This window comes from Gnatocerus cornutus, chromosome 9 (assembly GCF_029298725.1).
Source record: "Gnatocerus cornutus isolate USDA-ARS CGAHR chromosome 9, icGnaCorn1.1, whole genome shotgun sequence".
NCBI classification, from domain to species: domain Eukaryota; kingdom Metazoa; phylum Arthropoda; class Insecta; order Coleoptera; family Tenebrionidae; genus Gnatocerus; species Gnatocerus cornutus.
In genome coordinates this window covers 14061996-14311182 of record NC_142241.1, presented here as the reverse complement: position 1 = coordinate 14311182, position 249187 = coordinate 14061996, and the positions used below count along the sequence as shown (strand labels likewise).

At 38.6% G+C, this 249187-nt stretch overlaps 23 protein-coding genes across 38 annotated transcripts; 8 read left to right on the top strand and 15 right to left on the bottom strand.

Moving 5' to 3' along the window:
* The first annotated feature begins 4283 nt into the window (after positions 1 to 4283).
* On the top strand, positions 4284 to 5832 carry wap (DDB1 and CUL4 associated factor wap). Of its 2 annotated transcripts, XM_088045137.1 has the most exons (3): positions 4284 to 4548; positions 4600 to 4888; positions 4939 to 5832. In XM_088045137.1, the coding sequence occupies exons 2-3, from the start codon at positions 4602 to 4604 to the stop codon at positions 5696 to 5698; spliced, it is 1047 nt and encodes a 348-aa protein (XP_087901263.1). In that variant the 5' UTR covers positions 4284 to 4548; positions 4600 to 4601; the 3' UTR covers positions 5699 to 5832. The 2 variants fall into 2 exon arrangements, with proteins under 2 accessions (XP_087901263.1, XP_087901262.1); XM_088045136.1 differs by having other exon boundaries at positions 4289 to 4888.
* Positions 5833 to 5845: 13 nt separating this feature from the next.
* On the top strand, positions 5846 to 13925 carry MetRS-m (Methionyl-tRNA synthetase, mitochondrial). The gene is made up of 7 exons (XM_088045133.1): positions 5846 to 6025; positions 6140 to 6429; positions 6477 to 6711; positions 9706 to 9970; positions 10121 to 10332; positions 10381 to 10575; positions 13366 to 13925. Exons 1-7 carry the CDS (start codon positions 5932 to 5934, stop codon positions 13755 to 13757), a joined length of 1683 nt encoding a protein of 560 aa, XP_087901259.1. The 5' UTR covers positions 5846 to 5931; the 3' UTR covers positions 13758 to 13925.
* On the bottom strand, positions 13748 to 50878 carry LOC148169068 (dopamine receptor 1-like). 2 transcript variants are annotated; one of them, XM_088045134.1, is made up of 6 exons: positions 50792 to 50878; positions 49361 to 49449; positions 19199 to 19280; positions 18633 to 18942; positions 15228 to 15460; positions 13748 to 15006 (listed from the first exon to the last, which is right to left on the bottom strand). In XM_088045134.1, the coding sequence occupies exons 2-6, from the start codon at positions 49424 to 49426 to the stop codon at positions 14384 to 14386; spliced, it is 1314 nt and encodes a 437-aa protein (XP_087901260.1). In that variant the 5' UTR covers positions 49427 to 49449; positions 50792 to 50878; the 3' UTR covers positions 13748 to 14383. The 2 variants fall into 2 exon arrangements, with proteins under 2 accessions (XP_087901260.1, XP_087901261.1); XM_088045135.1 differs by lacking the exons at positions 49361 to 49449; positions 50792 to 50878 and adding an exon at positions 41031 to 41222.
* A 3468-nt stretch (positions 50879 to 54346) lies between these two features.
* Positions 54347 to 60925, bottom strand: spoon (A-kinase anchor protein spoonbill). Of its 3 annotated transcripts, none has more exons than XM_088045690.1 (7): positions 60736 to 60925; positions 57429 to 58051; positions 55853 to 56233; positions 55630 to 55807; positions 55341 to 55556; positions 55160 to 55293; positions 54347 to 55111 (listed from the first exon to the last, which is right to left on the bottom strand). In XM_088045690.1, the coding sequence occupies exons 2-7, from the start codon at positions 58005 to 58007 to the stop codon at positions 55019 to 55021; spliced, it is 1581 nt and encodes a 526-aa protein (XP_087901816.1). In that variant the 5' UTR covers positions 58008 to 58051; positions 60736 to 60925; the 3' UTR covers positions 54347 to 55018. The 3 variants fall into 3 exon arrangements, with proteins under 3 accessions (XP_087901816.1, XP_087901818.1, XP_087901817.1); XM_088045692.1 differs by lacking the exon at positions 60736 to 60925 and adding an exon at positions 59463 to 59481; XM_088045691.1 differs by lacking the exon at positions 60736 to 60925 and adding an exon at positions 58351 to 58527.
* A 1607-nt stretch (positions 60926 to 62532) lies between these two features.
* LOC148169066 (pre-rRNA 2'-O-ribose RNA methyltransferase FTSJ3) lies at positions 62533 to 65273 on the top strand. The gene is made up of 5 exons (XM_088045877.1): positions 62533 to 62711; positions 62764 to 63521; positions 63562 to 63810; positions 63860 to 64965; positions 65017 to 65273. The coding sequence occupies exons 1-5, from the start codon at positions 62645 to 62647 to the stop codon at positions 65216 to 65218; spliced, it is 2382 nt and encodes a 793-aa protein (XP_087902003.1). The 5' UTR covers positions 62533 to 62644; the 3' UTR covers positions 65219 to 65273.
* A 21726-nt stretch (positions 65274 to 86999) lies between these two features.
* Eip75B (Ecdysone-induced protein 75B) lies at positions 87000 to 112436 on the bottom strand. Of its 5 annotated transcripts, none has more exons than XM_088046727.1 (5): positions 112162 to 112436; positions 95713 to 95801; positions 92377 to 92521; positions 89451 to 89692; positions 87616 to 89340 (listed from the first exon to the last, which is right to left on the bottom strand). In XM_088046727.1, exons 1-5 carry the CDS (start codon positions 112337 to 112339, stop codon positions 87616 to 87618), a joined length of 2379 nt encoding a protein of 792 aa, XP_087902853.1. In that variant the 5' UTR covers positions 112340 to 112436. The 5 variants fall into 5 exon arrangements, with proteins under 5 accessions (XP_087902857.1, XP_087902853.1, XP_087902854.1 ...); XM_088046728.1 differs by lacking the exon at positions 112162 to 112436 and adding an exon at positions 104273 to 104453; XM_088046730.1 differs by lacking the exon at positions 112162 to 112436 and adding an exon at positions 100430 to 100523.
* A 7212-nt stretch (positions 112437 to 119648) lies between these two features.
* On the top strand, positions 119649 to 120892 carry BI-1 (Bax Inhibitor-1). The gene is made up of 3 exons (XM_088045081.1): positions 119649 to 119944; positions 120002 to 120632; positions 120726 to 120892. Exons 1-3 carry the CDS (start codon positions 119898 to 119900, stop codon positions 120756 to 120758), a joined length of 711 nt encoding a protein of 236 aa, XP_087901207.1. The 5' UTR covers positions 119649 to 119897; the 3' UTR covers positions 120759 to 120892.
* A 1657-nt stretch (positions 120893 to 122549) lies between these two features.
* Cpr (Cytochrome P450 reductase) lies at positions 122550 to 129976 on the bottom strand. 2 transcript variants are annotated; one of them, XM_088045860.1, is made up of 6 exons: positions 129834 to 129976; positions 125335 to 125516; positions 124941 to 125283; positions 124768 to 124892; positions 122911 to 124164; positions 122550 to 122857 (listed from the first exon to the last, which is right to left on the bottom strand). In XM_088045860.1, exons 2-6 carry the CDS (start codon positions 125505 to 125507, stop codon positions 122713 to 122715), a joined length of 2040 nt encoding a protein of 679 aa, XP_087901986.1. In that variant the 5' UTR covers positions 125508 to 125516; positions 129834 to 129976; the 3' UTR covers positions 122550 to 122712. The 2 variants fall into 2 exon arrangements, with proteins under 2 accessions (XP_087901986.1, XP_087901985.1); XM_088045859.1 differs by lacking the exon at positions 129834 to 129976 and adding an exon at positions 125826 to 125957.
* RabX5 (RAS oncogene family member RabX5) lies at positions 129887 to 131997 on the bottom strand. The gene is made up of 6 exons (XM_088045861.1): positions 131718 to 131997; positions 131571 to 131672; positions 131462 to 131526; positions 130485 to 130621; positions 130229 to 130439; positions 129887 to 130179 (listed from the first exon to the last, which is right to left on the bottom strand). Exons 1-6 carry the CDS (start codon positions 131936 to 131938, stop codon positions 130112 to 130114), a joined length of 804 nt encoding a protein of 267 aa, XP_087901987.1. The 5' UTR covers positions 131939 to 131997; the 3' UTR covers positions 129887 to 130111.
* Positions 131998 to 132055: 58 nt separating this feature from the next.
* Positions 132056 to 134553, top strand: LOC148169061 (uncharacterized). Its single transcript, XM_088045858.1, has 3 exons — positions 132056 to 132308; positions 132355 to 132474; positions 132528 to 134553. The coding sequence occupies exons 1-3, from the start codon at positions 132056 to 132058 to the stop codon at positions 134249 to 134251; spliced, it is 2097 nt and encodes a 698-aa protein (XP_087901984.1). The 3' UTR covers positions 134252 to 134553.
* Positions 134554 to 134642: 89 nt separating this feature from the next.
* On the top strand, positions 134643 to 135489 carry LOC148169060 (apolipoprotein D-like). The gene is made up of 3 exons (XM_088045866.1): positions 134643 to 134848; positions 134899 to 135029; positions 135073 to 135489. The coding sequence occupies exons 1-3, from the start codon at positions 134720 to 134722 to the stop codon at positions 135410 to 135412; spliced, it is 600 nt and encodes a 199-aa protein (XP_087901992.1). The 5' UTR covers positions 134643 to 134719; the 3' UTR covers positions 135413 to 135489.
* On the bottom strand, positions 135420 to 136498 carry LOC148169059 (josephin-2-like). The gene is made up of 3 exons (XM_088045864.1): positions 136028 to 136498; positions 135798 to 135978; positions 135420 to 135751 (listed from the first exon to the last, which is right to left on the bottom strand). The coding sequence occupies exons 1-3, from the start codon at positions 136270 to 136272 to the stop codon at positions 135512 to 135514; spliced, it is 666 nt and encodes a 221-aa protein (XP_087901990.1). The 5' UTR covers positions 136273 to 136498; the 3' UTR covers positions 135420 to 135511.
* A 204-nt stretch (positions 136499 to 136702) lies between these two features.
* On the bottom strand, positions 136703 to 137697 carry slv (sugar transporter SWEET1). Its single transcript, XM_088045865.1, has 4 exons — positions 137464 to 137697; positions 137216 to 137417; positions 136891 to 137169; positions 136703 to 136845 (listed from the first exon to the last, which is right to left on the bottom strand). Exons 1-4 carry the CDS (start codon positions 137538 to 137540, stop codon positions 136747 to 136749), a joined length of 657 nt encoding a protein of 218 aa, XP_087901991.1. The 5' UTR covers positions 137541 to 137697; the 3' UTR covers positions 136703 to 136746.
* Positions 137698 to 137785: 88 nt separating this feature from the next.
* On the bottom strand, positions 137786 to 142794 carry LOC148169057 (cell division control protein 42 homolog). Its single transcript, XM_088045863.1, has 3 exons — positions 142357 to 142794; positions 139009 to 139067; positions 137786 to 138450 (listed from the first exon to the last, which is right to left on the bottom strand). The coding sequence occupies exons 1-3, from the start codon at positions 142586 to 142588 to the stop codon at positions 138064 to 138066; spliced, it is 678 nt and encodes a 225-aa protein (XP_087901989.1). The 5' UTR covers positions 142589 to 142794; the 3' UTR covers positions 137786 to 138063.
* Positions 142795 to 145607: 2813 nt separating this feature from the next.
* Ent2 (Equilibrative nucleoside transporter 2) lies at positions 145608 to 152905 on the bottom strand. The gene is made up of 10 exons (XM_088044815.1): positions 152730 to 152905; positions 149412 to 149519; positions 148343 to 148569; positions 148155 to 148294; positions 147958 to 148103; positions 147674 to 147906; positions 146486 to 146666; positions 146311 to 146432; positions 146060 to 146262; positions 145608 to 146009 (listed from the first exon to the last, which is right to left on the bottom strand). The coding sequence occupies exons 2-10, from the start codon at positions 149473 to 149475 to the stop codon at positions 145883 to 145885; spliced, it is 1443 nt and encodes a 480-aa protein (XP_087900941.1). The 5' UTR covers positions 149476 to 149519; positions 152730 to 152905; the 3' UTR covers positions 145608 to 145882.
* A 529-nt stretch (positions 152906 to 153434) lies between these two features.
* Positions 153435 to 156461, top strand: LOC148169055 (NADPH-dependent diflavin oxidoreductase 1). Its single transcript, XM_088044814.1, has 5 exons — positions 153435 to 153831; positions 153879 to 154130; positions 154177 to 154966; positions 155015 to 155241; positions 156191 to 156461. The coding sequence occupies exons 1-5, from the start codon at positions 153557 to 153559 to the stop codon at positions 156414 to 156416; spliced, it is 1770 nt and encodes a 589-aa protein (XP_087900940.1). The 5' UTR covers positions 153435 to 153556; the 3' UTR covers positions 156417 to 156461.
* Positions 156462 to 156657: 196 nt separating this feature from the next.
* Positions 156658 to 159336, top strand: LOC148169054 (uncharacterized). Of its 2 annotated transcripts, none has more exons than XM_088045291.1 (5): positions 156658 to 157040; positions 157084 to 158544; positions 158590 to 158743; positions 158843 to 159154; positions 159200 to 159336. In XM_088045291.1, exons 1-5 carry the CDS (start codon positions 156846 to 156848, stop codon positions 159334 to 159336), a joined length of 2259 nt encoding a protein of 752 aa, XP_087901417.1. In that variant the 5' UTR covers positions 156658 to 156845. The 2 variants fall into 2 exon arrangements, with proteins under 2 accessions (XP_087901417.1, XP_087901416.1); XM_088045290.1 differs by having other exon boundaries at positions 156659 to 157040; positions 157084 to 158248; positions 158291 to 158544; positions 158843 to 159336.
* Positions 159337 to 159362: 26 nt separating this feature from the next.
* On the bottom strand, positions 159363 to 163392 carry slim (scruin like at the midline). The gene is made up of 4 exons (XM_088045292.1): positions 162840 to 163392; positions 162582 to 162793; positions 161270 to 161496; positions 159363 to 159825 (listed from the first exon to the last, which is right to left on the bottom strand). The coding sequence occupies exons 1-4, from the start codon at positions 163248 to 163250 to the stop codon at positions 159377 to 159379; spliced, it is 1299 nt and encodes a 432-aa protein (XP_087901418.1). The 5' UTR covers positions 163251 to 163392; the 3' UTR covers positions 159363 to 159376.
* Positions 163393 to 163775: 383 nt separating this feature from the next.
* On the bottom strand, positions 163776 to 180760 carry stan (Protocadherin-like wing polarity protein stan). Its single transcript, XM_088046707.1, has 17 exons — positions 180668 to 180760; positions 174665 to 176375; positions 174132 to 174618; positions 173147 to 173572; positions 171051 to 173098; positions 170802 to 171006; positions 170477 to 170754; positions 168825 to 170430; positions 168590 to 168776; positions 167424 to 168198; positions 167230 to 167374; positions 166962 to 167180; positions 166579 to 166799; positions 166094 to 166529; positions 165186 to 166044; positions 164456 to 164684; positions 163776 to 164314 (listed from the first exon to the last, which is right to left on the bottom strand). Exons 2-17 carry the CDS (start codon positions 176308 to 176310, stop codon positions 164281 to 164283), a joined length of 9801 nt encoding a protein of 3266 aa, XP_087902833.1. The 5' UTR covers positions 176311 to 176375; positions 180668 to 180760; the 3' UTR covers positions 163776 to 164280.
* Positions 180761 to 184201: 3441 nt separating this feature from the next.
* LOC148169051 (uncharacterized) lies at positions 184202 to 186092 on the bottom strand. Its single transcript, XM_088044983.1, has 9 exons — positions 185981 to 186092; positions 185809 to 185933; positions 185485 to 185761; positions 185293 to 185437; positions 185106 to 185248; positions 184928 to 185061; positions 184667 to 184892; positions 184458 to 184584; positions 184202 to 184408 (listed from the first exon to the last, which is right to left on the bottom strand). The coding sequence occupies exons 1-9, from the start codon at positions 186009 to 186011 to the stop codon at positions 184285 to 184287; spliced, it is 1332 nt and encodes a 443-aa protein (XP_087901109.1). The 5' UTR covers positions 186012 to 186092; the 3' UTR covers positions 184202 to 184284.
* A 270-nt stretch (positions 186093 to 186362) lies between these two features.
* On the bottom strand, positions 186363 to 219666 carry LOC148169050 (regulator of G protein signaling 7). 4 transcript variants are annotated; one of them, XM_088044980.1, is made up of 15 exons: positions 219458 to 219666; positions 209958 to 210145; positions 192758 to 192857; positions 192595 to 192645; positions 192434 to 192540; positions 192195 to 192383; positions 191961 to 192146; positions 191732 to 191907; positions 191161 to 191364; positions 190893 to 191114; positions 190320 to 190556; positions 189748 to 189804; positions 188494 to 189186; positions 187616 to 187694; positions 186363 to 187560 (listed from the first exon to the last, which is right to left on the bottom strand). In XM_088044980.1, the coding sequence occupies exons 2-14, from the start codon at positions 210009 to 210011 to the stop codon at positions 187628 to 187630; spliced, it is 2343 nt and encodes a 780-aa protein (XP_087901106.1). In that variant the 5' UTR covers positions 210012 to 210145; positions 219458 to 219666; the 3' UTR covers positions 186363 to 187560; positions 187616 to 187627. The 4 variants fall into 4 exon arrangements, with proteins under 4 accessions (XP_087901106.1, XP_087901108.1, XP_087901107.1 ...); XM_088044982.1 differs by lacking the exon at positions 187616 to 187694; XM_088044981.1 differs by lacking the exon at positions 189748 to 189804.
* A 1973-nt stretch (positions 219667 to 221639) lies between these two features.
* Positions 221640 to 227510, bottom strand: LOC148169049 (uncharacterized). 2 transcript variants are annotated; one of them, XM_088046273.1, is made up of 13 exons: positions 227436 to 227510; positions 227207 to 227262; positions 226993 to 227158; positions 226505 to 226940; positions 226301 to 226456; positions 226039 to 226250; positions 225762 to 225988; positions 225533 to 225713; positions 225275 to 225481; positions 224967 to 225226; positions 222743 to 222989; positions 222488 to 222694; positions 221640 to 222409 (listed from the first exon to the last, which is right to left on the bottom strand). In XM_088046273.1, exons 1-13 carry the CDS (start codon positions 227493 to 227495, stop codon positions 222206 to 222208), a joined length of 2619 nt encoding a protein of 872 aa, XP_087902399.1. In that variant the 5' UTR covers positions 227496 to 227510; the 3' UTR covers positions 221640 to 222205. The 2 variants fall into 2 exon arrangements, with proteins under 2 accessions (XP_087902399.1, XP_087902398.1); XM_088046272.1 differs by having other exon boundaries at positions 224967 to 225481.
* Positions 227511 to 228950: 1440 nt separating this feature from the next.
* On the bottom strand, positions 228951 to 243023 carry tn (tripartite motif containing protein thin). 2 transcript variants are annotated; one of them, XM_088046695.1, is made up of 6 exons: positions 242932 to 243023; positions 233186 to 233328; positions 231648 to 233087; positions 230168 to 231431; positions 229522 to 229982; positions 228951 to 229471 (listed from the first exon to the last, which is right to left on the bottom strand). In XM_088046695.1, the coding sequence occupies exons 2-6, from the start codon at positions 233318 to 233320 to the stop codon at positions 229040 to 229042; spliced, it is 3732 nt and encodes a 1243-aa protein (XP_087902821.1). In that variant the 5' UTR covers positions 233321 to 233328; positions 242932 to 243023; the 3' UTR covers positions 228951 to 229039. The 2 variants fall into 2 exon arrangements, with proteins under 2 accessions (XP_087902821.1, XP_087902822.1); XM_088046696.1 differs by lacking the exon at positions 242932 to 243023 and adding an exon at positions 234476 to 234583.
* Between the last annotated feature and the right edge of the window lie 6164 nt (positions 243024 to 249187).

The window sequence follows — 249187 nt, the reverse complement described above, 5'->3', positions numbered from 1 at the left end:
ATCGAATTTTGGACTTTTAAGCACTTTTTCTGACGTAAAATGAGCTGAAAAAAACGATGGCGCAAACCGCATCTCAATATCTCTAATAGTTTCCGAGATATTTAACTTTGAAAATTGGGAAAAATGAGAAAAAATGAAAATCAACTATCCGAAACTTTGATCGGCCATAACTCAGTTATTTGTTGTCGGATCTGAATTTAAATCCCAGATTTGGAATCTGCGTAAAATTCTGCGTTCACTGATATATAATAACTCAAGTTTACTCTAAAAAATAAGCGAGATATCGATATGAGAAATTTGCTATAGTTTTAATCATGAATTTTCGCGAAAATTTGCAAATTTCGACTATTGGAAAATCTAAAAACGATTTCTTATGTAAAAAATCGCGAGAAAAACGATGCCGCAAACCGCATTCCAATATCTGGAATAGTTTCCGAGATATCGAGCATGAATTGTTTCGAACCTTCGAAAATTTGACCCTCTGGCGACAACCCAAAATTTCAAACGGCCATAACTCGGTTATTTATTGACAAATTTTAAAAAATTATCATATTTTTGGATTCAGCGTGAAATTCTGCGTAAAATGAGACCCAAGTTTGTTGAGTTTGCTTAATAAATAAATGAGGTATTGGAAAAAAACTGTTTTGAAAACATCATTTTAGGGTGATTTTCAATCAATGTTTTCAAAATGAAAATGACGTTTAATAGCATTGAATTATACATCAGTCGAAAGAGGAGCTTAAAATCTATCTACTGGCCAAATTTGAGATCTATAGGACAAATAGTTTGCGAGTTATGGCTAAAAATTAAAAAAAATGAAAAATTTTCATCGTTTGAGTCGCAATTTTTTTTCGCGAAAAATCGACTATCGAATTTTGGACTTTTAAGCACTTTTTCTGACGTAAAATGAGCTGAAAAAAACGATGGCGCAAACCGCATCTCAATATCTCTAATAGTTTCCGAGATATTTAACTTTGAAAATTGGGAAAAATGAGAAAAAATGAAAATCAACTATCCGAAACTTTGATCGGCCATAACTCAGTTATTTGTTGTCGGATCTGAATTTAAATCCCAGATTTGGAATCTGCGTAAAATTCTGCGTTCACTGATATATAATAACTCAAGTTTACTCTAAAAAATAAGCGAGATATCGATATGAGAAATTTGCTATAGTTTTAATCATGAATTTTCGCGAAAATTTGCAAATTTCGACTATTGGAAAATCTAAAAACGATTTCTTATGTAAAAAATCGCGAGAAAAACGATGCCGCAAACCGCATTCCAATATCTGGAATAGTTTCCGAGATATCGAGCATGAATTGTTTCGAACCTTCGAAAATTTGACCCTCTGGCGACAACCCAAAATTTCAAACGGCCATAACTCGGTTATTTATTGACAAATTTTAAAAAATTATCATATTTTTGGATTCAGCGTGAAATTCTGCGTAAAATGAGACCCAAGTTTGTTGAGTTTGCTTAATAAATAAATGAGGTATTGGAAAAAAACTCTTTTGAAAACATCATTTTAGAGTGATTTTCAATCAATGTTTTCAAAATGAAAATGACGTTTAATAGCATTGAATTATACATCAGTCGAAAGAGGAGCTTAAAATCTATCTACTGGCCAAATTTGAGATCTATAGGACAAATAGTTTGCGAGTAATGGCTAAAAATTAAAAAAAATGAAAAATTTTCATCGTTTGAGTCGCAATTTTTTTTCGCGAAAAATCGACTATCGAATTTTGGACTTTTAAGCACTTTTTCTGACGTAAAATGAGCTGAAAAAAACGATGGCGCAAACCGCATCTCAATATCTCTAATAGTTTCCGAGATATTTAACTTTGAAAATTGGGAAAAATGAGAAAAAATGAAAATCAACTATCCGAAACTTTGATCGGCCATAACTCAGTTATTTGTTGTCGGATCTGAATTTAAATCCCAGATTTGGAATCTGCGTAAAATTCTGCGTTCACTGATATATAATAACTCAAGTTTACTCTAAAAAATAAGCGAGATATCGATATGAGAAATTTGCTATAGTTTTAATCATGAATTTTCGCGAAAATTTGCAAATTTCGACTATTGGAAAATCTAAAAACGATTTCTTATGTAAAAAATCGCGAGAAAAACGATGCCGCAAACCGCATTCCAATATCTGGAATAGTTTCCGAGATATCGAGCATGAATTGTTTCGAACCTTCGAAAATTTGACCCTCTGGCGACAACCCAAAATTTCAAACGGCCATAACTCGGTTATTTATTGACAAATTTTAAAAAATTATCATATTTTTGGATTCAGCGTGAAATTCTGCGTAAAATGAGACCCAAGTTTGTTGAGTTTGCTTAATAAATAAATGAGGTATTGGAAAAAAACTGTTTTGAAAACATCATTTTAGGGTGATTTTCAATCAATGTTTTCAAAATGAAAATGACGTTTAATAGCATTGAATTATACATCAGTCGAAAGAGGAGCTTAAAATCTATCTACTGGCCAAATTTGAGATCTATAGGACAAATAGTTTGCGAGTTATGGCTAAAAATTAAAAAAAATGAAAAATTTTCATCGTTTGAGTCGCAATTTTTTTTCGCGAAAAATCGACTATCGAATTTTGGACTTTTAAGCACTTTTTCTGACGTAAAATGAGCTGAAAAAAACGATGGCGCAAACCGCATCTCAATATCTCTAATAGTTTCCGAGATATTTAACTTTGAAAATTGGGAAAAATGAGAAAAAATGAAAATCAACTATCCGAAACTTTGATCGGCCATAACTCAGTTATTTGTTGTCGGATCTGAATTTAAATCCCAGATTTGGAATCTGCGTAAAATTCTGCGTTCATTGATGTATAATAACTCAAGTTTACTCTAAAAAATAAGCGAGAAATCGATATGAGAAATTTGCTATAGTTTTAATCATGAATTTTCGCGAAAATTTGCAAATTTCGACTATTGGAAAATCTAAAAACGATTTCTTATGTAAAAAATCGCGAGAAAAACGATGCCGCAAACCGCATTCCAATATCTGGAATAGTTTCCGAGATATCGAGCATGAATTGTTTCGAACCTTCGAAAATTTGACCCTCTGGCGACAACCCAAAATTTCAAACGGCCATAACTCGGTTATTTATTGACAAATTTTAAAAAATTATCATATTTTTGGATTCAGCGTGAAATTCTGCGTAAAATGAGATCCAAATTTGTTGAGTTTGCTTAATAAATAAATGAGCTATTGGAAAAAAACTGTTTTGAAAACATCATTTTAGGGTGATTTTCAATCAATGTTTTCAAAATGAAAATGACGTTTAATAGCATTGAATTATACATCAGTCGAAAGAGGAGCTTAAAATCTATCTACTGGCCAAATTTGAGATATATAGGACAAATAGTTTGCGAGTTATGGTTAAAAATTAAAAAAAATGAAAAATTTTCATCGTTTGAGTCGCAATTTTTTTTCGCGAAAAAACGACTATCGAATTTTAGGCTTTTAAGCACTTTTTCTAACGTAAAATGAGCCGAGAAAATCGATGACGCGAACCGCATCGCAATATCTCTAATGGTTTCCGAGATATTTGACTTTAAAATTCATGAACATAACCTCTGTGCCTGCTGTCAAAATAGTCAAGTTAAGACATACGTTAAGATGCCTGTCGATGTTTAGTCCATAAATAATATTAAATAAAATATTAACAAAGTCGTAAATCTTAAATCAAAGTACAGATTCGCTTTTCTGAGGTTAAAATTAACAAGTTAAGTAGTTTATTGTATTTATTTACACCGAAAAGTGAAAAAAGTTTTTGCATAAAAGCCACCTAGCGGAATAACGCCGAAGTTGATAGTTCACGCCCACGGCCTTTCTATTCGTCTATCCGGCCTCGCGCGTGGGAGTGATTTTGACGCTAGGGGCGCTGACATACGGTGCATGTGCAGTTGCATAACTTGGTTAAAATTTAAACTTTTAAACGAAGAAAATATTCCTTAGTCCGTGCTTTTAATCCGAATAAATGGTAAGCTAAAGTAAGTAAGTAACTGATCAAAAGAACGGATGGGTGATCCCATTAAGCACTAAGATTTTAATTTTTTATTTAAGCCCAATAGATGACTCTGCCCTACTCCCGGTTATCTGTCATGTGTCAAACACAAAGATTGGCCCCACGCGCGAGGCCGGATAGACGAAAGTCTAGCTTTTTATGGAGGAGGCCGTGTTCACGCCTCCTCTCACCAGAGGACTAAACTTTTGTTTTTAAAACTTACAATTTTTGAATCAAAACCATTTGCAGAAATAAGGAAGAATGATAAAAAAACAACACCCTCGAATTAAACTAAATAAGTATAATTAAAAAAAAAACACAAACTCGACACTCTCCCTCTCCTCGTCGGCTAAGTTCGCGCCAGTGTTAGCCGTCAGCTGTCATCAATGTGTCAAACCTGTCAAACTATCGAAATAAACATGAATCTCTAATGAGAGAGGTGTTGGGGGCGCAAAAACGTTCGATTTTTTCTCGCTCGTGCACAAAAACATACAAATAATTATCAATCTTGCCGTGTGAGGTAAGGTGATGAGTTTTGTTACAGCCTCTCGTAACTACAAGAATATTGTAGAAATGGCACATTCCGGCGTAGTTCCGGCTGGTAAACGAAAAGAAATATACAAATATATAGCGCCATGGCCACTTTTCAGTATGAATTGGTCGGTGCGTCCAGACAAACGATTTCGTTTGGCTCTGGGAAGTTTTGTTGAAGAGTACAATAACAAAGTACAGATTGTGTCTTTAGATGAGGACAGTAGTGAGTTCTCGCCTAAAAGTACCTTCGATCATCCTTATCCCACGACGAAGATCATGTGGATTCCAGACAGCAAGGGGGTCTACCCTGATCTACTCGCCACAAGGTAAAATAATCACAGTTCTTAGCTGAGCCCCCTTTAACTTTGTGTTTCAGTGGAGATTACTTGAGAGTGTGGCGCGCAGGAGAGCCCGACACTCGCCTGGAGTGCGTTTTGAACAACAACAAGAACTCGGACTTCTGTGCCCCCTTGACGAGCTTCGACTGGAACGAAGTGGACCCCAACCTCGTGGGGACGTCGTCCATCGACACCACCTGCACCATCTGGGGGCTGGAAACCGGCCAGATCATCGGACGCGTCAATTTAGTCTCTGGACACGTCAAAACCCAATTAATAGCCCATGACAAGGAGGTCTATGACATCGCGTTTTCACGAGCTGGGGGCGGCAGAGACATGTTCGCTTCCGTTGGGGCTGACGGCTCCGTCCGCATGTTTGACTTGAGGCATTTAGAACATTCGACAATAATCTACGAGGATCCTGCCCATACGCCGCTTTTGAGACTCGCGTGGAACAAACAGGACCCCAATTATTTAGCAACGATCGCGATGGATGCTTGCGAAGTTATTATTTTGGACGTGAGGGTCCCTTGTACCCCCGTGGCGAGACTCAACAACCACAGAGCGTGCGTTAATGGGATTGCGTGGGCCCCACATTCAAGTTGCCACATTTGTACAGCTGGAGATGACCACCAAGCGCTTATTTGGGATATCCAGCAGATGCCCAGAGCGATTGAAGACCCCATTTTGGCGTACACAGCTGCTGAGGGAGAAGTCAACCAGATTCAGTGGGGCGCAACGCAACCGGATTGGATCGCAATCTGCTACAATAAGTGTTTAGAGATATTAAGAGTTTAAAGACTTTATTTGGACGTAATTTAGGCAATATTTATCTATAGTCGGCATTCTTCATCGTATTTATTTTAAGTTCATATCCACGATTTGTAATACCTATTAGTTTTACAATAAAACTGGTATTTCATATTTAAGAAGAGCTTTAATTTAGCCGAGACGCGAACCTGAGTTGATTGAACAAAGTTAGGTTAAGTCGCATCGTGCTGAATTTTCCCCATAAAAAAAAAGTACAAGAAATGAGCGCCCGGGGAATCACCTTCGTGCGACGACAGAGTTCAACCCCCCTGTCATCGTTTTTCGTGACGACCCCCATTTACTACGTAAACGCGAGTAAGTTTTCCTAACCTCAAACTGTCAGTGTCAAATTTAAACAGCCCCTAAATTACCACCGGGGGACAAAACGGGGCTCAATTTTAAGAACTTTTGAAAGCAGCGGCATTTCAGATCCCCACATCGGTCATTTATACAGTTCCGTAATTGCGGATGCTGTGTATAGATGGCGACTCATATCCACCCCCGAAGAAACGGCGCGAACTTTGAAATTTTCAACAGGGACTGATGAACACGGCTCGAAAATCCAACAAGCCGCCATGAAGAACAACGCAACTCCTTCGGAATATTGTTCGAGGGTGTCGTCACAATACAAGTCGTTGTCGGAGCGTTTCAGTATCAACTACACTGATTTTATCCGCACGACTTCGAAGGAACATGAACGTGCGGTTCATAAGTTCTGGGTTTGTCTTTCCTCTTTTGTGCTCTCGGGGTTTATTTGAAGTTTTAGAATGTTTTAAAACGGAATAACAAGATTTTCTCCTCGAAATATGGGGGCTGGTACTGTGTCTCCGACGAAACGTTCTTAACGGAAACGCAATTGAAAGAAAAAATCGGACCGGACGGTCGTAAAACAATTATTTCCGGCGAGAGCGGTCATCCGGCTGAATGGATTGAGGAAGTGAACTATATGTTTCCGCTTCGATCTTTGCAAGATGATCTTAAATATTGGATCAAAAGAAACGGTAAGTATTACAATTGCGAGAAAAATGTCATTTAGATAAATCTTCCGATATAAAAGGGGCGACGTAAAAGGTGTCTCAATAATAAATGAACTTATCGTTGATGTATTGACGCCTTTTTGTATCTGCCGACTTTGATAAAAAGGTATTAAGACGGAGAGGAGGAGTGTGGAGGGCAGGATCATTAATTTTAAGGAAAAAATTGATACAAATTGAAAGGTCGAGATGGGATTTCGAGATCTTTTCTTGTTTACGCGCGGAGACAGGGCAGGTTTACAAGGAAAATTGAGGATCTTTCAATTTATAATCCTCGATATCTACATAAATAGATTTGCGGATAGTTCGTCCCCTTGAAAAATCATCCCCCGCAAATTTATCCCTGAAAGCTTTGTTTACATGCGCTGGAATAATAAGAACATCAACTGCACGTACATACAATAAAAATATAATTCGTTTTTTATAATTTATTATCTGCATAGGGTCTGGCAACAATTCCCTAAAATTATCATTAATAATAATTTATTTGTTGTCATCGTGAGAGTTTAAACAACCAGTACTTATTTTATTAATACATATTGCAGGAAACTAATGCGCTCATTCAAAGTTATTTTTTAGATTTTTTTTGCATCTGATCATTAAAATGTTTTTCTTAATATACAGGATGTCTCAAAATTAGCGAATTCCGAATTCAGAGCGCGGTGGGGAAAACCCAGTGGTACCCGTAAATACTTAAAAAAAAATTTTTTCGCACTTCCTGAAGAAGATGTAAGCACTTTCATTTTGTTCAATGCGACAACATTGCAAAACTCACATCCTGATGACCTATCTTATGATTTCTATTTGTATTCCTTAGATACGTTCAAAATGTCATAACTGACATTGTCAAGTAATGTCAATTTTGCCACTTTTAAGCAGCTTGCTCACTAAAGAAAAATGCACATCTAACTGACGACTCAAGTTTCGTGTGCTAATTTTTGGATCGTTGCGGTAAGCGGCGAGAATCTGCTTTTCCATGTGTGGAATCATTATAATGCTTGTGTGTCCAGCGACAAAAGACTCCTGAAATTGGCTGACGCAGTCGATTGGGCTATCGCTCATGGTATAGGCGAGCAGCTACCACAGATCTGTTATCTAATGCCTCCAAAACCAAACACATGTCTGCGTATTCAGTATTTGAATCAAATTTTTAGCGGGGTGAGCCAAGCCCGGATTAAGAAAATTTGAGGCCCGGGGCTAAATTCCAAAAGAGGACCCATCGATAAAATTATGCAAAGAAAGCCTTACGTAGATTTGTATTTTTTTCAATTTTTATAGCAATTTTTACGTGGCAAGGGGCCCCTGGGAAAGTGGGGCTCGGTGCTACAGCACCCTTAGCCCCCCCCTTAGTCCGGACTTGGGGGTGACAGATTTTGACAAAATTTATAGTTGCCTGCATCCATAGTAACAGACTGATTTCTAGCCACGTTGCCGATCCATTTTTAAGAAAAATTACAAAAATTTAAGATTTTTTTTACACCGAAGTAAAGCAAATTCTTTTAGAAATTTTTTTACTATATTATTATCCACAATCATCTACACCGTAAATAACAATAAACACTGTAATTTTTACCCTGCATTTGAAGAAAATGCAGTTCAAAAAGTGCACATTCAGATCAATGTATCTTTGTGGGGAAGTCCCGAATCTTTATTTTTTTTTTTTCATATTTGAACTAATGAAGTGATTCTCTACAACGCTCTGAACTCGGAATTCGCGAATTTACTACTTTTATGTAATTTTTCATTTTGGCGGCACGGGCAGAGTTTAAAAGTTAAAAATTCATTTGCAGATGTTTGTTCTTAAAAAGAATTTTTTTTTCGATTATTGAAAATAATTTCGAATATTTTTCACACAACAATAATAATTATTTAATTCTTCGTCAGACTCTTATTAATTTGTAATGCGTCTTTATCGCATGCTAATATTGCATTTTTTGTTTGTCTGCTCTCTAAATGTTTGTATTTATCAGTGACAATTTTATTGTATTTGATTTTTTTAATTGTAATAAAACGATTTTTCTTAGTATATAGCTACCTTGTGTTGCAGATATGAATTTTAAGTTAAATTATTAATCACATTTTTCAATTATTATCAAAGATCGCACCTGTCAAAGTTACGAAATTTTATAGACAAATTTTGATTTTAAGTTAGTTCTTCACATAAAAAATTCTAAAATTCTTATTTCTTGTTTTAAAATTTCATAATTTAATACACTTAATAAATATCTTCAAAGGAGTAAATCTACCAAATTTGACTATTTTAACTTTAAAACTGTAGGAGTTACGAAATTGAATAGACAACCTTTGATTTTGAAATAGGCCTAAAATTGTAAAATTCTTACTTCTTGCTCTAAAATTCTATAATTTAATACACTAAATAAGCACCCTGAAAGTAGTAAATGTACCAAATTTGGTTGTTCGAACTTTAAAACTGTCGAAGTTACGAAATTTTATGGACTAATTTTGATTTTGAGTTAGTCCTGCATATGAAAAATTTTAAAATGTTTATTTCTTATAAAATTCTATGATTAAATACACTTAATAAGCATCTTAAAAATAGTGAATCTTCCTAATTTGAATGTTCTAACTTAAAACTGTCGAAATTACGAAATTTTATGGACAAATTTTGATTTTAGGTTAGTTTTACATATGATAAATTCTAAAATTCTTACTTCTTTAATTATTATCAAAGATCGCACCGGGACGAATTAAACTGGGGGCAAATTGCCTTGGGGCGAAAGAACCCGGGACGAATTGTCGGGGACGAACTGATCGTATCCCACACAAATAAATGTTGTTCAAAACGCGTTAATAAAGTGGCCCATTACTCCCTCATTTGAGGCAGAAAAACTACCCTACAACTCATTGGATAAAATGTTGTATTATATCAAGCTAGACTTTTGCCAGCTGCATTTTATCGACTTTAACGGCCCTGCCCCACTTTCCGGGTTTGCATTACAGAGCAAGTCGTCAGACCAGCAAAGTTTCGAAAGATCCTGTTGGATATGGTGGAAGGCGCCCCTTTGCCAGACCTTTCAATATCGAGACCTTCTTCCCGAGTGCACTGGGGCATACAAGTACCCGACGACGAAACTCAAACGGTTTACGTGTGGTTGGACGCTCTCGTCAACTATTTAACCGCCGCCGGATATGCTGAAGATGACGGAATAAGTTTCCGGGAAATTTGGCCGCCGAACGTTCAAGTCATCGGAAAGGACATACTTAAGTAAGTTAGGGTGACATTGAAAAACAGGTACGGACTCGAAGGAGAGTAATTAAGGAACCGACTTGCAAATGAAGCAAAAAGTGACCTACCGCTAATCTAATTTCTCTACTCCGGCTCTGGAACTCCAGGACACTTATTAATTCTTGTTAGGTTCCACGGCATTTATTGGCCCGCTTTTCTCCTCGCTGCCGGCCTAGAGCCCCCTTCTACCCTCTTGTGTCACTCGCATTGGACTGTGGACGGCGAGAAAATGTCGAAATCGAAAAACAACGTCGTTTGTCCGTTCCAGAGGAGTGAAATTTATACGAACGAGGGCCTCCGCTACTTTTTATTACGCGAAGGTGTCGCCCACAGTGATGGCAGTAAGTCTTTAGTTTATGATTCAAAGAAAAACTGTGTTCCTCCTCGAGATTACAGCGACACCAAACTGATCCGCATCTTGAATTCGGAATTGGCCGATACTCTCGGAAATTTATTGAGTCGGTGCTGCGGAACTGCCCTAAATCCTCAACAGACGTTTCCAGGGATCGAAGACGATGCCTTGAGGAAGGTGGCTGAGCTGGACGTGACGAAGAAGTTAATTGAACACGTCAGGATGCTGCCAGGTGAGTGATTAGCTTTCTTCGGGATTATTTATTGTCGTCTAAACAGGGAAATTTCCGGCCGAAAGTTTGTGCAACTGACTTAGGTTGCAAATGTCCACCCAAGGTCACAAATTTTTATCGTCTAATTTGTTCTTGTTGCAATGGCGGTGTGCATTGGATTTTAGGGTACAAAAGACGATTGTGTAAATTCTGTTAATGTTATGTGTCGAAATTCAATTTGTTTCTTACCGTTTTTAACAGCAGTCGCATTTGAGCGGAATTTCACTTCACTAGGAACCTCTGTTCTTTATGAACTTGCATTAATTATAATTAGGTAACCTTAATTCACACCACATTACGTCAAAATTAAGAAATGTCAAATTCTGGGAATAATGATACCAACCTTGTCATCTTAAAATCTCCCAAGCTGATGTATCAAGATTTCAACTTTAAATAAAAAAATAACTGTCAAAGGATACATTTGCAACCTGAACCAACTAATTCCATTTGTGGCTCAGTTTCCAAACTGAATTAATGAGGTGGGAATAAGAATAAAAGCTTTTCCCGGCGCATCCACCATTTTTGTAACGTCAAATATAGGTTGCAAGTGTCGCCCAAAGTTACAAATTCTAAAAATTACATTATGTAATTCTTATTGCAAATGTTGCAATGGCGGGTTTTGGGGTACAGTATGTTAGTGTAATGTGTGGGAAATAGATTTGGTTGTTTGAAACAGCAGGGAATTTCACTTCATTTGAAACATGTTTACAAACTTGCATTAATTAATTAACAGGAAATCTCATGTCAAAATGGCAAACGCCAAATTCTGGAGGCCAATGCTGCCAGCCTTATCGTCTCAAAAATTCTAAATCTAATTCATCAAGATTCCAACTTTAAATACAAAAAATAACTGGTAAAGTGAACATTTCTAACCTAAGCAATCGCATGTGAGGAAAATTTCATTTCATTTGGGACATGTCTAAAGACTTGCACTAATTAATTACGTAATCTTGATGCACGGCAACATTGGCAAATGTCAAATTCTAGGGGAGCAATGATGCCAACCTTGTCATCTTAAATTTTTTGAAGCTAATTCATTAAGATTCCAACTTAAAGAAAAATAACTGTCAAAGTGGATATTTGCAACCTAAACCGACTGTAATTTCGGTTTACAGCTAATTTTATTTTGTTCAGTGGTGAAGTTTTTTGGCAATGAAAGATAAGTGGGGCCACAAATCAAATAAATCGTAGTGAATTCTATACAGTAATGGCCAAAATAATCGTTGGTTTGAGGCTACGATAAGATATACAGGGTCCGGCAACACTTGTGTCCACCCCCAAAATCGTCTTTAATTTTAAAGATAAAATTTTGAAAATTTGCATACGCTCACAGTTGACAAAGCTCTAGAAGCTGACGTAAAAATTTGTTTTTTATCACTGATAGTTTTGGCGTCGCGACGCCTTAAAAATGTAATTGTTAGGTAATTGTGAGGGTTTGTGATATCAACCCCTAATTTAATTTTTTTTTCAATATAAATATGTTAAAAATATCTGAGTTATTATTTTAGATTCAATGCAAATTGTCTTCAAAATTTGAGGAAAAAATGCTGTTTTATCAAGTTAGTTTCCAATTTTATTATGTCAAAATTGGGAACTACGTATACACCCATCTGTCAACATCTTGTGTCACAAATGACATCTATTCTTTGGCTCGCTTTAGATTGTAACAAAAGTCTTACTTGGTGAAATTGTCACTTTGTCGATGTTAATTAACGATTTCTGGTGTCCATAAAGTGCAACATGCCCGTGGTAATCAAAATTAACCTTTATAAAAGTGAGTGAAGTGACTTGTGAAATTTTGGTGTAAACGTAGATTGCCGCTGCACTGTCATAATTTTGAAAACTAACTTGATAAAGCAACGTTTTTTTCGCAAATTTTAAACACAATTTGCATTAGATTTAAAATAAAAACTCAGATATTTGTACCACAGTTATGTTGAAATAAAATTGAATTCGCGTATATTTCCGCAAAAACTCAAAAATCGCTAAAAATTATACTTCTTAGGCGTCGCGACGCCAACCAAACCGTGATAAAAAAACAAATTTTTACGTCAGCTTCTAGAGCTTTGTCAACTATGAGCGTATGCAAATTTTCAAAATTTTATCTTTAAAATTAAAGACGATTTTGGGGGTGGACACAAGTGTTGCCGGACCCTGTATAGAGTGCACACAATACTACAGAACGTGTGTATATTTTTAAAAGCGTGAATTTACTGCATATTAAAGCGTTATGTCATCAAAATAGTGGTTTTCCACAGTACTTGGCCTTGCATTATTGATATATTGGCAGCACTGTTATCTACATGTCATTGTTACCAACATACTTTAATCAAACCACACTTTGAATTAATTTATTTTCGAAGTAAATATATTCAAGGAAGCCAACTAATTTCAATAGTGCTGACCTTGTTGGTTTTTCTTTTTGTTCGCCGCGATAAGATCGGGAGTCTAGTTTGGGTCGTGCATTTAATTCCTCGCCGATCACATCGCTCACCTGTTTTGTAATAAGAGTGTATATCACCTCTAATATCCATCAGCTATGTAAACAAGTTAAGTTTTAATCATGCAATAACCGAAGCTTGCGTTAACTCTCGATGCCGTAATTGAACTTTCAGTGTCGATAAAACAATTTACCTCACTCCGTCCAAACAATCGGAACTCAATACGTGTCTAGCAAGATAAAACGGAAATCACGCCGAAAGTTACAATCTTTTCACATTCTGATACCATTTCCTCTTGTTGATTTTTCAGATGTGTGCACGAGCCATTATTCAGAGTTTAACTTCTATAAAGTAGTGGACAGCGTAATAGCGACTCTTCATCAGGCGAATTTGTTCTTTGAAACTTTAAAGCCTTGGGAGCTGAAAAAAGATCCGAGCAAGTCGGAGGAGTTGAACGTCGTCTTGCATTTAACTTTGGAAAGTTTGCGGGTTTGCGGGATATTACTGCAACCTATTATTCCGAATATAGCTGGTAGCTTGTTAAATAAGATCAATGTAGAAAAAGAGAAGAGGCATCTTAGCGATACGAAGAACCTGTCCTGGGACCGAACCTTTGGTCAGACCGACCTGGGAAAGGATAAGACTGTCTTGTTTAAGAGGATTTTACTCGAAAGCGAGAAAAAACGCTCAAGTAGATCGTAGTTTATTTTTTAATTTATGTACAGTAACAATGATTGTAACATCGATAGAGGGTATAAAACATCCATTTCTATACAATAGAGCTCTGGATAGAAAGTTACATCCATTTAGGTATTTACAGAGTGTCTACACAGATATGCGTTCTAATGAGCGAATAAACGCTGAAATTGTCTTGTTTCAGTTATTTATGAAAACCCTGTCTCGTTAGTCTATTTGGGGTCCGAACAGCCCAGTGCACGCGACCAAACTTGTGGTGCAAATGAACAAAAATACACCCAATTATTGCAAATCATGTCGTAGCAGCAGTTTCGACCAATAAAAACCACACATTTGAGAAATTTGACAGTGTTCGAGTAATAACCCGACATACGTGCAAATTTTTTTTCTTCATTTGCACCACTAACTTTCGCGTGCACCACGAAGAGGTCACTGTTTGGAGACTAGAACATATCACAACCTGATTTAAGTATTGCTACTCGACGAAGATATGGCTCGATCACGTGATAAAATGTCCATTAAGCCATGAAGAAGTCCTCCACGTCTACATCTACATGATGATGAACCCACAGCCATGTTGAAATGAAGAATATTGTTTAAACCATCGTGTCTTGCAGATGGTCGCAGTCCTGTCAAATAGCGCTGACGCCTTCTCCGAAGAAGTCTCGCTCAGCCGAATTGACTCTAGTGTGATGCACGGACTCCGTGCTCAAATGCTCGCTGGAAAACTCCCCAAAAGAACCGTTCCTTCTTGCATTCACTATAACCGTTTTCGTTCCGTAATCCGTGACGAACTTGTCGTTGGTGTTGAGAGCCACTGATTGATAGCCACACTTGCACCAATCGGGGTAATGCGCCGTTAGAATTCTTTTGAAAGCCTCCCGGAATTCGGTGTTGAAGATGGAATAAATGATGGGATTGAAGGCAGAGTTGGAGTAGCCCAACCACGTCAGGATCTTGAAGGTGATGTCGGGGATACACGTCTTGCAGAAAGCGGCAACGATGTTGATGCAGAAGAACGGAACCCAGCAGATGAGGAACACGCCCATGATGATGCCCACGGTGACGGCGGCTTTGTGGTCGCTGACGTGGTACGGAGAACTGTGGTGGTTATGCAGGTGGATGTGCAGGGCTTTGTTCTTCTGTTTCATGCTTTTCTTGGGGTTGGTGGCGTCGGGGATGTCGATGGGGCGCGTGATGGCTCTGATGTTCTTCACGTGCTTCTGGGCGTAGCAGTACAGGCGGCAGTAAATACCTGTATAAAAAAACTGGAATTATTGACGTGCTCTCAAACTCCATTTACTTGTCTCGCCGGAGAGTTATTACCATTTATATTACTCCACTTCTTGCTAGCGAGACCATCAACATTGCAAGGATTAAATTACCTCTCCAGGTGTGCCGGCGCGTACTTTAAAATCTCAATTGTCTGTCTGCAATTTTGATGGTCTGCGCTTTTACATTTCCGATCTGTCTTACCGATCATGACAATACAAGGAACGTAGAATGAGATGCAACTTGAGACGACGGCGTAAGTTGGAGTGAGATCTAGAGCGCAAGTCGGATAGTTCTGGCCCCCGGCATTGTACACGAGAGGTTGTGGGGGTCGGTGCAACTCCAGCGAAATGGGAACGAACGATATAAGCGCTGCCAGAAGCCATATTGTTGCTATTGTTCCTAAAGCCACTCGTCTTGTCACCCACCTTCCATATCTGGAAGCACACGAGGGAGCGGTTAGCGATTTCAGGGATTTTTGGATTTGCACAATTCGCTGCTTTCATTTTAATTTAGTTTTATGAAGATAATAACTTTGAATCATTTATGTGTGTTTTATTTACCTGAAAACGTGAATATTTAAACGTTCGTTTATTTTCAAATTAATTTCCAATCGACAAACAAAAATGAAATCGCTGGCCATTGCTAAAAATGGTGGATGCGCCGGTTTGTCGACCGATAATTAGCTGGAATTGTTTCAATAACTAAAAGTTAATTGAATTGGAAATTGTCATAATTAATAGTGAAAATAATAATTGAAAAACACTCTAAACACCAAAGCTAGCGATACCAAAATCTTGTAATTAATCTAAATCTAGAACTTTGTCTAAAAACTTGGTAACTTACATAAGCTGACTGCTAGACACGATGATTAAATTATGTGTCGTTTTAGAGTTGCTTCGTTATTAAACAACGTCTAAAATTGGAGCAGAAATTGTCAGGACTTATTAAAAGCGAAAAACATTATTTAAGCAACAATTAGGACCAGTCATCCGACAAAAAATAGTTAAAATACAACTTAATTAAGTGCTCCAAAGTGTTATTTTAACGTTTTTTCAGAAAAACATTTGATGTTTTTATTTAGGAACATTTTCCACAGTTAAGTTGGTGACACGTCAGAGAAACGTCATATTGGATTAACCGCATAGTTTTGACAGGGTTGCCAACTGACAAAACTGTGGTTTAATGAGTTTCTTAAAACAGTGCTGTAATGAATATTTTCCTAATTTTGCGATTTTCCTGCCCGAAAAGTAACCTATTTTTCCAGGAGCTAGATTTATGGGCCCTTCTTCCCAGCAGGTGTGAATTTCGAACTTAATTAATCGCAGGTGCGTCTCGCTGTACTAACCAGAAAATATTCAGAGAGAAAACCAAAGTTTGAATAACAATTCGTCGACAAAAAACTTTTCACTCTCGTAGGTTAACAATGAAAAATGGAAACGTTGTACAAATCGCATTTTCCTTTGACTCATCATCGTAATAAAACGGTTGGGTTTTCTGTGTAATTATCTCAAAGGGGTTATTACGGTTGAGATCTGCTTTATTTTAAATTTTCAGAGTTGGCAGTACGGGTTAAGGTGTTGGCAGATAATGGGGGCGACGACGGAAAAAGTGTCTGTGAGATGAAGGGAAACAAAATTAAATTTTGATTGTGTTATTGAAATTAAAATCGGGCGATTTCATTATTCCTGCTTTAAATATTTCATTTGTGGACTAAAAACTGGAAAATCTGCATGAAAATTTACGCAAATATCGCCATATTTATGCATTATACGTATTATTCTAAAATGTATAATTTATTTTTAAAAATATGGAGACAGTTTCTCAATAATTTCTTTTTCCAATTGTCATAAAAACAACATTTTTCTAATTTGGTAACTATTTGACTCATTTAGGGAAATTTTATGTTAATCAAACAATTGAAAATTACTTAGTTTAAATTTATTATTGACAGAATTGACTTTTATGCAGTGATGCCAACTAGCAAAATAAAACCAACTATTCAAAATGTCACGTTTAACTGCCTAGACTTTAAAAAGATGATTTTTTTGTCGCAAATGAGTATCACAAATGCCATGAAAAATGGCGGAGGCGCACAATAGTATTTTTTCGGTCGCCGTCATTTTTTAACGTTTTTGTTTTGTTTTTGTTTAACGGCTGGTATCTGGCATGTTATAATTTGCTGCCCTGCGTTGTCACTATTGAAACTTTCAAAACACGAAAATAAATTTTGAAAATCTAAATCAAATTTATTTTAGGATACCAACCGTTAGACAAAAAATAACTAGTTTTGTTTTGAAGGCCTAGGCCACTAAATGTCGGTTTTTGGCATGTTTAGATACCTCCAAAAACGGTAAAAAAGGACGGCGGCTTAAAAATTACTATTAATACCTACAACCGTGCTGTAAAGCAGCAATTACGTCACTCATTTTTGTTGTGAAATCAACTATTGTGTAACGAAAAAAAAAAGTTGTGTAATGTACTCCTTACTGAACTAGTGCTGTAATGGAGATACAAGGTGTTTATAAATGTTTCTAGCATCAAGGTAGGCTCTGGGATTCTTGTCGTACACCATTTTGCCGCTTTGTTTTCATAGTGAATATGACTATCTTGAAAATTATTTATAATGTTATTTACGTTAATGACGTTTCAGTTACAGTTTTGTGTCCAATTTTTTGATTTTCAGGTTTTAAACCAGAACTAGAACAGTTTATTTCTCAAAACTTACTTTGCTCCATGTTTGAGGTTAACTGCAAATGTCAGTTGAAAAATCGAAACCCACATTTGTAATGAGCGGCAAATTTCTTTGACATTTCATAGCCACCCTTGATGCTAGAAACATTTATAAACACCTTGTACCTAATAAGACTACGATTTTTAGTAACATTTAACTTATTCAAAAATTTAGTGCACCTATCAAACCTGTCAAGTTGTAATAGTTATTTACGTGTAAAGGGCGGAAAGAGATAAATTACGCCCACAAACGAAAGTTGAAAAAAAATTGTCCGGTTTTTGACACTTTTGTGACACTTTTTATTATTATTTTACTGCCCAGGGGACTTTCAGTAGTTTATACGGCCTGCTGAGCGTTGTTCAGGAAAAATTTGCATTTTTGTAGTCGTCAGCGGTCGTAAATAAAATAATATACACACCTCGTTAAAAATAATATGTTAAAAACGAGTTATATAAAAGTCGTATTAAAACACGGGTTGAGGTTTTCAGTTATTTTTCCCTTATTTGTATATTAAAAAAGCTTAATCGTTGGTGTGGTAACGAAGCTATTAACGCATTAAAAAGAATGCGGAAATAACTTTGTTAGAACATCAGATTAGGAAAATTTTCATTTTTTCATAAAGCGTGACAAATTTCTTTAGAATCCATCCGCTGTGAAACTATGCAAGATCCGGGGCAACTCTTGAGCTCGGTTTTAATGTACTCCTCCCATCACATCTCAATATCCAAAGTACGCATCTCTTTGTGTTTATATTGAATATAAACATAAATCCCGCTTCCATTCGTCGAGGTAATGGGTTTTCCCCGAAATTTTTCGTCACAATGCTCTCACATAATAAATAAATTTATATGCATCCCTTACATCTAAACCCTTACCTCAGGGGGTCTTTAATATGAATGTATCTATCTAGTGAAATAGCACACAGGTTTAATATGCTTGCTGTCGAACACATGACGTCGAAGGCCACCCAAGTGTCGCAGAATTGGGCACCGAAGATCCAATAACCGAGAATGTCGTTGACACCGGCGAAAGTCATCACCAAAGAGGCGACGAAGAGGTCGGCGATGGCGAGGGACGCTAAGAAGAGGTTGCCGATGCGTCGGAGGCCGCGGTCGGTGTAAATCGCCACGCAGACGAGGATGTTGCCGGCGACGGACAGGAAGATGAGCAAAGAAAGGAACGTACCTGAAAAAGAAAATTCTTACATTTCCACAACGCGCTGCCTCGAGCCCTCTATTAAAACACATCTTATTCTCCTTATTTTTACCACTTCGCATTTATCCCCATTCCCTAGGGAGCTAATAAAAGTCCTGTTGACAATATTCGCGCGTTTCCTGCGGTTGTTTGATTTGTATCACAGTCTCATATTAAAAATTTCCATATAAATTGTCTCTTTTACGCTTAACATTTTAATTACAACCGAAGCTTAAATATGCCTTACCCACTATCAAAATCGACATCATGGTGACCGGATCCTGGTCTTCCGGGATTTCATTTTCCAGGTCTGTCTCATTGATGGTCACCTGAAATAAATCAAAATCCTCTTAAAATCTCATTACGAATTCCCTGTTTGCCAACTTCTCCAAGACAAATTCATCCTACTAATTATGGATACTTTAAGTGATTTTTTCCGGGAAAGTCAGCACGTCTCTAATGATGCAACGTCGCCATGATCTTCACCTTTTTATTTGAGCACATTACCGGAAACTTTATATGTCATTTAATACATGCCTGGAGATGCTACTTCCGGAAATTTTAAAGAATTTCAAGTCGCGACACCGAACTGAATTATTAATGCGCACTTTCGGGTTTTATCTCCTCCAACATTTTACAAGTTTGAGATGGATGCTCGGTTTTTATAGTGCAAGAATGTTGTAGATTTGTGTTCGGGGCTCTTGTTTCAACGAACAATTTAGAAGAGACTTCCTGATGAAAATTTCAAGATCAGCTTTCTCTCGCGAGATTTTCACAACTCTGAGGTACAAACAAAGAAACTTTTTTAAATTGAGGTAAAAAACTTGCTAATTCATTGCGAATAATTGTTTTAGAAGCAGTTCAGCGCCTCCACCATTTTTCCTGGAGGGAGTTTTTGTAGGCGCCAAATTTAAAATGCGGATCTGTGATTGGTCGATTCCGATTCTGCGGAATGTCAAACAAGGACTGTCACCAAATGGTGAGAAAAAGCTGGTTTTTGTAATTTTTATTTTAAATTAGCAAATATTTTATTATAATTTTATGTTTTTCATTATTATATTTTGTGATTACAGTTAAGGTTACAAATTTTGAAAGTGCCGGATTTTAGGGTACAAAAGACGATCGCGTGAGTCCTGTCAATGCAATATGTCAAAATTTAATTTATTTATTACCGTTTTTAAACATCAGTCGCATCTTAGAGGAATTTCACTTCATTTGCACCATCTTTAACGATTCGCACTTATTAATTACACAGCTAATTTCATGTCAACGACTCGCACTTATTAATTACACAGCAAATTTCATGTCAAAATGGCAAATGTCAAATTTTGGGAGTCAATGATGCCAACCTTGTTACTAGCTAAGTGTTATAGAGTGTAGAGCCATCTATGAATCAAAATTGGCATCTATCCATTGCAGGTATCTAATTTATCCCTTTGAAATCCTGCTAATTTCTAGGATTGCTTCTTTGTAAATGACGTATAAATCTTTTTCTGGTTTAGAAAATTTCCCATTTCGGGGTTTAAATAAATGAAATTTAAAGAAATTAGGATAAGATGGGACGTAACAGGCTTTCCACGTTATAAAATCCCAGCAAAATCTAATTTTTGTGATGTCAACCCCCAATTCCAAATTTTCTTTTACAGGTTTCTGGTGAAGTTTGCAGGGATTTTATAACAATGGCCCGAGATTATTTGTAAAGTTTGGAGCATGAAATCTTATCACAGTTTTTATAGTTTTAATATAATTTTATTTTCCGAGTCTGTGTGCGCTTTTTGGTATAACTCGTCGAAAAATAAAGGAAAGTCGTTATTTATAATACAGTTCATTATGTTTTAATGGCCAGTTTCTGTTTCCGACGTAAAATACATCGTGTCGTCAACAGATGCATACAATTTTCCTTGTATAAATTCGGTCCGTCAATTGAACACAACAAATTACAACATTAGTCCAAGTTTGGCACTTGCTCGTTCCACTTTTAATCATCGATCTCCCAGTGCCATAAAATAGCCTTTAATGTCGCCCTTGGAAGCAATGAAATTTGTCATTTCGAAGTTATCCCTCGATATTTATTAGAAGACTAGAGGAGGTGACGCGAGTTCAATCTCCACAATTCCTGCTTTTAAAACAAAAAGACTCCAACTATTTAATCAAAAACGTCGAAAACACGTGCGGTGATTGATGATTTATCTATCGTCTTATTTAAATCGGGGCTTTTTCAAAGGCTTAATGAAATCCCGCTTTTGTGACCCGTGTTTTTCATAATCCAAATGAGAGGCTGAAACAAAAACGGTTTTGTTGGTTCTGGAAATTATATAGAACTGTGAGAATTCGATGGAATTATTTCCTTGTTGTTAGAGCTCCCTTTATTAAGCTCAGAGTAAACGAGGGTGGTAATATTTTGATTATAATAACACAAATTATTGTTTCTTCGTTCTAAGATGTCTTGGCTTTTGTTGGTTTGTCAAGTGATGAAATTTTAAACAAATGGGGGTACTTTGATGATAGCGTCTTTGTCTTAAAAATGAACTAAACAAGTTTCCAGCATTGAAAAATGAACTACACAACGGGAGGTTTCTCTGATGTGAAATATGATGTTTATTGTCCTGATGTTCAGACGATTACAAAGGAACCAGAAAAAATAACTTTACAGGCATTCTCACTTTTATTACACAAAGAAGAGTTCTGACAAGAAGTATTGTGGTACAATCCATCATAAAACACCGGTGGAATGTTGCCCAGCCTATTTATTTTACATTTTTAGTGTAAAAAAATTAAACGCCTGTTGAGTAGGCAACCAGTAATACACCGACCCCCTCTAAATTAATAACGCGCCTATAAAATTCCCACAGCATCTCAACCCTGCATTTCCTCTAAAAACCTTCAAATCCTGCGTGCTTTTTGTGGAAATCTTTTTATTAACCGATTTTTTGCGCCCCGACTGGGAATTAGGGCAGTGACTTTTTTTCCCTCATGTTTATGTTGGTACTGAAATTCCTCGGTGACAGTGGTAAATGTGAAAGTGCAAGCGTCTTTTGGATAAGAATCGGTGAGTTTTTCTCAATTTATCTCAGATTTTTCCACAATTTGCACGTTCTGAATCAATATGTCGCATTTTTCATCGTCAGCATAAATGCATTTCAAGGAATGCGAGGTTCTATGAAAGGCGCTTCAGGTTTGGAACTTTTATGAAAACTGATCGAGTTGTGGTGTAAAAATCGATCTAAAAGCAGTTTTCGTTTATTTAGAGTCTTTTTCCCACATTTTATGTTGAGAACCTGCAATAACGCGAAAATTTGCGCGTTTGTGCATTGGTGTGAATTGCACCGGCACAGCCACCTAGTGTTTATTATTCTGTATACTGACGGCGAGTTTTGGCTGCATTGTTTAAATAAGGCTCAAATTTTCGAGAGAACAATCATGTTTGTTAGCAATACAGAGTTGGCTTTTGTGCGGTGTGAAGTTGGAGCGACACCGCCACCTGCGCTGATTTCAATTTTTTTAGTTTCTTGCTCCAAATTCTTGATTAATTGAGGCTAAATTCACACATGTCAGAAAACAACTCAAGTTCGAACTAAACTCGGATTTTTCTGTAAACTGTAGTTTGACTCCGCCCACATTTCTAGCCAATTGAATTTTCGCTAATTAGTTAGTTGGGTATACTCGGTTTTTCCTAACTTCGATTTTTTCGCCCACACTAACAAAAGACGGTTTGCAACAAGGTTAGGTCCGGTTTACACAACACCATGATTTGGTGTAAATCAGACTTAGATACTTAAATTGGGGGAAAATTTAATGTAGCGATTTTTGAAGTTATCACGTTGTCCAATGATGTAGTGTATCAACATCTCACATTAATTAATTAAGTATTAAATTAATAAATAATAATAAACTTATTTAATTGATTAATTAATTCAGTATTCATTTAATAAATAATAATAAATTTAATAAATAAATTAATTAAACATTGCGCAAGACGATTAGCTGCTACGCATGTCACAGTTGCGTCAAGGCCAAATGCTTTTGCTACCAACTGTTACCAATAAAAATTACTAGAAGCTGCTACAAACTTTACTTTTTAATGAATTATAGTAATGAACTCTAGTATTTTTCTTTAGAGGACTCAATGCTTTACAGGCATTTCACTGCTTGAGCTTAACTTTAATGTTAACTATGCAATTTAATTTGCAGTTAAATATAACTAGAAGCGGTGCAAATAGTTTCTGGAGACATAAAAATGACGTTTTAATGCTTTTTAAGAGCAGAATTTACCGAACTAATTTTCAACTTTTGACACGGTTTGTATTTTGGGGCAATTTTCCTTCGCATGAGTCATGGGCGTAGGAACAACTGGGGTGAAGGGCATATTTTAATTTTTTATGTTCAGTTAACATGAATCATTGCAACTATTTTTGTGCGTTTTTATGAATGAGCAGTCAAAACAAGTTATGTTTACATACCTCAAACGAATTTGTCATTTTGGGCACTTTTGCGAGGTTCGACTGTACTTCAACGAATTAACCTAATTGAAAATTAATTAATTTCTCGTCCATTGAGCGTGTAACTTTTATTCCTTGAACATCCATAAAAACTTGTACGAAAAGATTCTCTTTCTTTTCTTTAACAGTAAAAAGCAGCCCGTCATTCTTCTTCGTGTCTGAAAATTTTAATACGCGACACCTAATTGCCAATTAATCACCATTATTAAAACTTGTTGCGACATTCCGAATTATCCCTTCCATTATAGATTCGATCAAAAATTCTCTCGCTTCGGAATTCATTAATAATAATGTCTGGAAAGAAGTGCCGAATTGAATTAAGTCGGGCTTGTTTCCAGAAATAGCTGACATTTTTCTCCGGCTTGAAAAAAATGAAAATGGAAGAAAATTCACTGTCCCCGAAAGAATGTTGAAACTAAATTATGATAGATTTTTTCTGCGATTTTGCTTTTAATAAGGGCCACACACTTGGGAAAACGGAGTCGTTTAGCCTAAAAACTCCCAAGATTAATGACGTGAACTAAAACTGAACCGGCCTCAAGTTTCATTATGAGAAAATGACGGACGAGCGGTAATTTCTTTAATATGGTAATTCTTTCCATTATGCATAGCGAGAGTACTAATAAGTGTAGAGTGGAAACTACGTCTTTTCCAACTTCGAGTTTAGCTAATCTGCTTCGCCGATCTCCAGTTTTTGTTAAAGTGACGCACTAAATTTCAACATTAGAACAGATAAAAACGTTTCTTTGTCTGTCCGGATTAAATCGAAGAATGCAGATGACGCCCGGAATTCATGTAGCACGAGTAATAAATCGTTTATTCAAGAGCTACATGATGTGTGCTGAATGTAATTATTACTGTATTTGTACGCATCAGAATGAAAATATCCTGTCTGTAACAAGGTGTTATCATTTAACCGCAGGCTAAATCGTGTGACGTGTGGTTTAGCGTCGTCGTCATCAAACATTGAAGCTTGAATTATACAAACCTCTCATCTTCGCATCAACACTTGGTTAGGGATTAATGTTGCGTAAACAAAACTTACAGATAGACAATAAAGAACGGAAAAATCGGAAGCGAATGAAGCATTAAACTTGATGATATGGATTCAAACATTTCCAATTAATTATTTATTGGCGATAAAATTTTATGAAGTCTTCCTATTTATCATCGTTTTGCATTATTAAACCCCACATAAAGAATCTAAGTAATTAGTTTCGGAAACAGTCATAAATATACAAAAGTGGGCAAAATAAGGTAGACTTATACATTCACAAATTGATTTTTGCTTGTTCTTCCCACGCAAAATATTGGAAGACACTAAATAGCAGAGTTTCGTTACTTTATGGAAAGACGTGTAAGTTTATAGAGTAAATATTTATCCATTTAGCACTTTTTCTACGGTAGAAGCTCTTCAAAATTATTTTACAATAAACTAAAAAAACACTCTTTTGATGAAAACTTGGTGTCCCCAATTGATGTCTACAACAACAGAGACGACGATAATGTAATTTGTTTTTCCTAAGAACGTTGTTTGTAAAAGCCGCATTTTTATGACTGCATATCGTGTAATATTTCACCCCGTTGGCACCGCGATCCCAGTTAACCCCTTTTTAAAGCCCCTTCGATTTGTGGCCCACGTCCGAGCAATTTAACAATTGAAAAGTTAAGAGTCGAGTCGTTATCAAATTTGTCCACATCGATCTGGCGCGTTGGAAATGTCGCACATGAATTATTTACCGATGAAATTTGATGTGTATTGCTTCTATTATCGCTTTCTTTTAAATTACATTCCGTTCGTCCATTTGCGCCGTTCCTCACTTTAATTAAAAATTTATAAACGCTATTAATCTCAGAAACATTCATTTTTTCATGACAACATTCTCATTAATTCAATCGTTAATTAGCGTTCTCTCAATTTCCATATTTGCCGTCGCGTCGTGTTCTAACAATAGACGATAAGATTCGTAAGCATACATGTAGCCGTGTAAGTTTGGACTATTCGAGCTGATTAATTCTAGACTAATTGCTTTGCTTTGGAGATGGGGAAAAATTCAAAGAGTCGCTGTAGTACAAGATTGCGGGGTTTATCGACTGAGACCAAACCCACGGGAGGTCTTGACAAAACGAGGAACGTATTCAATAGCGCGAATTTGCATGTTTTTGTATCGGTGCACTCTTTTGATCGATTCGACGGAAAAAGAGCGCGAGTGGAATCAATTATTTCAGTAAAGTGGCGATGGTTATAGAGCGATATTTTGGAGTGATCAATTTACGGGGCGACAAAGTTGACACAGCGTGATTGTTTTCGACTTTTATTGTTAAAAACCGAAAAGTCGAATATTAAGTGTCGTTGAAACTTCTAAAACAAAGATTGGCGAAAATGGTGGATGCGCCGGGTTAAAACTCGGAGAAACATAATTATAGACAGCTTGACGGGGGTTGGCGGATTTATAACATACTGTGTTGGAATGATTCGGAATGAAACGGCAAAATTCCAACCGTTGAATGTTTCTATTTTTAAATCTATCACAAAACCGTCGACCCTGGTGTCTATTAAAAAATCGCGTGACTGCTCTTTGAATAATTGTAGTCGTAAAAGTCCACTTATTAGCGAAAATGGCGTCGCACCCTGTATGAATACCTCCACCATGAATATTTATTCCTGTGGCGTAAGCCCTCAACCCTCTGCGCTACATAATGCCTATTATCATACCATAAACCGATTTAATACATAATCGAGCGAATCCCGAAATAAAATTCCGTGACAGATATCAGCTTACTTTTCCAAGTCATTGTTTTTTCTTTACGTGCCCCAAATGCGGCTTAATTAAATTTTCATTTTTGCGGAGGCTTCGAACGAACGGTATCTGCATTACATTGATAATTAAGTAAGCCGCAGAACATACGATAATGCCATTCCGTTACTCCCGTGATAATTTAATTAAGCCTAGTAGAAAGCGTCTTATCTATACCTAAACAGAATGATGGAAGGTTTACGGACAGGTGAATGACAAGTGTGTTTAAAAGCGTCCGATGTGTACAGAATCAATATGTACAATTTAGGAAATTTACGGTCGTGGAGGTTTTATTGCGCCCTTAGGTCGAATGGAGTTGGAAATATATGACAAGACTTCTTTTATAGCGAGTTAGGGCTATATTTCATCAACAAAAAGAACCGAGGACGTTCGGAAAATAATAGAGTACTGATTATTGCAGGAGCGCCACGAAGAAAGAAGGTTGGTGTCGGTTGCATGGTTAACTGTAAACAAAGAAGTTTTATAGGGGGTTAATTAGGAAGGACGATTTCCGATTGGTCGCCTTTGTATCTTCTGTTTCGTGATAGTGCTGGTTTCGGGGTGTTTTGTTCTGGTTATTATCAAATGTTCGTTTGTCTCTTATCTTATTATAGATTTTTCCTAGCACGCGTTCGGTCTTTTTATTTTATTTGGACGAGCTAATGTTTACATTTTAAGTATAATTCATCCAATATTACGTTAGTTAAAACATTAAAATGACTCTATTGTTTAAATTAATTTTCGGAGTTAATTAATTAAGCAAATAACTCGATTAACAAATCAATACCGTCCAACCGAATCGTACAATTTCGCGGGTAAAACTCTTCACTACAGACGTATAAAAAGCCAAAATAAAATTAAAACAACGCGGAACTACTCGGCTGTAGTAAACCTAATATGAAACCTTTCAGTTTCCGGTTCTAGTAATTCACCCAAAAACAAACTTTTACGGCCGACACTCATGAATAAAAAACGAGTCTTGCAATCCTCATCACATTCGGCAAAGCAATTTGTAGGGTAAAACGCGCGTTTAATGTCCATCTCAGGTAATGTTGACAATTTCAAGACGAAACTCGCAGCTTTGATAACAACTTGTGGAAACTTGTGTCATCAATTATTATTATCGTTGGTAAAACTTGATAACACATTGCATTCTATTACTTAACTCGTTAATTGCCTAATGTTTGGTTCGTACCGAATTCTCTTGTATCAACATTGTTTTTTGCTCTCCGTCCCGGAAACCGCACCATCCTGGCTCCGGTATCTTCATCAAACAAAGCGTCAAGTCCTGGGACGTAGATATGTCAAAGTCAGCTCTTATTATTGTGACAGTAACTGAAATTACATTTTTAATGGAGAAATCCGGTCTTCGACAAATAGTCCTCGGATTAATTTGCAAGCACCGGAATGTCATCAGACAAGCAATTAAATGGAATCCCTTACAAGGACTTGTGACCGTTAACACAGGATTGATTTTTGTGGAGAGTGGGGGTTGCGTTAAGAACCACGATGGGTCAATGGAATTGGGGCGGACGGAGGGAGTTTCTATTATCTTACCATGCTAAATGGAGCGAAGATTTTAATGGTAATATACAATGTGTCTATTTATAACATCATAAATCACCGATAAAAAGGATTCTAAACACAAAGCGCCACATTTCAAATTATCCGTTCGTTAATTTTTCTTCATTAAGCGAAAAACTCGCCATAAATTAAATCCTCGATAAGTCGAAAAATTAAGCACGGAATACGTATAACGAATGCTGTTGATGCTCAATTAGGGCGCTAGTACTTCTAATTTAATAATCCTCACGCGTCTTAATTAATATTTTCAACTCGCCCTGCTCTCTCACGATAAATAATTTCATTTGCTACGGTTATTTTAATCAAACCTAAATGTAAATTACGTCTTGATGTAAACTTTTAATTGGACAACGGGGACTCGAAAATTTAGGGGTAATCCTGTCGATGCTAAGCGGAAAAATTTCCTACTTTATTGTTGGTAAGCAAGTAAATCTTTGGGAGTTATTACGCTACAGAAAGTCGCTGCGTAATTAAGGTGTTATAAGCTGTTTGTTAAACTCTTAAGCGAGCTGCTTTATCCCAAAATTTGTTTGCGTTGCCATCCAATATTAACGTTGCCTGGATAACTTATTTTTGACGTCAAAATTATAATGAGCAACAAAAGATCGCGTCTTGGAGGCTCTAGATTAGCTTAATATGTTGGCTACACTGGCGGCAATGACCTCACAGAGTCACTCGTTATTGCGGTCAGTGTTGCCAATGTAATGATTAAAAATCAGGAGACAATTTTAATTTAGAAACGCCTTTTCAGTACAAATTTGTTGACTACTATTGTCAGGGGATACCAACATAATTCAAATTCCAAAGCCCGCTTTGATCCCTGTGTTATCCGTTAATTTTCGATAGTGATCCCAGAAATGGAAAATTCGTAGCGCTATCAAATAAAACATTTTGTTCGATCTTTTTAAAGGGCGATCCTTTCAACGAAATTCAACAAACACTTTCCATTAATTGCCGTTTTTAATTCCCTGCAAGTAATGAACACCGTACAAAAACGAAGTCTCCGAACACAATAAATTGAGCATAGTTAATTCCCCTAAAAATACTCGAGATTTTTCTCGGCAACTACCTCTATTTGTTTTTCCCCTAACTGCTCGTTGACTTCCAGCGAGTAATTTTTTTAAAGTCCTCAGTAAAAATAAAACTCTTTTGTGCAAGGTACCCGACCAGCGTAAAACAATATCCGCAACCTCACGAACTAAATTTAACGTTCTTTTTGTAACATGTCTATAGAAGTTGCGGTAATTATTTTAAGTGAACAATTTGTCTTTTTGTGTCGTTGTTTAATCCGTTTTTTTTTCTCGTCGGTGGAAAACAAAGGGCAACTGGATGGAATTAGCCTCGATCTTTCCAAATCCCTTTCGCTTTTAAATTCTTGTCTTCGATGTTAAAATTGTCGGGAAATTCAATTATGTTGTTTGAAAGCGACATGTGTGGTGCATTGTTTGGTCAATATGGGCCGAGATTGAGGACGAGTCCGCCGGACTTCAATCTAATAACCCACCTAGTAAATAAAGAAAAGACTTAAGGTATTCAGTCGGCGGCCTCTAGTGCATCTCTGTTTGTTCCATACATAAAACATAAACCCCGAGAGATGTTCTTTTCAAAATTCCAAGCCACATCTTTTGCGTTAATGGCAACAAGTTCGCGTGTCTGCATGATTGAAGACATTAACATTTAAACAACAATAACACGCAACCACTCGAAAATCTTCATGTCGGGACATGCGTACACCGCTTTAGGGAAATTACTCACTTATCACAACCCCAAAACACCCAAGCTGTGCAGACTCACACCAAACAATGAATACATTAATGTTGAAAGTTGCACTTAAAGCAGCACTGCAACATTCGGAAATCTTCAGCGCGACTTGACTTCATCGACGTGGTAATCGGGCAAAATAATTAAAAGTCAACATTTGCATTAGTCACGATGAAAGTATACAATTTTCGGGGAAACGGAATTACCGAGGAAATGCTGGAATTCAAGTCCGAAGTAATTGCAGGCACGTGATTTAGTTTTAGTACTGTGGCGAAATTTTACGGTCGTGTGGGGAAACTTGGACGAAGTTTTTTTTAATACATTGTTCAAATTCAGTGTCGAAATATGTCGCGGCAAAAGTCGTACGTCTGTGATTGATTAAAGGAAGATTTTCTTTCAGAATTTGAATGAAGTTCTTTGCAACTGTCAAAAGTTCAAGGTCTGTGAAATAAACATGTGTCCCTTTTAATGTGTTTTTAACTTTTCTTGAAAGTTTTGGGATTTGATCAAATAAAAACTAAAGAAGAAGCCGGAAGCCTTTCACACCATTGGAAGTTAATTGCACCGTTTATATAGCTGAATTTAATTACCAACAAATACCCTAAGCCCAACGTTAACAGGAAAGGACACCTGTAGTCGCTTAATTTAATAAAACCGAGCAAACAAGTCGTTTCGCCGCTTAATTCCCTGGCCAATTTCAAAGGGAATATGCATTGGTATCTTCCAGACGCACAAGGAAGGTGTTGGGAAAAAAAAACGATTATTGTTTAAAATCCCACAAAGAGACCTGAAAAAGTTCTTCAAGCACGTCGTCGAAACTGCTCATTTTCGCTTCATTGTTCTGTCATCCTTAAAATGACAAGTCGTCCCGCTAATCGGATTTTTTCTCGTTAATCTTCAAAGTTTGTAATCTCTATATTAGCGGTTCCGTTATCGCCCGCTTCGCTCCAATAAATTTAATGTTAAAACTTTGATTCGTTAACCGTATTATTCAAATTACAAAGATTACAACTGTTTCACTGCGACCATTTCGGATTCGAATCATTCCAGACGAGAACAACTATTGTAGGGCAACAACACGCACGCCCTAACTCGATTACCAATTAATTAATTTATCAGAAATGACACATTGCATTGGGGCGATTTCGAAACGAGACTCTCATTGACCTAATTGTCTCAAAAATTTCGAAATAGGACGCATCAGGAAAGCGTACTGACCCGATTTCGGGATTTTTCCTGCATGGAATTGGTCATAGGCGAGGTGAGAAAATTGGGTCTCTCGATTAACACCTCGCAAGAAGTCGGCGAGTGGAAATTTTAAATGAGTGAAAATAGGAAACCGATGAAACGAGGAAATTAGCGCAAATTGCGCGAGGAGTAAACTCTAAAATTAATTTATCAAAATGAGGATTAAATTTGTACTTTTCGGGGTAGAAAGCAAATTAGACGTGTTTGTCGGAGAGGCGAGGGAGGGAAATGCGTATGATTTGGCGTTGAAAGTGATTCGTTTTTGTAGCCGACGAGTAAAAACGTCTCATTATTTTGTTGTGTCTTTTTGACAATTGAAATTCAAATCAAACACGAGCTACCAACACAGCGACATTGTTGAGTTGATTATTTAGTTCAGCAAAGATCAAAACTACTGAATTTGACGTCGAATCTGGCTACAAATTAAATACGACTGTAGGTTTTGTTATCGTTTCTGCACATCCAGTTGAATAATTTCTGTAAATGAATATTTGTTTAAGCGCGAATTTCGGGATCGAAACGTTACAGCATTATCATTTACAATCTCATTCTGAATGCGAAATAGATCAAAAACACGCGGCGCCTCCACCATTTCCAAATGATGTTACCTCTTCTCTATTTTGTTTAAAATCTCCAATTTTCTTAAGTACCTTGTATCACCCCCTCGCTTTCTCATCTCTTTTTTTCGATCTCTTAAGCTTTGTTTTCTCATTTTCCCTCGAAAATATCTTTGTCGTCCAAACTCAATTATTCCAAACATTGAAAAATTCACACGTCGCCGTCGAGAGCTATTTCAAAGTTATCTTAAGCTTAATCCGCGAGGTGCAGCACCAACCAATGAATATATGAAAGGGTAATTTCGGATTAACGTAATAAATCGTCGTGTGCAACCTTTGCAGTTCATTCCGAAATGAGAATTTGAGCCTCCATCTCTTCGTGTAAGATGGATAAGTGCCTGGGAAGCCTTCAGGATACTTTAGGCTCTCGGATTTTACCGCCTAAGTGAAATTTCAAACCCAATTGGGAAATCTCACCGAGGGATTTGATTTTTTTTCTTTTTCGGCGCGTGTTTGTTCGACAAATGTTTGCAAATCGCAAGACTGTTTGCACAGTTCCTCGGACATGGCAGATGGAATTCTACGACTCGGAAAATAATTATAGAACTCACATTATCTACATCACTACTCCAATTTAATCGTGGCTGTTTAATTAACTATAGTTTGAATTTCAACCTCAAACGTGTAATTAAACTCTTTAAATTTAAAAACCCTGTTAACTTTGCCACTACTTTAACCGAGTTTTTCTAACAAAGCCGCGTCTTCGCTCCCTAACTTCATTAAATTATAATTCACAGTTAAAAGATCTTGTTAAATTGAAAGTAAGACTTTGCGGGTTTTGTTAGTCAACACTTGGAGAATTTAACTTTTAAAAGCCGGCACAGATTTGTAATTTAAATTCGAGGACCCAAGTTTTTCTATACTGTTTACTCCAAGGAATTTAACTTGTTCCGAACAAGGATTTTTTTTTAATGCAACATCGAAAAAGTAATTTTTAAATGTTTCAACGAACGAAATGAGGTGCAATTTCATCTCGGAAAAACGTCGCATCAATGAATTTCCGGACTCACTTTGAAAGTAGGAAATTTGTACATCAAAGTTACGTATTTACGTAATTGGGTTTGTTTAAAATTCTCGCTAAATCGTAGATAAGAGCTCGACTAGGAGGATGAGACTCTTTGAGACGCTAATGCGGGAGAAATCAATCGAGAGGAATTAATTCTAGGCGAAATAATTTTTCTTTCTAGACAAACCCCTTCGCTAGACGCCGGCGTTTTTGCTCCCTTTCTCATATCAAGTAAAATCTACACTCATGTTCAAAAATCTTGCACCCCTTTATAACACCATAAATTTTAAAATTTAAATATGGTCGTAATTGTATATTAAAATATTTGGTTCGTCCTAAAATGAAATTTTTGAAAATCTCCATTTCTTGTTCTAAAATTTTGCACTTTGGCACAGTTAATGAACACTTTAGAAATAGTAACCTCCACAAATTTTATTGTCGTAGCTTAAAAACTAACAAAGATATGAATTTTAATAACAAAAAGTTGCAAATATTTGACTTTTTCTAAAACGAAATTTTCTAAAATCTTTTTTTCTTGTGCTAAAATTTTGCACTTTGGCACAGTTAATGAACACTTTAGGAACAGTAACCTCCCCAAGTTTCATTGACGTAACTTAAAAACTAACAAAAATACGAATTTTAATAACAAAAAGTTGAAAATTCTTCGTTTGTCGTAAAATAAAATTTTCTAAAATCTCCATTTCTTGTTCTAAAATGTTACACTTTGGCACAGTTAACTTCCCCAAATTTCATTGTCATAACTTCAAAACTAACAAAGATACGAATTTTAATAACCCAAAAATTGTTAAAAATTTTTGGTTTTTGAAGTTATGGCTAGAAATGTTTTAATTTTTAGCTTTCTATAAATTGGAATACAAAAATAGAGAGGGTGCAAGACTTTTGCCAGTTAGTGTAGTTTCTAACGATCCATTCGAATCGATGCCGACATTTCTATAATTTGAATCCACTTGCAAGATTAGAAACGTGGTAATTCGCAGAAATGCAGTGTTTTGAAGTTTGCAGTATAATTTTTAGAACCTAGTTGTGCTAAATTCGCGTTTCCTTACGCTCGGTAACACGAATAAAACCTAATTCCTTGCGCTGGTGAAGCAAAGGCGTTAACCTTTTCATAAAATGTAAATTACACATTCAGAATCTTAGTGTAAAGCTGGCGTGTCATGCAATTACGTCAAAGAGAATTTATTACTTCATACACCCCGAGTGTTTTTCCACTACGCCTCAGCGAAAAAAGTAAAAATCCATCCCCTTGCAATCTCTTCAAACAAATCTAAATGGAAATTCGAATTGAGAAGCGAAAAATCTTTTAATTGGCAACCAACAGTGCGATTTAATCGCGGCAAATTTTCTTTTCGCCAACTCATCATCGCTCGGTTTTTTACAGTAATTGGTAGCACGAGTTTCTCACTTATTGAGAAAGTTTCACGTGTAATAAGGAAACTCTTCGGTAATTTATGGCAAGGGTTGTCTTGTCGGTGAAGTCATCTATAAAAACGATCCTTCATAAAAAAAGATCGTAAAGAGGGAGTTGTTATACGACATAAAACGAGCTTTTCAATCATATCGCAAGGAAACTGCAACGGGATCCTAATAATAGCCAATTATTTTTCGTTTAAAAGCGCAAGTCGACCGTACATTGCCTTTTTATACCACCAATTAAAAAATATATTTAGTGTGGTTCGACGTCGACTAAATCAACCTCGCAATTTTTTCCATATTCGTAGCCTCGACAAAAACTTGGCGGAACTATCAACACGTTCCCAGCTTGAAAAATTAAGCCCTTCCAGGATCGGAATTAGACTTTTCAAGTGATATTTTATTCATACGTTCGGAAAGAGTTTGGAGAACTCGACCTACTCTAAGTCCATTAACGAAAAAGTTTAAGTTTGCCCTCATTACGTGAACTCGCCAAATACGAAAAATTTCATTTACAATTTTTTCTCGACGTGAAATTTCGTAAACAACGTCGCCCCCTCATCACAGGAAAATCGCGATGAAAGAGTTTTAGTTGATCAATATTTGCAATTTTGCCACGTGAATGATCCTGCGAAGTACTTTGATGTTGGTAGAGCGCCAAAGCTGCTAATTATTACACATACGTATAGTTTTAGATGGATTAATCAAATTAAAATGAGATCGTTCATTTCCGCTTTATTGTCCTGCGGTTGGCAGGACACCTTGTTGGGAAATTTTGGTTTTTCGCTTCTTTTTACAGAGCTACGGTTTTGGGAACGATTCTAATATTTCAAAAATAGCAGTTTATGCATCTAGATGCAGAAGTGACTCGTTTTATCAAGAGCCACATGCGTGATATAAGATACTTTCGCCTCGTTTTTCATCCAATATTTTTTCTTATCTAGCAATAAAAATTTGACATTTTCTTTTAATAAATTTTAACAGCTTTTTGACATTTTAATTGTAAATTTTGTTAACATGTCATTCTTTTAAGCTCAAGTGCGTAAAATGGATAAGAGTGCGTAACTTTGACAGGATTGAAATTGTAAGCAAGCAAACATTTTATACCTTCATTTAAAGATGATTTATTGACTTTTGTTAGATTTCACCCATATTTCCGCTCATTTCTCTTCGTGTTAAATCTAACCAATAAAGCGTCAAATGTAAAATAATTGTTAGAACTGTCACTTGAAGTATTATCGTTAAATTTCGCATTTTGCTGCGATTGTAGAAAAAAATTTGTTTGCTACTCGTGCGAAAGGGATGTTGGATAAGTCACGTTTAGTGCGTAAAATATAATACTCTGTGAATAATGAGGAAAAGTAACAGTATTTTATCACTAGACGACTACTGCGTCATCATAAAAAAAAATAATCAAGCAGGCCATGACTTTAGTAACACTGAAAAAACATTTGAACAATGACAGCTACAATAATATTTAAACGTCACCGATTGACATTCAGTGTTACCAACATCTGATTGAGAGTCATGGCCTGCATGCATAAAAAATATTCCTGCGCCAGTGGGGTTCGTGCGCTTTGTTAAGAAAGGTATCTCTGTCATTAAACATTTCGAGTAGGTGTAAAGGTCAGAATCGGCCCTTGGTTGACTCTGTCTTCCGTCTTCTCGTTTCAACTAAATGAACACGTAAAGTTAACTCGTGTAAATTGGCAGAACGTTTGTTTTTGCCAAGATCGTCCATCCGAGCGTGAACTCGTTCGGTTTCTGTTTGACATAGAATTTAGCAATTTAAATCCTCGAGACCTCGTGATGAATGAAAGCCATGGCCGAATGTTACTCACTGATCGATAGACCCGCGATAACTGAAGTATTGACTAATCTATTTCAAGCTACCCGCCCATTTCATTCTACGCCACTGAGCAAATAATTGCTGGCCTTTGGGGATTAATAACGTAGTGGAAAGCTTTTGGTGAGATTCTAACCTCGAGATGCAACACGTGAATCGCTTTTTCACAGCACACCTTGTTCACTTTCGAGCGCGGCGGCGGCGTCCACATGTTCGATATCCTACAGGACAAACTTATTATTCCTGTATCAAGGTGGAAAAGGAAATTGGGTGGTGTGCCTGGAATAAGGCTACTCCAGGGGTTCCAATCGATGGGAGGACTTTGTCTACGATGCTGCTTTTGATTGGAAAGTGGCCCGGCGTGAAACGGGTTTTTAAATGTAATTTATTTCGGGTTTAGGAGATTGCTCGAGCGTAATTTTTTTCTTTATTTAGATGAAATTTATTTCGCTTCATTCATAATTGGGGACGTTTTACGCGGTTCGGAAGTAATTTTCATTGCGAACGTTTTACATTTTAAATTGGAATATTTCAAGTTTGAGGCAGATAAATTCATACTGATGCAGTTTACAAATGTCATTTCCATCTGTCATGTGCAATGAGTTTCCAAATCTTCGGTCAGTTCCAATATTCAAATGATGTGGCCGATTATGATTGGCTCTTGCATACATGTCAGCTCCTTTTATCAAATGTCGAAGTGTACGCGCGAGTTCATAATTCTGACAGATTATTGAAGCCACTGCTCTTGTTTAATAATCCTCTTCAGTTATGTTTAATACCACTAAAAATGCGATCGCATTATAATATGGTGGATGCGCCGGGTCATTTAACGACTCCCGGAAGCCATTAATCTCTTACCGTTGAATCTATAGAATTTAAAAAAGTCAAATCTGCTTGTTCGAAGAATCGTTTTTTAAATGTTATGCCCCATCTCCCCCGAGATCGATAAATTTGTCTCCGATTAAAATGTCTTAGGAATTGGGTCAAATACTTGCTCGGATGACATCTGAGGCATCCGAAAACTGTGGGTTATAGATCACTTATTTTGTCCTCTCTCAAAGTAAATTAACGCGAAAAGTATGTATCAAATTAAAAAGTGTTGAAAGCAGAAATTATCCCGTTTGTCCCACAAAAAACCGGTGATTTGTAATATGAAATACTGAAAGCCTCCAAGGAGTCGAAAGTTTGCTAAAAGTTTTCCGTTCATAATTACATCGATAAATACCCGAGCGACAAGTCTTCTTCCTTCAAATTGATTTACGCGAGTTTTCCTGACGTCGAATTTTGCTTAAATCGAATCATCAATGCGCCGTCATCGTGAAAAATAATCTTTATTTAATTGAGAAACTTGGGGATTCTCATTGCGTGTGTATATAAAATAAAATCGTTTTGCTTCAGCATCCTCTAATCCTCTTTCCATTGACCTCCATTAAAGGAATCTATAAATAACAAGGATGGTTATGATCCCCCCTCCCACGCAAGAGAAATTCCTCTTTGGGTCAGGCGATTGAAACAGGACCGTACTTTCAAACACCTGACCACTTTAAAGTAAACAAAAAGTAAAAACTGTCGTAAAGTTTTATAATTTTGCACAAAGCCTCAAAAACCTGATATGTCAAGGCACGATGAAATTCAATATTCTTTCATGTCGGCCGCCAATTACCAAGACGGATAAAAAAGTCGGAATTAAAACTTGTCCGATTCGTTTAATTTAACAGATTTAAAGGGAAATACACACATGTCTGTAGAACGAAATGATTTAAATGGGCGATTTTGCTCGATACAGATGGGAGCTTTAATAGAATTACACTGAAAACTCTGATGTGCATTTTGGTGGATAAAAACGCGGCGTTTGGCCTGAAAGGAATTGCTTCGATTCTGTCGCGGAGCTTATTTATATTTCAGAGTACGGTTAACATTAAATTCAATCTGATACCAATTTAGATAGACAATTATCTAGATTACACAGAGACTTAGTGAGGTGTGCAGGAAAATCGAGAAAACATGTCAATTTTAAATGGTAGTTACAGTACTTCTGGGATTAATTGATTAATTAATATTAGAGTGTGTTTAATCGGCTCTAATTTTGTGTTTTCATAATCACTCTGGGCAACAACTGGAAATCATTATGAGTCATTACTAGATTTGATGAGATGCTCAAATCATTCTCATCCTGCTAATGATAGCTGTGGTACAAGTTAGTAATTAATCGCTGTAATGTTAGGGGATTTTGTTGGACAAAAATTAATATTATTTGTACGTGGAACAAAAAGTTATGCTAATAGTCTTAACTCGAGTTCGAAAATTAAAAAAAAAAAATGTTTTATGACCAACAGAAGCTACTTTATGGTTTTTGAGCTTTTTTTTATTTTTGGGAATAAAAACGCTAATGAACAAGTGTCTTTATTGGAGCTCCGGTTGTAGAGAAAGGTTGGTTTTACAGTGCCAAATTGTTCATATTTGGATTATTTTGAGTAAGATTTTTGCCAGTGTTTTTTTCAAAAGTGTCGTTGTGGATTGTCCAAAAGAGAACATTCGGTCATTTTTCGTTATAATTTCAGGTAATTTTTACATTATTTCGTTTCTACTTGAAATGTCAGTTTGGTCCACAAAGCGAGTCGGAATATGTCATTTTACGAACCAATCGAGATAAAGATTGGCTCTTTTGAGGATCCATTTATTAATTTTTCGCAATACCCACTTAATAGTTATTTGTTTCACTAGGCTAGAAAATGGTCTTTTGGAAATGCAAGGAAAGTATATTTCAATTGTCAATTTCAAGTGTCAAACACGAAATTTTGTGCGCCGACAATTATTAATAGTTATTTATTTTGACTTTTGGTTTGAATTTGAAACGTCATTCCCTCATTTTGGGGAATTTCATCAGCTGGAAAATAGGTTGCTAGCATCTTATTCTAATCAAACGATGGCAGATTAATTTAAATTCAAATGTATTTCAGCAAATTTCTGCGGTATTTTTACTTAATTAATTTACCTTTATTATTTTCGAAGGTCATTGGTCTCCAAATCGGCACACAAATTGACACAATTGACATTTATGCAGCGATGCCAACTTGCAAAATAAAACCAACTATTCGAAATGTCACGTTTGACTGCCTAGACATTCAAAAGGTGATTTTCTTGCCGCAAATGTCATGAAAAATGACGGAGGCGCACAAAAAATTAAATGTGTCATATTTAAAATTGGTAATTAAGTAAAAGTTACATAAATCCGATAATAGCGAGCGTAAATGTTTTTTGTTCGAACGGTTTTTGCAGTCTTTGGGAAACAGTTGTTAAATTCCGTTACATAAGCGTCGAATAACTGGTAATTCGGGGGGGTTTTGCCCCATTCGAATTTCGATTTTTATTGCAGAATCATTATCTACAGCGGTGTTTGATTTTGTGGTTGAAATCTTTGCACTTCGAGTTCATCCTGTATAAACTCCATATCTACGAAATTAAGACAGAGCGAAAGATGCGGTTTTTACCATCGTTTTACTCGCGCTTTTTTACCTAAGAATCCGAAGAATTTAGATATTTTAAATAAAATCTTTACTAAAATTTATTTCTTCATTATTTCATTTTTTGTTCAAACCTTTACATATCTAAACTCTATTTTTCCTACAGCGGATTTTTGTAGGCAGCAAATTTAAAATGCAGCTTTATGATTGGTTAGTTTGAGGTACGATTTACACAAGCCTGATTTTTTAAAGCGTCTGGAATTACTGCGACATATCAAACATATCAAACCATAAATTTTGTGATTTTCGGCGCAAATTAGCAAATGTTTCATTATAATATTATTGGCAAATTGCCAGAATAATTTGATGGACAATTTGATGATTGCTGACATTTGATTGGTGGAAAAACAGTCACATCTCACTTTAACATGGATAATTATTTAATCTAAATCAAAGATTTAATTTGACATGTATCTGAGTGGATATTTCCTGCTACAGGAAAAATGATGCATAGAACTGATTGTCAAATTCAATGGTATTTAAAAAATTGTTTTTCTATTTCGCGTTCATAATGAAGATATTTCGATACGCGTTTGAGCGTATTTCGGTATCGTAATAGACCAATCCCGTGCCAATATTTCCAGGAACTTATATTTTTCTTAGGTTTGCAGCAGACAAACCGTCAACCTGCTGTCAACGTTGACAATTTAGATTTTGGTTTTGATAAACCATGATAAATCGATCAATACACCATTATTTCTTGTTGTACTTGCTTATTAATTCATCGGAGAAAAACTCTTTGGATGCAAGATAACTATTATGATCATGATCAACATCTTCGCTCTCTTGGCTCTCTTGCGCTCCGATAACCTCAAAACGTCACACCTGTCAAACTGACTGAAATTGGATTTGGTTACTTCGAATTTTTTCCCGAACATTTTGCAAATGCCAACTACCCTAAAATTCCCTAGATTTCGAAATCAAGTTTTTTCGTTTAAAATAAGGCGAAATAGAAAAAATAGCGTATGATACTTGTTCATAATGCATTTTGCCGCACTTACTACTTTACGACACTCCTCGCTGCGCTCGTCGTGCCTTAAAAATAGGTTTAGAAAATCCCCAGGTATAATGGAAATCTGTTTCAGACAAGAAAGGATGTAAAAGAAATAAAATGTAGAAAACCGCGGACTAATATTTTTCGATTGTCGCTCACAGCGACTCGCAAGGGAGTCTCGCTCCTTAGTCAACTTATTGTTGACAAGCCCCGACATAAAAATCAGGTCATGCTTATCTAACTAAAGACAGTTGAGAAAGTTGACTAATTTTGAAAAATCTACCATTTTAATATCTCACATAACTACAGAGACAATAATATAAAAACTGTCTTCTTGTATTAAGAACCATGTAGAGTTTAATATCACGATAAAATTGCTTTTTTTTCCGTAATTCTACATCAAAAGCAAATAGCTTTAACTGATCTTTTACTAGCACAGACGTCACAACCCATAGAATTGCAATCGACATTTTTGTCTAGCAAATCCGATATTGACACAGAGGAAAAATTGCAATATCCATAAGCAACCCCGTTTAAATAAATCCCCACTATACGTTTTCATTTTAGTTTTTAATAAAAATATTAGCCATGTCAGTGTAATGCGCAATCTGACCGGACGTGGGTATTACGCTAATGTCGCTTTGATTGAAGATTTGATTGTGTATTATGATAATGGAGTTGTCACATCCGCACTAGAAAAATACGTCTTTTCGCCGTAACATCTCTCTAATCCCCTGAAAAAAAATAGAGCAAATGTATAAATCTCACCAGCCATTTAAATGCGGTAGCGAAAAGAAGTAGAGTCAATAAAAACGAGTCTGGCTAAGAATTCCGTCACGATCCATCCCTTGAGGGATCTAATGCAGTCTTCTGGGACCACCAAAGCACCCAACGTCGATCAGTACAAAGACGAGCACTAATCAAATTTACAGCTGGGTTTACTCGACACGACAATGCGTGGCCTCTGAGCGCCCGCATAACAAGCACTGCAATTACCAATTTCAATTAGATATTGTAGTGGTGACCTCTTCACTTGAACACACGGTATATATTATCATTCAAGAACCATCAATTACAAAAGAAATTATTTAATTGGAAATTCCGAGATTGATTCAGATTCCAGACGAAACCATTTTCATAATTGCGGTTATAATCGCTCTGTGTCGCTCAAATCGTATTAAAATGCTAATGCTGTCATTCTTTGGGAATTCTTTTATTGTTTTACCACGATGAAAATGAAAAAAAACGGGAAAGAATGTTCGGAGATTATATTTCGCCCCGGCGCATCCACCATTTATCAACGTTATAGTTTGTCGGTATTAATTGTGGACAAATGCCATTATCGCGACGAAATGAATTATATTTTCAAGAATATGTTGTTAAATTAAGCGTATTTAAGCCGTGGGCATTGTTAGCATGTTATTATGGTGGATGCGCCGGGTCAATAATCGCCCCCATGGGTATAAAATAATGTAGTTAATTGCCGGTCTTTCACGAAATAGAGTCGTTTTGTTGAGTTTATTACTTTGTCATTTTTCCCATTTCGTCCACTTTCCGTATTATCCACAATTAACATGTTTGCTTTGCAATTTGGCCGACGAGAGAACCTCCCTTGAAGGTCCGGATTTTAGTACTTCCTCTTGTTGATAGCGGAAATGCTTTGTTTCACGTCGACTGCCTCCTGTTTATGGAACGAGAAAGAGCAAAACGAGACGCCCGACGTGACTGACACTTTTATCAGGGAAATCTTCGTCGGAAAAAACGCGTCGAAATTTTCAATTATTTGCGCGCAACATGAGTCTGAGTTGCACCTCTATTAATTTAAATGCAAATTCGGGGGTTTGCTATCGATTCGATTTGTCGTTATTTGCGGGTGAGATTACACAAACCTTATTTACATGTTGCGAAATTATTTGTCTGTATAGTTTTGAGGGTTAGGAGGGATTAGCGACGTTTTATTCGATTTTGACGGCGAAATGCATAAATGAAATTATCGTTTGACTGATAGACGTCGGCTCCGGGATGGAATCTTGTTTGTGTTTGATTTATATGGGATTCTACGTTAGCGTTATGAGATTGCCTAACGTACATATGTCTGGATCAGACTTCCTGGCATATGACGATTTAAGCTTCACTTACTGAAACATGGTTGAGTTCACCAAACGCTCTTTTAAAGAGGGATGGACGGAAAATGGTAGGAAATTAACTTGGAAATAAACACACACGACGGAAACGTCAGTTAATATCAAGAAATGTCATGTTCGAAAGAGAAATTGTTTGTGTTAAGACGAAATGTCAGCAATTTTCAAGCAAGTGGAGGAAAAATTCTATCGTAATGACGCATCGTCGTTTATTATTAAACCAACTCGAATTCAATCAAATATTATGAAGCGCGACGCAAACATAAATATTTGTATTAAGTACATTTTTATGTATATTTGGTGGAGGTGTGGCAATTTGTAACCGCTAAAGTGCGGTTTATATCACTCTTTCTTGTATATAAATGAGAGTTTCGTACTTCATCCCACATATTTTACAAATCCTCTTAATCGTAGGAAACATGACGCGTTTACTCCAAAAAGTCGCAAGATTAATGACGTGCACTAAAACGGGTTTCGTGTTGCTTTATGAGAAAATGACGTAAGTTTTTAAGCAAATTGCAAAGTTGTTTACATTATTTACATTAATAGAGTGGAGAGAAACGTTGGTAGCTCCACCATTTTACATAGAAACTCGGAGATTCGCATACTGTCAATTGACAAACAATTGTTTGGCTTGAGCACGTGGAAATTTGCCATTCTAAAACAAACCAGGATTGATTGCATCTCAAATAGGATGAGTATCGGTCATCGTATAATAACAAACTTGAATTACCCCAAGGATCGGAAATATCGATGCTTCATATCTCGGAAACTAGCACAGATAGAGAAATGGGGCATTTTTTTCGCCATGTTTTGGCTTAGAATGAATTCTAAAACTGTCATCATTTTTCGGTCTTTGGATTTAATTTGTCCAAATCTAATTCGCTCGATATCTCGCTAATTTATGACACAATATTTAAGTATTGGTGCTCATTTTACGCGGAATCCAAAAACATAAGATTCGCTGAGTTATGAGCGATCAAAATTTCGGATATTGAATTTGAGTTGGAAAATCTTCAAAGCCCAATATCTCCGAAACTACAAGAGATTTTGAGAAACGGTTTTCACCATCGCTTTTCTCGGCTCATTTTACTTTAGAATTCGCCCTCAAAAGTCGATTTTTTGTGCCAAAAAATTTTGCGACTCAATCGATGAAAAGTTTTCAATTTTTCGTTTTTTGATCGTCCCTCGTACACTATTTGCCCGATCGATTTGAGATTTGAACAGTTGTTAGATCTCGAGCTGCTCTTTCGATCGATATATAATTTAATAATATTAAACGCAGTTTTCGCCACAAAACAGCTTCTTGAAAATGACCCTAAAATCACCCTCTGAAAATGTAATTCGGTCGATATCGGATTCATTTGTAAAGGAAATTTGGGTTATATAGGCTCATTTAACGCAGAATTTCGCGCTGAATCCAAAACCACCCTTGTTGAACTGAATTCGAACCGTTTGAAATTTTGGGACCGGAATCGTTTTTCTTGAAATGTTTTATCTTAGAAATCGATTTTCGATAGTTTGAATTCAAAATTTAATTTTTTTTTAGTGTGGAAGTTAGCTGCTTTTCGGTCTCTTATTCAGACACGGTTGCTTATTTATGAAGCAATATTAAAACCTAGGTTTAAAATCAACGTAACGACAATAAATAACCGAGTTATGGCTGTTGAAAGTTTTGGATATTTGATATTCAGTTTTTTAAATGTTTGAAGCCCGATATCTTCGAAACTACAACCGACAAAAAGAAACGGTCATTTTTCTCGGGCTTTATTCCTTTAGAATTCGCTCTTTATAAACAGTTTTCTTGAATATTGTAATGTGAAAAGCAACAAAAAGCTTTATTTGGAAATTATAGTATAATGTAGCTTTCACATAATGAACTTCAAAATTGGTTTCGTTATTTATTCTTTTATGTCACGGCACAGTAAAAAAATTATGTAAAGTGGAATTTTTAATAATTACATTTCTTTCATAGTTCGATGCTCACTTCTGTCCTCTGTTTATCAATCTTTGTTTTCAATTTTATTTTTAATGACTCCAAAGAACCGTTTAAATACCATTTAGAACTGTCACTTTGACAGTCATCAGTATGAATCAATAAGACGACATTCATGTTGACAGCAAACAATTTTTGTATCCAGACGTTATTTACGCAAATTCGGAAGGCTATTTCAGCAGATTGACGGTACAATAAATGTAATCCTTAATATTTGCTCGCTATTACATAAATTTAATCTCTTGGCGGAATTGCGGTTTAAATAGCGCATTTGGCTTAAATCGGATAAAGGGGATTGTTGGGGCATACCGCTTTAGGCATACGAGAGCTAGGAAAACACAAATGGACTGGTGTGATTTGTATTAACCAATAATCACATTTGACAGATAGAAAGCCAGCGTTGATCAAACAACAAAAGAGCGACTTTTTTGACATAATTGATACGGAGGCAATTATTTTGTTGGAACGGTAAAAACAGGAATATAATTTTACAGTAATGATGTCGATATAAACGGAACGAGCTTCATTAAGCGGTGCTAAAAATTAGCCCGATTAAATTTAACGAAGTGTATTTATTACAATGTGATGATAAAAAGTTTTAATATTAGATTTCACGCCAATGTTGGTTATTATAATGAGAATCGTGTATTAAGCCGAAAGGGATTAAAATTGGACTTTGATGCTTCTAAACGAATCAAACGCTGGGATGTTCTGTGACTTCTAAAATTCAATAATTTTTTGATGAGATTAAAAATCCCTAATTTCTGCTTGTTCTGGAACCAAATCACAAAAAGTGAATTGTAAAAATCTTTCAAAATGAATCTCGCCAAGCTGGGATTATCCCGAAACTGAAACCCTAAAACACAAATATTTCTCTCCCCGTTTGATGAAGTCCTTTAATACCTCCTCTATTTTTAATTACAAATCTCGCACAGTATCAACTCTCTATATTTTATAGAGTATTATGCAAACCGCAATGTCGATTCTTTCATTCAACACGACACATTTAAATTTAAAATTCTCTTGTGCCAAGGCTGCTTGTATTAAAAGCTCTAGATTTTCCGTGATTATATTTTATTGTAGGTAATTTATTACAAAAATTTTATTTCGAGATAGAAAGGAAAAAATGTAGGTGGGGTTGCCAAGTCCTGTACTTCCCGGGGCTACGCGATAACTGGGATTTTCAAATGACGTAGCTGTTTCAAAACAAGTTTTACATTTAGTGGAATTGTGGAAAAACAATGAGGGATAATTTTCACGTTGAAAAAGAACGACGGGATTTGCATTTAAATAAAGCCTGAGCTATAATTATCATAATAGTGCAACGAGTTGATATTTTCACAAATGAAGACTGTTTGAACAAAAGTTTGTGGCAAAATACACATCGTTAGCAAATAGAAGACTCTTCAATTAGACTAGGAACTTCGCATATCTTTTTAATTCCGGTGTAGACAGAATCAATATTTACATTTCTCTCTTTTCGCACTAACCTCAGTTAACTTTACATTGTTTTATATTTCGCCCATCGATTGAATCGTTTCAACTAAAAGTTACGTCGTTCGCTAAATTGCCTTCGCAAATTTCCATACATATGAAAATATTCCATCACACATTAACACGCTAATAAAACTGATACGAAGCCGTAAAACGTCACGGGGGAAAAATAAAAAAATCCGAGATGGACGTCGTAAAATTAGCGCGCTGATGACACTTTGAAAACTTTGGAAATTTCGTGGGCTTAGGACACTTTTCCGATTTCCAAAACTTTTCAATTAGTTTTTAAAGTATTAGTGTTAGAACACGTGTGGGAAAAATCGTGCAGTGAAACAAAGAGGGGCACGCTGAAAAATTAGCACAATCAAAGAGGAAATGAAGCGATTTTCTTGCCCGGATTCTAGTTACACCGAGCAAATGATGCGTGTAATGAAAATTCCTAATCGTTAAAAGATTCGCTGAGAAATCCCGAGTTTCTTTAAACTTTGCGGTTAACGCGACAGCTGTCAATTTTCGCTCGTTTAAAGTTTCTCTGATTTAATAAAATAGTCGAAACTAGCACACTTCATTTAATTAAATCCGGATCCGGAATCTCGTATCGATTTTACAAGTTTTATCCTCGAGTGTAATTCGTTTCGACGGCGAATTTCCACTTATAATAACAATGAAATTCATCAAATTAATCCTCAAGTTTTCTTTTTCCGGGATTGATGTCGTCCTCGAAAGATGACGAAACGCCGACATTAGTTCTGCCACATTAATGGAGTTAAAAACGACCGGACATTTGTTCACGTCTTTGTAAAATCCAACAGGCTGTTGGATATCTCATCTTCTTGGAAAAACTTCTCGTTATTCTTCGCACACTCTGACGAAAGAGGAATCTTTTCTTGATTGTAATAAATTAGCTGCGGTTTACAAATGACAACGGGAATTTTTCTGGCAGATTTTTATTGTCGACGCATTTATCCGAATGAGAATTGCCAATGTTTAGGAGATTTGCTCAATCATTTGTCAGATTTTAGACAAGGCTTCGACCGGATATTTCCCAAGTTCTACTGTCTTTATGGTCACAATTTCAACGTCTCCTCTAAAAAGTTTCCCCTCCAGGGAAGAAAGAAGTTGAAACCAAAACAACGAAAACGCCTCGAGCTTTCCGGCCTCCGCTAAAATCTTTCCCTGATTATAATAATTTTTTGTACTGAACCCGTCGATAATACGGTTGCTAAAAAAAGAAATTGCAGTTGCCAAACCGGGCGCCGTCAAGATGAAATCCCATTCCGGTTGCAATTTAAATAAGTGTTCTGGTGAAATGACTTTGTGGCCGACATCTGTAGCTTTTCTATTACTTGTAATGTCGCGATAGAGGCAGTTTCGCATTTCCAATCTCGCATGAAAAAAGGTGCGAAATTCGTTATTTGCTGCATATTAGGCTCTTTTTGAATGAATTTAGAAGAGGGACAAGTTCCATTTCCGGCGAAGAATCGCTGCGAAAATCGAATAAGGACAATTAAACCACCTGGCGGATTAAAGTTCTTTTCAACTGGAAACGGCGAAAATCCTGCTTTAGTTTTGACGCACAATTACCCACCTGACGGCTTTTAATCTTATACTCCTGCTGAGATCATGTGACGTTTGATGTGGAGAGAAAACAACCAATCGAAATGCAATCTAGATCTGGAATATCTCGTGAAAGGAAACATGTGACCAAGTTTGAATTTAATTCGAATTAATATAAGATAAAACAGCCGCAAGTGAGCAAAGTTTAATTAGCATTGATGATGAGAATTTGCCATGAATTTCCACTTCCGGCTGTATTACCTTCCGGAAACTGTTATGGCAATCCAATTAGAAGCCTCTCTCGGAATGAGAAGAAAAAATGGGGCTCTTGTTAATGCTTACCTAAATATGAAAAGCGTGAATATACCGCGACATTGTCCACAATATGATTTTTATTTCGCCCCCTCATAACTGTTGTTAGTTTGCAAAACTGTTTCTGAATGGTTTTAGAACTTTCCCAGTTGCTAGAACAGGTAATTAATTTAGAAAGTTGGGCTTGACTGAAGGTATTAAATATTACTAACGTACACTAAAAGATGCTTTTTATTTTTTGGTCTACATCAATCATTAGAATTAACAAACTGAGTTATATTATAAATTACCTGTTAAAATCCGAGCTTTTAAAATAAGGAATAAAACTGAATTTCCCCGGCGCATCCACCATTTTTACTTTTTCTTTTTATATTTAAAACTGATAAAATCCCAGTTGGCGTAGCTGTTTCCGGTTGAATTTTTATACCAATAATTCGACATGGTGAGATAATGCATCCACCATTTTTACCTTCACTATTTTGACCTCATTTTTCAATTCATGTCAAGTTTGTTTTTATGACATTCGTTTTATTGTTCTCCAATTTTAAATCCCGTAAAGTATTTTAGTACACCAAATTAGATTTACTGCAGCCAGTGCAGAAACTTCTACGTTAAGTTTATTTACTCTTCACGTATCATAAAACTTGGAAAGTAAGAGAACTGTTTGAATTAATCACAAATAATCAGCGTTCCATACCAGAAACTACCGGTTTTCTAATGTTGTATAGTGGGGTCAAAAAAAACTCAGTTGGCTTTCAAATTTCAAGTAATTTCTTTGATTGAAGAAACAGTCATTTGTTTGTGTTAAGTAATATGACGTTGCCAAACTGAGAGTTTTCTTATGAAAAATTAATCATAAAACCGCAAAATTGACATCTGTTAAAGTGGCAATTAAGACACGCTGTGGAAGTCCAAAGGTAACTGAGGATGAGTTTTATTTGATCGCTCGATATGTTTCCTTAATGATTAAGCGCAGCTATTTTTAACATACCCCGATGTGGAAATTAATAAACTCCAGGGAATTTATTTTTTTTAATTACGTCGTCAAAGCAATCAGCGCTGCCGCTTTGGTGGCGAAAAGAATTCCATGTTGACATCAAATTGAATTGCTTGATTTATTAAAACCGATTTTTGTGTTTTCAAACAATCAATTTGGCATCGACGCGCTATTTACCTATTTTGCCCCTGTAAAGCACCGAATTTAAGACTAAAGTATTATAAATTATGTGCATACATTTGAATGATAAAAATGAAAAAAAAAACTTGATAGAATGAAAGTCCCTGTGAACGACGTTTCTTATAAAACCTCTCAACGGGATTCGCTCGAATGTGTGTATAACATAATCATATTTTTTTGCGGAGCGTCTCCGATATTTTTGCAACGGAATTCAATTTGTGGGATGAGTTTCTAATTGAATAACAAAAACCATCAATTACTCCAAGGTTAATTAATCCGGTCGTGATTGGGTTAATTGCTAATTAAAAACACGTCCCTTTCGTCTTAGAACTCTTAAGAGAAACTGCGTGATCGAAACTCAAGATTCAACTGCATTTAACAGTCATATCCTTTTATTTTAATTCCGAATCAAAAATCTCACCACGTAATCGGATGGATCCATTATTTGAGTCCTGGTTCTATTCTCTTCGCCGACGAACGAATCCATCTCCAACGCACATTTTTAATAACCTGAAAGAGATGTTTGAGATTAGAATCAAAAGGGGAAAAGCTTCAAGGCTCAGTTGACCAATTTTAAACGGAGTAAAGGGATTTTTTCGATAATATCGAAGTCAAGGGGAAATTTCTCGCAACGGCTTTTGTCGGATTTTTTTCAATGGCTCATTATGTTTTAGTTTGAGTTTTGTACGGAAAATCTTGAAAGAAATTGGTTTTATATTGGATAGGATATACAGGGTGTAGAGTGTACTCTTAAGCTCTATCTTATTTTAATTGGTTGGCAGTAAACAACAGTCCTTAGGGGGATTTCAAAACTAAATTTCATTTTTCCTTATTTTGTTATATCGGTAAATCCGGCGCAGGAAAAATGAAGTATACCTTCCACCCTTGAAATTTCAAACTGTCACGTACTTAAAACTGAATAAATTTTATATAACTAGCCCGAATTCGGAAAACCCTAAATGAGATCAAAATTAGATGAGTTTAAAATAGACTGGATTTGCACGTCAATATTCTCTCCAACGCGCTAAAACAGTTCTTCTCCGATATTGAAAGAAAATAGAAAATCGAACTTTTAAACACTCAACACAATCCGCTTACGTACATCAAAATCATATTTGTCGTCGCTTTCTTGCTGATTACATGGTTTCTCTTGTAACATACGTTCAATAAAAAAAAATTTAAGACGCTGACGTAGGTCGATTCTTACTTGACAGCTGTTGGATATGGCAAAAGTCTTGCAAATATAAAAACTCCGAATAAACGAGCTTTGGAATTTTAAATTTGTCGGTAATTCTGTTAAGTTACGCATTGATTGAAATTCAATGGTGTCATTGCTGACATGTTCTGATTGGCAGTTTAAAAGAAAAAAATGCTGGGGGGGCCAAAAACAACAATTTTATTCGAATTTGAAAGTTGACCAAACTGCCACTTTCTAATTTTACGAGTTCTTCTGATTTTTTAATCAAATTACATGAAATTTTCGAGATTTAGTATTGTTAATGAACACTTCCGGTTGTGAAGATCAAACCTGATGATAATTTAAAAAAAAAAGAAACTAAATTGACCCGATACGACCCCAAGTCAGTATTTTTGTGTGTAACATTCCGTCTTTATCGCGCCCCCATATATTTCCGTTATCTGATTTGTGTTATTTTTAAAACAATTTTTAAAGCGAGCTTTTCTCCTCAACAACTAACCGGTTGAAAAAACGGAGAAATTGTTGAAAAACTCCTTTTCCCCGACATCAAAGCCTCTGTTAAGTCAACAAACCAACTTCCGCTTCCGTCACCGGATTCACTTCGTTTGACCGGATTTTTTTCGTCGCATATAAAAAAATAAAGAAAATACCTACCCTCGACCCTTAAAAAATGATTTGCGTGTATTGTTCCCAAACAATCGACTTGTGGCTCACTCGATCACGATCGCAACACGACTAGCGCCTCGGTGTTGCTGGTTGCTTCACCTGCTGGAGCGCATTCGTATTAAGCTTTTAGGAGCTTCGCCCTTATTCCTTTCGGAAACCATTTATGTATTGAGGAAGACTGTGATGAACAAACGGCTTTGATTTATCCCGCGACAATTCATTGTTTCACTTTTGAGAAGAGTTGGAGATTTAATTACATGACTATTGGATTATAGCAAGATGTGGTAAATATGTTTAGAGACAAGAGAGATTAATTGACGGACGCAAAAACCATAAATAACCACAAATAGAAAACGGTAATCGAAGTGTCCAACAGGTTTGGCTCTCGGCGACGTAAAACGAAACGAACAAAGGAAAGAGGATTCCTTCATTAATTTAATGTTTTGGTTTCGATACATCGACTGTATTAGACAGACTTAGCTCGAAACACGACTACCAACTGAAGCTGCTTCCCTCGCGAATAATTGATTTTAAAAGTAGAATTTTAAATTTCAACCCTAATTCAATTTATTCGTTTCCATCCACCATGACATCGCTCTACGCGCATAAACGTCAAAGTTTAACTCCGTTCCATAATAATTAAATTCTCAATATATCCAGCAATGGAACGTGGCAAAACCACATCATTCGGTTTGTAGTAAACGACAGAGTTTTGAAAACACGAGAATATTAATAATAATATAATCATTGATCCGAACGAGCTATAATGTTTAAAATTTCCGGCAAATTAATTCCGTTTATTTAGAGATAATGTTTCAAACGTAATTAGTTGAAAATCAAAAGAGAAACGCACTTCTGCTCGTTTAATTACACTGAAAATTCATAATTTCAGTGGCATAATGAAATGAAATCCGATTTGATTCAGTTACGATTACGATCGGAAATTTTCGTTGGTTCTATAACGCTGTAATTGGTTCAGATGTTCGCGATTCCGTTCAAATATTTAGTTTTAAAATCCCTAATAAAATGCAAATTTTAATCCAATAAAACTACAGGAGAAGACACCTTGCGCGTTGTTGCGAAGTTTCATTATAATTACAACATTCCTCATCTGTATAAAGAGGCGATTTGGTCGAGAATACTTCATTAAAAACGAAGTTGAAAAGACAACGCAACGTTCGGGAAATACATAAAAAGCATCAATGTTATTAAATTTTTTATCGTCGTTTTGGGGACGCCACGGAGACTCATTATTTAAGCGAAGGTTACAAATGTCGGCATTAACATATTTAAATTTTTGTTTGCTTGTTTCAAATAACCTTTATTTGGAGTGAGCGGAACTTTATGGAAATTTATTGGAAAGACTGGACCGCAAACTGTTAGCATTTCCCATAGATGCAAAACATTCACGGAAACTCCGGTTGGATATTCACTGCATTTATCAGAAATTTGCTGCTAATGGTGTTTAAAATTATCAAGTTTTGCCCGATAAACTACAACTGGAAAGCAAGTAAAATGGTGGATGCGCCGGGTGCAATCAAACTTTAATTTTTCTTTCCGGGGATCCGCCGTCATAAGTGGAATTTTTCGCATTTTAAATCAAAATAAGAGTTGAGAACCCGATTGAAATTGCGCTACAACTCGAAATTGAAGTTTAAACTTTAACAGTGAAACTGTGTTCTATACATAAAGTTTCCTTTATTTTCTTTCCATGAAGTTTAATACTTGCCTAGAGCTAACGCTTTGTTTCCTGAAAAGAACACTTATTTGATTGAAGTTCAATATCTTCTTGATCGCGATTTGGAAAATTAGAAACCTTTGATGAACGTAAAGAGTGAACGGGACACAACACAGGGATATAATTCTGGCCACAGTAAAATAAAACTTCCGTTCCTGCTGCTTTCCAGTGAAAGCTCTTGTACTTCCGATGCAAAGCTTTGATAGCAAACTTGAAGCTTTTAACAACAATAAAACGTAATCATGTGAAAAAGTCCAACTTTGACCCAACATATCGGTGAAATTCCCCAAACAATGAATCAATAATATCGCAAAAAATGTGCGCGTTCATCTCGAAATTAAATCAAACGTGCTAATCTCGGATGTCATTTAAATTAAGACGAATCGATTTCCATTACCCAACTAATTAAGTGTTACCCTCCTGATGGCGTATCGGGCTAACTTTCAGACAGTCATGATGTCGTAATAATACGAATAATAAATGGGACCTTATCAGCATTGATTTTTTTAAGTGGTTGCGTTGGCTTTGTGATTACAACCACGTTAATTTAGAATGTGTCGCGGTTCAACCGTTAAAATTGGTTTAATAATTTCCGTTACTTGCGCTCGATGTAATGTATTTAACCCCAGAATAGAATACGAAATATTCCAATATTTTCCAGCTCTTATGATTTGTGCGCTTTTTCCGGCTTTCATAATTAATGATAGCAATAAAGGAGCAAATGTATGAATTTTGCCTTAAAAGCTTTTTTTGGGGAGGAACTACTTTCGTTTATTTATTAAAACACAATAACGCGATGAAAATGCTCGCTTGATTTGTGTTCCAATTAGCAGATGTTTCGAAATTATCTTTTAATATTCAACTGTGTTATAATCTTATAAGAAATCACTAAAGTAGGAAAAAAAGGGTCAAATTACGTGCGGATATGTTTTTGCACTTGGCTTTGAGAAATTATATAACTGCTAATAGATTCTTTAGTTAATTGCCGTCTTTGATCAGAGAAAGATCGTTTGATATTCGTGGCGTTTTCCTGTGGCCAAAATGACACTTAATATGAATATTATTTATAGTGAAGTGCGAGGAGTGTGTGATTCGACTTGCTGTTCGCGTTCACCAACATTGTTCCCCTAATTTCACGCTTCTTGGCTACTGTATTGGTCCACAACGTCCTGAAGGAAGTCTGATACTCGCATTTCTGTAAGGTAAGTGTCAATCATTCTTTTAGAGCAAAATTATAACATTAATAATACGCTATTTTATATTTTTTTCTCTTTAATAAGACAAACATTTGAAAAGTTGATGCGCTTACAGTTGACCAAACTCTACGATGTGACGAAAGAATTTGTTATCTCACTAGTTTGGCGTCGCGACGCCTAAAAATTGTAATTTTTGGTTTTTATTTATATTATATTATTTATATTATTTACTTGCTTCGTATTATACCTACGGACCATTAAATATTCAAGTTTTTGACTAATTGGAGAACAAGTTTAAAAAATATGGAAAATGTGGGTTACAAATTGGTAGAGCCATCTATCAGCAAACGTCAGAAATACCATCGAGTTCATTTTCATTCTCTTTCTGCAGTTCAATCATTTGTCACTTGATGATTTTCCTTCGTTTTTTTTACCCACCGCCTAGCGGCAAACTTCAGAATGAAAATAGTATATTATTTAAGGAGCATATTATTAAGCTATTTTTACACGAGGACGAGAATTGAAACACGAGCCGAAAGCGAATGTTTTATTGATTTTAGCCAAAGATGTTATAAACACGATAAGGTCAATGTGGAAATGAGAGCCGAATTGTTAATGTACATATTATATTTGAAGTCGAAAAAAACACAGTACAAGATTTTATATACAGAGCATTGCTTTATAAATACAAAACTATCTAAAAATAAAAACGTTAATCCTAAAATAAAAAGTTAATACACTTGTTCATCTGTATTCAGACAACCCAAATTTTTAACCAAAAATAAACATGAAATGCGACACCCGAAAAAAAAAGTAGGAACATGTTCGTAAAAATAAGAACTATACCAATCATCCTAGAGTCACCTAATTGCTCCCAAAAATATCCACAAAAGCTAGATTAATATTATCAAAAAATACGATTTTATTTACAATTTAAATAATAACATTACTAACTACCTAGTAAACGATAATATAATAAACTACGCTACTTATTGAGCACAATCAACGATAAATGATTGGTAGTGAAAATATAGCAGTCTGGATGTACAATTTACAATATAACAAATCACAATAAAACAGAAAGAAATAATAGATCCGGCTGCTTCAGGCCTCACTTATTACTCTTCAACGCAAAGAACGGTATAGTACAAACTAAAAGTTTTTCAACAATATCATTCATAAAAAAAAACACGCTAAATTCTACTAACCGCACTACAAATTCACATAACAAAAGCTTGATTGTTCCAACCAAGTGACTATGTAACAAAAATCATTTACAAATTACGCCACGGTCACACCTGAGGCTTCTTCTCCACAACTTATCCATTCCGCGTGTCCCTGAGTCACTAATTCCTGGTTTAAAAATACTACACTCTGGAAAAAACAAAATAATCACCAAATCAACCCTCTCAATCTACTCACTTTTGGGCCTAAAATTAAATAGCAATTAACCAATGGTACACCCTCTGGAGTGTAATCGACTATTTGCGTGAAAACTATCGCTCCTTTTGTCATTTCCGCTACTGCTGCGTAAGAGTCTTCGCGCCAACCTGATTCTGAAACAATAGCGTTATCATCTAAACAAACGATCGATTCGACCTACCGTCGACCGGTTTTACATTGGCTAAGAAACATTCGGCTGCTTGGAAAGGCAACAACATGAAGTCGCCTCGGATTTGTCGCAAATTTGAATGCTCCACATAAGCGTAGCCGCCGTAGTCTAACATTTTTACGTAGCACACTCCGGTGGTTTCGTCTGATGATAGAATGACAGCTCTGTACCAACTGTCGCCGGAAAATGCCACACAGACTGTGTTTTCTAAAATATAAATATTTTTAATGGCCGCAAATATCAAAGTATATAAGTATAAAAAAAAGAACCTCGCGCCTACCTGGAATGGATGTTGGCAACAATGGCGAATCCGCTTCTGAATAGCACGCATTCATGAAACCGTTAAGTATATTAAGATTCGGGAAAGACGGATGAGTGGGCTGTTGCAAGAACAAGTGATTGGGAGCCATTACACAACTAACGATCGTATCATTATTGATACCTTCAACCAACTTCAACTGAAAAAATCAACAAATTACATTGAAATCAAAAATTCAACATACATATAGGTGGTCAGGAACTAAAGAAACTGCCGAAAGCGGTTGCACAAAGCTAACTTGCTCTAATGTCACTTCCGGGAAACGTTTCAACGGAAATTTGTCTCTGATGAGTTTAAGGGCGCTATCGATCTCCTTCTGGGTGCCCTCCACCGAGCACACCTTCATTTTGTTATTCGTGGGATGTTTTCTGACCACGACATGGGCGCCGGTTTTATCCTTGATGTTGGCGACTGAACTACCATGTTTTCCTATTAATTTACCGACTAGTTGTTGGGGGATAACGAACTCGTAGATGGTGACGGTGTTGGTACTTTCGGGTACCAAGGTTCGTGATGGAGGGGGCGTCACGACGTCGCTGCCTCCTTTTCCACTATCATTGGATCCCTGTTTAAACCAAAAGCAAAACATTACAATCGAACGGTGCCAAATATTAAACTGATAAGGAAAACAAATTATTATCGGATTGGAATATAAAAGTGGAAAATTGTTTTCTAACTGAAGCATTCAATCAAGAAAGCAATCAGAAACAAAATGGAAATATTACGGTACCAACTTCGGCAAAATTACTTTTAAAAAGGTTCGAGTTTTATCGTTAAATAATGTGTGCTATATCATGGGCGATTAAATTTTGCTCCGGAAACGTCATTGCACATTCCAATCGAACGTGTCATTTTACACTGCAACGAACAGAAAAATATATGTATTTAAAAAAAACATACGAATTTGATTATCACTCAAGTGATAACAAGAAAATTAGTTAAAACTAACATAAAATTAATTATATTTAAACCATTAGGAAGTAAATTTGGTAATGACTGGAAAATCCTACGAAAGCTTCCAACACCAAATTACAATAAACGGAACTGTTGTCCTTTATCTTATCCTTAATAAGAAAATTATTATTATTATACAAGTTCGACTGTATATTGCAAAATATGTTTGAATCCAAAACTAATGTTAAATTGGTTCGAAAGCAGGATATGTTGTAATAAAAAATATATACACATGTGAATAATAGTGTAATAATCATTTGCCCATGACCTTGCAGTTAGTCACTATTTAGGTGACAACAACAAAAACGCGTGCATAAAGTTTTTATTTCATTTCCAATACAATGGTGATTGAGAAATGAATAACTTTTTGATATTGTTTGGAAAAATTTGTATCGATCAATGGTTATTGAATAAGTCGAAAATATTTTGATTTGTTGGTTTGTTTTTCAAGACTACGTAATCCCAATTATCACAATTCAAAATGAGTGCTTCTACGTCAAAATTAAAAAGTTCTGATGTAATAATGACCTCTGGATATTTTTAAAAATGTTAGTACATATCTGACGGAAAGTTTTTTTTTATAAAATTTCAGCCAAGGACAGATAAAAGTCAATAGATATTCTTACCTGTTTATAGCATCATTTTAAAAGATAACGTTTCCGTAATTATTTCCATTCTTTTAATGGGTTGGAAACATGAAAGCCACAAACAAAACTCTTTAAAGGCTTCGGCATATGAAAATTTTTTACTGACGTTAAAATTGTAGATCCTATTTTCGTTTGTGTATTACAAGTTTTTTAACTCACCTCGCTATGATTATCCGATATACTACTCAGGGACGGACTGGCCAACATGACATCTGCCGGACTATGATTCGCCGAATCCCTGCCATTATTTTGTCTCTGTATCTCGCTATTAACTGGCGATTTTTCTTGTTTTTCGTTCTCTGCAGGTGTTTTTTCTTCAACCACCGTTTGCGCCATGACTGGTGACGCTTTCTTCACTTCTGTTTTTTCAACAATCAGTTCGTTCGAAATGGATTTTCTCACATCAACCGAACCTCCGTATCTCATCGATTTAATCTTTTCGATTTCTATATCTAGATCTTCGTCTGAAATAATGACCGGATTTGATTTGGCAGCTTTGAGTTTGGGCGGTATAATAATATCAATGGGGGCGGAATCGACGCCTGACAACGAACGTGAAAAAGTTCTGTTGCTAGAGTCGTTTGTGTCGTTCGTTTCGTCGGTCTTTGACGGTGTTGGTGGAGTAACTTCACCTGGGTCAGATTTCGATCTCTTGCGTTTGTACCAGAAGTAACTTAAGATGACCGCGATCGTTGGCACCGACCAAATCAACAACTGGCGCGAATGAGAAGGTGCCATAATTTGATCGATCCACGATTGACCTCTCTGCAAACCAAACGATCCTGAAAAAGAAGAAAAAAATTCAGACGGGTCCACGTTAACATTTAACGGGAACGACTCCAATGATCGATATCTCGAGTAAATGTCAATTAATATTATGAAATAGAAAGTAACGCGGACCGACAAGGTAACAATTTTACATATGGAATGTCGACGAAAAAGTAGTGTTAAGGTCATCGAGTTTATAGGAAATTCACGCAACTTCCGGAAAATTCTTCAACAGATTCGTTTCGCATCAAAACAGATTTACCTACGTACATATTTTCAGAGATACAAGATTTAAATTTTTCCCGCGACTTACCATTGTCACGAATTCGTAAAACTTCGAAAATTCACACTTGTTTCCCGCCAAAATCACCAAAATTCCCGAAATATTCAAAAACGTGGCTCACAATATTGAATGCTATCTCACGGTACACAACACCGGTGAACATTACCACGTGGCTATCGCCTTCACTTGTTCGGCATATTGCCGCATGCGCCTTCTAGAAGGACGAAATTCCTCAACCAATCACTTTGCGGCTCATGCGCATTGTCACCCGTTCGAAATTTCAAACACTGCGGAAGTTTGAAATTTGAGTGGAAAAGATCAGCCGGCTGCTCCCTGTTCAACAAGATAATAAATTAACTAGTTCAATTACGGAGCAGATATGGACTCCGAAATGTCACGTTTCGGTGAAATGTGTTGTTCTTGCGGCTGAAATTCCACACATTTATGCTAATGTAAACCGGGGACATTCCTTTGGAGGAATTCAGTGCATATTATGAAACAATCGCGCAATTTTATTTTTGTGACGTCTATTAAGTGTTTTAAATGCATTTTCATGGCTTGGAACGCTGTAAAACGGTAGATAAACGACACGAATCTATCGTTAAATCCGAATGCAACACAGTTTTGATTTCGCAGGGTCCATTTATTTTCACCTGTCGCCTCGTCCTGAAACATCCAACTCGTACTGTAAAATATTGGTTTCCGAACTTATGACGTAAATAACGACGCTTATTTCTTCCCAACCTTGAAAACAACAACAATTTTGCATTTGTATTTTAAAATATATGACATCGATGATTACATAAATAAAAAATGTACGTAAAATGTTCGGAAGTTTGTTATTTAAAAGCTACTGTTAGTCTTTATAGAGTAAGATAAGTTAATCTTGGCTGTAAATGGCTGAAATCATCAACTGGATGCAACACATAAAAATAAATATCACTGTTTGCCCAAAGATAATATTTCTAAAATGTGCCAAACTGAAAAGCAAAACTGAGGAGTGGTAACATTTTTTCGGGGAATCTGGAGGTGTTTGTTATGTATACAAAACAGAATTCTATTTTTAACTACTTTATGCAACCAAATCGCTGTTAAAATACACAAATAACAATGAATATTAAAGACAAGGTGGTGGTAATTACCATTTAATCACTACAAAACTCAGGTAACAAAATGGTGTTAAAATCTGTCGACTTATGGCGACTATTATTATGTATCTTGACCATTGCACCGTAAAATATCGTTACGCCCCATTAGGAAACCATCCTAGGCAATCAAAATTTCAATTCGCACTTGACAAAGAATGACAAAAATCTCACTAATCGCTCCAACTTTTAACATTTAAAATCCAACTCGCCGCACGCCCGCACCAGACCGGTTCGTTTGACCTACGATGACATAACATGGGAACTAAATTTTTTTTAATGCATCGGCACGTGACCTACCGTCGTGATCGCGGGAAAAACCCAAAATTAAAGACCGTACGCGTATTTGCAAAAAACGCCTTTCGCCAACTGAAAAAAATAACAAAGCTCCAGTTGAATGACCGTTGTCGACATTTCGGCCATCGCCGGCTGCACTTCTTTCTGAATTATAGAAGCAGGAAAAAACCAGTGGACCTGTTTACTTTCTTCTTTTAGGCGTGACGATAGTAACACGTTTCTAAATCGAGCTGAAAAAAATACAGTGAAACGATCCGGAATCGAATTGTGGATTTTAGGCACGATACTTTCACAAGGAGGTTTTAGAACGTGGGGTTGTTTTGATTCAAGTGTGAGTTTGGATTTTATCTCGAGTGCATCCGCTGTATGCACTAGATATGATTGTTATTAAACTATCGGTAAAAGGAGACACGTCGACGGTATTTATCTGTTTTTCAGGTCAGTGTCTGGGCTTTTTGCGAAATTTTCAACGAAATTCCTTGGCCTATAAAAACCTTGATTATGGTGAAGCAGCAAAAAAAAAATTCACGCTGTAATTTGAGAATATTCAAGTCATTGCACCATTTTAATCGGTTCTTCTTCAGTGAATCGGAACTGCGAAGCAAAAGCGTCGCGACCATGGTCTAAAAACACTCAGTATTCTTCCTATTTACGACAGAAATAGTTCCAACTAAATTAAACCTCGTTCAAACCATGATTTCCGGAATTCCTTGCCAAAATCAAATCACTCAACTCTCCTTCAAAGGCATTTTCCATAACCCTGTCCGCATATTGTGCCCCACTCATCATCAACATGCAAATATAAACAAATCTAAAAACAATGATTCATCCAAGGACCATAACCTATGCAAAACATTGCGATTTTCTTTACATAAAAACTCGATCAAACGCGAGAAAATCGACAAAATATTGAAAGCCGGCCACATTCCACTTAACGTCTGCCACTCAATCAAAATAAAATCAGTGCACTTACGCTCTAGGGGCTTTTACTCCAACTGTCAATTGCACGAACGGCACGTGCGTCTTGTTCTCTTCTAGATAAATATGCGAGACTGGCAGGAATATGTGGGAAAATCGGAAAAATCGACGCGTTTACTTTCCACGTGCTCACAATGTTTTCCACACTTGCAATATGGCGACAAGCCAGAGATAACTTAGAGATCGTCAAGTCTTATGGCAGAATTTATCCCATTTTAAAGCAATCTCGTGTCTCTGTCTGATGCACATTTTTCCCACTATATCGTACTCTGCCGTTTAGGTGGACTTAATTAATAGATGGCCCTACCATCGCGTTTAGTACCAGCGGATGATATTAGATGGATACCAATCGCTAAACTGTCAAAAGTCAGTCAAACAGGAAACTGTAGTAAAAATTTGCACAAATTTGCAACTAGTTCGCATGCGTATAAAGTTTAAAGAATTAACGGAATTTACAATTAACAACACGTTCTTCAAAATTTTCAAAATGTGGTCTTAACGTAAGTTTTCAATTTCAATATCGCTAGTTATATGTTTGTTTTCCAAGTGATCTTTACGTCTTTATCCTTTTTAAGAATACCATTCTAAAATTATAAGTCAAATTTAGCTGATTGGGGTGACTCCGTATAAAACGTTCTGATTCAGACAAGTCATATTCATTATTTTAGTTTTTATTGTTCACTTCTTGTCATATTTCTAGTTATCAAGATTTGCAAATCGCATTCTGGTTTTGTGGCACTTCTACTTGTACAAACGATAATTTCCTTTAATACTCTCCGAGGGTTTCACCGTCAGGACACAAAACCCCTAAAAACTCTGTCCATGATTTACACTGAAAAATGCGAATCCCTTGAGTGTTTTTAAGACGTAATGAAAATTCCTACCTGCGTAACTATATTATTTATGTATGTATATTAGTCTTAAAAATGTTATTACACAATCATATTGTAGTCTTAAGATCTCTAACTGTGTAATATATGATTTTTTATTAACAAGAAAATAGTCTGTACTTCCTTTGAAATTGAAAATAATTATTGTAATAAATTATTTGTTAAACCAAAGAGTTTTATTTACATTAATCTGAATGCGAAGTGGTTAGAATTGCATTAAAATTACAATTTATGTTAATTATTATCGTTTAGATAATAATCAACATAAATTATGATTTTAATGTAATTCATAAAAATTACTTTGAATAATGAAACCTCAGTTCAGTTTTTAAATCGAGCGCCTTTTGACAAGTAGCGGCATCTACACGAACCAGGCCGCAAAGTCGACCAGACAAGTTCTCAGGAGTAGAAAAGTGCCCGTACTTGAGCATCTCTAAGTTATCTCTGCGACAAGCTGTTCTGCCGGTAAAGAAGAATCAACGTCATTTTCAAACTGTCAAACCAAATAAGGAGTCGGTATTCGCGACACTACCGTCATCTAGGGACAACAGGTCTAACAAAAAATTTTAAATTTAGAGACTTACTCGAAACTACACTAAAAAGGGGGCCGTCTGAGACTCCACGGGCCAAAATTCACAATTCTTATGTTTATTAACACTGTCATTCACCCGGAAAAGCTAGAAAACGCAACAGCACTGTCAACTTTCAAATTTTTGCCACTGTCATGTCGGTAATGCAGTTTGCAGAAGCTACTATTTAAAAATTATTAAAAATTTTTATTTAATTAACAGGTTATGCTAAGAAGGGAAACGGAAAATTTTAACGTTCCAAATTCAAAAAATTAACATTCTACAATTAACTGCGAAAAGAACAAAAATGTAAACGACCAAATTTCTTTCAAATTTCCTCTCTGCTCCTGTCGGTAATACAGATCTCGCACTCCCACCTAACCTAAAAGTTTTGTGAACATGTGTTTACTTTGAATCCCTCATTCTTACATTAAAATCCAGAACAATGGGAAAGAAGTCGAAAATTGGAAAACAGCGCAAAGACAAGTACTACCAACTTGCGAAAGAAACAGGTAACTGCAACTTTTCGCCCCCACACAACCTCACTTTTCCTTTTTTTTCCAGGCTACAGATCTCGTGCTGCCTTCAAGCTAATCCAACTCAACCGCAAATTTGAGTTCTTGCAAAAATCGCGAGTATGCATCGATTTGTGCGCGGCCCCCGGTGGCTGGATGCAAGTCGCCAGGCAAAACATGCCTGTCTCTAGTATTATAGTCGGGATAGATTTGTTCCCAATCAAACAAATTCCTGGGTGCATTTCCCTGACTGAAGACATCACTACGGAGAAATGTCGGGTTGCTCTCACTAAAGAACTGCAAACGTGGAAAGCTGATGTCGTTTTGCACGACGGGGCCCCTAATGTCGGTAAAAACTGGCTGCACGACGCCTATCAACAAGCTTCTTTGACGTTGAGCGCTCTCAAACTCGCCACGCAGTTTTTGAAGAAAGGGGGCTGGTTTGTCACGAAAGTCTTCAGGAGTAAAGATTACAATTCTTTGATTTGGGTTTTGAAGCAACTATTTAAGAAGGTACACGCCACGAAGCCTCAAGCGTCTAGAAATGAATCCGCTGAGATATTCGTGGTGTGTCAGAATTATATAGCCCCCGATAAAATCGACTCGAAATTTATGGACCCTAAGTATGTCTTTGAAGAGCTGGAGATTGAACCGAAAAATAAGTTGAATATTTATCATCCTGAGAAGAAGAAGAAGGGCAAAGCTGAAGGATACCCGGAGAACGATTACACTTTGTACCATCAAGTTAAAGCGTCGGAGTTCATCAAGCACCCTACTGGAGTCGAGCTACTGGAATTCGCCTCAGAGGTGAAATCCACTGTTGTACAAACGTCAAATTTCCTTTTAGATTGTTTTAGATACTCCTGAAATCCTCGACCACAAGAAGACCACGGCGGAGATCCAAGAGTGTTGTAAAGACATCAAAGTTCTTGGAAGAAAAGACGTGAAGGCTCTTATAACTTGGAAAAAGGCCCTCAGTGAGGAGTTCAAAGACAAAGTTGAAGAAACTCCACCAACTAAAGAAGTTGAATCTGATCCTCAAAACGAAGAAGAAGAGGATTTGAAAGAAGTCCATCAACAGATCCTAGAACTTGAAGTCTGTACCTACTAACATTTTATTTGTTTAACTTATTGTGAGATTTTAGGGCGAAGAACAACGCGACCTCAAACGCAAGAAGAAGAAAGCGCAGAAAGAACGCAAAAAATTAAACGAACGACTCAACTTGAAGATGGTCCTCAAAGGGGACTCTGGTCCAACCCTGGAAGGTGAAGGGATGTTCTCACTTAAACAAGTGAACAACACGAAACAAATGCAAAAAATCGTCGATCAAACCCCCGATATTGTGGCCAATAGCGACGATGAAGACTCGGAAATAAAACAAAAGTACGTCAGATTTGCAAAAGACGAACAACACCTCAGTGGTACAGGGCTGTACTACAAAGACTCAGATTCTGAGCTCGAAATGGACAGCGACTCCGACGAGGAAGAGATCAAAGAAGGTTTGGGATTGAGCGATAGCGACGCTAGCGATACAGAAACCTCCAAACCGAAGAAAGAGAAAAAGCACCCTTTGATCACAGATCTTGATCACCGAACTAAAGAGGAAAAGAAAGCCCACAAAGCGGAACTGTGGTTCGAACGCGACGCTTTCAAGGATCTTATAGACGACGCCGACGAAGACGCGGATTTAGACAAAATGGTCGATGAATTCAAGAAGAAAGGGGCGAGAGTTGTGGGCGAAGAACCCAAAGAAGCGGAGAGCGACAGCGATTATAGTTCCGATTCCGACTACGACGTCGAAGAGGAAGTCAAAGTTCCCATCAACAACTCGAAGAAAGACGGTTTTGAGGTCGTGGCGAAGGAAACAGTGGGTAAAAAGCGCAAGCAGAAACTAAACGAAGAAGAATTGGCGTTAGGGACTCTGATGGTGAACAGTAAAAAGACGAAACGTGATATAATCGACGCGGCGTGGAATCGTTACGCTTTCAACGACGACAACCTCCCCGACTGGTTCGTTCAAGACGAACACAAACACATGAAGAAGGACGCGGCAGTTCCCAAAGAACTCGTCGATGACTACAAGAAAAAGCTCGAGGAGCTCAACGTCCGCCCGATCAAGAAAGTGGTCGAAGCGAAGGCAAGGAAGAAGAAGCGAGCTTTGAAGAAGATGGAGAAAGCCAAAAAGAAAGTTGAGAATTTGATGGAGAACGTTGATGTTACAGATCGAGAAAAAGCCAAACAAATTAAACAGTGAGTGATATTTATGGTCCCGTTATTTTAACAAATTGCGTGTTTTTCCAGGTTGTACAAGAAAGCCCGACAAGAACCGAAGAAAGAAGTGACTTATGTCGTCGCGAAGAAGCACATGGCGGCTAAAAAAATGAAGAGACCGGCTGGTGTTAAAGGCCACTATAAAGTTGTCGACGCGCGAATGAAGAAAGACTTGAAAGCTCAAAAAGCGAAACTTAAAACGCAAGGGAGGAAAAAAAATAAAAAGCGATGAAGTAATGAAAGTGGTTTGTTGCGTCTTTTTTTCAGTAAAGTCTATTTTTATTGCCGCTACGTACTTTTACTTTTTCTTAAATAATTTATACGGCGATTAAACAAATTGCCAAGGTTGTTTACAATGCATTTGTTTATTTTGAAACTGCATAATTATTACAAAAAGGCGAAGGGTTATTAGATAATCGTGTATTTCACAACGAGGGTGTTAGATTAAATTTCCTGAGAAATGTGTTTCATGGAAGGCGAGTTCCGAGCAATTCCACGTCATGTTTCGTTTTCTGCGAAGAGCAAAACAGTTCTTTTTCCGTCTCGTTGTGACAATGCAATAAAATGGCAATTTGAATAAATATGGTGTGACATAACTTGTAAATTGGTCGTTGTTTATATCATCACCCAGTGGCCATCACCTTGAAGACACTTCCCGCAGTAAAAAGTAATTTTCCAAGCGGCCATTGTCATACCAGAAACACATTTATCTCATACACGCAAATTGAATTAAACGAGTATTATTAACTAATTATCTCTATCACTTTGACCATGAAAACGATTGTGGACGCAGGCAACTTATGGCAACCTTGAACCCTCCCTTATCAAATACCCAAGATAAACACGTTCAAAACAACATCGCACTACACTCATTTGAAATCTCTTTATTGTTAAGACCGGCTATTTCGGTGGCGGCGGGTGCGGTGGAGGCGGCGGCATGTACCCTACACACGCACATCCTTGAACCTCGATATAGCAACACGACAACAAGTTCATAAAAAAGCGCTAAAAACAGAACTTTGCTTGTTGACGCTCACTGACGGAGGTGGAAAAAGGGGCGGGGAGGGGGGCGGACACCCACCAACGGCCCCGACGCGACCGCCCGACTGACCTTGCTAAACTTGACCTTGCTTTATTTCAGTAGCGCACCTCAGGGACTGGGATCTACGGCGTACGAGGGCCCAAAATTCCCGGAAAAAAACGCCTGCTATTGGCCGAGGCCGCCGCCGCCGCTCGAAGCCGATTGGCGGGATTTTCGCGCGCAGGGGGGGCTTCGGGGATTTCCCGGCCCTAATTAATCGAGCTAAATTAATTGTTTTTAATAAATCAAGTAAATTGACGGGAATTAATTCATGTTGGGATGGGCCGCAGGGGGACTGGAAGTGGACCGTTTGCTTTGTCCGGGAGCCGGTCCTGGCGCCCATGAATGTCAGCGAGGTTAGTCAAAGGTTAATATAAGCGAAATATGATCACGTAGGTCGCACCTGCTCCGGCTCATCTCTATTTAAATCCCCTCCAAATGTGACGTTGCTAATCAAAATCAAGGTCGGACCTTGAACGATCCACCTTTTCGTGCAATAATAAGCCCGTGGAAGAAATGTACCAAAAGTCGCCGCCACGGTCGCGGCAGCCTTGGCATTAGCCCGTTCGTTGGACTTCTTCCTGGTGCACCGTTAATATCGATCATTTGAATGAATTACAAATTAGTCACGTGGGTAGTAATGAATCAGCACAATGACAAAGACTTCTTGCGTCCAAGGCCGAGGTATTCTCGGATGGGTATGTTGAGGGTAATTGGGTCATAAGAGTCACCCTTCGTTGCAAATCGATGCAGCTGCACCGGGCCAACAAGGTCGAGGACGGCACTTGTCACACGTTCCATATTTCCCAACATTTGCATAAGAATAATAGTGACGGCAATTGCGCGAAAATGACTTAAAGAGGTCGTTTGTTTGTGTCGAACGAAAATACGGAAAAAATCCGAACGACTTGTTTACTTTGTACGACGGAAGTGGAAAACTATATTCTAGATTGACGCACGTGGTCGGATTACAATGAGAAAATTTCGATTTTTTTTTCCAATGCGCATAGCTACAGGACCAAGGTCGGCCAATTTACGACCGAGATAAATCTAAATCAGTCGAAAATTATTATCAATGACATTCGGCAGATTACGGAAACGCCAAAGCAAGGCGATAATTGCAAGGACAAGGTCTCGGCAACGCTCATTTCCATTTCGGAGAAAATTCATAACGCGGTATAGTCACCAGAGGCGACGACTAAGGCGAGATAAATCACGTCGCCGTGAGGAAAATCCGCAAAATAAGGTCGCATTTGTCAGAATTATCACGCCGAATAAAGTTCAATGCACATTAACTTAATCAATTAATTAGCGCACTTTTTACGTGATCCAGCACGTGTCTTTTGAGTGCAATTTAGCCTGCTATTGTTTTTTCTTTTTCAATAAATTAGAATTTAAGCTTTCGCTAAACGGTAAACAAAAACAATTGAATTATGCATGTTGCCTCATTTTTGCTTTAATTTGTTTTCACTCTTTATGATTGGTCCGATTTTCTCTCAAAACAAAAATTGTAATATCCAATCTCAAAACATAAAAGTTACTAAGGTTGGCGAAAGTGGCAACTAAATGGGCAGTTGACGTTTCTATTCCTCTACAGAAATTTATTGGATCAATTCTTGGTGTTAATTTAAATTAATCATCGCTCTTATGATGGTAGCATTGCTATCGAAACGCGCATCAGCATTTTTTGACGAAATTTGGTGTTTGGGAATAAATTGTATTTTTGATAATCGACGTTTCTAATGTCAGAAGTTTAATTTGAATGAAAGAAATTAATTTCTAGATTGAGAGGTGTTTTGATCCTTAACACTTTCCTTGGGCAACCTAAAATAATAGTAATTTGAATCACAAGGCCGGAAAATGCTCTTTTGGAAGTCTGAGTGAAATTGCAAAGAAGGGCGAGGTTAAATGACTCCGAAGGTTGATGTTTTCGTACATCCATTTCCGAAAGTAAAAGTCACTAGGGTGATATGAGTATATCCGCACAGACCTGTCAAAATTGACAGTTTTTTTGAAATACAAATGTAATTCTTGAATTTGAAAAAACCACCAACACCGCAATTTTCCCCTGCATTACAACCGGCAACGTTGCCTAGGGAGATTTTTGGTGAGAAAATAGTTGTCAAAATTTGACATTTCTGAAAATTAGGCAGTGTTTCCGTTAAAAACATTTCTTTTACAGCCTGTTGGATTGCAAATCAAATGATTTAATAGTGAAAAGACTCGGCACAGCTTGAAAGGCGGTTTTGTGTAATCAAATTGTCAATTAGGCAGCTAACCTATTTGATATTATCACCAAAAAGTCACCATCGACGACGTTGCCGGTTGTACAGAGGTGGGAGAGTGCGGTGTTGGTGGTTTTTAATAAAAAAATGGACTTTAGACGATTCACTGTAAATAGTTATTTGTTTCACTAGGCTAGAAAATGGTCATTTGGAAATGCAAGGAAAGTATTTAAATCCGAGCCCGGAGGGCGAAATTTTGGGCGCCGACAATTATTAATAGTTATTTATTTTGACTTTTGAATTTGAAACGTCATTTTCTCATTTAGGGGAATTCATTAGCTGGGAAATAGGTTGGTAGCACTCGATTCAAATCAAACGATTGCAGATTAATTTAAATTAAAATGTGTTTCAGCAAATTTTGGTGGTATCTTTACTTAATTAATTTACCTTTATTATTTTCGAAGGTCATTGGCCTCCAAATCTGCACACAAATTGACACAATTGACATTTATGCAGCGATGCCAACCTGCAAAATAAAACCAGCTATTCGAAATGTCACGTTTGACTGCCTAGACATTCAAAAGGCAATTTTCTTGCCGCTAATGAGTATCACAAATCTCATTAAAATTGATGTTAGAGATAAAGGAGTCAAAAATTATACTATACCTAACGCCCTGTCGACTGTCAAAAATGTTTGTTGTGAGTGATGGTCCAAAAGGTCAATAAATAAGTAAGAGCAGTCATCACCGAGCGTTTTCGACCTGTTGCAGCTCATCACTCGCCAGTGCGATAAATTCCCCCAAAAAAATCCCCCAACTTTCTTCAATTATGTAATAAATTAAAATTGGAGTATTTATTTTCGCAGCTTTCCTGCGTGTGGGTGCGCCCGTTCCGTAACTTTCCCGCATCACGAAAGTCGCCTATTTTTGCCCATGTTTATTGTAACACGCCATGCATCGTTTTATAGATTTATTGCTTAAAAATAGCCGTTTTACATAATCCGACCTTCTCTCGATTTAGCCTCTTCTCCCCGTTTCCCGTGGTGGTGATTTGGAGTTGCAACGTGGAAGAGCGCTAAGGTCAAGGATTCGGTGCCTGGGTATTGATTTAGGGCGGCGCCCCAATGCCAAGGCCTCGCGGTCACGGGGAAGGTCGCCCGGGGCCTCTTGGGAGCCGCCAACATTCGCAAGTAAACACCTTAATTAATCCAAAACGACTGATTGCCAGAAGGTCATCACTGGAGTTGGTGTTTTTTTCCTCGAAGCGAATTCCACAGTGAAAATCCCGGCTCGGTACCGTTATATAAATAAATAACTGGCTTTAGTTCAAGGTTGGCTTAAGTTCAAGAGCAAGAGCCATCGTGACATCAGGTTGAATTTAAGGGTGTAGGTGGCATTTGCAAATGTCAAGATCGTTGGTTTTTTCCTCTTGTTCCCATAATGTTTAGATTCCTTAACGCGATTTCCTGGTTATGGAAAGTGATTTCACCTTGCTTTTCAACCTTCCGTCACCTTCGACCTCCACTATGGTAGCATTTTATGGGCTTTCACTTTTCGTTTCCTGCATTCAGAGATGGTTGAATCGACCCAATTGGATTGAATAACACCACAAGGCTGGGACACTTGATAACAGTGTTAAGGACCCATCCAGATCAATTTTCATTACACGCTCCAGTTTCCCATTTTTCCCAAACATGGACGCACCCACAAGGAAATGCCATTGAAATTCAAACAAGTAAAAATAAAACGCGACGTTCGCTCGACCTTCGAATAATTGACATGTTTCTGTATTAAAAGAGTTCATTATTTAATGAAGGGGGTTGGATACAAGTCCAAGGTTAACTGTTCTGATTACACTTTTTCAAATCGAACGGAAATTTTTATCGAACGAATAATTGATTCGTTTAACAATGGACTCGACTGATTGACGGGACGCACAAGGAAGAATTCACCTTCATATACTCTAAAAAAAGACTCTTACGGTCATAGTTATAAAAAGTTATTCTATCCTTTTGGTGTAGTTTCATTGAATCAAAGTTACGGCTAATAAAATTTGTTTTCATTAGAAAACAAATTAAATGTTATGGTGGAATTATATAGTCGATAAACAGAGCCTTATGGCTTAAGTTAAAAAGGTAGAATGCAATTCGAATCCAAGGACGCCATTTTGTGGGAGATTTTATAGGACTTAATTAAGAGCTTTATAGAAATTCATCTTTCTATCCGTGTCAAGCGCAACTCTATTAAAAAGAGTTTGCCATAAAACATACACCTTTTATATACAGGTTGGCTACAATTTGATTGACTTTCAAATGATATCCAATTACTTAAAATGAAGTGTTCTCAAGCTAAACCAGATAGATCTACTGCGAACACTTGATCCACAATTGCTTGTTTTCGCCAAAAACAATCTAAATAATAAGTGTTCGATTATTTACCCCAGCCGCCAGAGTAAACTTTCGCGAGTATACCTGCCGTGACATTAAATATTTGCCATTTCGCAACCTCGGCCGCTTATCAATTTTCTACAAAGTACCATTATCATGTCACTCCTTGATCGACCAGATAATCCCCCATCAGATATTTCCCCGAATCACCTTCCAACAAGGCCACTTTTATTTAACAATTTGATAACCCACTTTTTTGACAAAGGTCCGCAAACACCGAAAATTCAAACAGTTTCATGACCATTACGGAAGGTCACGTCACGTCGAATAAATGAATTTTGTATATTCTGATTCCGCGTATGCAGAATACGGAACTAGAAGAAGCATAAAAGTGGTAAAAAATGTAGAAATGTCAAGGAAAAATAAAATCGATCGGTATTGTAAAAATGAAGTGAGAGTGTACAAAAGTGTACTGTAGGTATTGACGATTCCCCGAAAATGTGGGTCATGTAGAGCCAGGTCAAGGTAACATCAATTCGGGTCGTTTTCTAAACGAAAAGGCGGACAATAATAAAATTTTTACAACGGACGGATTTAAGGTCTATTGTGTTTTTTAGAGGGGGCTTCTATTCAGTTATGTCGATCCGAAAGAGAAAGTAACAGAACCAGTCGACATAGATACCTACTTTTTGATGGTAAAAGTGAAAGCTATTGTTTTACTTTCCCACAGGGAAATTGTTGTAAAAAATGGTTTAATTTCATAGAAAATCGCGTGGGAGATGCGATCGGTACCATCCTCGCTACTTTCTAAGTTTTTAGAGCGTGCGGGAAGAGGACCTTGCGTAACCTTTATAGATCGAACGATTGTTATGAAATAACGTATTGCTGACAGCATTTCGCGACCTTGCTCAAACTAACGGAACTCTAACCACCAGTCAAGGTTACTTCTAATCAGTATGTCGTGAGTATTTTCGCTATCGTGGTCTTTAGAGAGGAAAATTGCATGGCGCCGGCAACAAGTGCGTTGTTGGACGCTGAAAAAACGGCCAAATCTGGCCTTTTCCTTGACCTTTGCGAAACATCAGAATTTCAAATTTTCTCGCCAATTCCAGTTCTTATCTTTTTCGAGATGACAGCTCTACACGTGCTGAGGCGCTTCTTTATCTTAATTCTCATAAATTCCCATAGTAGTTCGATACTTAATTCCCATCTAGAATGTACAGATAGGACGAATATGCGTGGGAAGACAACAAAGATATGCCTGAAATAAATACTGGAAGAAAACATGTTTTGTTTTGTAATCTTATAGAGAAATTTTTCCTTCTTTGGGGACAAAGTCCGACCACGATAGGTGCGATCGCGGTCTGGTATATAAAAAGACAGAATGTGGCGGCTATTTTTAGCAAACCGCAAGATTTTCCGAAGTTGCTATAGTCCGCAACGTTCACTCCTACGGGTCAAGCTCAAAAAAGACTTATCTTGGATAAACTTCGGTTTTACCAATCAAATCCCACGGATTTTGGGTTCCAATCATGGGATTTTAATAATATTTTAATGTTGCCTCAACCTTCAGAGTCATTTTCATCGACTGTATAACGGCAACATTGTGGCCACCTCTAAAATCGTTTTTAATTTTCAAAATAAAAATTGAAAATTTGCACACGCTTATAGTTGACAAAGGTCTAGAATCTGACGCAAAAATCGTCATCACCAATAGTTGAGCGTCGCGAGGCTTTAGAAATATAATTTTTTGTCGATTTTCGAGTTTTTGAGGAATATTTTGAAGAAAAATGAGTTTTTAGGCTTTTTTTAATGTTTTTGGAGACATATAAATAGGCCGGAAAACGGCGTTTGGCAGCCTAGGCCTCCAAAAAAGAAACTAGATATTTTTTTGTTTACCGGTTGGAATCGCACTGTCATCAATTGACCCAAGAGGTATTTTAAACGAGGTTAGAATGTTTTATTTCCAGAACAGTTATTAGGAGAGCAACCTTAAAGAGTAAAAGTCACCAAGTGAGAATTTTTTTCATTCTTTAAATTTTGCTGACGTCTTCAAAAGAGCATTTTCGGCCCTTGTGATCCAAATTACCATTTTATCAAGTTAGTTTCAACTCATAACATCACAGTTGAATGCTACGTTTACACCAATCTGTCAACTACTTGTGTCAAAATGTCATCTGTCATTTAGGTGATGTCTCTGTCGCTCTTTTGGTGTTCTTTAACAGTTTTTAGTGTCCAAAACATGAAAAACGGCCAGCTTGATCTAAACTAACCTTCATAAGAATGAGTGAGTGACTTGTGACAATTCGGTGTAAACGTAGTCTCCAAATGCCATGTCATGAGTTTGAAAACTAACTTAATAAAGGAGCGTTTTTTCACTCAAAAACTCGAAAAATTCAGTTTTTAGGCGTCGCGACGCCAAATTGTCGGTGATCAAACAATTTTTTTGGTCAGATTGTGAAGTTTGGTCAACAATTAAAGACAATTTTAGAGGTGACTGGACCTTTTTACAAAAGTAAAACAAAGGATCCTTCGTTTATATACAGAGTGTTTTATTTCTCAACCTCTCCAACTCCAATAAATCGAGCTAGTTAAATTCCACGTTCTATTACAAAAGCGGCAGTATGCAAATGTTGACATTTTGTCAAGTTTATGGGTTTTTGTGCAACAAAACTGTATTATTGATGATGATGTAAGCCAAAGGAAGAAAGCCGAATTTTTCCGTTTTTTTTGTAATCGTACCCAGAAAAGGACGTATTATTATGTAATACAAGTATTTATCTAAATTCGAGCTGAATAAAATACTTTTGGTAGTAAATTCAATATGGCGTCATTGCGCCATTTTAGGTAACTATCTAAACCGGGAAGTGGGATGAGTGACACCTTGCCGGGTCGCTATTTCAAGCCGGAAGCCAACAATGCGATTTATTTTTGTGTATTTCGCCCGAGGAAATGAAAATCTGTGAAAATGAACGGTTGAACTATCCAACTTCCGTGTTTTTTTGCCCGAATCGTTAGTTTATTTCGTAATTTCCACGCGTTTTTCACTGTGAAACCCACGCAGAGTAGGCGGAATTAGGAAGCTTGCGCAAGTTTTCCACCCTTGCGACCTTCACCCCCTCCGTCATTGGAGGGGTTGTAGCAAACCTTGACCTGCTCTACTCACCCCCTGTTACACAATGAAGGTCGAGCATGAATGAGCGAGCAAACCAGAGACAAAATTCTAATTTTCATAGCTGGAAATCACGCTTTGCCTCAAGTTGACGGAAATTGCTTCGGATGAGATGAGGTTTTTCTTTTAGCTTCCCCGTTCGTGGGTCCCGGCTGTCCTTGACCGGGCACGAGCTTTCCAGGAATATTGCGGAAAATCGTGGGGGTAAAGGAACGGGAGGGATGAGAGCAAATTTATTCCGAAAGCTTTTAAGGACTTCACCCACGTAGGATTCCGAGGAATCGAATGAAATTGCGACTTGTCCTTTACAAGGACTATTGATTTTCGCCAGGATAACGATGGGGAAGGTGGGGGATGACCATGAAAAGTGGGTTTTTTGGTACTCATGCCAAATATTGGCACGGGCGGATATGACTCGCTCATTATAAATTACGTCGTGTGGTATTTGAGGATTAGTGGCGTAAAATTCTCCGTACTGATAAGAGCTCAAGTGCACATTCAAGGTTATTGTACTAATAATAACCTTTGCTTATCAACAAGCACATATTTGCTACATGCTACACGAATAATTTATTCAAGCGCACGAGATCCTTCCCTTTTGCCAAATCCTAATTTTAAAGTCGCATTTCCTCTAATAAACATGTTTGCGAGCACAATTGCTCGCGATCTTTGTTATTATATTACGCAAGTCTAATCAACCTCGCCATGGTGGAAACGATTTCCAGGTGGCACAAGGACATTAGATCGTTTTATCGGAACGAAAAAATCTTATCGCAGATCCTTCATATTTCAGCAACATGTGGCGCAATTTATCTGACCAGGAAACAAATCAAACTTTGACACAATTTTGACTATTTCACAAGTTGTAGGTACTCAAGTGTCTACGATAACATTATGCTTATTGGAAAGCTTACTAGGGCGTGCATGCTTAATTGAATGCAATTTTCAGGTCATGACTTGGCGCCGGTTTCGCAACGAATATATTCACTGCGATTTAAATTCGGCCTTTCATACACCGCCGCGAAACAATCAGCCAGGATTTGGCATTTTCGTGAAAAAAATAGCATAAGTATCGCGCATTTATTGGTTATGGTAAAACGACGAACCTTGTCAAAAGTGTGACATTGACGACCGAAATTTTTTGCCCGCGACTGTAAATACCACCATTGAACGTCTAAAGTGACAAGGTGATGTTTCCTTCCGCGTTATTGTTTGCTACAGAAAATATAACTACTCGGCTCCACAGGATAACCAAATGATGGTGAAAAATCCAATTAATTTTTCCGTAATTGGTAATATAATCTATGACGGTTATGATAAATGAAATATGCAATGTATGCCAACTCGTTTTTATCTGCTACATGAATTAACAAGAACTGAATCACACGAGGAACTCTTGAATGGAAATGATTCTAAAAATGACAGTTCAGTGACGTTTCTACTGTAATAATGCATTTCAGGTCTTTTCCAATTAGGAACGAGGAAGGTCAGTGTTTTACGTTGTTGATAACTGGTTTTAATCAGATGCGATAGGTGTGAAAAATGTGGAAATTTTCCGGGCAAATTTCCTTGGTGATTGGGCTGCATGTGCTGACGTGAAAAAATGCACATCTCCGAAACTACAGCACGAATTTAACAAATCTTTTGATTTACTTTGACTTTTGATTCTCTTTGAATTCTGAAATTGCTATTGAACTTTTATGCATTTTTGAGTCTTCGGTCTCGGTAATCTGGAGCGACTTCTTGTCGGTCGATATCGATAGCAATATTAAAGTATTGATGCTCATTTTTCGCAGAATTTCACGTAGAATCCAAAAAAGGTAAAACTCGTTAAGATCGGTCCACAAATAACTGAGTTATGGGCGATAAAAATTTCGGATATTGAATTTTGAGTTGGAAAATTTTCAAAGCTAAATATCTCTGAAACTACGAAAGATTTTGAGAAACGGTTTTCACCATCGTTTTTCTTGGGTCATTCTACTTTAGAATCAGCCCTCAAAAGTCAAAAATTCGATGGTTCGTCGATTTTTTGAGCAAAAAAATTTTGCGACTTAATCGATGAAAAATTTTCAATTTTTTGTTTTTTGATCGCCCTTCGTAAACTACTTGCCCTATCGATCTGAAATTTGGCCAATTGATAGATCTCGAGCTGCTCTTTCGATCGATCTATAATTGAATGGTATTAAACTAAGTTTTTGCCCAGAAACAGCCTCTTGAAAATGGCCCTAAAAACACCTTCTGAAAATCTATTTCGGTTGACATCTCGTTTATTTGATGGGGAAGTTTAAGTTATGTGGGCTCATTTTACGCAGAATTTCGCGCTGAATCCAAAAATATCTTTATTTTTCTCGTACGTCAACAAATAACTGACTTAGAGGCGTTTGAAATTTTGGGTTGTCGCCAGAGGGCTAAAATTTTGGAGTTCGAAAACGAATTTACTCGATATCTCCGGAAATATGGCAAATATCAAACAACCCTTTTCGGAATCGTTTTTCTTATTTATAGAGCAATCTTAAAGTATTAGTGCTCATTTTACGCAGAATTTGTAGAATTCCCCAAACTCCTTTTTATCTGCTACATGAATTAATAAGGACTGGCATCACACGAGGAACTCTTGAATGAAAATGACAGTCAATATGACAGTTCAGCGACGTTTCTTCTGTAATAATGCATCTTGAGTTCTTTCCCAATTAGGTTCTTCCCCGAAAGCGAACGAGGAAGGTCAGTGTTTTACGTTGTTGATAACAACTGGTGTTATCAGATACGATAGGTGTGAAAAATGTGGGAATTTTCCGGTCAATTTTCCTTGGTGGATGGAACTCTGCATGTGCTGACGTGAAAAAATGCACGTTTCGTGCGTGATTTTCCGACGAAATAGAGTTCGGTAAACAAAATTTCCCCATATTCCGCATTTTCCAAGTGGAAAACCTCGAATGAGGTAAAAACCGTTGGTTTCACGAACGTGGGCCGATACCTTCGCCACACTTCCTGAAGTGTGTAACTCACATTATTAATAGTCCAATATGTAATAAAGCACAATGCATGTGCAAGCAATTTAATCCAACCTTGGCCTCGCCATAAGTTTGTTATTTTTATCACCGGAAAATGAAAACGTATCCAATTAAAACCGGCAGACATTAATATTATTGATAAGATTTTTGCAAAACAATGCGACGTAAAACGAGACTTTCGCAATATGCGCCTCAAACTCTTGCAAAATTTCGCGAAAGGGTGAAGTTCAAGTTTAGAAGCACGTCAGCGGACGTCGTCCTAGTAACGGTCTCCACCCTGCGTGACGTAATCGTGACGCACGGCGTCCCGACGCAACAATCTGACCTTGGCCGATCAGTCGATAATACGCGTTGTGTGACATTGGCCATCAATTGTACTTCGAACAATCCTCGATTGACGTCCATTAGCTAAAAATGTCGCCCAACAGGGCCCCAAGGACGATGCCTGCGCACGGTACATTCCTTGCAGGAAAATTCTCTGAGCCGCCTGTTTTCCCGCGGCCTGACTCATAGAGATAATGTGGATTGTGGATTTCCTCCTACGTTTCATTGTTGGGAAATCACACCAGCGAGAGCAGTGCTGCCAACATAGCTCAGATTTCACAGCCGCCGATTGTCATGAATTTTATTGATCTCCAAAGGACAGTAAACAGTCGCGGTTGCAACACTTCCTAATCATCTAAAATTGTGACCTTTCTTCGAAAAGGGAGAATGACGCAACCAACCTTCGTTTTCAGCGCGTTTATTATTTCAAAGTTTGCATTTAAACTTCCACTGTAAAATGGCCGTGTACTTGAGTTAAAAATGTCCGAGGTCATTTTCTAATTGCTTGACGACCCACCGCGCTAGAAATGTTTCACTTATCCGAAAAAAAAAAATCGTTGTTTGTGAATCAAAAGAAGGGTGTTGTGAGACTCCTTGACCCGCCGCGAACTTGTCTATTTTTTACCCTCGTTCTGTCTGCGTGCTATCGAACGCTCGTGGAGGTCGTCCAAGAGGTGCGTGCGGTTGTTGGCCCACCGGAGCGCTTCTTGCGGCCTTGGCGCGTTCAAGGGCGTCTTCCGATTCGCTTCTTTTGTTGGCACGCCCTGACATTTCTTTTTTAATTTGAGCAAATTAGTGAATCACTTGTTTAAACATAACCAAGGATGAAACTATTCATTAATAAGGAAACTATTAATTTAGCACGCGGTCAAAGACCAAGGATTTGCAGAATGGACAATATTGACAGGGCCGGAAATGAATGCGACGACTTGCGACCTACTAAATTAAGAGAAATAGGGCAGATGTGGACATTTTCAAGAGTTTTTTGATGAGGTGGACACCTGCTACAGGTGTAGAATATGGAACGATTTCTCTTAAATAAACCTGTCGCGAAATATGGAGCGAATATGGCACGCGACATGCGAGCAATTTAATTACGCAAGTTTTAAAGACATCTGCCGGGTAAATCCTACGTCATTTCTTGATTGAATCGGAAAAGTTCATTTAGTCCGGGGTTCGAAAATAAAATTATACAGACCTGGACAAGCGACGATTCCGAGCGCGAAATTAAAATTGCTAAAAGAACAAAAATTTGACTGAGTTTGACTTGATTTAAATAAACAAACAATGCTAATTTGGCGCGAATCTAACAAATCTTTTGATTTATTTTGATTTTTGATTCTCTTTGAAGTGTTCGGAAATTGTTTACCGGGGCGATATCTCGCTTATTGACGGAGCAATATTGAGGTGTATTGGTGCTCATTTTATGCAGAATTTCACGTAGAATCCAAAAAGGCAAAATTCGTTAAGATCGGTCAACAAATACTCAGTTATATAAGCGATAAAAGTTTCGGATATTGAATTTTGAGTTCGAAAATTTTCAAAGCTCTCCGAAACTACAAAAGATTTTGACAAACGGTTTCCACCATCGTTTTTCTCGGGTCATTTTACTATAGAATCCGTCCTTAAAAATGCAAAATTTGATGGTCGATTTTTTGGGCAAAAAAAATTTTCAATTTTTCGTTTTTTTGATCGCCCCTCGTAAAGTACTTTCTCGATCGATCTCAGATTTGGCCAGTTGATAGATCTTGAGCTGCTCTTTCGATCGATATACAGGGTGGCCCATCTAAGACTTTCGGACTCAATATCTTTGTCATTTATGAACGGATTTTAAAAAATTTTTAAATATAATTTCTTGAATAGGTAAGGATGATGTGACATTACCAGCGTCATCCTTGTCTTAAAAATGTTAATTTTACTTGTCTTATTTTAAATTTTAATTAGTTAAGATTTATGTCATTTTATAAAACATCAATAATTATCCGAGTGTGCCAAAACTTAACCGTCTAGCTAGTCAAGTTGCCGAGAAAAAGAGAAAAAAGACCCTCAACATTTCCAAAAGATGCAAAATCATAATCGGCTATGAAAAAAATAATTTCCCACGCCCAATTTTGGACATCCCTGCGTTCGGTCTGTCAATAATCGCTGACGTCAGTGACGTTCTTGACATTTGTAATATTTCTCATTTGAGGTTATGTTTACTTTTGAGCATGATGATGAAAATCATTGATTTAAACTTGCGCAGAACGATTTATCTCGATCTTTTGAAATTGGAAACTAATCACAATGTATCAGACAACGTTTTGGTGCAAGGAAATGTGAGTAAAAAAACTTGTTGAAAGTTGGTTATCACCAGAAAAATGATTGCAGATTGGTTTGCTATGAGGTGCAACTAGAATTCACGACTTCTTTAGAAATGTCACTGGTTTATTGGAAATGGAAATTCAGTGACACGTATGCAGTGAAGCGATTTGACTCATTTATGATTGCATTTACGTTAAAACAGTTATTTCAATTATGATGGAGACAGAATTAGCTGATTTCATCCTTTTTCGGCAAACTTCTTTACCGCGCCTATAAAATGTATGGTACTAGATACTTTTAACATTTTTCTTTTGTTTAATAATGTCATTAATCCAAAGTAGATTAAGCTCGAAGCTCCAATATGTGAACTGCCGTAGTCAAGAAGTCAAAATTGGTTCACAATACGTATGAAATCTAGGACGTAGTGCTGCTATCGAAAAATGCTGGTGCAGTCGGTATAGTTGGTATGCAAAAGTAACGAAGAATGCTGTATCGTTGAGTGGCTTAGAACCTACAGGAGCAACGGCAAAGACAAGCTTACCCATGTCAAAACGGAGTTTTGTGGTATTTAGTGGCTATGCGACTAATAAATTCGTATGTTTCAATTATGATTTGTAGAAACAAAGTCGAATCGACAAATGTAGGCACAATTCTGCACACTTTCAAGACCGCCATGCTAAAAGGTGTTATCAAGAAAGTTTCTTCAAGTCCAAATTGATCGTACAGTACCATTAATATTCCGTTTCGAAAGATTAGCAAATGAAACTTTGAATAGGAAACAAACTAATGATACCAAGACGTATAAGTAAGATGGAAATCAGATACATGTACTTACCGACAACTAAGCGGTTTTGGATCACCAAAAACGCATAATAGAGAGTTACATTTTCTAAGGTCATTGCAAATTGTAGGAACACTGTTTACATCTGATATTTCAGATTCGTGTTTTCGAACTGAATATGGTGCATGATGTTGCGACTTGTATTTGTTGCTTCAACAAACCTTGCGAACTACCTAACGATCTAGGACCACTATACCCCCTCTATTATCATATAAAAAATGTGCTTGCACGGTATCAAGACAATTTCTCACTAAGAAAGAATAACGAGTCAAAGAAGTAGTGCAAGAAAAAAATGAAACAAAATGACAATGAACATCATTTATAACTGCGTTCTAATGAAAATTGCACACATGATATTTCGAACAAAGTATCGTCGGTCGACTCTTTCAATGGGATAATTCTTTAAACAACCAATTAATAACTTGGACGAGTGAAAAAAGACGAACAAGACTGAAAGCAACACACTGAAAATGATGCAGTACTTCAACACGGACTGTTACTTTCAATATTGAACCTGTTTTTTCTCAATGAACCGCCAAAAGATGAAAACATGTAAAGGACTCTTATTGACACCCTATCGTACCCTGCTGCAAGCATTAAGAACGATTGCAGAACGTTCTGGACGGTGTTGTTGACCACCATGAACGACTATGCCACTTGGATTCTTCTAACATGGGTGGATATGTTTGACGGACAGTAACCAAGCTGCTAAAAGTGCAAAACCCTGCTTGTTGATGAATTCGATGAAGAGTCGCCGCAACATTACATGGTAAGTGTTCAGCGAAGGAAAATGACTAGTATCATCGAAGCAATTGTTCCAGTTGAAAGCGACAAGCGATTTGCTCGGACCAAGGGGCTTCAAATTTCATTCTTCGCCATCACAGAACATATCCAAAAACTTATGCTGCCCCTAATTGTTTGTGTCCATTTCGTTACAAGAAAGTTCAAGAAATGAGTTGCTAGTAAAAAAAAGCCAAATCTCATCGCATCGCCAACAAGCAAAATGGCAGTGACCAAACGCTTACAATATTCCAGCATTATTTGCACTTGTTATAAATGTCCAAAGTACAGAGACATGTTGTAACAGTGTAAATATCTGATACATTTGTAAATTTTTGTACATTCGTTCATTACTATTGTAGAAAATATGGTGTTACATTGCTATAATTGTCACTGGTATAGTTTATTCACTGTTAAAACTTTGTACATACCTTACAATAAAATACCTTGTAACAAATTATTTGTTAATCAAAGTAAAGTATTGTGATCATCTAATTCTGTCTCCATCATAAATGAGATTACTGTTTTAACGCAAATGCAATCATAAATGAGTCAAATCGCTTCACTGCATACGTGTCACTGAATTTCCATTTCCAATAAACCTGTGACAGTGCTAAAGAAGTCGTGAATACTAGTTGCACCTCATAACGAACCATTCTGCAATCATTTTTCTGGACGACCAACTTTCAACAAGTTTTTCGCTCACATTTCCTTGTGCCTATGAAATTTTTGCACCAAAACGCTGTCTGATGCATTGTGATTAGTTTTCAATTTCAAAAGATCGGGATAAATCGTTCTGCGCAAGTTTAAATGAATGATATTCATCATCATGCTTAAAAGTAAACATAACCTCGAACGAGAAATATCACAAATGTCGAGAAACGATGCTCGGTTCAATGCATTGTGATTAGTTACTAAAAGATCGAGATAAAAAATCGTGAATGTGCATGTTTAAATCAATAGTCCTCATCATAATGCTCAAAAATAAACATAACCTCAAATGAATGTCACAAATGTCATGAATGTCACGGATTCATCAACAAGTCAGGGATGTCCAAAATCTAAACTCGCTGTAGAAGTCAATTGTTTCATAGCCGACTATCAGTTAGTATCTTTTGGAAATGTTGAGGTCCTTTTTTGTCTTTTTCTCGGCAACTTGACTTGCTAGACGGTTGATTTTTGGCACACGCGTATAATTATTGCTGTTTTATAAAATGACATAACTTTTAACTAATTAAAATTTAAACTAAGACAAGTAAAATTAACATTTTTAAGACAAGGATGACGCTGGTAATGTCATATCATCCTTACCTATTCAAGAAATTATATTTTAAATTTTGGAAAAATCCGTTCATAAATAACAAAGATATTGAGCCCGAAAGTCTTAGATGGGCCACCCTGTATAACTAAATATTATTAAACGCAGTTTTCGCCGCGAAAACCTAAAATCACCCTCTGAAAATCTAATTCGGTCGATATCTGGTTTATTTGCTACGTAAATTTGAGCTATATGGAATCATTTAACGCAGAATTTTGCGCTGAATCCAAAAATATCCTTATTGTTCTCGTACGTCAACAAATAACTGAGTTAGAGGCGTTTGAAATTTTGGGTTGTCGCCAGAGGGCCAAAATTTTGGAGGTTTATAAACGATTTTGCTTGATATCTCCGGAATTATGGCAAATATCTAACGTCTTTCTCGCAATTGTTTGGCTTAGAAATGAATCTTCGATAGTTCGAATTGGAAATTTTAATTTTTTCAATGTAGAAGTTAGCTGTCTTTCGGTCTCTAACTCAGACTCGGTCGATATTTCGCTTATTTCTTAAGCAACCTTAAAGTATTGGTGCTCATTGCATCCAGAATTTCACGTAGAATCCAAAACTGGGCTATATATTCACGTACGTCAATAAATAAAGTTACATATCAGAATTCGAATCTAAAATCTGAAAATTTGTCGTAAAACAGGAGTTTCTCAATGTTTGCCGGAATCGAACAACTTGAATTAGAACTTTGAAAATTTCGATTTCAAGCTTGAACAACCACATCGTCAATGTAACATCGTACTTGCTATTGTGATTAAAAATGGCATTGACGGTGAAAATTTATGGGTCGTTACTGTGCATAAGCTACAAAGTGATTTAAAAAGTTGACCTCAGGTGATATAATTTTAGGTCATATTTTCTTTGAAAATCCGATTAGAAAAGGGGCTAAGAATCGGATCAATTCGGACCATGATAAATAAAAGCATGCGAGACCATTAGCACAAATTGCCGGTTATGGTGCTGAATCCTCGAGTTTTTGAAAGTGAGAGCGGCTCTAACATCTCTTCGGTTGCGCAGGTAAGTTTGCAATTTTGAAAAGTGTCTCTGGGATTTGGCTAGGGAGATCAAGTTCATTTGGCATAGTTTTAGGAAGTATGAAAACCGCGGCGTTTGTTTATTACGCGTTAGGAAAGTCCTCTTGGTAATAAACAGCATCTTTTTAAATATTTACATAGTCCCCGGACCTTGGAGGATATTTTCCCCAAACTCGAAACCGCTGAAACGAAACGAAAAAACGAACGTAGGAGTGGCAATGCGTCATCGTCCATCACAACAGCCAAGGTTAAATAATTGTCCTAAACAAAATTGATTCATCTTCATTTCAATTTCGACCGTTGCAACCTTGCCATTCGTCTCCGACTGTAATAAATTAGTGTAGTTCTCGATTATGATAATCGTATTTATAGCTCGTTTGAAGGTTAGCTAACAATTACTAAAGATAATAAATATTTGTTCGCCGTTGATATATCAGCGACGTCATTTCTGTGGATGGAACACAATACGTCAAGGTCGAGTTCCTTTTTTTTGGTTTTTCTTTAATAAAAGCAAAATTGGGAGCTGAGGTCGTTCACCGGTCGCCGTAAAAAAGGATTTTATTCTGGGATTCGGTAAATAAAATTGTTCACCTACGCACGGGAAAGAGTGACAAACATCCAAAACACATCCAGAGACGATCGTTACGGCGATATATAGCTTTAAAATAACCAATTTGCAAGGGATCAGTCTAAATCCGCCTCAATTAAGACATCAAGCTTGTTTTCGACGCCACCGCCAATATAAACACCGAAGAAAAATATCGAAATTTCGCTCTTTGTCGACCCTCATGACTCACAACGAGTTGGAATTAAATTGGCCCCGACGTTAATACTGCGCCCCTGTTCAATGGGCCTTTATAAAGCTGTTAATTGTGCACGAATTATGTGATAACCTCGCCTCTTATTGAGCCAAGGTTAGGCTCCTTTTTTCTGCCTGACCTATTTCCAGGAGGGAACGAAAATACGAGGGAAACATTTTCAAACGAAAAATTCCACTGTCCGGAGTGATTGAACCGTATTTCCGGTGTTTAACCGATTTTGACAGGTGGACAACGAGGGACGGGTTCAAAATCACTAAAGCGTGATCTGTGGTGCTCGAGGATTGGCTCGCACGAAGACATTGCTGGAAGGTATAGGTAACGGCGCCAAGGCACGCGTGTGGTTAACCATAAACAATTTCCAGGAACAAAACACACATTTCTGCACTGTCTCTGTCCAAAATGACAGTTTTTTAGAGGTACAGTGGCGGCCAAAAATATCGGACTTCATTTTCTCAAAAATTTAGATGTGTACCTAAATCTTTATTTTATAGACGATCGAAGTAGGCACTAATAATAAAACAAGTGAAAAGTTTTTTTACATGTGTTTATATTTATTTCCTTCTACTTTTTAAATGTATCGGAATTTTTAATTAATTGTCTGCTAGTAGTTTGAATGACTTCCTGCTAGTAGTTCAATTAGTTTTGAACCCGTTCTACAATGACAAAAAAGTGAACCAGTTACTTTTGGCCGTTAGTGTACTAGGCGTGTTTTCGCCACGACAGTTTTGTATACAAACTGTCGAATTTGTTCAAAAAACTCTTATTTTTAGTTTTATTACGTTGGTACTGCTTCATTTTTGACACCCACCCAAGTGTCGTAATTCTACATTTAATTTCTAAAACGAAACCAGCCGTCATTTTCGGGATTTTAATTTTACCTACAATTGTGCAGAAAGTAGGCGTTTTTAGTAGGCCTATTGCACATTTTTTGTCGAGATATGACAAATTAGCTGTCAAATTTGATTTATTTTGACGTTTTAAACCACCCACTCATGCAATAAATTTTTAGTGTAGACTACTGTCAAAGTCATGTGATTGTCAACGAGTGTAAAGCACCCTTTATGTATTTCATTTTTTCTCTCACTTTTGACAATATTCATCGAAATTTGCACGTCAAATTGACAGTAATGCATAGTTTACACTGAAATGTCCAAGTGTCAATAAAACGATGTTCAAAATGATTTGACCAAGACTGTACAGTGTAGACTACAGTCGCGACCAAATTGTTTTGGACGTCAAAGTCATTTGATTGTCATAACGTGTAAAGCACCCTTTACGTATTTAATTATTTCTGTCACTTTTCACAAAATTGGTTGAAATTTGCACGTCAAATTGAAAGTAATGCGTACTTTACACTGAAATTTTCAAAAAAATGGAACTGATATGTCGTGGAAAAAAAAACGTACGTCGTGGTTTGCGCTTTTGCTCCGGAACACTGATACTGAAGTGACGCACGCTACGTCATTGCTCTTCTCATATTTTGTTTTCCGCAACATCCTTGATTACAATTTTTAAACACGTTTTATATAACATCTCCGTTTTTTTTTTCTTAAGTTGAACCACACCCCCATTGTTTTATAACGCAATAATAATGATGTAACAAAACAATTAAATAAACCGCAACATCCATAAAATTAATGCAACTTCCTTAAAAGTACGTGTGAACTTACCTTAATTCGTTGACACTCGCGACTTCCGCCTTCCTGATGGGGCCACAACTTAATCACTTTAAGCGACTTTCCCTTTGTCAGTACATTTTCGCCGGGGGCTAAAAGCCCACCCCCGACTCAACCTAATTAACCGGTGAAAAACCGGGTTTCGGGGTGAATCGGCTCTATTCGGAGAAGCGCCAACTTTGAACACAAAATTAGTTCGAAAATGCTCGATTTTTCCCCCTCGTTATGTAATCGATGGCTCGTTTATCGGCAGTTTCCATGGCCATGCATGACGTTGATAATATTCGTTCACTTGTTTAAAACTTGAACAAACATGTTGTTTCTTTTATGATCCACGTTGGGCTAGGGTATGATTTACCGTCATGTTAGAAAGGATGACGGTGGAGCTGCATTGATTTTTTTTTATCTCTTTCGCTTTTAAAATGTGGGTGCTTGAAATTAAAGAGTTTTTGCGATAACCTTGTTCGTTGACATTAAATGTTCACCGTTAGACCTTGATAGAAAAGATGTAAATGTGATTGATTCTCCTGCGGTTGTTGTTTCCGTAACCTTCACAGTAGTGAGTTTTGCGTTGCTGCTTTCGCGAAAACAACAATGTTTGCTCGTTTTTTCCCATTTTCAACGTGTACTCGAACAGACGGCACACGCGTCAAGTACATGAAACCAAGGCCAAGGTTGTCGAATTGTTTAAACACATTATCGTCATATTTAGCTTTTATTAGACGATGATAAATTGGAAAACAAGTCAAAGGGAAGGGAGGTATTGAAACGAGTGTATAATATCACCAAGACATGGTTTATTCGGCCTCAACAAGCTACCATTTTACAAAATTACACACAACGAACATTGAGAGGTCGCGGTTGAGGGCAGAACTAACTTGTCCAAAATGAGAGCCTTCGGAGACTTTGCGCGGAAGAAACGACGTATTGTGAAAGTTTTAGATTAGTACGAAACGAAACGTCGTCATCTTCTTCAGTCTCGAACTCCGAGACTCTGCCGTCGACTGATGATGCGAATGGCGGTGATACTACAACACGCATGATGGTGGTGAAGATGATGGTCGTGAAACGATTACAAAATAACGAGTCTCTTTACAAATTGAGATACATAACACGAAACTTATGCACAGTTATAATCTACCAAGAAAATTATCACATATACATATAATAGATATTACTAGGGTTTTCTTTAATGATATTGTTAACTATTATAAATCTATCGTAGGATTGGTGCTGATGCCAGTTTCTCTCAACTATCAGTTTTAATCATAAATATTCATTTACAATGTAGCCATTAAATTAGTGATTGTTTAAATCTGAAATCTTATCTACTTATGATAGAAAGAGCGCCGCGACGCCTCGCCCGAGAGTTGGTCCACTATGTACAAATCGCTCGCCGTCGCGGCAATGGCGGAAGTAACTTTACATGAGAATCTGTCCTAAACTACTACAACATAAAACTGTTCACACATCAACACATCGGTTATACAGAGACAGAGATATAGATATAGCTAATGTGCATCGATTATAAATTATTTGGTTTGTAATACATCGATCAGTGGCACCTCCGACACTTTCAGGTGGCTTACAGTCCTCACCCGAGGGCGCGCACTCCACTTTGTACTAAACTCGGTCGGTCTCTTCTTTTGCATCTTAGACCTCCAACGTGACGACTTTCATCGGTCTCGGCGACGGGGACGGCGACTTTTTGGACAGGTTAAGGGGCTGCTGCGAGTCCGCGATGTCTACTTGCAACTCGACGATTTTCAACGGCGAGCCGGGAGGCGGCGCCGGTGACGTCGAATGCGGGGATTGCAGGTACATCCGGTTGTACTCTTGTTGTTGCTGCTGCTGCTGGTGGCGGCCCGTCGTCGTGATGACGCTGGTCGCCCACGCGGGTTGCAACAACGACGCGTTGTTCGCTTTGTAAGGACACGACGTCGGCGTCGCCGTCACTAACGGTGACGCCGTCCCCACCGGATGATGTTCATCGCGCATTATGTAATTGTGGATGATATCCGTTCTTTTCATCTGTTCTGCCGTCATTCTGGGGCCTTCCATCAGAGATTTGGCTAACGTCGAGTGGGTGCTCGACAGTGAAGATTGCTGTTGGGGTTGTGGCGACATCACCACGACCGGTTCGGCTTCGGCGGAGTCTTTATTGCGCAATGCCCGGAATTTTTTGTGGGGTTTGTAGGCTTCGTCCATGAGGAGATTGGTGTCGTAAAGAGGCGGCGCTTGGAGCACCCTCTTCAACACCGGCATTTCTTCCACTATATGGTGGTCTTCCATGGAGGACCTGGGGCTCGAACATAACGACGTTGGTGCGCTGTGTTTGTCAACTTTTTCAGTCCCCGATTCTATCCCAGAGTCACTGGGCGAATCTAGTTTTCGGAACCTGGGGGGCCTCGCCACGGGTGTTATCGTCAGGCCGTTGTGGATTAAATGTGATGTAGCGGCTAGCTCGTCGTCTCCAGAAGAAGTCGAGCCAGAATTAGCTCGGTGACGATGGGGGCAAATTCCTCCGGCCAAAGTGGCGGCCAAAAGAGGGGCGTTGGTCACGTTGGAACTGACGTGGTGCCCGTTCATCTGGTGGTAGTCGTTCAACGACGTGATTTCTGACGAGCACATGGATTCCGTGCTCGAAACCGAACCAAGAGGACTCTTTGCTTCGTCCATCGTGACGTCGGACGATGAGGACCACGACGACGCCGTCGGACTCTTGCTATTGCTCTCCTCTTCCAAAGGCGAACCCCACAATTGCTGCTGCTGTTGCATCATCTGCTGCTGTTCGGTCATCTTGAACGCCAACAACTTCTCCGAATGGAGCGTGTTCAAAGTGCGGAGATCTGGCACTTTCTTCATCAGTTCGTCCAAAATGTGCGTCTGTCCGTGATGGTTCTGGTTCACCACCATCTGCAGCGCCGTCTTCAACTTGTTTTGCATCTTCTCGATGAGTTCCGTGTTCCTCAACCCGGGTCTATCCGGCGCGATTACGACAACAGAACAGAAAAGTCCGATCTCAGCGTCCGATAATCTCAACGCGTTCATTCTTTCAGCGAAATCGAACATCGAGTCCATCAAAAACCGTGCATTCGAACTATTATGAATAGAGTCACGTTTTAACACTTGTCCATTCAAACAAATCATACTCGAAGTTTGAGTGTCAAACATGCACGCGAGCCGCACCAGCAGCACTTCGAAGACGCCGGCCTTCAACAGCGTAACCTGGTCGTCTTGGGCCAAGAGCGAGAATCCAGGGATGCGTTTGGCAAATTCCACCACGCCGCGAATGGCCGGTGAGAACCTCTTCGAAAAGTCCTGCAGGAGCTCTTGTTGCCCCGTCAGAGGTTGAGGATTCGGGTTCAACGGACATGCCTGCAACAACAAAAGCCGTTAAAATCGAAAGGGAGAGAGACGAGCCTTGGACGCTTCCGCTTGTCCTCTGCGTGCAAGGCCGTCAAGTCTGGCGATGAAAGGACACTCACCAGAGTCGGAGGACACGCCGTGTAGGAGGGTTGTTCTCGAGCGCGAGTCAGCATCGGCTCGACTTTCTCCCGCGTGAAGTCGCAGGTGTCAATATGCGCCCTGACCACAGTCGCCAGGAGTCGCTGTTCATCTTCTAGCTCTGCGGCGACGGCCTTCTCCAGAGTTCGCGAGTTGGAACTCTGTTGCATCGCCGCCAAAATGCGCGCCTTCTCCCTCTTGGGGACGCGTCCGAATCTCACAGCTGCAAAAAAAAATCCGTTATAAAAGAGCGTCAACGCACCCTCGATATGGGCGGGTAATGCGTAATATCCAGGTGCCTAGACGCGTGCCATCTGCTCCACATCTGTCGGCCGTTACCCCGGAGAAAGTGCCGCGCGAGAGAGAAATTTGCTTTCACGAGGATGAAAGTGTTGTAGGTCAAAGAAAGTGTTGACACGAAAAAATACAAACGACCCAAAAAAAACAACTCAACATACGTGCATTGTGGTAGTCGACCACCCCGTTGAGGATGCCCTTCAGGATGGGCAACTCCTCGCCCATCTTGCACCTTTGATCACTCATCACATGTGCACTACCACGTTGAAAGAGCGTCGTCGTCGGGCTGCGTGTCGCGCGAGCAGGCATTCCCAACACTACCAGCGATGGTCTAATTTCCACGTACAAGACACGTCTTTCGGACTGCTGGTGCTATGATACTACGACGTTATAGTGGCGCGAACGAATGCCAGGCGTAGTGCGGCACCCACGGCTCCCACTCCCCTCTCGACGTTGTCGTCCCCCACTCGCTCCGAAACGGTGTTCCCCTCCATCACCCTTGAACTTGAGCGCGTCGCGAAATTGTGGCGCACGTCGTTTATGCGCGGGCGTCGCAGAGTCAAGGTCGGCGACGACGTCGACGGAGAGTTCACGGCGCCCCGGCCAGAGGGCGACACCACCCGATACCCAGTTACAACAAAAAAATACGGAAAACAACGAAACGGTATTTTTGGTTGCATATATTGATGCAAGTTCGGAGTTTTATCAACGGAAATGATAACGGGGGAGGGCGAACGACCTGAAGTTGCCAGGGGCAACGACAGGCGGCGATAGCGGACACGGAACGTTTGCCGCCCCCAGGTTTGGTAATTAATCACCATTTGCGTATCAAGGATTACAACTAGAAGTAGGTAACACGCTTTATCGCAGGTGATAACAATGTGATTCATTGGGTGACTAAGAGGTATTATATGACTCTTCCGCCTTGAACGCTTCTCCGATTAAGAGTTCCAAGTCTCATTATACTCATTAACAAAACAAATATTAGACTTCCTTGAAAGTCGGCAGTTCATCACGCGTTTTTACAAGTGAGGAAAAAAAAATTTTTTTTTTTGGATTTTTTTTTATATCTTGGTAAGCTCTGCTCGTTAAAACTTCAACGTGTTATTGTTGACATGTCTCGTATGTCAGTTCCGAAACAATTTTATAGATAGTAGCGGCACAAACATGTTTATCAGTCTATTTTAAAATTTTGATGTTATCTATTGAAGTAAAAAAATTATAAATTATGTAATTTCTAATTAGGTCTTGTTTGTAACAATCGATCCATTCATAATATTTGTGCTCGTTCTTTATTGTTTCATTGGAAAATTAAAAAACTAACATAATTGACCAGTTTTGAAAAAAATTACAAAAAGTGGTTTCAATGTGATCATCATTTTTAAGGGACACAACCACTGTGAAATTTGGAAAAAATCGTTGTTTTTTTTTGCATATTTCGATAGTCTATACATTTAAAAATAACATACAAAAATTTCAAATAAATATTTTAAATAGTTTTTGACTTATAGCTATTAGTAGAATAAACTATTACAGCTATTAACTATAATAAAGTTATCTTTAAACGCGTTTTTCTCGAAACTACATTTTTCAAAATTGCTGCAGTTGTAAGACAAATCGTCCGATCGTCTTGAATTTTTTTTGTTTTATTTTGTTTATCTTGTTCTGTACGATGAACCTCCAATTTTTCCATCGCATAAAAAATGTAATTTTGGCGGGTCAAAGCGACGAGCGAACTTCGACATTTTTTTTTAAAAATCCGCCAATTTGTCAAATTTCAAAATTTCTCCACTATCAAGGTTCATCAGGTATTTTTTTTATTTCAACCATGGTGAAGGCTAGTGGGTTGGGAGGTACTTAATAACTAGGGCAGAATTAAATATTTTTATCTGAAATTTCAACTTTTCTTCCTTATTTATATAAAAATGCAGCAGTTTTATTTAAAAAAAATCCCAAAAATTACTTTTTTTTAGGCGGTCACAGCAGTTGTGCCCCTTAAATGGTGTTTTTATGTACAGCAAGTGGTTTGAATGTGATAATTGTTCGCCCCCGGTTTCGTTTTCGGTGTGGATGTTTCTAAGTTTTCTTTGGGTAAAAACTAGTCCACGGAGACTTTTTCCCGAAGTCAACGTTCTCGCGATTGCGACCACTCTCCGCAAATAAATTTCTCCCAGCAAAAAGCATTAGCAATTTCAATTAATTCTTACGAAATCGCGTACTTTCTATTGCACACGTCATAGGAAGAATAACTCCAAAACAGCACGACATCCACGGTTTGTGAGTTTGTTTTTTTTTTCCGAACTTTCGAGCGGTTGTATTTCGCAACGGTGTCCGTTTCGTGGTTGAATGGAGTAAAAGTGTTAAAGCTCGGATGTGGATAGCCCTGACGATTGTGCAAGAAACGTTGCGATATCGGCCAACTTTCGAAAAAAAAATCTCGAAAAAGTCCGCCAAGGCCGCTGCTGAAGAAGGCGGACAGGTCGTTCACCTTCTGCAGCAGCGGAGCTGTGAACTTTCTCGTGGCGCTCGCGCGGTTATAAATTCGCGGGTCGTTCACCCCGAGACCTGGATGACCTATATACCAAGAGAGACAGTTATGGGGACACTCACCGTCACGGCTCATCCCGACGGCGATGCACTTCTTCAATCTGCAATACTGACAGCGGTTCCTGTTGATTCTGAGGATCGAGCACTGTTGGTTCTTCGTGCACGGCCTGTATTGGATCTTCTGCTGGATGCTGCGGCGGAAGAAGCCCTGCGAAGATGGGGTGGTTTTAATCTCAGTCACAGTACGCGGCGTCTTATCGGTAATCACAGGCGACGCTTCAGTGTAACAATTCAACACAGCCATCGTCAAAACAACATGTTACGTGCGACGTCCACGCAACGCGAAATTCAACAGAGCACTGAGCCCGAAGCCCGAGAGTTCGTCACACTTAACCAGTTGACCCAGTTGCCGGCCGTTCACCCGCCGAAGTATGTTCGCGAGGCCAGTTCACGTGAAAGTGAGAGTAAGCGCTCTCTTTCCCGACCACGCTGAGGAATACGAGCAAGACAAAGACATTTTAACATCTTTCGTCATTCGGTGTCGCTGCCCTCACCGATACTTCTCAAATTCCGAAAACTACCCCTTTCAAACACTCCTCACGTGCGTTGAACCCGACATACAGCGTGGCCCAAATAAGGCTTTCGAGAATATTCGCTGACGTCACACACTATCACTGTTACGTCACTGCGGGGACGGCCCGCTTCATGCGCTACCTCAACAACATGTAACGTTACAATTTGAAGTCAACGAACTGCCGGCCACGAACCCATCATATATTGACGGAGGAATCGACCCAAAAGGACAATCACCTCGCGACACGGTCATACCGCAAAAATGCAACAATGACTTTTTGCATGCAAGCGCACCAACTTCTAGACTTTTGCTGAAGACGAGAGTAAAGGAAATCGTGCATGAGCCGACAAATTTAAAGGCTTTGTTGGGTCCAAACCTAAACTTTTTGCTAGCGACTGTAGGCAGGGGAGACTGGGGTATTATGATCCCTCTAAGTTCTTTAGCACCATAGCTACAAAACTCTAAATCTATGCTAAAATGCATACGAAATTTCCATGTCGATGGAGGTAAAATGATCCCTAGTTTGGGGTAAATTATTCCTTTCCATTGTAAAGATGTGTTATGTTCAAAAAGTTTTGCAAGTTAAGCAAAAGTGAATATATTTAAGCATTAAAATAAAAACAAAATAAACTTAAATAACACGAAGTAAAATAACAAAATAGAAACTCTTATTAAAGACATAAATAAACATTAAAAAATTACTTTTTTTTTTGTAAAAACGAAAAGGTTTTCTGATTGAAGAAGTTTTTAACAGAAATTGCAAGTGAATATATTTTTCTCTTGTACATTAAATAAATATTTTTTTCAACTAAAAATACATTCTAATCGATTGTGTTACCCCAAGAGCAATAAAAACAAAGAACATAATCCATAAATTTACAACATGCAAGGTTTAAAAAACCAGAGGGGTCGTCATTTTATAATTTTTACCCGTCTCCCCTATATGAATCATCAAATTTTCTTCGTTGTTCCGAAAAGATGGCTTTGAGCAACAATACCCAGCCTGCTAGACGCGCGGTGTCCTTTTTAGCCTCTCGTTAAAAATGGTGGATGCGCCGGTTCTGCGGTGGCTAATTGCCCCGAAAACCCAAGTGTCGTTTCCCTGCCTTAATGACCGCATCGGGCGCTTCCGGCGGGGCTTTATCTGCGCGATAACCTTATTCCGCCCAGCTCAGGTCGAAAAATATTGTAGTGGTCAGTGACTCCAACCCGCCATTAAAAATCAGTCATCACCCACGATATAAGGTCAGTCGCGTGCAGTGAACTCGAAAGTCGGTTAAAAAAAATTCCCCATCAAGAAAATTCGTTGGCTTTGTTGGATTCCCTACCAAAATCGCTCGCGTAACCGCCCCCGTTACAATTGCATCTCTTCCAGATCAACCTATCAGGTCAACGTTCGCAAATCTAGGTTGTCGTACTTTACAACAATTAGCGGGGGGCAGAAGAGGGAAGTTGCATCAGCGCCGGCGAGCGCGCGATAACGGTGACGTTTTGGCGCATGCGTCGGTGGGGCGGCGAGTTCAATGCCCCCGAAATGTTGTTACGTATGACATTATGGATGCAAGAGTTCACTATTTAGGACGAACGACCAACATAACCCCGATTTTTGCCAAAAGAGAGAAAGAGAACGTTAGAGCGTTTACCTCAGCGGCGACCTCATTTCGATGGTTTGTTTTTAACTAACTTTTCAACAAACAAGACAACTCGGACGGAAAATGAGAAACACATTTGTTATTGTTTATTCTTCGCTCATGAAAGTTTATTATTGTTTTAATTGTGTTTTGCTTCGATAATAGCGGAAAAGTTGGGAGGCCATGACTGGCAGATAAAAGGCGAAAGATGAGACACTCTCTTCACGAGCGGACAAAGACTCCACAATCGGAGGTCAAAGCGATTCCAGGAAAATTCCATCTAATCCCGCCCTGCGCCTTTAATGCAAATTTGAAAACCGAAATTTTGAAAGTGGTCCAGTTTAGCCAACCTGACCGTGTTTTGAAGAGATTCTAGAACGTTTCCGAGTTATTTCGAGCTTGCCTCAACAATTCTTCATCGATCAGCGGTGACGTCAACTTCGCATAAATTATTCCGAACGTTATAAATAACCATCGCTTCTGTGAAGCCTCAAGATCAATGGTAACGACCCAAAAAGCTTAGATCGTCGGCGGCCAAGTACCTTCGACTTGTGCGAAATCAGAAGTACCGTTACCGAACTCTAATTCCGCGAGAGTGCGCCACGTCGTACTTTTCAAAGACGCCGGTCATTCACCGGTGCGACCTGGCGTTTGGACAAACAAGAAAAAAATGCTGCGCTTGCCAAATGTTACCCCATCCACCCCAACTTGAAAGGGTTTTTATACACAAAAAAAATGCGTGGCAAATCTCAGGTAACAAGGAACAAAAAAGAAGGGTCGACCATCTGCCCTTTGGGTCGCGGAAGCGCGTTTTTTCGCCAATAGCTGAAGAAAGTAAGAGCGCAGGTGTTGATCGGGTTGAAAAAACCTCTCAACCTTGAACTGTCACGGTGGGTTCATCAAACCTCCGGAAGAAGTGTTGGAATTGTACTGAAAGGTGGGGTAACTTTGTGAATTTCGGGGCGAAGGACGATCTCGCCCACTTGGAGCTCCCTGTCCCCGCGCCCGCAGCGCTTATAACGATCCAAGAATGCGCGTGCACCGGACATTGACATTACAACAACCGACCTTCAACCTTCTTTTTGCGCCACAAAAAGCCAGGTAGGCACGCCGCGGAAAACAAAGAACGCGAGGTCTCATCAAGGAGAGTCGGAATTGTTACACCGAGATCTGCAAATTGGGTTCATTTCCTACCTTGCATCCTTCGCAGGAATGGACTCCGTAGTGGAAACCTGAAGCCTTGTCGCCGCACACGCGACACAGCACCGTCGTCCCATCGAATTCTGCAAAGAAACAAGTGGTGAAAAAAGTGGAAGAAAGCGAGTACTTTCTCTCTCGACGCGTTACGTAAAAACGGGCGCGAGAGAAAGGTGAAAGTAGGCAACGCATCAGCGACATCGCTGTTATGCAACGGAGGCGTGAAAGGTGTCTCTGGGCACGTATTAAACAATCAAAGTCAAGAGTTTCAAGTACCTAAATTGAGGACCGGCTCCCTCATCGTCGTTAAATTATCCGTGGTGGATTCCGGCAATTGCGTCTCCGCAGATAAAATCATTTCAGCACAGCACAACACTCACATTAACAAACTTCAAAGAACCCGCACGCACTTGCGAAGGTGCATCGGCTGCAAGAGCTGCCTAAGAACTGGTGAGAGTGAAAGTCCCGGTACCGACTGGACTCCGCCGACTGTAGCGTATAGTAAATATCGTCCGTACTACCTGAAGGGCGCCGGGCGATTCTCGACCATCTGGTCGCCGTAAATGTACCAGGCTAAGAAACGGACGTTTCAGCGCGCCGCGAACTTGCGGGTTCATCGCATTTTGAAGTTGGAGGTCACTGACAACAATGCCGACGCGGACCAATCGCGAGCCAGCCGCTCAACGCTGATTGGACGAGGCTCGGGGAAAAGGACCACCTTCTCGTGGTGGTGGGGTTCACTCACGGTCGAGGAAGGAAGTTCAACGGCCTGAACCTTGACTGAATTACCCAGACAAGCGTGCAGCTCTGCGGCCAAGGCCGCGCACAAAACATCAGAACGACGATCATTGCCTACGTAGATCGCGCGAGAGTGAGTGAGCGCGCGCCTTCATCGAAAACGACAGATGAGGAATCCTTTCACTTGGACTCGGACGCGATTTCGGGATGACCGAAAACGAAACGACGCAAAAAAGAACGACTGAATCAGAGCGGACGAAACAAACAACGAAAAAAGCCCATCGAGCGAAATTATTTGCCGAACAATCACATTTTATTTCAAAAATTCGCGCCGTGGAAACTTATGTAAGACACCCCAGCAGCGAGCCACAAACATCGTTAAAAAGCTAATCTCTTTATTGTGGGATTTACGACAAGGATTGCTTAATCGCAGGGATTTATAGCTTTACAGTTGAAGGCACGACCGCAGCAGCTTCGAGTTGCTACGCCTACAATTTAATCGGTTCAGGTGGCAAAAGTCTTCATATTTGAATTAACCCCCTTTCACTCCACTTTTTATTCTCAGTATTCGCGCGCCGCCACCAGAGCGCAACTTTGCAAAAACGCAATTAAAAGTGAATCTTATTAATATTAATATAAGCGCACTGACATAAATCAAGAAAAACTCTTTTTTATACTTTTTCAACTGGAGCGTGCTCTTGCAACACTGATAATGAAATCCAAATAACAGCGCCATTTTGTACACACGTGTCAGAAAATGCCGGAAATAAGTACTATGACGTGGTGTTGTTAAAGCCCCAACTGATATTAATGATCTTAGATTAAAAATTCAAATCCCTAGTCTGTCCAGTTCCTCCACCCTGTCGAACGGAAACGCGAACGTCACTTCCAAATCGACGAATGTGAGATTCTTTATTCATATTTCCATTCTTGGAACTTAAAATTCTGGCCCAATGTTATTTAAATTGCAAAACATTTTGACGTGACGTGCAAATCGATGATGAATGTGTTTATGGCAAGTTTTTGGAAGTGGTCAAAAGTGCCGCTCAATGATGGTCAATAATTGAAGGGTCGGTTTATGATTTTACGATGGTGAAAGTGAAGTTTTCTTGAGCAGAGGATGGAAAGGGTCCGTGCGTAAAAAGGGTTAAATGGTTTTATTGGTGGACGCGGCAGTAATTATTTGCGATGGCCATCAACGTGAAGAATGTGACCGTCGAGTGGGGAAGGTCACTAAACTACTTCAGGGTGCATCGAACAGTGATCTTGGCTGATGGTCTTTCCTGTGTGCCTAACCTTGGCAGAGTCGAAAATGACCAAAATGTTTTGAATCGTGCGTTCAAGGTTCTATAGGTGCTAATAACCTCGTATAAACCACGAATATAAATTCAAAGAGTTCGAGGATACGACGGAAGAATATCGAAATAGGCGGTTTGTGAATTGACCACCGAATAAGAACAATGAGATGATCGCTCTTCTTCTTTTTCCTCAAGAGGTTGCTTCGGGCCAGTGACCTATAGCGCGAAACACGTTCGCGACTTTGTTCGAGAATATTCGCGTCTCTCCGAGGTCATCCAGAGTCACTTACCCCACTGGTACAGAAACATGGCAATCAGAAAAGTGAGTTGTTCTGCTTAGCAGTCTTCGTCATGCTCGGAAAAATTTTTCGCTCATCGAACCAACAACAAAATAGACGCTGGCCCACAAAGCAGCACTTCTTTCGTCATCATCTCGGGCCACGGTCAGTCGGCGACCCAGGAAAAAAAGCGCCACCGACTGACATTGAACTGGACGACGGCTTCTTTGTGCGCCCACAAAGACCAATCGACACCCAACCGCCTTGAGATTGACGATTTACATATCGTAGGAGCAAGGTGACTGACCACCGTGACGACACACCACCCTCTGCGAAAACCACCCCGGAACTAACACAATTTCGCGCTTTAACAACCGTCATCATCGCCTTCCAAAGGAAACGACCATTTCAGGGACAAACAGGCCCTTTGCTCTTCATGGTTTAACGATTATGGCGGGCCATATTCCCCCTTTGTGGCGGTTTACAACTTGCCCCAAATTGCCCTTAATAACTGACTTAAATCTATTTCCACAATAGTGCGGCGACATGGCCAATTTTTTTCTTCCAAATTGACACCTTTTCTAATCCCTTCAACTATTTATGTAATTATGAGCGTTTTGTCCTAAATTGTCTTGTGCTTAAAGAACAGTTTCCGCTTCCATGGGCAATTGGCTGGCATGTGAAGTCGCGATGTGTCCCTTCGGAGGCATTAGAACTTCCCCAATCCGAATAAAAGTGTCAGTTCAGCCGCCCCCGCGTGTCAATTCTGCCCCGTGTCCCATTTGGGAAGGCCGCCCCCGCCCCGCGCCGGTAGTAATTGCCCCGAATTAATTCCATTCACGAGTCGTAGTGAAACGTTGAATCATCGTTGCATTTACAACCGTTCATTGCACCGCAGTTCAGCAACCCCTGCGCATCTTCCGAAGAAGCAGATCAGCGGCCGCTTCCGGCGAATTTCCTTTTTGTTTCTCTGGATAGTGTATCGCCTCCACGACCACTATCCAAGCATCTGCAAGGGGTAAATGCACTTGCCATTTGCGTCGTGCGTCCATCGAACTCTTGCACCGTTAGGTTTACCTCCAGTGGCAATCTGGCGCGATCTGCTCCGCCATTGTGTGTTGTATGTATGTGTGTGTGTCTATGTCATGGATGCAACGACCTCGCGAACGATGAACTCGCTGCAAGTCGTTGATTTTTGTCGAAGGGGCGTCGCGACGCCACAATCGAAGATGGAGATGGTGCAATGACCATCACCGACTCTCCGTGTGCACGCCAACACATTTCATGCAAATAGCGCAAAGAGAGGTCTGTTGCGTAATGGTGCGGTGCGCGTGGCAATTGAGAAGAGCCAGTGCCCCCATAGCGGGTCACTAACCTACTGCCTGTTTCTCGAGAATACTACTTACTATTTTATGTCAACGCGATCTTTCAGCTAATTCGGAGAAGACGACGCCATCAGCCCGAATTTTTACTACAAAGTTTGTTGTTGTCATTATCACTAATAGCCCCCACATACTTTTGATATTTGCATCGACCAATCGAGGTTAGTCACACTTCCAAGTACATTGCGAGTTTTGACCCCATTTGCGGTTACGAACCTCTCTTGACCTCTTTATAATTTCGCATTAAACAGTGTGTCATCTTTTCTGTAACTGTTCGGAGCTACTATTGATCAGAGTTCAATAACTTTCCTACTTTTCACACGGAAATTTTCTGCATTGACGCAACTTTGAAACGAGGGACCATTGGGTTAGTCACCCAGTGACGTAACGCCCAAACCAGCGAGCAACGGAGCGAACAACCTGAGGTGAAATTAATAATGAAAATGAATCTCGCACGATTAAAAGAAATCGCAATTTATTGATATTCCTAGCACCAAACAAAATGAAAATTGTTGATCACGCACTCCAGAGACTCAATTTTGTTAACATTAACATTAACATTGCCTCACCGACACCAAATTCTTGGGAAATCCCGGTTTCATCATCATCCCCACTTGTCGTATTTCAGGAATTTACAGAATTTAGTTTCGTTCCAAATATGCAAAATGCTGATTTAATTAATAAGATTATTATAATTGAAGTATTTGTTATTGTTTTTTTTCGGAGAAAGCGAAATCCGTTCGCCAAACCCGCTCTAAATCGCCAAAAAAATTTCAGCCGCTAGCGCCACCTCTCGGTCGTGGCGTTCATTTCGCGCCTCCGCCGTCCGCCGCGCGATGGCGCCACTCTCCCTTACCACGCCAACTAGAAACCGGCAAGCAATTTTCAGTGTCACGGTCGTGATCCAAGGCGTCGATGACCGATAAAGCACGAAACAAACAAACTAATCAAGAAAGCGCCGGGAAAACAACAGATCATCGCAATAAAAAAAATGACAACATGACAGAAAAACTCGCACCTGGTTGAAGTTGGAATTTCGTGAACATCGTCGCACGATTAACCACCGCGACGTCCGTCGACGTCCTCTTCATGGGTTTTTGTCTTACCCTGGACGATAACAGAGATGGACTGGCTCATCGGGAGCGGTTGCCGGGGTTGTTAGTCTGGCGTCGTGGGCGTCGGGACGCACAAGCGCATCAAGCCCGATTTGCACCTGTGGAATGCGATGATGGTCGCGTTCACGTGGATGCATCGGGACTAGTTTTTATCGGCCGAAATTTTAAGTACTCTGATTATCGCGGGGTGATATTCTCGGGCTTTGACCCGAAAACGTGTCAAAGGCACAAAACGTTATCTGTCAAAAATTCGCCGGTAAACATTTGCGAAATAACCAGATAACGACTCTTTTTTATTTCTGGATATCGCGTTGGGACAAACGTGACCACGTGATTGCGGTATGACGACTATTAAAACTTATTTCAGGGTGGGACCGACGTCATTGACATCATGTTAGGTAAAAAGAGTGTTTTTGATTTGGAACGGGACGCCATTTTCTATATTCGGCCGCCATTCACATGTTCGAAACAAGTGAGCGGCGATCGGTTTGTTCTATTCTAATTACCACATTTCAAGCAGTGGGCATGTTGAAATGAAATGAAATCGAAACATAAGTGGGCTTGCAAGAACTTTTTATCACCGGCGCTTATCAAAATGACCGAAAATGTTGAGACGTGCGAATAACAGCAAGGCGAAGGTCACCGTGGGCTAAGTTCCATAACAACAAATTACCTCCTTAGGTGTAATATTAATAACAATAATAATAGATTTACGATATTATGATTGTATTACACCGAGCTTTAGGCAATCAACATAATAAGTACAATAATAAATAAATGATACATAATATAAAAACACTTTTTTAAGTTTGGGTTGTTATCAGAAGGTCAAAAACTGATAACAGCTATTTCGATACTATTGATTTACCTCGCAAGCTCGAATTTTTACTGTCTGAACTTTTAAAAAATTTAAAAAGATTTAAAAAGTCAAAGCCATAACCGCACACGATCGTTTTCTGAACTGTTTGTAAGGCCCCATTTACACCATAATTTTGCGGCTTGTCTCGCAAATCGAAGGCAAAAAGAGAATGAGATTTTCAGCTGGAAACCCATTGGTGGATATCGAGGATGAAAATATCGCAGTGACTGTCAAAAGCCTCCAAAGCGCGTGTTTGTGCAAATACCATTTATGCACGCACATTTCTCTCAGCCTTGGCGCTATTGTGCCGTCCCACTTTCATCGTTTGGTCAACGACCGCCTCGTCCACCGGGGGCAGACTTTGGCGGTGGTGGCGGCTGTGGCTTGTAGAATTTTCGTGTAAAAGGAGTGTAAAGAGTGTGAATGCCAATGACCGAGCGAAACCACAAGGTTTCCAATAACTCATTAGAGTTGCATAAGCCCACGAAAGGAGCGAATGACCTATATTGGAATAACCTCGCGAGCGGTGAACGACCCGTCGTCCTTCGAGCAGCCACCCCCAGCGCTGCCACCACAAGAAAGATTTTGAGGAAGCCTTCGGTGGTCAACGGTCCCGCTTTCACTTTTTCACAATATATCTCTTTTTCTAAAATCGTTTCAACACCTAACACGGTTAAATTTGGCAGTTGCAAAACAGTAAAATCACATAATTAGCAAACGTTTCGTCATTAGGAAGCCCATCATCAGACTCTCGTGGATCGGGGGCGAGTTATGTCACATGATGCATCGAAAGCGATGAAATGCAGTCAGTCGGGCCGATAGTGAGAGTGGTAATCCTACAACGAGAAAACTCCAACTTTCTCCGACTTTCACTTTTCGTCGCAAACAGGTCCTCCCCAAAAATGAAGAAAAAACTGCACATGTTTCGTTTCGGGGTGACACGGTGGCCATTCACCTTGACTACGTTACTGCAATATGGGACAGGCCGCGCTAGCCTCGTTCCTCCAATGTTTCACGTTTCGCGTCCAACGTACAGAGTTATGGCACGAAATCCAGGTCATCAAGTATCCAGAACGAGACTAGTTCATTGATCCCTCGACTCGGGGTCGACGATGTAATCTCACCGCGGGTAGTCAGAAAGATCGCGAATACTAGTACTATCGAGGTCAACGCGTTCCACGGTGGAGACTAGGGCATTGCCTCTTGGTTTTGAGGTCGCCAACAACGTACACATTTATACAAATAAATACCAGTCCGGATGGTGCTGAGCTCAACGCGCTCGCTCCGTCTCTTTCCAACCTCACGTAAACCAATCGGAGATCTTTCTCGGACACGCCGAGAGACTAATATCTATAGATAGACCAATGTCAGTTTATTGTAATGGAAACTTAGGCGGTGACAGCGACACAAAAATATTTCACTTGCCATCGGAGCCCTAATCAAACAAAACGACGAAGTCCCAAGCCCGGATTAAGAAAATTTGAGGGCCGGGGCTAAATCGTAAAAGGGTTTGATTAGTATTTTTTTCAATTTCTATAGCAAATTTTTACGTGGCACCCTTAGTCCGGACTTGCGACTTGCAATGAAAGGGAAATTAAACGTGCGAAAAACCGCCAAATTCGAAAATCCTCCACAGAATTGGGTGAAGAGAGAACGATAGTGACGCAAGCGCAAAATTCGCGCTTAATCGCAACTTGAAATAATAGGTGATGGGCTAAATTGGAGCGAACGTGACGTCATAGCCCCAATTTCAAACAGTGGTGGTAACAAGTAACAAAATTATTAAAAATAAATATTTGACATTTTTTTTTATGGGGGATGACCAGAATTGGGTCTGATAAAAGTGACGCAAGCGCGATTTGTGGGGCAATGGGACCGATAATGTGCTAAAACAAAAACTGGGACAAGAAATTGGCGTGTTGGTGACGTACAGGATGACATAAGTTCACTGTTTTTTTTATTTTGGGGCGGAAATGGCTTCCCTTTTGTTTAAGTGAAACTAGCCCCCCGACGCCCCGCTGTCGAAAGTGATGAAAGTGATGTTTTTTCTCTATCAACTGGAACATCTAAGTAAAAGTGTAGAGAAAGTCGGTGTGAAAGAATCATTTTTGCCATGACAATTTCACTTTCATCGCCCACCCTCTTTCGTAATGTTTAATAAGCATTTGGGGTATTTCAGGTAACCTATTTACCCGCGGAGCGTTGAACTCACATTCGAGGTTACAAATCTCCACGAGGGGAGGGAGATAAAGCCAATGTTGATTGGTTAAACCTAGGCACATGTGCTGTTTTCGCATTCAACCTCTAGTTTAATTTCATCTTGCCCCAGATTCGAGCGGTCGACGTAGAAAGGTGAACGAACTAGTCTCGTGGCGAGGGGCCCGCGACCTCGATCGAACTCCAATGCGAAAGTAGGAGTTTGCGAGTCTACAAGCGCACCCTGGGAGGAGACTCGATTCGCTGACACGGATCTTTAAACCTCGGGCTGTTTGTGGAATTAAAAGTGAGTGCTCGGGACAAGGACGGAAATGTGTGAAGAGAGAGAGAGCGAGGCATGGTTGGAAGGCCGAGGGGCAATGAACTAGTCTCTGAGTGGGGTGCCGTTGCCCTAGATACCGACGGTGGAGATGACGGCGAAAAAGTGAAAACGAACGGACATCAGGAGACCCCACGAGGGAGACTATGCGAGGGCAGGAAAAGTGCAACGGACTATTTTCGAAAAATACCAATTAGCGCGCTGTTACCTCACACCAAACAGAAAAGAAAAGTGTCGCCAACGTAATATCTCAAAACTTAGATTCAAAGACCCCAAAAAAAACCCGCGGCTACTTATATCGGCCTGATTGAAAGTAATTTTGGCACTACTCTAAATGTCAATCTATTTTACCTGCGAGAACGCGGCCCAGGAGATTTTCGCTGTCAGCTGGGGGTTGGATGACCGCCTCCATCATCTCCATGTCTTCGTGGTTGGCGGTCGCACATGTAGTTTCTTTAAAATCGTTGACCGTCATTTTCACTTAATAAACATAACAATAACAACAACTCAACAATCACAACCTCGTTGATGGCAGTAATTTAAGGAACGTACGATTTAATACAAAAGGAAAAATTTTTGGCGAAAAACTTCTCGCGGCGCTGCTGACTTCGCGCAACTGAATAGCGAGAGTGTTTCGGTGAGCGCCAGCAGAACTTCTTGCTGGTGCTGACCCACTAACTGATTTCGCCGGTCAGCGCACTCTCTGTTGTCAACGTACCAGTTTGGTGGTTCTTCTTGGGATTTTTTCAAACAAGAAAGGAGCATCGACACGAGGCGACTTTCCCTTTCACGGGGATTTTTTTCGGATTTTTGCTTCTGGGGTTTCTCGGGGAAAATTTCGAAATTATGACCTACCCTATTACGCGGGGCATGCACGATCGACACGCGAACTCAAATCGACGAGTCAACGAACCCTTTCTTTATTTATTGCTCGTAAAAAAGTGATCTGATTTGATGGAGGTACCATTGCCAAATCGAACTGCAATGAATGAAAAGAATTCTTTTCACTACTGGTTACGTGCTGGCAAAATTGAGCCCACATTCCACGTGAAAATGGTACAGTAATCCCTCGCTAATCCGAATCGTCCAGGACATCGAATCACCTCTTCAGTTACATTAGGTACCTTGTAGTCCGAATTTTCATAGAATCCGTAATAAAATTGGCAATGAAAGATTGGCGGACTGGATTGGGGGTGACGACAACCTTTTACCATTAGATGATACCGAAAATCAGTGTAATAATGACGAAGATGATGTAGTGACCAAGAAAACCACTGCAACGTTTTCAAGAAAAAGCTGTCTTTATGAAAAATAAAAAACTTTACAAACATAAATTACATTTTTTAAATAATATGTCTGTGTTTTATCGTTTTTTGAATATTAGTTAAATAAGCTTGTTTTTTTGTTAATTATTTGATTTATACGTTCATATTTACGTAATTCTACAGTCCCAATTGACTGAATTTTTCGATAATCCGAATAGGGTCGGTTTTAATTGATCGGATTATCGAAGGATAACTGTACCACATTAGCCCATTTTGGGCATGAGTTTTTCCAAAAGCTTGAACCGTCGAAATTTGAACGTTTCCCCGACTTTCGATCTCCGTTCATAATTTGTAGTAATGATTCTGTTCAACTTTCGTGATTTTTAGCTTACAATACTCGGAGTTAGAATGTGAAATTGTAAGTTTCACATACATTCACTCTCTCTTTCTTATTGAAATTCAGTTCTTTCATTGTTGAGGTCTATTTCTATCGCCTTCGAGTTCACTTTCACTGTGAATAAATTTCCCTGAGAGCGATGACTCGTTAAAAAATCGGGGGTGGATCGATCCCTGAAAATCCCAATGAGTCAGTTAGCTCCCCCTCTGATTCACCGGGTGTTTGTGTTTTCGTCGGCATTCTTACAGCTTATGTAAGGATTAAAAAAACAAAATTGACGCAACAATGCAAAAGTAGGTTCCCGATGAAGTCAGCAGTAAACAAGCGCTCCGAATGTGAATTTTAAGGGTTAAAAAGGAGAGAGAAAGGGTTCAGTGTACGGGATTTGTGTCAGTTCATTTTCCATATTCTTTATTACAAAAATACAGTGACCTCAATTCTGAGGTTAGATCATTGGTGGTCATCGACCCGACCAGATACAATCGTACAGAATTGCCGCTATCACTCCAGATATGCCTTATCAACTCAAGGTCTTGCCTGTTTATTTATCCGTCAATCCATTTTTTCGACGTGATTGACTTTTTCGTGGGTTTGCGAATTGTTCTAGAAAAAAACTTCAGCGCCAAGTTTCGATTTCGTTGGGAAATGCCATAAAAGGTACGCCGTGTCCATGAGAAAGTTAAACGTCATAGTTTTACCTCGGACCCGGTTAGAGTTTCTTGAACCGAGTTCCAAAACTAGGCCGATGTAATCTACTGAAAGTAGCGCGATGAAACGTATGCCAACATCGAACGTGTCAGAAAGAGAAGGAGAATTTCGATTGTATCACGCGATAAAAGTGACAGTGAAAAATAATGAATTAATAGGACTGCGCTATAGGCCATTCAGAGGTTGACGACACCGATACCTTGTTCCACAAGCGAACATTTCGTTAGACGCACATACCAAACGAAAACAAGAACGATTTCGAGAAAAAACAGGCTCGAACAAACAAGGGTTTCCCAAATCTGAACGCGGAGGAAAATTTAGGTTAGACGCTGCTGGAACTTTGGGTAAACAAAGAACACAATGAACTCGAATGTTTGCATTTTTTGTTTAAATTAGAGATTAATGAAAGTTAGGTTTTTTCGTGAGAAGAAAGTGAAAACTGAACTCTTCAAATCGTATTAACCTAATTTACTTTCGCGAATACAAAGCTACAATTATCACTTTCGATTTTTGATGGTGGAGCGGAACTATGGGTTGAATTTATCTTCCCAATTTAATAGTTGGATGGCTGCCAAACAACATCAGGTACATCACGAAATACAACCACTGATCTTCGTATTCGTTTATACAGGGTGTCCCAGAACTCATGACCCATAGAGCCGACAGAAATACATATGGTAAATTTCAAAACAAAAATTGATTAACTTTAATAGTATTCGAGAAAGGATAAAAAGTTAACAACCAATCCCGGAAGCTTATTATCGAGATGAAGTAAAATATCCTAGGCAACGAGAGTGTAATGTTCATCTGACCAATGAATGATAGTATGTGTCCATAGTTACCGATTCTCAAATCCTATTTTGCATCGGGATTGGCTACTGTTTTTCGTCTTAACTCGGTTTGTTCCGAAATTTTGCTTCAGAATTGTTGCCTCCATAAACCTTTTTTCTGAGACACCCTGTATTAAAAGAAGTACAAAATTTTGACATCAATTCGCTTGATTTCTTCTATTTTTAGAAACGTAGAAACATGAACTTTTCATTTTATCAATCAGGTTAGCCAGTGCTGTACAGTGTCAACATGTTATTGGTCTTTACAAATTTAACGACTAACGATTTCCGCCCACTTTTTGATTTTTTTCCAAATCTTCGTCTATCAGAGCGAACGCATCCATCGCACTTTAACGCATCTCATCCGAAGAAAGTCAACATTCCACGCCTCGCCCATAAAAAGAAGACCACCCAAAATAAAAAAAACGAAACTCGTGATGACCACTTTCGATTTTCGTCTGAAGAAAGCGAAAACTAGCCGCTTCGAGCAACTCTTTTCCTTTCCGGTGAATTCAGCTGTTTATGTTGGTGTTTTTTCCCGAATTTCTGTATGAAAATAACTCTCCGCTGCGTTTTTCTCAACCGAAAAATGTTGTAAAGCGACCGTGCGTTAACGCAATTAATCAAAGAAGGGGAGGAAAACATCAGATAGTAGGCGGTCGGGGCCGGATTTCCCGGGAAAATCGGGGTGAAAACCCTCAGCGACCACGTGCTACTTCCCCGCGACTTTTGAAGGCCAAGTGCAGGCTTCATCGATTGGCGGCAGTCGCCGCCACCGCGCATGAACCGCCGTCTTTTCGACGAAATGCGAGAGATGGCGTCGGACGTCGAGACAATTCGAAATTTGAGGAAAAACGGGGGATAAATCAAAAATTGAGGGCGAGAGACAGTGGCGGCGGTGATGTGAAGGGATTTCGGGTTTCTTTAATTGAGGGTTGGCAGAAGGGGGTGTCTTGGAAAAACAACCCCATGCACACGCCACTCATTATTCTATCGATTGCAAAACGAAACGCGATGCAACCCGCCAAGGGTCGGAACCGCCGGACGGGGTCGTAGTCTCCATGACAACACCCCACTGGTGGCATCCAGACGGTTATGCACCGGCCGTCGACTCTTATACCAACACTATGGGGACGAACACCCCAGACAGGTAAGGGTAGGGTGGAGGAAGCAATAACGGAATAGAATTAGGGGGCGGCGGCGGCGGCGATGTTTCGAGACGATTTCGACGCTATTCAAACACGGAGGGGGAGGATTGACCGCGATTTACCGACGCACGAATTTTGGGGGGTTATTTCTAGACGCGCCGCATTACCAGCGGAAAAAACTTGGGAGTTAAATAGGCTCAATTTGGGAATCGTCAGCTATTACATATTTTTCCTGCAGCGGATTAACCCTTTAACTACTATATACACGTTTTCCCATTTTTCTCAGAAAATGCAAATGATAAGAATTTGAAATTTTAGGACAAAAATAAGCGGATAAGACGAATCGAATGAATAGATTCACATTTACGTGACACTTCCGGTTGTGCCGGAAGTGGCAGCCAACTTGCTTATTTTAAATAAAACACCCTCTATTTTATTGCATTTTTGAATGCTATACCTGAAGTTTATTAATTATCTCGATTTTTCAAAAAACATAAATTAAATTTGCATTACAAAAAAAATATATTTTAAAAATCCGCTGCAGGAGAATTGAATTATACAGTATGTCCCCGGATTGAGTTCACAAGAGGAAAAAAAAAGTTATTTTTCATTTTACAAAAAAATGACAAAGGAATAATATTTTTTGCTTAATTTAAAATGAATACATCTTTAATTAAAACTTTAATATTATGAAGCTGTGTTCTTAAAATCGAAAAAAACAAATATAACGAAGAACTTTTTTGTTTTTAATTTTGCAAAAAATGTCAAATTTCATTCCTTAACTCGAACCAGTTTCCACTTTTTGATTGACCCATTACCTTTAGCACATAGTTTAATTCTAACCCGTAATTCTTTCAAGACTGTTTCGAATTTTCTCAATTATTGTTAAGGATGCAATTGCATTTTTTTTTCCAATTTTTTTAATACTTACACATTATTGGGTAAATTTTTCTTTAATCTTTAACGCACTATTTGATATTGTGAATCCACAGCCTGCTATTATTTAAATACGATTACAAAATTTAATAAATAAAAATATTGAAAAAATTAATTTTAAGAGTACAAACTAATAATTTTGAAATTTTAATTGCAGATTTATCTGTTTCGAAATAAGCAAAAAATGTTATTCCTTTTTCTTTTTTTTGTAAAATGGAAAATAAACTTTTTTTCCCTCTTGTGAACTCAATCCGGGGACATACTGTAGATGTTAGACATAACATGTTGTAATTATAGAAGTTAGACATAAATTCAAGCAAAACTTTGTTACCTTCTAAAATTTACCCAAACCAAAATGAGACACATCTAAACTTCATTTTTCCTGCGGCTGCTTCAGAAATTTTAGAAATCATCTGATATGACAGGCAAATGACCAATCACAGTGCTGGATTTGAAAATTGTTGGCTAGAAAAATCCGCAGCAGGAAAAATGAAGTTTGGAAACTTTCTAAGAAGAAAACGCCAATAAAAGTTTTTATTTGCTTTCTTTTGCGGCGTTGTTTGTTTACAAAGGTGTCCGGAACCACCGAAATTGTAAACTAAACTTGTCGACTGTCTGTTACGTCACGTGTTAAAAATTTCTCGTAATAAATCTCCCCTTTTCTCTCTTTGAACGTGTTCACGTGTGAGAGAAAGAGGCGACGTCTTGACGGATGGACCGTGTCAGAGCTCTAAATTTGATCCCCTTGTTGCCATATCGGGGTGAACTCGTGCCATTAACCTTGGCCCAGCGGCGGGCGCAGCCGGAGGGAACTGGGGTTGCGTCGTGCACTCCTCCACTCTCTTCATCCCTCGTAACATTCCCGTGCCCGAAAATAACCGGAGCCAAGGTGCTCGTCGTGTTAATTTTTTATCTCGCTTGGCACAAGTGCAACAACGACCAGACATTCGTTGGGGTGAGAGAGACGAGAATCGAACAACCCCCCTCTCGTTTATGCAGAGGCGGAATGCAAGCGCGGGGCGGAGGCCGAATAAGGTCAGGGACCTGACGTCGAATGTTCCACCCTTTCTGTACAACACAAGTCGGCTGAAAGTGACCTTTCAAACTAAGAGAGAAGTCTAGCACATGTCCCCATTAAAGACGCGAGCACCGGTGCCACTGAACTCGAGGACGTTATACAGTCACTTTCAATTATCTAAAGGGATGCCAGAAAAAGGGAGTTTTATTAGGATTTGACTGCATGGAAGATTTCCCTGTGTCAGATCGATCGATGCGAGACAGTAACCCCATTTATGAGTCACTCGTGGAACTCCTTAGAGAACAACAAGTGTATGCTATACAACCACAGACTATTCAAACGATGGAACCAACTTGGCGGCAGAGGTGGGCGCACCGATGGTACCGGCTAATTACACGCTAATAGGGGAAGATTTTACCCTAAAACGCAACGATCATCGACCCGAAAAACTTCCTCGACTCTTAATACAGTCCAACTTCCACAACTCAAATTTCTAATACTCTAATAATTCTAATTCTAATATAACTCGAAAATTTCTATAAATCGAATTAAACTTTGCCAACATACGATGTGTAAACTTCTATAACTCAAAAATTTTCTCAGAATTAGTTTGTAAAAGCTGATATTGTGGTACTTATTTAAAACTTCTGAAGTATATTAATAGTTTTTATGAAAAAAAAATATGCAAGAACAAACATATGTCCTAAAATTTAATAACGGATTATGTACTTCAATAAAATTTTCATTATTTGTATAATTTTTCTTAAATTCGAACCAATTGTGATTTCCCTTCAGACTTCGAGTTATGGAAGTTCGACTGTATTTAAAAAACTTTCTTTAACAAGCAAGCGGCAAACACTCTTTACTTGCACAAAAATAGATTTGTTACAGTTACCGTCATGTAATTTAAATTTTGCGCCCAGTGAAAAAAAAGACCTAATCATCGACACGTTTTGGCGCTAATTTCGAACCTTTTCCCATTCATTTACGTGTCCAAAGAACCGTTATGTTTCCAGCGTTCCCCGAACTGCTCAGTGACTTCATTTCCCAAGTTTTACAGTTTCCCGAAAATCCAAATACATAAACACCCGTGAAAATACCGGTCAATTATTCGACCAAGTTTCGACTAGTTTATGACCACGTCCTTCACAACTGATTTACGAGCGTTTTGGATGCGACAACCTGAAGATGAATACCACGCTGATTTACGAGGGGCTCGTGTAATAATGCGGCATTAGTCGATGCTTTGTTGTTTAATTTTACTGCGTTTCGTCGGAATTTTGGATGATCTTCAAGGTTCTTTCAAGAAGAGGGTGGCGCGCAATGGAGAGCCCCGTGAGTGCACGAAACTCCCCATGAATAACATCCCTCGTTTAGGGGTAAAATAATTTCGATGAAAAACAGTCATAGGGAAGTAAAGACGGGGGTGGAGGAGAAAGCAGGGGTTAAAAAGTGTGACGAAAATGAGGCGCGATGGTGCGAGATAGGCAACTTATTATACATCGGTGTGAAATTGGTTGGATGAAATTAGGCGTTTGATTGAAGAATGAAGAAAGGTGATTTACGATTTGTTTGTTGGCGAGGATCTGTAACGCGGTTACGTGGTGAAATTGGCAAATAGAGACAAAGCAGTGAAAGTTTCGCGGTAAGGAAATAATCAAAGGTCCCGTTTCCGGTGAATTTTGGCAAGGGTATTGTAAGCAAGGTCCGCGCTTCGTGGTCATCTATAAATGATTGCCCTTAGCCACTTCCGCGATTTAAACTGTGTCAAATAGAGTCTGACCTTAGTTTTTCGCGCGTTCAATGATACGGGGAAGTTCGGCGTGGTCAATGATTATTTAATGAAATTTACCTTCAGCAGATAAGAGCGGCCTTGTTTTATAAAAATAATTGTCAGGGTCAGTGCTGTTTGTCATCGCGACAGTTATCAGAACTTACCGAGATCAGGGATGGAACTGGAGGGTTCTTCGAGTTTGTTGTCCGTCTTAAGTTTCGGAGGCGGTGGAGGCGGCGGTCTCATGCTGCTCGACGGAGATGACGTCGACGAGACGATGCCGCCAGAAGGCACACGGATCTCCTTGAGTTCAGATTTAAACACAATTGTGGCGGTTTGCATGATCACACGAAGAGTTAGTTAATCACTGACACCACCATGCCACAGCCACGAGGACGACGTCGACAATGAAAGTGAAATCGGGGATGATGCAGTTTGGTTAAGTATTAGGGGCGCGCTTGCGCTGCACCCTAGACGCCCCACAGTCTGCCGTCTGGCACATGCACTTCTCCCCCGACGACGGGGTGAATATTGTGGTAATGTGGATCTGGAGTGGTAACACTGTCGCGTACACTTTCCTGCGAGCGAATGAGCGCTCTCTCCGCTCGGTTCGCTCTCGGTGTGTGTTGGCCTTGTCCTTGAATGGGGCTTCTGAACCCAGCCGCGCGAACTGCTTATCGATTTCAGGTCGCGAGGCTCTCTCTATTCTCACCAAGTACGAAACGAACACCTCGGTGATGATTGGGACTGCGATTAGGCGGCCCCCCAGCCCCCCGACAATTCACCAATTCAACACATTTGACACGGAAAACTTACAAATGACACTTTACAGGGCCGACTTTTTCACTCTCGATGCTAAGGCTAAGGCCATCGACTTCTTCGATATTTATCGCAGGTGATAGCGAGTTCCGCACTAAACATACAACTTTATTTATTTTTACATAGATACCGAATCTACTCCCAAACAAACTATTACACAGGATTCGTTTATTTTACGCTGATTAAACTGATATTTTACTTTTCATTGAAGTTCGTTACACATTTTTTAAACATATTGTCGTGATCATACACAACCGCAAATAATTAATCTTATTTAATTAACGCTTTGCCAGCTGCTATCATCGTTATCATAAAATCAGTCATTGCTCCTCAGGATTTCGTTGCCAAACAAATCACAAAAATTGAGGGTCTAGACGATTTAAAAACAAAATTTGTTAGATTTGTTTTATTTCCCCTTTCTCGTGCTGAAAATGCAATGAATTGACAATCCTGAGCGGTTGGTACTCCTGAATTCAAGTTCATGTTATCGACTGCCATCGGTGGCCAAAATGGTCTGGTACCAAATTTTACATTATTTGCAACATTTTTGTAATGTAAGTATATTTTATTTTTTATTTTGCTGTATGTTTCAAAGTCTACTTCTATATTAGTAAATAATTCCACAAATGAAACTAATTATTAATTATTTTTACCCTCCTTTCATATTAACTAGTAATTTTTATATGTAATACTTATTCCATAACTATAAAATATGCAGATTTCTTTTGTATATTCCTAAAAGTTAAAAATTAATTTGCAGTTGTTTGTTCTTAAAACGACGTTTTTTCCAATCATTGAAAATGATTTAAAATTTTTTTCAAACAATAATAATAATTATTCTAAGGACAAATTGACCGGGAGACGAATTGCCGTATCCCGCCAAAAACAAGGACGCACTTGACCACTAAATACTCTTCAAAATTAGAAATTTCGAACATGCGAATTGGACTCTTGTCAAAGAACATATTTTGGGAGTTACAATTTTGTGACTTTAAGAACACAATTTACACTGCTAAATTCCCATTTTTTTGGCTACATTATGTAGCCAACAGATTTTTTGAATCATATTCCATTTTTTTTTCGACCATATGGTATTTTTAAGCAAGTAAAAATAAAAGTGAAACGAATCAATCTAAAAATATATTTCTTAATTAGAAAAAGTATTTTTATTTTGCCAACAAAGAAAATTTTGCGTTAGGTCAAGGACCCTCAAAAATCACCTAACTATTGACTTTTAAATAAAAAAAATAAAACAAATAAAGTAGGGAAGAAAAACAGATAAGACTGATAAAAACTAAAGAAAAATAAACTTTGAACTGTAATCTTGCCATGATGCAACATTGCGAATTTCGTCTCTGAAAGTTTCCAAGTGGTGCCAACGCCACAAAGTGCACGTTTTGCCCCATTGAATGCAATTTTTGTCATTGTGTAACAAAACACAACCCACATCGTGGTGCCAACTGAAAAAATAAAGTTCCTGGCACAGATGTCTAAAGAGTCATTTCCAATGTTATAAAAAGATTAGGTCAAAGTCAGACACCGCAGCGTCCGCAAAAATAACATTTATTTTATTATAAAAAATGTTTATCTCCGCTGTGCTTCCCTAAGGTGAAATGTGTTTGAAAATAGATAGAAAATACCAGACGAAAATAATTTGACCTCTACAAGGCCGTCTATCTAAAGTCAAAGTGATTTTTATGAAAACCCCAATTTCCATGAATGATCAAAACAGATTTTTGCTTGGTTTTTAGCGCCCTCTTTGCGGAGAGTCATCGATGCTGCGTACAACGCAAAATGTTTGTTCGTTCAAGGAAAAAAACAGATAACTTTTTCAATGTCAGACGTTAAACGGTCATTGTCTCGTGCGTGGATGTTGATAGTTCTTATTCATAATCTTGGAAATTGAACGCCTGACCTATGAAGGCGCAAAAATCTTCTGTTTACCAAGAATTTCAAGCAGTTACCTATCGGGTGATACCACTTATCTATTGCATTACCTATCAATCAGTATTGGAAATATTTGCTTGGCGAATTATTAAAATAATAACAAGATAAAGGTCAGGGTCGGACGTCGCCAAAGACGACGCAGTACGGGCCAAAATAGCACGATTACATCAAGTTCATTCTTTTTTCGTAACAGTAAACCTACAAGATTTCCACGAACTTATAAAAACCGACAGATGTACAGAGGTGCTTATAAAACTAACAATTATATTTATTAGTTTATTGACAGTTATCTCTGTCGCTCTCGCTATTTTCAGGCTTTCACAACACTAACCTCCTGTTATAAATTATTATTGATAACGAAATGGAACAACATGATGTAAAAATATACATTCGAGATAACTTTGCCATGGTCAGTGACCGTTTACGTCACACGACTCCTGGAGAAATAAACTTACGGTCGATATTTAAATTCATCGACGAGTAGGCTAGCCGTTCAGCAACGTACGTCGGTGATTAGAGATGTCAAGCACGATATGACGTTCACAAAACATTTGATAATGGCGTTATTGACCCAACAAGTGGGTCTTGATCCAATTTCAAGTCTTTTTTATCACAAACACAATGACAGACTTTTAATCAATTTATTTTCTTTTGATTTATCAACAAAATTTGAAATTGGAATAAGCAATGGAAACCACGACACAAGTCGCTGACCTTTTCCTTTCTCAACCATTTTAATTATAAAATGGCAAAAATAGGGCTAATATTCAATATTGATTGATTAGACGGAAAATACCGTTTCCGATTGTAATTGCATGAAAATTAGATAGTCGTCTAATTATAATCTTTGATAAGGTTTTAATCAGTACACATATTTATCTGTGTTTTAAGGAAAAATAGAACTCCCATGTCAATCCAGTTTTGCGGCATCAATTGATTATGACTATAAAAAATAATAAATAATAAGAATAAAATATAATAAGAAACTGTCAGTTGATAAATGTCATTTGTCAACTATTTAACTATTATTGAGTGAAATTACAACACATCGTAAATGATATAAATGAAAATGAATAATTGTGTACCAAACTGTTTAGAGGACGCTTATTTCAACACCTTTAAATAAACACTTCAAATCTAAACTTTTTTACGGTTGCCTATACCGAATGTTCAATCCAAGACGTACGTTTTTTCCAGCATTTTTTTTTATTAATAACAATTTAAAACCATAAGCGCCGCTTGTTAAAGATACTGACACTGACACCCAACGAAAATAGATTTCAGGATAGATATCAAGTTGGTGGCACTATCAAACTTGACGTAATTTGCGTTAATTGACAGAAGACACGAAACGTCCGTCGTGGATCAATTAGTAATTATAAAATTATACGGTAAAGGAAAGTCTAAAAAGTGTCATTTATTCATTGACAGATTGAGAAACATGCAACTGCAGCTAGTTACGACATGACGTCACCTCGCCGCAGCCGACGTCAGTATGATTTTTGTTGATTTTGAGATAATGGTGGTTCTGTTTTTACCGCTGTGTATAAGTTTGAGGGAATTTATTCTAAAAATAATTACTTCCTGGTCTCGGTGCGACTCGTCTATTTTTGCTTCTGTATTTGCCACATCTTTTTTGGGTAGACGTGTTATAAAAACTATGGTCTTTTATTGCGCGTCAAGTAAAAACGAAATTATGGTGCATTTGAATGCCAGACGTGGGCGTCGGCTGTACAGGGGAAAAGTTGTGGCGTCGCGGCGCTCGTGGGGGAGGGACGCTTCGTCCTTGGCCGAGTGTTCGGGTGAATGGCCAAAACGTACTAGCGCGGTGGCGGTCGCTGCCATTAACCTTCCATTATATTTAATTACAAATGTGCGATTTTCCATCACTATATCCTCAATTTGCATAGCATTTCCAATTCCAGACACCCCTTATTTTGTGTTTTTTTTTCGAGGGGTTGCGCAGAATACCCGCAGCGTGGGTCATCCACCTGTGAAGGTCTGGGTCATGACACGGCGGTGTCCCATGATAATTTGATTGATTTTTTTGTAGATTGCGTAATGAGTGTATTATTTTTGGTTTATTAGCGTTGGAAAAATATAATGTGTGATGGGAAGGGGTCTGCGGGCTCTGGAATGCCAATGCCCTGACAGACGGCCGTCGACCTGCACTAGCAGGAACGCTGCACCCTGACTGTCTCGAGTGAAGATCAATGTGGCGGCGACGGCGACGTCCCCGCGATTTGGACTCACACCAAAGAGACGCAGGAGAGGTCCAGACAATGAAAAAAAGGCAAAATAACGCACGGAGCGGTAGCGCCAAGACTCGGTCCTTCGAGCCGGATCTCACCACCCAAAAAAACACGTTAATGATTAATGACAGTATATATTTTATAATTCGTTTAACCCCCAGGTCTATAAATAACAATCATTCTACCCCTCGGATTTTTGGCTCGTTGGCAGTGAATGTCTCGCATTAGGTGAATGCCCAACGGAATGTCGTGCGGCTGATGATGCGGTGGCGAATTCAAGCAACAGCTTTTTCTAGCGCCTCTTGCGGCCATTGGCACAAGGAGGCTACGGTCAAGGACATGCTGTCCAGGACAATACTCTCATCTCCTTGCCAATAGACACGTTGGAACTAGCTCTCGTTTTTTCCACGTCGTTTGCTAGAGCCAGTTATTTAGATTTTTTCAATCACAAAGAATCCAAAACCTTGGCCTTCTAATGTTATCGCTATCTTGCGATAATGTAAACTGAAGTGTAATGAAAAAGGGAGAAGATTGACTTATCGGGAATACTTGCAAAACTTGGAGGTCAAAATGGAAATAAAAAGTGCATCGGGGACAGAATGCAGCGATTACGGTTGTGTTGTAAGAATTATTTAATCGGTGAGCACCAGGTCAAAAGAAAGCGATTTTGTAACATCTTCTGTTTACTTTTCTACGCCCAAATTAGTGACAAATGTGTAAACATTCAAACATCAAAGGCTCTGTCAAGGTTTTGTTATTATTTCTATTTTCCGCTCGTGGACGAGGTCTTCAGAGGTCGAGCAGAATTCCTTAAAAACCGACAACTCAGGGATCCCTAAATTTCACACCGCTTTTTGAAAACTTCCTCGTTTGAGAATAAGTGTTTTCCTGTCAGTCATTATCTGTCTAGATAATCTATTATCACTTGTGCAATTTCGAACAAAAATAGATCCATTAAAATTCCCAGGATTAAAATTAGAAAAAAAAAATTGTATCCGGCTCGATGGACCAACAGAATGTTTCGGGGTTTAGCGTTGGCCAGATTTTAACAAGCGCCCACGGTTCTACCGTCATCCTAGCTTCTTACTTAACCGAAGAAAGTTTTAATTGGCCTAATGAAAACTAGTTGAAACTAATTCTTCCAAGTTTTGTGGTATAAACTCGACAATGTGGAGCAAAAGTGAGTGAAACCATTCGAAACAAACCAAAACAAAACCATCCGCCATCACCAATTTCCCCGCGGTTTCGACTAGTTATGAATTAACAACAATTTAGTGAAAGTTGACGAAAGTGATAGTAACAGCTCAAGATTCCTACCATGAATTATTTAAGAGCGTTTTTTAAATTATAAAGCAACCAATCAAACCCCGCAACATTCATCATCCCCAAGAGCCATTATTAGTTCTACCGGTAGCTGGAAGGGGGAGTTAGCGTCTACAACACTGTGGAACGAGGTCAATCGCCGCCGTCGGGTCAGGCCGCTGACCTTGGAGGGAGGGCGGCGTCGCTAACGGTGATGTTTCCCCCGTTTGAAAAGAGACGCCGACGCTATTGATCATGAACAACCCCAGCACACTCACAAATACTATATATAAAACAGGAGGAAGACCATTTTCGGCGTCTTTCTTCAATTTCGCCATGGAACAAGGGGCCATGGGAATTGATGCGTATCTGTGCGCATACGCAAAATTAAAGTTCAAGGGTATTGTGCAGGTCAAGGACTTGCCAGCCTACGCCGCACTATCTGGACCAATTGAAATGCGGGGGCGGCGGAGGCGGGGACGGCTTCCAAACGAATTTGGGACTTTTTAAAAAGGAAAAACCGAAAGCAGTGAAAGCGCGGTTTTGCATGTTTTTTCTTTGGTTTTGCCAATTTATTATCATTAATCAAAGTAAAACTAAACTTCGTAATTGTTAATGAAGAAGAGCGCGACGAAAATACCGCAAATAAAAAGTAACGAGCCTTCGATTATAGTTCTCATGATTATTCATATTTTCCCGTATTTCCCAGTGGGTGATAAAATCAAATCGCCTCGATTTCGAAGATGTGGCGCCCTCTATCCATGACAATGATGACACATAGTTGACCGACATCTGGTGACGCAACTATTCAAACCACCACAGGCTGCTAGATTTCTTTAAATTTTGAAAAGGAACCAATTACGCGGAATAAAGTCGGCCTAGTACGTTATTACAGCCTGCAAGATTTTGTTGCGTGTAGAAATCTTATTAAAATGTAAAAAGCAGCTCAAAGAGAACCATTGTTTGTTGTAATTTGACCATTAACCGCTTTTAAAATAGTCTTACTATAGAAAGACTAACCCGGCGCATCCACCAATTATATACTTTGACAGTTTGGACAAAAGGAGCAACTTTTGCCCGGCGCATCCACCATTTCGAAATTCTAAATTTAAATTTGGCGCCGCTGTGTCGGTAATCCATGACGTGTGCCTCTGCGAAATACTGGAAAATTCCGCTAGATGTCGGCACCGACGCAATTAGTTTTATGGCTATTCTCATAGGTACAACCACGTTAATTAAGATAAATAATGACTTCCAGTGCCCCACGTCCACTTAGCCATCAAATTTGTCGCTAATTGCCCAAAATAAATAACTCCGCCATATTTCCACACCTCTGACGTCACACGGTGACTTCCACCAATCAGAATCGTTCTCGAATGGTCCGAGTTTATTCTAGATTGTTTTGCATGACGTGTATTATTCTATTTGGGCTGCGATCGTTGTACACATTCGGTATTCGTTAAGCATACGTGGTAAAGTGAGCAAACGAAGAATCTGAAAGTCAAGAGACAGTGCAATCGCATATTGAATTGATCTAATCGTCTTGTGTCTAAATTGAAAACGTTGAAAGTGCAAACATTATGGCGCCGTCAGTGCAAACGTTTCTAAATTCCTTCAGTAACGCCTTGTAAGTATGCTTAGATAAGGTGATAAGATCGTTTTTAAACCCCGAGTTGTCCTCCAGGGAGCCTCCCGTGCGCCAACACTTGAAAAATGTCTACGCGTGCCTCGCCATGTCCACAATGGCCGCCGCCGTGGGGGCCTCAATCCATCTTTTCACAAATATCATCCAAGCCGGATTCCTGTCGGGGCTCGGAGCTTTGATCTTCTTCGGTTTGTTGATGGCCACTCCCGATGACAATGGAAAAGGACTGAAAATGCGCATTGGCTACCTCCTTGGCTTCACCACTCTGACAGGTGTTGGAATGGGCCCCCTTTTGGAGCACGTCATCGCTGTGAATCCTAGCATCATCGTGACGGCTTTGGTGGGCACCGCTGTCGTTTTCGTGTCTTTCTCTATCTGCGCTTTGTTGGCTGAGAGGGGAAAATGGCTCTATTTGGGGGGCACTTTGATGTCGCTCTTGTCTACTCTCATGATCCTGTCTCTCGCCAACTTGTTCTTTGGGTCTTCGCTCTTGTTCCAAATTCAGCTCTATTTGGGACTCTTTGCTATGTGTGGATTTGTCTTGTATGACACACAGTTGATCATTGAGAAGAGGAGGTTGGGAAGCAAGGACTTTGTGACACATTCTTTGGATTTGTTTGTGGATTTCATTGGAATTTTCCGCAGAGTACTTATCATCCTCACCCAGAAGGTAATAAAAGACAGGTCTGTTCCTTTCCTTGATTCCTTTCTTACCCCCAACCCTTTTTTTACCCCAATTCTAACAAAATCTCTTTGATTACAGGAGCAGGAGTCGCAGAAGAAGCGAAGAAATTGAAGAGTGATGGTTTTTTGTTAAATTAGGGAGTGATATGGTGTTGTGTAATATATTTTTCCAATTGTCACATGTTATTTTCTTTGATTATATATAATGTAAATTTAAGTTAATGAAATAAATAATTTTGTATAAAAGCGTTTGTCACTACGATACAAGAAAAAATTGAAAGCGGTGGCGGAACATGCATGTCATTACGATAAATATTTAAGTAGATCCACGTAAGTCACTCGCGTCCAAGGTTGGGAGAAATCAATGTCAATTTTCTGTGCAGTAACGATTTTTCAAATAACTGGAAAGTTGATAAGGAAACAATGGGCATGGCAACAAAAATTGTTTTAAAATTGGCGCTGTTATCAACAAAAACAAAAGAAGAATAAGACGTCACGTGACCACTGTTACCGTGGAAAAATAATTTAGGTAGGCCGTGACATTCTTCCATATTTTGGTAGCACTGAAAAAACAATTGAAAATGTCATTTCATTGTACTGGCGTTAAAACACTCAAATTAATTTAAATTTTAGTCAATAATTGACATTCAGTGTTACCAACTCTCATTGAAAGTCATGGCTGCCTTATTTTTACAAGCTCACTTGGTACTACTGACGAAATTGTTTTCATTCACTTATTAAATTAAATCACATTGGCTTTTCTAAACGACACGCGGCGATGGATTCCGATACCTACTAAGTTGTGGCGCTAAATCGAACTTAACCTACAAAAACCGGCAAAACCGCGGTGAAGAACTCAAATTTGGGTTTGAGACACAATAAAAAGTATTTAGAAAACTATTTAGTTGGCTTTTCTAAACGACGCGGCGATGGATTCCGATTCTAATAAGTTGTGGCGCTAAAACGAACTTAACCTACAAAAACCGGCAAAACCGCGGTTAGGAACTCAAATTTGGGTTTGAGACACAATAAAAAGTATTTAGAAAACTATTTAGTATGCACTTACCACATAGATTAGAAGATTTAATTTTGTATTCCTTGTTTGCGGTCATACTCCATTAAACAGATAAAATTGCACTTTTCACTTCACAATATCACATCACAACGCACAACCTTTTGGTAACTTCACGATCACACAATCTCACATTTTCGCTTATTTTCTCACATTTTTTAAAACTCACGCTCCAAAACTCACGCAGACGCTAACGATCGGACAATATGGCGGTAACTGGGAACTACATGTCGCGTCCTTCCGACTGGCGCTTGCGCAGTGGTGGGGTATTGACAAGCGCGGGATATTTAAAAAATGACAGAAATTTTCGATTAAAGAGAAGTTGCATTAATGAAAATCAAATTTGCATAATTGTGTGCTTATTCTGCATCGTAATCTCTTATATCGAATTTTCGAATAATCTCTGACGCTGCTATTGTTATTCAATGGTTCGTTTATGAGTTAATTTTATCAGTGTTGTTTAACGTGCCTGAATTACTAACGCGAAAATTTTCCGATAAAATAATTTAACGATGATAAAACTTGCAAATGAGCTTTAATGTTGGTTTTCCACTTGTATTTGGCCCAAGAGTCCATAAACATGTTAGAAACTCATTTTGTGGCTGTGCCAAACTGACCTGGCGAATAAAACTTAATGTTTATCAATAAAACGTAAAAATACCATCTCCTGAGCTGGCCGAACAAAGAAGTTTGGAATTTGATACTTGAGCTCAATCCTTGATGGTTTGGTCTTGGATTATTATGGCGGCTAACACGTAGAAGGCCTTCCGGACTCCTTCATCAAAGCGACCTTTATAAAAAATTGCGTATCAAGGGTAATCACAAACTGCCTTGAAAATATACCATTTATTATATAAATATATAATTGTTTTATGAACGTAACACTAAATTTCAACCCATCCTTAGAGAATGTCGGGAATGTCAAAATGCAACAACTTAGGCACCACAATTTCTTTTAAATAACATTAAATTTGCTCCTATCATAATTCATTGGCTAACTCCACACATCTGCGGAATAACGTTTCTGCGTTTCCATTTTCTTCAAATACGCAGAAGCTTGTTGTTCGGTCATTTGCCCTTTTTCTTGGATGATCTTCATGACGACGTTACGGACATCCGGTGCCATGGATTTGGCGTCACTGTTAAAAAACAACCATAAGTTCTGAAAACCTCCAGCTGAAGAAGTACATACCCGCAAATGTAGAAGTGTCCGTTGTTTTCTCCAATAACTCTCCACACTTCTTCCGCTTGTTGCTCAAGCAAGTGTTGGACGTACACTTTCTTCCCTTGGTCCCTCGAGAACGCCAAGTGTAGCGTTAACAGTCCACTCTTCTCGTACTCCACGAGTTCTTCTTCGTAGATGTAATCTTCGGATTGTTTGCGGCAGCCAAAGTAGAGGATTGTCTCACCAACGGCTTTACCTTCGTCTTTGCTGTAGCTGCGTTCTTGGATGAAGCCACGGAACGGAGCGAGACCAGTGCCAGGTCCAACCATGATAATTGGAGTTTGTGTTTTGGTGGGGAGTCTGAACTGGGATTTTCTGATGAAGATGGGAGCAGTTGGGGCTTCTTCACCTTCTTTAGGTAGTTTAGCGGCCAACCATGTCGTAGCGACACCTTTGTTATGGCGACCTGTTGGAGTCATGTACTCGACGACAACAGCAGTGATGTGTACAGTATTTGGATAAAGCTTGGGCGAAGAAGAGATGGAGTAGTATCGAGGCTGAAGACGTGGCAACAATTCGCAGAGATGATCAAGTGGAGGTTTACAAGACGGGATGTCTTCAAGAACATGCACGATGTTGCGGTTATCGGAGTTGATCCATTGTTGGTACAGAGCCTTTCCTTCAGGAGTCGTACTGGCCATCAACTTCAACTTTTCTTTGTCGGAGGGATCAGTACAATACTCCGACAACTCCTTCAAGACGTGAGTTCTAGGATTCATTGTAATGTCGAGGTAGTGAGTCAAAGCAGTTCTATAAGTCGTCGGACACGGGAAAGGATGCTTCTTACTCGACTCCTCGTCAGTGTTAATCAACGTGAAGATGGTCTCCAAGTCCGTATTGGTAAACTTCCCAATTTTCTCGACTAGATCTTTGTCATTAATAGGATATACAGCCAGATGATCACCCGAATCGTAGCGCATCTTGGAGCCTTCGATGTCGAATTCGATGTGCATACAAGACCGATCTTTCGCTTTGTGCAATTCGCGGTTGACGCGGATTTTCGAAAGGAACGGGTTCTTGGCGTCGAAAGGTGGCCTCTGGTTCTTGAGGGAGTGCAAACGGGCCATTTCACCCGTGTAGAGTTTCTCGGGAACTTCGTCTTTGAACTCTTGGAGGCGGTATTGGCGCATGGTGACGTCTTCACCGGTGGACTCGATGCCGAAGTGCTCGCACACGACGGGCCAGAACTTGTCCTTCCACGTGATGAAGTCATCTTCAATGCTGAAGAACAAGCGAGTTAAAATCAAGAAGGCAAAAGCGGCTGAAGAGTGCAAAATTTCTTTGTCCCTAAGCTTCAAAATCTCAAATTCTCGGAGGATCAAAAGTCATAACAGAGGGTATTAGGAATTTTATCTTATCGTCTTATCATTTACACGAATTTCTAATCGTAATTTGACGCCTCCAAAACTACAGTGCGGCCAAATTAATTTGGAGATCATTTCGTCAAATTAAGTCAAATCAATTTCGTCAAAAATGACAGTAATATCGTTATTTGTAAAGGATACTTTACTCGACACACATTTACATGTTTAAAATGCCATTACAACGAAACTTTGATCAGCTGTCAATTACTGGGACTAAATGTCGCCCGCTCAAAATTTCGCTAGCTAAAAACTGCCCGCTTAAAATGAAAAAAACGTAATAAACTTGAAATTTCTCGACCCTGGCAAATGTGTGTCAAGAAATTTAAGTTTTCCGAACTGTTAATTATTATTATTATCAGAATTATGATTACGCCGGGCAGTTCCAAGAATAAATTGTGCATTACGTAGTTTTCGCAATAAATGCAAAAAGCGACTACCTTGAACTCTGTCCAGAACTTACTTGGCATCGTCGTCTCCCAGCCCCATGTCGAACACCCTCGTGGCCCCCAACTCCTCCAATCTTTTATCCACATAAATAGCAACTTCGTTATAATGCTCGTACGTCTTGTTCCCCAATCCGAAAACCTGCAATTAACAATGAAGCGACGCCACGTGTCACTCAAGGCCACTTACGGCATAATTTAAGCCCGCCAAGTCGGCGTCTCCGTTTTGTAGCCACTCGTAGAACTCCATGGCGTTGTCTGTGGGGTCCCCTTCTCCATAGGTGGCCAAACAGAAAACGGCCAACGAGTTGGGGATGGATTTTAGATTGACAAGTTCCTCCATGTCGCATTCTTCAGGGTCTGCAACCATTCCTTTGAGGCGGTAGCGGACACCTTCTTTTGCTAATCGTCCAGCGAACTCTTCAGCGGTTCCTGTTTGACTTCCATAGAACACCACCAAGCTCCTGCCAGAGGCTTTTAGTTTCTTGATGAAAGAGTTGTCGGAGCTGGTTTGGAGGCTCATCGACGTGGGTCTAAGAACAAACTCTTGGTAAAATTGAAGACTCAACAAGAAGAGTACTTACTGGATGGAGTACGACCGCGTCGGAGTCACCTCCTTCTTTTTCTGCTTGTTGAGGTACCACCATGCTACTCCTCCAACCAAAAGAGTCAAAAGAATGATATCCACCGTGCTGAAGAGCGCCTCTGAAGCTTCAGGAATCTGTTGGGTGCCAAGACTTGCCTCTGCTTCGTCCATTTTTGTGATCTACACCAAAAACAACTGATTTTTAAACTGATAACTGGTCAGTCGAGTCACATTTTAGAATCTTAGATAACGCCGAACTTTGAACCACTAGAACGATAACGGTAGTAAGTTTTGCAGGGTCATTGTAAGTGACGTTAAAAATGAAAAATGGAAGTCACGTCTGATAACACTATTGTAGTTAAATTATGCAAATGTGGACGCGGCTGGGTCAGCTGCAGGGCAATTATCGCAAAAAGGTAATTAATGAGTCGCGACAAGGTAAAACTGCGTATTGTATTCCGGGGAACCACTAAAATTTGAATAACTCACCGACATCACCACGCCGAAATATTTAAACAATCGCGACATTTTCGAGTTATAAATAAGTTACTTTATAAAAACTAATACTGGTCCGTCTTTGAGCACTTTCAACACAATTGTGGACGTCGTCGGTGGCTTCCGCAGGTTTAAGTAGCTCCCTCAATTACGCATGTCGTAACATCAAAGAAAATAATGTTATAATAATGACATGCAAAACTTATTTCCGATAACACGTTGTAATCATTGGCTGTTTTAATTGCGTTTATCTAAACATTTGTCTCGAGGTAGTTTAAGAAATTAACATATCATATTAGTCAACACGTGCGTTGTTGATAGGGCAACATATTATTAAAAGCAACATTTGTCATTAAAGTTGCTGATAACGATGATGCTTCAGATCCGTAATCTACAATTAAACTATACAAATATTTTTGCGAAATAACGAGACGTGACGTGCATCCTCGAATAAGTAGCTATTGTTTTAGTGTTTTTACTTTTTTTTTGAATATGTTACATGGTCAGTTTTTGCTGGAAAACTTCTATTTATAAGTTCTGAGATGATTTTCAAAGACACTTCGTATCATCATGACATGTATTTGGTATCTGATCGTGACTAGACAGAATGTATTTCGTTCGCATTTGTGTGCAAAAATCGTTCCACAAAACAATAACAGTTATTAGCATCCAGGTTTTAACACGCTGGGGTTTCCTTTGGTTATTAATTTATTATCGTGGAAATTACCTATTTTCGGCTGGAAACTTTGGATGGTATTTCCGCTGAATCGTCTCTCACAACTTTTTAATTAACTTTGTCTTATAACATGTAATAATTAAGTATTATGCCCACTATAAATAAAACCATTATGTTGGTAATTTTTATTATGTTGGCAGCACTTTTATGAGTGTATCAGTGGATTTCAAAACAAGAATATTTGAGATAACAGACAGCACAAAGAATTTTAATTGACTTTATTATACAGGATGTAACAATAATCTTCCAATTCAGATAAAATTATTTTAAACATGTAAATTGGCCTCTTATCAAAAAACATTACCTAATATCCATTCCCAAACATAAAAGTTACTAAGGTTGCCAAAAACAAAATATCCTAAATATGACAGTTGGCCAGAGTGGTAATTAAATAGACAGTTGACGTTTCTGTCAAAAGTTTAGTTTCAAAGTTTCAAATTCGACTAGCATTTTACTTTGTGCACGAAAAAAAAGAAGAGAATTCGACTTATTCAAATCGCCAGTACACCCTGATTTGCCAAAATCCAAGGTAATTTAATTTTCATGTTTTGTGAATGTATTTATGTCAATATTTGACATTTCGTTTGTTTGACAGATACAATTTTGACAGTTTTGATTAGTTTTGGAGAATCACAGTTGTTTCACGTATAGTTTTTATCAAAAATATTAATATAATCAGACGAAAAGATTTTACGACATGTAATCCTTTTAGTACTTGATCAATAATATAATTAATAATTATTGTCAATAAACATTAGGTAATTAAAACTTTCTGCACTGATTGATTTTAATAGTATCATATTATCTATAGAAATGAGTGTATTTAATCGATTTGCGCGACAGTTTTTTGGTGGTACGTTGTTAAAAATTAATACCCACATTCAGGTATCAAGTTTTCTAAGCTTTAATAAAGCGACAAATCCAAAATTTTCAAACGATAATGCACACTTTATCAGCTTTTGCGAACTTTCTTGGACTATCAAAAGTTACCTTGACGTCAAAAGCGTTAACAAAACAACTAAAAAATTTATGTGATATAAAGTAATTATAAAAATACGGCCGTATGACGAGTGTGACGTTTGTTTTAATTCCCTAAATTAATTTGACGGTTGACAACGTGCTAATCAATCAGAGACACGCAAATTAATTATCATAGCTTACTCGATGGTTTAATTTAATTTGAACTGGATTTTTTATTAATTGTTTTTTTTTTTGTACCGTGTGATCCACAAAAAAATAGCAAGAGAGGCAGACCTAAGATCAAGACACCTATGAATTTTGCTCGGTATGTCGTGTTATTTAATCACACTAATGAAAGTCAAGTGACAGTTCAAAGAAAAATAGCAACGAATGTTTAAACATTTTCGCATTTTATGACACGTAATTTTTTTTGTTTTAGGACTGTCACGTCAATAACACAATGCATAGGCATCTTGATGGCAAATTATCTTGATCACTCGTTAGAAGTCGGGTTTTTAAGATAACCGCAATTCTTTAAGAACAATAAAATTATGAAAAAATGACAGGAAATATGTTGTATAGTATATCCGGTGAGAGATTGGGAGATTTCGACAGTTGACATATAGGTTGGCAGCAAATTATGCTACAAAATACACTAAAAACTATACTAATGGGTTGGCAGAGTTGACAGTAACCACAGTTATTTTGTTATTTTAAATTTCGCGCGTAGATTTAGTGACTTTTCTGTCATTCAAACTCTCACTGTACGAACTATAACAAACCCAATATTTGAAAATAAATTAAAAACCAATCAAATGACAAATGTCAAAGTCCTGTCAAATTATTTTACGACACGTTAGGTATTTTCAAGGCCTACTGTGAAACATTTTTGTGGATCACACGTTATCAGTTATCACTTCAAAAAATTGCAAAATTGATATTGAAATGCCGGAAATTGTTGAAGCACGGAAAGCTGTGACACAATTGCGAACAAATTATTTAGGACATTGTGAAAATTGGAATGTAGACTATGCATTGCTGTCAATTTTGTCAAAAGCGACAGGAATAATGAGATACTTAAAGGGTGCTTTACACTTATGACAATCAAAAGGCAACAATTTGGCTGCGACTGTAAAAAGCATAATTTTGAATCTTGGGAGCCAAATTAAAATTGACATTTCTATTAATTACCTGCTAATACCCCTAATGAAGTAACTGCTTTTTTTATATTGCAGTTGGATGTTCAATGAATTAAAATAAACCAGTTTTCAAGGTAAAAATCGCCTGAAATATAGGTGATCCTTCTGTTCTATCTAGTTACCTTGATCAGTCAAATAGTTGATGCTTTCATGTCAAGTTAAGACACATGGTCGCAAAGTGCCAGCCAACTAGACAAAGAATCCAATTGAACTACTCTGCAAACGGGGAAATCCCAAGAAGTGGTTGGAATGTGATCAAAGTGAAACCGAATGGCAGATCATAAATAATCTGTCATCGTTCATGATCAAGAAAGAAAGTGAAATGCGATTAAAAACTAGTTCACTGTCATCAGATGACGATGAAACTTTTTCACTTTCTGCACAAATAACTAAAACTGAAAGTGTGTTATCATTCTTTAAACATGACTTTGATCATGATTCATGACCCAAACACATTTTGTCTGTAAAAATAAAAATACACTTTTCTTACCACTAAATTTAGCACTAGGAACGTTCGAGTTATAGCCACATGTCTGAGAATATTAAATTTTGTACCTGACACCATCAAAATTCAAACTTTTACTGAGGTCATCCCAGCGGCTGGTCATAAAATACGCAAAAAACAGGTTTCGCGCTTCACTTAGAAATTCTCAGATCCGTAATACAATAAAAATCAAAGTACCTATTAACACATAGAAAAATAAACGGATTTATAATTAAACTCCAAGGATGCGAATGCAGACGAAAATTATATCGTTATCTGGGGGGGACCAGTGATTTGCTCTAACCTTGACCACCATGTAATAAAAAATGTACGTAGGTACAATTGCGATACAAAAAATCCGTACGTGGTGTACGTGACTAGGGAAACGATGCGTATAATATAAATTGTAAATCGCCAATAAATGAATTCAGAGTGTTGACGTCGAAGTTGGAATACGTTGAATAAATTGTAAAAAAAACTCATTAAACTATCAATAGTGGGTCAAGTAATTAAACTGTGTTCTTACGTAACGAGTGGAAATATAGACTGCAATTGTCTGCGGATTAAAATTGCCGGATAACTTGATCTACTGCTGACATGACTTGTGACGTTGCATTACTTACTTAAGTTTGGGGAAAATGATGAGTAACAGGAGATTAAAACTGGGCTCACAATACTACACTCGTTAAAATAATTTATTCAAAAACGACGAACTGAAACTGATTTATGGAGAAACAGTCACACGACGTGAATGGCGAACTTATTCTACACAGCAGTAATCATTATGAATTATGAAGAACAAATACAAGGCTGTTTTGTTGATTACATAGGCTAGTTCGAGGTTATAGGCGTTTCCGGTTGTCATTAACACGAGGGCGTTTTTTGGGTTGCATACCCTCCATCACTTCGCACATTTCAAATCACATTTCGTAGTCACCCCGTCTTTCTTCCTTCGATTCTTGTGGAAAGCTGCAACCACGCCACTTCACCCCTTTCATGCCATTTTTATACAACTTACAAATGAGCTCGTTGCCGATATCGACCACATTCTTGCACTTTTCCTCGGATAAATACAGCGCCAGGTCTTCGTCGAAGCTCAGAGCGGCCGCTCGAAAGAACAAACTGTCGATATTTTCCCCAGTTTTGGAGGAAACGCTCCAGAATTCAGCCTCTAGTTTTTGGGCGGTGGTCACTGCTATGGCCTCCACAGTTTTGTACGCTTCTTCGGACTAAAAACCGACTTTAAGGTGGTGTAGTCATTGTGGTAACATTACAAGTAAGTCCTTTTTGGAACCAACTAGAAAAACGAAAGGGCGCTGGTCGTCTTCACCCACTTCTAAAGCGTCGCGTAACCAGTTTTTACAATTGGCCAATGTCCGGATGGTTGACAGGTCAAAAACCAGCATTATAACTACAAGAAAACGTTACGAAAAGTTGGAAAGGTGTTAATCCTTTAACTGTTGTAAACGTATACAGGTGTCCCAGAACTAGTATTCGAAAAAGGATAAAAATTAACAACCAATCCCGACAGCTTATTCTAGAGGTGGAGTAAAAGGCCATCCCAATTTCCTAGGCAACGAGAGTCTGACCAATGGACGATAGTATGTGGCCAAAGTTACGGATTTTCAAATTCTGTTCGGCTTCCGGATTGGCTACCGTTTTTTGTCTTAACTCAAGGTTACTAAAATTAACAGGTTTGCTACAAAGTTTTGAGCCAATAGGAGCAGGCCTCTTGAACTGGCGCGATACGTCTTCGGAAAGCTCTTTTAAATTCCAATTGAATTTTTTCTTTGCTATTATTATTTAAAACAGCAATATTCAACACTCTGATGCTTCCACAAGAACTTTGTTAGACAATATTGGCGATCAACAATGTTTTTACACCCCAAAACAATTGACAGAACTTTCTTGTGACGTCATTTATGGTCACACGTCCCTAGCAACCAAAAGAGAGTGGAGTTTCAGCCTTAGTAACGAACAAATGCTTAATTTAGGAACCTTGGTGTTAACTCGATTATTTTTTGAGCTAAAAAATTTTTGTTTCGAAATTTTGGTTCAGAATTGTTGCCTTCATAAGCCTTTTTTCTCTGAGTTACGAGTTCTGGGACACCTATATGTACGATTCGCCATTTTCCTCAGAAAATGTAAATGATAAAAATTTCATTCCATCTCTAGAATAAGCTTCCCGGATTGGTTGTTAATTTTTTAGGACACTCTGTATGTGTTTATAACAGTTAAAGGGTTAACGCACCGTGGGCTTTCCTGTAGTAACATTGCGCTATACATTTGAAGCGTTCTTGTCCGGCGGTGTCCCAACTGAAAACCACTTGTGAAAACCACTAGGAAATCGTGTAACTTACATTTGTAAATGGTAGGGGATTCCCAGAATTTTCACGCGCTCGGATTGGAAATCCACCCCAATGGTACTCCGGTAGTTGCTATCAAAAACCTCATGGCAAAACCTAGAAAGTGTGACAACCATCATGACTACCACCAGAGCGTGTTACCTGTTAAAAAGGGAGGTTTTTCCGACGCACAAATCGCCCAAAATGATCACTTTACAGACTTTCAAATTAATAAACTCTGAGATGTTCGTTGTTGCGTCAAGGCACTCAAAATTCGTCTTATTATAAGGCGTGAAACTGGGAGCCCTCGGAAACGTGCTCACTTCTTTGTTTTCAAACATTTTTGTGCAACTTCCGCTGTTTGTATCGAAAAACGCGCTCATTCGTAACACGGTTTGAATCTCGCGCGCTGATGTGTCATTTTGACGTCTCCTCGTAACCTAACTTTTTTTTTAACTGTTTTGGATAATGGAATGAATTTGGCCGTGTAAAACGAAAAAATGGTTTTGGAATGCTCGGAATGTAATCGAGTCTTTTCTTTTAAGGGGAATTTGACCCGACACCTGCGAATGGTGCATAATTTCGCCGTGCAAAGAATTGATATCCTGCCAGGGGATTTGGACAAATATCACTATAAATGCTTGGAAGGGTGCAATATTTCCTTTAAATACAACAGGGAATTGAGGAAACATCTCAAAGTCAAGCACGAAATTAATTTAGTGGAGCTCAATTTGGAGTTTCCGAATTCAGAAGGTAAGGAAGGTGATCAGGGGGCTGTTGGTGATTTCTCGTATTTCAGAGTTCAATAAGTGGTTGCACAATGAAGAGACCAATAATTACGTGCAGTACGTGCATTTGACGGCAACGAAACGGAAGACCACAGGAACGGAAACTTATTATTTGGAATGCAGCAGGACAGGTAAGGCGGCCAAGAAACAGGAGACTCCAACAGCCAACTTTTCTCTTTTCTAGGGAAGCGCAGCTACGTGGACGACACGGTCCGCAAGCGCCGCGCCCGCAAGTCCCTCACGAAGCTAAACCGCGGCTGCACCAGCCAAATCATCGTCAACAAGTCCCACGACGGCATCTACAGCGTCAACTATTACAAATCTCACTACGGCCACGAACTGAGCCTCGAACATCTCAAACTCTCCAAACAAGACCGAGGTTCCGTCGCGTCGAAACTTCTCTTAGGACTCCCAATCTCCACAGTCCTCAATTCCGTTCGAAACTCCAGTAACGTGAAGCGAATTAACTTCTTAGGACGCAAAGATATCGTCAACATCCGGAAGTCGTTCAACATCGACGGGAAAGGCGGTACGGATTCCATCAACGTGAATTTGTTTCTTGAGGAGTGTAAATGCCAGGAGTACAATCCTGTGCTGTTTTGTAACATTCAAGATTTCGCTCAGAACGAAGATATTTGTTTGATGTTGATGAGTGAGTACCAAGGGGAAATGTTGAGAGCTGTTGGTGAGAACATCGTCGCGCTCAACACCGTCTCGTTGAAGAACTGCGACTTTGAGTTGATAACACTCTTCGTCATAGGAAAAAGTTGGGAGAGTTTCCCAGCAGCTTGCATGTTCACGAATAAAATCAACTTCGCCACGTACGAGCTCTTCTTCACGAAGATCCGAGAGCGCATTGGTAACGTCTCAACCTCAATCTTCTTCAGCAACTGCAACGCGATGTACCACGAAGCGTGGCAGCACGTCATGGGGGCCGCCGCTCACGACTTCTACACTCCCAGTCAAGTGGAAACTGACTGGAAACTCAATCTCAATCTCATCGTTTGCTCGGAAACGGAAGTAACGCGAATCAAACGGAAATGGGTGTACGACACCATGAAGAGTCTTCGCGGGATCAAAGACGAGACTGAGTTCACTGAGAACTTCGAAGCCATCGAAAAAGTCCTCCAAACTGATGAGGATTTCGGGGAGTTTGTTCAGTACTTCTCGAGCTCCTACGGGAATCCCAGGAAGTGGGTCGATTGTTTTAAAGTCGGGCTCGATTTGCCGCTCAAACAACTGAAGATATTGAGTGATGTGCTCAGGCAGTACCTCAATGAAGAGTTTGAAGTTCGTTTCGATAAGATCTTTCATTCTTTGATCAGGTTTTTGCGGGACGAAACCGTCAATTCTATGTTGAATACGACGCGGAATCGCAGCTTCTTTACAGAGGCAAACGATGCGCGGCATCGGTTGTTGAGCGAGAAGAACTTGTATGGGGCGCATCTCGGCGACAACATGTGGACCGTCACTGAGGAAAATCTTACCTACGTGGTGCAGAAGTTCCTCGACAAGAAGTGTTGTAATTTAGTCTGCACGTCTTGTCAAATCTGTTTGCATTGTTTTAGTTGTAGTTGTGTTGATTTCTTCGTTGGTAACGCAATTTGTGTTCATATCCATTACGTTTGGGTTACGCATGTACAATCAATTGTTGAGCACGAGGAAGAGGAGCCTCAATGCGACGAAGAAATCATCATTGAGGTTGATGAGACTCAGGATCAGGACGATGGAGATGTTGAAGTGTTGCGCGAGGTGATTGTTGAGCGGACTTCGATGTTATGTCGGAAAGTTGCGCTGATTGAAGATAAAGAGGTGTTGAAAGTCATATTGGATACTGTCGACCAGTTGTTCGGGTTGAAAGAGGGCAGAGAGGTTGAAGAGGCGGACAGTAGCGACCTCACGTTTTAATTAGAGACAATTCGCATTGGACTCAACGTCACTTTCATTAAAATGTTACTAATTTAAGTCTAGAGAAATCAGATCGAAAATGACCTTTAAAAAAACAAATTATTAAAGTTTTGAAACTTGGCAGAAAAAATTACCAAAGGCATCAGGAGTTAAATAAAAAAAGTTCTGTCACTTAACGTGGGAGCTTCATTCCTTAAAATTGGGGAAATTCTTTCTGCAAAGTTTCAAAACTTTAATAATTTGTTAGGATTGAAAACCTAATTTCCCTGAACTATGTACGAAATACCACCCTTTGCAATTTTCGCAGTGCATCATTTAAATTTTGCCCCCGCTTCCTTCCAAACAACAACAATGTTGCTATTTCGCAGTCGCTGATTTGCATCGGCCCAGTTATTGTGATGGTTTCCTTCACTTCTATGTAAATGCCGCATAAATGCGTACGATTAAAATGCCAAATCAAATATTAAAATGGTGATGTTTGAAAAATACAGTCGCGTGCCGCTTTTCCTCCTCCTGATTTTCTTCGAGCGCGCCGCCGCCGCAGCCCTTGGAAAATGCCCCCGGATCAAATACATGTCCAACTTCAACATGACTCGGGTTCGTAGCCATATTTTTCGACGCAGAATGATTCAGCTGAAATTCTTTAGTTCGCAGGTCGCTGGTACGAAATCGAGCGGTCCTTCTACCTCGTGCAGATCGTCTCAAGTTGCGTCAGCGTGGATTTGAAAGAAAACGCGAAAGGACAGTTGGAGGTGGACGTCATGACGAAGAGTAGATGGTGAGGATGCGAGTATCTGAAGAGAGTTTAATGAGAGTTGTAGGTCTGGAACGACGCTCACGGTGAGCGAAGGCGTCGCGGCGCCGCTCAAACGCGATCCTAGCGTCTTGATGTATAAAGTTGGGACGAAGCTACCGAGGTTCTTTGGACGGTACTTGCCGGGGGCGGGGGTTTACCAAGTCGTGGATACGGATTATGAAAATTACGCGGTTTTGTGGTCGTGCACGAATTATGGTCTTGCCCACACTGATTTGCTTTGGGTTTGGGGGCGGCAGAGAGAGATCAGCGAGGAGCGGCGGGTGGTCATTTACGAGATGTTGGATGAGAAGGATTTGGATTCTGAGAGGCTAATTTTGCCGAAAAATTACGATTGCGGGTATTGAGAGGCTCTTTTGGGTTGTAGTTTTTAATTTACATAAATCTCCATCAAAAGCACATTATAAAACATCAAGCACTTGAACACATGATGGTAGTTTTTTTCCCTACGCATCATTCTGACCGCTCCAATTGATACAAAGGGGGTTGATTGTTACGTTTACCTCATCAGTGGTGATGTCTTTGAGTTGCAGGATCTCTGCTTCTCGTTCTTGTAAATTATTGCTATAACTAGCGTGGTTTTTCAGCCAGGCTTGGTCTTTGCCTATGTCGTTTGACACTACTAGAAACAGTTCCTTGTCTCTACAGTCCAGCTCTTCCTTCAAGTAGTTCAAAAGATCCGACTCCTACAAGAAAAAAATGACTTTTGGACTTTAGTTAAGACCACATTACCCTTCCAATGATTTGGGGTGCATCTAACTTAGAATCTAGATTATAAAAAAGCCCATTTAGTTGCCTAATTGTGATCCAGTGTCGACGACGCAACGGCAGTGTGATAAAACTTATCTTATACTCGCTAGGGACATTCAGAATGTACCCACAAATGTTGCCAAAGTTGAGACAACTGGGGTCCCTACAAGCAAAAAAATTATTTTCCTGTTTTCACCCCCAACACAACTTACTTGCGCTTATCAAACCAAATGGTTTCGCACCCCCGCGACTGCAAAGCCTTCATGATAACATTAATATCATAATTACCAAGGCCTAAAACTGACTTATGGGGGTTGATCCAATTGTCAGGTGACAACGAATGGCAGATTACGTCCAATTCCGCTTTCGTGAACGCATCTTTGGACTGAAATAAATTGTTCAAAGCGTGTAAAGCACATAGTTCTCTGACTTGTTTCTCGTGGTAAATATCATTCATGATTGTTTTGAGGTTAGGTCTTACAAGGTTTGAAGGAACGACATGTTCATAGGGGCGATTATTTTTAGATATGTTTATTCCATTTCACTGGGAATGAGAGTGCAGAGGGAGGCTTTTAATCTGAATTGTATTTACGAAACATTTTAAAATCGTGACGGATGACGTAGCTGTCACTGTCAACCTCGCCAATGGAGGAGAACTAAAGTCCCCAGAAAATCAGCAGCGGACTTGAAATTTCGGGTTTTGGGACAAACAGTGTCGTTTGTGCTGTTCACGGGCGACAAATTACGCCAGCAGAACCGTCTTGTTGGTGTTTTTAGCTAGGTTTTAAGAAAATAAGTTGGATTGAAATAAGAGAAAACGCAAATTCCTCTAGATTCGGAAACGTCAATTCAAAACCACCACTCCTTTTTGGTACGAAATTTCACTGTACGAATACAAATCATCTTTATTGACTCCTTTTTAGACAGAACATTAAATAAATTCGCTTGAGTACCCTTTGCTTGTGGCAGGATACCAACAAAACAGCGTCAATTGGAACCCAGAGAGAACGCACCCCAAGAAGTTGGGAATCTGCAACAAATCATCAGTGTCTGAAGGCCCCAATTCAGGAACAACCTGTATAAACTTGTCTCCCAGGATGATTCCATAGAATAGCCACTGAAGGGAGACGACACAACTGGCGAAAATTATAGGAAAAGGTAAACTTTCAGTACTTTTCATTTTAACGACATGTAGGAGCGACGCGAGGGGCGCCGCAAAAAACAGAATAGTCACAATGCAGCAAACAACCCCCAACCATTGCTTGGCTTCACCAGAATTCTCCTGATTGTGAAGATAGAGCAACGTAAAAAAAAGTGCGAGGGAGCAGCCTACAATTTGGCGTATCACTGCAGACTAAAAAAAAATTATAAGTGACAAGTTAAAGTCACCAAGGGGGCACCTTTTTGATACTGTAGATAAGAAACGTAACGACGTAGGCGAAAAACAAGCTCGCCCCGATCGTATTAACTAAAATAATTGAGCGGTCGTCAATGTAGAAGCCATAACACAGCCATAAACTGGTTGAAAGACACCCGCTCACGAAGGGGAACGGGGAAATGTCTCCTGTGGTTTTATTCCGAGAGATTTTCAAGCAAATCAAGCTAAAATGGAATTTTAAGGAAGGAAAACACAGACGTGATCGCTTACGTTCCACTTAAAAACTGCAGAATCGTGGAAATGGATGCTGTGGTGGCAATTATGTTTTTCAGCTCGTCTAGGGTCATGTTCACATTTTTGACTACGGATTTACATCGTACGTGGGAACTCCTGATAACGGAGAATTGTGCATTTTAAAAGCGGTGCGGAGATAAGCAAAAGCGTGACAAATGTTTTTTGACAGGTGGTGGGAGGTTTCGAAAAGTCACTAAAATTCTCAGTGGCAGCAATGCGGTATTACACATCCCACTAGACTTATGTATGTTGTTTGAAAACCGCGCGAACTTCACGATTTAAAATTAAAAAAAACGGGTAAGTATCAATAAATAACCGATTTAATGTAAACCTGTACATCATTAACGTTACTTATAATATTTGACAATGTCCATTGCTCGAGAGTATTATTTTTTGCAGGCGTGAAACCAATTAAGATCCGACGCCCACAAAAACCAGTCATCTGATAAAACGATTATATTAACTTAATCTAACTGCCTTTAACAATATTATCACAAAGTGGAAGAATTATCTTAAAATAATATGTAGATCAATCACATAATACTAAAAACTCCCCAAAACGGAATGTCATTGCCATCAGAAACAACAGAGTTTCTGCCACCACTTCCTCCGTCTCTGCTTCTGCAATGCGAGAGTGATCGCCAGATCAAAAGCTTCCTTTAAATGTAGGCACTCCTTGGCCGATGTCTCAACATAGGGCGCATTCAGTCGTTGTGCTAAATCTCTGGCTTCGGACGGAGTAACTGGACGTTGATAGCGTTGTCTTAGATTATAGAGGACATCAAAATTTGCTTGAAGATCGCATTGAGTACCGACGACGACGACGGCGGCACCAAGACGTGTTAGTTCGTCGGCCCATCGAGTACACGCAGAGTAAAAAGACGTGGGCTTCACCACCGAAAAGCAGAGGATGAAGACGTCGGCGCCGGGGTAGCACAAGTTGCGGAGAGGGATGAAATCGTCCTAAAAGTAAAGCGAGGAAATTTTCAATGTCATGTCTGTTTGACAACAAATAGTAGTCAGACTGACGTTGTCTTATTGTACTGTCAGATTTGTTATAATTCAGGATTAGTTCCGCTTAAAATAGGCAATTTCAGCAGTCGGGCGGTTGCATTCAAGTATTGCAAAAGCGTGATATTATGATCTTGTTATCTTCGGTTTTTTATAGATGTTTATCGGATTTCTGATATAATTTTTCCATGAACGCATGATAAGCAGCATTAGCGTCAATCTTATTGATTTTGAATCATCTTATTGAAACAAAAAATGTTGTAATGACCCCTCCGCCCAATTAAATCAATCAGTTTTTGCCGAATAGAAAACCTGTCAACAATGAACATCGAGCGTTCTTGTAGTAGTCACACAAAGAATCGGTCTATTTTCGTCTACCTGCGTGACTAACGCAACTCCCGGCTGAATCACAGCTCGGAACTTTCTTTTATCCCAAATTTATGACAACACTGTACAGCCTTCGGGTTGAAGAGTGAGGATAATATGCCTGTGTATAAAAAAAACGTTTACCTCGCCAGCTGTATCGCAGAGCTCCAGCCTGATTGGCTTCCCGTCCACCTGTACTTCCACTGAAACAAACAAAAGAAACCGTCAGTTGAATGTCCCAAGAAGGGCCGAGTTTTATTTGATAAGAAAAACCGATAAAACCAATACGATTTTTAATTCCATAATTACAGATATTGTTTTCCGAACACAATAAAAGTGTCATTTCCTAGGATGCAGCGTTCGATTCCGTGGTCATTTTATCTGATACTTTATTGCTCAGTGTCGAAAAACGCCGCTCCGATTCAAGGATAACTTCATTTTGATACGTGAACGCTGAGTAAATCTAATTAATGCCGTTTTTTGTGATTTTACATTGCTCGAGAATATAAGAAGGGGACGAAGGATGCATCCTTGAGGGTCGCCGATTTCGTGCGGCCGCAAGATGGCTTTATTGTCAAAACAGGTTTCAACCGGTAATGTGTCGCTCGTTTCCGATATGAAATTGTTTTGGGGACAAAACTATGACGATAATTGCTCAATTTGAGCAAAATGTGCGATATCTAATTAGGGACGTCATGCTGTTGGAAAAAAAGGGACTGAAAAGTTTTTATTACTCATTTTTCGGGGAACTACAAATGATAAATTGACTTGTAATAACAGGTATAGAAAATGTAGTTCAAAATTCACTAGAAAATAATTGTGTCAATGTTTAATTTATACGAATGTTGGTAGGTATAACTCTGGTTATCTATGGTGCGATATTTCGACCGTGGACAATGACGTCATTGCATTTATTGAAGTTAGTAAATAACTGAAATTGTACCTACATAATTGCATTGTTTTTTCGATAATTTCGTAATATAGATAGACCAATTAAGAGAGTTATTACTAAGGTAGGCGAAAACACAAAAATCCTAAACGTGACAGTTGGCGAAAGTGATAAAAAAAATAATTAAATGGGCAGCTGACGTTTCTAATGTCAAAAGTTCAATTTCAAAGTTTCAAATTCGACTAGAGATCTACGACATTAACAATCTACGTCAAAACACAGCCCCAAAGAGTACACTCTGATTTATTAAAAATTTAAGGTAATATAATTGCTTGGCTTTAATTAGATCAATAAAAGTTGCGGAATGTTTCATTGTAATTTTGATAACAAAATAATTTACTCGGTATGAAATTTTCGATAGAACTCACATATTCTCGGGAACTAAAAATGATAAATACTCGTGAGATCTATTAAATTCCAATTCAAGGAAAACCATGCATTTTGAACGTATGTCGTTTCTTGCTAGAAAACCGTCAGTGCAGTAGGCAATGGCGCACGTAAGTATGTCTACTATAGATTCATACACACTTTATTGGCAAGCCTTTCGATGCTTCCAAGTTTTTATGCAGAATTTTTAGTAATTTTCATGGATGTGTATGAACATCTTCACTCTTTGCATTTATTTTGATTTTTCATCTTCAAAGTAATGTAAGGTTAGCTATACCCACATTTATAATGAGCCTGACTTTTTATAGCCACTCTTGATGCTAGAAACATTTATAAGCACCGTGCATATTAATTTAGCAAAAACATAATTTTTCGTACTGCTTTTTCTATAATTATCTTGTTTTCACTAAAAATATTTTAATAATGTTGTCAAAGCTGGGTTGACAACTATGACAGTACACGTTCGTATGAATTTAGCAAAGACACCTTGGCCTGCTACAACCGTATTAATTTTTGATCGAAGTTTTTTTGTTTCCATATGTCAAAACTGCTGTTGTAATATTAGTTACGCCATGGAATTTTCTCTCAAAGCTAACTGGGAATGGAAGTCACTCCTAAGTCATCCAGTAGGCAGAAAATTAGTAAATTAGTTATTCTGTTTGGACAAGGATTTGACATGTAAATTAATGTTTAACCTCATATTTTAAAGACACACTTTGATAGGTAAACGTAATTTACATCGTTTTCAGATTAAGAACGTGTTTTCAAGGTTTTCAGTGTGCTCTGGAAAACAAAAGACTTGAATTGAGTGTCATAATTTGCTACTTACCTCAGATAGTGATTAATTTTTCAATGTCAAAATCTGGGGTGAAGTATAAATTTTTTTTCTTACATTGGTAGAGTTCACGTTCTCCATAATTTTGTATTCTTTTATAGAAACCCTGTATATACCTAAATGGTTTAAGGATTGGCGAAATCATACCCAAATAATGTGTTTCATCATAATTTGGTTACAAATTTTCAAAACCATGCAACTTCTAAATAAAAAATGCGTTTATTCGGAAATTAATGAAGCATTTTTATCAGTGGATGGTTTTTGGTCCAAAAAAATACTTGTTGAAGATCAATAAACATAATAATGTTCATTTGAAATTCTGATAACAATACAACTCTCAACGATTCATCACCTTATCAGGAAATAAAAGCTGATTAGTATTTTTTGAGAGCAATGTCGTTACTTTTTAATAATGATGTAATAATAATGATCCAAAAAAATCGGAGTCCTTTGGAGTTTGAAATCTGTTGGTAGCCCTGCTTATTTCAGACAGTTTGACAAAACATTACCTGATATGAGTGATGTCTATAACAGTGCCAAAAGAAACAATAATGTACCCTTGGCTTAGTTTTTGGCGTGATGCGTGTTGAATGTAAAATGCTCCAAATTTAGTTTTTTGTTTAATTATCATTTGGCAAAGTACTTATCAATTCTTATCAATGACAAAAAGCTTTTGTTAGTATTTACAAATGATTTTTGAGAATTGGAAATGTCGTCAATTAAACTGTTTCGTTCCACAATAAAAATAATCAACTATGATGCATCCTGCACCGCACCTTCCACCTGTTGTTTTGATGCCCGATTAGAGCCGTCTTCGGCGTGGCAACCCAGCACATTAATTTAGGTAAGAGATGGTGCATCTTGCCTCCGGGAGACCGAGTTTCTCGACTTTCTTTCTCTTCTACGTCTTACCACACAATTAAATTTTATTAAAATCAACAACGTCTTTATCACTCCTATTTAGTACACAAGTCAGAAGGTTAAACACCCCGACCTTATCTCATTTCTTGCAATAATTACGCCCATAAAAAACAAATTTAAATTGACTTGGGCCAATATTGGGTGTTTGCGGAAAAGTGAGTCAGAATTGGAATTGGGGCTTAATTATTGGCGGTGAGTCAATGTTTTGTTATCGTGTCTTCGGGAAGCAAAGTCCGCCACGGTCTCGTGAAAACTTGCTTGCCCATGACATCCGCAAAAGGTAAACCGTTCGTTTATGGTAAAATAGATCGATCTCGGAAAGGAAGGTCAGATCATAGCCTTCCTCAGCGACCTTTCTTCAGGTAGAAACGACAAAAAAGGCGATTTCGTAATCACTTACCGTTGTAATTATCGTACGCTGTCGGGACGTACTTGCTGGGAAAGCTGTCGTTACTGTACTTCACCGCCAAAGCAGTTTTCCCGACTTCCTTATCACCCACAATCACACATTTTATTTTGTTTTTACATTTCGTTTTCACTTTTGATTTCGCGTTTGAAAATATCACAGGTGGTTCATGAGTGAGTAAAGGCTGCTTGGTGTAATGTAAAGTAACGTTACATTGAGGTGTCATCTTTGAAAGAAAGGAACATAGCAGTTTGGGTCAGATTGATTCCGGACTCATTGGGGGCGAAAATTCGGAAAATTTTGGGTTTCTGCGATGTTTCGAGCCGACACTTTTAACACAACAGACACAAACGAACACTGCTCATGACTAACTATCACTAACGTCAGCCTGGGGCAACAAACAAGTGGATTGGTTGCCGAGACCGATTTTGGATTGTGATTGGCTGATCGGGGCAGTTATGCCAATAGGAGGAAGCGAAAGCAATGCTGCCAATAGCACCACGCGTTACATAAGAGCTAAGATCACTTTGATATAGGCAACCTGTTAAACTTCTGAGATGACAATAAATTTAAAACTAATTCTTCAAATTTAATTTTTGTAGATTTTCTCTATTTCGTTTTGTATTTAATTTCGCTGGTAATAAGATCTTATAATAATTAGATAATTAAGATTTTCGATTTTTTTTAGATATCTTAATTTTATTCGTTTAGGTTTGCCTGAGATTCTTCGTAGTTGTTCTAAATATTTTAGAAGATATTCTTTATAATTTAGTTTTGTTTAAATTTGATAGATTCTTTTTGAATTCTCTAAATTCTCTTTTGGATCCTCTAAAATTTCGTTGAATTTTCTGGATTCTCTTTTGAACGCATCAAATTCTCTGAAATCTCTTTTGGATTCTCTAAATGCTTTTTGGATTCCCCAAAATCTCATTTGTATTCTTCAAATTCTTTTTGGATTCTCAAAATTCTCTTTAGATTTTCTAGAATCAAATCTCTTTTGGATTATCTAAATTCTCTTTTGAATGTTCTGAATTCTCTTTGGTTTACTTAAATTTTCTTTGAATGCTCTAAATTCTCTTTGGATTCACTAAATTCTATTTTGGATCCTCTAATTTTTCTTTGGATTCTGTAATATCTCTTTTGGATTCCCAGAATTCTCTTTTGAATGCACTAATTTTTCTAAATTCTCTTTCGAATGCTCTTAATTCTCTAAAATCTTTTTTGGATTCTCTAAAGTTTTTTTGGATTCTCTAAATTCTTCACTTAGGTTCTCTTTAGCCTGTTTGGATTTTCCTCAAATTTATGTTTGTTTTTATTACTCGTCTTGTATTTATTTAGGTTTATAAATTATTTTTTTATTTAGACTGTCCCAGAAGTCTCGCACTTTTTGATGGGAAAATTTATTATCAAATTCTGATGTTCAGTCAACCAACAATACAGTTGTCTATCATACAAGTTACAGTTGAACTTCGATTCGTCGTCTGACATTAATCCTTTTACAAGTTGGAATATCTTTGAGAGCTGTATCTTAAACACAGCCACATTAATATTATTATTTCCGCGCGAAAATTCAAACAAATGTATGAAACGAAGAAAAACAGGTAATCACGTCAATTTTTTGGGAAAGACGTAACAGAGTTTTTGTTATTCACGTAATCGTATTTAATTAGTCGGTCTGGAGGACAGTTGTGCAGTGGCTCTCGTCGAAGACACACGTGTTAACATTGCGTTTGTGAAAATAATGTAGTTAGTTTCTCGTGACTTTTCGATTATTAGTTTAAACACTTTTGCTTTTGTTTAAAGTTAATCGGTTTATATCCGTTTAATTTTCTTCGCTTCGGGATTGTGAAATAGCCTTTTTCGAATTTGCCGCTTTAATAGGTCCATTAGAGTACTCAATTTGGTGTCGTTTTCTATAAAAGAACTCAAAGTAGGAAATTTTGTTTTTTAAGAATTGGCAGAACTAACTGTTTCGTGTGTTTAATAAATTGCTGCGTGAATAAAAAATGTATCAATATAATTAAATTGTCCTTTGCGGCCAACAATAATTGTACCTCAATATAATAGATGTGAATACTGGCTGTGAGGTTACGTTACGTTAAGTCAAAGTTCAGTGATAGTGAACTCAATAAATGTCAAATTTTAAATTAAACTTGAAAATCAAGTGGCAAGTCGTGGTTACAAAACCATTACCAATCGTGTAAAACGAAAAGTCTTACAATTGGAAAATTTAAATTTTTTATTAAAAAAAGGGTGCAAATTCGAAAAAATAGTATAAAGGACTTGTTTTATAATCGCCTACGGCTCGTTTTGTACACCGGGAACTCGTGCACCAAATTGGCCATTATAAAACACGTCCTTTAATATACTATTTGTGTTCGCTGATCGTATTTGCTCGACCGCACTTTTGGAATTAAATAGTTGCAGGCTAGGTACTAGTGGATAGTTTACTTGTAGTCTTGTTCAAGATGTAAATTTTATAATTTTTTTTTGAAAAATGGTGAATGCGCCGGGATATTTTTTTATTTATAATTGCACTGAATTAATTACAAGCGAGCGTTCTGGGACAGCTTGTATCTATTTTACCAGAGGAATTAAAACGTGGTTTGATGGTGATAATAATTAAATGTGTTTATTTTAATTTTCCTTTATTATGACATTTCCTATAACCCACTCTACACTAGGACTAAATAAAATTCTTTGAACATTGTCTACAGTTACGAATGTCGCCAGAAATTCTAAGCCTCTGTAAAAATGGTGCAGATTACAACGGACGTTGGCCCACGCACGTAATAGATCAGACTTTTGTACAAAATATTTATAAAAATATAATGAAACTGCTCAACAATTTGAAAGTTTCCTAACTATCCTAAGGTCATAAAGAAAACTCGACCTAGCATAACAAAGTAACATTGGTCAGAAAGACCCTGTATATGATTCAGCTAAAGAGAGTCGAGAACTAGAATCCGCGAGCAACAACTAACAACATTTGTACTAAGATTTGTTGTGGCTCGTGGAAGAATGGACGAACAAAAATGTTTGACACGACTGAATTTCGGCTCTTAAGATTAATTGTGGCAGTTTGCTTGTCCAGTCCATGCCATCGTTCTTCGTCTTCTTGTGGGAAAAGCTGTGAGTTTCTACATGGTCACGAACTTTTCCTCACACAATTCCACTCAAAATTTAAGGCGATAAGTGTGAATAAATATGATTGTGTTCCTTTAGATATGTCGAGGATAAAGAAATTAACACCAAACGAAGTTTATTGAAAAAGTGAAAATGAGACAACTAGTCCAAGCTAAAACTACAGGTCAGTCTTGCTTTCAATCAAATGCAAAACAAAGTTTTATCGTCTTCAAAGCCCGTGTCACACCACACAAATGAAATGGGTTGTATTAGTATGTACAGAACCTTCTTTTGGAAGATCTACGATTCGAGACGACGAAATGGCATATGACAGGAACTCTACCTAAATTTGTATAGATAACTCCGTTTCCGTATCATATACCAAACACTTTTGCTAGTACTTGACATGCGTGATTATCCAAGGCCATAAGAATGTGGATAAGATACCGGTGAAGATGCCGGTGATGAGGGAAGCAGCAGCGAACATTCCCGCCGTCGCAGAAAAGCGGTCCTCCACAGTCCTGCCAACAAAATCATCCAATTAACCGCCCCTCATCTCCAATCCACTCACCGTGGCGTATACATCATAGCCAACGAGCTGAAGTACCCGCTGGACAAAGCCATGGTAATCGCCATGATCCAGTAGACCCAATCACTGTTAACATACACCGGGATATGGCGCTCCACCTCGTTCACTTGATAATTACAAAAGAAGAAAAACGGGATGTACAGAACTCTAAGAGTCACAAAAATCCACAAGTATTTGGGGCTAGGCTACGAAAACGTTATAGTCACGTGTTACAACCCCGCGTGCTAACTCACCCAATGGCACCAGCTGGTCAAAAAACTCCCAATCATAGCGAACACGTTAAAAGTCAAAAAACATGTGACTCCCGTGTAGAGTTTGTCAGTTATGAAAAAATTTTCGTCGCTACGCCGAATCCCTGGAATTACAGGATTAGAACGGGACTAAGGGGGCTAAACCTGATGATATTACCTACTTGCATGGCCGGGAATATCGAAAGAGTTACAAAGAAAGTAAAGAAAACATTGTATAGTTGAGGAAGGGACTTTTTCAAGACAAACAAGTAAGGTGGCCGCTGCGTCCTCCCTGAGTTCGCCTGTTTTCTTTGCTCGGCGATTTTCTTCTCGCGGAGCTCGTGGTGCCGATAGAAACGCTGAAAGTGTGTTGGTCAGTTTAAACGAACGCGGGGAGTGTGCCAGGTTGGGCAACTTAAAAAAATACGGTGGCTCTCAGCAGTGTTGCCAGGACAGAGTTTTCCCCGAATCTAGGGATTTTTAGATGAATCTAGGCGAATCTAGTGTTTAAATTTTGTGACAATTCTTGTTTGACATTCCGCAGGCGAATTGTAAAACGACCAATCACAGAGTCCATTTTAAATTTGGCGCCTACAAAAATTCATTGCGGAAAACATGCGGTTTGAGTCTGCCAGCTAAGCGGAAGTTTGAAAGATCCGCGAAATGATGCTTTGACTACATAATTAAGGAGTTATTTTTCAAAACTCAATAAATCCATTTCATAAATTTTGAGAAGGGATTATAAAAAACGTTAATTTGTACAATTTTATTCAAATTTACTTGAACTATTTTGGCATAAGAGGGTAACACAATGTTTTAGCAAGAGATTTTTCACTGAATAAAAAATACACCTTGTTAGATTTACCCAAAATAATCCCAATTTCACATCAAATCCAATATCAATCAAAATCGGATTGAAAAATAACTCCTTAATTATATTATACCTATTTACAGTAATTAATTAAAAAAAGGGCATTTTTTCGTTAGTAATTTCCAGAATGTTTTGACGTATGAAATTCTAGGGATTTTCTAGTCGGTTTAGGTTGCAAATGTCCACTTTGACAGTAATTTTTTTATTTCAGATTTGAATCTTGATGAATTAGCTTTGGAAATTTTGAGACGTCAAGGTTGGCATCATTGTCCCCCAAATTTTGACATTTGCCATTTTGACATGAAATTTGGTAAAGTTACAAGTGAAGTGCGCTGCTGTTTAAAAACGGTAAGAAATAAATTGAATTTCGACACATAACATTAACAGAACTTACATGATCGTCTTTTGTACCCTAAAACCCAATTCACACCGCTACAGGAACGAATTACACGATATTTTTTTTCCCTGGCAACACTGCGTTAGTTTTTCACTCACGTTTAGCGGTAAGGCGAAATACGTGTCGAAGCAAATTAAAAGTATGAAAAGCGCCGTGATGAAGTAGTAAATAGCGGCCATTTTTTTATTCGAAGTCATTGTGCTAGTGAGAAGTGAGACTACAGCTGTGAAAGTCCCACTAATGTTAGAGCCTAAAACCACAGCTCCTGTGTATTTGCCTGGCAGTTTAGCAGCCATACCAAAAATGGTGTTCTGGTATATACCATTAGCCACTGAAACAAACGACAATCTACAACGCAATTTTACACACAACGAGAACTTACTATTCAAAACAACTACACAAACCATTGTAACCCAAAAAAATTGAACTGGCCAATCACTCGTGTCTATCATTGCAAGAATAACAGTTACTATAAAAACGACTACTTCGATACTAATGCTCCAAACTATTCTCGTGGTCAAATTACCACTAAAAACGGAAGGAATGTTAGAAATAAAAACAACGAACAACGAAACTCACCCTATCTGTATAAAAATATTAAGCCAGTTGAAAAACACATTAGGAACTTGGGCCGCAAAAGTAAGATATTGCATAAAATTCGTGACATAAGGCGAGATCTCGCCGGTATATTCCTTCGACAGCTTGTGGTCTGTAAAATACTATCAAAACAAATTAATATACCACTCCTCCCTGAAGACTCCCATCACCTTGTCGGCAGTGATGAACATATTCCAAGGCATCAAAACTCCAATTCCATGGATCAAAAACGTTAAATATACTAAATGGTATTTATCGGGAGGCATGTTCAGTTGCAAACTAGCGTCGTCCATCGTCAAATTCCGAAAGTTCAATTCGTCTTCTGGTAAATTATTCTCTTCCCACGACGGTTGTAACTTCACCGGTTGCTGCGACTTTGGACGCTCGCCTTCCTCACCTTCAAACATAAACTTCTAGTTACGGAAATAGAAAACGTTTATTGTATTGATGATGCATCGGTAAATTTAATTTAATGTTTGCTAGGATGCACGCGGAATAAATGTGATGAGTCGAGGAGTGATAACAAACAAAATATTTATATTGTGCTGACGCGGAGATGGAAAGTTATGTAACTTCTTCGATAATGGCAGCAGGTGATGACTTTGGAACTTTCAGCGTTGGTGGTCTCATTACGGTTCATAAATCTCTTGAAAATGGAGGAAAACAAACACTTGACAAGCTAACTACAGGGTGTTCGGTTAAATAGTACGGTCAACTGATGTTGTTTTAATATCAACTTCGATACATATACAGTGTCCAATTTATCTGTTCACGTCCGAACATCTCTATTAACGCACTCCAAAAGGTAATAGTGTTGTTACAACATCAAATTACAAAGTTGGCAGCTACTTCCGGTGTAACTGTATGTATAACACCCTGTATAAGTGCTGCTAGATTTTCCACTCCATATGTTCTCAAAAGAGATTTTAGAAAATTTCATTTTTGGACAACCAAAAATGTTTACCTTTTCTTCATTAAAATTTGTATCTTTGTTAGTTTTTCAGCTATTACTATAAAATTTGGGAAAGTTACTATTTTTAAAGTGCTCATTATCTGTGCCAAAGCACAAAATTTTAGAACAAAAAATCGAGATTTTAGAAAATTTCACAAACCAACGTATGCAACCAGTAATACTTTCCGCGCTTAATGCCCCCATTATTTAATTTTCTCTGTTTTCCCACCAAAATTGGATTATCAATTATTTAAATCCGCCCCGGAGCGACACACTTTTAAACTCACCATGTTGCAAAGGCTGTGCCACCCCATTTTTCTCGCCATAAGGATAATCTCCCCTGTAGCTCATTTTGCTCTCTTCTCCTTCCAACAGCTAATGTGTATCAGTAAATCCTGGAAAAGCACGATAAGTAAATTTTCTCTTTATATTTCCCCACAATTTCAGACAACGTACTTAACCCACGTGTCTACTAACATTTAACCTAAAACTATCTTAAAATAGCCCACGAGTTGCGTCGCCACGCGTTTTGATTTTTTTTTTTTCAAGAAGGCACTCCTGGAATAGATGACGCCATTTCCGCTCCGAATTGGTAATGGAAGCTGCTTCAAATTCATCTTTGTGCGTCTAATTAAAACTGAGATGACAGTTATTGGAGTCGGAGATCAATTCAAATGAAATTATGCCAATACTGTTGAATTGGAGCAAAACGGCGAATCAGTTTATGTCGCGCGCGGCTTGTTTTACATTTTAATTTCCGTGGGCTAAAAGCATGGGGAGGAAGTCGTTGTTGCACACTGATGGTTCTACTTTAGGGCTGGGGATTAACTTATTGAGCGCTAGAGCGTGTTTGGGTATCAATTTTAATTAAATTTTCAACAGGTCCAAAACGCCGAAATTCCGCGGTTGTGGCAACAAATTATTTACCTTACAAGTTGCAAAAAAAACACAATCGATTTTTTTCGCCCGGTGTGCATCGCCGGCGGATTATTACTATCTCATTATTTAATCTCCCACCATCAATTTAAACAGTTTCAGGGTCGGCTTCAGCAATTACGTTGTAAACACAAAAATTGGTTCAACGAGATGTTCTTTTATTTTATATTTTATGAGACTCAGCGGTTTTACGTGCTGGTGGCGCTGCAACTTCTTTTATGTTTGACAGATCGGGCGTTCAACTAAATTTTCCGTTTAGTTGTCATGATGTCATTTTGAATGTCGCAGTTTAATTTAATTTACATGTTTTTATACAGGTGTTCCAAAATTGCCGCAAAAATGACAAAGATTGATAAGTTTTTTTCATATAGCAAGTAAAAGTGACGTTGTGTTACCTCCAACTGTCAGTAACTGTCAAACGGCTAAGTTAAACCAAGCCCTACGTTCAAAATCAAAATCATGACTAAAACTGTCAACTTTCTTCAGTCGATTGCACGCTTATTTTTGGAGTTATTATACCTCATTTTACGCAGAATTTTGCGCAGATTCCAAATCTGGGATTTATATTCAGATCCGACAACAAATAACTGAGTTATGGTCGATCAAAATTTCGGAAAGTTGATTTTCATTTTTTCTAATTTTTAAAGTTAAATATCTCGGAAACGATTTGAGATATTAAGATGCGGTTTGCGCCATTCTTTTTCTCAGCTCTTTTTACGTTAGAAAATGTTCTCATAAGCCCAAAATTCGATACTCGATTTTTCGCAAAAAAAATTGCGACTCAATCGATGAAAATTTTTCATTTTTTTTATTTTTGGCCATAGCTTGTAAACTATTTGTCCGATCGATTTCAAATTTGGCCACTAGATAGATTTCGAGCTCCTCTTTCGATTGTTGTATAATTCAAAACTATTAAAGGTCGTTTTCATTTTGAAAACATTGATTGAAAATCACCCTAAAATGACGTTTTCAAAACAGTTTTTGGCCAATACCTCGTTTATTTATTAAGCAAACTCAACAAATTTGGGTCTCATTTTACGCAGAATGTCACGCTGAATCCAAAAACATGAGAATTTTTGAATTTACGTCAACAAATAACTGAGTTATGGTCGTTTGAATTTTTGGGTTGTCGGCAGAGGGCCAAATTTTTGAAGGTGCTCGATATCTCGGAAACTATTACAGATATTGAGATGCGGTTTTCGCCATCGTTTTTCTCGCGATTTTTTAGCTAAGAATTCGTTCCTAGATTTTCCAAATATCAAAAATTTGATGTTTTCGAAAAAAAGTTTTTATGACTAGCGTCAACAGTTGATGTTAGAAAGCCATTTAAAAGCGACACACGTTAATTGTCCATGGATAACTACAGGTGGAATTTATTTGCACACCTGTTACATCTGATTTTTCAAAGATCCAAACCAGCAATCATTTACTGCAGTTGTCTATAATCAAGCGCAATAAGTCGATTTTTCGCGCCGAGAAAGTGCCTTTCCATGTTCTAGAATGCACCCACTCTGACAAATAACTGTCATAAAGAGCAGTTATTTCAACCTGAATAACGAATGATTGATCATAGAAATACCCACTTATATAGTTGGCGCACCTGCTTCCGGAAAGACCTACCAATTCACTTTATTCGTGACAATTTTTTTTTCACTCCCAAGTGTGGGAAATGACGATTTTTTTAATTGGATGAATAGTTAATCCGACACCCAATCGCGAGGCTGATTTTATTGATAAAACCGCGATTGGTCGAGAAATATAACAAGAAACTTGAGAACTGTGATACAATTGGGTATTCGGACTATTAATCGACGATTTTAATTCGAAGGTCGGGCTATAAAACTCACTTTTATTGTCTTTTTAATCGCGATAATAAGCGCTAAAATAAATAGGGATATAAAGATTGTCACGTATTTTAATTGTCAATTAAAATAATGAAGTTATCTGTGAAGAAAATGTTTTGTTCGATCAGAGGTTCTCAACCTGTGCTCACAAATTCAGACCTCGATCTTCTGATTGCTTATCAATATTTACAATAAACAAACTTCCAACCCAAAATAACATTGAGATAATCCTCAAAAATTGATAATCCTCGGAGTTCACCGATATTTTTCCAATGTCAGCAACAATTTAAGTGTTACCTGCAGTCGCGTAATATTTTGTATGTAAATATGTAATGACGACAAACAGTTGGCGACTTCCATGCGATAAGAAACATCAATTCAGCAAAAATTTGACTCGGTTAAATGGGGCGTTTATTTAGGAATGACAGTTGGTAGTCCTGTTTGATTTTCAAAAAAAAATTTGAGAACTACTGGGACACTTCCTAGAATATATCGCCTAATGCTATTCGTTGAATAAACAATGAGAAATCATATTACAAACATTACAAACAACACGATTGTCTCAATGCAATCAATATTAAAAATGAGACCACTGCACCGAGAGCAGTAACCATTACAGAAAATACCCACGATTTTCCACGTGGGAGTTTTCCGCTCCCTTCATTTTCCATTTTTTTATTTCCCTCTGTAATTTAACCCGAGTTTTGGCGCGAAGAAATCATCCCCTCAAACCACCTTCTTCGATGCAGTCACCCCTAATCTCACCCGCCCACTTTTATTATTGACGGCAAAAGACAAGGTTAGAATTTCAATAGGAATACTTACATTTTTCTAAATGTGACCCCTGTTACTATCAAAATTTTCGTTCAAAACCACGCATTGATAAAACACGTGCTTTTCGCATTGATAAAACGAAAACATACAGACAACTGCAACGTACGACAACCGTTAAGCAGCCATTACCGATTCTTCACCCCACCTCTTTCCCTGTCTTTCTCTTGGTGCGGTTTTCTCGCTCTCTGAAAAAAGGGGGATGGAGAGATTGGAGAAAGGGGTGAAATCGGGACTTTTTGCCGGCGAGGGTTTATCGCAGGGATTTTTTGTTCTAATTTCAGTAATATTAATTGTATTTCTATTAATTTGACTGGCTTTTGTGAGAAAATGTTTATCTGTCAAATTTGTTTATTGACATTATCAATAAGCAACATACGAATCTATCTCAGACTTACGTTAGTTAGGGTACTTGCTTCTTCAGGAGTGAAAATTTCTAATCGATCAAGATTCCATAGAACAAAACACTCAAAAACGTGTCAACTCACAGTTATCCTAACAATTAATAACAGAAAAAATCAATTTCATCTCTAAATCTCACCTTATCGGTCATAAAAAGTTGACAAATCCCTTGTTATTTGTTATCTGCAGTATTTAATCGACTGTTTTATTGTGGTTTCAAAATAAATTCTAAAACATTTCAAATCACCGCCAACTTCAAACAGTTGCGTTGCCAACATAACAGCACAAATTCCCCAATGTCAAAACCATCCGACCATGCTCCTCGATTTTTAGGTTAGAAACCAAGTTTTGATAAAATCGCGAATAAACTTCCAGGACATGTTGTCACGGGGCTGCGCCCCCGTCTCTCTTTCATAAAAATGTTTACAAATGAGAAAATATCAATTTTGTACGGCTCCCAAACGGGAAACGCTCAAGACTTGTCCGAGCGAATTTGGCGAGAATCAAAACGCTTCTACTTCCGAAGCTGCGTGAAACCTATGGACGATTATAATGTCTTGGAGCTCATAAGTGAAAAGTGTGTAATTTTCGTGTGTTCGACGACTGGTCAAGGTGAAGAGCCGGAAAATATGAGGAACTTTTGGAAGTTTTTGCTTCGGAAAAGTCTCCCCGTGGACTCTTTAGCTGGCTTGAAGTAAAAAATTCATTTCGGGGCGCCCCCACTCTAATGGTTATTTTTAGATACGCTGTGTTGGGGCTGGGGGACTCCAGCTACACTAAATTTAATTTCGCGGCAAAGCGATTACATAAGAGATTGTTGCAATTGGGGGCCCAAGCGGTGGTGCCTTTGGGGCTGGGTGATGACCAACACGATTTGGGGTACGACGCCACTGCGGATCCATGGATTGAGTCTTTGTGGGGGAGTCTCGTTAATATTTACCCCCTGCCATTAGGGGTTGAGCCCCTATCGAAAAATCAACCGGTGGTTCCACGGTAATACCGACAAATCTCTTGTTCCAAAGTATCATTGTCATTTCAGCTGGAGCGTCCATAGTTCAATTGATAACAAGAAAAATGCTTCTATTTACTATTCAACTAAACAAGACGACGATTTCACGGTCACCGTGCTTGATAACAGGCGAACTACTCATGTTGACCACTTTCAAGACGTGCGGCTAATCAGATTAGGAACTGAAGGTCAAACGTACGCGCCGGGGGACGTCGTTCTCTTACGCCCCAAAAACCTCCAGTGGCAAGTTGAGGCATTCCAAACTCTCCTAAAATCGCACAATTTGGATTTCGAAGGGAGTTTAAAACTCGCTGAAAATGACCCCGACGTGCCTCTACCAGCAGTCCTTAGACAAAACCTCACCTTCCAACAACTCTGCGATGAGTATTTCGATTTAATGTCAATCCCTAGAAGACGCACCTTCGAGGTGTTGGCTCAACTCACCGACAGCGAGTTGGAGAAAGAGAAATGTTTAGAGTTTACCACGGCGGAGGGTCAAGACGACTTGTACACGTACTGTAACAGGCCGAAAAGAAACGTGGTGGAAGTCCTTCAGGACTTCCCGCACGCCACTAAGAACTTGACGAAAGAAATGCTGTTTGAGATCTTGCCGCAGATTAAACCACGCGAGTTCTCCATAGCCAGTAGTTGTAAAATGCATGAGAACGAAATTCACGTCCTTCTGGCAGTGGTGAAGTACAAGACGAAGCTAGTAAAAGAGAGATTCGGGTTGTGTTCAAACTACTTGGCGGAGATGAAAAGCGGCGACAAGATTTCTGCACGCGTGAAAAAGGGGAGTTTCAGGTTCCCGACCGATCCAGTAAGCTTGGAAAATTTTTGAAGACTAAATAAACATTGACACTTTCAGGACACTCCAGTTATCATGGTAGGCCCTGGCACCGGTGTCGCCCCCTTCCGCAGCTTCATTTTCGAGCGAGCGAAAGAAGGCGCCGCCTCGGCTCACAATTTGGTGCTGTTTTTTGGGTGTCGCAACGAAAAGAAGGATTTTCATTGTGGGGAGGAGTTTTTCCAGCTGCAGAGGGATGGGAAGCTCAACTTGATTCCAGCGTACTCCAGGGATCAGGAGCACAAAATGTACGTTTGTGATCAAAATTCTAGGCAGGCCAGCATTTTGAACGTATGTCGGGTTCTTGCTCGAAAACTGTCAGATCTCTCCAATATCTAGTTTTGATTAGGCAAAATTGTCGCGGTGGTGTTAGTTACGACATACTTTTCTCAAGGCCAACTGCGAATATTTCTGTACTTGAGAGCAAAAATCGATTAACTCCAAAATTCGCATTTTTAGAGAGCGGCAAAAATTATTGGCTGCTACAGGAAAATGCAGAAAGAAATAAACAGACTTTTTGAAAAAATAAATAACAAAATTGAAGCTGTAATTACGGACAAAAATTTAAAACATTGAACAATAGAGAGATATCAATAATAGTAAATGGAGTTAGTCTGTTTTCCTTCCAAACGACTGTGGCTTAGTTTAGAAATGCTAATAGCTCCATTTTTTTTTCGAAATTATTTTTTATGAAACGTAATGTAAAGTGAATATCAATTATTTCACAATATAATTTGCTGATAGAAAAGCTTGAAATTGTCAGGCAGCTCTACTCATAAAAGTTTTGTCAAATTTTTAATATAAATTTAACAAATATGTAACAACAAAATACACAATACAACATTAAAAATTAAACAATAACAAACCAATTAACGAAGAAACTTCAAAAAATCTTCAGCTTCAGCGCTTTTTTTTAATATTCTTTACACTCATGCGGAATATATTTTTGAAGCGACATAATTGCGAGTGTTTTCAAAGTTTCCAAAACTTCTATTTCTTTTGCACGGCTACTTTGATTTATTACTAGTGAGTTAATACTTTTTCTAATTTGTATTTTTGCGATTTATTGATTTTTTTATACGTATCATCGCAAACATGTTTTGATAATCCGATATTAACTCATTTTACCTAAAAATGGAGTTAAGCTGTTTTCGCTCTCAGGTACAGATTTATGACCAATTTTTCCTTCTGTTTTAGATATGTGCAGCATAAAATTGTGGAAAATCGCGATGTGGTTTGGGAACTACTCAACCGAGGCGCTCAGATTTTCGTAGCGGGAAGCGCCAAGTCGATGCCTCAAGAAGTCCGAAATGCTTTCATTGAAGTTTGCCGGAAATCGGGAGGTTTGACGTTTGACGACGCCGAGAAGTTTATAGCCACCATGGAGAAACAAAACAAGTACCAAACCGAGTGTTGGTCATGATTTTAGTTCAATTGTTTATAAATTTTAATAAAACGTCTTGTTTAATACATTTTTTATTCGGGGAAACCCGCTTCCACAAAACGGCGGGAAATTTGAAATAAGCCAAACCTCTTGACACTGCGGCAATAATCTCCTCTTCAGTTCCAAGTAATGCACAATACCGCAGTAATTTATTACTTCCATTAAGTAAATAGCCTCGCAACATGAAAACCCGCGTTTTTGATTCATTTAGCTCAATAATGCTTCTTAGCAACGCGATTTATTTGTATCGTGTCGCCATAGAAACGGCAAATTGTAACGATGTTTCGCCGTGTAAAAATAATTTCTAATCACCATTTGCATGTCGATGACGAAGACGATAAAATGTACGACAATCAACCCCGAAAAACGACGATAAATTAGCGTGAGAGTGCATTTCCTAACCGTCTGATGTCGAGGAATATTCAAACGGTTACAAAATGGTTACCTGTGGACGTAAAAGGAGCAGACACCGCGTTCCAAGACTGCAAAGACTTGAAGCGGACGTCCACGAATCTGCTCATGCGGATTTCGGTGGTGTTGGAGAATCTGAAGAAGAAGTATACGAAGATGCACAATTGTATGCAAAACGAACTGAATATCCAGGTGAGTTCGCACGTTCATCCAAAGCGCTGATGGGGTTTTTAAGGAGTTGGAAGATATCAGCTTGACTATGGACGTTATGGTCGCGAGTTTTAGTCTCGTTTTCCAAAAAATGAATCTTGAGAGTCTTTCGTTGGTCATCACGGATCGGGTGAAGATATGGAAGGATATTTTGTGGAAAATTAAACTGAGGATTTGTTACTACGTCCAGGAGCTCATCAACGAGATCGCCTATTTGTTTATTTATTACGGCGAACATCTTTTAATGTTGACGCTACGAATATCCACTGCTTATAACAGTTTATTGGCTATGGATTCGAAATTCGGGATCCCAAAAAACATGAGTATTTGTAATAACTCTTGTCCGTATTTATTCTTCCCTTTGCGCAAAGTCTCAGTTTCGCGTCTTCTTCAAATAGTTTCGAGCAACCGAGCCGAGCTTTGTTGCCACAAACTCATCGATTGTCTCCTTGAAACTTACAAGTTGTACGAAACCAACGATGACGACAACAGTTCGGACAATTCAAGCTTTGAAATATACAGAGCGTTGACTAAACATATGTCTCCTCCTGATCCTTCCGAACTCACCAACAAAAACAAAGTGTTGAATTTCGAAGGTGGTAACAACGAGACGTTCCTCAGCATCGAAGAACTGATCAATTACGAAGAAAAAAACGTCTTGGATTTGTTAGACATGGTGCTCAAAGTCTCCCCAGCGATGTTAGGCAACGACGGAGTCAAAAAGACCAAGAATGGGACGAAAATCAGCTCGAAAGCTCGCGAGAAAGTTTTGGATTACTACGAACAGATTCTTTGGGGGGAAGTCGGGAACTTCTTAGAACACATAATTCTTTGGTGGGCAGCGAGCCCCCTCTCGGCGAGGTCCCCCCACAGCAGCCAACATTTACGCGAGTGGATAATCCAGTTCATCCCCACAGCGGAAGTCCCAGTGGTGGTTCTATCGGCACTGACGAGTCTTTCGGATGCTTTGGGGGTTCACGTGACTCTAACGTCTTGGGACCAACATTTCAGACTGGCATTGGTGGCGTCCAAATCCGGGTACAACGCAGAAACCGGAAAATTATTTTGTAATGTTTTACAGGATTTAGTAATGTTGTCTAATCAGTGTGAGGTGACGCCGGATTGGATCATCGGCGCCCCCTTAGAAGAGTTGCCTTTAGTGGAGCAGATTCCAGTGCTCCATCGACTAGGTGAGAAAACCCCTGAAGACAACGGAGTAATTGAGTTTTTAGATCACTCTATACACACCTCGCGACTTTGGGCGGCGAGCGAAACCAAAAAAATCGCCAATAATTGGAACGTGGACGCCTTCTTCATGATCACACACGCCGATATTCTCAACTGTCTTGGTCAATTGAACTTGTTGCGTTTCGCCGACCACACCGTCACTATTGAAAAGGGCGGTTTAGGTGTCCACGTGCAAGTCTGCACGTTGATGAGGGCCAAATTAGTGTCCGAAGTCAACGAAAACATCAGCAAACTAAAGGTACTGAAAATTGAACCGAAAAATTGCGAGATTCTTTCCTTTTAGGCTACACCTAATGAGTGTGTGCAGAACCTCGCCAGTATCTGCCGGACAATCAGTCTTGCCAACCTCCAGATGATTTTCCCTCAGCCTAGTTACTGGCGGAAGACGTCGACGCATCTCCCTGAAAAACCGACGCCTTATGTCGACAAATATTTAGGTGGGATCAGCGCCGAAGTCACAGTTGGAAGAGAATTTGATTCGAAAAAAATTCTCTTCCGGTGAGCTGTGAGGCGTTTAATCTCTATTGTTTTTGCAGATCGGATTCTCACTCCGATTCTAGAAGCCACCGAGGACCACGTCATTAGCAATATGATCCTACAAATCATGTGCGAGTCGTGGCTGGACCACATCTACATGAACAAAATCAAGTTTTCTCAACACGGCGCTTGTCAGTTGTTGTGCGATTTCGGCTATGTGGAGACGTGGCTGGTGAACTGTTCTGTAATAAGTCAAAATATGAGGAAGAAAATGGTCAAAAACGAGGTCTTGAGGAGGTGTGAGGGTGTCGGCAGGTTACTCCTGAGGTGTCCGGGAGAACAGATCAAGATGGTGGATAAGAACAAGAAACGTAGGTCTGTGAATTTGTTGTGTTGGTATAAAAGGTTGGTTGTAGCTGCGACGAACTCCCCGGAGAAGAACGAGCTGATGCCGGCGGAGATGTACGTCCCCAACCAAGAGCAGTGGCTGGAGCTGCGCGCTATGAAAAAGAAAAACCTCTTTGCCACCCCATTATGTTGCGGGAAATTTTAGTTCTGGTGTTAAAAAAATAATAGAAACTCGTCCGAGAAATTTATTGTTCTCTGTTTGTCGGTTGGTGATTATTGCCTAGCCGTTGCACAAAATGTCTCGGTAATCCTATATCAATCAAATCCTCACTCTTCGACTCTACAATATGAGGACTGTAATGTAGAACGGCCTCCCAACAAATTTCGCTAAGTTTAGGTATGCACAGCCATGTTGAATACATACAATTACTTCTTCCAATATCATCATCGTTATTTGTACAAATACCACCAAAAATGTACAATCGTCCTTCAGGCGTCGCCGCTGCGGCGTGAAAATAAATAGGAAACGGTAAGCGACACTTGTCGAAATACGTCCATTGGAACGTTTTCAAATCGAGGCGCCAGAGGTCGTCGAAGACGTTTTCGCCGTCATGACCTCCTGTGATGAACACTTGGATGCCGTGATCTGTGGTGATCTGGACGGCACCGTGGCAGCGACGCGGTTGCGGAATACCTGAGACAAGCGTCTCGTAATTAGAAAAATTGTATATTAATAAACAAGGGACCAACTTATCAGTTTTTTCCCGTGGGTGAAGATTATCGTCCCGAGTGAAGGGAAAAAAAACACGTTGATCCCCAGGCAATTATGCTACTTTTTCATGTCGTCGAAAGATATAATCTCAAAACTTCGACTGCAAGATTGACAAATTCACATAAATAAGTTGGCCATGACGTACTTTTTTAATTTGACGTGACGTGAAATTTTATGAATCTAGAGGCAGAAATGATTCGTTTTATTACTATGCCAGAGTTCATTACTATCGGCCACTAATTTAATCATAATAACAAAAAATACTAAATTAAAATTTTATTCCTAATAAAAAATTAAAACAAATAAAAATAAAAAAAAAGAAATTAAAAAGTTGAGTTGGCAGCAACCCCTAGCGATTTTTATCAATAATAGTTGGCAGCAATAGCGTTTGACCTTGATCGAACTGTGGCATCCGAAGCTAATCGTGTTGCGCAAGATTGCCAAAACTTGTTAAATCTCTATTGAAATCTTTCTTTTGCAGCAAATTTTTAATTAAATATTGATTAATACACTCAACTTTGACAACGCGTTAACCTGAAAAATCGCTACATTCAATTTTTCCCTAATTTTATCCTTAAAGTATTGAAAGTCTGATTTACACCTAAGAATTTTCGAAAATTTACACAGGAGAGTGGACTGATAGCAGTGAGCCGCGCTTTAGACGACAACACGTGACAAAGGACACTTTTGTCTCGTGTTTCATACAAGATTTTTTATAATTCAGTAATAATAACGCATCAAAATCTCGTAAACGCACTTTTTATAACTCCATAGTTAATTAATGAACTTCATTTATCAACTGAAAAGATGTTTTATAACTGAATTAGGAAATTTAGGTATTTGACCAATCACACTAGAATCTCTCAGAACAAGTGTCAGCGTTTTGGGACACCTGTATAAGAGTATGACGACACATTTTATTCATGCAAACATATTTTTAAAGTAAACAAAAGGGTCATTATACTCGAATATAATACAATATTTTATCCAAAATCCCTATTATGTGGTTGTAATTGAAAAGAATGCCTGAAGTCACAGCAATGACAAATTAATTAGCGTTTATATGCGTGCTTGTAATGAAAATGTGGCATGACGTTACTTTATATGTCTAGACAGTAATAGGATACTTTATACGCCTCTAATGAGTGACTAATGGGCCACTTTATTTGTAAATCTTGGATAATCAGTGAGGTAAGTTGAATCTATCTACGAGTGATTAAAATTCAGATTACCTCAGAAGTGCAGTACACGATTTTTTCAAATTTCACGAAACCGTAAAATTAGAAATCAATCGTCAATTTTGACATAAAATGCAAACAGACAGTGCGTTTTCTAACGTCAAAATTGACAAAAAAATTTTACCCACCTCGGTTGGTGTCCCTGATGGTCTTCTGGGGGTACCACACTTGCTTTTCCAGACTAAAAACTGGAATGTAGTTGAAATCAAAGGCCAAAAGGGCTGTCCCTCCTCCAAGGACGTAGATGTTTCTATTATCGAAACCGACTTCGTGGCGGTAGCGTCCCAAGGGTTCGTATTCGCTGATTCCGCGACATACGTAGACGATTTCCCAGACTAGAGTTTTCAGATTTAACCTGAAAAGGCGCTATTGTTAAGACATCGATTGTTGTTTATTTCACAACTTTCTTAATAATTACGTCAATTTTATTATCCCGGATAATTAAAACCAGAAACTGCAGCATAACAATCTAATTCTTAAATGATTTACAAGCGATTGAATCATTTAAGAACCACCTGTTTATGCATACAATTAGCCGGTTGCATTCTGACCGCAGATTACATAACTCGAGCCGCTACAGTTAATGCAGTTCAGTGAGAAAGTGCATTTTTTGGCAAGGGACTGCACCGATCGATTCGATTGCAACAGAGCATTTCCCAACAACATCTGACCAAGTTTCTCCAACCAGCATTTGCTAGATTATAGAAACTTGGATTACGTAAGTTTGAGATAAAGACGATTCGATTTAATTTCGGAATGAACTTGCGATTTTTGTTTGGATAAAAAGTTAGTGAGTAGAATCTTCTTACGAAACGTGACCTTAAACTTTCACAGTTAATGCACTTGGTTTACAGCTGAACGCTCATTAAACAAAGGAATGGATTAGGCAATTGCGTTTTAGTGCGTGTTTATTGGTCTGGAGCGTTTTTCTAACTTGACCTATAAAGAACTAGGGTATATTAAAAAAAAATCAAGTTGCTTTGCACTTTGCGTACGGGACGTACTTTGATTCTAACGTCGTCATTTTTTCCGGAGAAATGTCAATATTTTTAAACAGGTTTCTTGCGCCATTTCAAAACGGCCATTAACTACATTTTTGTGACACTTTATTTGCATTTGCGACTACATACACACTTGATAGGTGAAAGTCAGAATTTGATTAATGAATGATATGCAATTTTACTTAAAATTATTTGCCAACTGAGATGTAGTTGTGCAAGGAATTAAAATGTAGAACGCAACGACCATATCAGCGAAGCAAGCTCTGAATGTCGCAATTGAAAAAAAAATGAAGGGATAAGTTACGACCTACGTCTTCATTACAATGCGACTTTTTGAACTGTTTGGCTTTTGGTCAGCTTTCCCCAAGAAACCTTGAAAACCAATCTGCCTAACCTTGACTCTAATAAGACTCGTTTTGTGGTTTTTACACAACTCTACCTGTGAATATCACATGTATATTGAAGTCCTGTAGTCCCTCCAATGGTATACAAATAGTCATTATGGTAAATTAAAGCTTGGCCATAAGCAGGTAAAGGCATTTGTCCTGTGGTGTGGACTTCATCCATAAGGCCCTCGCTGTCATTAACCCGGCAGACAAACAATTGGTTACTACATCGGAAACCAAACGGGGAGCCTGTGCCCCCATAAACCTACAAATCGTTTTAAACACCCCCGTAACTTGACCAAATAACTCACCATGAGGACATTTTTATGCAGAATTAGAGCATTTGATGCCAATTCCAGGGGTAACGTGTGGCTGTTGGGATACCGCGTCCATTCTTTCCTGGCGAAATTAAACCTCCACAGCTCTTGGAAAAGGGGGTACGACTGTATCCATACCTCGTCATTTTCGCTTTCATCAATAATCAAAGGGTTGTACCCACCAAAAGAGTAAAAGTTGGCTGAATCAGCCCCAATCCTATGGCCACTTCTGGGGTAAGGCACTTTACTCTTTTTACTCGGTTTTATTTCTTCGTACTGAAAAGGCTTAAATGCGTAGGCTGAGATGGTACTTGGACTGTTGTCACCACTTGCACTGATGTTAGTCATTGTTGAAAAGAAACTCAAGAGATTCTTCAGAATCTGATAGAAAATTTTCGAGTACATTTGGAACACACATCGTACGCACCACACGAGAATTTCAATGTAAATAAAACCATTTTGAAAGATTAAATTGTTTCACAACGAAGTTGAAGGTTACCACAGCGAGCTGACGGATGACGTAATTGACAGTGACAGGAGACGTGCTTCGACCAGAGGCCCTCAAAAGTTTCGTACCAACATTTTTTCTCGATGAACTATCACGATTTTAACATTTAAAATGAAAGCCACGTCGCTTCACAATATGTTGGAGGTCTTATCTAGCGAGTGTTCAAAGAAACGAACCAAAACTGGGTTTTTTTGACGGCATGTCTTAGCTTCATTGTTATAAATTTTCAGTTGCTGTCATTTTCACACGTTAAATTTAATCACTGAAATTACAAGTTTTGTCATAATTTTTGGCAAAAAAACTCTCAAATTATTCCCAGACCACTTGACCCAAGCGTTAGTTGTGTATTCACGAAAATTACTTGTCGTCAGTGGTTTTCAAACATTTCTAGAGGGGTAGTAATAATGACACATTGATCTTTCAGATAGTTTAATCATAAAATAAAATCACAATATGTGTACAAAAATGTATATAAAAAAAATGGAATGTATGAAATTGCACAGTCAAACGATAAAAATTACATCTAAGTACGGTCAGTGACATATCAAATCCCTAATCTAAATAAATACTGAGATCTTACAAAATATCTTTAGGTTACGAACATTTATACAAAAAAAACTTTCATATAAAAAAGCTTTTTAGGCACAGGTTTCATACAAAATTTACACAAAAATATCTTTTTTATGCAAACGAAAAAAGTAATTTATGGCTTAAAATAGCTTAGTCTTCTCCTCTGATGGCTAAAGAATCTATTAAACCTACAGAACTAACTTAAGAATCATGGCAATTTGATACATGATTACTGTAGAGTAGTAAAGCTCAGAAATAAATTCGGAATCTCATAGATTGTTACAATTATACTTACAGTCTTTGATTGAATGAACATAATTACAGAGAAATAAATAATCGATTTGTACAACGAACTTCTCACACCGACGTTTCCTCGTTCTTTTCGTCCTTCCTGCACAAATAACAAAATTAGTGTTGCAAAATCACCCCCAAAAGCCTTACCAATCCTTTTATTTGTTAATACCATACTCCCAACACCAGCTAGTTTGTTAATAAAGAAAGTTAGTGAGAAGCAAAATGTGTAGTAACTTACTGAGGGGGTTCCGGCGGGTGACTTGAGTGGATCATAGACACTGGCGGCATTAGAGGTGAAGGCGATCCTCTAACACTACCACAAACAGATCCATGGATAGAGCCAAGAACCGAACCCATACGAGACCCATGGTATTCCATTCCTGGATTATTCACATCGTTTGTTATGGGTGACATCAAACGACTTGGGGGTAGATAGTTGTTGTGAGCCGAAACGTGGTCTTCTTCAGCTGAAAACAAGAGTGTTAAATCTGTGGTAATTAATAGGGTACAATCAGACTAACCTCTCAAGGCATCGTCTAGCGTGTAACAACAGAATAAAGGAATAAAGTGCTCGAATTAAATATCTTTTCCGGCGATCGTTTGTTTTTGGGTACTATTAATGCATGATTTTAGCAGTGATCATTGTCGGCTAAAATCATGCATTAAAATGGGCTATTAATGAATGATTTAATGTGTTTATTATAGGCAACCAATTAAACCAGTTTAACAACTGCGCACACATCGGGCACATCCGTCATACACATAACCTCACTTTAATTTTTGTATATTTGGTTGCATAACCACTTTTGTACCAATTTTCTTTTTTTGGTGATTTTTCAATATTCGAAAACCGGAAAAGTTTTGAAACTAACTATAGTTAATGGAAGATTAATAATCTCGCCGGTTAAAATCGCTTAATTATTAATCGCTTTCATTAACCAACTTGTTTGTTAAATAACTGTTCTTACCTGTGTACGGAAAGAGATACTTGTCGTTCATGTGATGCTTATCCTCCAGATCTGAACCTCTCTCCCCGTAATCTTGGAAGTTCATATTTTCGTGGTGCATCATCTTCGACAAATAGTCGCTCTTGTAGCCTTGACTAGGGTTGTAATGATTGTCGTAGTGCGTCCGCACCATGTACTGTTCAGACTGTAAAGTTGGCAAACATGTCTCAGGAGTGACGTCAGGGTTCGGTAAAGGATTCGGCGAGCTAGTCTTGTGGCAGAACTCATTATCTGACCCCGTTTCGGCCGACCACCGTCCAACTTCCGGCACAGCAGGGTTTGGTAAATACGCTTCCGGTAGTTGGCTCGCCCACCTAGACCCGTAACTCGGTTGCACCGAGGGAAACAATTGAGCATTATTAACATTAAGCGAAGGTGGCGTGCCGCAACGAGACACAACGTGTTCTGTGATGTTGGGCAGATAACCCTGACGACCACTCGATGGTCCTCTAGTTCTGTGTCTTCTGGTACTTGACTCGTCGTCGTCGCTTGAATGACTTGAAGCTAGGTCTAAACTACGACCTTCTGAGCCGTCGGAATCGGAGTCGCTATCAGCTCGGCGTTCCCGGCGTTCGGTTTCTTCAGGGAGTTCGCGGTGTCTGTGGAGACCGGTTTCGTGCTCAAACCCACGCATGTAAGAAGGAACGTCGCTGGTAGAATTGTAGTTTGAGGTGCTCGTCGAAGTGTGGCGGAGATGCGTGTCGCTTCTGTAAGGACTTGAACTCGTCTTGGTGGTGGATCTCGAGGTGGTACTCGACGTGGAAATCCCAATATTGCGACGCGTCGGGTCCAGCGTGGAGTGGTACGCCAATGCGGATCTCTGCAAAAAATCATAAGTACCACAACCAGAAAGTTAGAAATTACAGTACCGATTGAGCGGCAATGTTCTGACTGCTGGTACTTGGCACTCCAACAACCGACGTGGTTTCAAGAAGTGGTACCTTTTTGCCCATGCATCTCATTATGGATCTTAGCAAGTTCTGCCGGACTCGGTTATTGGCGAAACAATAACCACCCAAAGAAAACGCAGCGTGGACCAGAACCGCCGCTGATAAAAACGGTGTTAGAAGAGGGTGGCGCTCCGAGGCTGCTAAAACGGCGAGGATCCAAGTCGCTCCGAGGAGTGGTAATGCAACTACAGACACCCATAAAAGAGTTCTCAAGTTACCGAAACCCAGGACATGGTCTTGCAACGTGAATGCAGCCCGAATCGCTAATATTAATATGAAGAGATTTATTAGAACCAAGAGACAAATGGGTCCCACTAAACTCCAGATGACGCTCTCGTAGAGGGAGACCCAACAACTGAAAAAAAAAAGTTAAATCACGTGGAGAAACAAACGATGGTACCTACAAGTAGTAGTTGCCGTACTGATGCGCTCTGACTCCCACAGCTAAGCTCACTACCACCGCTGGGATTACGTAGCCCATGCTGTAGTAGAATCTCATGGGTCCATGGTTGATATCCCGCATTTCTGTTAACATCCTGTATAAGTGCAGAGCGTCGACCAACATCCAGAAGAAAGAGGCCAACCAGAGGTAATGAAGACCGATGGCAACTAGTTTACATGGGAGCTGCAAAGTGGTTCACTTTTAGTACGAGTTTGAAATATTATTTTCCGAAAATCGTTCAATAATGGAGCCATTACTCAACGATTTTAATTTAAATTAAAATATATTAAAATCGTTGATTAATGGCGACCATTAATGCACGATTTTCAACCCGGAACGACTTACATCACTGCTGACCATGGGCTTCCTGGCTTTCAGCGCTATAAAATACAGCAACTCGGCCAGAAAGACGCACAAAACCAAGTTCTTCCTGATGGTGTTCGAGTTGGTTTGGAGGCCTCTAATTAGAGCCAGAATGAGATACGCGGCCAGAAGGAGCGGTAGAGAGATGGCAAAACAACTATAACTCGAGATGTCCTCCAGAAGAGACGGCTCTGGAATATACTGAAAAAAACAATAAAAAATCCACCCAATCAGATCATTGTTTTATTACTTCTAAATCCACCACGTCGACAAGAACTGCAAAAGTGGTTAAATGGTTGCAGGTGCAGTTCACAATCAAAGGCGTCTTATCATCCGAATCGAACCAATCCTCGCTGATTTCAGTTCGGCAGCCGACACGCGACCACTCCCCATACCTGTAATCAGTATCCAATAAAATAATTCGACGAATCAAAATCGTCTTACCCCCGCGCCGTCGACCAATGCACGCATTGCGGGTTCGACCTTTCATTAAACAGTGTTTTATTGGAATCCAACCAAATCTGTAGTTTCACGGGGATTTTTAAAGCGATCCCTGATAAGCTCTTGTATAACAGTTTTTTCGTCAATGACTTATCGCGTTTTTGTCGTGTTGATTTTAAATACGACGGATCGTTTTCATGGACTTTCGCTTCCGGTTGTGTTAATACTTTCTTCGGGAACATATCCTGCTCGCTGATGTCGATTTCCGGTAGTTTAACTTCTTCGAAAATGATGTTCTGTTCTGTTGTTGATTTGGTGATTGCATCGACGTATTCTGGGACAAGCACGCCTACTGAGATCAACGGAGAGCCGATGGTGATGTCGACACCCCATCGTCTGACGACGGAATCGTCGTATTTTTGCGGCATCAAAGAGTTCGCTTGTTTGTACTGAGCGTAACTGACCACAGCACCGACTTCCGGTAAAGAGTGCTTTGTTATGAGTTCTCCATGCTCCACAGGTTTGATCCCGAGGAGTTTCAGAGGAATCAAAACACGCGTGAATTGATCAAATTTCGTTTTGTCCAAGAGATAGTTGTTGTATTTGGGGAACGCCACCAGAGGCCCGTAGGATTTCTGGGAATTGTCCTGAAGGAATTGAGATGTGTCGGGAAGAACCACTCGTTCGGTGGTGTACGCGAGGTCTTTTGGTACCGCTGGAATGACGTCAGGCTCGTAACCGTACAACGATTCGGGGGTTACCACGTCCAAGCCCAGAACTGGAATTACAAACTTTATTATAAAGTGAAGCTCATTGCTATCAGTCCACTCTCCTGTGTAATTTTTCGGGTGTAAATCAGGCTTTTAATTAGGGGAAAATTGAATGTAGCGATTTTTCAAGGTTAACACGTGGTCAAAGTTTAGTGTATTAATCAATAATCAATAACTAATTAAAAATTTGTTGCAAAAGACTGATTTTAATAAAGTTTTGCAATGTTGTGAAAGACGATTAGCTTCTACGCATGCTACAGCTGCGTCAAGGTCGAACGCTTTTGCTGCCAACTGTTACCGATAAAAATCTCTAAGGGCTGCTGCCAACTTAACTTTTTAATAAGTGGACCGATATTAATGAGCTCTGATATAAATAAAATCGCAGGAATTTTTTTTTACCCATATTGGGGGCCACGACTTCAAATGGATTCGTATAAGTATCATGTTGGCTGACTGATAAAATGTTGATGTAGCTCTCGATGTAACTAATCAAGCTGTCCGCCCCATCGCCCGTCAATTGTTTGATCCTTCTCCAATGGCCGCTGTACTTCTCGTCCAAAACCGTAGCCACGGAATACACGATATTCTAAAATTAAGTTGGTAACACTGATAAACAAAAAAAATTACGACTTACATGAATATAATCCTTATCTTGGCTGTGCGTCAAGTTCAATCCGTTCATCCTCGCTTCATACATAAGAAGTTCTTTGACCAAGTCGTAGACGACGAGGACGTCGGCGCCGTACAACATTGGAGTTACGTTGGTAGCCTTGTATAAATCCGACGCCAATTTGATAGCAACGAACGTGTTGAGTAACAAATCTCCTTTTTCGATGTTACTGAGCTCCTCGCGTAACTCAACGAACCTATCCGAAGTACAGTTGAATAAGTCGGGCTCTTGCCACCCTCCCAAGTCATCATCGCACATTCGTGACGCTTTTCCATGCGCTCCTTTCGGACAATTTTCAATCGCTTCAACCCCGAAAACCGTTCTTGGCCACCAGATTCTATCAGCAGAGCTGCGTGGACAACCATCGTAAATAACTTCGCAACCGTTTAACGTCACTTCGGCGTAAGAATTCGGACAGGAGTCACACTTCTGTCCGATGACGCCGTCGCGACATCTGCATTGACCCGTTTCATGGTCGCACTGCGTGGTGAAGGAACCGACGTGGTAGCAGTCGCATGGTAAACACTTCGTTGTTCCTTTAGGTTGGTAGTGGTTTTCTCTGCAGTGGCACTGCCCGTTGGTTTTATCACAGTCGGGGTTATAACCGGCTTCTACGTCACAATCGCAGGGGCCACAAACCGGGTAGCCCCACCAACTCGAAGGACAGGGTTGGGCCAAGCGACTTTCGCAGTAGTCTCCTGAGTAGTCCGTGGAGTTGCAATGACAGGTGTAGCCTTTGGATTCTTGGGCTTCAACGCACGTTCCTGACTCGCAGGGGCTAAACGTGCACACTGGGGAGCAGAGAGGGCCGACGTGGCCTTCGTGACACTCGCAGGACGAGCGCCCCCATTTAGTGACGCATTGAGCGCTGGCAGGACAATCATTTTGACACTCGGTCAAGAGTGGACAACCGTCTTCAACGTTTTCTTTCACTGTTGGTCGATTCAACGTGGTTTGGTGGTTGCCGATTCGCACGTCTTGGATGCAGCCTTCGAGGTAGTTGAACCCCGCGTTAAGACTGCTGTAGGAGTTGTCCGGACCTCCTATTAAAATCTTCCCGATGTACAACCCCTGGATCTTCTCTGGGAATTGCACGAGGGCTGTGTGCTCCCCGAAATCAATCGAGAGTTTGATCTCAGTCCCAAGCCAGGTGATTTCAATGTGATGCCACTCACCATTGGATAAGTCTTTGGTGGGTAAAGAGAGCGCCTCACCATTGTAAGAGTACAACAGAAACCCGTTTTGGAGAGAAACCACAGCGGAGCTGTTTTGCCCGACTTGGATCGACATCAAAAACGTGTCTTTTTGTAGCGTTCTGACTGACAAAGCGTTCAACCATGGTAGCTGGATGGGTCTCAGAAGAGGGTTGAAGGAAAGAGTACCATCTCCAGAGAAGTGCCACGGTTGGCTGATTAACTCGCTGCAGTCGCGGCCCCCATAGCCTGGAGGACAAGCGCAGCGGAACATTGCCCAACCTTCTCGACAGTCGCCGCCGTTTTTGCACGGGTTGGGGGTGCAGGAAGAGCGCTTCTCTGGACATCCGGGGGTGGTACCATTATCAGTCACAAACCTAAAACAATGTTAATCCCTCTATCAATAAATCCAAGTAAACGTACGAATTAAGATCCACGAATTTGTAGTCAATCTCGAGATCCGAAATGCACCCTTCAAAGTGGCGATTCCTCGTCTGAAAATTAGCAGAGAGCGACGGCAGCCCCCCTAATTGCAAAGGCCCGGTTAGATCCAAAAACCGATGACACGTCTCGGTGAGTGACGCGCAGCGCGGCTCTAAACGGTAATCGGCAAAGCCAGCACACGCCCATTTGCCGCCGAGTTCTTTGCCGTGCTTCAGAGCCAGAGCCGTGTCGCAGTCATCGATGGAAACAGTGGCGGACTGGAATTAACCTCATTACTTCAAGCTCAAGTTGAGTTTCGTCTTACTTTGTTGAAGTACGAAACCGTTACGGAATGCCAATTTCCGTCTGAAATCCCGCCAGGTATTGCCGCTACAGCTCTGGTGATATTACTGCCCAGAGAGAACGAAAATTGGATTTGGTCATTGATGATCTCCAAGGAAATAAAGTCGTGGAGTTCGTTATACCGGCCGTTGTACAAGAGCAAGCCGTTGCGGGACTGAGTGGCGAACCTGGATAAAATCGTTATTTATGTAACAAGCGCAATTTTTCTCACCTCAGCTTCAGATGTAGTCTGTGTCGCTGTTTCAAGCTAGGAAACGTCAAAAACGCGCTCTTGGTGAAACTCCGACTCTTCAGCTCGCAGAGAGGCGTGTAATGCTCTGATCCCGCGTCCAAAGAACACTCCTCGCAAATAAAGGATTTTCCATTTTTCGGACTACAGGTACTTCCTGATTTGCATAAACTCGGATTACAGTAATCTTCGCTCAGTTTTACTTCGCAATTCGTTCCACTGTAGCCTCGAGCGCACACGCAAGTATAGCCGCCCTCGCGCACTTTACAAGTGCCGTTATGTTGACACGGGGAAGAATAACACAAATTGACTTCGGTGTCGCACAAGTAATGTTCGCGTGACCCGGTGAAGCCCTTGGGGCACTGACAAGTGAATGTCGTCACTGGATATATGGGTCGGAACAAAACAGTATCGCTGCTGATGAAATCAGACGCGTTACCGAACTTGAGGACTGTTAAACATTCTTCGTAGTTGAGACACGGCTCGCGGACACAAAGGTTGTCGTCGAAGGGGAGGATTTGCACGGTGGAGAGTCGCGCGAGGATTCCCCTATTTAAATAGACTTTCTCTTGGAGGAATTGAGGGGTGTAGTACACTTCTTTGGGGACGTCGGGACGTTTCACCGAGAAACTCACATTGAGGATTTTAGCATCGACGTCGGTGTCGTCCTGGACGCTAAAAATGAAGATGTTCTCTTTAGGGCACGGAATAATGGCTGCTAATCCGTCCATAAAGAACCCCAGAAGGGGGGACAAAAACGCCTCTTTGGTCATTTGGTTCAATCGGACTGTGATGGAGTTGTACAACATTTCTTCAGTGATGAGACGCACGGAGAGTTGCATGATTGCTTTAACTTCGTTGACGCCATCAGTGACGGACACCTCCATGGACGCCATCTTCGGGACGTTGGTGTTGAGTTGAGGCGACAGTTGGATGCGCCCGGTGCTTTCATTGAGCGCCACAAGATTCGCGTTGTTACCGGACAAAATCCGGTAGTGGAGCTTGTCGGAGACGTCGGCGTCGAACGCCGGGATCCTCCCGATGGGTCCAGTGGGGAAAAAGTCTTTGTAGTTGTTAAACATGATGAGGAAATCCTGAAGGACAGGAGCGTTGTCGTTGACATCCGTGACAATAATTTCAACGTGGGCGTCGCTGCGTAGAGGTGGACTCGCGGCGCGGACGATCAAATCAAATTTCTTTTTTGGGCTCTCATAGTCTAATTCCGTCATGGTTAGCAAATCCGCTTTCTCCGAGCCAGGTCGAGTGACCAATGAGAAGCTCTGACTATCCTCGCCGCCTATGATAGAGTACTGAACCACCGCATTGATGCCTTCGTCCGGATCTTTGGCGTGGATTTCCCCGACTGTGGATCCGATCGGACTATTTTCCGCGATGTACAACACGATCTTATCCGAATCAAACGCTGGCGGAGAGTCATTGATGTCATCGATTCTGATTGTCACAGGTACTGAACTACTCAAAGTCGGTGACCCTCGATCAATCGCGTAGGCTTCGAGTTCGTACACTGCGACGGACTCGCGATCCAAACCTTTGTTAGTTCGAATGACCCCACTGGTGGCATCAATGACGAAAGAACCATCCTCTTTGTCTTTCTCGCTCAAGGAATAGGAGATTTTTCCGTTGAGACCGACGTCGGCGTCTGTCGCTGACACTTGAACTACCGAGGTTCCAACGAGGGCGTCTTCCAGCACATTTCCTGAGTAAGCCGCCTGTTTAAACACGGGGTAGTTGTCGTTGACATCTGTCACGGAAATTTCAACATCTGTGGTGTCGGATAACGGGGGGTTTCCCCCATCGCGGGCGGTGACAGTGAGCAAATACCCGCTCATTGTTTCTCGGTCTAGAGACTTCGTGGTGACGATAGCGCCGGTTTGGGGGTTTATCGTAAACTCTGGAGGGTGGTCGCCGTCTTCGCCGAGAGAGTATGTTATTTGCGCGTTGAGACCCACGTCGTTATCCGTGGCGGAGACCACAAGAACTGTCGTTCCAACAACAGCGTCTTCAAAGACCTAGAGACAGAAATCACGTGCCTGTGAGTAAAGTATAAAAGGACTTACACTAGCTGTATACGGGGCGTTTTCGAAAACCGGCGCAAAGTTGTTGGCATCGGTAACATTGACGTAGACGGTGGCTGTGTCAGTCCGTCCGCCCGAATCCGCCGCCGTCACTGTCAGAATATACCGCTTCTCTTGCTTGTAGTCCAAGGGCTGAGCCACGGTGATGACGCCACGTCCGTTCTGCGACGTGATTGCAAACCGCCCTCTAGTATTCCCGTTCGTTAGTTCGTAGTGTAAACGGGCGTCTTCGTCGGCGTCGGAGGCCGTCACCGTCGCTACTGGAGTTCCCGGAGGATCATCTTCAGACACCACCGCTTCGTAGTTTTTCGGTTCGAACGCCGGATCGTTATCATTGACGTCTTGGACGGTGATTACAACACTCGCGCTGGCGGACTGAGGGGGCTTCCCCTGGTCAGAAGCGATCACCTGAAATCAGAATTGTACCGGGTGTTCCACGGATTGCTAAACATATAATTTTTTTTTCCTGCTCTCCCGGATCTTCAAATTAAATTACGTTAATGGCGGTATGTGCTCTAAAGAATTCTTAATCTGACGACTATTTTAGAATTCTAGGTTATTGCGGCATTAGATAAAAATTTGATTAAAAAATGTAAAATTTCAAATTTCCCGCTCGAAAGTTCGAAGATTGTGTGACTGCGAAATGAAGATCTGTTGCTGTGTAACGTCGCGTTAAGCCTAAACTAACCGTCTTACTGCCAAAATGCCTTTCCAAAGCAATTTTATGGTTCTTTGGTCCTCTACGCATAAGTAAATAAAAAAAGTAAGGTTAGTTTAATCAATGTGACAATTTTCAGTAACACCAACTTCAAAAATTTCGAGTGAAAAATTTGAAATTTCACGTTTTTAATTAATTTCTTCTAAAAGTGGCTCTCGTATTAACGCACAATCCACCATCAACCAAATTTTATTTCAAGGTTCAGGAAGGCATGAAACAAAAAATTCAAATTTCTCAAAGTAGGTTTACCTGGAACATGAATTTCGATTGATCTTCCCGGTCCAACTCCTTCGTGGTGGTGATCCATCCGCTGTGCGGATCCACCGTCAAAGGAAAGTCTTCAGTGCTGCCTCCAATGGAGTCCCGCGGCGCGATCGTGTACTTAATATCCGCATTGGGGCCCTCATCGGCATCGTACGCTTGCACTTTAACGATGCTGTAACCAGCGGGAGCGTTCTCTTGGATGCTTTCTTGGAAGAGCGACGTGTAGAATCTAGGCGCGTTATCATTGACATCTTTAACGTTTATTAGCAACTGCGTCGTGTTGGAACGAGCGGGACTCCCGCCGTCTTGCGCTCGTATCACCAAGCGGTAATTCCTCAAAGTCTCGTAATCCAGCGGTTTAACTAGCGAAACATCCCCTGTTAAACTGTCAATGGAGAATTGCGATTGTGTGTTGCCGCTGATGATGGCGTAGCGGATGGCGGCGTTGTTCCCCTGGTCTGCGTCCGAGGCTCTAAAAACAGTCATAAAAACGCTGATGTTAAATCGCAGTCACTTACTTAATGTGGGCTATGACTGGGTTTGAGGTCCAATCGATGTCTTCATCGAGGGCCACAGTGTACGTCCTCTCCGAAAACTGGGGGTAGTTGTCGTTATCATCCAAGATATGCACAACGACGCTGGCGCTTGACGACCTCCTGGCTGTTTGAGGTGTCGCTAAATCACTCGCTGTAACAATGAGAGTGTAAACCTCCGTTGTCTCTCTATCCAACGTTAATCTCGTGGTGATCACCCCCGACTTGGAGTCGATTTTAAACGCTCGATTATCCTCCTCCTCGCTTGAAATTCCTCCTCCATTGATGCTCTGAATGGAATATTCGACGTCCGCATTCTTCCCCACGTCTTGATCGGTGGCTTTCAACGTGATAACCGTCGACCCCACACTGACACTCTCCTTAATGCTAGCGTCGTACTCGTTCATCTCGAAAACGGGAGAATGATCATTCGCGTCTAAAACATTGATTTGAAGCATCGTCGTGCCGCTGCGAGGCGGAAAACTATCATCCATTGCGGTCACTCGGAAGTAATGGACGTCGACCAATTCCCGGTCCAATTTCACTTTAGTCGTTACCGTTCCCGTTTTGGGGTCAATATCGAACATTGATTGGGTCCGGGAGTCCAACAAACTCGTCATGGAGTAGTTAATCGGGCTATTTTCAGGATCACGAGCCTTCACACTGGTCACCACCACGCCAGGATCGCATTCTTCTAAAACACTAGCTATGTAGAGCGGCTTTTCGAAAAACGGAGATTGGTTGCGTAGCTCCCTTCGCACTCTCTTCGCGATATCGGTGTCGTTGAACACTTGGTGGTGATACACGATTTTGAGGCGGTGTTCAGTGGTGAGAACACGGATATGTTCGCAGTGAGCAGAGAATAAAACGGTGATCTTCCAAATTGGCTCGACGATGCAAACATCTTTGCTGGCTACCAAATCGCCTTGACTGTGCTCGATTTTGAAGCGCTCGTCGCTGAGATAATCGAAAGTGACGGTACAATACTCGCTGATTGTCTTGGGGAGGAAAGCCGCGATGGAGTTGATAAACTGCGACTGCCGCAGGCAGATCTTCTGCCATTTCCCCGTTGTTGGAATCGCGAACGACGCGTATGTTTCCGATATCCATTGTCTGGCTTCCGTTATTCTCTCTTTAACCGATGGGTGAATTTGACTAAGAAATGGGTTGGTGGCATGAGATCTTCTCCGGCGAGTTTCGTGCAAATACTCGAAATTTTCGTCGCTTGGTTCGGTACATTGCGAGCCGATTATCAGGATTCGCAGAGGTAGACTATAGTAATCGATATCTCTCAATCGGTTCGATGTGGAATCGATATGAACGGTGAACAAGTTGGGATAATACAGTCCGTTGCATTGCAGACTTTCCAATAGGGAAACTTGGCCGTTTTTCGGGTCCACACGGATCAGACTTTCGGTGAAGGGGGCAGATCTATGCACATTTATCTTGTAGCTGCGTTCAGAACCCAGTCTGTACACTGAGGCGTTGAAGATAACTTCACCAGGCTGCTGGTTTTCGTCGATTAGCAATAAATAACTGGAGCTCGTGGGGAAACAGAAGTAAAACAGAAGAAAAATGGAGATCGTGTTCTGGAACTGTCTCTCAACCATGAGAGAAGACGGTGTGATCATTTTTCAGGATCAACATCGTCGTTCATAGTTTCGGCCAGGGGGAATATATGGGGGGCTTCATGTTACTGGAACAAAAAAATTGTATTGATTGGGTTGGAAGTAATTAGCACGCAAACGGCGAGCGAAGCGAGCTATCACACTTTCAAAAATTGGTCAATAGAGTTCGTTTCGCCGAACGCAATCTTGCTCACGATTTAGAATGTGCAAGAAAGCACATCCGCTAAGGCCGTTCCCATACACGGCAAGAAATACCACCATTGGTAGCACTTAATTAGAGGCTATGTTAATACAAGTCAGGTAAAATAACGCGCGTCACGCCATTCTCGTCTCACATGTTCCGTCAAATAAAGCCGATTTTGTTATGAACCAGATATGGGATAATATTAAAACATTCCTAGCAGGTTGTTAAACGTACACACCGCCACAAAAGCTATAAAGACACGACTCAATCCGTGTTAACAAGAAGAGCTCACGTGTGTGAAAAGCGGTCCGGCTAGTTTGTTGACATAAAAATTTAAATAACTGATCTCTTACGGGATTAATATATGAAAAGATTCGCTTGCTTCAACGCGGAATCTACGGATGGAATTCCAATATCCTGAATTGGAATTCTTTCCGAATTAATTGCTTTGATTACTTTATCTCTACCTGCGAGCACTTATGAAGACACAACACCCACGAAACACCGCGCCGTGCGTTCAAATACAGTTTTCGTGTTAATGTATGACCTACCTAAAAGTCGGATAATAAAGGGAATCATGCGCAGACGAAGGGGTGCTTCATTTTCCCCGAAACAAAAGTTAGTCAGTCGATTTTTGTGACGTCGGCTTTGCATGCACAACTTTCTCATTTTTGATGCAAAACCTTTGTTAATTCCTTGTCGTAATTAACGTCTGCCGGGAAACTACAACATTCTTACAATCTTTCCATAATTGCAAACTTTACGTTAATTGAATTAAACATTCACCATTGTATACAATTTTAATAGAATCATTTCTGCAGACTTTCTTCAGACACCTCGAAACGCATTTTTTGTAGACTCCACCATCTTGCATTTTGATAAAGTCATTCCCATTGTTTTTCCGCTTGAACGCAATACATCTCCGCCAAACGTCTTTTTTTTACTCTAATAAATCTCTCCAACTTTTGACGTCTACTTCGTCTTCTTCGCCCCTCATGTCCGACCTATCTACACAACGCAATGTTAGCTCCAAGTGTGCGTTTGCGAGTCGTTTATTGATTGCAATTTGAGGAAGCCTCTATCCTCCTCGTCCACCGGACTCGGAATGTAATCAAATGCGAGAAAAACTAATTAATTGGAAAAATATTTCCCTAAATTAATTCTCCCATTGAACGTCTGTAGCCTGAGGAAATGACATTTCGCAAATTCTATTATCGATACTTTTTCCACAAAACGAGCTTTTTGTGGGAAGAAACAGTGACGTGCCATCTGCTACCTTTAATTATAATGCAAGCAGCTGCAGTGCTTCACGATTCGGATTTCTCCACTGGAAACTACTACGATTCAACCGGTAGCTTTGTTCTAACTGACTATAATAAGTTGAGTGATTTTTATATAAGAAAGGAATTGCATAAGTTTCTTGTCGATCGGTGGCCTCAGGCCTGACTTAGAGAAACGTTATAAGACCTTGTTCTAAAATTTTTACACAAAGTCTGCAAGACTTGAAACTTTATGAACAAATAAACAAACAGCGACAGATTGTGGCGGTAATGACAGTTGCTTTGTTGTGTGTAAAAACTGGAAGCTGTGTCGCGAGCGTACTCTAGAATCAATTAACATTTGTATTTTTATTGTTTTACAGAGTAAACATTTTAATGCGAGCTTCAGGGGCTTGTCAGTCTTGCAGTTCTTACGTTGGCATCACAATGACGTCTTTGCATACTAATTAATTACACTAGTTTACAGCAGTTTTGTGCCAAAGGAGATTCCAAATCTGTCAAAAATATTTAATTTTGATATCAGATGATATTTCTAATTAACTTTTCTTGTAAATTATAAATGTGAAACAATCGTAGATAAAACGTGTGAAAAGTCTTTTCATGATATTCGTGGTTTCAAGCTAATAAAATGACTTAAAACGTGTATTGAAATTAATTTAGTAAAGTAATCTAATTAAAACTAATAAATCCTAGAGCAAAAGCCGCAGATTTCAGAAAGATTTTAAAGATCCACCCTTTCCTCATAACAAAATGGAGAATGTGAGTGAAATCGGATTAAAACACAAAAAGAGATTCGCTTATTTCCCCGCATCGGCTTTATCAAAGGAGTTTTTATGACAAAAACTCATCCGGACAACCAACTCGAACGCAGCTCTTCATTCATTGGCTAGATGTACGAATTATTGTTTATTGGCTAATAACGAAGGGTTAACCTCCCTGGGAAATCAGTGTATCAGTCTTAGGATATTAAGGGAAATCGTTAGGAAATCAAGAAAATCAATAAGAAATCACTAGATAATGAGGGGAAATCATTAGGACATCAGGGGCAATGGATAAGAAATCTAGAGAAATCAGACGAAATCATAAGGAAATCAGAGGAAGTTAGACGAAATCATAAGGAATAAGGAGAGGTTGGACGAAATCACAAGAAAATAAGGAGAGGTTAGTCGAAACCATAAGGAAATCAGGGAAAGTTAGACGAAATTACAAGGAAATAAGGAGAGGTTAGACGAAATTACAAAGAAACAAGAGGAGGTTGGATAACATCACAAGAAAATAAGGAAAAGTTGGACAAAATCAGAAGGAAATCATTGGGAAATTAGGGGAAGTCAAGTGTATGTCGATATGGATAACAAAAACGCTCAGAAACAAAAGAAACCGAAACGTCAAATTCCAAAGCTTGCGTGGACGCCGTTATTGAGACAAAAAAAATGAAAAACAAAATCTCGGCTCATTATAAGCGACTGACCGAAAATAACAGGTTTATCGGATAATACCAATTCATAACGAACACGCACCGTGGACACAAGTAATTTATAACTTTTTCTCTGTTATTTATATCGTTTTTATAAATTTGTATTTCTGGACACTTCCTTGTGCGGTTAAATTTGACTGACAAGCTATGGAATAAACCTGATCGCTGTCCATCAATCCACAATGCCCATTAGATCTGTTTATTAAAGAAAGATCAAATGACCATGGTATTTCCCGAGTCATGGCCTACCACGACTCTCTTCTTTCAGTTCTTTCTACGCTTGGCAACATCTAATTACTCAACCTCATCCGTCAGATTCTATCTTTTTTGAATACTTATCAAGCAATCTTATTAAAAAAGCAGTACACTTTCCCTAGCCAATCACTCTTCGCGGTCAACGCAACTTTTTATGTGATTGACCATGTTTTTATAGCTGTTGAATCTTTCATTGAGCAGATGCTTACCCAACCTCATCGTATGTTAACCGAAATCGCCTGCTTTGAATATCAATGCGGCCGAGCGCTGAAACACTGAGTAATTTGAAAATGAAAAAATACCGTCACGCCAAGATAAATCCCGATTTTCAGCTCGTGTTCGAGATGTGACATTTCCAGTTAAATAAAGCGTCCAGTGGACCTTCACAAAGGGGATTTATTGGCGGGATGATAATTCGGAATGTCAGCAGGGAAAATGGGATGACGGAGGGACAGCGAATTCCCAGTATTCAATGCAAATTTTATGTAGCGATGTTACCGGCGAACTTTTAACAACAAAATATGGAATGTTTGGTATGTTGTTATTTCGCTGTGAAACGACCCAGTAACTGTTCTGGGCATCGCCGAGATAAATCTGCACACAGGAAATGTTACGAGGCTGCTAATTTATTTAAATTATTTAAATTAACATTGCCAATAAATTATAGTATTCAAAATGCATTCATTAGCCGTGTCGGATTCACAGGCACGTTCTGGTTGGTTTCATTGTCGCTGTGTCATCCTAGGGCACTTACCCCTAAGTGAAGCACACTTTTTACATAAAAGCTGAGACAAAGAAGCCTTGCAAGTACCTCTCAAACTTTTATTTTGAGTGGTTATCGACCGCAAAAATTTATGTGAAGGTGTATTACCCTAACATTTAGGGGATGAAACGTGGGGTTTCGTTTGATCCGAGGGTGACTCATGTTGTAATGAGGTTGTTGTGAATTGAGACTTTACAATTCCAGCTTACAAGTATTGGAACTTGTTTCATTAAGCGTAATGGGGCGACCTGAGATATTTAATTAGCGAAAATCGAGTTAAAGATAAAGACGTTATTCTTGGCGGTATTTTAATTCTTAACTACAAAAAATTGTTGCGAACATTTCGCCAATTGATTTATAAATATAAAATCAAAATTAAAAACCATTTCCATTTAAATTCTTACCTGTATTTTTAACGCAGACTGTACCTCAACATCGGTGCATTGACACAGGTATTTAAAAACCGAATTCTGAATAAAACCAGCACAACCAAAATCACTAGAGGTTCTACCACTAAAACTACGCACTTTTAGGGGGTTTTGTGAATTTTTCGGGGAAAATAAACAGTCTATTTACGGAATTCGGGTAAAAAACACAAGTTTACAGGTAGTCAGGCAGCCATTTTGAAGCTTTTGCTCTCTCTTTTGTCAGACTGAGTTATGGCAGATTCCTACTATTACGCAACTCGTTCAAGCTCGACAGATGGCGCCAGCTTCCGACGATTACGTAATGACTTTATTGCGGGTTTTAGCAATGTTTTAATAACATTGTACAATAAAAATATTGCACAAACTAGAATCATGTCTTTGAGTAAAGAGGAAGAACGAAAGTTTTGATTAAATGGATCCAAGTGAAGTACCGACTTACCAAGAGCTGTCTAAACTCAATCTCCTTTTTTTGTAGCTCTATAGGTCTCTCCCGAGTTTGTGGAAGATCAAATCTCAAGAATACATGAACTTCCGGAAATAGCTTTTGCGATCTCATTAATTAAGCGTGAGTGAGGAACTGTTCGATTTGGGAATTCAAAACTACAGTCGTAGTGGGCTGGGAATTTGTACAATTTTAAGAAGGGTTGCCAACTGTACAAAACAATGAATATACAGTCATTTCATTTGCATTTTGAAAATTTCAGTGTAGTCTATGCATGTGAAATTCAACCAATATTGTTAAAAGTGACAGTAAAAATGAAGTAAATAAAGGATGTTTGATGGAGAGAAATCATCGATTTGCATCGAAATATGCGGATTTCTCTAAGAATTTTTATGATTTTGTGCAGATTTCTGCTGTTTTCTTGCAATTCAGCCGTTAAATCTTGATTAAAAGTAATGATTTTGTAGATTTCGTGCTCTTCTTTGCGAATTCAAGCCAGAAAACAACGAAAATCGGCGAGAAATTGTCGTTTTGCATCGAAATATGCGGATTTCTCTAAGAATTTTGACGATTTCGTGCAGAATTCTGCTGTTTTCTTGCAATTCTGCCGTTAAATCTTGATTAAAAGTAATGATTTTGTAGATTTCGTGCTCTTCTTTGCGAATTCAAGCCAGAAAACAACGAAAATCGGCGAGAAATTGTCGTTTTGCATCGAAATATGCGGTTTTCTCTAAGAATTTTGATGATTTCGTGAAGAATTCTGCTGTTTTCTTGCAATTCTGCCGTTAAATCTTGATTAAAAGTGATGGTTTTGTAGATTTCGTGCTCTTTTTTGCGAATTCAAGCCAGAAAACATCGAAAATCAGCGAAAAATCGTCGATTTGCATCGAAATATGCGGTTTTCTCTAAGAATTTTGATGATTTCGTACAGAATTCTGCTGTTTTCTTGCAATTCAGCCGTTGAATCTTGGTAAAAAGTGATAATTTTGTAGATTTCGTGCTCTTCTTTGCGAATTCAAGCCAGAAAACAACGAAAATCGGCGAGAAATCGTCGTTTTGCATCGAAATATGCGGTTTTCTCTAAGAATTTTGATGATTTCGTGCAGATTTCTGCTGTTTTCTTGCAATTCTGCCGTTAAATCTTGATTAAAAGTGATGGTTTTGTAGATTTCGAGCCTTTCTTTGCGAATTCAAGCCAGAAAACATCGAAAATTAGCGAGAAATCGTCGTTTTGCATCGAAATATGCGGTTTTCTCTAAGAATTTTGATGATTTCGTGCAGAATTCTGCAGTTTTCTTGCAATTCAGCCGTTAAATCTTGATTAAAAGTAATGATTTGTAGATTTCGTGCTCCTCTTTGCGAATTCAAGCCAGAAAACATCGAAAATTAGCGAGAAATCGGTCGAGCACTGATTTTATTAATTCACCCTGTATTTCATTGCTTTACAGTAACTAAATTCGGTTTCTGAAGATAAGACAACTCAATAAATAATAATAAATGAAAAATCCAAAGTCAGTCAATTTTATTAAGAGCGAAATGCTATGTTTGCAGTTGATAAATCACAATTTGGTATAAAATCGCGAAAAGCAAACACAAAATTAAACAAAACGATGCGTATTTCGCATTTCGACAAACGCCATTTTTACAAAATTAATTACCTTATTAATTTTTTCTTTGTCCCTTTATTTCAATCAGTTTATTGGTGGGCTAATGAGAAAACCGACTTTTACCCAAATTACATTTAATGTTTATTTAATAAATTTACATTTTATGTGTCTCCAACTATTTATCTTTGACCCCAAATGTCTGATTCTTCAATTTTAGAATTTTTCGTTCATTCCTCTACATTTTCTTGCCCTAATCCTTCCAAAATCATCCCAAATTTCGGTTGCCTCCACAGTTTTCAAATCCTCTATTCTACGACATTCTTTATCACACCATTTTTATCCCATTTCTATTGAATTTTCTTTCTTACCTCCATTTCCATGGCATTCTTCATTTGCCATTTTATTTACTTTCATTTTTATCTTTTCTTTTACTACACTGTTTTCCTGCATTCTTTGTAATTTTTCGTTCTACATTTTGCCATTTTCCCAATTTTGCTTCTTTATTTCCGCATTCTATGACATTCTTTTCTTCTTGCCCTAAACCTTCCCAATATCACCTCAAATTTCGTTTACCTTCCCAGATCTTAAATCCTTTTTTTTTTTAGAAAACCAGTTTACCAGAAAGGACGATCCTTGTTCAGAGAGAAGATAACAACACGTGTGTAGGAAATCCTTCCAAAAGAAGAAGAAGAAAGTGAATGTAATTTGAAAGAATAAAATTGTATCTACAAAAAATAAACTTTATTCGAGAATTTTTTTTTCCAATATGAACACAAAATCAAAAATACTAAACTTCTAAATGTAAAAATCCAAAATAAAAAAAAATAAAATCGAAATTTTTAAATTTGAAAGGAAAATACAAAAATTTAAAAATCAATAAATTCATAAATCCAAAATTTTAAACACTGAAAAAAAAATTAAAATTTAAAAGTCCAAAATTCAAGAAAATCAAATTACAAAAATTTAAAAATTTTAAAATTTAAAAATCAATAAAATTAAAAATTCAAAAACAAAAATTCAAGTTCTAAAATCCAAAAATCTAAAAAAAATCAAAACTCAAAATGGAATAAATTATAAAAAGACCTTAGACTAGAAAACCAAAATAATTCTAAAATGCAAAATTTTCTAGATTAAATAATCAGTAAACTTTTAAGTTCAAAAATTCTAAAAGAAAACATCCAAGATTAAAAAAAAAATAATAAAATTTAAAATTTAATAAATGAAACAAAAATCTAGGATTCAAGAAAACCAAAACACAAAAACTTTAAAATGCTAATACACAAGAAAAAAATTTAAAATTTACGAAAAAATCTAAAATTAAAAAAAAATTAAATTTAAAATGTAGTAAAAAAAACTCAAGAAAGCCAAAATAAGAACAGTTGTGACCACGGAGTAGAAATTCCGTTGTCATTAATCCGAAAAGTCCCGTATAGTGAGGTTTAGAATAAAAATAAATACAACTTCTTAAGTTTTAACTGTGTTTCATACAATCTTTTTTCTACGATAAGTTCTTTATTGACACTATTTTCTTACATCTCAAAATTTCACTGTTTACACGGTGCCGTTGCAGCCTCCACGTAGTCATCCAACAGTTTATTGATAGTAACATCGAAAATGCACTTATTTTTGATCTTGTTACTGAAACATCCCGTGATTCCCTTCAGTTTCCTAGAAAAAAAAACGACAAAAATGAAAAACTCGCTCAGTTTCCACTTACTCGCAAACATCGTCCTTTTTCAGACTGTGCGGGTTGGGCACTTGTATGCACTTCAAGAGTTCTCTTCGTTGACTAATTTGTTTAAAGTTTTGGAAGCAATTAATGAGTTCCGGTCTGTTTAAATTCACTGAAAGTAGACAACCAGTAATTTAGCTTGTTGGTAGGAGGACAACTTTTCCAAAGTTTACTTTTCGAAATATTTTACTCACGTAGAGTGTCTTTGTTGGCATACAGAAAATCGATTAAACTGTTTATCAACTGGAGATAAAACTTGGGCCAGTACTTCTCCTCCTCTGCTAGGCACGCTTCTGTCTTCTCAATCAACTTCCTAACGCATCTGTCGATATTTTCTTTGAAAGTAACAACGGGCGTGGCGAAGAGTTTTTCGTCCCTCGTCTTATTACGAACACAGTGACTGGCGCTCTCGAAAGTCAACTAAGAGAATAAGAAAACTACAGAATTAGGATTACCGTAAACGCTTCGAATCCTCCATCAGGAGCGTTTTGGTCGCACTTCTTCCTAAAGATATCCAACATGTGGTTTTTAACATCCGACGGGTCGTAAACTCCGTTCAAATAAGCAGCACTTCTTTTAATGATGCTATCTGCAATAAAAAGTGTATTCTGAAGGAGGAAAAGCGCGACTTACGAATATGAACACTCCGCTTGTTCTTTTTCGAACAGGCTGAACGCTTGATGAATTTGAAGAGAGCATCCACGATATTGGCGGGAGTGCTTTGGGAACACTTCTCCAGTTCTTCAACGACGCACGTTTGGAGTTTTCCCAAGTCACTAAGAAAATCAGACGTGTGTTGTTAGCTAAACGACAAACTTACTCGCATTTCTTCCTGTCGATGAGCAGGCTGGGCAAGGCGTTGGTGTTAACAGTCGCTGGTTCGATCTTGAACGTTGAGTTGACGCAGCTCTTGATGCCCTCAGTGCGGCTCTGGATGCACTCAACTCCACCTTCAGCGATAAACACTGGAAAACAACAGTGAGAAAAAAGCAGTGGCGGAATTTCGATTTACTGGCGATTCGGTCTCCGTCTCTGTAACAAATAAAATCCCCCAACTGTTTCAAAACGTCCAAAGTGACATTCAACGCTTTTTTCTCTTCGTCGTTCAAGCAGGGCCTCAGTTTGTCAGTGAAGGTCTCAACACACGTCGCTAGTTTCGGTCGCTTCGCGCAATATTTCCCAAAAACTTCATCCATGGACCCTGTTTTCTTCGCTTCTTCGACCTCATTCTGCACAACTGAAGCATTAGCAAACCCGGTGATGCACGACTGGAAGGAATCTTTCGACGCCTACAAATTGCCGTTACAAACGATCGGTTTATTGGATAATTATCTACTTTAAGTCGGTCGTATGTTCCTGCACCTCCGGCTTTATCGCATTTGTCTTTGATCGCCGCAAAGTCGTCTAAATCCACCTCTGGGATATCAACGTCGGGGATGGCGACCTCTGCAGACGCCACATCTGTCACCAAAGAGTCATTTGTCGCAAGAAAAAAAGAAGAAACTTACAGATAAACAGGAAGATTGCGAGGATCTTCATCGTGACCGGGTTGTTGTCGTACTGAGGTTTCTAATCTTTGACTTGGATTAATCAAAAGGTTACGAACTGTGTTGACTCGAGAAGAACGATGTGATTAAATAATTGACGTTTATTGGTGACTTTTGATCTTAAGACAAGGTTGCGACAAAAAGACATTTTATTTGCAACGGGCAGTTATGTGATGAAAGTCGTAGGCGTGCCTCAAGTGGTTTGCCTCGGAATTACTTCAGAATTTGTCGCTCAGCTATTCAAATTTCCCGCGCTACTGAAACGGTGGCTGATTGGCCACAAGCTAATGTCAAATCGGTGGCGCCAAATTTGAATGTTGGGTTTGAAATAAGACACGTGAGATTAAATCACATTTTTCCTTTGACTTTATTAATCTACAATAATTTTATAACATTGCCTATTAACAATTCTATGAAATAAAATGTTTTAGGACATTAAGTGGTAACATGTCTTTAATAATACGTTATAATAGCTATTATTATAAAACTATATACATCACTAACGTTCTCACTGTCGGCAGCATATATATTTTGACGCTTACCACAATATTCTAAAGAGACGAAAACATTTATCATAAAAATAGCTTCAATAAGTAACATTGCATGTTGTAATATGTTAACTTTAATTGAGTATTCCATAATTGAAACCCGGTCGGGTTTTATATACATCACTGATACTCTATCGATTAATGAGGCCATCTGATTTTTTTTAACATTTTTGTCAAGCAGTAACAGTCAACCTACGTTTATTTAAACAACAAATACGTATATAGGCCAAAAGTTAGCATCAAAATGGCCTGATGGGTACATTTATTTGGAAAAAACCGGCGAATTTGCTGCAAACTGCGAAACGGCGATTCTGGCAGAACGTTTCGTCCAACTAGAACTTGATCATGTTGCGAAAAACTGATTGATAAGTCAGAAACTGGACTGAGAGTTTTCTAGGCTAAATACACATAATTAAATGCACTAGTATCTAAGACAACGATACGACATTAAGAGAATATTGTGCTTAAGTACGAAGGTGACCAATAACATCGATTTTTATGTGGATATTGACAAGTCGACAACTGCACCGTTAATCAACTCTATCCATTTTTGTTTTTTTTTTCTCAACATCTAAGATAATACGACAATACGACAATGTCATGTGTGTATATTGAATTGAAATCAATTCCAGTTGCTGACTTTATTAGGGAACGGCGGAACGTGAAGATGTCAACATCAGATAATGACTAAGGGCTCAAGAAAGTCTATTTCTAATGCCGACAGAGTTACCGTTCCGTAACACCCTGTATAGATAAACCTTGAAAGTAGCTGAATGTGTTATGACCCTTCAAAACATCCCACCAGAATCTCTCCTTTCGCTCCATTCCTTGATTTCCTAAACTTGATCAAATGGGAAAAAAAAAATTTGTGAGCAAACGTCACTTATAATTTCTTGACAGTAGCAGTAGCTTTCTTGTGGTATCGAAGACAGTTAAAGGTAGCCTAGAGTAGCGTATGTCTTGACGAAGGGCGTGTCCACTTTACACGTTTCCCTGCGGATCAAATATATCATTTTTATTTTAATATAAATTGGTTTCAAGTGCCTACCCCCTATTCTACTCAAGGTGGATTTAAAGTGCGCTGTGCTGATGCAGTGATAGAACAGGTCTTGGCTTGAACGGGGTTGCTGGAAAGACGATTCTCGTGGATATTATAAGGAAAACACTGTGGAGCGCGATGAGGGTAAACAGCCATTTCGTCAAAATGCCGGCAACGACGTGGGAGCGGAACGCGATACCGGCGCAGGGGTTTTAGCCACCACGTTTTCAAATTTGACCAAATTTGACATTTGACAGTTTTGAATTTGTTTTTGTGAACGAGCGGTGTTCAAGTTGTTGTGAGATCTCCAGGTGAGAAATTTGAATTTTTAGTCGATTTCCTAATTTGTTGGAGGCGCCCATGACTTTATTTATTAACTTGAAATAATTGGGAAAGAAGCGCCGGCGCAGGGGTTTTAGCCACTACTTTTTTCAAATTTGACCAAATTTGACATTTGACAGTTTTAAATTTTGTCTTTTGTGAAAGTGCGGTGTTCAAGTTGTGGTGAGCTTTCCAGGTAAGAAATTGTAGTTTTAGGTCGAGTTCTTAATTTCCTGGAGGCGCCCATGATTTTTTATTCAATAATTTGAAATAATTGTGATAAAAGCACAACTGCGCAATAGATGAATTTGGTATTCAAATGAGGTCGGCCAGAAATCGGCCATTTAATTTTGGTGGAGGAGCTTATCTCAAATGGATTCATTTTGCGTTTTCTAAACTGCTGCCGAACGTGATTCTGGTTAAATTCCGCAGCTTTCTCCATTTTCTTTGCTCCCCCGTCGTTTTCGCGTAGGTACGAAATGGCTGTCGTGCGATAAAATGTTTGTAGAATTTGTGTTTGCCTTAACTCACGAAAACCGTGGTGTGGCCTCTGCTCTACAACTTACTCGTCTTCCCAAGGACACACGTCGTTACTCTTGGCTTCCGCGTCGGTCTCGACTTCAGTGATGGGTTCAGAGGGAGGAAGCTCGCTGGCCGGGGATTCACTGTCTGGTTCAGCAAGCGGCGCGAGAGGTTCTTGTTGACTGCAGGTGGCTTCCACTTGCTCTTCTTGGCCGCTGTCGACGGGTAAATCATCGGCCACCGAACTGACACTGATAATAGGGGCATTCGCTCCTGTCACTGAACAAGCCTTAGCTAGACCGTGGTTCTTCACAACAGTTTTATTAGTACTAGTGCATTCTTCTGTTTTATTGTCTGCGTCACTAGGAATAACGAACACCGATGACGACGTGCTGGTGGCTGCCGAACTGTTGTCTTCAAACGAAGACACTTTCCGCTTGGAGGCGTCTGCGGTGGAGTGAGTGATTGGCACGGAAACGGACGCTCTCCGAGGAGGGTCGATGGTGGAGGTGGACAATTTTCTGCCGCCGTCGAGGGTGTGTTGTTGCGTCAGAGTGCAGACCCGTTGGACTCGCTCGGAGACCTCCGCTACCGCCACGCTTATATCCGAAGAGGAACTTCCGGAGTCGAGTTGAGCAGAATTCTTCCGGGAACGCGGCTCTGTACCACTTTCCCAAGGACACACTTCTTCGGATGTTGATGCCCCAGCCACGATGGCGATGCTTGGTTTCTTCACTCTGTGCAAAAACAAGAGTTAGATAATGTTTGGAACTCGCGGAAAATGTGAAGAAATGTACAAGGCGAAGGTCAGATCTCTCGTGATTATCACCTCAAGATACTGGTGCAACATTTAGATCTTTAATTGGTGAAGGTCGGTTCGTACAACATCGAGCTGAGCATGCAACATCGATATGGACGCACTCAACATACTCCTTTATCCTAGAATTTAGAGTTACCAACTTGATGCAACTATAAGATCTCCTTTGTTAGACACTATCCAGAGGAATCGACGGGTCTCAATCGCAAGCAGCCCCAAATATGTTAGATTTTTAACGACAACAGTTTCACATCTTTTGGGCTGATTGGGCTCTTGAGACACCTGGAAGAGTTACTGGTGAAGGATATAAAGAGAAGAATCCCAGAGAGGTGTGATAGTTGAGAGAGTTTGTTCTGTTTTGAAGCTATAGCTAGTTTGGGAAGCCACACTGACTGACACCGATGGTACACCAACACAGCAAAATCCAGTAACAACCAATTCAAGAGGAATACTGTATTTAGCATACGACGAGCGGACTTACGGACTGGTGACCGGAGCTGCAACCGGACTGGCTTTCGGAAGGCACGCCAAATCGCCCCTGCAAGTTAAGCATGAGGTCCACTAACTACATCTAAATAAACACAGCAGCACTACTAGGCACACCCTGAACCGGCTTTGCAGTTCCCCGACAAAACAACTCGTAGGGTAAAACTACTAATACTCGGCACCCTTCATACGTTTTTTCCGAAAATAATCCTGTGTCTTGTGAATTTTGAAGATTTACGAGTTTTTAAAGTTTTTCTGAGGAAAATTACAACAACCATATAGGCGTAGAACAAAAATTCAATTTTCAAATCTGCTAAAGGTGCCGATTATTGAGTTTTACCCTACTAAAAATCAAAAGTTTGATCTCCAGTAGTGTTGATCCGTCGGCAAGCTGCAACCGTGTCTGGAAACGATCCTTGGTCGTTTCTCCAGGTGTGGTCCGCCCTAGCGGTTGGATATAGTGTGCCCTAACAGTAACACATGTGGGTACACTGAGCGCCATGAAAGCCATGCGCCGTGCAGCCTTGGGCACTGATCACCGCTGAGACAGAAACAGAGTCAATTTACCTGTACGGAATGTCGCTCAGGTTACTCTGAGAGTGGGAGTGGGGCACTTTTGAATCTTTCACGCCGGAAACAGCTAGTTCGTGTGCGGAGCCAGATAAACTCCGATCGCTTCCTCTGCGTTTTGATAGAGCGCTACATGTCACCGTAGCCCCCTGAGAAGTCTGCTGTTGCAAGAGTTGTTGGTTGGGCGCGCTGCTCGTAGACGTTTTCTTTTTTGTTTGACCGAAGCCGAAGAAGCTGCAAAACAAACAACTCGCGGATAGAGACATGGCTCGGAACGAACTGGGAATTATTTGGATTACCGGTTTATAAATACCGCGTGTCTTGTTTATTTGGATACTGGGAATTGACTTTTCGGAAAAACCGTCGTAAAGACTGGTTATTTTTGAAATGATGTTCGTAAATTATCTTTGTAGACAGCAGGAATTAAACTTTAGCACGAAAGGGGGAGATGGAGTAGATAACCTGCAAACGGACGATTTATAGTGATGATGGGGACGAAAGGAGTAATTGTCGTAAAGAACGATCAACCCACGCGTGCATCTAATACTCTTGTTTACGACAAACACTCACCGTTTTTTCTGCGAAGGCTGTATTCCGGTGGCCAGAAGATTCTTATAATACTCTGATCTAATAAACCTAGGATAACAATCTTTTTTCAGCAACAACGTATATACATGTTCTTGTGCGGCGTCAAAAGTGAATCTGCTGGGTGTCTTCATCTCTTGGTGAACCTTCTCCATTGTTTTCCCATCAATGTTGATCTCACAAGGGGCGCCAGGGGCCAAAAATTCCCTAAAACACAACATTAAATTGAAACCTTGACAATCCTCAAACTCACTCAAAAATTTCGTTAACTTTTCTTTGGATTTGCGACTGGGCAGATCGGCGCAAATCATTCACCGCCATCCAAAATCTGATGTTCTCATGACTGTACTCTTTCCTTAAGTAGTTAGTGAACTCTTGTAAACCTGTTGGATCAGAAACTAGCTCCTCCATTGATAAGCCCCAGCGTCGGACACGCTTCTCCGTCGGAATCTCAACACTGCGGAAGAAAATTTGCTTTGTATTTGAAGCTAATTGGAAAAAGTAAAACGAAATTGAATAAACGACGAGATAAAAATGAAGCGTCAACTTCAGGACGTAATTTGATATTAAAGAAGTAGTGAAAATTGATTTATGACGTCAAGGGTGAAATTAAAAATGACTAAGACGCGCGGTCAAATTGAATTTTTTGCAGTGGCTCCAGAATTTCGAATTGAGTTGAAACGGGCGAAATCATTGTCGCCCGATCAAATATTAGCAGTGTCTATGAGAGGGTAACTTTGCAAAACAAAACAAGTTTCTAAACAAAACAACCCTTCTTGTCGTGACTCGTTAAAAGCAACACACTTTGTAGTTTCATTACTCACAGTTCACTGTTTAGTTGCCAATAGGTTGTATCTTCGCTGACCCAGGGATTCGAAGGTTGTGTTGGTGTTATCAAAGGGTCATACTCGCTGTAAGTCTTCACATGCTGGACCATGCCTTCTAAAGCCTGCGACACTTTAACCCTCGTCCTCGACAAGCTATTTTTCAACAATTCCACCTAAACAAGAAAAAAAATCACTCGGATTAGTTCGAGATATACCAAACTCTTACTTCTCTCCTGCAATCTTCTATTGTTCTTTTCCTAGTTCTGGAGCCATTCCAACTTCGCGTCGGCACCGGACACTGTTCCAACGAAGTCACCATTCCCGGCGGGGGTCTATGGACCCTCCAATAAGCGCGTTCTTGAGAATCACTTATGATCTTGTCACCCTTTTTTAGCCCTTTACCGAGTTTCACCTGGATAAAAGAGACGTGAAACGGATGTGACGGTTCGTGAGCTCTAACCTGTTCTTCCGCTTGCATTGTTATAAAATCCCACTTGTTGGCCAAGTTCTTTCTCAAGTTACTTAAAGCTTCCAACTCGTAATCCTCGAGACCGTGTCGCTGCTTATTCCTCAAAGTTCGTTTAGCTAAGTAAATGGCGTATTCTACGTTATCCGGAGGTCGGTTCTGCCAAGGCCAATAATATGGAGACTGCAAGAAAGTCAGTCAGGAAAAAAGCGCCCCGCCATCTGGATACTCACTTGAAATCTATATAATGAGCTATCATCTTTCACAACCAGGTTTTTTGAATCGCTTACGGGAAAAAAGTAGCCATACTGACACAGCTGATTGGCCAGATTGAGAGCCTCTGAAAACAGTAAATTACGCAACGAGGACAATAAGGAGGGTTTTTCCCCCTTACCGGATTCTTCGATCCCGAGCCTCTCCATCAGCCATTCAATTAAGTCGTACCCTGCACAAAACAAATGAAATATGTATCACCACCGGTGTTGCGGCTTAATTAAAAACGTTTTTGTGGCAAACAGATGACTGTGCGTTTTGATTAAAATCGTATTCGGACTCACCCATGAAAGCGGCGGGAATGGATGTAAGGAATAATTTTTGGCTTCGTACTGGAACGCCCCCGTGCTCCGTGTCCTGCATCTCTCTCACCAATCCCTCCATCTGTAGAAAAAAATCCACGGATTAATGACGAAAATTGGATTTTAACGGGCGAGTAATTAAAGCCAACGTCATGGGCGTCAACCAGGTTAAGGGCTCCAGCTGCCGATTCTCACGAGTGTTTGAAGAAGTGATGAATAATAAACATCACCTCTTAACATTTATTTACAATTGTTTCAGGTGATCCAGTTATTTTGAAGTTGACTGACTACGCTAAATAAACGAGGGAGACATTTTGAGGCGTTACAACAGGTTAGTACTTTTTTCAGAATCAAAAACGTAAATATTTGTTGGAAAAGTTCGAGGTGGCTTTATTTTTAGCTGTTTTAAGAAACGCGCCGTGGGCTGCGTAACGTGAACTGCGAGCTAAACAACCATTTTTATTGATTAACACGCGATGCTTAATATTTTGATTTAAATTTCGTTCCTTTTTTGGACACAGCGACAAAAATTAGAGACAAAACCGTTAAATTTACTTTCATTATATTTTTATTAGATTTTTCTTCTTATTTTAAATTATTTAGATAACAAATATGGATTTTTTGGATTTTCTAGTTTTTTTTTGTGTTTGTTCTAGATTGTCTTTGCGTTCTCTTCAGATTCTTTTTAGATTGTCCCTGTAATAATTTCTCTTTTTATTTTTCTTTAATTTTTGTTGAAATCTTTTTAGCTTAATTGTCTTTAAATTATCTTGTTTATTTCTCCAGAGGTTTTCCAGATTTAGACCTTGGACTGACTGTCTTAAATTAGGAGAAAATGCTTAGATTTTTTCAGTTTTTAGATTTTATGTAAATAATTAATTTATTGTTATATCCTCGACTTTTTAGATTCTTGAAATTCATTTTGACTTCTTATTCTTAAAGTTTTCATGTTTTCATTCAATTTCTTCTTTATTTCATTTTTCTGCAGATATTTTAGTTCTGTTTAAATTTTGTACTTTTGCTCTAGATTTTTTAGCTTTTCCTAGATCGTGCAAAATTAGTGAATGATATTTGAATTTACCCCAATTTATAACTCGATTCTCGTTGAGTGCATCTAATTTTTTTTAGATTGTTTTTAGATTTTCTTTAAAATCTCTAATTTTTATTTTTATTTTTGTTTTTTTTATTTTCTTTAGTATATCGGTTTTCTCTAGATTGTGTATAAGTAATTCTCTTGAAATATTTCTTAGATCCTCTTGCGATTTTTGCTTAGATTTGTTAAACTTTTTTAAATTCCTTTTGGATTATTTTTAGTCTCTAATTATTTCTTATTTTCTTATTTAGAGAGTAGTTTTTCTGCAGCTCCTCAATGGTTTAGATTCGCCTTAAATTCGGCTGAATTTTTTAATATTCCCTTTGTATTTTATATTGTAAGTGATTAATTCTTCTTTTTTTTTTGTGTGTTTCCAAATTTCTATAAATATTTTTAAGTTTCTCTTGAATTTCTTTAGATTGTCTAAAATTCTGTCTAATTTTGTTTTGAAGACAAAAAATTTGAGAAGTAGTTTTTTGATATCCTGTTGAGAGATTCTTTGAGATTTTTCTTTTAATCTCTAAATTCCTGTCAGATTTTCTTTAAATGCAGTTTTAGATTTCCCTCATATCCCTTCTATTTTTGCCTTTTTTTGTACAATTTTCCGCCTCTACGACTGATCTGAAAATGCGCCGGGAAAACGAGCAACTATGACTCAAATTTAATTATTTTAACGGGCGCTTTCCCCCTTTTCGCCACATTTAAAACGTATAAAATTTCGCTGCAGTTTTCCCATTTCCTGGTCTAATTAGGATCCTTTCTATCTATTTTATACTTCTCTCCTCTCCATGAAGCGGGCAATAACAAGCGAAATTAGCCATAAAAATGCGAATGAAAGAAATAATCACGTGGCTATAAGAACGTTTTTGTCATTCTTATAAGAAAATGGCGCATAACTTGACGTATTGTTATTGCGAAAAATTGCACAAAAGCGGTTAAAACTTTCCGCGATGGTTTCCATATTTATTAACTTTTGTGTCGCCTCACCTATATTTCCCCCTCCGATTTCGAAAATATCGCAGGTTCCTTTCTGAAGAAGCTCGACTTAAATTAGAGCGTAATCTGTTTTTGAAAACTCACACCGGTAAGTAATCAAGAAGTTTTCCCAAGAGTGATTTTTTACAAAGGAAAGTTTTTTAAACCCTGAAACAACGTAATATTGAGTTTGAAAAGTTAAACAAGGAAATTTGGTGTTGTGTGGTTGCATGCGTGGAAATCTACAGTTCAATAATAGCTACGTTGACGTCACATTTCCCGAAGAATCGTCGAAAAGGGTAGAATGATTTATGGGGAGCCGAAAGAACAATGACCCGCAAAATTAAAACAAGATGTAATCTATAAATTGTTGAGGAAAACAGGAAGTTGTAATAATTGAAGGAAATAGTTCTGGATTTTCACGTGAAAGAAGACAGTTATATGTGCAATGAATTTTAGGTTTAATGGATCTCAGCTGCGGTCGTACATTATGAATGAGCTTAAGCTTTTAGATAAGGTTTCCAACTTCTGCCTTTTTAAAGTTTTTAAAGACCATTTCGGCTTTAATACTAGAGTTAAATTCTTTGAAACTAAAATGTTATGTAACCCGGCGCATCCACCATTTTCACGCACGATAGAGTCGCTACTTTTCTTCCGGAAAGTGTTAAATATTTGGTGCAGCAACTGAAATTACTTCCATCCAACAGACGATTACTTAAATATGCTTTTATGTGTTGTACACTCACAGAATCGATATCGCCCATGCTGAGAAAACATCCTTAGCATTTTTCAGTCCCCTTAAATTTGACATTTCAAACTCCAATACCCTAGCAAACACATCAAGTGCGTGCCGATAACCGGAATTTTTGCCCCCCTTTATTGGAAAACGTATCTGTTTGAAGTTTGACGACGTAATAGGCTCTCCCCATATTTCCATGTTACCGTGCAGCAGAAATTGTCGCCGTGAAAAGAACGCGTAAATTGCGAAGTATTTGGTAGTTTCGTTCAAACGATGCTCATCTATATTCAGCAGGAGTGTGAAAAATATGGAAACGAGAGATCGAACTACTCAAAGGTGGCGAGAGGATTATTAGCAATTATGGATGGATTTGCATGGAGGCAAAACGCGACTTTGTCAACTTGTGCATAGAAAGAAATTTCAATATTATTTTCAAGAAAATTTCATCGCAGGTGGCTGTGAGAAGAAAAGTCATGTCGCAACTAACACCATCGAAGCAGTTTTGACCTATGAAAACGAAGGATTGACAGGGTTCGAACAAGAAACCGACATACGTTCAAAATGCATATAACTGTGACACGAGTTGCGAGATTTTCGTCGATATAGAAACAGATGTCAATAACATAAATTTGTTATCAAGTAAGCGGTGAAGTTGCCAAGATATTCGCAGTTGGCTTTGAGAAGAAACGCCATGTCGCAACTAAGACCATCGAAGCAGTTTTGACGTTTGAAAACTGCATATTGACAACAAGAAACCGACATACGTCCTACCTACCATATAACTGTGACAGGAGTTCAATCAGTTGAGAGATTTTCGTCGATATTAATCATTTTTCGTGTTGACATTTCTAGGTCGACTTTTGACAAATGACTCCGCCATTTCAACGCATGCTTTGATCTTCGCGTTCACCCAATACACTGACCAAGTAAGCTTTGGAATGTGAAAAGAAACAATTGTGATAAGTCAAATGTCAAAGCTACCAGTGGACATTGCAGGGCCTACTAAGACTCCTTCATATGATAAATATTTATGACTCAGTGAAAGTTTTAGATGTTTTAACTTGCTCAACGAGACAAGCGAAACGAAGGAATAAATGAATTGTGTTTTTCTCAAGAATATGGTGGCATTGTGAATTATTCATGTCTGTGATGCATTTGGGGGAATTTGATAATATTGCCAACCAAAAAAAACGGCAGAAACGAGTCGATAAGACGCTCTAAAATTGCAATAAATCCGAAGGATATTACAGTTGGAAATAAGAGCGTCAGCTCTTTTCCTTATTTATTAAAATTAAGCGAACTATAACTCCGTGCAAAATTTTCGACGAGATTGCGTGCTTATCATGGACACAGCTACCGCGATGCGGTCGGATACAATTACAAACCGTCAATCCAGTTTCTGCAGTTTTAATTAAATCCGACTTTCCTTTGTCTATAAACAAAACACCAAAAATTCAGTGGTTAAGTAATTACAGGTCTGGTAACGTAATTTCGGAATAGTTTCGACTTGTTGAAGTGATTTTTTCCTCCCAAAGGCCTCATTTTGATAATTAACTCAAAGGGTGTATAATTCTCAAAAGGAATCGATTATTCACTACCTCTGCTCCATCACATTATAATCTCCGTTTTAGAGTAATTAATCTCTATCAAGTCCTCTGTTCCCCATTTTCCCGTCCTTCACTCAATTATTTTCGATTTTTTCTCGTCGCAGTAGCTTTCAATTAACTAAGTGCACATCTTTTACTCAGAGATGGCAATTTTGAGTGTTTGCACATAGTCTTCCGGGATTATCTACAGTATTTAAACACGAAGAGGTAAACCGTGAACCTTATAACTTATTCATGCCACCAACTCGGTGGTTTTGATTAAGTGCCAAGTTTGCAAACAGGGGACATTTTAGAGTGACCGAAACATGGGCTATATTTAGCTGCAGACAAAAAACTAAAGTTAGAATTTCATTACCAACAAGTTTTACATCTTGGGGATTTTCCTCGGCTCAGTAATGGAAGTGCTATATTCGGATATTAGTTTATGGATATTTCATTGTACGCAACACTGAAGTTATACAAATACTAATGAAAAAACGTGTCTATTTTAAAGGCGAGTTCGTTCTTCTAATTTATTAATGAAAAACAAATCGAAAGCGCTTTAATTAACTCGGGCAGTGACGATAATACTCAATCGGTCTTATCTTCTTAATTATGCGATGAATTAATTATCTAATTAAATTCCCGGAATCGCAAATCCAAATAATTGCTTTAATATTATGACCAGATAGACGGCAAATATCTGTAAATGATTCATTGGGTGGCACAGTTTTTATAGATTAGTTTTATCGTCTGTGATAAAATTTTGGCGGAAATTGAACCCCGCGTATCCGCCATTTTATACAACCGCGAACGAAAAATTTTAGTCGTCAACTAATGTCACGCTGAATCCAAAACCGGGAGAATTTTTAATTTTTGTCAACAAATAATTGTCAACAAACTGGGAAGTTGCAGTTTTTCGTTTTTTGTCGTCAATTTGAGTACAAAAATTTTTGGCTGTCGACTTTATTTTAGCTCCTCATGAAAATTTGTCAATTTGGACACCTTTCACAATTGAAAATGAGTTACTATAATACAGAAGACTTGAGGAAAAATAAAAACTCGACCGATTTGTCACCATAAAATGCCAGGAAAAGTTATAAACGCGAATTTGAGACTTTGGGCACAACTCATAACTCAAAACCCGAAAACAACAACCCTGCGAAGGAAATCAATTCCGAGAATTCCATGGCATGAGAATAATTAAATTTTAAGTTTAATTTTGAGTCCCAGTATAATTTAAACACGAATGACCATAAATCGCATCGACCGAAATACTGCACGGTCCCGAATCATGATAAAATTCGCGTAAAACTTCCCTCCGTCGAAATTGAAGTTGTAGCAACCCTCCGAAATGATTTAAAACTTTCTCCCAATATATCGATTCCTTACTAAACTTGCGAGCACTAAAAATAGTCTTACATCAACAGGAGCAGCTACGGAAATATCTGTTCTCGCCGAGGGACACTGCGAACATCTTCACCATTGCTAAAACCCTTCATAGGGCATTTGATTTTGATTTTTCAATGCTTCTGTAGAGTGCACTAATTACGAGCCAAAGGAACTTGTTTGTTTCAAATTTATGCGCAGAGTTATTCAAATTAAGTGAAATGTTGAGAATTCGTGTAACGTGCGCCCCCTAAAATACTCGTCTAATTTCGATATTCAGAAGAAGAATCCCTCGAATTACACGACATGTCAGCAATTGGAATGCCGAGTCACACTCGACGTATATTGCATTTCCGAACGTTTTTCTGTGACAAGAAAGCAAGATCTTGACACTAACGTTTGTCTCAAAAAACTGAACAATGATTCTCCTACATCGGCACAAAATGAACTCGACTGGAAACGATGGCTTCCCGACTCATTTTGTCTGAGATGATTTTAATTGGTTTTGAAGTTCGGAAAACTGCGCGTTTCAATGGGAATAGCCAAATGTCTGGCCTAAAACCCGGAATTAATTCCGGGAGCAGTGGGATATTACCACGCCAACACCTAGAGAATGTTAAGTGACTAATGGAGGAAGTTGGGGGTAAAAATGGAATTTTCAACGTGTGGGATTAAACCAGCGAAAACAAAAAGAGATTAAGCGAATGTGTAGCGCTCTCAAAAGGATTTTACAAAAAAGCTCCTTAATATGATTATCTTATTAACATGGCTCTGAATGTTACAAATGTGCGATGCGGTAAGCAGCTCGTAATGGCCTTGACATGAATCTTTAACAGACATTGGAGTGGAAAGCTCTCAGATGTATTAGTAATTGCTTCGTGATAGTTAAATGCAACAGTTCCTTATTAGCAGCCAAGGATCGTGTTACCAACACTGACAAGGAGTAATAAATACTTGAGAGGAAACGGACGGCTCTTACATGTGTTATAAGATTTGTAATTAAAATTGTGATCAGCAAAAGCTTGTTAAAGTGTCGGAGATTAATTGTCGGACGGAAAGCACTGCAAAAATGGTGGATGCGCCAAGTCACAATCTTACCCTTTCAACACACAGTACAACGCGATAAAAATCACAATGAGGTGATTACATGCAAACCGACTCCATGTAAAGCCGCTTTATTTTGCATTTAACCGATGAAATCGTTTGATAGCGACTTAATTTGTAATTGCATTGATACGGTTTCAATTATAGTGCGCCGATCGAATTCAGAAAATTGTGGTGACAAGTGCGTTAAATTTTAATTAAAACGAAACGTTGGAATAAATTAGCACGTTTTGTCGTAATTAAAAATGTGAAATGTTCTAAATTAAATTCCGATGATTTTAGGTTAATTCAGGTAGGAGGGTTGACGCCGCCCCCATTGCAATTACGCGTTGCTTATGGTAATGAGTAGTGAAACTCTCGTATTCTTCGCTCGCGATACGCAAACTGAGTTTCATTGTGTTTCACATGTTACAAGCTTTGCATATTTATGGTGTATTTAAATTTTACTGTCACGAGCTTTCAATTCAAATAAAATAAGTTTGGGTGTTAGTATCAACACGCTGCAACCAAACTTTGAGATTCTCTGAATTTTACATAAGATGTTGCTGTGTTTCAACCCACTTCTAGCTATTTCGGGCTCTGGTCAAACGTGTTGATGGAATTATGCATGATGAAAGGGATTTTACCCTTACTCTCTTTCGGAAAAACTATTTTTAATACACGCCGTAAACTTGCGCCATTCATTGACCATGGAAATATGACCCATTTGCCAATTCGGGCGAAATGGGGATGAAAAGAATGAAATGACGTGCTTGTTGTTGAAGATCCTGAAAAAGTCAGCAGTTTTGGGGTGAAGCGTGCTTAATGAGGTAGAGTCGATAACAGTTTTTTGTCTTGTATTGCTACGATTTCATTTCGAGGTTATTAAGAGGCTTCTTCGCCCACATTTTACGAGTGGATTTTTTAGATGGGTGCTGGAACAACGCTGAAAATGTTACATTCGTTGGAGGAGATTTGACCTCAAAATGTGTGCAGAAATTAATGAATGTGGTCAACTCCACGCGGTAAAATAACCATTTTCAGGTTGCCTAGTTCGGACACTCAAGTTTTTAATTTTTCAAGCTCCCACTCAGATTTAGCTCACGTTTTTACACACCCTAAAATTTGAAATTTGGGTAGGCAAAGGGCCTAAGCGAGATATCGATATCAGAAGTTTGGCCATAGTTTTAGTCATGAATTTTTGCGAAAATTTGCAAATTTCGACTGTAGAAAAATCAAAGAACTGTTTCTTATGTAAAAAATTGCGAGAAAAACGATGGCGCAAACCGCATCTCAATATCTGAAATAGTTTCTGAGATATCGAGCATGAATTGTTTCGAACCTTCGAAAATTTAGCCCTCTGGCGAAAACCCAAAATTTCAAACGACCATAACTCGGTTATTTGTTGTCAAAAATTAAAAAATTATCATGTTTTTGAATTCAGCGTAAAATTCTGCGTAAAATGAGACCCAAATTCGTTGAGTTTGCCTAATAAACGAACGAGGTATTGGCCAAAAGCTGTTTTGAAAACGTCATTTTAGGGTGATTTTCAATCAATGTTTTCAAAATGAAAACGACGTTTACTAGCATTGAATTATACATCGATCGAAAGAGGAGCTCGAAATCAATCTACTGACCAAATTTGAGATCTATCAAACAAATAGTTTACGACTTATAGCCAAAAATAAAAAAAATTAAAAATTTTCATCGTTTGAGTCGTAATTTTTTTTCGCGAAAAATCGACTATCGAATTTTGGGCTTTTGAGAACATTTTCTAACGCAAAATGAGCCTAGAAAAAGAATGGCGCAAACCGCATCTCAATATCTTAAATAGTTTCCGAGATATTTAACTTTAAAAATTACGAAAAATGAGAAAAAATTAAAATCAAGTTTCCCAAACTTTGATCGCCCATAACTCAGTTATCTGTTGTCGGATCTGAATTTAAATCCCAGATTTGAAATCTGCGTAAAATTCTGCGTAAACTGATGTATAATAACTTAAGTTTACTCTAAAAAATAAGCATGATATCGATATCAGAAATTTTCCATAGTTTTAGTCATGAATTTTTGCGAAAATTTGCAAATTTCGTTTGTGGAAAAATCAAAGAACTGTTTCTTATGTAAAAAATTGCGAGAAAAACGATGGCGCAAACCGCATCTCAATATCTGAAATAGTTTCTGAGATATCGAGCATGAATTGTTTCGAACCTTCGAAAATTTGGCCCTCTGGCAAAAACCCAAAATTTCAAACGGCCATAACTCGTTTATTTGTTGACAAAAATTAAAAAATCATCATGTTTTTGAATTCGGCGTAAAATTCTGCGCAAAATGAGACCCAAATCCGTTGAGTTTGCTTAATAAATAAACGAGGTATTGGTCAAAAACTGTTTTGAAAACGTCATTTTAGGGTGATTTTCAATCAATGTTTTCAAAATGAAAACGACGTTTAATAGCATTGAATTATACGTCGGTCGAAAGAGGAGCTCGAAATCAATCTAGTGACCAAATTTGAGATCTATCAAACGAATAGTTTACGAGTTATAGCCAAAAATAAAAAAAATTAAAAATTTTCATCGTTTGAGTCGCAATTTTTTTTCGCGAAAAATCGACTATCGAATTTTGGGCTTTTGAGAACATTTTCTAACGTAAAATGAGCCGAGAAAAAGAATGGCGCAAACCGTATCTCAATATCTCAAATAGTTTCCAAGATATTTAACTTTAAAAATTACGAAAAATGAGAAAAAATGAAAATCAACTTTCCGAAACTTTGATCGGCCATATCTCAGTTATCTGTTGTCGGATCTGAGTTTAGATCGCAGATTTGAAATCTGCGTAAAATTCTGCGTAAACTGATCTATAATAACTTAAGTTTACTCTAAAAAATAAGCGAAAAATCGATATCAGAAATTTGGCCATAGTTTTAGTCATGAATTTTTGCGAAAATTTGCAAATTTCGTTTATGAAAAAATCAAAGAACAGTTTCTTATGTAAAAAATTGCTAGAAAAACGATGGCGCAAACCGCATCTCAATATCTGAAATAGTTTCCGAGATATCGAGCATGAATTGTTTCGAACCTTCGAAAATTTAGCCCTCTGGCGAAAACCCAAAATTTCAAACGACCATAACTCGGTTATTTGTTGACAAAAATTAAAAAATTATCATGTTTTTAAATTCAGCGTAAAATTCTGCGTAAAATGAGACCCAAATTCGTTGAGTTTGCTTAATAAATAAACGGGGTATTGGCCAAAAACTGTTTTGAAAACGTCATTTTAGGGTGATTTTCAATCAATGTTTTCAAAATGAAAACGACGTTTAATAGCATTGAATTATACATCGATCGAAAGAGGAGCTCGAAATCAATCTACTGACCAAATTTGAGATCTATTAAACGAATAGTTTACGAGTTATAGCCAAAAATAAAAAAAATTAAAAATTTTCATCGTTTGAGTCGTAATTTTTTTTCGCGAAAAATCGACTATCGAATTTTGGGCTTTTGAGAACATTTTCTAACGTAAAATGAGCCAACAAAAAGAATGGCGCAAACCGCATCTCAATATCTCAAATAGTTTCCGAGATATTTAACTTTAAAAATTAGGAAAAATGAAATTCAACTTTCCGAAACTTTGATCGGCCATACCTCAGTTATCTGTTGTCGGATCTGAATTTAAATCCCAGATTTGGAATCTGCGTAAAATTCTGCGTAAACTGATGTATAATAACTTAAGTTTACTCTAAATAATAAACGATGATTAAACTTTAGTTAATTAATTAGATTAATCATGGCTCTAATGATGGTAGCATTGCTATCGAAACGCGCGTCAGCATTTTTTGACAAAATTTGGTGATTGGGAATAAATTGTAATTTTGGAAATTTTCTCAATTTTTTGTTTTTTGGCCATAACTCGTAAACTACAGGTTGTCCGGTAAGTCACGCACCACCGTGATAATGTATCATCGAACAATGCCATAGATCACCGGAAAAATGTAAAAAAAATCCATGTTTTCAATTTTTTGAGATTTGATGGATTAAAGAGTATAAGTTTAATGCCAAAATTAACGATTTCTGTGCAATAATTACACGAAACTAGGACAGATCGAAAAAAACGGTTTTCGCCATCTTTTTTCTCACGATTTTTTAGTTAAGAATTTGTTCTTAGAATTTCCAAAAGTCCAAAATAATAATTTTCACGTTGCCAACATGTTTTTACACACTCTAAATGTGAAATTTGAGTGTCCGGAAGGCTGAAAAATCGACACACTCCATCCCCATCTCCAAACGCTGAAAACTCTAGGCTCTAGTCCGTGCTGTTTTCCGACGTTTTAGAGTTTAAACTTGGAATATTTTGCTCGAAGAATTCACATCTTAGCGCTTAAAACTGATCCCCTGACGTCTGTCTCCTTGGCTACGTCCTTGATCCTGCTAATCCAGAGCCGTGTACGGCCTCACAAAGCTATTTGTATACTTTTCACTGCATTTTCTCTTCTCTACAACATTTTATGTATCAAAGTTGAAGAAAAATCATCTCGTAACTACCCAACTAAGAAATTAGAGCTCTTTGAAGTCATTACACCGCTCGCAAGATTAAAACGGGAGGAATACGGGAATTTCAAATTTCGCGCGTGATTAGCCTGATGACATTAAATCCGCAGCGAACTGTCAGTGCAAGTTGAAGATCGATCGCGAACCGCAACTCAAAGAAAATGGCGATTTATTTAAATTAGCTTAGTGAGCGGAATGAAAAATCGAGCACTGCAAACCGAAAATGAAATTCTCATCCAGCGTTGCAGACAAATAAATCTTAAGTACCGCGAGATTTATGTTACGTCAAAGTTCCGAAAAACGACTGTTTATCGCATTGGAACAGGTTTACGGCACCGTTTTTCACATCTTAAACCTCTAAACAATGAGTTTGAATTAACGGATTGAAGAGCTTCGGAATTGTAAGCTTGTGTACAATTTGACATGAATAATAAAGCAATCACAAAATAAATTGCATATGAAGAGTCCCCGAGGGAGATTGAGTGCGCTCGCAACGAAAAATGTCGCAAACACGCGAACTTGCCAGTTATTAACTTAATAAAACGCGGATTTCAATCCGTGACCGGTTTAACCGAAGACACAATAAAATTTGCTCGGATCAATTAACATATTCGGTAAACTAACACAAGAGGAATCGATAAAAAGCGTGGTCTGTTTACGTAAAGCTCGCTAATAAAAGCGAGCAATAACTTTTTTATTTGAGTATCGATTTTAATGAAAATGTAGATATGTGGAAGGGAACTGTGGCTTAAGCGTCGCATAATGGAAAATTTCAAGAGGAATTTAAACTTGTAATTGCCAATTTCATATTTAATTTTGCGCTTTCAAAAGAACGAATTAATGAGGCCGAAGAAAAATGTCTTTTGTAATAAACGGCCAATTTTGGGGGTACTTGAAGACTGAAAGAAGGAATTATTACAGTCGGAAACTTTCATAAATGATAAATTAATTGTGATTTATAATAATACGGTCTTATCGCTTGTATTCCGGTAATTAACGTCGGATGGAGTTAAGTCGCTGGTAAATTATTTAGGAGTCATGCATTATGCAAAAAATTCGTTATATGAGGGTTTGTGCAATTTCATGATTTTACCCGGCGCATCCACCATTGCTAATTTTAATAACACTAGTAAAGTTTGGAAAAAAATTGTATTAGAGAAGTGAAATACCGGTTCTAAAGCGGAATGGCCCTCTGATTATAAGTCTGAAGTCCGTTTCACTCCATCAGGTTCGGATTTTTAAAAAATAATCTTTTTATTCTTCTACACGTTACAAAACTTTAATTTCCGCAGTTTTTCTTGAATTGCTCAATAGTGTTTTGGAAAACCAATTTAATAAGCTTTTCAACGACCTATAAACTCCTTGCTGGAGTTAGTACTTCCTAAGATATTTTTAGAAAAGTGATCGCATGTCCCAAAACAAGCTCTTTTTAGATTTTTGATTTTGCATATAACTCAAGAATTATTACATCGAGTTTTTATTGCAGGCATATAAAAGTCTAAAAGAAAAAAAATTGCGATTATCTCGGAGTCCTGACCTGATGGAGCATCCGGGCTTCGGATACAGAATTTCCCACTGCCCCAGTACAAGTTTTGTCGAAGTTAGTCGAGTAGTGTACTTACATTTCATGGTGGATGTAACCAAAATTCCTTTTTTCGCTTTCGAAAAAATTATAATTCCCCCAAGTAATAAAAAATGCATCATTATAAAATCCCGTTCCTGTTTAATAAAATAATACTTTTTGTTAAGTGCCACCCTATTTATCTGCACAGAGGTCATATTTTAAACCTCGTCAGACTCATTTAGCGTCGTGCGCTCTAAAATATTAATTCTGTTTTTTCCGTGATGAAAAAAACGCCAGCGAAATACTGCGAGTTGAATTTACTGCATCGTTGTAGCAACAAATTTAAATTAGTCAGAACATCCACTTTGACAAAGCTTTATGCTGCTATAAATATTTATGACGCTTGTTACAATGAACGCTTTGAAAACTTGGAATTACACCGTTTTGGTTGTTGGTGGTTTTCAGAGTTCATCAAAAGTGCACGTTAGCGAATGCAATCTCAAGAAATCTCGCTATCAGAGAAGATGATTACGTGTTAGCGGCGTTATCGCCGCCCCTTATCACCCGATAACATATTGATTTGCTGGTGTAATCTCCAATATAAAAATCAGTGCAATTTTCTCCACAGAGTCCACAGAAAATTGATACGAAGAAGTAAACGCTTTTAACTTTGCATTAACTGACGTCTTGACAGGGCAAACAAGCGAAAATTTCGATTCATCTCGATCGATTAAAATGACATACATGATGGTCTACATTTTATCGGGATACCTGGATAATGAGTGCAAAAACCCGGAACGAGTCCTCGGGGATTCGGGTCACAATCAACTCGATTAAGAGTGTTGACAGAAGAGTAAATTATCGCCAAGGACCAGCGTCAAGGATGTTCCTAATCGCGGGATAAAAAGGTTCGAACAATGCTTGAGGCTATAAAATGGCTGCGGATTTCCAGGCGCGGGCAGGGCCGGAGTTGTAGTTTCTACAAGCGGAAACGGAGCGATAAATTCTCTATTCATAACATAAAAACGAGGTAATAGTCTACTAAATGTGAACAGAGACTATTATTATTATTTTTGAAAGATTGGGCCATTTGTACGGTAATGAAACTTTTCCACAATAGCCGTTGATATTTCCATAAATATGCAAACGAGACATCTTGAATTATAATCATTGTCAAAATATCTGACACTGAAATTTTAGAGCATCGATCGCCTATAATAGAATATCGGTCATTACCAAGATATTTTTATCTCGATAAATTTAAACTCGTTTACTATGCCAAGTAATGTCATGATCGACGTCTACGCAGGCTTTAGAATTGGGAAATAAGTTGGTCCGTGGCACTACGCGTCACTTTGACAGTTTGGGGTGTTCTGAAATATCGTTGCTTCATATCTCGGAGCTACGACAGGTTTTCGCTATCGTTTTATCGCATTTTGTTAGGTAAAAATTTGTTCTTTGTTATTCCGGAGCGCAAAAATTTGATTTTTCTAAAAAAAAATGCTGACAAAAACAAGGTAAACTTTCTTCAGTCGATTTCTCGATTATTTATGGAGTAATCTTAAACTATTGATGCTCATTTTACGCAGAATTTCGCGGAGAATCCAAAAATTTTTCGTTGAGATCGGCCCACAGATAACTGAGTTATGAGCGATCAAAGTTTGGCATATTGAATTTTGAGTTGTAAAATTTTTAAAGCTCAATATCTCCGAAACTAAAAAAGATTTTGCGAAACGGTTTGTGCGATCGTTTTTCTCGGCTCTTTCTACTTTAGAATAAGCCCTCAAAGGTCGAAAATTCGATGGTCAATTTTTTGGGCAAAAAAATTTTGCGACTCAATCGATGAAAAATTTTCAATTTTTCGTTTTTTGCTCTTTAGATCGATATATAATTCAATAATGTTAAACGCAGTTTTCGCCCCGAAACAACGTCTTGAAAATGAGCCTAAAATCAGCCTCTGAAAATGTAATTCGGTCGATATCTCATTTATCTGTGGAAATTTGAGTTATATGGGCTCATTTAACGCAGAATTTCGCGCTAAATCCAAAAATATCATTAATGTTCTTGTACGTCAACAAATAACTAAGTTAGAGGCGTTTGAAATTTTGGGTTGTCGCCAGAGGGCCAAAATTTTGGAGGTGAATATAAAAAACCCTTTTCAAAATCGTTTTTCTCGCAATTTTTTGTTAAGAATTCGTTCTTAACTTTTCCGAAAGTCGAAAATTTGATTAAAATAAAAATTCGGTTCGCTCTAAAAATCTCTATATTTTTAGAATTTGATACAGATAATGAATGAGTCACTTAAGAAAAGGAGTCTCCGGTTTAGGGGTAAATTTTGCTCGCGACTGTATTTGTGTAGTGGGGCTTCTGGGACTGTCGACAGGACCGGGCGCTGGAATTTTCAATACACTTTAAATCAGATTAGCTCCGCACTTGTTACTCGGCTGGCATATTTTTGCCCTCGAGATTGACGCTGACATAATTATTTTGCTCTTTCTCGTGGAAACTGTAATGTGCCGAGTTACCTCTCACTGTTATCTCAGCCGTAAAGTTTGGGCCTAGGCAAATTCTTGAGTGTTGAGTGGAACCCGAACAACATAAACCTAATCCTTGGATTTACAAATTTCTAAAACTAGTTCAGTGTCTTCTATTCATTTCTGCCAACATCTGTTCCGTCAATTTTAAAACAATTTACCATTCAACAGGTCAATAATTCTCTAGTCACTATTAACTCGGGTGATAAATCGTTTCATCGACATGTTTGAGACGTTCGAGCCCTAAATCGTTCACTTCATAGTCCGTCGACAGGCGATCTGATGGGGGCTTCCCCGAGCTCTGATTGATGCAGGGCGTCGTCGACGTCGGCGTCTCCTAGCAGCAGCAACCGCCGTCGCGTAATCGTGATATCGATCCGTTTCCATACTCTTGCTCTTTCCAATCTTCCAACGTTGCCAAGAAAACGACAATTCCTATACAAAGCGTTGAGTGCAATCGGCACGAAGGACGACATTTATTTTCGCGAAAAACTGATCGAAATGACAACGTCGGGAAAAAATAATACTCGCTGTTTATGTAACGGGGAGGAAAAACTGCACCTGACGTCCGAGACCGAGGGTGAATCCTCCGGAGTTAAAGGTTGGAGTTTCCGGTAGATATAAATTTTCAGTAAGCGCAAACTTTTTCAGTGACTGTGACGTCTGGAAATCCTCCGCTTAAATTCCTCAGAACTAATTTTAGAGAAAATCTCCAACATCTGTCATAAAGAGAAGAATTTTCGCAATTTGAAAATTTCGGTGCATTTTCATCGTCTTGGAATTTAACAGCGATGGCATTTTTGACACGTAGAAAATTCAAGGCCTCCTAGACTCCGTTGTATGCGATAACTTTATTCGTGTTGTGTGTGAAAACTTGGGAATTTTACCCAAGAAATTGTTTGTTTTTCTAACATAAACGTTTTCTCACTTAATGAAAAGTGTTACTTATTTGAGATTTTATTTTAGGTGGTGTTAATACGTGCGAAACTTTAATGAGTGCTAAAAATAGAAAACGGAACTGAATGCTTTCATAATTGATTGATGGCATGAAACATTGTTGCCTTAGCGGCAGGTGCGTTTCGGACAATTTTATCTTGTTTAAACATCCATAATTTTGCGACGACGCGCTTTTTTATTGCCCAGAAGAATTAGATAATCACAGCTTCAAATCTTATCTCTTCAAAAATTTAGCTTTGGGTATTCGGCGGCGGGAAATGGTCCATTTCCGGCAGATATATTTTGCTCGCTTTTCTTATCTGCGTCATTATTTTTGGCAGCGCAATTTTATTTAAAATCAGTTCAAGTTCCCAACTTACTTAGTAAAGTTGGGATTTCAAGATAAGCGCAGTTGTAGCAACTAGGTAATATTTCCTTTGTTTTCCAGGTGTAACACCACAATTAGAGTTTTCGCCTCAGGTGATGGAGTATCATTAGCAAGGATGTTGACCCTGAACGTAAATAACTCTGACTTGAAAGGGAAGTCTTGGGTCTTTTAATGCACTTGCGGATGAATTTTTTATTGGTTCCGCGATTACTTTTATTGGGTTTTATCTTGTTAATGTTTGCTCTGCGTGGGCGGTGCTAAGTGCTTGGGAAAACACGTTTAATCCCGAACGCTGGAGGTGTCTTAATTGCAAAAATGGTGGATGCGCCGGGCTAAATATCTTGCATAACTTACTTTGTCAAAGGCGCTGGGCCTGTGGCATCGGTGGTCCCGGTGGTCCGGCTCCATGCGTGGGCCGTGGTGAGGGCGGCAGAGGGGGGGCCGGGCAGCCGGGCAGGGGCGCACGCCTCTAGCCGAGCTCCATGGGCGAGCTCTGCCCCCGCCCCATCACGCCGACACTCACCCCCACATACAACGAACAACTGCAACAAAAATCCAGTCAATCATCGAAAAGTAGGTCTCGGGGTTAAAACGTCACTTCACACCCTTGACGAGCAAATTACGAGATGTTTTGGGGGGTGTTATTTCAGTTTCAGTGGTTGGCATTAATGTCTTTAATATAAATGCTAAACGATACCATAAACACGGGGCAAGGGCTGATTTTAATGTCCATAAAATGGCCAAATGTCCGCTCGGTTTATGAACTCGTTGTCAAAAGTATAAATTTCAATTTTTTTTCGATTCTTTCTTGTTTACGGGGTGTTATTAAAACAGTTTCGCTAATTATTATCGAGCTCATTAAATGAAATCGCTGTTTCAACAACATTTATTTCGAGTGGATGCAATATTAATTACACCGAATCTATTGGACGTATTAATGTTTAATAAGTTGGATATTACCAGCCATTCATGCAATAAACTCGCGAAATTCTAAATAGCTGAAAATATGAAAATTCGCGGAAGCTTTTCCCTCCGGCTAATGCAAACATCGCCAAAGTGGCACTTTGAAAGCTGGGGAAAAACACCAGGAAATGGCTCCGACTTAGCCCATAAAGTTTCAGGATTTCCATCGATGAAATTTTCAGTTCATAGAGAAGTAATGGAAAGTTAAATGGAGTTTAAAACCCATTTCATGCAACATGACGCACTTTCGCATGCAGTTCCTGAAATCGCTTCACAATTGAAATTTCAAGAGATGTTCTCACTGCACCGTAGAAAAAACCGAGTATACAACCTTTCCTTGGGTCCGATCAATACTTTGATCCGCAAAAATGAGCTCTTTCCGAAATGTTTGGTTATTTCCTAATTTTCGCTAGGCTCCCGGAAAACGAACGTGCTTGTTTTGCTAAAATGCCCAGTTTCGCGAATTTTATACACGTTACATTTGTGGAATCGTTCATTATTCAAAGACCAATTTTTAGTTAATTCATGGATTAAAAACGCTATTTCCTGGAAATTCATTTATGCGGCGAATCAGCGAAATAGTGCCTCATTTGTATTGGCAATCAACGCAGTGAATGACATGTACTTTCAGAATATAATTTTAAACGTTTCATTGAGATTGAATTTACGCTGTTTTGACGTTTTTCAATGCAAACCAAAACATTCAGAAAGCGGAATTTTGCGTCGAAGTTATGTTGTTTGATGTTGTTTTTTTTGGATCCTTGGAAATTGTTAACATTTTAATTAACTTGGGCGAAACTAGAAATTATTACGAACGTTCTTCGGTTATAAGTGTAGTTTTAGTACGTCTGTATGAAAATAAAACGATTTGGCGAACGTTTTCATTACTTTGATGTATTTTTCTTTCCTTTGTTTTTAGTGAGAATTCGCGTTTAGGTCAAGAAACAGTGGAAATTTATCCTATATTTTAATGGATTTTATTTACTGAATTAGAAACAATCTAATACGAAACACGAGAAAAAAGTGCTTTTATTACACGACTTGGCTAGTGATTAAATAAATCACTTCTGCCTCTAATTTCATAAATACTAAATAGAAAATCTCTTGTTGATTTAATGTTCATACATTTAATGAGAATTTCTTTGGATTTCAAAATTCCAACTATACATTTATTATCAAGTTACACATGAACAATGTATTACTGGTTGCATTTAACATTTCTACTGTATTTTTTTCTGACAGTGCGACTTATTTTTTGGCAATGCTCACTTTTAAAAAAGTATGTTGGCGTCTCTTCGCTTCCGTAAAAGTTATTAAGTCAGCGTTGCTTTTTTCATAGAAGAAAACGTAGCGATAAATGCAAGTCTGTTCTTAGCCCATACCATCTCATCTGACTGATTCGTTTGGAAATTTAAACTTGTGTCGTTATCTTATTAATTCGCGTTTATTTTAAACAATATTTGCTCCACTCCTTACATTTTTCGCGCATCGAACTTAAAAGTCTCATTGAAAATCGTTAATTTCGCGATACGAAAAAGTGGGGTTAGACGTACGTCACACTGTAGTAATGCTAACTTGATGATTTTTTTAATTAAACAGCGATAAAACGAGGTTAAGGTGATTTTTGAATTGTTAAAAATGGTGGATGCGCCGGGCCACGCAAACCCATTTTCAGAACTTGCTTTATTAAACACAATATTGATTTCCCTATGCAAAATATATTAAATCAAAGCCGAACGAGAGTAAATTAATTGAGTTTCTGTAGTTTAATGTTTTTAATACCACATGTAATGCTATTTATTTATAAATTATTTCAACAATCATTAACGATTTATGAATTGTTTGTTTGCTTTGAATGAAAACGGTTTATTCACTTAGTTTTTTGTCCAAGATTTAACGCGATACGTTCCATTATTTACGTCGAAATTAAGAAAACCCCGAAGTTTTAATTGGATTAAAAACTATTGGGACTTGCTTTAATAAATTAACTGTTTGACTTTGTTCCAACTTTGTAATTTGGAGTCTAGAAAAACAACTTACTGATACTATCCATCATTAAAGGTGGTCCCACTGGCTTTATTCTCCGCTTAATTTGAATAAATACCAACCGGAGATATTAAATTGTGGAGCAATTTCGCTTTAAGCTTATTATTTCTTCAGGTACATCTGACCTTTTCCCACGTCATCTGAGGATTCCGATTCCATTCTTGTTGGGCGCATTCCGAGACGTTTTAATTAAACATTGGGGGAAGTAATGAGAGATGTCGTGTAGTACGTTTTCTCCTAACTCATCGCGTTTTAATTAAATCACATTTGAAGTCGAACATGATGATGAAAATAGCGAGAATTTTTCGACTTTTCTGACAGGTGCGTGTTTGAGTTCCTAATTGAATACTTTTACGGGTCGTAACTGGAAGTTTATCGAAGTTTGAACCACTTGCTTGCAGGTAAAGCCCGATCTGATGATTACCCTGCATCAAAGCAGCTTATTTTAATTAATCCATGCGAAATGGTCTATTACAGCACCGTTTATACGAAGACGACGCAGTAAATAAAGTTGTAAGAATGGTACATAAAAAGATTTTATGGTTTAACATTTCTGACTGGAATTTTATGTTACCATAAAGAGAATCTTTCAGCTTGTTTGATGAATGAAATTTCAACTAAAACTGCCGAAATAACTCCAGAATGTGACACTCATCCAAAATGTACTGTTTTTACCCTCTGTCTACAGTGTTTCCGGAGCGAATCTAATTAAACCTCTAATTACCAACTTCTGAGTCATACTCTCACACGAACCGTCATAAATCATGTATTTAAATTTCGAGTACGTGCGGAACTAATTAAAATGGAATAAGAGTGATCAGAATCGCCCCTGGAAAAAATCGGAGTTAATTAAAATTTTGTTTTAGGAGCACTCAGCTTTAGTTGCATTTTTAGACCAACTAATGTGAAATAGGTCAACAGTGGATCAAAGCGAGGAAAATCGGTACTTTATTTTTAGAATCTTTGAAGCATGTAATGAGTTTATTATTCAGAAACAGTCCAAATGACAAAATTAGTAAGAAGACACAAAATATCTACGAAAGCGGTTTTTGATTTCCAAATCGTGGAACAATTATTTAAATTTACCAAATTTTTCTGTGAAATCTTGGCGATAACAGGTGCTAAGTAATGAGCTTAATGAGTTAAGTTTGGTTATAAAGGTGGTTCTATTTAGTAGTAGTCTGACCTTACAACTTGCAATTAAGTTGGTAATACCAAACGATTCACCTCATAAAGTGTGGATATGATATGACTGGCAAGATTCAAATTTCTATTCCGAGAATTAGAGGAAATATGAACTTGTATTCATCTTAAACGTACATACAGAAATGAGTACATTAAATTAAACTGGTGGTAGATCTTGTTAAAACAAATAATTTTTTTCTTTGAGGTTTTGCAAAATTTGAATACAGTTTAGAAATATTAATAATTTTGGAAAATCATCAGTTTACGTAACTATTTCTCGTAAGAAGCATATAAAATGTAAATATTGCTATAGCATATCCGGTGAGAGATTGGGAGATTTCGACAGTTGACATATAGGTTGGCAGCAAATTATGCTACAAAATACACTAAAAACACTAAATTCCTACGCAAAATGGGTTGACAGGGTTGTCAGTAACTGGGGTTATTTTGTTATTTTAAATTTCGCGGGTATGGTACACTTTTTATTGCGTAGATTTAGTAACTTTTCTGTCATTCAAACTCTCACTGTACGAACTATAGCCGTCAAGCCGCGGTCACCTAAAAAAGAAAACTAATAACGTTTTTTGTCGATTTAATCACTTGATTTCATGAATTATTTTAGTTGTAATTTTGGTGGTTTCAGAAACAGATCATTGTTTTACGGAAAGTGAAAGTGTTAATTTTTCAAACGTCGAGTTAACTGACATGGTGTTGATTACAGGGACGCTGACCAAAATGCTGCTCGGGCTCAAAGACTTTTCATGGAAGAATTGCATAGTGTTGTTGTGAAAGTGGTAGTGGACATTTTGAACATCTTGAATTTCATTCCTGGATTGGTGAAGTTTTATCAACACGAAAAAGGTAGGATTTCCTGTTTTTCTTAGTCAAATTTGATTTTTTTAGAGCGGATTTCCTGCTCTAAATTTGTCCATAAATTTTTCCCATAAATTTTTCATAAAAACGGCACATTTCAAAAAATCGCGTTGACAGAATTTGTTGTTGTCTATAATTTAAACGCGTAAGAGAAGGTGAATTCAACAGATAAGTTGGTTTTAAATTGAATACTATAAATGGTGGAAGATGTGCGAAACAAAAATCATTCCTTTGATGAAGAATTTTCGACTAAAAGGAAGTGCGGGTGTTCTACACATTTTTTTATGTTATTGTAGAGCAGGCTAAAAATTGATCTATTAGAAGTCATCGGAACTACTAATACTAAGTAGGCAATAATTAAATGTGTCGGTACAACTCAAAAGGACGTAAAAGAAAATCAATAGGAAAATTACGCTATCGCCACACTAGGAATACTAAAACATGTAATTTCCGCTGCCTGAAGAAAGCATTGTCAATTTGTTCTTTTGTTTTATAAGTGTCATTGTAAGCCTAACTTTGTTAATAATTGACATCCTGATTTACACGACTAAATTTTTGAGAAAAAAGCTTCCAAGGCCACTTTTGTTTGACCGCCACTGTATTTATCTTTAGAACTTATCTTTTGACTTTAGACACATCTGTGTATTTTTTTCCTGCGGCGGATTTTTGTGAACGCTAAATTTAAGATGTCAAACAATGTCAAATAAGAAGTCTGAATTGCATTTATACAAGTGGTCACCAAGCAAATGACTTTACCGGACTCAAATCCGCTGCAGGACAAAATTAATTTAGTTATAATAAACCAATTAGTTTGTTTTCGATGGCATCATAACGAACAGTTTAGAATCAAATTGTAAAATTCGTGCTCGACAAATCCCATTTTGGCTCCTTTTTTTGATGTCAATAATGCAGAAACTTGATTTGCCAAACGTGCTCCTATTTTTTTATAAGAAAAACAAGCGCCGCGTCGTGTTTATGGATATAATTTCCCTTTGCATAATTTTTATAACGCGGCGCCTCCTCAACGAAAAAAGTAAATATTTGTACAATACTACAGACTTTCATTGAACTTCTTCCAGCATTTCTCGCCGTGTCTGTAAATTACATATAAATGTAGCCCCTCGAGCGCCAAAACGACTCAACTCATTTCTAATTGAAAAATACGGCTGAATTGTTTGTGAGCTGTAGTAATTAGCTGAAGCTAATTTGTTAATCAGGCAAGAGTTTAAATTTAGGTTGGGATTAAATGCAGTGTTAATTTTTCTTTCCTCGTTTATTTCAAAGTTTAACTTGCGGTATCTAATTTTTGGTATTGAATCAATGATTGGTTCTAAAAATACGCAATTTCTCACCAATGTTTGCGTTCCAGTTGTTTGCAGGATTACTTCAGTGAGCAGGATGCATAATAAAGCCGTTATATTTACGGTTCCGTTCTGATCAAAGCTTTCTAACACTTGATTAATTCAAAGTGAAGATTGTCACTCATGTTCGCGCAATATATCACAATTATTATTTTTGAGGGATCTCAATATTCAGCTATCGATGAGAGATATATTGTGTTATTCAAACAGTACTATTTACTCGACGTGCTTTACGTCAACACCCAGTTTATCTTAACGAAACGCGTCTTTTAGCTTTTTATTTATTCTAACAGCCATCTGGAAAGAGAAGTCACGTCACGTTTAGAAAAATAAATTTAAACTAAAGAAACTAGCGCTTTTCACTCACACAAAGAGTGCCCGAAATTATCGATCATATTGAATCTTATTATTGCGTAGAAATGTGCACACATAATTGATAACCTTATCTTTATTACATCATCAAAAACGGCTTTTTTAACAGTCTGTGGGAGCACTACAAGCGATAAAAACAACGAAGAATTAAATTAGAGCCTTCGCTTATTATCATAGGCTTCGTTAGGACTAAAGTAATGTTTACAAAGGGATTCAATTTCGTGCGTTTTGTCTGTGCGAGCCCTTAATTACATTTACATACTTTCGTGAAGGTTTTTATTGTTTCCACACAAGAGCAGCTCGTAAATCAAGAAACTCTACGCTTCAATCAGATAAAAACTTTCTCTTTGAAGCTCGCAATTGTCATTAATAACAATCGCACGTAAAAATCAACTTTCTTCTCAGTGTCCGATAATAACCCTTTTTTGGACGAGACACCGGAGTCAATCATGCGAAGAAAGTTGTTTCCGGACCCCAGAGGCAACACCACATTTGCACCGAGATAGAAAATAAATTTGGAAATGTAAAATTCACGAGTCAATAAATAGTAAATTCTCCCTTTTGTTGTTAGAATCCCAAACGGGTTTATAGAGGTAGGGAATTTTCATAAGAGGATTAACGTAAAACTAGGATTTTTGCACGGAAGCCATTAATTCTCGAGATTTTTCGTGGGTTGATGACAGGGGCATATTTTCTCGGTTCATAAATCATCGGTTTAAATGTTTTTAGGGTGTAACACAGCAACTAAGATAATGAGAGGACATTGTCTAAGAGATTGTTTTAAAGCATAAATAACAGGAGGCTTTCAAGATTAGAAATGTGGTGGTAGCCCTGCGTGTTTGACAGTTTTACGACAAATAAACGAACCATTACCTCGTTACCATCAATTTTCACATCAAAAAAGTAGAATATGACCGGGAAACTTGTAAGTAATATGCTACCAATCAATACGATATAAAAATTTAAGGATCAGCGGCTAATGGTGTATGTATATCGATTAGCGTAGCCAATATGTAACCCATTTAATATTCAAAGCGCAAACATCTATCGAGACTCTAAACAAAAAACCTTGTTATTGCACGTCTGAGCTCGATTCATGTGTCGAAAATTCCATGCAATTAATGAGAACATTTCCTACATGCAACGTTGAGATTGATGTCTAATATATGCATCTAGCTCAGACATTCCTCTTTTGTTCCACAACGGATTACAACAAATTATTTTCGCCAACTGCGCAATTATCGCAAGTGAAAATATCTTTCCAGCTTTCCAGCAACAACGCCACGGAAATTGCTTTCTTAAAATGCTTCACTTTGTAGAGGTCACGACATTCCTCTGGGAAATGTTTCTCAATTATTTCATCTAATCTCACCTTTTTTTAGCGAACGAAGTAGCCAGATTGCCTCGTTGTCTTCGGTTATCAGTGCTTTTTGTGGCGAATTTGCTTTCTAAAGACACAATGGTATTTCACTTGACCTAATTAATTTCCCCGGATCGAAAAGGGCGGAAAAAGCGCGTTGTTTTTCCAACGCTCCATATTTGTGATGCAATTTCGTTCGGGACGTGCAACTGCGCTAATTATTCCGGCAATCAAACATTTAACCTCGGTACGAAAATAGAAAATACAAACATTTTCAGGTGTTTTTCTTTGGAAAAATCGCGAAGGTAAAACCTTGAATATGAGACAGTGCGGAGTGTGGCTTACGAGGAAATACAAGAACAATACGCAGCTTGAGTTACAATGCGTCTGCGAAATTAGCGCAAATTTATAAAGAGCTAGTTTTAGAAGGGGGCGAAAAACAAACAAGTTGGATATTATGAAATGACTGCGCGGTTTCAAACTCCGGAAAAGTGTGACAGCTTTATCGCCGTTTATACCAAACTTCCCGTGGTCACTTTTATTATTTCGGTGGGTTATAGCTTCAAAACAGCCATAAAGAAATTCCTATTGAACTCCAGCCAAAATCCGAAAATTAGCAAGTCAAGGGTATCGCCGCGATTCACTTACACGTGCATTAAAACTGCGTTTTTTCCCAGTATTACATTTTCCAAGATATGAACTTACAAATAATCTTCGAAAACTAATCCGAGCGCAAATACAAAACGTGACGCGAATCTTTAAACGCTTGTTAAATTTAAAATCCGTGCACACTTTGAAATTCTTCCAGTTTGTTTCGACTTGAGGCGGCGATAAATTTTCGAAAATATGCCATGCGCAACATTGATTAAATTTTAAACGAGTCGAAAGCAAGAAAGAGATTTGCCAATGGCAGTTTGATCCATATTTAGCGCAGCAAAACAGACAGGCTACTAATTAATTGAAATGAGGGTTTTGACGGAGTCCAACTGTTGCAGCTAATTTTTATCCACTTTGCAGCTATTTGCGGGCCCAACGCACCTGATAACGCGAAATTCGGGGAGGGCGAAAAAAATCGTGGCTCGATAGCAGCTGGAATCCTTACGTCATGTCGGTTCTTTACTCTAGAAATGAATAATAATAATATACGTATTTGACGGTGTCAGATTGTTATCGGATCAGTTAAGAACGAACATGACTGCGGTTTTAATTATTGTGCTTTTTCTTCGTTTTTTCCGCAGTTAATTCTTGTTATGACATTTTATCTCATTCGTTATAACTTGAAGACGTGACAGTAGGTTAAATGTTCCTTTTTATGGCCTGCGATGATTTGGGGCAAAGGAAGATTCCGTGCAATTAGTCACATTGTTCCGAGGATAATGAGCACTGAAAGTAAGTGTCAGTCAAATGTGGCACGTTCCAGAGTAGGTAGAAACGCGCCCCTTGGGACGTGATACCTACTATAACCCTATTTGCAGGATCATGCCGAGAATGCGATCGAGTAGCTACTTTGTCCCATTCAGCCGTTCGACGCAATAATTCCGCCACGGTCCCAAATCTGGTCCCGAACGCACCTGTCACCCTAATAAGCCATTCATCCCGTTTTCGCCCAATTTGTACGTGTCCCGTAGTAAACAGTGATCGATAGTGTGTATGTGTCAGTCCGGGAACTCCGGTCTTTCCTCCGGGATACTCACCAGCGGATCGCGCGTTGGACTTCATCCGAGGCCACTGTGTCTTACACCATACACCGGGTCGTCAGCCCGTTTCTTGTCCCAACGGTAACGACGGTAACGCTAACGGCAACGGAATTGGGAATCCCGCATGCAGCTTTTACGTACGCGTTGGCGCGCGTCGAGACGACTTCGCTCGCCGAAATCTGGGACTGTAATGGCGCTCCGAAGAAGGAGCAAGTTGCGCGCGCTCGACTTTCCCAGGACCCGACATCAAATTATTGATCGCGAAATGGCACACGAAAATACACACGTATTGTAATGAAAATTGCATTCGGAATCCGTCTTGCAGGATAAAAGCACATTTGCCGACACTTTCATAAGGAGGATGTATTGTCCAGATGGGGCAATGTCGTGTGGATCGATACGCCGAGATGGACACACTGCTCCACTTTCAGCCTACGAAAACTCCACGGACGATGGATTTTCATTTAATGATGATGAACAATTTGGACGATTCTTCTCGGAAGACTGGCGCCCAACACGGGTCCGATGTTACCTCATGTTGGGCGACAATTTTCTCGGTAGAGCAGTGAGAAAGACACATTAAGTATGAGGCTTGTTGCGAAACGAAGTGAGCTGATTAAGAAGTTAATTCCGAGATCTTATCAACGAGGTTTACGGCGAGGATTAATTAACACTTGAGGTGCTTCCAGTGGGTTGATTCTGACACAATTTTGACTAATCCATGGACAATAATAATAGATGCAGAATTCAAACAAAACAACTTCGGTGGTCGATAAGTTTGAGTCAAAGCTCGGTTATTTACAGTATTGTTGTCAGGTCGACAATTGAGGTGCTATTTCGTGTAATCAAAATGGACAATTTTGATTGAGTTATTGATACGAAACGCATTACACAGAAAATGTCGGCATTAAAAAAATCAATCCTTTCGGCACGTAACTAATAAAAGTGTGTAAGTCACACGTTCTGCTTTGCGGCAGAAGGTTTCCGAGAATTCCTCTTATCTTTCTCGCGACTCATCTTCGCATGAATAATTAAAAAAAAAAGAATTGTTACTATCCCTTTTGTTGGCACATTCTGAAACGTGTCAAGGAGATAAAAAATGACACCCAATCCTCTTGATGCACAAGACAAGACAAAGATATTGAATTCCAACTTCTTGTGTAATTGATGGGGTGTAAGCAACGAAAAACAAATCCTATTTATAAAGACGTTCGGTTTTTCTCCACGCAACAAGTAATAAATAATTGATTTTTATGAGAAGAATCGTGCGGACCATATTTCATTTTTAAGTCGGTGTTAGTCTCCTTTCATGATTTATGGCGCTCAACAGCTTCGGAGGGCAAGCAAGGGTCAAGCAAAAGCTCATTTTCAAAAGTCAAGGCGCTGAATACGTCCCTGGAACCTATTCATATTTCCAGCGAACATTAGATGAGAATTTTATTTCCGGCGTAACATTTCTGGCCTCGCTTCACAAGGATTTTATTGCTGCCAAACGTGGCTCGGGATCTTCCACTTTCCAATTGCTAACCATTTTGTAAACACTCGCAAGTTAACATGTCAATGTCAAGTCTTGATATTATCGACACACCTCGATAGAAGCTTTTCACTGATGTACATCGTTTATCTAAGCAAATGATAAATGATCCGCTTTATTCGAGAATTTATAAGCGGTTTCGGTTTAAATCACTCCATTTAGTGAACAGATTTGCAAACGTGGAGATTTAACACCGATATTAGCATTAGCACCGAGGGAAAAATAACGATGTTGACCAAACATTCGAAAAACAAACGAAATCAATAAGGCGTCGCTGTTTCTCAGAATTAATCTCGTTAGGAGAGAGCGAACGGATACATTTCGTGTTTTCGCCAATAAGAAGCAGAAGACAAAAGTAATCCGCGTTATTACTTACTCCTCTTAATCGTGTGAATTTTTTTGTGTCCAATCACGCGATTTCTTTTGATAACATCCGTACATTACAAATTCTTTTGTCAGCACGCAGCAAATAAAATCATCTCGTGTCAAACGACGACATTGTGACGCAAACAAACGCAAAAAATCGGATTGATATAGAGATTTATAACTGTAATAAAAGTTCAATATTTTAGGAGGACGAACACGTTCGCTAAAACGTGAGAGCGAGCGAAGCGAGCTCTGAGGGTCGGGCATATAAAACCGCAGTGATATAAAGAGATTTATTTCATAATAACAGTAACATCGATATTTTAGTGAGGTCTAAACTCTTGATGAATCTAAACATCAAAATCTTGAGAAAATTAAGTAATTAGCACAACAACCGATAAATATATTTATTTTTTTTAAATGACTCCATCTAGATCTAGAATACAAAGTCTGATTAGTCATCTTGTGTAAATAATTGGCCGAGTCTTGAAAGAAACCAGACTTAAAATTATTTTCGTTGTCTACATAGAACCGTTATTTACAAAAGAAGACTACAACCTATAAATATTGACTAGCGATCGAGGACAAAATAAACTCGTTAAAGGTACAACGTGCTCGGAAAAGAAATCCCCCAATCAAAGAAGCGTAATAAAGGAATGTTAAAATAATACGGTAATAATACTAGTGTTGTTAAGTTGGTAACGAAACCATCACAGGCGTCTCACCAGACGCCGAGTTATTGTAAAATTTGATTTTAGACGATCACGAAACTGTGCAGTCTTTTTCGAATTACTATAAAGTTAATAACAATGGAACTGTGCATGTAAATTCCGAAATCCGAACCGCTACTCGTCTTCTTGATTTCTAGCGTAATAAAAATTGACCGCCCTACATAGATCGTAGTCGGCGGCTAGAACAACTTGAACTAATTGTTCTCTAGGGGCACTATCACCTATTATATCTCTTAATTGGCTGATGCAATTATCGAGTCTCCCAGCGTCTTGGGCTAATGGAAGGTCCTCGAGTGAACTGCTGTTTGACCGCTGGAACTGCAAATAATAATCGATCACTCAACCGAGACAGTTCAATCGAACTTTGGACGGTTAAAAGTGTCACCGTTTGCTTACATTTTGACAATCGGGGATCTTGTGCCTCTCCGACGTGCTCGAATCGGGACTCGTGGGCAGTAGCTGTTCCATTGTTGTGGATTTGGTCGGGGGCGGTTGCGTCCAAACGCAATCGAATATCTCCGCCTGCAATGCGATCGGCAATTCGAAGAATATCTCGCATTCGGTCAGCTCGTGGTGTTGCGCTATGAAATTCAAGCAGAAATTCTGAAACGAACGAATCGATAAAACGTCACGGAAGAAATGATCGTTTACTTTTAAAATTCGAGCGTTGTATTGATCGGCCATGTTAAAAAAGTACAAGGCAGAGTCCATGTCGATGCTGTGTTGAAGGGCGTACTCACAAGTCTGTTTCAAGGAGTCGACTTCGTATCTGTCGCTTAACAACAAAAGCTCTACCAGTTGCTCGACAGAGAGAGATTCATCTCTAAGACGACCGCTGTAGAGATATTCCAGAAAGATACGGAACAGGAACGGGCTCGTATCGTGGATAATTATTTTCCTGGAAGATGAAACATCATTGTTTGACGATTTCATGGAAGGGATCAAAAGGGCGAAACGATCGTTAAATCTACTCAGAGGTCCGACTATGTTACTGAATTCCCTTCATTTTTTTTTTCAAAGTCATCGCAACCCCCTTCATACTTAATGGCCCATTACCACACCTACGCCCATTGGAAGCTCTCAGCCTTCCGGGAGCTTACGAAGTTTACATAAACTTCCAAGTATTTACCTAAGTTTCGGTGGAGCATTCCAACTTTCCCGGTAAACTTGTGATTGGTTGCAATTATTTGATTTTGTGGCCAGTAAAACACAAAACATCTGCATGTAATTGAATTTCAAATATCCGCATTGTCTTGGATACAAATTTCAGGGTTGATATATTAACGTCGACGGTTTATTCCGTTTATCATGTGGGATTATGACTACCGTGCTCGGGCGAAAGAATGAAAAAACGATATCGTGATATCGATTTACTGTTATTGCCAATTTCATTTGGTTCACTCGACCACCCACTTCAAAAGGGGGTGGCTGGATGAGCTAAGATAACATCTAAAATTGATACCGAAAATTAGAAACGTTGATTGGTCCGTGTGGCAAAAACAAAGAACAAGTAAATACAAGGTGATTCACTTTTGGATTATCACGATCGTACTGTTACGTGAATCACTCTGTATATGAAATTAAGTAGTCACAAAGTGAATTTCCAGAATTGTCGCGCGTGTTTAGTGGATTTTCAAAATTCCACCTGTTCGTTAACACAGGTGTCAATAATGCAATTGCGGTAATTATTTTCACTGTGGACTTTTTCCGGGAAATGTGTTTATTTCCCGCAAATGCGATTATCCCGGGAAGGTAGGTTTAATTTCGAAATCCAATCTTCCCAATAAATGTAAACATGAGTTAACTTAAAATTGTCGCAAACAGGGAATTGGAGAGAATGGTGTGACATTTTACAGCCTACTTGAGACTTTACAATGCGGTCCGAAGTTTGGGCGTTTCGTGGTTAATTAAACAATAATTTAGGCCGTGGGGACGTTTAATTATGGAAGAATTTTCTAACTAGAGCGTAAAAGAGAATGTGCAATTAAAAATTTTGGCCCAAAAGGGATAGTGGCAAAGTCGGTAATACAGGTTTTCGGAATCTCGATAATGCAGCAATCATTGCCTCACGAGTATTGTAATGTGCTATGAGCGCACGTGTGATGTACAACGTTTTATCTGCGACCGCGCACGGCTAAGAAAACGCCAAAATGAGTTGTACAATAAAAAATGAGTGATATAATAATGTAGCTCTATTGTACAAGTAGTTAAATAATGAGTATATTATAGTACAAGCGGATGGAACTCATTAGACAAGTAAAATGAGTTATGTAATTGTTTTTTCACAACATCGTTTTTTAATTCCAAGGCAGATAATGTAGTTTTCAAAACTGTGTTTCTCTGACCGGACCTTTGAGGTAATTTAGTTCCAAAATATGTTATTGTTTTCACATTATGCCGCCGGGCATCAGGTAGGGTTCTAAATTCCAAAATTTGTTTACCCAAGCGGGGCTATGTTTGCTTGGGATGTTTAAATGGGATTAAAGTTTGAAATTGCCTACTAATCTCGCACATTTCGTCCTGAAAGACATCTTCTTGGTTGTTTTAAAGTTTGATTGTTTATTATGACTAATTTACTCGTGGAATTAAAGACAGTGCATGAAACAAATCAAAAAGTAAAACAGGCCGCGATAAAATCGAGTGGAAAATTGACCTTCTCTTTGTGTTTATTTAGTTTTTGCATCAAACGTTGTTTAGTGAGTCGGTTGCAAAAACAAATAAGATTCTAATTTGAATTTTAAACCGATGCAAATTTCGACATTTGTTGTTTACTTTCACTGATAATTCAATTTTTGGAAACTCGAAAAACATGTTATTGAAGGGTGCGTTTGTTTTCTTTCGAACTTGTTTCGTGTTAATAAAAAGACGAACTTACTTGTCGATCGCCTCCCTCATCCCCGACAGCAAAGCCCTCCTAAACCAGTCGCATCTGGCGGCTACAATAACCCGATGCGCTTTAATAACGCACTGTTCCTCAGGAGTATCATTTTCACTTTGTTCTGCACTAACTCCGCTTCCAACAATTTCAAACTCCATATCAGTGTCAGTTGCACTTTTAAACATTTGTAGAGCGAGTTTCGAAAGTACGCTGTTATTGGAAGAGGGTGGAACACACAGAGATTCGACGAGATTCAGCTGGAATGATATTTTCAAACTTTCAATTCCGCAAAGAAAAAACCTCACCTTGTATCCGTGATGGTGTTTCGGCGTCGAGTTGCACGACGTCGGTGACATTTTCTCGTTTGAATGCGACGCCGTCGAACTGGCGTCCAACAGACCCAGCGTTTGTAAAGATTGATTGAAAGCGTCTCTTTGGACTAATTCGCAAAGTTGGACGACAACTTCTTGCAACATGTCCCGATGCGTCACCAGTTTTTGTAAAATTCCGGACTGGAAAAGTGGGTTTGGATTTTTTGATCAAGATGAAATTAACGAACTTACGACTTTGCTAGTTCCGACTTTGAAGCAAAACTTGAACTCTCTCCATTCGAGTTTCTCGTCAAAGGCAGTCGTGACGTCTTCCAGACGTAAAAGAAAAATCGGGAGCTCTTCAATGAGCTGTTCTAAAGTAAAGGCGATCGAGCGAACTTTTTGAGCTGATGACATGTCGTTGAAATTCTCTCTAAAATAAATAGGATAAGTGAGGGTAATTATCACCAATGGAAAATACTTTTGTTGGATTAATAATCCCATTGCGCCCGTCAAGTCATCGTGGAAATTCCCGAGTTTCGTCAATTCCCGTATGTGTAAAACATTCCGCAGCGATTTTCCTAGCATTTCTCCGACTGCGGATTTTGCCCTGCTGCCATCGTTGGGTGAAAGCACTTGAATGATTTGTCGTAAGGCTTTTTCCACTTGAACAATCAAAGTGCAAATCGTATCGAGTATAATTTCGCTCTGGAAATCTTCACTGTAGTAAAAATCAAGACAGAAACTGTGGAAATTACTTCAGGAACTAAGAAAGTTGCGACTTCCAGTCGTTGAGCCGCTGACATCGAACTAAAAGTGTTTTTTAACGCTTGTAGAAATCTTTGTAGTTGCATTAGAAAAACGGGAAGCCTCGATTTCGCGTAGCGAATTATTTCGTGTCTTTCTTCTCTAGATAACTCATTTTTACGTTTTGTAAACAAATCACAGAGTAGAAGCAATTTGACGGCGGCTACAAAAACATTTTCAAATATTATCACAATGGGTGAAGGGCAGTCATACCAACTGCCGCATCCCTGATAGATTGTTTTACCACGAAGCAAAGTTTCGCGGGATTCGACGTTATATTTTCTGAAGACAAATGGTTGCTTTTTATATTAAAATGTTCAATTGTTTGATTCATGCTACCGTGCATATCATTGACTAGTCCAATAATCTCTAAAAAAACATAAATCAAGAAAAAACGACGTTGTTTTTAAGACTTACGTTGTTTTAGAGCCATGTTTTTCAAATATAAATTACTCTTGCTAACGAGCTTACTGAGGCAAGAATACTGAGACACGGCACTCAGAACCTGATGTGCCGTGTCCTCTGTTAAATTCTCTGGTAAACATTCAGAATACAAGAAGTGGAGGATTGTCCCCAGGACATCTTCCTGGAGATTACTGAAGGGGCAAGGATCAACAGACCAATCAATGCCATTGCCTTGTAACTTTAAAATAGAAGAATGGACCTTAAATTGTTTCTTATTTGAAGAAGTAATTGTGATATCTGAGAAATATCCATCCTCCAGAGCTGGCAACAGAGAAAATGGCATGCATCTATATTTTTCTGGAGATTCTTCATAGATTCGTTTGCAGTGAAGCATACACCAACTATCACATGTCATACTGAGATTGTCTCGCGGCTCCATTTGGTCACACTGAAATTCAACACTTGCAATACAAGAAGTTAAAGCTCCTGGACGAGATTACCCTAAATTCTAATACATGGCCGGCATAAGCCCCAAATCGCAAAATGACTCCTGATATTGTAGTACTATATAATTCATACGTTTCGCAACTAAATAAAGGAACCGACTTGAGTTCTTCAGGAACCGTCCAGATGACGTCTCCATTTTCATCTAACCGGAACCGCACTCTAAAATCAAACAGTTAATTGCGATTCTTTTCCAAATTTATTTTCAACCCTTCCAATCCTTGCGTGTCACTGTAGGTTCCATAAATGTAACCACAGACGGTAATCTGCAAATTTTTAATCAAATGTAGAAAATAAATAAATGACAGCTGTCAAAACAAACATGTCAAAATAAACAAGACGTGCTCTTTAATTTACTTTGGCAAGGGAATTCAGAGAGGAGAGTGGCGACAGGAGGTAATTAAAAGCGTGCTTAATCGAAGGAATCATGATTTCCTACCTCCCAAGTTCCGATAAAAGCATGAAGGGCCATACCGATTTGACATTTGTGTCTTTGCATTTACTGACGTGGGGAATTTAGGTTGGGGGAGGACGGTTGGCAGCGCTGCAGCGCCGATCACAGAGCTTGAAAACGTAGAGTTCTCGGGTGCGAAAGAGTTCTATCACTTGTTGTTTTTGTCATGAGGCGCATGAGGAAATATTAAATCTCTTTAAAAAAAACAAAAGAATGTATAAAAACCAATGTATCTCAAAATTTTTCAAAGATCTTTTTTAGATTTTTATGATTTACATACTTTTATTATTCTTGTATTAATTCTCTTTTGATTTTTCTTAAATTATCTTTTGAGTTTTTCTCGGTTCTGGTTCTGGTTAAATTTTCCTAAATTAAATGGTTAAATTTTCCTCGAATTGTCTAGATTTTTTTGAATATTTTTAGATCTTCTTGATTCTCATTAGTATTTTTCAGATTGTCTAAATTTTTGTAAATCGTTTTAACAATCTTTGCCATTTTTTAGATTTTTTTAAATTCTGGTTAGATTATTTAGATTAAAGTCGAGGTTCTTATTAAATAATCACTTTGCTAAGTCATTTCCAAAGTGGAATGTACTTTTAATTTCAAATTACAACCTTCTAGAGCAAAAGAGACCAAGTTTAAGAATTTTGATATAAAATCCACCCTTTCTTCGTAACAAAATGGAGAAACCGGTATAAAACCTATAAAAGAATTTATTCATTGGCTGGCATTACATTTATCAAAGTGTTTTTTATTGCAAAAAACGCAACGAAACAATCAACTCGATCGTAACTTTCTATTCATTGGCTAGAGGTTTAAAACTGTTTATTGGACGAATTTCTAAGCTAATTAAAACTAATTAAAAATTTAAATAGACTCTATTTTGTTGAATGTTGATAACAAAAAACGCTCGAAACGAAAGAAGTAGAACTTTGGTTTTGTCGTGTAACATTTTCATTAGCTTTTGTTGATTGCATAAAATAATTAATATTTACATTTATACAGGGTGTTATGTAAGTAAAACACCAAATCTTAGTTTAGATTTAGATATAGGTAAATCAGGACTTTTGGCTAATTCGACGAGTCTGGCAAATTTCGAATCTAATCCATCGTGCATTACTGACTGCATTACTAAATTTTAAATTTTAGATTTGACAACAAATAAATAGGTAAAAATAAGAATTTCTTGACCTTCGTTAAAAAAACCAAAATGGACAACTTGTGCTGACGATTTATGAAGTTCAAGTCTAAATAACTGTGTCGATTCTCTTCGTTTAAAACTAGTTTCTTATTACCCCTAAAAATATATTTAGAATCCAAAAATAATTTTGTTTGTCACAAGCTAAGTTAGTTTTGACATTTAGGTCATTATTTATAGCTCCGTTGAGAGATGAATCGTGGCACGTATGTGCAGGTTCCTTGCTCTCGACCTCTGGCATTGTTCTAATATTTTCCCAAATTTTTAAACGGGACGATATGGGTATGGATTTAAAGAAAAACTTTTGAGAAATGCAAATATTTTACTGCTTGTAAGTTGTTAACACACTGTTAAAATGAAAAAAGTATTAGAATATTAACTTGGTATAACTTCAAAACACTTGTATCCTGTGATTTTCTCGATCACACACCAGAATATGTCCATTTGGTGTCATGGCCACACCTTCCAATCCTTTGAACTCTCCTTTTCCAATTCCCCAGCATCCGAAAGTCCTCAAGAACGTCCCATCCGGATGGAAAATTTGAATTCTGTTATTGCCCGAGTCAGCGACACAAATGTATCCCTGATCATCGACTGCAACACCTCTTGGAAATTTAAACTGACCGTCTTCTGAGCCTTCAGAGCCAAAAGAGGTTAAAACTTTGCCGTTCACATCGAAAATCTGTATTCTATGGTTGTTGGAGTCTGAAACGACGACTCTGTTGGTGTTTGACACGGCGATGTAATGGGGATGTTCGAGTTGACCTTCTCTGCAACCCATTGAGCCGAATTTACCAACGAAAGTACCATCTGATTGGAAAACCTGCAAAGAAATGCGTAATTTTTGCGGAAATTTTTCGTATTGAAATTTACCTGTACTCTGTGGTTTTCTTTATCACAGACATAGATGAATCCTAACGCGTCTGTTGTTATTCCCCAAGGATAATTAAATCTTCCGTCGGCCGTTCCTTGACTGCCAAAGGACCTCAGGAATCTTCCCGAAGGATCAAACACTTGTATTCTATGGTTGTAGCGATCTGCGATAATGAATTGTCCGATGCGATTGACGGCAACTCCTGCAAGACAGTCAAACTCTCCTTCTCCATTACCATATTGACCAAATTCTTTAAGGAATCTTCCGTTTGCGTCGAAAACTTGCACTCGATGGTTAGAGGAGTCTGCGACAACTATGGAGTTATCGGGACCCACGGCGACGCCGCGGGGCCACGTAAAACATCCGGCTTCGCTCCCCCGACTACCTATTTCGAACAGCTGTTGGCATTTCTGCAGGTACTGACTCCTAGGGGAGGTACCTGCCACTGCCACTGCGATACCTAGAAGAAAAACCCAATTAATCTCAAAACATAAAAGAGTGATGTTCTGGACTATCATAAGAGGTCTCCACATCAGAGACCTCTTGGACTAAGTCCAAGTTGCTGTAGCACCGAAGGAATATCAAGATAACATGAGTGTTATATTGAACCAGTGTGGTGCACGAGGAGGATTTGAAGGTACTAACCGGCCGCTGCCGTAGCTGCTGTAGGAGGGGTAGTGGGGGAGCCTTGCATGTTTTTTTGATCGTCGTCAGAGCTCCCTAATTCTGTCGACGATCTAAGAGGAAGACCCAAAGACAGTCTTCTCGCCGTTGTTGAACTACTTGACGGTGTCGTGGAACTCGAAGACTCCTTATCTTTGCCACTGTTCCTATTTCCGTACTTGTTCTTCAAGTACCTCGCCCATGAGCTTAGAGCCGCCCCATCTTTCTCTGTAGCGTTTGATCGATCCGGCGAGTTATCGCGCGATTTTAACGCGTGCGAAGAACGACTTCTTGCAAGATCATAACCTGATGATGCTGCAGAGCCGTATCCTCGTGACGCCAAATAAGCCGTTGGATTCGACGAGGTTGGAGAGAGCTGTTCTTCGATGTCTTCGTCATCTCCAAATTGCGTGCTACTCTTGCTTCTGGCTAAACGTTGGCGGCGCTCCTTCAGCGCCATGTATCTTGAGCGGCCGCTGGGGTATTTACTATCAGAATCTTCACCGTATCGGTGGTCATCTTCATCGGGTTGAAGGATTGCGGAACTTTTGCTTTTGTTTAAAAAACGGCTGGTGTAACGTGGTGGTTCTTCCTCTTGCGTGGTGGATGTTCTTCGGCCGTACCGTCTAGGAGGGGATTCTTCTTTTCGCGCTCCATATCTTCGTGGAGGTGAATCTTCCTTTGCGCTATATCTAGATCTACCGTAAGTAGACGATTCATCGCGACTACTTCTTCGAGCAGCTTCCGTACTGCTGTCTCTTGCGTGAGCACTACGAGCTAACAGCGGCCCGATGTCAGTTTTCGCCATTTCTTTACTCTCAGGTTTCATCGCTGTGGTGTTATCATCAGATTCTTCTTCAGAATCTGTTTCTTCCTCTGAGCTAGTCTCGGTTTCTTCGTCTTTATTTGCGGGCGCTGGTGGTGTGGTGGTTTTATTGTGAAGAAACCGACTTTGGAATTGTTTTGGCGGCTGTGTTTCTTTAGCCGTCGCGTCTATACTCCCTCTGGAGAGATACTTTTGTTTGACTTCTTCAGTTGTGAAAGGCGCTCCTGTGTTTCGTAGCGCGTTTGAAGAACCCGTTGATGCTTCGGTCGACGTGTTCGAGTCAGAGCTCGCCGAACGCGTCGATTTTGTGTGTCCTGCATCTGAGGTTCTTCTTGCAGGAGTTTTCGTTGCAGTTTTACGTTGGTTTTGTTGTAATGAGGTTACAGATTCTCCTTCGGATTCTTCAGCGCTGGACACGGCCTGGAGAAAACATTGCGTTAGGATCTTGAACACTCATCTTCATGCTTCACACACAAAACAGAGGAAGGAGTGGAGTAGAAACATGCCAATGTGTAATCGAGTTTAATTTGTGGACACATTCACAATGGACGGGAAACAAACAACACTTATTCTAGATTATGCTAAATTGATTTAATCAGGTACTTGAACATGTAGTTACGGCTCATCTAAACTCACCTCGGGAGCCGGAGTTTTTCTTTGAGTAGAGTGCCTTTCGTCTCGTTCAGTCGCTCTAGTTTCTGTTTCTGTAGATGTCGTGGCACCTTTATTCTGTTTTTTAATTTTAGCGATTTCGTCTTCTTCGCTTACTTGTCTGTTTGGCGGTGGAGGAGGTCGTTTTGGTACGACTTTCGGTGGAGCTGGTTGTGGCGGCGGCGCTTCTTTTTCTTTCTTTTTACCGCTCTCATTCTCCTGTAATTTTTTCATGACTCTTGGAGAGTCGGCGAGTCGCGTGATGCCGCTCAGAGGTCCCCGAGCGACATCTTCAGTGTCTAAAACCTTCTCTCTTTCCACCTTTTGTTGCGCCTCTGTGAATCTGACACCTCTTCCGGGTTGTTCAGAGTCAGAGTCATTTTCCTGAGCGTGTCGGCGGAATCTGCTGTACCGTCTGGACGGACGAGACTCTTCGTAATCGTCGCCGTAGTCAGTTGCGCCTCCACGTCCGTATCTATCGGCGTGTTTTTCAGTTTTTGGTCTTTCGCCGAATTTCCGGCCACCTAGCAATGGTTCTTCTTGGTTGTCTCCGTAAGTTCTGTCGTAACCTCGTTCTTCTTGTTGTCTGAATTGAGTTGCTAATCTGTGGTCGCTTTTAGATCTCATTAAACCAGGACCTGGTGGTTGCAGCATTCCTGAGCCTTGACTAAAGTGTTGGTTTGCTAAGTTTAGATCGCCGAATCCGGCTACATGCAAAACGAGCTGATTTGGGTCGTGCGCTAGAACTAAACGAATCTTCCGCGAATAGTCGGTGTTTTCGTATTCAAAATTGCGAATAAAGTCGACCGTCTTCAAGAAAATCTCCTTCGCATCCATGAGCTCGCAGTCGTCCCAAATATCGACGCTTTCATTCATGTGTTTGTCGGCAATGTCGCAGTTGCTTAGGATATTTGAAATTTCTTGTTCTAAGTTGTCCTTGAGATTCGTCAAACTTCTCATTTCCGTCCCTTGATAACGATCGATTTCCCCTCGTAAATATTCCGTGCGATCCTTGAGAGCTTTAGAAAGTCTCCTGTAAATCTCCTCGACTTCTTCACTGACCGACGAGCAATTCGTTTGAATACTCTGCGTGTTTTTTTCGACTAGAGCTAAAGTATCCTGTAATCTATGAATCCCTCTCCTTATCTGATTGTTTATTCTCGAGATTTCCCTTCTCAAAATTTCCATATGAGCCCCCTTGCACTCCTCGCAAATTTTCTTATCACAGTGCGAGCAAAAGCTGCAATACGCTTTTTCCGAGCAGACATTACATCTCTCCATAACTTGGCCACTTGTTGGATCCGGGAGCTCTCCGGTTATTTCGATATGTAGTTCGAGGAATCTTTGGAGGGTGACGTTGGTCGGAAAACCCTGCACCCCCTGATAAGGGATGCGGTGTTCCGCTCTGCATTCCGGACACTTTACCTAAAAAACAACTCGATAAGTGGGCGTACGAACGCCGAGACTTTGCCAACGCGTTAACTTATTTTCAGAATTTAATGGCGGTTTCGGGAATCACTAACCTGTCGACGAACGTAATCGACGAGGCCTTCCAAGCAAGGCTCCATGCAAAAGCTGTGCTGACATGGCAGCAGCTTCGGGTTCCGGTAGCGGTCCAAGCATATGGCGCACGTCAAGAGCTGCTCGAATTGTTCCATCTTTCAGTCTGAAATGCACCACAACGATAAGTCTTTTATTAAGCAAGCAGAGGATTTCCAAAAAGATGAGACGAGCTTTTTAGTTCGTTTTTGTGTAGAAAAGGGGTGTTGCAGCGCGTCAACACAAATGAATTTATTCTAGTCACTTTTATGTTTAGTTCTTGTTGTCTGGTGTAATGGAAACAAAGAAAAACTAGCGCGGGTCGAGGGAAAATAAGAAGAAAAACAAAACGGGGAAAACAAAGAGAAGCGTGGCCAAGGCCGGATGTTATTCATGCTGTAAAAATAATTTCACTCGAAACTTTCCAGATGTGGAGGTTAAAAAAAGAACAAAGACAATAAGAAGGTGTAAAAATAAGAAGAGAAAATCGTTGAACTGCGAATACGAAATTTTGAGTTTAAAATTAGACGAGTTCCGGGTTGGTTCAGGTGTGAAAACCTCCGAATTGAAAAAGACATCAACAGGGTGGTTCAAACGAAGAAAAAAGGTAATGACGCCTATAAACCGTCATTTCTTTAATTCTGGCCCATTAGGAATCTGGAAAAGCTGCTAGCGTAAGTGGTATGGATGATCACGACCGTTTGAGTACAGCAAATGCCTTGGGGTTAATGAATCGAGCCTGTTTTTCAGCATTCTGGAAACGATGTTTTCAACGTGCACAGTTTGGCAAAGGTCCACCTTTCAGAGCTGAAAATCGTGTACATGGAACTGTTAAATCCCTGAATATAGAGACACAAGGCGCACTTTAAATAACCGTGATGTGGCCGTGTGTTAGTGCGTGTGTGAGAGTTGCGTGCCCTCTCATTGGGTGGAGATCCACACTCTGGAATTCTCGACGAGCGTCCCGACGCTCTCTAATACTCATTCTCCCCATACTGACGTCAATATTTAAAATTAGAAGCCGCAATGAGAGATTCGTTATTACTTGCAAATTTTAACGCACCTCTCGCTAGAGCTTCGTACAATTTCCCTTAATTTGAGAGAGGAAATTGCGCTAAATGCCTAATTTTTATTTAACACTCTGTTATTAAGTCCCAGTCATTAATTCTTAGGCTTTGAGGTGGCACACAAATTGTTAGAAAACAAACAAAGCAAATTAACCAAAGTGAGAAAGCGTAAAAAGCAGCGTCGTTGAGCGTCGCTCACTTCTTCACCTTATTATCATTAACGATTTCCTAAGATCACAGATACACAAGCATCACACTTTTCCGAATTTTCTTTTGGAGTTTTTCGCGTGTTAACTGCTCCGACCACTGACCGGGTGTGTGCAAGAATACTCGATTGAAGGACTATAGCTTATTTTAGCTGTACGATGTACACCGTATGATCTAGTTTCCCGAATTGAACACCGAACTCCGATGCGTTTTAATGAGTTCTTTAGTTGGCACCAAAACGTGTAGGATTTTCGCGTGGGCTCCATGATTTTCGTGATGAAAAATAAAACACCGTGACGTAGAAAATTATTAAGATTTCTTTGTCGGTCCGAAATAGGCGAGACGGCTCTGATAAAGTTATTTCGAGTACATCATTTCCTTATCATTCATGCCAAGTGTTTTCGCGGTTCATTACTGATGTCGCGGTTTCACTGTCGATCCCTTTAAGGGCGCTTTTATGTCTCCGTTTGCAGTATAAAGGAAACTTCCTGTTTCTCGAGGATTTTTCCCTCTTATCGTAAAAAAGAGAGAAAAGCCGCACCAAGGGAAAATATGCTCTGTTAATCTCATTAAAGCCTCAACGCCATAAACAGTACTCACTTTGCAATTTAAATTTTCTGCTCTTGATTCAATATCTATGAATAGATTGAAACTCGGGTGCTTAATTCGACACAAAACAGAAAGATTCGATTCGCAACAAGCCAAATTGATAATCAGTTTATATAAGTTATAAGCTGCTGCGCCTTGGCCCGATTAAAGCGGCCAAATTAACAAGGTTTAAAAATAAAAATATATTATATTGATTTTAGGCGAACTTGCGTCTCGAAAATTCGGTTGCAGCGTGACTAATTTATGCACTTGCTCATAAAATTCCCACGTGCTATTTAAATAAAGAATAATAGACTTTACGTCGTTTTGGATGAAAGTCAAGATTTTTAAATACGATTGTTTGTTATTAGACGGGGATTTTCATTAGCTTGCGTTTGCGAAATTTACATTTCGAAACTTCCGGAGTCTTTCAACTTGTAAATCTTTAAAAAAGCTCATTGGTTGGGTAGGCAACCAACAATACCCACGTGGTGACAAAATCTGTGATTCAAATTGGCGTGGAACTGACACACGTCCATTACTCATCCCAATCACAAATTTTGCCAAAAAAAAAATAGACTGTAGAAATGGCTTTCTGATTTTAAATCTGAAGTTTGTTTTGCTTCAACAGCTCCGGATTAAGACATTTTTTAGGTCCTACTGTACTTTTTTTTTACTTTTTGTAAAGTTTTGGAATTGCTCGACGGGTTTGCAAATTTGGCACTTTGGTGCCGTGAATAAAAGGAAAAATTTAACAAATTTACAGGATTTTGAAGAAATTGGAAAAAAAATTAAGTTTCGATTTGAATACAAAAAATTACAAAATTTAACACAATTGTTTTAAAATTTTCTAATTTAGCGAAATTAATAAACGGACTCAAAATATTCGACTTACCAAATTTCATTGTTGTACCACCACAGATAACAAAATTACAGGGCTTGAAAGACAATTTTGGGGATTTTTTTAGACTTAAAAACAAAAATTTCTAAAACTTGACCCGCTTGGTCTAAAATTGTGAAATTTGGTGAAATTGATTAAAAGACTCGAAAAAGTAACCCCTCTAAATCACATTGGTATGGCAATGCAAATAACAAAATTACAGCATTTTGAAGACATTAGAACAATTTTTGATTTGACAAAAAATTACAAAATTTGACACGGTTGTTCTAAAATTTTTTAATTTGGCAAAGTCAATAAACGGACTCAAATTAGTCGACTCACCAAATTTCATAGTTGTAGCACCACAGATAAATGAATTATAGAACTTGAAAAACAATTATGACGATTTTTTGAATCTTGAAAAATTTGAAAATCTTCCAAAATTTGACTCACTTGCTCTAAAATTGTACAGGGTACGGCAACACTTGTGTCCACCCCCAAAATCGTCTTTAATTTTAAAGATAAAATTTTAGAAATTTGCATACGCTCACAGTGGACAAAGCTTTAGAAGCTGACGCAAAAATGTGTTTTTTATCACTGATAGTCGCGACGCCTTAGAAATGTAATTTTTAGTTAATTGTAAGGGTTTGTGATATCAACCCCTAATTTATTTTTTTTTCAATATAAATGTGTTAAAAATATCTCAGGTGTCATTTTAGATTCAATGCAAATTGTCTTCAAAATTTGAGAAAAAAATGCTGTTTTATCAAGTTAGTTTCTAATTTCATTACGTCAAAATTGGGAACTACGTTTACACCCATCTGTCAACATCTTGTGTCACAAATGACATCTATCCTTTGGTTCGTTTTTGATTGTAACAAAAGTTTTTTTTGGTGAAATTGTCGCTTTGTCGAGGTTAATTAACCATTTCTGGTGTCCATAAAGTGCAACTTGTCCGTGTTAATCAAAATTAACCTTTATAAGAGAGAATGAAGTGACTTGTGAAAGTTTGGTGTAAACGTAGTTTGCCACTGCGCTGTCATAATTTTGAAAACTAACTTGATAAAACAGCGTTTGTTTCGCAAATTTTAAACAGAATTTGCATTAGATTTAAAATAAAAACTCAGATATTTGTATCACAGTTATGTTGAAAAAAAAATTGATTTTGCGAATATTTCCGCAAAAACTCAAAAATCGCTAAAAATTATACTTTTTAGGCGTCGCGACGCCAACCGAACCGTCATAAAAAACAAATGTTTGCGTCAGCTTTTAGAGCTTTGTCAACTATGAGCGTATGCAAATTTCTAAAATTTTATCTTTAAAACTAAAGACTATTTTAGGGGTGGGCACAAGTGTTACCGGACTCTGTATAATTTGGTACAATGAATAAAAAGAATCAAAATAGTAACCTATCCTAATTATAATTTTATGGCACTATAAATAAAAAAATTACAGCGTTTTGAAGACATTGACATTGACAAAAATCCCTTTTTTTGTGGTAGTAACTGATGAAGATACTTTATCAATTTCATCTAGACGAAAAAATTATGTAAAGTGATAAGAAATCGTCTTGAAAAGTCAAAAAAACTTGACCAACCACTTTTTAACAGTTGCTGCTTAATTTTTGTTGGTGATCGTCCATCCTGAGCAGTGAAATCAATAATTATAAACGCAAGATTTATAGAAAAAACTAAATAACGTGTGTTTGAAAATGAACTTAATATCTTTAAGCCCTGTCGTGACGGAGCAAAACAGACTTCGGATTCAGAAACAGGAGTCAATTCAACTTTAGACTACTATAATGAACTAACAAAATTCTGCACTTATGTAGAAAATATCGAGTTAGTTTTTACCACTTGTTTGCGTTAATGGTCGGCCGCCAGATGTTCGTTTGGGTCGTTATAATGCAGCCGGGTGCCAAATAGTTTTTAGAAAAAAGACTGTTCTCTGTAGTTTCCCAACAAAAGAACGAGCCGGTAATTAGCACGAATTACGCTCGGAGATTACCGTCTAATAGTCTGGTACGGCCGCAGCTTTTTTGGGGTTTTCAGAAAAAGTTCTTACACCTCATGAGCCGTTTCTTCAACTCCATTTAATTATAAGTTTTCTAGCGCAGGTTGAAACATGAAAATTTGTGGATTGTGGCTCTAGAAAGCGGAAACTGTAATTTCAAATTTCAGATTAAACACGGACGAGTGAGCCAGTGGCCACTAATCTTGTCGCGTTGTTATGTCTGGACCGTAACGTGCGTCCGGGGGTTTCTTAATTCCATTAACTCTAAATAGATTAAAGTTTCAGCTGAAAAATTCCCCAACAAAGATAAACTAGTGAAATGAACGAGGGCTGCATAATTCGCTTGAAAAATAAACTATACGACCCTTGACGCGGAGTCGTAACTCTCAAAACACGCCGTGTATCCGTTACAAAGCACAAGATATTTGATTTTATTAAAATAATGTCGTCGTTGCCGCGGGATAATAACGCCCGAACTGGAAGTCTTTTGTCTGAGATGACTTAGCACAGTTTAAACGGTCGCATTTTCCGGCGCCCTATTTTTATTTTTCGTTGTTGTAGGACAATGAACGTCGAAATTAATCCTTGACGTTTAATATCTTGGATTTCGTGGTGCATAATATTTCGACTCATTCTCTGTGTATCAAGAAATGGCGGGACTTATCTAGGGCATGAACGAAATCCGGTGGATTTGCGGCTTTGTGCAATTGTTGGGGGTCTATTTCAGGAGAGCATCCTCGGTCAGGTAACGAGAAGTGAAAATAGGCGCGCGAGGACGAAATCCGGGGTCGAACCCATTATCCTGCTTGTGTAGAAATATCTGTTTACTTTGATATTTTTTGCAGTTTGCATGTTTTGACGGGCGAAAATCGCCCCCGACGCTCCGGCCAGATATTGCAGTTACATTTGGTTTTAATAGTGTTTTATTTATCGCCCGTAATTTCCCATTGCGCCACTTGCAGCGCAATTTTTTTGCTCCCTCCGGCGGCGTTCCTCCAACTGGAAATTCAAATGCAAATGTCTTCAGCATGTATAGTTTTTTGTCTGTTATTCTGTAACAAAACAAGATCTAATCCACTTTCCACAGCCTTGGGGCGTCAATTAGCACCTAGGGGTGAGTCTTTTCCCAGTCGACCGGTATAAATTCCCTTTTCAGCCGGCAGATGGCTCCACTTGACAAGTGGTCGGATCGCTGAAACCTGAACGCGTATTTCAGGCCAGCGCGAGGATAATTATAGCGCAGGGGTCAGAAACGGACATCACTCTTGGCTTGCTTTCTATTCACGCTCTCTGAATTCATTTGACGCTATTTGTTACATTTTTTTCTTCGGATGAAAACGTGCGATGGCGCTTGGGATTGGATTTCAGTAAATTAACGTTAGAAGAAAAATCGCGCCGCTGAAAGATTGCCTTCTTCGGTCCCAGAGTTCGAATCCCAGCGGGCTTTTAACTAAATTTTTACGAAATTCTTCAGCCAGATCTCTGTTGATTTTTCGCTCGAATCCGTTTTGCATTGCTTCGTTGCGAGAATAAAAAAAACCACTGCCATTTTAACAGTTCTGTGTCGATGTAAAAAACAAAATAAAATGAATATCGCACTTCAGTGTTAGTTTTTCGAGCACGACGAATATGGCAGCGCAAAAACCTGTGCTTCATGTTTAAAACATGAAAAATAAATTGTGCTTTTATTCAGAAAAATTCAATGACGTTTATTTCACTTAGCCGTTCTGTGGTTTTTCATTGTTGTGGCGATTTCTTGTGTGCTTACTTCCAGCTAAACTTTGTTTGGCTGTAAGTAAATTGTTAAAGTTGGGGAAAACTCATTTAATTTTTTTCTTCTTTAGTTTTAATAAAACTTCGTTATGGGTGCATTGTTGGAACGAGATATTTGTATATTTAGAAAGGAAAATTTCATTTCATTGTGTAGGTAAATTGTGGTGTTTTTAAGTGGCGTTGTAGTTTATTGTGTTTTATAAGGTTAAATTATCGTCCTTTATTTGAATGAATGGCCGCATTTTTCTTGGTTATAGTTCCATCAATTTTACAAGGAGCATTTTTTCTTTAATTTTACCTAATTTCGTGTTCAGGTTCGAGCTCATATCGCGGATTTTTAAGTTTTAAAGAAGTTCGCTTCGTTGGGATCCAACATTCTTATTCTCAAGTTTCTAGATTTTGAATTATAAATCTTCCGGCTGCGGGTTCTCAAGTTTCTGTATTTTCGTTTCTACATTTGTTGATAATGCTCCAGAATCTGACGCACAAATTTGTGTTTTATCACTGATAGTGTGGCGTCGCGACGCCTAGCAATTGTAATTTTTGCAATAGCTCACTCAAATTTATTTCAATACAGCTAAGTTATAAATATCTCTGTTGTTATTTTAAATTTTGTGCAAATTGTGTTAAAAATTTGCGGAATTTGACAGTTGGAAACTACGTTTTCACCAAACTTCTGTCAAAATGTCATCTATCTTTCACTTCAGATTGCAACAAAAGTTTTACCTGATGTTGCTTTTTTGGTGTTGATTAACAGTTTTTGGTGTCCAAAACATGAAACACGGCCAACTTTATCAAAGTTAGCTTCATAAGAATGAGTTGAGTGAGTTGTGATAATTTGGTGTAAACGTAGTGACAGGTTTGATAAAATTGCGTTTTTCCTCAAATTTTAAACAGAATTTGCAAAAACTTCTCTCTGTCAATGAGCTAAAAATTCTATTTTTAGAAATTTTTATTTTGCAAACGAACTAAAAATTCTAATTTTCTATAATAAAAATTTGTAATTCTGATAGTTTTCACGCTGCGGCAATGAGATTTGGGTATTTTACTAGTTTGAACACGTTTATCACCTTCGCCAAATGAGAAAATTTTAGACCAGAGGGGACAGTTATTAGAAATTTTTATTTTGCAAACGAGCTAAAAATTCTATTTTTTTTTAATAAAAATTTGTAATTCTGATAGTTTTCACGCTGCGGCAATGAAATTTGGGAATTTTACTAGTTTGAACACGTTTATCACCTTCGATAAATGAGAAAATTTTAGACCAGAGGAGACAGTTATTAGAAATTTTTATTTTGCAAACGAGCTAAAAATTCAATTTTTTTTAATAAAAATTTGTAATTCTGGTAATTTTCACGCCGTGGCAATAAAATTTGTGGATTTTACTAGTTTGAACACGTTTATCACCTTCGATAAATGAGAAAATTTTAGACCAAAGGAGAAAGTTTTTAGAAATTTTTATTTTGCAAACGAGCTAAAAATTCAATTTTTTTTTAATAAAAATTTGTAATTCTGATAGTTTTCACGCTGCGGCAATGAAATTTGGGTATTTTACTAGTTTGAACACGTTTATCACCTTCGCCAAATGAGAAAATTTTAGACCAGAGGAGACAGTTTTTAGAAAATTTTGTTTTGCAAACGAGCTAAAAATTCTATTTTTTTTATGAATAAAAATTTGTAATTCTGATAGTTTTCACGCTGCGGCAATGAAATTTGGGTATTTTACTAGTTTGAACACGTTTATCACCTTCGCCAAATGAGAAAATTTTAGACCAGAGGAGACAGTTTTTAGAAATTTTTATTTTGCAAACGAGCTAAAAATTCAATTTTTTTTTAATAAAAATTTGTAATTCTGATAGTTTTCACGCTGCGGCAATGAAATTTGGGTATTTTACTGGTTTGAACACGTTTATCACCTTCGCCAAATGAGAAAATTTTAGACCAGAGGAGACAGTTTTTAGAAAATTTTGTTTTGCAAACGAGCTAAAAATTCTATTTTTTTTATGAATAAAAATTTGTAATTCTGGTAATTTTCACGCTATGGTAATGAAATTTGGGTATTTTACTAGTTTGAACACGTTTATCACCTCCGCCAAATTAGAAAATCGAAGACTAGAGGAAACAGTTTTTAGAAATTTTTAATACAGTTATGTTGAAAGTAATTTAAATTCCCAATTATTTTCGCTAAACCTTGAGTATTGCTAAAAATTAACTTTGAGACGTCGCGACGCCCTACTTTTGGTAATAAAAACAATTTTTTTTCGCTAGATCCTACAGTTTCATCAATCGTAAGCGTTTGCAAACATTAAAATTTTTTTCTATAAAATTAAAGACGATGACCACAGGTGTATCTTGTAAATTTCTCAAGTTCTTCTCCTTAAGATTTTGGGTGTTATAACGATACTCTCAAGTTTCGGTTTAGTGGAGAGCAATTCGAGCAACATTTTCGAATTTGTCAATGCTAAGCATTTATTTTTATAAAACGTAGACTAGACTGGTACATTTTTGCAAAAATATGGGACCTCTGTCAAAAATCAGCTGTTCTGAATTTTTTCAGAGAATTTATTGGGAGCTCCAGACAAGGTCCCGATATTCGAAGCTTTTGGCTCACTTTGTCAATGCCAACAATTTAGAGTAAGTTTAGAAGACTTTTCAAGGTTTAGGTTATCACTTTTAGATCCAATCAGTTGAGAGAGAAACCTAACTTTAATAATTATTCAAAATCTCAGCAATTTTAATCAAAATTCTCTTACTTTATTGACATTTTTTTGTGTAATATCTATTAATATTTTACTCGAATTGGCGTAACTTCAAGTCACGTAAAAAATGTGGAAACAGGTGTATATTAACAAGATAAAACAACAAAGGAAAACGAACCATGATCGACAACGAAGTGTGCACAAAATGAGAAAATTTTAATTTTAACCTCTACGTAAAAGCAACGCTTTTATAATTTGCGTTTTAGATCAAACTAATGTCTGCTATTATTTTATGAATGAACACATCTTGGCGCCAAATTCAAGTCTAGTTTGTTTAAACATCCTATTCACTAATCCACTAAGCATGTAAATAGTTGTTTGGGATTAAAAGTTCTGGCAACTGTAGCAGCGAGTTAAAATCATTACAGTCCGTTGAAAGATGAAGATTCACCTGTTAGCTCAAAGCTGTGATTAGTACGTGGAAAATTCATGTCATATCTTACCCTTTCTTTGTTTGGGATTTTCAACCAGTTCATCCGAGGCCCCTTAGGGCCTTAACTGTTAACTCGGCCCCTTTATGATAGTTTGGGAAACCCTGAAATGCAGTATGAATAATTAAAAACAATTATAGTAAAATCCACGCGGGTTGTTCTGTGGATTTTATAGAAAAAATCGTTATTAGGTGGATGAACCGTTTGTCCGAGACAGTTGGGAATTATTCTTTTAATCGCGAGATAAATCTGTATTTTTTAATACGGGAAATTCTTGGCACAGTTTCAGCAGGAAAGTATATTTAATGACAGGCGTTTATATAACGTTAATTTTCTGTTAATAACACGAGTTTCCAGGATTTGAAGGGATGAACCCTGGAGGGTATAAAAACAGTTTTAGGGGATTTTATGGGTATTTAAATTTCGATCATGATAACGTAATTATAGTGTCTTTGGAGATTGAGTATAGAACGAGTGCTTTTTTATTGGAGATTGGATGATGGTCGTGAAAACGAAAAAAGCTTCGGCTATAAAAATTGGTTTAATTCCAGTGACTGTTTCAGGCTTAAAAAGTCAAGCCCAGTTACTGAAATTGCAGTTTTCATTGCATAACTCACACTGAACTCCACTGAATATCGAAAGAATCACTTATGGCAAGTATGGTGATGGTTTTGGTTCCTTTCTGTTGCACTTGTTGTAGCCGTTGGCAAATGCCGGCAAGCACTAGATGGACTGCAGGTGATTTCGCAGCGAGACGCTCTTACGATTTCTCTGCCAACTCCACTCTAAGCTTGTCTAAATAGATTCGGGATGACTTTAGGATAAAAATGCACAACGTGTATATTTGTCTCGACGAGCTTTTTTTCTACCAAAAAACAATTTCTGGGTCACGGAAAAAATTCCAAGCATTGAAGAACTTGGTTTCTTTGTTGCTTCGGCATCAATGCACTTAAATAACCGAAATGGATTACAGCAAAAAATCAATTTCGAAAGCAAGAAAAATAAAGTAATTGAAAGTGCTTTTTGCTAAAATAAATATCGAGGAAGCACGTGAAATTTATGTGGAAAGACGTGTTTGGTCTTTTGTGTCAAGAATAATATACTTCCGATTCTCTTTTCTAGAGACATTACGTATTTTGTGATAAAATACTACGTGTTTTCCGCAACATTTCACACTATTTCTTTAAAGACATTATTTTTTTATCATCTGATCCTCGGTGTCTCGGGCCAAATTCGTTTTAACGCAGGAAAGAAAGCTTTCAACAAATCGCTTTTTTGTTTAAGCTCCCTTAACGAATTTTGGGATCTTTGTTCTTCATATTAAATTTTCACCAACTTTTTGCGCCAAGCGATTTCTATGAATAGAAATACTTTCCGATAAAAGTTTATGAAGGTATAAATACAAACCTGCACCTAGCGCTCTATTTTTAGAAAATTCAATGAAAGAAGCTACGTGTTGATCCTCTCGTTGATTTTTGGAGATTTTGTCAACTCATTGAAACCACGCCGCGTTTCTTTCTCGTGATAAACACTCGCATTTGCCAGCCATTATTTACGCTCCAATTTGTTTAAATATAAATAGGCGTAAAGTGTGTCTATCAATCATGTGCGAAATGCATTGGACTTGGGGGAATTAAAGACTTAATCAATCACAGAACGAGATGATTGCGTTTTTTAGTTCGTGATTCCACTATTTTGCGGAAGGAAAAATAGCATAACAAAGGCATTATCTTGTCACTTTTTGATAAACTACCTTCAAGCTTGAGCTTTTTTGGGGGCTCTTAAAATGAATTTTTTTTCTTGTGTAGAAGACCCTGGCACTGTCCTTACCTATTAAAAATCAATTCTCGAAGAAAATGCAATTAGGACGCTCTAAGGTCAATTTAACCATAACAAGGTTTGCTCTAAGTAAATTTCTTTGTGTTTTTTTAATGGTTTTCCTTTTGTCCCTGTAATGGAATTAGAAAAAGGTGGAATTGTCCTCGTGTAATATTAAAAAGCGACCATCTTTTGTAGAAACTTAAGCAAACGCAGAGATAGGATTAAATTATCTTTTATGGTTTGCTTTATGAAGACCATTAAAGACAAAGTTGAGCTATCATGGGACAAATTCACATTAAGTATATCAACTTTAGAAAGCGTATATTGTCGCGCTTCTTGGTTACGACCATTGCGCTCTTACGTTTTAATAAAAAATCAACTTCGTCCGCGTCGTGTATTCTTTAAGACCGCGACTTTAAGAGCATAATGTCAAGAGAACTATAAAATTCGTCGTGTTGAAAAAACTCTTTCTGGTCAAATCTGTCGAGGCTCTTATCTCTTACCTCCACGCCAATAGAGGGCTAGAATGATGTATAAACAAACCTGGCTCGAAATTAAAAATAACTGAAATTTTATTTTTGTTTTGCCGACTACGTAATCGTTTGTTTACAAGTCTCTAGTCTAACTGATCCTAATTCGTGCTTATTTTTGCTGGGGACGCTAACACAATATTTGCACTGTGAATGATGAATTAATGTACACTATAAAGGGAAAGGTCTGCGTCTAATGAATATGTATCTCAATCTCTTATAATTTCATCATATTGTGCCACACTATGATTAAAGAAGGGTAAACTGTTTCCACCCGCTGCTCATCATCCCATGAATACGTCCCGCAAACGGTTTTAGTTCTTTAGATGCTTGAAATTCTCTTGGATTTTTTCAACTTTCAATTTCCATGAGATTTTTCGATTTTCATTCAACTTTATATTTTATTTGCATTTTATTTTTTTGGATTTTTTTCAATTGATTTAGATACTTATCTACTTTATTCCAGTAAATTCACGAATGATCTTAAAATTAATAACAAATAAATTTTTTCTTTGCAGTTTTCCAAAATTTGAGCTCAGTTTCGAGATATTAATAATTTTAGTTTTCAAGACTAGCCTTCTTCGTATGATGCACAAAAATTGAAATTAAATTTGTTTTGGATTCTTTAAATTTTTTTTTATCAAAATATCTCAATTCTCATTAGACATTTTCTATAATTTTATTTTAGATTGTTCTTAGATATTTTTTAGAGTCTCTAGTTTATTTTAGATTAACTTGAGATTTTCTTTTATTTAAGTAAATTTTTGGGATTCTCTTTAGATTCGGTCCAATTCCGGTTTAAAGAGATTTTGCATAATTTTTTTCTGAATAATGCATAAATTCTGTTTAAATTCTGTCTCTGAGAAAATGCAAAACACAGAATTCACAAGACTTTTGCGACAGAAACTTAAAAATAGAGATTTCAAAAGCCTATTTTCCGCTCTACAAGATAATTAACAGAGCTGCCAACATGATAAGATGTGTAAGGCCTCCCAGACTAAAGTTTTGTTGACATTTCAGAAGTTCTTTTATTTTGGTGTTTTATAGACTCATTTCGACACTTTTTAAACGATAAATTTTTAAAAATTTGTTTTTTTTTGCGGCTTATTGAGTTATTTGATATTGTCGATTTTTTTCTTATTTTTTATTTATTATTGGTGCTTAGATTTTGTGTCAAAATTACAAATTTTACTGGAAGATGTCTGAAATTTTTGCTTAAACTTCACAATGAACATTTCTAATTATGTCCTCCAGATTTTTTCTAGAATTTTCTCACTTTTTTAATACAATGAACATTTCTAATTATGTCCTCCAGATTTTTTCTAGAATTTTCTCACTTTTTTAATACAAGGTGTTTATAAATGTTTTTAGCATCAAGCGTGGCTTTGGAATTCGTGTCGTACACTATTTTGTCGCTTTGTTTTCATAGTGAATATTACTTTCATGAAAATTATTTATAATGTTACTTACTTCAATGCCGTTTTAGTTACTGTTTTGTGTCCAAGTTTTTGATTTTTAGGTTTTAAACCACAACTAGAAGAATTTTCTTTTCAAAACTTACTTTGCTCTATGATTAAGGTTAGCTACAACTGTCAGTTGACAAATCCAAAGCCACATTTGTAATGAGCGGCAAAATTCTTTGACATTTCATAGCCACCCTTGATGCTAGAAACATATAAACACCTTGTACTTTTTCAGATTTTTCTTAGATTTTTTTGTTTTCGTGGATCTTAAAATTTTCTCTACATTTTTAAACCGTGTTATTAAAAGAGTGTAAGTTTAGGGGATTTTGTAGCGCTCTTCTTTTAAATCCGCCCCTCAGCAAACAATGACATTATCGGAACAATTAGTTCAACAAGGCTACCAACACACTTTTGTTATTCTAGGCCGAACATATGAATCATTCATTTGCGAGCAAAAAATCGTGAAAACCGAATATTCCTCTTTAAAAGGACATTTTGTCTTTCATTTTATATACAAAGAAGTAAAATCTTATTTTGCTCCACGGAGCTTTTCGAAAAAACTTGGCAACACTTCAAGAAAAACACTGAATCATATTTTCACCTACTCGATAACTCTCGATCACCTAAGAGGTTAAAAATAATTAATTAGTCATAATTTGCGTCCGAATTACGTACTATATCTGAAACGCACTTTTACAGAATCGTGTATTTGCGCCAAAACCTGAAAGAATGGTCGTTTTCAGAAGTTTATCAAGTGGATCAACATCAAAGTCCTGCCAAATTTTATAAATAGCTTCTTGATGAATTTTGTAAATATGTGCTTCTTTTAGTTGTTAAAACTTTGGAATTTTTACCGCTTGCATTATCCTAAGCTAAGCGTTGATAAACTTTTTACTCGTCGAAATCTGCTGAAAGTTTGATTATACGGGGTGCTATATCAATTATTACAGTTTGAACAGCTATATAGAAAGACCCTCATCATCGAGATGAAAGACTGGCGTTTTAGACATTCATTGTATCACTTTACTAAATTTATTGACCGAAGCTCTGAACTTCTTTAATTATTGGAGCAGCAGATGCCTTGTGCACAAAAAAACGAAGCTTTAATGCGAATTTATGCGAGTTAAACACATAAATAAAGAATCGGTAACAAAGTATCGGTAAATGAAGCAACAAGAGTTTTCCATTAGCTCCCATACGCGTGAGTTGGCTCGGCTGGACTCGAGATTTTCCCAAGGAAATCGTGCCATTTTCAGCAACAAAAGCTGATATATTTATTTATAGCGGACAACTGAAAAAGCGATGTCAGATTCGTCATTTTCGTTGTACACTTTGTGTTTAAAATAACTGCACTCGCAACGTTTTATGACAAAATCGCATAGAATTTAGGCGGTTCTGCCATCTCCAATCATTGATTTGCTTTTAGCTAAATTGCCCGTCGTAATTTATTCACCGGTCGGTGATTTTCTCAACGGTTTAATTGTTCAGGGAAGCAAACGCTTGCCAATCTATTTTATCAAAGAAAAACGGAAAAAGAGAAATCAAAGTAATTAAATTCTCATCAGGTCATTTCTAGCAAAAATTGGTACGTGTACTTGACGTGAATTATTCAATAGATATTAATTCGATTGCTAGCGCGATTAGCCAAAGCCAACAGCTTTCAGGGGCGGCTCACGAAAACGGAGAAGTCTTGTTGCCTTGTTTTACAATTGTTCTCAATGCTTTAAGATACCTCTTAAAGTACACTTTTGTGAGTTTGACATTGGCGTATAATGTAGCAACATTTCGCTATTAAACAAATTCGTTTTAATTGTGTAAAATGTTGCTTCATGTTGGTCGCCTGGTTTGAGTGTTCATTCATAACGCATAAGCAAATAGCACTGGTTCGACGTTTCGTGTTAACGAGGCACAAATAATTTAATTATGCCTTCTGATGCCAATTAATTCTACGCTCATGTGTTAAACCCTCTATCAGTGGGAAATTTGCTAAGACCTAGGTGCTAAAATGCAAAAGCAACATTTTTTATGAATATTAAAAGAAACCATTTAGATCCATTATGGTACAAGTGGGTTATGGTAGATATTACCCACGAGAGAAATATATCTTGAGTTGGTAATGTCTTATAACCCAAGAGTGCCATATAATGTTTTATCCAATATTACGCAATTTTCACTTAATGTGGCGAAAAGCTCAAAGGTGGATTATGTGGGTTATTTCCGGTTCCGTGTTTTACCAATATTCTGTATTTTTGGATATTTTGTTTTCAGATGCATATTTTGGCATATTTTTAAGATAGTACAAGATTGCTTCTTATTATTAAGGTAAATTCTTTTTTTTTTCTTCGAGTAGGTAAAATGTACAGAAAGTAGTTCAAAAATAATTGAGTTTGACTGGACTAAACCTGATTTTTCCTGCAGAGATTTTTTTGTAGGCGCCAAATTTAAAATGCGGCT

What these genes read in the sequence shown, in the direction of transcription:
- MetRS-m (XM_088045133.1), top strand. Translation starts at nt 5,932, where the DNA reads ATGAGCGCCCGGGGAATCACCTTCGTGCGACGACAGAGTTCAACCCCC. An exon ending in CATTTACTACGTAAACGCGA is followed by an intron (nt 6,026 to 6,139) that starts GTAAGTTTTCCT and finishes GCGGCATTTCAG; the next exon opens with ATCCCCACATCGGTCATTTA. An exon ending in ATCGGAAAGGACATACTTAA is followed by an intron (nt 9,971 to 10,120) that starts GTAAGTTAGGGT and finishes AATTCTTGTTAG; the next exon opens with GTTCCACGGCATTTATTGGC.
- BI-1 (XM_088045081.1), top strand. Translation starts at nt 119,898, where the DNA reads ATGGCGCCGTCAGTGCAAACGTTTCTAAATTCCTTCAGTAACGCCTT. An exon ending in AATTCCTTCAGTAACGCCTT is followed by an intron (nt 119,945 to 120,001) that starts GTAAGTATGCTT and finishes GTTGTCCTCCAG; the next exon opens with GGAGCCTCCCGTGCGCCAAC. An exon ending in TTATCATCCTCACCCAGAAG is followed by an intron (nt 120,633 to 120,725) that starts GTAATAAAAGAC and finishes CTTTGATTACAG; the next exon opens with GAGCAGGAGTCGCAGAAGAA.
- LOC148169066 (XM_088045877.1), top strand. Translation starts at nt 62,645, where the DNA reads ATGGGAAAGAAGTCGAAAATTGGAAAACAGCGCAAAGACAAGTACTAC. An exon ending in TACTGGAATTCGCCTCAGAG is followed by an intron (nt 63,522 to 63,561) that starts GTGAAATCCACT and finishes ATTTCCTTTTAG; the next exon opens with ATTGTTTTAGATACTCCTGA. An exon ending in AACAGATCCTAGAACTTGAA is followed by an intron (nt 63,811 to 63,859) that starts GTCTGTACCTAC and finishes GTGAGATTTTAG; the next exon opens with GGCGAAGAACAACGCGACCT.
- LOC148169054 (XM_088045290.1), top strand. Translation starts at nt 156,846, where the DNA reads ATGTCGAGGAATATTCAAACGGTTACAAAATGGTTACCTGTGGACGTA. An exon ending in TCCAGTGCTCCATCGACTAG is followed by an intron (nt 158,249 to 158,290) that starts GTGAGAAAACCC and finishes TTGAGTTTTTAG; the next exon opens with ATCACTCTATACACACCTCG. An exon ending in TTATGTCGACAAATATTTAG is followed by an intron (nt 158,744 to 158,842) that starts GTGGGATCAGCG and finishes TTGTTTTTGCAG; the next exon opens with ATCGGATTCTCACTCCGATT.
- LOC148169061 (XM_088045858.1), top strand. Translation starts at nt 132,056, where the DNA reads ATGGTTTTGGAATGCTCGGAATGTAATCGAGTCTTTTCTTTTAAGGGG. An exon ending in GGAGTTTCCGAATTCAGAAG is followed by an intron (nt 132,309 to 132,354) that starts GTAAGGAAGGTG and finishes CTCGTATTTCAG; the next exon opens with AGTTCAATAAGTGGTTGCAC. An exon ending in TTTGGAATGCAGCAGGACAG is followed by an intron (nt 132,475 to 132,527) that starts GTAAGGCGGCCA and finishes TCTCTTTTCTAG; the next exon opens with GGAAGCGCAGCTACGTGGAC.
- wap (XM_088045136.1), top strand. Translation starts at nt 4,557, where the DNA reads ATGAGTTTTGTTACAGCCTCTCGTAACTACAAGAATATTGTAGAAATG. An exon ending in CCTGATCTACTCGCCACAAG is followed by an intron (nt 4,889 to 4,938) that starts GTAAAATAATCA and finishes TTTGTGTTTCAG; the next exon opens with TGGAGATTACTTGAGAGTGT.
- LOC148169051 (XM_088044983.1), bottom strand. Translation starts at nt 186,011, where the DNA reads ATGAAGATCCTCGCAATCTTCCTGTTTATCT. An exon ending in CGCAATCTTCCTGTTTATCT is followed by an intron (nt 185,934 to 185,980) that starts GTAAGTTTCTTC and finishes CTTTGGTGACAG; the next exon opens with ATGTGGCGTCTGCAGAGGTC. An exon ending in AAAAAGGACGATGTTTGCGA is followed by an intron (nt 184,409 to 184,457) that starts GTAAGTGGAAAC and finishes TTTTTTTTCTAG; the next exon opens with GAAACTGAAGGGAATCACGG.
- LOC148169060 (XM_088045866.1), top strand. Translation starts at nt 134,720, where the DNA reads ATGGTGATGTTTGAAAAATACAGTCGCGTGCCGCTTTTCCTCCTCCTG. An exon ending in CCAACTTCAACATGACTCGG is followed by an intron (nt 134,849 to 134,898) that starts GTTCGTAGCCAT and finishes GAAATTCTTTAG; the next exon opens with TTCGCAGGTCGCTGGTACGA. An exon ending in GTCATGACGAAGAGTAGATG is followed by an intron (nt 135,030 to 135,072) that starts GTGAGGATGCGA and finishes TGAGAGTTGTAG; the next exon opens with GTCTGGAACGACGCTCACGG.
- LOC148169057 (XM_088045863.1), bottom strand. Translation starts at nt 142,588, where the DNA reads ATGACACCTCAATGTAACGTTACTTTACATTACACCAAGCAGCCTTTA. An exon ending in AGCGTACGATAATTACAACG is followed by an intron (nt 139,068 to 142,356) that starts GTAAGTGATTAC and finishes TGTTTGTTTCAG; the next exon opens with TGGAAGTACAGGTGGACGGG. An exon ending in TCTGCGATACAGCTGGCGAG is followed by an intron (nt 138,451 to 139,008) that starts GTAAACGTTTTT and finishes CTTTACTTTTAG; the next exon opens with GACGATTTCATCCCTCTCCG.
- LOC148169050 (XM_088044979.1), bottom strand. Translation starts at nt 210,011, where the DNA reads ATGGAGCCGGACCACCGGGACCACCGATGCCACAGGCCCAGCGCCTTT. An exon ending in AAAGTTAACGAAATTTTTGA is followed by an intron (nt 191,115 to 191,160) that starts GTGAGTTTGAGG and finishes GTTGTGTTTTAG; the next exon opens with GGAATTTTTGGCCCCTGGCG. An exon ending in CAGCCTTCGCAGAAAAAACG is followed by an intron (nt 190,557 to 190,892) that starts GTGAGTGTTTGT and finishes TTTGTTTTGCAG; the next exon opens with CTTCTTCGGCTTCGGTCAAA.
- LOC148169049 (XM_088046272.1), bottom strand. Translation starts at nt 227,495, where the DNA reads ATGCAAAGACACAAATGTCAAATCGGTATGGCCCTTCATGCTTTTATC. An exon ending in ATGAGGGAGGCGATCGACAA is followed by an intron (nt 222,990 to 224,966) that starts GTAAGTTCGTCT and finishes TTCATCTTCCAG; the next exon opens with GAAAATAATTATCCACGATA. An exon ending in AGATCCCCGATTGTCAAAAT is followed by an intron (nt 222,410 to 222,487) that starts GTAAGCAAACGG and finishes TATTATTTGCAG; the next exon opens with TTCCAGCGGTCAAACAGCAG.
- tn (XM_088046695.1), bottom strand. Translation starts at nt 233,320, where the DNA reads ATGGAACAATTCGAGCAGCTCTTGACGTGCGCCATATGCTTGGACCGC. An exon ending in GAAAAACTCCGGCTCCCGAG is followed by an intron (nt 231,432 to 231,647) that starts GTGAGTTTAGAT and finishes TGTTTTCTCCAG; the next exon opens with GCCGTGTCCAGCGCTGAAGA. An exon ending in AGCAGCTACGGCAGCGGCCG is followed by an intron (nt 229,983 to 230,167) that starts GTTAGTACCTTC and finishes TTTTTCTTCTAG; the next exon opens with GTATCGCAGTGGCAGTGGCA.
- Ent2 (XM_088044815.1), bottom strand. Translation starts at nt 149,475, where the DNA reads ATGAGCTACAGGGGAGATTATCCTTATGGCGAGAAAAATGGGGTGGCA. An exon ending in AATATTTTTATACAGATAGG is followed by an intron (nt 148,104 to 148,154) that starts GTGAGTTTCGTT and finishes TTCCGTTTTTAG; the next exon opens with TGGTAATTTGACCACGAGAA. An exon ending in GCTATGATGTATACGCCACG is followed by an intron (nt 146,010 to 146,059) that starts GTGAGTGGATTG and finishes TTTTGTTGGCAG; the next exon opens with GACTGTGGAGGACCGCTTTT.
- RabX5 (XM_088045861.1), bottom strand. Translation starts at nt 131,938, where the DNA reads ATGAGCGCGTTTTTCGATACAAACAGCGGAAGTTGCACAAAAATGTTT. An exon ending in AAAACCTCCCTTTTTAACAG is followed by an intron (nt 131,673 to 131,717) that starts GTAACACGCTCT and finishes CACACTTTCTAG; the next exon opens with GTTTTGCCATGAGGTTTTTG. An exon ending in ATCCCCTACCATTTACAAAT is followed by an intron (nt 131,527 to 131,570) that starts GTAAGTTACACG and finishes AGTGGTTTTCAG; the next exon opens with TTGGGACACCGCCGGACAAG.
- slv (XM_088045865.1), bottom strand. Translation starts at nt 137,540, where the DNA reads ATGACCCTAGACGAGCTGAAAAACATAATTGCCACCACAGCATCCATT. An exon ending in CTGCAGTTTTTAAGTGGAAC is followed by an intron (nt 137,418 to 137,463) that starts GTAAGCGATCAC and finishes ATTCCATTTTAG; the next exon opens with CTTGATTTGCTTGAAAATCT. An exon ending in TGGGAGACAAGTTTATACAG is followed by an intron (nt 136,846 to 136,890) that starts GTTGTTCCTGAA and finishes GATTTGTTGCAG; the next exon opens with ATTCCCAACTTCTTGGGGTG.
- LOC148169059 (XM_088045864.1), bottom strand. Translation starts at nt 136,272, where the DNA reads ATGAATGATATTTACCACGAGAAACAAGTCAGAGAACTATGTGCTTTA. An exon ending in ATTTGGTTTGATAAGCGCAA is followed by an intron (nt 135,979 to 136,027) that starts GTAAGTTGTGTT and finishes TTTTGCTTGTAG; the next exon opens with GGACCCCAGTTGTCTCAACT. An exon ending in CACCCCAAATCATTGGAAGG is followed by an intron (nt 135,752 to 135,797) that starts GTAATGTGGTCT and finishes TTTTTCTTGTAG; the next exon opens with GAGTCGGATCTTTTGAACTA.
- stan (XM_088046707.1), bottom strand. Translation starts at nt 176,310, where the DNA reads ATGATCACACCGTCTTCTCTCATGGTTGAGAGACAGTTCCAGAACACG. An exon ending in AAGATAAGGATTATATTCAT is followed by an intron (nt 168,777 to 168,824) that starts GTAAGTCGTAAT and finishes ACTTAATTTTAG; the next exon opens with AATATCGTGTATTCCGTGGC. An exon ending in TCGACGTGGTGGATTTAGAA is followed by an intron (nt 167,181 to 167,229) that starts GTAATAAAACAA and finishes TGTTTTTTTCAG; the next exon opens with TATATTCCAGAGCCGTCTCT.
- LOC148169068 (XM_088045134.1), bottom strand. Translation starts at nt 49,426, where the DNA reads ATGGATTCGTTCGTCGGCGAAGAGAATAGAACCAGGACTCAAATAATG. An exon ending in TGGATCCATCCGATTACGTG is followed by an intron (nt 19,281 to 49,360) that starts GTGAGATTTTTG and finishes GATTTATTTCAG; the next exon opens with GTGACCATCAATGAGACAGA. An exon ending in TCCTTGTATTGTCATGATCG is followed by an intron (nt 15,007 to 15,227) that starts GTAAGACAGATC and finishes TTTTTTATACAG; the next exon opens with GTATTTACTGCCGCCTGTAC.
- slim (XM_088045292.1), bottom strand. Translation starts at nt 163,250, where the DNA reads ATGTACTCGAAAATTTTCTATCAGATTCTGAAGAATCTCTTGAGTTTC. An exon ending in TGCATAAAAATGTCCTCATG is followed by an intron (nt 162,794 to 162,839) that starts GTGAGTTATTTG and finishes AACGATTTGTAG; the next exon opens with GTTTATGGGGGCACAGGCTC. An exon ending in CATCAGGGACACCAACCGAG is followed by an intron (nt 159,826 to 161,269) that starts GTGGGTAAAATT and finishes CGCTTGTCTCAG; the next exon opens with GTATTCCGCAACCGCGTCGC.
- Cpr (XM_088045859.1), bottom strand. Translation starts at nt 125,864, where the DNA reads ATGTCGCGATTGTTTAAATATTTCGGCGTGGTGATGTCG. An exon ending in ACGCGGTCGTACTCCATCCA is followed by an intron (nt 125,284 to 125,334) that starts GTAAGTACTCTT and finishes GTTTGTTCTTAG; the next exon opens with ACCCACGTCGATGAGCCTCC. An exon ending in CTGGGAGACGACGATGCCAA is followed by an intron (nt 124,165 to 124,767) that starts GTAAGTTCTGGA and finishes CTTGTTCTTCAG; the next exon opens with CATTGAAGATGACTTCATCA.
- Eip75B (XM_088046727.1), bottom strand. Translation starts at nt 112,339, where the DNA reads ATGCAAACCGCCACAATTGTGTTTAAATCTGAACTCAAGGAGATCCGT. An exon ending in CGTCGGGATGAGCCGTGACG is followed by an intron (nt 89,693 to 92,376) that starts GTGAGTGTCCCC and finishes TTTTTTTTGCAG; the next exon opens with CTGTGAGATTCGGACGCGTC. An exon ending in CGGCGTGTCCTCCGACTCTG is followed by an intron (nt 89,341 to 89,450) that starts GTGAGTGTCCTT and finishes TTGTTGTTGCAG; the next exon opens with GCATGTCCGTTGAACCCGAA.
- spoon (XM_088045690.1), bottom strand. Translation starts at nt 58,007, where the DNA reads ATGGCACCTTCTCATTCGCGCCAGTTGTTGATTTGGTCGGTGCCAACG. An exon ending in TATCGGATAATCATAGCGAG is followed by an intron (nt 56,234 to 57,428) that starts GTGAGTTAAAAA and finishes TGGTTTAAACAG; the next exon opens with GGATCCAATGATAGTGGAAA. An exon ending in GTTGCCAACATCCATTCCAG is followed by an intron (nt 55,557 to 55,629) that starts GTAGGCGCGAGG and finishes TTTATATTTTAG; the next exon opens with AAAACACAGTCTGTGTGGCA.
- LOC148169055 (XM_088044814.1), top strand. Translation starts at nt 153,557, where the DNA reads ATGTTTACAAATGAGAAAATATCAATTTTGTACGGCTCCCAAACGGGA. An exon ending in TCAGGTTCCCGACCGATCCA is followed by an intron (nt 154,967 to 155,014) that starts GTAAGCTTGGAA and finishes TGACACTTTCAG; the next exon opens with GACACTCCAGTTATCATGGT. An exon ending in AGGGATCAGGAGCACAAAAT is followed by an intron (nt 155,242 to 156,190) that starts GTACGTTTGTGA and finishes CTTCTGTTTTAG; the next exon opens with ATATGTGCAGCATAAAATTG.